The sequence below is a fragment of the Heterodontus francisci genome, chromosome 40 (genome assembly GCF_036365525.1).
Source record: "Heterodontus francisci isolate sHetFra1 chromosome 40, sHetFra1.hap1, whole genome shotgun sequence".
In the NCBI taxonomy this organism is placed as follows: domain Eukaryota; kingdom Metazoa; phylum Chordata; class Chondrichthyes; order Heterodontiformes; family Heterodontidae; genus Heterodontus; species Heterodontus francisci.
In genome coordinates this window covers 10,927,789-11,171,416 of record NC_090410.1, presented here as the reverse complement: position 1 = coordinate 11,171,416, position 243,628 = coordinate 10,927,789, and the positions used below count along the sequence as shown (strand labels likewise).

The 243,628-nt window shown below is 49.0% G+C and overlaps 2 protein-coding genes across 4 annotated transcripts; one reads left to right on the top strand and one right to left on the bottom strand.

Moving 5' to 3' along the window:
* Window positions 1–43,758: 43,758 nt before the first annotated feature.
* On the bottom strand, window positions 43,759–47,546 carry LOC137353073 (interferon regulatory factor 2-binding protein 1-like). The gene has a single exon (XM_068019039.1). The coding sequence runs from the start codon at window positions 47,496–47,498 to the stop codon at window positions 45,918–45,920; it is 1,581 nt and encodes a 526-aa protein (XP_067875140.1). The 5' UTR covers window positions 47,499–47,546; the 3' UTR covers window positions 43,759–45,917.
* A 24,405-nt stretch (window positions 47,547–71,951) lies between these two features.
* LOC137353071 (RNA-binding protein Nova-1-like) lies at window positions 71,952–226,868 on the top strand. Of its 3 annotated transcripts, none has more exons than XM_068019036.1 (4): window positions 71,952–72,292; window positions 97,382–97,525; window positions 188,500–188,666; window positions 217,098–226,868. In XM_068019036.1, the coding sequence occupies exons 1-4, from the start codon at window positions 72,175–72,177 to the stop codon at window positions 218,094–218,096; spliced, it is 1,428 nt and encodes a 475-aa protein (XP_067875137.1). In that variant the 5' UTR covers window positions 71,952–72,174; the 3' UTR covers window positions 218,097–226,868. The 3 variants fall into 3 exon arrangements, with proteins under 3 accessions (XP_067875137.1, XP_067875139.1, XP_067875138.1); XM_068019038.1 differs by having other exon boundaries at window positions 71,952–72,339; window positions 97,360–97,525; XM_068019037.1 differs by lacking the exon at window positions 71,952–72,292 and adding an exon at window positions 73,319–73,335.
* Window positions 226,869–243,628: the final 16,760 nt, after the last annotated feature.

The window sequence follows — 243,628 nt, the reverse complement described above, 5'->3', positions numbered from 1 at the left end:
TGTGATCTCCAAACCAAGCTGGAAAGTACTTTTGTGTGGGGATCTGGTTTGACTGTGATTCCTATCGTAGCCAAATAACTGATCGCCACTTGACTGGGCTCACAATTGGAAGCAGGGACGAAGCCAACTGGTAACCAATGATACTTTTACCCCAGTGGGAATTGACTCTCACAGGCGAGGTGAAGAGCATTTCAATAGTAAGTTAAGTCACTGAATAGAGAGCTTTCACTACTGCTGTGAATGCTGGGATAGCTATCCCTCCATTGTGCTCCCTCAGCCTCCAGTGAAAAAATATAAGAGAAATGCAGCAAAATACAGACACATGCAGGTATGAGATAGCAATCCTGAAACAGGATTGTAGGAGGCATCTATGGAGCACATTCACTCCCACAGAATTTGGGAACAATTCTTTCTATGAACAGTTGTGTGCTCAGCACTCCCTGATTTGACCCACACCCTCTCTAGTGTGTCACTACCTCCAGCATATTCCCATTGCTTGTTCACTATCTATCAGGGAATCAATCAGTGGGCTGTGGATCAGTTGTCACTCTCTCACCGACGCATCAGAGATTGTGTGTTCAAGTCTTATTCTGGGGATAGACGTTGTCCATCTGAGCTTCCAGAAAGGCTTTAATAAGAGATTTCTTGCAAGATAGAATCTTGTGAAATTACCGATAATCTGCTGTGATGGATTGAGAATTGGTTGTAGGCGGAAAGTGGTTGTCAATGGATCTGCTGGGATTGATGGTCGGGTTTTTCCTTTTTCCCTTAATGATCTAGATGTAGGTGCTGGGGGGAATGATCCACAGGTTTATGGACAACACCAAGATGATATGGGAGAGTCGTGACTCTACAGGATGCTCATTTGCTGCAGGCAGATCTCAACACGCTGGGGGATTCAGCCCAGGTTTGACAAATGATGTTTAACTTAGAAAAGTCTAGGGTCACACAGGTGGGAAGGTCAAACGCTTAAACACATGCTGCAGGAATAAAATTAAAGCCAGTGATGAACTCAAGAGATCTGAATGTTTTGTTACATCAGTCTCTAAAGGTCTGTGACCAACACCGTGAAACTAAAAAGTAAATAAAAAGACTTGCATTTATATAGCGCCTTTCACGGCCATCAGACATCTCAAAGTGCTTTACAGCCAATGAAATACTTTTTAAACAGAGAGTAGTGTGAACGGATGTTTCTCAGACTGGAGGATGGTTATTAATGGGGTTCCTCAGAGGTTAGTGCTTTTGTATATTAATGACCTAAACTTGGGTGGACAGGGCACAATTTCAAAATTTGCAGATGACAGAAAACTTGGAAGTATTGTGAAGTGTGAGGAGGATAGTGATAAATTTCAAGCAGACATTGACAGACTGTAGAATGGGAGGACACATGGCAGATGAAATTTAATGCAGAGAAGTGTGAAATGATTCATTTTGGTAGGAAGAACAAGGAGAGGCAAGATAAAATCAAGGGTACAATGTTTAAAGGGTGTGCAGGAACAGCAGGAATGGGGGGGTATATGTGCACAAATCATTGAAGGTGGCAGGGCAGGTTGAGAAAGCAGTTAATAAAGCATATTGGATCCTGGGATTTATAAATACGTGCATAGAGTACGAAAGCAAGGAAGTTATGTTGAACCTTTATAAAACACTGGTTCAGCCCAACTGGAGTATTGTCCAATTCTGGCCACCACACTTAAGGAGGATGTGAAGGTTTTAGAGAGGGTGCAGAAAAGATTTACAAGAATGGTTTCAGGGATGAGGAACTTCAGTTACATGGATAGATTGGAGAAGCTTGAGAGGAGATCTGATAGAGGTGCTCAAAATCATGAGGGGTTTGGATAGAGTAGATAGAGAGAAACTGTTCCCATTGGTGGAAGGATTGACACCCAGAGGACACCGATATTTTAGGTAATTGGCAGCACAGTGGCGCAGTGGTTAGCACCGCAGCCTCACAGCTCCAGCGACCCGGGTTCGATTCTGGGTACTGCCTGTGCGGAGTTTGCAAGTTCAACCTGTGACTGCGTGGGTTTTCGCCGGGTGCTCCCACAGCCAAAGACTTGCAGGTTGATAGGTAAATTGGACATTATAAATTGCCCCTGGTCTAGGTAGGTGGTAGGGGAATTGAGGGAAGGTGGGGATGTGGTAGAAATATGGGATTAATGTAGGATTAGTATAAATGGGTGGTTGATGGTCGGCACAGACTCGGTGGGCTGAAGGGCCTGTTTCAGTGCTGTATCAATAAATAAACCAATGGCAACATGAGGAAAAACCTTTTTACGCAGCGAGTGGTTAGGATCTGGGATGCACTGAGAGTGTGGTGGAGGCAGATACAATCGAGGCTTTCAAAAGGGAATTGGATAATTATCTGAAGAGAACATATTTGCAGGGCTATGGGGAAAAGGTGGGGGAGTGGGATTTGGTGAGTTGCTCTTGCAGAGAGCCGGTACAGACGCGACGGGCTGAATGGCCTCCTTCTGTGCTGCAACCATTCCGAGATTCTATGAAGTTGTAATGTAGGAAATGTGGCAGCCAATTTGTGCACAGCAAGCTCCCAGAAACTGCAATGTGGTAATGACTAGATAATCTGTTTTAGTGATGTTAATTGAGGGATAAATAACAGCCAGGACACCTGCCCTTCTTCAAAACAGTGCCGGGGGATCTTTTACACCCATCTGAGAGGGCAGTCTAATGTACCCCCATATACTGCACTGGAACATCAAACTTGAAGGGGGCCTTGAACCCAGAGGCAAGACTGAGCCACAGCTGACACATATATTATAGCTGTTGCTATAGGTAAAGTGAACCCTAGAGTGTGGTCACAGGACAATCACCAATTTTCCCCTTGTACAAATACCTCGCTTGGGCCTCAGTTTGGAAACTGTGTCCACTTTTGGGCTCCTCACGTGATGGAGGGTATTGAGGCTTCGGAAAGGGTGCAGAGGAGGGTTGCAAGATTGATTCCCTCAGTTACCCAAATAGGACCAATGAACGGGGTCTCTGTACTTTAGAGAAAGGTAGACTTAGTACTGATGTGATCCGAGCTTTACAGAGTAATGAAGTGATTTGTGTGTATGCTGAACAATGCCTTAAGACAACAACAACTTATATTTATGTAGCACCTTTAACATAATAAAACATTCCAAGATGCTTCATAGGAGCGTTATAAAACAAAGTATGACACCGAGCCACATTAGGAGATATTAGGTCAGATGACCAAAAGCTTGGTCAAAGAGGTAGGTTTTAAGGAGAGTCTTAAAGGAGGAAAGTGGGGTAGAGAGGCAGAGAGGTCTAGGGAGAAAATTCCACAGCTTGGGGCCCAGGCAGCTGAAGCCACGGCCGCCAACGGTGGAGCGATTAAAATCAGGGATGCACAAGAGGCCAGAATTAGAGGAGAGCAGATATCTCGGAGGGCTGTGGGGCTGGAGGAGATTACAGCGATAGGGAGGAGTGAGGCCCTGGAGGGTTTTGAAAACAGGGGTGAGAATTTTAAAATCAAGACATTGCTTGACTGGGAACCAATGTAGGTCAGCGAGCAGGGGGTGATAGCGGAAATAGGACTTGGTGCGAGTACGGACACAGGGGTAGCAGAGTTTTGGATGACCTCAAGTTTACAGAGAGTAGAATGTGGGAGACCAGCCAGGAGTGCGTTGGACTAGTCAAGTCTAGAGGTAATGAAGACATGAATGAGGGTTTCAGCAGCAGACGAACTGAGATAGGGGGTAAAGTCGGGCGATGTTATGGAGGTGGAAATAGGCGGTCTTGGTGATGGTGCGAATATGAGGTCGGAAGCTCATTTCAGGATCAAATGTGACACCAAGGTTGCAAACAGACAGTTTAATCTCAGGCTGTTGCCAGGGAGAGGGATGGAGTTGGTAGCTAGGGAACGGAGTTTGGAGCTGGGACTGTAAACAATATTTAATTGGAGGAAATTTCTGCTCATCCAATACTGGAGGTCAGATAAGCAGTCTGATAATTTGTTAACAGCGGAGGTGCTGGGGAGGTAGAGTTGAGTGTCTTCAGCACAGATATGAAAATAAGACCTATCTCTTAGACCAAGCTTTTGGCCATCTGCCCTAATATTATCTTATGTGGTGTCAAATTTTGTATTTATAATGCTCCTGTGAAGCGCCTTGGGACTTTTATTACATTAAAGGCGCTATATAAATTCAAGTTGTTGTAATGAATGCGTGAAGGTTTGAGGGATGAAGCTAAGTGGGTTCTGTAACACTCCTGCCCTTGTGTGGTTATACTGAGGAACTGCATGTTCAGTCAATGCTTGACTCAATAGTTCTTACAGAGGTGATCAATTCTGTCTCTTTCTGACCGTCAACAAGCTTATAAACTGTCCAACATGGACACCTTGGACCAAACTAGAGGTCGTAACCTCAGGGTAAGGGGTTGGCCATTTAGGGCTGAGATGAGGAGAATTTCTTTGCCCAGAGGGTTGTGAATCTTTGGAATTCCCTACCCCAGATATCTGTGGATGCTCAGTCGCTGAGTGTGTTCAAGGCTGGGATCGATACATTTTTTTGGACGCTAAGGGAATCGAGGGATCAGGCGGGAAAAGTGGAATTGCGGAAGAAGATCAGCCATAATCCTAACAAATGGCGGAACAGGCTCGAGGAGACGTAAGACCTACCCCCGCCCCTATTTCTTACGTTCTGCAATTGTCAATTTCCCAAATTCACAGCAAACACCAAAATCAAACCCAAGTTCGGAACTGCGAGCCTGGTTTCAGATTTGACGCCCACTGGACAAGACCGGAATTTTACATGGCTGTTTTTTTTTGTTAAGCTGCCACTCCAGTGCAGGCTCCCACCTGAGTGGCACAGGCTTAACGTACAGGAGGTAGCATTGCTGCTAAAGGGGATGGAAAGGGGAGGTGAAACTACAGAGGGTCCCGAATACAATTGGCCAGATCAACTGAGCTGGTCAGCCCTCAAAATGTAACCGATCCAAAGAAATAGTTTATTAGTTTTAAAAAGGGGAAGGTATTACTTCATCCAGGAACAGGAACCAAGCCTGTTCTGCCACTCAATTAGGTCATGGCTGATCTGTATCTACTCACCTTGGTTCCAATATCCCTTAATGCCCTTGCCTAACAAAATTCAGATTAATTTCAGGTTTTCAAATTTTCAATTGACATCCTCCAGTCTCAACAGCTTTGTGGGAGGAGAGAGTTCCCGATTTCCACTAGCCTTTGTGGGAAGAGAGTGTTCCCGATTTCCACTAGCCTTTGTGGGAGGAGAGTGTTCCCGATTTCCACCAGCCTTTGTGGGAAGAGAGTGTTCCCGATTTCCACTAGCCTTTGTGGGAGGAGAGTGTTCCCGATTTCCACCAGCCTTTGTGGGAGGAGAGTGTTCCCGATTTCCACTAGGCTTTGTGGGAGGAGAGTGTTCCCGATTTCCACTAGCCTTTGTGGGAGGAGAGAGTTCCCGATTTCCACTAGCCTTTGTGGGAGGAGAGTGTTCCCGATTTCCACCAGCCTTTGTGGGAGGAGAGTGTTCCCGATTTCCACCAGCCTTTGTGGGAGGAGAGTGTTCCCGATTTCCACTAGCCTTTGTGGGAGGAGAGTGTTCCCGATTTCCACTAGCCTTTGTGGGAGGAGAGTGTTCCCGATTTCCACTAGCCTTTGTGGGAGGAGAGTGTTCCCGATTTCCACCAGCCTTTGTGGGAGGAGAGTGTTCCCGATTTCCACCAGCCTTTGTGGGAGGAGAGAGTTCTCGATTTCCACCAGCCTTTGTGGGAGGAGAGTGTTCCCGATTTCCACTAGCCTTTGTGGGAGGAGAGTGTTCCCGATTTCCACCAGCCTTTGTGGGAGGAGAGTGTTCCCGATTTCCACCAGCCTTTGTGGGAGGAGAGAGTTCTCGATTTCCACCAGCCTTTGTGGGAGGAGAGAGTTCCCGATTTCCATCAGCCTTTGTGGGAGGAGAAGGTTCCCGATTTCCACCAGCCTTTGTGGGAGGAGAGTGTTCCCGATTTCCACTAGCCTTTGTGGGAGGAGAGTGTTCCCGATTTCCACCAGCCTTTGTGGGAGGAGAGTGTTCCCGATTTCCACCAGCCTTTGTGGGAGGAGAGTGTTCCCGATTTCCACTAGCCTTTGTGGGAGGAGAGAGTTCCCGATTTCCACTAGCCTTTGTGGGAGGAGAGTGTTCCCGATTTCCACTAGCCTTTGTGGGAGGAGAGTGTTCCCGATTTCCACCAGCCTTTCTGGGAGGAGATGGTTCCCGATTTCCACCAGCCTTTGTGGGAGGAGAGAGTTCCCGATTTCCATTAGCCTTTGTGGGAGGAGAAGGTTCCCGATTTCCACCAGCCTTTGTGGGAGGAGAGAGTTCCCGATTTCCACCAGCCTTTGTGGGAGGAGAAGGTTCCCGATTTCCACCAGCCTTTGTGGGAGGAGAAGGTTCCCGATTTCCACTAGCCTTTGTGGGAGGAGAGAGTTCCCGATTTCCACTAGCCTTTGTGGGAGGAGAGTGTTCCCGATTTCCACTAGCCTTTGTGGGAGGAGAGAGTTCCCGATTTCCACTCGCCTTTGTGGGAGGAGAGAGTTCCCGATTTCCACCAGCCTTTGTGGGAGGAGAGAGTTCCCGATTTCCACTCGCCTTTGTGGGAGGAGAGTGTTCCCGATTTCCACTCGCCTTTGTGGGAGGAGAGAGTTCCCGATTTCCACTCGCCTTTGTGGGAGGAGAGAGTTCCCGATTTCCACTAGCGTTTGTGGGAAGAAGTGCTTCTTGACATCACCCCTGAACAGTCTAGTTTTAAGATTATGTCCCCTTGATTCTAGATTCCCCCATCAGATGAAATTGTTTCTCCCCATCTACTCCATCAACTTTAATCATCTCTATTAGATCCCCCCTTATTCTTCTATACTCCAGGGAGTTACAAGCCCAATCTATGCAACCTGGCCTCATAATTTAACCCTTTTAACCCTGATATTATTCTGGTGACTCTGCGCTGCACCCCCTCTATGGCCAATATATCTTTCATGAGGTGCAGTGTCCAGAATGACAGTGTTCTAAATGCTGTAGCCAGAGCTTTATAGAACTGTCACATAACTTCCACTAATTTGTTTTCCAGCCCCTCTGAGATAAACACTAACAGTTCATTAGCTAACTGCCCACTAGCTTTTAGTGATTCTAGTGCGTGGCTCTCAACCTTGATGCGGAGCTCGATACATGCACAGGGAAAGCAGCTACCACCTTTAGCCGATTCGCGAAACAAACATGGGATAACACCAAGCTGATGGTTTATCAGGCCTGTGTTCTCCACACCTTGCTGAATGGCTGTGAAACATCGGTGACTTACAGCTACCAGGAAAAGAAGCTCAATAATTTCCATCTTCGCTATCTGCGGCACATGGAAGGAGCAGATAAGATTGAGGAGCTTTGGTGGAGAGCCAGTCTTTTCTAAAATCTTGTAGAGCCCTGCTCTGCTGACAGTGTCAAATAAGAACATAAGACATAGGAATAGGCCATTCAGCCCTTCGAACCCACTCTGCCATTCAATGAGGTCATGGCTGATATTCTACCTCAACATCATTTTATTTTGGTTTATGGGTGTCACTGGCTAGGCCAGCATTTATTGCCCATCTCTAATTGCCCTTGAGAAGGTGGTGGTGAGCTGCCTTCTTGAGCCACTATTGACTTCAGAGAGCATTTAAGAGTCAATCACATTGTTGTGGGTCTGGAGTCATGGTCATAGAGAGATACAGCACTGAAACAGGCCCTTCAGCCCACTGTGTCTGTGCCAACCATCAACCACCCATATATACTAACCCTACATTAATCCCATATTCCCTACTACATCCCCTCCTACATTAATCCCATATTCCCTACCACCTACCTACACTAGCGGCAATTTACAATGGCCAATTAACCTATCAACCTGCAAGTCTTTGGCAGTGGGAGGAAACCGGAGCACCCGGCGGAAACCCATGTGGTCACAGGTTGAACTTGCAAACTCCACACAGACAGTACCCAGAACTGAACCCGGGTCACTGGAGCTGTGAGGCTGCGGTGCTAACCACTGCACCGCCCCAGACCAGACCAGCAGATTTCCTTCCCTGAAGGACATTAGTGAACCAGACAGTTTTTACAACAATTGACAATGGTTTCACGGCCGTCATTAGACTAGCTTTTTTAAATTCCAGATTTATTAATTAATTCAAATTCCACCTTCTGCCGTGGTGGGATTTGAACCCATGTTCCTAAAGCAATACCCTGGGTCTCTGAGTTACTAGTCCACTGACAATACCACTATGCTACCACCTCCTGCACGAGCCCTATATCCCTTGATATTTTTAATATGTAGAAATCTATCGATCTCAGTCTTGAACATACTCAACGACTGAGTTTCCACAGCCCTCTGGGACAGAGAATTCCAAAGATTCACCACCCTCTGAGTGAAGAAATTCCTCCTCATCTCAGTCCTAAATGGCCTACCCCTTAATCTGAGACTGTGTTCCCTGGTTCTAGACCCTCAGCCAGGGGAAATATCCTTCCTGCATCTACCCTTTCGAGCCCTGTAAGAATTTTGTATGTTTGAGTGAGATCACCTCTCGTTCTTCTAAACTCCAGAGAATCTTTCCTCATGGGACAATCCCTGCATCCCAGGAATTAGTTTGGTGAGCCTTCGTTGCACTCCTTCTATGGCAAGTGAATGCCTTAGTGAGATTTTTTTTTTTTATTTCCAAAATATACTTTATTCATAAAAATCTGTAAAAATTACATTGCCAAACAGTTTCCAAACAGCACCAAAAAATACAAACATTGCAAGGGAGATCAGTTTCCTTCAATACTGTCATGTGTTTCTTCCCAACCCTTCCGTTTCACAATTGTCATGTCAATTACAGTTTTACATTTACAGCAATTGAGAATATTAACGATACAGTTCGAGGGGTTTCCCATTGATCCAGCCCCTCAGTCCAGCTTGGTGGGGGAACCTTACACTGTGGTCTTTCCCCATTGAGCCTTTGCTGCGGCTGCCCCAAGCTTTAGTGCGTCCCTCAGCACGTAGTCCTGGACCTTGGAATGTGCCAGTCTGCAACATTCGGTGGTGGACAACTCTTTGCGCTGGAAGACCAGCAGGTTTCGGGCAGACCAAAGGGCGTCTTTCACCGAATTGATAGTCCTCAAGCAGCAGTTGATGTTTGTCTCGGTGTGCGTCCCTGGGAACAGCCCGTAGAGCACAGACTCCTGTGTTACAGAGCTGCTTGGGATGAACCTTGACAAAAACCACTGCATCTCTTTCCACACCTGCTTTGCAAAGGCACATTCCAGGAGGAGGTGGGCGACCGTCTCTTCCCCACCACAGCCAATGCGGGGGCACTGTGCGGAGGGGGCGAGACTTCGGGTGTGCATGAAGGATCTGACGGGGAGGGCCCTTCTCACCACCAGCCAAGCTACGTCTTGGTGCTTGTTTGAAAGTTCTGGTGATGAGGCATTCCGCCAAATGACTTTGACGGTCTGCTCGGGGAACCATCCGACAGGATCCACCGTTTCCTTTTCCCGTAGGGCCTTGAGGACATTCCGTGCAGACCACTGCCTGATGGACCGGTGGTCAAAGGTGTTTTTCCGCAGAAACTGCTCCACGAAGGATAGGTGGTACGGCGCCGCCCAACTGCATGGTGCGTTCCGCGGCAATGTGACCAGGCCCATCCTTCGCAACACCGGGGACAGATAGAACCTCAGCACGTAGTGACACTTGGAGTTTGCGTACTGGGGATCTACACATAGCTTGATGCAGCCGCACACGAAGGTGGTCATCAGGATGAGGGCCACGTTGGGTACATTTTTCCCGCCCATGTCCAGAGATTTGAACATCGTGTCCCTCCGGACCCGGTCCATTTTAGATCCCCAGACGAAGCGGAAAATGGCTCGGGTGACTGCCACGTGAATGCCTTAGTGAGATCCACAGAAGTAAGGTAAAGGATATACTCTGTTCCCCACACTTCACTTGTAGCTGGCGTATGGAGAAGATCATATCCACAGCACCTCAGTCTCATCTGCTCCTACTATGACAATGTGCACTGCACTGTATAGTTTGACGGCTCTGCTTCCGACAGTTTTGGAGTGAAGAATGCTGTACGGCTGTGAAACATGGACGACTTACAGCTACCAGGAAAAGAAGCTCAATAATTTCCCTCTTTGCTGTCTGTGGTGCATTATGGGTATATCCTGGAAGGTCAAAGTCACAAATGTGGCAGCCCTCTCAAAGGCGGAGTTCCCAAGTGTGTTGGCACTAATCAAACAGAGGTGGTTTCGGTGGATCAGACTCGTCTACAGGACGGAAGACAGTCACGTACCCCAGGACCTTCTGTATGGTGGGGTAGCCGGGGCCAGACAACCAGTGGGGAGCCCAAAGCTGCGCTTCAAGAATGCTTGCAAGCGTGACATGAAGGCTCTAAATGTTGACTATCACACCTGGGAATCACTAGCTTGTGAAAGAGGGAAATGGCGACACATCCTGTGGACAGGTGTGCACTACCATGATGACCAGTTGCTACAGCAGCTTGGCAACAGGTGCCAACGTTAAAAACAACAACTCACAGCGTCACTTGGCAGCTTCACGTGCGGCACTTGTGGCAGAACCTGCCTCTCAAGGATTGTCCTTCAAGGCCATCAGCAAAGGTGCACCAAGAGAAGACACCCCACCAAAATGGATTGTTTGCTATGTGTCCATCATCTTCCATAGATGGAAGGATGCCAACCAAAAAAAGCCAAAATAAAAGTGCATGGACCCCCCCCCCCCCCCCCCAAATCACTCTGCTCCCCCACAGTTCGTGGCTTCTTGCCATTTAAAAAAATACTCTGTTCTATCTTGTTTGGATTCAAAGTGTATAACCTCGTACTTCCTCAGGCTGTACTCTTTATGGCCCAGTTTTTCCCACTCATTCCATTTATCAAGTTCCGTTAGCAATTTTCTGCTCCCATCTGCACTGTTCACTGTGCTCATCATACTTGGTACGTGGAGCAACGTTCATGCAGAACAACGTCAGTCTGAAAATATCACCCCCCACCCCCCCCACCCCGAGTGGAAAGTTTGGCTAATTCGTTTGGTGAGAACCTCCTCGCACATTATCCCAACCAGCAAGTTCTTTGCGAGGAATCACATTGTGCCAAGAGATAAATCACAGGGTAACGATTCTGTGCCAATCTCACCTACAGAGTTTGGTTTTCACTCTGTGCTCGACTGAAACCTGAAAACAGTGGGCAGGTGAGGAGGGGGCAGAGGAGGCCCGCCCTGCTGCAAAATTCTAAAGTCCGAACTAGCATTTACAATAAAGATTATGGGTGGTTTGATCAGCCTATCTCATTCGTCCACTGTGAGATCCAATCTTCATATCCATCAAGATATATATTATTTCTTTTCTTTTGGGCCTCCTTATCTCGAGAGACAATGGATACGCGCCTGGAGGTGGTCAGTGGTTTGTGAAGCAGATATATATTATTATATATATCCATATATAGTTTAAAATCTTGAGTGTCTGCACACAATTCTTGCCCAACTTTCTGTGGCCATGTCTTTTGATCGTGCCATTAGGTCAACACTTAACATTGGAACTACCTATGTAAACATTTCGAATGGAAATCCTGTATGTCAACAGTTGCCTGTAATGGTGTAGTTGCAAGCTGTGGCCAGTAGATGGTGCTTTGGAGCAAGTTTCTGAAATCTCCCTCCCAATTCCGTCAGCTCCTCATGTGCAAACTGAATGTGGGAATGTGATGGCTGATTTACCAGTAATCCATTAAGGGTTTTGTACACTTCCTGTGTCACACTCCCAATCCTCTACCTCCACTTCTGCCCAATCATCAATAACATTATTAATGTGACACCAATCATTATAAAATAGTCTATCATCCAATTAAGCATGAGCACCTCTATCAGTGATCTGTTGGCACTTATTAATAGCAGTACTAATTACTAGTTATCTCATACACTCATTGACCCAGCATCGCTGTGTAAAACTTTGTCTTTAATCCACATTTAACAAATGTTTTAACATTTGTCTATCAACGGCAGTGATATCACTTAGTATGTCAATAGGTGGCAGCAACATCACACGGCAACATTGGTCAAGGAATCTTTGCTTCAGATCTCCAGTCACGTCCTCTCGTGAAGGCACTGACCTTCACTGGGCTATGGTTTCCACTGGCAGTGACTCTCACTGGGGTACAGTTCCACACACTGACTCTCATTGGGGTACAGTTCCACACACACTGACTCTCACTGGGGTTCAGTTCCACACACACTGACTCTCACTGGGTTTCAGTTCCACACACACTGACTCTCACTGGGGTTCAGTTCCACACACACTGACTCTCACTGGGTTTCAGTTCCACACACACTGACTCTCACTGGGTTTCAGTTCCACACACACTGACTCTCACTGGGGTACAGTTCCACACACTGACTCTCACTGGGGGACAGTTCCACACACTGACTCTCACTGGGGGACAGTTCCACACACTGACTCTCACTGGGGTTCAGTTCCACACACACTGACTCTCACTGGGTTTCAGTTCCACACACACTGACTCTCACTGGGGTTCAGTTCCACACACACTGACTCTCACTGGGGTTCAGTTCCACACACACTGACTCTCACTGGGGTTCAGTTCCACACACACTGACTCTCACTGGGGTACAGTTCCACACACACTGACTCTCACTGGGTTTCAGTTCCACACACACTGACTCTCACTGGGGTTCAGTTCCACACACACTGACTCTCACTGGGTTTCAGTTCCACACACACTGACTCTCACTGGGGTTCAGTTCCACACACTGACTCTCACTGGGGGACAGTTCCACACACTGACTCTCACTGGGGTTCAGTTCCACACACACTGACTCTCACTGGGTTTCAGTTCCACACACACTGACTCTCACTGGGGTTCAGTTCCACACACACTGACTCTCACTGGGTTCAGTTCCACACACACTGACTCTCACTGGGGTTCAGTTCCACACACACTGACTCTCACTGGGGTACAGTTCCACACACACTGACTCTCACTGGGTTTCAGTTCCACACACACTGACTCTCACTGGGGTTCAGTTCCACACACACTGACTCTCACTGGGGTTCAGTTCCACACACACTGACTCTCACTGGGGTTCAGTTCCACACACACTGACTCTCACTGGGGTTCAGTTCCACACACACTGATTCTCACTGGGTTTCAGTTCCACACACACTGACTCTCACTGGGGTTCAGTTCCACACACACTGACTCTCACTGGGTTTCAGTTCCACACACACTGACTCTCACTGGGTTTCAGTTCCACACACACTGACTCTCACTGGGGTTCAGTTCCACACACACTGACTCTCACTGGGTTTCAGTTCCACACACACTGACTCTCACTGGGGTTCAGTTCCACACACACTGACTCTCACTGGGGTTCAGTTCCACACACACTGACTCTCACTGGGTTTCAGTTCCACACACACTGACTCTCACTGGGGTTCAGTTCCACACACACTGACTCTCACTGGGGTTCAGTTCCACACACACTGACTCTCACTGGGGTTCAGTTCCACACACACTGACTCTCACTGGGTTTCAGTTCCACACACACTGACTCTCACTGGGGTTCAGTTCCACACACACTGACTCTCACTGGGGTTCAGTTCCACACACACTGACTCTCACTGGGGTTCAGTTCCACACACACTGACTCTCACTGGGGTACAGTTCCACACACTGACTCTCACTGGGGTTCAGTTCCACACACACTGACTCTCACTGGGGTTCAGTTCCACACACTGACTCTCACTGGGTTTCAGTTCCACACACACTGACTCTCACTGGGGTTCAGTTCCACACACTGACTCTCACTGGGGTTCAGTTCCACACACACTGACTCTCACTGGGTTTCAGTTCCACACACACTGACTCTCACTGGGGTTCAGTTCCACACACTGACTCTCACTGGGGTTCAGTTCCACACACACTGACTCTCACTGGGTTTCAGTTCCACACACTGACTCTCACTGGGGTTCAGTTCCACACACACTGACTCTCACTGGGGTTCAGTTCCACACACACTGACTCTCACTGGGGTTCAGTTCCACACACACTGACTCTCACTGGGGTTCAGTTCCACACACACTGACTCTCACTGGGGTTCAGTTCCACACACACTGACTCTCACTGGGGTTCAGTTCCACACACACTGACTCTCACTGGGGTTCAGTTCCACACACACTGACTCTCACTGGGGTTCAGTTCCACACACACTGACTCTCACTGGGGTTCAGTTCCACACACACTGACTCTCACTGGGGTTCAGTTCCACACACACTGACTCTCACTGGGGTTCAGTTCCACACACACTGACTCTCACTGGGTTTCAGTTCCACACACACTGACTCTCACTGGGTTTCAGTTCCACACACACTGACTCTCACTGGGGTTCAGTTCCACACACACTGACTCTCACTGGGTTTCAGTTCCACACACACTGACTCTCACTGGGGTTCAGTTCCACACACACTGACTCTCACTGGGGTTCAGTTCCACACACACTGACTCTCACTGGGTTTCAGTTCCACACACACTGACTCTCACTGGGTTTCAGTTCCACACACACTGACTCTCACTGGGTTTCAGTTCCACACACACTGACTCTCACTGGGGTTCAGTTCCACACACACTGACTCTCACTGGGGTTCAGTTCCACACACACTGACTCTCACTGGGGTTCAGTTCCACACACACTGACTCTCACTGGGTTTCAGTTCCACACACACTGACTCTCACTGGGGTTCAGTTCCACACACACTGACTCTCACTGGGGTACAGTTCCACACACTGACTCTCACTGGGTTTCAGTTCCACACACACTGACTCTCACTGGGGTTCAGTTCCACACACACTGACTCTCACTGGGGTTCAGTTCCACACACACTGACTCTCACTGGGGTTCAGTTCCACACACACTGACTCTCACTGGGGTTCAGTTCCACACACACTGACTCTCACTGGGGTTCAGTTCCACACACACTGACTCTCACTGGGGTTCAGTTCCACACACACTGACTCTCACTGGGGTTCAGTTCCACACACACTGACTCTCACTGGGGTTCAGTTCCACACACACTGACTCTCACTGGGGTTCAGTTCCACACACACTGACTCTCACTGGGGTTCAGTTCCACACACACTGACTCTCACTGGGGTTCAGTTCCACACACACTGACTCTCACTGGGGTACAGTTCCACACACTGACTCTCACTGGGTTTCAGTTCCACACACACTGACTCTCACTGGGGTTCAGTTCCACACACACTGACTCTCACTGGGGTTCAGTTCCACACACACTGACTCTCACTGGGGTTCAGTTCCACACACACTGACTCTCACTGGGGTTCAGTTCCACACACACTGACTCTCACTGGGGTTCAGTTCCACACACACTGACTCTCACTGGGGTTCAGTTCCACACACACTGACTCTCACTGGGGTTCAGTTCCACACACACTGACTCTCACTGGGGTACAGTTCCACACACTGACTCTCACTGGGTTTCAGTTCCACACACACTGACTCTCACTGGGGTTCAGTTCCACACACACTGACTCTCACTGGGGTTCAGTTCCACACACACTGACTCTCACTGGGGTTCAGTTCCACACACACTGACTCTCACTGGGGTTCAGTTCCACACACACTGACTCTCACTGGGGTACAGTTCCACACACTGACTCTCACTGGGTTTCAGTTCCACACACACTGACTCTCACTGGGGTTCAGTTCCACACACACTGACTCTCACTGGGGTTCAGTTCCACACACACTGACTCTCACTGGGGTACAGTTCCACACACACTGACTCTCACTGGGGTTCAGTTCCACACACACTGACTCTCACTGGGGTTCAGTTCCACACACACTGACTCTCACTGGGGTTCAGTTCCACACACACTGACTCTCACTGGGGTTCAGTTCCACACACACTGACTCTCACTGGGGTACAGTTCCACACACTGACTCTCACTGGGTTTCAGTTCCACACACACTGACTCTCACTGGGGTTCAGTTCCACACACACTGACTCTCACTGGGGTTCAGTTCCACACACACTGACTCTCACTGGGGTTCAGTTCCACACACACTGACTCTCACTGGGGTTCAGTTCCACACACACTGACTCTCACTGGGGTTCAGTTCCACACACACTGACTCTCACTGGGGTTCAGTTCCACACACACTGACTCTCACTGGGGTTCAGTTCCACACACACTGACTCTCACTGGGGTTCAGTTCCACACACACTGACTCTCACTGGGGTTCAGTTCCACACACACTGACTCTCACTGGGGTTCAGTTCCACACACACTGACTCTCACTGGGGTTCAGTTCCACACACACTGACTCTCACTGGGGTACAGTTCCACACACTGACTCTCACTGGGTTTCAGTTCCACACACACTGACTCTCACTGGGGTTCAGTTCCACACACACTGACTCTCACTGGGGTTCAGTTCCACACACACTGACTCTCACTGGGGTTCAGTTCCACACACACTGACTCTCACTGGGGTTCAGTTCCACACACACTGACTCTCACTGGGGTTCAGTTCCACACACACTGACTCTCACTGGGGTTCAGTTCCACACACACTGACTCTCACTGGGGTTCAGTTCCACACACACTGACTCTCACTGGGGTTCAGTTCCACACACACTGACTCTAACTGGGGTTCAGTTCCACACACACTGACTCTTACTGGGGTACAGTTCCACACACACTGACTCTCACTGGGGTTCAGTTCCACACACACTGACTCTCACTGGGGTTCAGTTCCACACACACTGACTCTCACTGGGGTTCAGTTCCACACACACTGACTCTCACTGGGGTTCAGTTCCACACACACTGACTCTCACTGGGGTTCAGTTCCACACACACTGACTCTCACTGGGGTTCAGTTCCACACACACTGACTCTCACTGGGGTTCAGTTCCACACACACTGACTCTCACTGGGGTTCAGTTCCACACACACTGACTCTCACTGGGGTACAGTTCCACACACTGACTCTCATTGGGGTACAGTTCCACACACACTGACTCTCACTGGGTTTCAGTTCCACACACACTGACTCTCACTGGGTTTCAGTTCCACACACACTGACTCTTACTGGGGTACAGTTCCACACACACTGACTCTAACTGGGGTTCAGTTCCACACACACTGACTCTCACTGGGTTTCAGTTCCACACACACTGACTCTCACTGGGTTTCAGTTCCACACACACTGACTCTTACTGGGGTACAGTTCCACACACACTGACTCTCACTGGGGTTCAGTTCCACACACACTGACTCTCACTGGGGTTCAGTTCCACACACACTGACTCTCACTGGGGTTCAGTTCCACACACACTGACTCTCACTGGGGTACAGTTCCACACACTGACTCTCACTGGGGTACAGTTCCACACACTGACTCTCACTGGGGTTCAGTTCCACACACACTGACTCTCACTGGGGTTCAGTTCCACACACACTGACTCTCACTGGGGTACAGTTCCACACACTGACTCTCATTGGGGTACAGTTCCACACACACTGACTCTCACTGGGGTTCAGTTCCACACACACTGACTCTCACTGGGGTTCAGTTCCACACACACTGACTCTCACTGGGGTTCAGTTCCACACACACTGACTCTCACTGGGGTTCAGTTCCACACACACTGACTCTCACTGGGTTTCAGTTCCACACACACTGACTCTCACTGGGGTTCAGTTCCACACACACTGACTCTCACTGGGGTTCAGTTCCACACACACTGACTCTCACTGGGGTTCAGTTCCACACACACTGACTCTCACTGGGGTTCAGTTCCACACACACTGACTCTCACTGGGGTTCAGTTCCACACACACTGACTCTCACTGGGGTTCAGTTCCACACGCACTGACTCTCACTGGGGTTCAGTTCCACACACACTGACTCTCACTGGGGTACAGTTCCACACACTGACTCTCATTGGGGGACAGTTCCACACACACTGACTCTCACTGGGGTTCAGTTCCACACACACTGACTCTCACTGGGGTTCAGTTCCACACACACTGACTCTCACTGGGGTTCAGTTCCACACACACTGACTCTCACTGGGTTTCAGTTCCACACACACTGACTCTCACTGGGTTTCAGTTCCACACACACTGACTCTTACTGGGGTACAGTTCCACACACACTGACTCTAACTGGGGTTCAGTTCCACACACACTGACTCTCACTGGGGTTCAGTTCCACACACACTGACTCTCACTGGGGTTCAGTTCCACACACACTGACTCTAACTGGGGTTCAGTTCCACACACACTGACTCTCACTGGGGTTCAGTTCCACACACACTGACTCTCACTGGGGTTCAGTTCCACACACACTGACTCTCACTGGGGTACAGTTCCACACACTGACTCTCAATGGGGTACAGTTCCACACACACTGACTCTCACTGGGGTTCAGTTCCACACACACTGACTCTCACTGGGTTTCAGTTCCACACACACTGACTCTCACTGGGGTTCAGTTCCACACACACTGACTCTTACTGGGGTACAGTTCCACACACACTGACTCTCACTGGGGTACAGTTCCACACACACTGACTCTCACTGGGGTACAGTTCCACACACACTGACTCTAACTGGGGTTCAGTTCCACACACACTGACTCTCACTGGGGTTCAGTTCCACACACACTGACTCTCACTGGGGTTCAGTTCCACACACACTGACTCTCATTGGGGTTCAGTTCCACACACACTGACTCTCACTGGGGTTCAGTTCCACACACACTGACTCTCACTGGGGTTCAGTTCCACACACACTGACTCTTACTGGGGTACAGTTCCACACACACTGACTCTCACTGGGGTTCAGTTCCACACACACTGACTCTCACTGGGGTTCAGTTCCACACACACTGACTCTCACTGGGGTTCAGTTCCACACACACTGACTCTCACTGGGGTACAGTTCCACACACACTGACTCTCACTGGGGTACAGTTCCACACTCACTGACTCTCACTGGGGTTCAGTTCCACACACACTGACTCTCACTGGGGTTCAGTTCCACACACACTGACTCTCACTGGGGTACAGTTCCACACACTGACTCTCAATGGGGTACAGTTCCACACACACTGACTCTCACTGGGGTACAGTTCCACACACACTGACTCTCACTGGGGTACAGTTCCACACACTGACTCTCATTGGGGGACAGTTCCACACACACTGACTCTCACTGGGGTTCAGTTCCACACACACTGACTCTCACTGGGGTACAGTTCCACACACTGACTCTCACTGGGTTTCAGTTCCACACACACTGACTCTCACTGGGGTTCAGTTCCACACACACTGACTCTCACTGGGGTTCAGTTCCACACACACTGACTCTCACTGGGGTTCAGTTCCACACACACTGACTCTCACTGGGGTTCAGTTCCACACACACTGACTCTCACTGGGGTTCAGTTCCACACACACTGACTCTCACTGGGGTTCAGTTCCACACACACTGACTCTCACTGGGGTTCAGTTCCACACACACTGACTCTCACTGGGGTACAGTTCCACACACTGACTCTCACTGGGTTTCAGTTCCACACACACTGACTCTCACTGGGGTTCAGTTCCACACACACTGACTCTCACTGGGGTTCAGTTCCACACACACTGACTCTCACTGGGGTTCAGTTCCACACACACTGACTCTCACTGGGGTTCAGTTCCACACACACTGACTCTCACTGGGGTACAGTTCCACACACTGACTCTCACTGGGTTTCAGTTCCACACACACTGACTCTCACTGGGGTTCAGTTCCACACACACTGACTCTCACTGGGGTTCAGTTCCACACACACTGACTCTCACTGGGGTACAGTTCCACACACACTGACTCTCACTGGGGTTCAGTTCCACACACACTGACTCTCACTGGGGTTCAGTTCCACACACACTGACTCTCACTGGGGTTCAGTTCCACACACACTGACTCTCACTGGGGTTCAGTTCCACACACACTGACTCTCACTGGGGTACAGTTCCACACACTGACTCTCACTGGGTTTCAGTTCCACACACACTGACTCTCACTGGGGTTCAGTTCCACACACACTGACTCTCACTGGGGTTCAGTTCCACACACACTGACTCTCACTGGGGTTCAGTTCCACACACACTGACTCTCACTGGGGTTCAGTTCCACACACACTGACTCTCACTGGGGTTCAGTTCCACACACACTGACTCTCACTGGGGTTCAGTTCCACACACACTGACTCTCACTGGGGTTCAGTTCCACACACACTGACTCTCACTGGGGTTCAGTTCCACACACACTGACTCTCACTGGGGTTCAGTTCCACACACACTGACTCTCACTGGGGTTCAGTTCCACACACACTGACTCTCACTGGGGTTCAGTTCCACACACACTGACTCTCACTGGGGTACAGTTCCACACACTGACTCTCACTGGGTTTCAGTTCCACACACACTGACTCTCACTGGGGTTCAGTTCCACACACACTGACTCTCACTGGGGTTCAGTTCCACACACACTGACTCTCACTGGGGTTCAGTTCCACACACACTGACTCTCACTGGGGTTCAGTTCCACACACACTGACTCTCACTGGGGTTCAGTTCCACACACACTGACTCTCACTGGGGTTCAGTTCCACACACACTGACTCTCACTGGGGTTCAGTTCCACACACACTGACTCTAACTGGGGTTCAGTTCCACACACACTGACTCTTACTGGGGTACAGTTCCACACACACTGACTCTCACTGGGGTTCAGTTCCACACACACTGACTCTCACTGGGGTTCAGTTCCACACACACTGACTCTCACTGGGGTTCAGTTCCACACACACTGACTCTCACTGGGGTTCAGTTCCACACACACTGACTCTCACTGGGGTTCAGTTCCACACACACTGACTCTCACTGGGGTTCAGTTCCACACACACTGACTCTCACTGGGGTTCAGTTCCACACACACTGACTCTCACTGGGGTTCAGTTCCACACACACTGACTCTCACTGGGGTTCAGTTCCACACACACTGACTCTCACTGGGGTACAGTTCCACACACTGACTCTCATTGGGGTACAGTTCCACACACACTGACTCTCACTGGGTTTCAGTTCCACACACACTGACTCTCACTGGGTTTCAGTTCCACACACACTGACTCTTACTGGGGTACAGTTCCACACACACTGACTCTAACTGGGGTTCAGTTCCACACACACTGACTCTCACTGGGTTTCAGTTCCACACACACTGACTCTCACTGGGTTTCAGTTCCACACACACTGACTCTTACTGGGGTACAGTTCCACACACACTGACTCTCACTGGGGTTCAGTTCCACACACACTGACTCTCACTGGGGTTCAGTTCCACACACACTGACTCTCACTGGGGTTCAGTTCCACACACACTGACTCTCACTGGGGTACAGTTCCACACACTGACTCTCACTGGGGTACAGTTCCACACACTGACTCTCACTGGGGTTCAGTTCCACACACACTGACTCTCACTGGGGTTCAGTTCCACACACACTGACTCTCACTGGGGTACAGTTCCACACACACTGACTCTCACTGGGGTACAGTTCCACACACTGACTCTCATTGGGGTACAGTTCCACACACACTGACTCTCACTGGGGTTCAGTTCCACACACACTGACTCTCACTGGGGTTCAGTTCCACACACACTGACTCTCACTGGGGTTCAGTTCCACACACACTGACTCTCACTGGGGTTCAGTTCCACACACACTGACTCTCACTGGGTTTCAGTTCCACACACACTGACTCTCACTGGGGTTCAGTTCCACACACACTGACTCTCACTGGGGTTCAGTTCCACACACACTGACTCTCACTGGGGTTCAGTTCCACACACACTGACTCTCACTGGGGTTCAGTTCCACACACACTGACTCTCACTGGGGTTCAGTTCCACACACACTGACTCTCACTGGGGTTCAGTTCCACACGCACTGACTCTCACTGGGGTTCAGTTCCACACACACTGACTCTCACTGGGGTACAGTTCCACACACTGACTCTCATTGGGGGACAGTTCCACACACACTGACTCTCACTGGGGTTCAGTTCCACACACACTGACTCTCACTGGGGTTCAGTTCCACACACACTGACTCTCACTGGGGTTCAGTTCCACACACACTGACTCTCACTGGGTTTCAGTTCCACACACACTGACTCTCACTGGGTTTCAGTTCCACACACACTGACTCTTACTGGGGTACAGTTCCACACACACTGACTCTAACTGGGGTTCAGTTCCACACACACTGACTCTCACTGGGGTTCAGTTCCACACACACTGACTCTCACTGGGGTTCAGTTCCACACACACTGACTCTAACTGGGGTTCAGTTCCACACACACTGACTCTCACTGGGGTTCAGTTCCACACACACTGACTCTCACTGGGGTTCAGTTCCACACACACTGACTCTCACTGGGGTACAGTTCCACACACTGACTCTCAATGGGGTACAGTTCCACACACACTGACTCTCACTGGGGTTCAGTTCCACACACACTGACTCTCACTGGGTTTCAGTTCCACACACACTGACTCTCACTGGGGTTCAGTTCCACACACACTGACTCTTACTGGGGTACAGTTCCACACACACTGACTCTCACTGGGGTACAGTTCCACACACACTGACTCTCACTGGGGTACAGTTCCACACACACTGACTCTAACTGGGGTTCAGTTCCACACACACTGACTCTCACTGGGGTTCAGTTCCACACACACTGACTCTCACTGGGGTTCAGTTCCACACACACTGACTCTCATTGGGGTTCAGTTCCACACACACTGACTCTCACTGGGGTTCAGTTCCACACACACTGACTCTCACTGGGGTTCAGTTCCACACACACTGACTCTTACTGGGGTACAGTTCCACACACACTGACTCTCACTGGGGTTCAGTTCCACACACACTGACTCTCACTGGGGTACAGTTCCACACACACTGACTCTCACTGGGGTTCAGTTCCACACACACTGACTCTCACTGGGGTACAGTTCCACACACACTGACTCTCACTGGGGTACAGTTCCACACTCACTGACTCTCACTGGGGTTCAGTTCCACACACACTGACTCTCACTGGGGTTCAGTTCCACACACACTGACTCTCACTGGGGTACAGTTCCACACACTGACTCTCAATGGGGTACAGTTCCACACACACTGACTCTCACTGGGGTACAGTTCCACACACACTGACTCTCACTGGGGTACAGTTCCACACACTGACTCTCATTGGGGGACAGTTCCACACACACTGACTCTCACTGGGGTTCAGTTCCACACACACTGACTCTCACTGGGGTTCAGTTCCACACACACTGACTCTCACTGGGGTTCAGTTCCACACACACTGACTCTCACTGGGTTTCAGTTCCACACACACTGACTCTCACTGGGTTTCAGTTCCACACACACTGACTCTTACTGGGGTACAGTTCCACACACACTGACTCTAACTGGGGTTCAGTTCCACACACACTGACTCTCACTGGGGTTCAGTTCCACACACACTGACTCTCACTGGGGTTCAGTTCCACACACACTGACTCTAACTGGGGTTCAGTTCCACACACACTGACTCTCACTGGGGTTCAGTTCCACACACACTGACTCTCACTGGGGTTCAGTTCCACACACACTGATTCTCACTGGGGTTCAGTTCCACACACACTGACTCTCACTGGGGTTCAGTTCCACACACACTGACTCTCACTGGGGTACAGTTCCACACACTGACTCTCAATGGGGTACAGTTCCACACACACTGACTCTCACTGGGGTTCAGTTCCACACACACTGACTCTCACTGGGTTTCAGTTCCACACACACTGACTCTCACTGGGGTTCAGTTCCACACACACTGACTCTTACTGGGGTACAGTTCCACACACACTGACTCTCACTGGGGTACAGTTCCACACACACTGACTCTCACTGGGGTACAGTTCCACACACACTGACTCTAACTGGGGTTCAGTTCCACACACACTGACTCTCACTGGGGTTCAGTTCCACACACACTGACTCTCACTGGGGTTCAGTTCCACACACACTGACTCTCATTGGGGTTCAGTTCCACACACACTGACTCTCACTGGGGTTCAGTTCCACACACACTGACTCTCACTGGGGTTCAGTTCCACACACACTGACTCTTACTGGGGTACAGTTCCACACACACTGACTCTCACTGGGGTTCAGTTCCACACACACTGACTCTCACTGGGGTACAGTTCCACACACACTGACTCTCACTGGGGTTCAGTTCCACACACACTGACTCTCACTGGGGTACAGTTCCACACACACTGACTCTCACTGGGGTACAGTTCCACACTCACTGACTCTCACTGGGGTTCAGTTCCACACACACTGACTCTCACTGGGGTTCAGTTCCACACACACTGACTCTCACTGGGGTACAGTTCCACACACTGACTCTCAATGGGGTACAGTTCCACACACACTGACTCTCACTGGGGTACAGTTCCACACACACTGACTCTCATTGGGGTACAGTTCCACACACTGACTCTCATTGGGGTACAGTTCCACACACACTGACTCTCACTGAGGTACAGTTCCATACACACTGACTCTCATTGGGGTATAGTTCCACACACTGACTCTCATTGGGGTACAGTCCACACACTGACTCTCACTGGGTTACAGTTCCACACACACTGACTTTCACTGGGGTCCAGTTCCACACACACTGACTCTCACTGGGGGACAGTTCCACACTCACTGATTCTCACTGGGGTACAGTTCCACACTCACTGATTCTCACTGGGGTACAGTTCCACACACACTGACTCTCACTGGGGTACAGTTCCACACTCACTGACTCTCACTGGGGTACAGTTCCACACACACTGACTCTCACTGGGGTACAGTTCCACACTCACTGACTCTCACTGGGGTACAGTTCCACACTCACTGACTCTCACTGGGGTTCAGTTCCACATACACTGACTCTCACTGGGGTTCAGTTCCACACACACTGACTATTACTGGGGTACAGTTCCACACTCACTGATTCTCACTGGGGTACAGTTCCACAGACACTGACTCTCACTGGGGTACAGTTCCACACTCACTGACTCTCACTGGGGTACAGTTCCACAGATACTGACTCTCACTGGGGTTCAGTTCCACATACACTGACTCTCACTGGGGTTCAGTTCCACACACACTGACTATCACTGGGGTACAGTTCCACAGACTGACTCTCACTGGGGTTCAGTTCCATACACACTGACTCTCACTGGGGTACAGTGCCACAGCCACTGACTCTCACTGAGGCACAGTTCCACACACACTGATTCTCACTGGGGTTCAGTTCCACACACATTGACTATCACTGGGGTACAGTTCCACAGACTGACTCTCACTCGGGTTCAGTTCCATACACACTGACTCTCACTGGGGTACAGTTCCACAGCCACTGACTCTCACTGAGGCACAGTTCCACACACACTGATTCTCACTGGGGTACAGTTCCACACACATTGACTATCAGTGGGGTACAGTTCCACAGACTGACTCTCACTGGGGTTCAGTTCCATACACACTGACTCTCACTGGGGTTCAGTTCCACACACACTGACTCTCACTGGGGTACAGTTCCACAGACTGACTCTCACTGGGGTTCAGTTCCACATACACTGACTCTCACTGGGGTACAGTTCCACATGCACTGACTCTCACTGAGGCACAGTTCCACACACACTGATTCTCACTGGGGTACAGTTCCACATACACTGACTCTCACTGGGGTTCAGTTCCACACACACTGACTCTCACTGGGGTTCAGTTCCACATACATTGACTCTCACTGGGGTACAGTTCCACACACACTGACTCTCACTGGGGTTCAGTTCCACACACACTGACTCTTACTGGGGTACAGTTCCACAGATACTGACTCTCACTGGGGTTTAGTTCCACACACACTGACTCTCACTGGGGTTCAGTTCCACACACACTGACTCGCACTGGGGTACAGTTCCACACACACTGACTCTCACTGGGGTACAGTTCCACATACACTGACTCTCACTGGGGTACAGTTCCACACACACTGACTCTCACTGGGGTACAGTTCCACACACACTGACTCTCACTGGGGTAAAGTTCTTGTCCTTCAAGGTGGTAGAGGTTGCAGGTTTGGAAGGTGCTGTCGAAGGAGCCTTGGCAAGTTGCTGCAGTGCATCTTGTCGATGGTACACACTGCTGCCAATATGTGCTGGTGGTGGAGGGTGTGAATGGTTAGACTAATGATTGAAACAACCAATTGGAGTGGTTTACCTAATGTGACAGAAAGTAATTAATTGTTGAATGAAACACAGAAGGGCCTGGATTGAGCACCCAAGGGGGATCAGCCCCCTAAAGCCAAATCTGCATCAAAGCTTTCCTCAAACGATGCCAAATACTCACTTGCAGACGATTTAATATCTCCTTGTGTTGAGATGGGAGACAAGTCTGGATGTCTGCCAGGCCATTGCCTGGGAGGTTTGTAGAGCCAGGCTGCAAATGAAGGGACTTATTTTAAGGATTTTGGCTGATGGATTTAACTGTTTCACTGGCCAGAACAGGAGCTTCGCCCCCAGAAAGATACAGAGAATGAGCCATGTTTCTTGGTGAGAGGTGACCAGGGATGCAGGCAAGGGCCTGGCTCTGAGGCATGCCCATGAGGGCCGAGGGTTTGTTCTGTTCCATCATAGCTTTGGAGACGCTCCTGCCATCTTCAGCCCCACCTGGGCTAGGGAAACAATTAATCAGGATTTCTATTCCTGATCACTATCCAATGACCCATGCTGGAGAGTGTGTGTGTGTGTGTGTGTGTGTGTGTGTATATATATATATATACTATAGGTAATGCCTTTGATGCCATGCACTATTTGGAACCGGGAGTTCTCCCTGGTATCCTCACCAACATTGATCCTTCAACAAACATTATTCCCAAAAAAATGATTATCCGATCATTTCTTTCATTGCTGTTTGTGGGATCTTGCTGGGCACTTGCTACATTATGACAGCGACTACGTTGCAAAAGTATTTCATTGGCTGTGAAGCCCTGAGGTTGTGAAAGGCGCTATAGAAATGCAAGTCTTCCTTTTGTTACTTTCTGCTCCTCTTCCCTTCAGATCCCTTTCATTTTCTTTCCTGAGCTGCTTGTGGGCTCCTTATGCCACAAGCTTTCTCCTTCCGAGGCTGTGAACTTTGTGTAAATTTCATCGACCATTTCAAGCTCGTTACAAACGTGTGAAGCTTACGGGCAGAAAATGACCAGCTGATCCATCAAGTCTGCTCCACATCTCATGATGGTCAGATCGCTGTGACCAGAGACTCTCCATCAACTACCCCGACACCGCAGTCATATAAGCTCCCAGCACTGGCAAAAATATTAGAGTGGAGACTTCCTCTGTAACCCCCTCAGGTGATCGATACCAGACCAGGAGGTCACATGGAACTAGTGTTCTCTATAAAGTCACTTATCCGCTGCATGATGCAATTTCTGCCCCGGTCAGCTCGCTCTTGCAGGCGGAGAGTCAGCACCAGAAGGCTACACATTCTAGAGGCTCGCTGCTCCTTGTGGACCGCCCGACACACAACATAGTTGGATGGACAATAGGTACAAATGGGAAGGAATTTGGTCCATTGGAATTCGGGGGAATGGGAACTGAATGGGAATGGGTTTAACTGACCGGATTTTACGCAATGTGACTGGATGATACTTGTTCTCTTGGGCTTTGGGTGATGATGACCATAGCCGAATAGCCTGTGGATGTGACACATTGAGCGCTCCAGTTGAGCATGTTACTGCCTTGCCTATGGGACTGTATTCCAGCAATCCTCAGCCCCTTCAGGAGGCGGGGAGGTGGCAGGAAGCAGTTCAATGCAAATGAAGGAGTTAAAACCTGAAGGAATCTTCACTGGCGACCCCGAGAGAGAGCGGCTCGTGAAGTAATAAAATCACCAAAGGTGGGAGGGAATTGATTTAATGGCTCCCAGGTACTTGGAATTCTAGAGCTCAGCAAACATGCAGAGCTGAGAGATGAATACAGATCAGGGAGGGGAGAGGATGGGGAAAGGATGTGAGCAGAATGAAGATGAACTCCTTCAGAGAACTCACTCTGACCTTCGTCTTCAGTGAGATTTATTATTTATTCCCTGTCGCCCTATCTTGCTAGCCGAGGGTTCTGCTCAAATTGAGGCTAGATAAATCTTTGCCAATAGCCTCACTGACGTGAGCAGTGCTCAGCCCTGCTTTACAATGGCTGATAGGGAAAAGGAGGAGATGGCGAAGCTGAGAGATGGAGAGTATCAGTTTGGCATCCCACCTCCTTCCTTTACCCCAGCCCTACCTGGGGGGAACGTCCCCCAATGTCAAATACCTCCCCAGACGTAGTCATTCTCAAACTGCTGAGAACTCCTCCTCCTTTGAGATGTTCCTTTAAACCTCTCTCTTTGACCAAGCTTTGCCTGCCTTGATGGCTTGGTGCCCATGTTTATTTTGATTGCGTCTCTGCGACGCACCTTGGGACGTTTTGCTACATTAACTCTCAAAAAAACAGTTGTTGTTGAGTTCAGTTGACAAAAGTAAAGAAAGGCTTGCATTTATATAGCGCCTTTCATGACCTCTGGCCGTCCCAAAGCTCTTCACAGCCAATGAAGTACTTTTTTGAAGCATGGTGCCTGTTGTAATGTAGGAAACATGGAAGCCAATCTGTGCACAGCAAGATCCCACAAACAGCAATACGATGATGTCCCCGATATTCTGTTTTTACTCATATTGGTTGAGGGATACATATCGGTAAAGGACACTGGGGAGAATTTCCTTGCTCTTCCCGGTGGTGCCACAGGATCTTTTACATCCACCCAAGAGGGCAGACGGGTCATCGGTTTAACGTTTCATCCGAAATACGGCACCTCCAACAGGGCAGCACTCTCTCAGCACTGCACTGAGGTCATCAGCCTGGATTGTGTGCTCAATTCTTTGATGAAATACCAGAGAAGGTTGATCAAGATAGTGCAATAGATGGTGGGCTGAATTTTACGGACTCCCTGACATCGGGGGTTGTGGCTGGCGGGGAGGCCAGAAAATGTCTCCGGCAGAGGCCTGCCACGGGCCTTGACGCCGGGAAGGCCAGGCCTGATATTGCCGGTAGCAGCGAGGCCTTGTGGCGGCCCCACCCCCACTCTCCCACCCCCCCGGCCGCTCAGCAACGGGAGCCAAATCTAAATATGCAAATTAATTTAAATAAGGGAATTAATTACCTTCTCGCCTCCGCCTTCCGTCCCGCTACAATATTAGTGACGGTGGCCGGCACTCCGGTGCCTTCGGATCTGAGGTGGAACACTGGTGGGGAGGTGGGAGCAGTTAAGTTTTTCAGTGCGGGGATGGGGTGGAAGCAGTGTCAGAGCCATTTCATTGGTCTAGGGGATGGTGGGAAGGGTTAGAGTTTAAAGATTATGTGCTGGGGGGCAGAGGTCAGTCAGGTGGGCAGGGGAATTGTTTTGGGGTGGAGAGGGCAAGTAATGAATTTTATGGTTATGGGGGGTGCGGTTGGGAGAGGGGCAATTTAAATGGATTTCAATTTTTTTTCATCAAACTTACCTTTAAATATGTAAATTTAAATGTAGGGCTTGAACCCCTTTACAAATGGTGTCAGCATCCGCGCAAAGGCAGCTGACGCCATTGGCGGGGACGGTCTGCTCCACGTCATCCAGCGGGGTGGGGGGGGGGGCTCGATCCGCCCTGGCTATTTAAATGAGCCGCCGCACTTAACATCGCTGCGGCTCGGTGAATTGCGGCCTGTGCGTGCGGGCCGCCATTGTTTGCATCGTATAAATTTCAGCCAGTTGTATATATGAACTTTCAGAAGGCATTTGACAAAGTGCCCCACGGGAGGCTTAGTAAAAAGATGGAAGTCCATGAAATTAACGGGGAAGTGACATGATGGAGACAAATTTGACTCAGTGACAGGAAGCAAAGGTTGATGGTGGATGGGTGTCTGTCAGACTGGGAGGTGGGTTTGCAGCTGTATTCCTCAAGGGTCAGTTTTGGGTTCATTACTGTTTGCAATTTTTATAAACGACCTAGACACAGTGGGTAGGGAGCAGCACCATAAAGTCTGCAGATGATCCAAAACTTGGCAAAGTCGTTGATCATGAGGAGAATAGTTATAGACCTCAGGATGACTTGGACAGAATGGTGAAATGAGCAGAAGCATGACAGGTGGAGTTTAAGAAGTGTGAAGTGATGCACTTGGGACGAGTAATATAGAAAGACAGTATAATATAAATGGCGTGATTTTCAATCAAGTAGACAGGCAGAGGGACCTTGGTGTCCATATAGACAAATCTTTAAAGGCAGCAGGGAAAACTGATAAGGAGGTTATAAAAGGTACATGGGTTACTGGGTTTAAAAATAGAGGAATAAAATATAAAAGCAAAGCGGTCGAGCTAGAACTTTATAAATCACTGGTTAGGTCTCAGCTGCAGTATTGTGGACAATTCTGGGCATTGTGCTTCAGGAAAGATGCAAAGGCCTTATGGATACCAGGATGTCACCAGGAATGTGGGACTTCATTATGAGCAGAGGTCGGAAATGTTAGGACTCTTGTCCTTGGAACAGAGAAGGTTAAGATGTGACCTAATAGAGTTTTTCAAGATGATGAGGTTTTGATAGAGTAGAGATAGAAAGAAAACAATTTCTCCCTGCAAATGCATCATTAACCAGAGGTCACAGATTCAAAATCATTGGCAAAAGATCTTGAGGGGAGGTGAAATTTCTTTTCACTGAGTTGTCGGGATCTGGAATGTTCTACCAGAAGAGGTGGCGGAAGCTGATTCCATAAATAATATTTAAAGGACTGGTTCTTGAGGATGAGGAATTTACCTGGTTATGGATGAAAAGCGGAGATGTGGGACTACGCATGACTGCTCTTTCTAAGAGTCAGCCCAGACTCAACGGGTCATATGACCTCCTTAAAATCGAAAGCCCTGGAGTGGGGCTTGAACCTCCAAACTTAGAGGGAGGAGTGCTACCCACCGAACTTCCCCATAATCACACCACTACGCTTCTAAATTCAGTAATTACAGCTCATCACATGATCCAGTGGCAAATCTGCCACCTGGTACAAAACTGAGCCTTGCAGAATCTAACGCCCCCAACTCAATTACTGACGTCGCTAATCTCACACGGGGCAGCTGAAGGGCTACAATTTTCCTCAGCACTGCTGCACTAGAGACAGGATCAATACTGTTTTGAAAGTGCTTCCATTTTAAGAAAAAAAATTATTTTTTTGACGACTTGTGTTAAAACGGAAAGGATTCCATGGATGTGTTTTGTTGCCAGGTTCACCAGGGTGGGGGTGGGGAGGGGAGCACTTGAGATGTTGTTTGAAAGCCACCTGTGCTGGAAGGCATGTGCTTTGGGCTCAGTAAACAACAGAACCTTTGGTGACCGGGGGGAAATGGTTACAGAGAAGCTGCATGTCAAGGTTTATGGAGGTCAGGAGGTCGACTCTCTGTTTGGTGTTTGGATTGTTTTCAGTTTTAGTTGGGTGTGAACTGATTGAAGACAGTTAGTGTTTTCCTGCCAAGGACAAAGAAACCACCCAGCTCACCGCCTTCTCTACCCCTTCGAAGAAATCCTGCAAAGATCCAGTGTGGGAGAGGTAAAATCCCTAGTGCCGTATAGCCCCTGAGGAACTATAAAAAAAATCTGCGATTCAAGTGTGTGCTGGCAGAAAACCCTGATGCCACATTTCTCCTAGAAAACCTACTAGAATAATTCTCGACATCTCCAGAACGGACTGCTTCTGAAACAATCCCATTGACTCGTCTCTGTATACTCGGACGCCAGACCAAAAAAGGGACAACTGACTTCCTTCCATATCTTTTTCTTTCATCAAGAATTAGCAAGTATTTGGCCAAAGTCGTCTTTTTTGCCTTTTATTTTGTAACAGATCTCTGCAGAGAGAATTTCTGTATTTTTTCTAGTGTGTTTGTGAGTGTCATTGGGGAACTTAAAAAGGGAACTTTCACATTTCAATCTGTGTGTTAATGCTTTGCTTCGTTGCTGGTTAAGTCTTGTTTCATAATAAACTGATAATTTTGTTGTTTATTAAAGAAACCTGGTTGGTGTATTTTATTCTGGGATTAAAAAAAATAGAACATATGATTGGCTGTATCGGTAACCGGGTAAACATTTAAATACATGTTGTGACCTGTGGAGAAGTGGTCGTAACAATATGCATCCAGGCGGGGTTCCTATTCCTGACCCTGAGCCCCACTGGAAACCACAAGACGGTTGAGAGGGCTGCAACTACCCTTTCCCTCACACTATGATCCTGGGGGCACTTATGTCACTATATGCATAATCATGAAGCCTTTAATTAATACTCCATCAACACATAAGTTCAAATCCCCCTATGGCAGTTTGAGAATTTGAATTCAGTTTTGAAAAAAAAAACCTGAAAATAAAAATCTGGTATCAGTAAAAGTGACCACGCAGCTGTTGACTTGTCTTAAAAGCTCGACAGGACTACTAATGCCCTTTAGGGAGGGAAACCTGCCGTCCTTACCCAGTCTGGGCTACATGTGACTCTAGTCCCACATCGTCATTGGCTCTTGATTGACACATTGTCCTTGGCTCTTGATTGACTCCCTGAAATGGCCAAGCAAACCATACAGTTTCATCAAATTGTTTCCAGTGGTTGAAGTGGAATGCTCACTGCCACCTCCCTAGGGCAATTCAGGACGGGCAACAAATGCCAGCCTCGCCAGTGCCGCCCACAACCCGAGAATGATTCAGCCCCTAGGGCGTTCTCAGCGACAGCCAGTATCATCGTGGATGGGGAAAAAAATCTGGAAGGGAATTAAAGAATTTCCAGTGAAGTAAAAGGCATCTTGGTCTGACAGGGTTAAAGCTTTGCGCTGTGCATCACTTTTCTAAAAAAAAAACTGTTGAAATCCAATTCCTTTCCCGTCCTCCTACCAAATCAACAGCTGCATTCCATTGCATTCCTGATTCCAGGGGCGCTGCCAGGGAGAACTACATCCCAGTGTGTCCATGTTTCCAGAGCAACATCCACACAAACGTCAATCAGTATGGTGCCCTGGTCTTCAGCGAGAATGAATTCAGGAGAGGCCAGCCTGCCTCTTAGATCAACTGTTGCAAATGCTCGTTTTTTTTCCCCAAGAAGTCCAGCGCTGGATGTGTAGAGTAAAGTTGTGTGTGTGTGTGGGTGTGCGTGTGTGCGCGTGTGTGTGTGCGGGTGTGCGCGTGTGTGTGTGCATGTGTGTGTGCGCGTGCGTGCGCGTGGGTGTGTGTGCGTGCGTGTGTGGGTGTGCGTGTGTGGGTGTGCATGTGTGTGTGCGCGCGTGTGTGTGGGTGTGCGCGTGTGTGTGTGCGCACATGCGTGCATGCGTGTGTGCGCGCGCGCACACACACACGCATGCACGCATATGCACACACACGCGCACACACACACGTGTGTGTGTTTGTGGGTGTGTGCGGGTGTGCGCACGCGTGTGTGTGTGCGTGCGTGTGTGGGTGTGCGCGTCTGTGTGGGGGGGTGTGCGCGTGTGTGGGTGCGTGTGTGGGTGTGCGCATGTGTGTGTGCGTGTGGGTATGGGTGTGGGCGTGTGTGTGCGTGCGTGTGGGTGTGTGTGCGTGCGTGTGTGTGTGGGTGTGCGTGTGTGTGTGCGCGCGTGGGTGTGCGTGTGGGTGTGCGTGCGTGTGGGTGTGCGTGCGTGTGTGTGGGTGTGCGTGCGTGTGTGTGTGCGCTCCCTTCAACTAAACAACAGAAATTAAAGCAAAAAAGAAGGACCTATTCTTTTGCGTGTGAAGGTTTTAGTTTTTTTCTGTTCCAATGTTCTTCCTGCCCTTCTCCTCTCCTTGTGTTTCTATAGCGCCTTTCATGACCCCAAGATGTCCCAAAGCATTTCGGAAGGAAATTGCTTAAATATTTGAAGGAGAAAAAATTGCAGGGCTAGGGGGAAAGATCTGACTGGCTGGGTTGCTCTTAATGGCAGTAAATGAGGTACTGTTGAACTAAAGTCACTGTTGTAATGTCGGAAAAACAGCAGCTAACTTTTTTTTTGGTATTCAGTCATGGGATTCAGTTGCCAGGGAAAGACCCCCTTTGCACTTCCAGCGTTTTCTGCGCTTTTAATTTTTCTACAGGATATACAATGGATGGTAGGAGCCTAGGATGTACAGAGCGCCAGAGGGCCCTTGGTGTACTTGTCCATAGATCACTGAAGGCAGCAGCACAGGTAGATAAGGTGGTTCGGAAGGCATACGGGATACTTGCCTTTATTAGCCAAGGAATAGAATATAAGAGCAGGGAGGTTATGACGGAGCTGTATAAAACGCTAGTTAGGCCTCAGCTGGAGTACTGTGTACAGTTCTGGGCACCACACTATAGGAAGGATGTGATTGCACTGGAGAGGGTGCTGAGGAGATTCACCAGGATGTTGCCTGGGCTGGAGCATTTCAGCTATGACGAGAGACTGAAAAGGCTAGGGTTGTTTTTCTTAGAGTAGAGAAGGCTGAGGGGGAACCTGATTGAGGTATACAAAATTATGAGGGGCATTGATAGGGTAGATAGGAAGAAACTTTTTCCCTTAGCGAAGGGGTCAATAACCAGGGGGCATAGATTTAAGGTAAGGGGCAGGAGGTTTAGAGGGGATTTGAGGAAAAAATTTTCACTCAGAGGGTGGTTGGAATCTGGAACGCACTGCCTGAAGAGGTGGTAGAGGCAGGAACCCTTACAACATTTAAGAAGTATTTAGATGAGCACTTGAAACGCCATAGCTATGGGCCAAGTGCTGGAAAATGGGATTATAATAGGTGCTTGATGGCCGGCACAGACACGACGGGCCGGAGGGCCTGTTTCTGTGCTGTATAATTCTATGATATTGTGCGTGTTCGGAGTTGTCTGTATTTGCTCAGTTGCTGGGTTTGAGTTGGCTTTGTCTGCCCGACCCCGAAGGAAATTTGAAATGTGCTCGGGCCAATATCTTCCATGTGTTACGCATCACTTGTTGACCTTTTTTGTGGGGGGGGGGGGAAGGGTTAAAGGTCGTGTTGTATAATAACCATTGCTCATATAAAGAGGGCAGGAAGTTATCGAGTCTGTATCATTCAATGCTGAGCTAAGATGAAATAGTGAAATTGCATTAAATACGAACATGTCAACTGCCCATTTGCAGATTAGTGGGCTGTTTAATTAACTCATTGATACTTTTAATCTGGCCTCCTGATTACACGGACATATCCATCCCCACTGCTCATTACTTCTCTGAATTTGTATCTCCATATACTCTGCCCGAATGCCCTCTTCCTGCTGTTCCTTCATCACTGTCTTGAATTCGAGACTCCTCGTAATCTAGGCTGACACTCCAGTGCCAGTACTGAGGCAACACTGCACTGTCAGAGGGTCAGTACTGAGGGAGTGTTGCAGTGATTTTTTTATTCGTTCGGGGATGAGGGCATCGCTGGCCAGGCCAGCATTTATTGCCCATCCCTAATTGCCCTTGAGAAGGTGGTGGTGAGCTGCCTTCTTGAACCACTGCAGTCCTTGGGGTGTAGGTACACCCACAGCGCAGTTAGGGAGGGAGTTCCAGGATTTTGACCCAGCGACAGTGAAGGAACGGCGGTATAGTTCCAAGTCAGGATGGTGTGTGGCTTGAAGGGGAAGTTGCAGGTGGTGGTGTTCCCATGGGTTTGCTGCCCTTGTCCTTCTAGGTGGTAGAGTTCATGGGTTTAGAAGGTGCTGTCGAAGGAGCCTTGGTGAGTTGCTGCAGTGCATTTTGTAGATGGTACACACTGTTGCCACTATGCGTCGGTGGTGAAGGGAGTGAATGTTGAAGGTGGTGGATGGGGTGCCAATCAAGCAGGCTGCTTTGTCTTGGATGGGGTTGAGCTTCTTGAGTGTTGTTGGAGCTGCTCCCATCCAGACAAGTGGAGAGTATTCCATCACACTCCTGACTTGTGCCTTGTAGATGGTGGACAGGCTTTGGGGAGTCAGGAGGTGAGTTATTCGCCGCAGAGTTCCCAGCCTCTGACCTGCTCTTGTGGCTACTCCAGTTCAGTTTCTGGTCAATGGTAACCCCCCGGATGTTGATAGTGGGGGCTTCAGCGATGGTAATGCCATTGAACATTAAGGGGAGATGGTTAGATTATCTCTTGTTGGAGGTGGTCATTGCCTGGCACTTGTGTGGCGCAAATGTTACTTGCCACTAATCAGTCCAAGCCTGGATGTTGTCCAGGTCTTGCTGCATCTGTACATGGGCTGCTTCAGTATCTGAGGAGTCGCAAATGGTGCTGAACATTGTGCAATCATCAGCGAACATCCCCACTTCTGACCTTATGATTGAAGGAAGGTCATTGATGAAGCAGATGAAGATGGTTGGGCCGAGGACACTACCCTGAGGAACTCCTGCAGTGATGTCCTGATACTGAAATGATTGACCTCCAACCATCTTCCTTTGCGCTAGGTATGACTCCAACCAGCAGCGAGCTTTCCTCCTGATTCCCATTGACTTCAGTTTTGCCAAGGCTGCTTGATGCCATACTCAGTGAAATCCTGCCTTGATGTCAAGGGCAGTCACTCTCACCTCACCGCTGGAGTCCAGCTCTTCTGTCCATATTTGGACCAAGGCTGTAATGAGGTCAGGAGCTGAGTGGCTCTGGTGGAACCCAAACTCAGCGTCAGTGAGCAGGATATTGCTGAGAAAGTGCCACTTGATAGCACTGTCGACGACACCTTCCATCACTTTGCTGATGATCGGGAGTAGACTGATGGGGCGGTAATTGGTCGGGTTGGAATTGTCCTGCTTTTTGTGCACAACACATTTCTTGGCAATTTTCCACATTGCAGGGTCGATGTCAGTGTTGTAGCTGTACTGGAACAGCTTGTCTAGTGGCGTGGCTAGTCCTGGAGCACATGTCTTCAGTACTATTGCAGGAATATTGTCAGGGCCCACAGCCTTTGCAGTGTCCAATGCCTTCAGCTGTTTCTTGATATCACGTGGAGTGAATCAGATTGGCTGAAAACTGGCATCTGTGATGCTGGGGACCTCAAGAGGAGACCAAGATGGATCATCCACTCGGCACTTTTGGCGGAAGATGGATGCAAATGCTTCAGCCTTGTCTTTCGCACTGATGTGCTGGGCTCCCCCATCGTTGAGAATGTGGATATTTGTGGAGCCTCCCCCTCCTGCTAGTTGTTTAATTGTCCACCACCATTCACGGCTAGATGTGGCAGGACTGCAGAGCCTAAATCTGATACGCTGGTCATGGGATCGCTTAGCTCTGTCTATCGCATGCTGCTTATGCAGTTTGGCACGCAGATAGTCCTGTGTTGTAGCTTCACCAGGCTGACACTTCATTTTGAGGTATGCCTGTTGCTGCTCCTGGCATGCCCTCCTGCACTCTTCATTGAACCAGGGTTGATCCCCCAGCTTGATGGTAATGGTGGAGTGGGGGATATGCCGGGCCATGAGGTTACTACTGATGGCCCACAGAGCCTCATGAATGCCCAGTTTTGAGCTGCTAGATCTGTTCGAAATCTATCCAACACTATGTGGTAGTGCCACACAACATGATGGTGGGTACCCCCAATGTGAAGATGGGACTTTGTCTCCACAAGGACGGTGTAGTGGTGCTACTGAGCCACTCTTGGTGATGGACACTGACGTCCCCCACCCAGAGTACATTTTGTGCCCTTGCTACCCTCAGTGCTTATTCCAGTTGGTGTTCAATTACATCAACCTTGGGAGGGGGAGGGGGGGGGGTGGCTGTAGGTGGTAATCAGCAGGAGGTGTCCTTGCCCATGTTTGGCCTGATGCCATGAGACTTCTTGGGTCCGGGGTCAATATTGAGGACTCCCTCCCGACTGTATACCACTGTGCCACCACCTTTGGTAGGTCTGAATCTGCCAGTGGGACAGGACGTACCCAGGGATGGTGATGGTGGTGCCTGGGACATTGTCTGTAAGGAATGATTCTATGATTATGACTGTGTCAGGCTATTGCTTGACTAGTCTGTGGGACAGCTCTCCCAATTTTGGCACAAGTCCCCAGATGTTAGTAAGGAGGACTTTGCAGGGTCGACAGGTTGGCTGTTGTCGTTTCTGGTGCCTAGGTCGATCCGTCCCGTTTCATTCCTTTTCTTAGCTTTGTAGTAGCTTGATACAACTGACTGGCTTGCTGGGCCATTTCAGAGCCAGTCACATTGCTGTGGGTCTGCAGTCACAGGAAAGGTGGACAGATTTCCTTCCCTAAAGGACATTAGTGAACCAGATGGACCTTTACAACAATCGACAATGATTTCATGATCATCACTAGACTAGCTTTTTTAATTCCAGATTTATTAGTTGAATTCAAATTCCACCATCTGCTGTGTTGGGATTCGAACCCATGTCCTCAGAGCATTAGCCTGGGGCTCTGGGTTACTAGTCTAGTGACATTACCACTACGCCACTGCCTCCCCGAGGGTCAGTACTGAGGGAGTGCTGCACTGTCAGAGGGGCATTCTTCCGAATGAGACATTAAATCGAGGCCCTGTTTGCCCTTTCAGGTGGACATAAAAGATCCCGTGACGCTACAGGGAGCAGTTGAGGCGAATAGTGCAGATGCATTTAAGGGGAAACTAGAGAAACACAAGGGAGAAAGGAATAGAAAGATATGCTAATAAGGTGAGATTAGGTAGGGTGGGAAGAGGCTCGTGCGTAACATTATATCCAGCATAGATCTGTTGGGCCGAATGGCCTATTTCTGCACTCTTAAAACTATGAATTTATCTCTCAACCAATATCACAACAGATTATTTGTCATTTGTGGGAGCTTGCTGTGTGCAAATTGGCTGCCATGTTTTTTTTACAACAGCAGCTACATTTCAGAAGTACTGCATTGGCTGTGATGTATTTTGGGAGATCTAGCGGTTGGGAAAGATGATATATAAATGCGAGGTCTTTCCTTATGACTGCTAATTGGTATTTGGCTCTTGTAAGAGACAATCACCACCCGAGTGTGCAGCTCTCTTTGAAGCTATATGGTGATAGTGTTAACCACAGGACCCACAGTCTGTTCTGCAGCTCCATTATTCTCGAACTATCCCCGTTCACACCTTGCATAATTTATTCGCATGACTCCCCATCTCCTTCAAATGGAAATAACTTGTCAGTCTGCACACAATCTAGCCCCTTTATTATTTTATGGAGCTCACTCAAATTGTTTATGCTTCTTTAAGCAGAACCAGCTCCTTCAGCCTATCTGGGTAGCTAAGATGTTTTAGACTGGGAATTATTCGTATGGCCTCTTGAATGAACCTTTTCCAAAGCACCAATGTAACACAGCAGCTGAGGACACGAGAAATGGATGCTGTATTCAAAGTGAGGCCTCTTCATGGTCTGATACAAGTATAAAATATAAAGGATAGTCGTGAATGCTGCCCCATACATTGGGTATGGCAGTGACGAGAATGTGGGTCTCGCCATCACATGAAGAGATTAAAGCTTGAATGCATTTAAAGGGAAGCTAGATAGGCACGAGTGCGAAAGGGATAGAACACCTGCTAAGGTGAGATGAAATAGGGTGGGACCAGGCACACGTGGAATCTAAACATTTATCAAAGGCTTTCTGAAAGTCCAGGTAGACAATGTCTTCCTTCAGCCACTAACCTCCTTCTTCAAATTAGTAAGGCGCAACTTTCTTCTGCATAAGCCCTGCTGAGGCCCTCCCTGTCTGGGCAATCATGCACAGCACCTCTTGTGACCCATACAAGCATCCTGCCAATGACTGAACTCAATCTACAGGCCTACAGTTCCGCAGCACTGCCCTGTCTCCTTGTTTTGGCTACCAGTCCAGCAACACCTCAATCTTTTTGGTTGACAAATCCCTCCAGGCACTCTCCCTCTCTGTAACCTCCTCCTGCCCGACAACCCTTAGATATCTGTACCTCGCCATTTCTGTGAAGGTCCTGTGAAGTGCCTTGAGGCACTTTACTACCTTAAAAGATGTCATATAAACACAAGGTGGTCGTGTTTGAAACTTGGAACTTCCTTGCAGTGTGAGAAAACAGACTCCGACCTGAGAAAGTGGTTAAGAAAGTGGGTCAGGAGCTTGCATAGCACAGATCTCATCTCTAAATATGGTTGGGTGGATGTGGTCTGGAATGGGAGCCTGGTACATTTTAAGGTTTTTCATTCTATGACATTGTCAGTTGGTTTAACATTTACAATATTGTTAACAGTGCAGGTTCCTACTGATAGCTCCCAGAGACAAGTATTAATAACCCTGCGAAGGCAACTTCAAATCACACTGTGCCAATACTTTTAATTCATTTAAAACTAAATCTGGAATAGCCAGGACCAATAAAAGTGACCAAAGGGCAAGCGGTCAGATTGTTGTAAAAAAACAAGCTGGTTCCTTTAGGGAAGCAAACCTGCCATCCTGGTGATACATGACTCCAGTCCCACACCAATGTGGTTGACTCCAAACTGCCCTGTGACATGGCATAGCAAGCCATTCTGTTGTACAAAAATCACTAAAGGGCCTGCCACCACCTTCTCAGGACTATTAGGGATGGACAATAAATGCCAGCCTTGCCAACAATGCCCACACCCTGAGCATGAACAAAGGAAGTAGTTAAAGACTGAGTCAAAGTTTTCCTATATAGAGTCTACAGCACAGAAACAGGCCATTTGGCCCAACTGGTCTGTGCCAGCATTTAAGCTTCACAGGAGCCTCATCAGCTCATCTCAGCCACTTCAGCTACGTGGATAGATTGGAGAGATTGGAACTGTTTTCTTCGGAAAAGAGGTTGACAGGAGATTCGATAAATGTATTCAAAATCACGAGGGGTCTGGACAGATAGGGGGAAAAACTGTTCCCATTGGTGAAGGGATCAAGAACAGGAGGGCACAGATTTAGGGTAATTGGCAAAAGAAACAAAGGAGACATGAGGAAAAGCCTTTTCACGCAGTGAGTGGTTAGAATCTGGAATGCACTGCCTGAGAGTGTGGTGGAGGCAGATTCAATCGGGGCCTCCAAGAGAGAATTGGATTATCTGAAAAGGAAGAATGTGCAGGATTACGGGGAAAAGGCGGTGAGTGCCATTAGGTAAACTGGTCTTTGGGAGAGCCAGCACAGACACAATGGGCCCAATGGCCTCCTGTGCTGTACAATTCTGTGATTCACTTTATCTGATGAGCCGTTGAACAGAATGGTCTGCCATCTCAGTGGATGTAAAATATCCTATGGTGCTGGTTTGACGAGCAGGGGAGTTCTCCTTGGTGTCCTGGCCTATATTTACTCCTCAATCAACATACCTGGTCATTTAGTTTAGTTTAGAGATACAGCACTGAAACAGGCCCTTCGGCCCACCGAGTCTGTGCCGACCATGAACCACCCATTTATACTAATGCAACACTAATCCCATATTCCTACCACATCCCCACCTGTCCCTATATTTCCCTACCACCTACCTACACTAGGGGCAATTGCTAATGGCCAATTTACCTATCAACCTGCAAGTCTTTGGCATGTGGGAGGAAACCGGAGCACCCGGAGGAAACCCACGCAAACACAGGGAGAACTTGCAAACTCCACACAGGCAGTACCCAGAATTGAACCCGGGTCGCTGGAGCTGTGAGGCTGCAGTGCTAACCACTGCGCCACTTTAGGGGGAGATGATGGCACAGTGGTAATGCCACTGAACTAGCAACCCAGAGACCCAGGATAATGCCCTGGGGACATGGATTCAAATCCCACCAAGGCAGCTGGTGGAATTTAAATTTAATAGAAATCTGGAATTGAATGCAAATCTCAGTGATGATGCCATGAAACCATCATGCTCACGAGAAATGCGATGAAAAAATAGACTAGAACGGAAGAGTTATAAAAATGGACTTTGCATTTTGTAAAAAAAAAAATGGACATTGCTGCAAAAGATATGTACTCGACTGTTGCCCCACTGTTTAGAACAAAGGATGCCTACCTCGGTTGAGAGGTGTCAATTACACCCATCCCTAAACATTCCCAAATTGAATGGGTTCTTTCTGAAACAAATGGTGTGAAGCCACATCCTGGACCGTTGTGGGTCACCACAGGGAGGGAAATGGACGTCTCCTAACAGGCAAGATGTAAAACTATTTTGACCTTAAAAGTAGCTCTCTGGAAAGAGACACCCAGAAAGAAGCATCACCACAAAAAAGCTTGTCCCGCTAAGAGCTGGGAGAAAATCCAGCAAGCCAGAGGGAAGGCACCCTGCTGTAAATTTTACATTTTCAACTTGTGCGGCAGTGAATTGGAAGTGATCCTGTCTTCAAACTGAACTTTTAACCGAGAGAAATCTACAAACACCTCAGGCCTGCAACCATCGAGAACTTGACTTCTGAGAGAATTCAACAGGTTTACCATGACCCCTGAAACCCAACCTCACTTGAAAACCACTTAACCCTTTTCCTCTCGATCTGTCTTTTCTTGTGTGTGCGTGCGCATGAATGCGCTTGTGACAATTTAAAGATAAGGCATATCGCTCAATAAATAATTTATCTTCTGTTTTAAACCAAGAAAAGCTGTCGCTATCTGGTTATTGGACAAATAAAACGAAAGGCGTTAAAAACTAATAACAAAAACACTTTGTCAAGTGGGAACCATCCAAACCCCTCGCCACATTGCCACAACACCATCAATTGTTGTAAAAAAAAAACCTATTTGGTTCGCTAACGTCCTTTAGGGAAGGAAATCTGCCGTCCTTACCCGGTCTGGCCTACAAGTGACTCCAGAACCACAGCAATGTGGTTGACTCTTAACTGCCCTCTGAAACGGCCTAGCAAGACACTCAGTTGTCCAGGGTAATTAGGGACGGGCAACAAATGCTGGCCTGGCCAGTGACTCCCGTATCCCACGAAAGAATAAAAATCACATTGCTGTTTGTGGGAGCTTGCTGTGCACAAATGGACTGCCACGTTTACAGCACGATGACACTTCAAAAAAGTACCTCATTGGCTGTAAAGTGCTTTGGGATGTGAAAGGCGCTACACAAATGAGTTTTGAATAACCGTACAATAGCTCTGCCACCCTGAGTCTTTCTACGGTCAGGCATTCTTCAATGGGATGACCAATTGGGAACATTTTTCAACCATTACTACCGCAATTGTTTAATACCTGCTTCTCCCATGATCTCTAAGCTACTCTGCTAGCAAGAGCATCATCAGGGACACATCATGGCCTCCAAGTCACACATCATTTGGAGTTGGACAGATACCAAAATTCCTTCATTGTCACTGGGTCAGTAGCCTGGAACTCCCGACGCCACGTGGGGCACCATCACTGTACAGACGGCAGGGCAGTTCACCATCACCTTCTGAAGAGCAACAAGGGATGGGCAATAACTACTGGCCTTGCCAATGAGCAAAGTTAGATCTTGCCCAGTGTGGTGTGCCCAGAACCACTGCAGTGACAATCAGGTTTTCCCATCAGAGATAAATAAAACCCACTTGTACACCCCCTCATTTAGATTTAATTCTTGGCCGCTACAAGTTCTGAGCAATCTTCTGTGTTACAGAACAATCCAGGTCGCGGTAAAAAGGCTTTATTTTGTAGGGGTTTTGAATTTAAATATAAAAAACATTCTGTTAAACCATGATTATCACAAGATAAAGGTAATTACAGATTACAACAGAGGGGGAGGAAGGAACAGGCAGTACAATCATAGGAATCGATAGACACAACACTGAGAATTCACAATGAAAACCTCCCCAGACCCATGCCGTTACTTGCAAGGGTGCAGTAGTTTTATCATTTTTAAAGCAGTAGCAATTTTACACACGCAACCAGAGATGATCAAACAAAAAGGCAGACATAACTGCCTGTCATTATTATAACATAGTAATGCCCGCAAACTCCCCCCCCCACCCCCCCACAACTCACGAGTCTTGCCAGGGTTCGGCTTCATGGACTCTTGCTATGTTTCAGACGCGCACCCAACGGGTCACTCAAGCGGCAGCGAGGGGGTCGACAGGCTATTCCACCACAGAAGGCAAGCACGACATGCACATCCTCAGCACTGCAGTCCCAAGCTCAACGTCCCAGACCACGCCACAGCCGCTTAATTCAGCACAGACCATGGAGCGAACCAGGGGCCTTGCAGGTGTCATGTGGTTCGCTAATACCCAGCCCCAAGACACAGCTCACAAAGTACCTTCTTATAAGGGTTCCGGTGCCATGCCATATTTTGTCGGTCAGATGATGGTAAAACTTTTTTCCCCCCCAGACAAGACAGTGATTGTTTTTGAATGGACAAGAAAGCACCCGTTAAATACACCGTTTTGTGCTTGATGGCAACACTGAAGTTGGTCCTTTACTCAAAGACAAATTATTCTCTGCTCAACTGCCAACATGAAGAGCATAAATCGCACTCCAGAAGCCCAACAGTCAAGTAGCAGGAACAGCGAGCGCACCGACTGACTGAGAATCTGACTCGCTCCCAACCACCTTCTCTCACATGGCTGCTGAATCTTGTTGGGGGTGCAGTGCGGCGGGAGACAAGGGGCTCTTCTCCAGTACCTCGCCCATCTGGCTGCCCTTCAGACGGTAAGCATTCACTGCCATTCGGCCAAGGGAAGCCGTCAGGCCAATCGTGTCCTTGTTCAAGGCACCCCTCCCCACACGCACACTTCCCCAGCAGCAGTCACCATAGAGCAACCAGTACGGAATCCACTTTCCTAAACTAGGAGGGCGGAGGGGGTAGGGTGAAGGCCCAACTGATGACCCCCTTCCCCCACTCACTGTCCTGCATCATATAACACAGATCAGACATCAGACCTCCCTGCTATGATATGCCCGACTACTCTGTGCCTTAACTAATTCAGCCACAAGACTGCACTTGGCATTAATTGGCAGAGGTCTAGGTAACACAGAGCGATTCAAAGACATGGGTACTAGACCACAGACCCCAACTTACATCCAAACACCAACACAGCCCTGCAACTTGTTTGCAGCTATAGCAGTTTGATCTGAAATGGGTCCATTGACTTTCCAAAATAAAAAACGTGAAACACAGATGCAGCAGGTTAACCGTGTGCGTGCTCCAAAGTTACACTGCGCAGGGGACTCCAGCTACCCTAACCTACACTTGGCCTCGATTTCAGGAGCAGCAACCCTCAAACCTTCGCTGTTCTCTACACGAAGTGGGAAGTGCACAAACACAAAGGAAGGGGTAAATGGTGAGCAAACGTCACGTTAAAAAATCTTCAGGGGTGCCTCTTCCTCCATTCTTCCACCTGGTAAACAGCACAACATATAAAGACACACAAACACACACTATACAAAAAGTGTTTGTCCAGAGAGTTTGATGAATTTGAAGAGATACCCCAAACCAGCGTCAATAACTGGGTATCTGTCTCCCTGTATTGAACTGAACACTCAGCAGCACCTTGAAGTGCACGACGTGGGCACCACAACGATTAAAGTTTGGACATGTCGAAAATCCAAAAGATTAAAAACTCTGCCGCAAAGACGGCAGACAGTGCCCCGCCTCCACTGAAGCCCCAAAGTTGGTCCTGGGGAGGGGTCTGTGGCGAATCCCCATCGGAGTAAATATGTCCTGGGAATCTTCCAAGCGGGCGAATTAATCCCATCGTCCCTTTCTTTTTGGTGGCAGAAATATCTTGGCCCATCTGTGGGTGTGCAGGTGGCCTCTGCTCTTCGATACACCGACCCAATGGCGCTCCAGGTCACGGATCCCTCTCCTTCTTCACCTTGATGTCGCCAGCCAGGATAGTGGCGATCTCCCCTTGCATGAAAGCCCAGGGCACGTTGGAGCCGATGAGTGGGCACTTCTCCCCGCTGGGGCAGTACACCTCCCCGCTGGCTCCCTGCGACTTGATGCTCTCCCGCGAACAGGGGAAGCAGAACTTGTGACCAGGCACCGAGGGGCACTGGACGAAGTGGGTGTCCTCCAGCCGCTGGTGGCAGATGGTGCAGCAGAGTGGGCTGTTGGAGGAGTCGGGGGCGCTCTGGGACTCGGTCCCCGGGCCGGGCTCGGCCGAGGGACCCCCGGGCTCGCCGTTGCGGGAGGCCAGGCGCCGCTGGCCGCTGTGCCCGGGCGCCGTGGTGGTGGAGTGGACGGCCTGGCTGGACTCCTTGGGGCCCATGGAGTCGGCGGCGGCGCTGATGAGAGCAACGGGCGAGTGCCCTATCTGGGCCGGGCCGTCGGGGAGAAGGTGGGGCGCGCCGGGGGGCCAGGGCTGACCGTCCCCGGGCACTTTGCCCGCCTCGGGTTCCCGGTCCGGGGAGGCTTTGCGGCGGCGGGTGCCAGGCCGGGCAGGGGTGCCCCGGACGGCGGGCATGGCTGAGCTGCCCCCCGGCTCCGCGTGGGGTTCAGGCAGCAGCTCGACAGGCACAGCCTCCTTGAAGAGCCGGGTGGCCTCAGTCAGGAGCTGGGCCAGGGGCCTCCAGTCGCCGGCGCCGGGCCTTCTCTCGTACTCCAGGCACTCGAGGCCCGGGCTGCCCACCTCCTTGGCGCTGTCGGCCAGCATGTGGCGGCAGGCCTCGGCCACCCCCGAGTGCACGGCCCCCGAGCCGCTCGGGTACTCGATGAAGAGCCGCAGCTCCAACGCCCGGTCCGGCCGCTCAGCCGCGTCGAACGCCAGCACCCGGCCCAGCAGCGAGGGCTCGGCCCGGAGCCGCAGCGGGAAAGGGGCGCAGTCCGACAGGCCGAGCAGCGAGTCCCGCACAGCGGCCGGCCGGCCCGCCCACTCCTCGGCCCGGTGCCGCAGGGCCCGGCTCAGCTCGGCCAGAGCCTCCGAGCCGGAGCCCGGCACCTTCTCCCGCAGCGCCCGCTCCAGCTCCGGCCGCCGGCCTAACTCCAGCCCGAGGCCCAAGCTGAGGCCCAGGCCGGGCCCGAGGGGGCGGGAGCTGAGGCCCAGCAGCGGGCGCCGGGCTGCGGCGGCGGGAGGAGGCAGCGGCGGCTCGGGGCCCGGGTAATCGCCCAGCAGGAGGCGGTGGTGAGGGGGCAGGGGAGGCCGGGGAACGGGAGAGCGGGGCCGGGCTTGGGCCTGGGCCTGGGCCGGGAGCTGGGGCGGCGCGGGGCCGGGCGGAGGGAGGCCGTGGGCCCGCTTCAGGTGCCGGGTCTGCTCGATGACCAGCTCGATGCGGTCGGCCCCCTCGTAGTTGACGCAGCCGCGGCAAACGGCCTGCGAGAAATCCCAGATCATGGCCCAGGGCATTCGCGGCAGGTCGCACAGGTAACACGAGTGCCGGCGGGAGGAGGAGGAGGCGGTGGCCGAGGCCGCGGGTGGCGGGGCTGAACCCATAGCCCCCGGGGGCGGAGGGAGCGCGGGGCCGGAGTACAATGAGAGACGGGGGTGGGGGGGGGGGGGAGGAAACCAGTAGGCCCGATCGCACTGCGCTTGCGCTGGCGTATACCGGAAGTGAGGTTACCACGACGCCGGAAATGACGCGCGGCACTGGAAATGGCGTAATCACGGCGCCCCTGCGCCGGAAATGATGTATACCCGCCTCGCCGCTTTCTGGGATTTGTAGTCACCCCCACACAATCTCTCAACATTGACAACAACAACTTGCATTTATAAAGCACCTTTTAACCTGGTGTAAAGTCCCAGGTCGCTTGCCAGGAGTGTCCAAAAAGCAGAATATGACAGGTTTTGGCAGCATCAAGAGATTTTAGGCCAGGTGACCAAACTGCTTGGCTAAGTAAGACCGTGCATTTATATAGCGACTTTCGCCACCTCTGGATGCCAATGAAGTACTTTTATTTTGAGGTTTGTCACTTTTGTTATATTGGAAATGCCAATTTGTGCACAGCAAGCTCCCACCAATAGGAACACCCTGGCGATCAGATCATGTGTATTTGGTGATGATGGTTGAGGGGATCAATATTGGTGCCCGGATGTGGAATTACATCGAAAGTAGAGCAGAGAAACAGGCCGTCGAGCCACATCCGGTCCCATGTTTATGCTCAATAAACCCTCTCCCATCCTACTTCATCGCATCCTATCAGCATAACCTTCCACTCCTTTCTCCCTCTTGTGTTTATTTGGCTTCCCCTTAAATGCATCTGTGCTACTCACCTCAACCACTCCCTATGGTATCGAGTTCCACATTCTCACCTTTCCCTAGTTAAAGAAGTTTCTCCTGAATTTCCTAGTGGATTTATTAGTGACTATCTGATATTTATGGTCCCTAATTTTAGGTTCTACACAAGTGGAAGCATCCTCTCGACGCTTATCCTATCAAACACTTTCATAATTTTTAAGACCTAGCAGGTCACCCATCAGCCTCTTTTACCAGAGTAAGGAGCCACAGGCTCTTCAATCTTTCCCGATAAAGAGAACCTATCAGTTCTGGTATCATCCTTGTTACTGCTTTGTTTACCTTCTCCAGTGCCTCTGTATCATTTTTTGTAATTTGGCGACTGCAACTGTGCACAAATTGAAATATAACTGAAATATATTCCAGCTGAAATTTTACTTGTGATATGATGTTGAAAATTGAAAAATTTGAGGGCTGTTTAACGAAAAATATTTCCAGTTATTTATCTGAACATGTATTTAAGCCTTTAGGACACGCTGGATTAAAGGGCAAGAGAGATGATTGGATGCAGATGTAATTGATTGAAAATCATACCTTCTATCTTCGTTTTCTATTCCCATTATAAATTCCTCCATGTGGTGGAAACTGATTATGTAAACTTACCACACTGTAATCAGTCTACCAGCTGCAATGCCTGCACTGGTGGGAGGGTGTAATTGCAGCATGACAAGCTTACATTGGGAGTTTACGTTATAATGCTGGACAAAGGCATTTATAATGGAAAAAGTTCACAGAGAAGTGTATGCAGCTGTAAGTATTTGAATAAGTTAAATATACCAACCTAATTGTTTAGATTTATCTTTGCATTACCATTTACAGTGCGGTTATTCATTGAATTTGTTTCAGCCCTAGCAAAACTGAAGTCAATGGGAATGAGGGGGAAATCCCTCCGCTGGCTGCAGTCATACCTAGCGCAAAGGAAGATGGTTGTGGTTGTTGGAGGTCAATCATCTGAGCTCCAGGACATCACTGCAGGAGCTCCTCAGGGCAGTGTCCTAGGCCCAGCCATCTTCAGCTGCTTCATCAATGACCTTCCTTCAATCATAAGGTGAGAAGTGGGGATGTTCGCTGATGATTGCACAATGTTCAGCACCATTCGTGACTCCTCAGTTACTGAAGCAGTCCGTGTAGAAATGCAGCAAGACCTGGACAATATCCAGGCTTGAGCTGATAAGTGGCAAGTAGCATTCGCACCACACAAGTGCCAGGCAATGACCATCTCCAACAAGAGAGAATCTAACCATCTCCCCTTGACATTCAATGGCATTATCATTGTTGAATCCCCCACTATCAACATCCTAGGGGCTACCATTGACCAGAAACTGAACTGGAGTAGCCATATAAATACTGTGGCTACAAGAGCAGGTCAGAGGCTAGGAATCCTGAGGTGAGTAACTCACCTCCTGACTCCCCAAAACCTGTCCACCATCTACAAGGCACAGGTCAGGAGTGTGATGGAATACTCTTCACTTGCCTGGATGAGTGCAGCTCCAACAACACTCAAGAAGCTCGACACCATCCAGGACAAAGCAGCACGCTTGATTGGCACCCCATCTACAAACATTCACTCCCTCCATCACCGATGCACAGTGGCAGCAGCGTGTACCATCTACAAGATGCACTGCAGCAACGCACCAAGGCTCCTTAGACAGCACCTTCCAAACCCACAACCTCTACCAACTAGAAGGACAAGGGCAGCAAATACATGGGAACACCACCACCTGTAAGTTCCCCTCCAAGTCACACACCATCCTGACTTGGAACTATATCGCCGTTCCTTCACTGTCGCGGGGTCAAAATCCTGGAACTCCCTTCCTAACAGCACTGTGGGTGTACCTACCCCAAATGGACTGCAGTGATTCAAGAAGGCAGCTCACCACCACCTTCTCAAGGGCAATTAGGGATGGGCAATAAATGTTGGCATAGCCAGTGATGCCCACATCCCTGAATGAATTAAAAAAAAGTGTTTTTTGTAGTTCACAATAAAATGAATGGGGGTATGTTTAAAGCATCAGTTCTGAACATGTCACCCGTCTGTGTTGAATAGAGTGTAGAGTCCCTGAAAACGAGTGGAAAGTTCAAGAGGGTACAAGGTCTATGTGAGAGGGTGGGGAGTTGGATGGGGTACAGTGTGTGTGTGTGTGAGGGTGGGGTCTTGGATGGGGTACAGTGTGTGTGTGAGAGGGTGGAGAGTTGGATGGGGTACTGTGTCTGTGTGTGTGAAAGGCTGAGGTAGAGTGTGGGTGAACACCTGCTGTTTATGACCTGATAAAAATCCAAATGTCACTTTTTTTTAATGAAGATCATGTTAATTGTGAAGTTTAAAATTATTTGACGTTAACCAAAAGAATCAATTTTAATTTTAAAAATATAAAATATTGCAGGTGTACAAACCCAACCTGGTAAAAGTCCCCCAATTACATGTCTTCATTATTTGCAGTTTCCCTTCAACTTTCCATGTTTGAGTTGTTTGGAAAAAATTCTCAATCCCGTTTTCTGATTGATGTGAAGTCAGATACTGTTTGGTGAGGGAATGTCTCTAAACTTCATACTGAAACTGACATGAACATGCTAAAGTAAGGGACCATCTCTGAATCTTCATACAGTTTAATTGCAGTTTCCCCTGAATTGCCTCTCTGATTCACACCTTGATTGGGACTTCCCGAAATTTGATTCCTTTCCCTAATTGTTGGAACTCCGAAGCCTTGTGGGGCATTTAGTCCTTGCGTAATACCTTGTGGGAATTGCAGTTATAGAATGGTACAGCCATTCAGTCCATCATACCTGTGCTAGCTCTTTAACGGAGCAATCCAATTAATTCCAATCCCATTCCCCACACCCCCAGCCCTGTCTTTTATTCCCTTCAAATATTTATCCAATTCCCTTTCAAATGTTCCTATTAAATCTGCTTCTACTGCCTTTCCAGGGAGTGCATTCCTGATCATAAAAACTCACTGTTGAAAGCATGGTCACCAAAAGTGGAATAAAGGTGGGGGAGCCCGAGTTAGAGGAATGGAGACTTCCAGATTGTCTGGAACGACAGAGACAATTGTGAGATGATGATACACTGTCCCCAGGGCCACCCTATGAGATGGACGGCAACACACAGACGCACTCAATAATCCTAATACTGCTGGTGGTGTTGGTTTATCTGAGTTCCCCTGCTCCCTGATCCTTTCCCCTCCTGTTGCACCCTCCTTATTGGGCCTCATCATAACAACACAAGAAATAGGAGCAGGAGTAGACCATTCGGCCCATTGAGCCTGCTCCACTCAATACGATCGTGACTGATCTTCGGCTTCAACTGCACTTTCCCACCCACTCCCCATATCCTTGATTCCCTGAGAGAACAAAAATGTGTCCATCCTAGCCTTACCTATATTCAATGGTGGAGCATCCACAATCCTCTGGAGTAGAGAATTCCAAAAATTCATGACCCTCTGAATGAAGAAATCTCTCCTCATCTCAGTCCTAAATGGTCGACCCCTTATCCTGACTGTGCCCCCATGTTCCAGATTCCCCAGCCAGGAGAAACAATCTCTCAGTGTCTACCCTGTCAAGCCCCTTCAGAATCTCTAATATTTGCTAGTTCTGATGAAGGGTCACTGACCTGAAACGTTAACTCTGCTTCTCTCTCCACAGATGCTGCCAGACCTGCTGAGTATTTCCAGCATTTCTTGTTTTTATTTCAGATTGCCAGCAGCTGCAGAATCTTGCTTTTATCCCTTCAGAATCTTGTACATTTCAATGAGATCACCTCTCATTCTTCTAAACTCCAGAGAATATAGACCCAATTTACTCCACCTCTCATCCCAGGGACCAATCTAGTGAACCTTCCCTGAACTGCCTCCAATGCAAGGATATCCTTCCTTAAATATGGAGACCAAAACTGCACACAGTATTCCAGATGTGGTCTCACCAAAACCCCTGTACAATTGCAGCAAAACTTCTTTATTCCTGTACTCCAATCCCCTTGCAATAAAGGCCAACATGCCATTTGTCTTCCTAATTGCTTGCTGTACCTGCATACTAACTTTTTGTGTCCCTCTGAACATCTCGCACACCCACTGTATACTTCCCTCCAGTCTGAAAAAACAACAATTACGTTTTCATATTAAAAATGATAAATTTTGGTCAATTTCAAACACTTGCTGTAAACTGTGATGTAGTCGGTGGATTGAACGAGACTTTGACCCAGGTAAACTCGGCAGCGAGTGGGGTATTGGGAAACTGGCTTGAGCTGAGGGTGCCTCTCATTTGGGGCCGTTCAACCGGTGATTTCAGAAATTGATTTTTTTTTTACCACAGAGCAGTTCCGTAGCACACGACTCTTATGATCTACGGGATCTGCCTAGGGGCGCACATCGAGATAAACATCATTTGCTGCTGGAGGACCATCAACTCGACTTGCTGGTCTTCCACGACTGAGTGTTGTAGACTGGCACGTTCCAAGGCCCAGCACTACGTGCTGAGGGACACACTAAACCTTGGGGCAACAAAGATACAATGGGGAAAGCTATAGTCCACCGAAGGGCTGGAACCCATGTAAAACCCCTTGGGCTATTGTTTTCTGGCAAACACTCTTTCAAAACAAAATATGACATCTGCTCCTTTAATCTTACTGTCTCAGAGAGAGAAGGCAGATTTCCACAGGCATGCTGAGAGGAGGGAATTAATTGCCTTTTAAATTTCATTCAGCTGCTTTGGATATTGTTGCTGTCTGGTGGCATTGCAGTTCTGCAGTTAACCAGCAGATGGTGATGCTGTTCCACAAACAGTACGGGTATAGTTGCTATTGGTTATGCTCTTGGACTAAGTAATCCATGAGGGTACAAATTCCACTCGGGCGACTTGAAAGTATGCAATTAGTTTTAATAAAATATGGAAATAGAAAGCTGCCATCAGTAAAACTGAGCATTAAACCATGAAAGTGCAGAAGCAAAGTTTTTATTGTGTAGTTTTCTGCAAACATCCCTTTTACTTTAAAACAAAACTGCACCCCTCAATATCACATCTGCAGTAAGTGATTGCAGCCCGAAGAACTTCAGCTCAGGGTTGTTGAGCTGGAATCTGAGCTTCGGACACTGCGCTGCATCAGAGAGGGGGAAAGTTACCTGGACACTTTGTTCATTCACAGGAGACATTCACATCCCTTAGGCTAGGTACTTCAGATTTGATCAGTTCTCAGGGACAGGAGGCTGTGACTACGAGTGAGGCAGGTATGGGGATCCAGAAGGTAGCACTGGAGGAGCTTCAGCCTTGCAATTGTCCAACGGTTTCAATGTTCTTGCAGCTTGTATGGACAAGAGCAGGGACTGCAGGAAGGACGAGCAAACTGACCACAGTGCCATGGTGCAGGGGCACATTTAAATTGGGGGGGGGGGGGGGGTGGTAAAAAGGAATGTAGAAATAGTAGGGGAAAGTATAGTTAGGGGGATAGATACTGTTCACTGCAGCCGAGAGCGTGATTCCCAAAGGCTGTGTTGCCTGCCTGGTGCCAGGGTTAAGGATATCGCCTTGGTTGCAGGAGCTGCTGAATGATCCCGCAGATTTCATTATGACCATTTCATGTGACATTCTCAGACGTCTCTGGCATTGCCTCTCCGACATCTGAAGGTAGTTAATCCTAGTCCTGAGGATGCGTTGACGCACCAGTGCCCCTCTTCTATGATGCCTTCCCCTCTGAGCAGCCTCTCCGACTTGTGCTGCCACCTGCTGGCTTTGCGGCATCAGCCGCTGAGCGGCAAGAGCCCCTCCTCAGTCGCATCCTCTGCTCTTGTTCCCGAGGTAGCAAAAATATTGGGTATTTGAGACCCATGTCATCGCAGTTTTGCAATTGTTTGAATGGGAACAGCATTAAACTTAAACCTTGTTTGCCCACAATGCTCAACCAGTGAGTTCATGAGCAGATAGGTTGTATGCGCCTCCCATTGTGCACAGCTGCAAATCTACCCACCCAACACTGGCCTCCTCCCACTTCCATTTGCAATCCTTGCATGCCCACGTGATTTATCGTCGCAGTTTGAAAAATGGCGCGCATCAGATTCCAGGCAAATTCCTCCACCTTCCTCCTGCCACCTTCCAGCTTGCCCCCATCACTCTTGACCCACTCAATATTACCTTGAACCTTTCCTCTGTGACCCTTGAACCTCTCCCCTGTGGCCCTTGAACCTCCCCCCATTACCCTTGACTGTGTCAAAGTTGACTTAGACATGCCAGTTCTCCAACGTAATGTAGTTGTCCATTTTCTGTGCCCTGCTCTACAATTCCTTCCGATACCCGATCCTGACTCTGGACCTGCCCCCCAATGCCGAATCCCATTGCCCCCTGTGACTGTGACCGTTCCCTCCACCAGCCAGCACCCTGAGTTCACCCCACAGGACCCCGATGTCGACAGTGCTGACCCCTCCCTTTAGGTCCATTGTGCACCTCACCTACATTATCTGCCTCAAACACAACCCCACCCCGCCCTGCAACACCACCACCAACTCCACACCCGGAACACTAAGTCATTCACATCCTCCGCACCGCCAGGCACCTCTGCCCTCCCTGCCTTCCTTCCTCGAGTCCGCACCTTCAGGCACTCAAAACTCCACCCTCTCAAACCCCACCAACTCCCCATCAAAAGAATCGCCCTTGCTGATCCTGAGTCCATTCCGATGTTGCCCTTCCTTGTGCCAAAGAGTTCAAGAAAGAAAACCACTGACCTCAGACACAACTGCACAAAGCCGGCTGGTGCACGCCACCTTTAAACGAACGTGAACCGGGTGCCACGAGATCCCTGTGCGCCACAGACTGAACCTGGCAGGTCGGACTTAATTTCAAATAATTATAAGATAATGAGTATTCATGATATGCAAATGTATGAAAAGTTGGAGCCTGCCACATGATGGCATAAGGCCCAACCCGCTACAAACACACCACGGAATTAATCTCGACAATTGAGCCCATCGTCAGACAATGGAAATATCACCCCCTGCCTAATTAAGTCACCCTACCCGCCATGATTTCCACTCTTGCATGCCCCATAAAATTCTCCACAAAGAGTCTGCAAAGGGCTAAAGATAGGTTAAGAGAGTGGGCAAAGATTTGGCAGCTGGAGTTTAATGTGGGAGAATGTGAGGTTGTCCACATTGGCAGGAAGATTGGAAAAGCAGAATATTATTTACATAGAGAGAGACTGCAGAATGCTGTGATACAGAGGGTTCCGGGTGTCCTTGTACATGAATCACAAAAAGTCAACATGCAAGTACGGCAAGTGATTCGGAAGGCAAATGGAATATTGGCCTTCATTGCAAGGGGGATAGAGTGTAAAAGTAGGGAAGTCTTGCTACAACTATACAGGGTATTGGTGAGACTGCACCTAGAGTACTGTGTACAGTTTTGGTCTCCTTAAGGAGGGATATAGTTGCATTGGAAACAGTTCGGAGAAGATTTACTAAGCTGATTCCTGGGATGCGGGGTTTGTCTTATGAGGAAAGGTTGAGCAGGTTGGGCCTATAGGAGTTTAGAAGAATGAAAGGTGATCTTATTGAAGCATGTATGATTCTGAGGGGGCTTGACAGGGTAGATGCTGAGAGGGTGTTTCCCCTCGTGGGGGAATCTAGAACTAGGGGGCACAGTTTCAAATTAAGGGGTCTCCCATTTAAGACGGAGATGAGGAGGAATTTTTTCTCTTAGAGGTCGTTAGTGTTTGGAATTCTCTTCTGTAGCAAGCAGTAGATGCTGGGTCATTGAATATATTCAAGGCTGAGCTAGACAGATTTTTGATTGACAAGGGTTATGCGGGGGAGCGAGGTGGGCAGTGGAGTAAAGGCCACAATCAGACCAGCCATGATCTTATTGAATGGCGGTACAGTCTGGAGGGGCCAAATGGCCTGCTCCTGCACCTATTTCTTGTGTTCTTATGAGGTGGGGTCAGAAGTGCATTAGACAGATAATGGGGTCAGGGGGCAGGATGTGGGTACAGGGTCTGGGGGTAGAGGGTTTGGCGTACAGGGTCAGGAAAACATGGATCTGGGAGTTCAGAGTATGGGGTCTGGGGTACAGGGTCTGGAGTAGAGGGTCTGTGGCACAGGGTCAGTTTTGGGGTCTGGGGTACAGGGTCTGGACTAGTGGGTCTGTGGCACAGGGTATGGGGTAAAGGGTCTGGGGCACAGGGGCTAAAGGTACATGGGTCTGGGGGTATATGGTCTGGGGGTACAGCATCTCGGGGTACAGGGACTGGGGCACAGGATCTTCCCCTGCAGCCTGCACCTGGAGACAAGTGGAGGCAGGATAATTGGAAGTGGGAGAGACAGATGTTCGCAACAATCAATGTACTGCAGAAACACTGAGTGTGTCTCCCCATGGCTTCGCTCCTCCCTATCTCTTTAATCTCCAGCACTACAGTTATCTGGGATCTCTTGTCACACGCACACGATATGAACTGATGAGGTATAAACCCGAAACAGACACTTCCCTGTAAAACAAAATTGAGTTGAGAGGTCAGGTGGCCTTTTGCCACTATACATGGAGCAGCAATAACCCCATAACCCTGAGCTAATTTTCATGTCTGGATAAGGTTTAGTGAAGTCATTAAACTGCAAATGATTTTTGGACATATTTTTGAAAAGTCATTAAAATGTAAATGACCCTTCCTGTGGTAATGCCTACATTTCTCCAACTAGTTAAAAAAACTGGGTTCACAATACTGCTGCAGACTTTTCGAGGCCAAATTTGAAATTCACGAATAGGTGTGGAAAGCTCTATTTTATCAAGATGGTATGTGGATGAGTAATGCCCACACTCCATTGTCTGACAATAGCCTAACCATCAGGAACTATTTATGAGGACAATGGAAAGAGATGCTATGGTCACATGACAGAAACTAAGTTTCTGATAAGAGGTTTTAATAAGGCAAGGTCTGAGTAGATAGAGGCAGAAACATCTTTTCCAATGATGAGAAAAGACCCTGCCTAAGAGACTATCAGCTTTAAGCCACATTAGGCAGAGACTCAAGTTGGCCCTGAACTCTCCACCTGATGAATTGTACCAGGGCTTCACCATTGAACCTTGTCTGAAGTATAACAAGAGAAATCTGCTACTGCGAACATAAAACAACAGAAAATCCAAAACCTCCCAAGATTTTCTTCAGTGGACAAAAAGGATTACAGGCCTGCATCGTTTCAAGTCTTCACCCTAGGGAAAAGCAAGTGTAACAGAGAACTCTCAAAACCATAAGACTGAAACACATGCTACTTTTATAATTGCAATCTTTTCTTGAGTGTGTGTGTATCTGTATGAATGTGAGAGTAGGTGTAGTTGTTTATATATTCTGGCGTTGAACAATAAACATTTATCTTTCTTTTAAAACTTACACGGAGATCTGTCACTTGTCTATTCCTGACAATTAAAGTACTCAGGAGTTCAAACTTTTTTTTTTAAACGCTGTCTTCAGTCAGTCGAGAGGTGAAAAAGGGGAAGCCATCCTTATCATCTCTCTCCTGTCCTTAACACTCTGCAGTCCTGGAATTCTGGCCTCTTGAGCATCCCCAATTTTAATTGCTCCACTATGGGTGGCTGTGCCTTCAGCTGCCTTGGCCCTAAGCTCTTGAATTCCCTCCCTAAAGCTCTCTCCCTCTCTATCTCTCTTCTCTTTTAAAACCTGCCTCTTAAACAAGCTTTTGGTCACCTGTTCTTACGTGGCTCAGTGTGAAAAAGAACAGGGGAGTGGGACTAATTGAATAGCTAAGTGCCAGCACAGGTATGATGGGCTGAATGGCTTCCTTCTGTGCTGGATCATTCTATGATTCTATGATAATACTCCTGTGAAGCACCTTGCAAAGATTTACCATATTAAAGTTGCTATATAAATGACAGTTGTTGTTGTTTGAGCTAAGATCTCCAGAATAATGTGGCCCACTCTCTGCCAACCAGAACATGCCGATCGAGCGAAAAGCTACCCTTTAAAACTGTGAAGAACATAGTTATTCATTGCAGCATCAAGGTACCAGCGAGTCAGGATGAAAGGAGGGATTGTGTGCAGATGTGAGTTCAAACAGCCCGCCCAACTGTGTGGCTGCAGGTGCGGGAGGCAATACGTGACGCAATCAAAGTTTGACTTTCTGTTTGCTGTAATTTTTACTTTGCTTAAAGATCCAAAAGGGAGCGAGAGAAAAAACAGGATTGATGGGTGCACAGTAGGGATTAACTGCATATAATGTGTTGAATAATATCTCCTATGGACTGCACTTTTTCCCTCTATTCCGTTCTCCCTCATGTGTTTATCTATCTTTCCCTTAAACGCATCTATGCTATTTGCCTCAACTGCTCCTTGTGGTAGCGAGTTCCACATTCTCACCGTTCTGTAGGTAAAGATGTTTCTCCTGAATTCCCTATTGGAAAAATTAGTGACTATCTTATATTGATGACACCTAGTTTTTGTCCCCTCTACAAATGAAACCATCTATTTTTACATCTACCCTATCAAAGCCTTTCAGTCCTTTTTATTCATTCATGGGATGTGGGCATTGCTGCCCATCCCTAACTGCCCTTGAGAAGGTGATGGTGAGCTGTCTTCTTGAACCACTGCAGACTGTGTGGTATAGATACGCCCACAGTGCTGTTAGGTAGCATGTTCCAGGATTTTGACCCATCGACAGTGAAGGAACAGCGATATAGTTCCAAGTCAGGATGGTGCGTGGCTTGGAGGGGAACTTACAGATGGAGATTAATTTTTATTTTAAAAAACACTGGTTTGGCCTCAATTGGAGTATTGCGTCCAATTCTGGGCACCATAGTTTAGGAAGGATGTGAAGGCTTTAGAGAGAGTGCACAAAAGGTTTACTAGCATGGTTCCGGGTTTGAGGGATTTCAGTTACGTGGATAGTTTGGAGAAGTTAGGACCGTTTTCCTCAGAGAAGGTTGAGAGGAGATTTGATAGAGGTGTTCAAAATCGTGAGGGGTCCAGACAGAGCAGATAGAGAGAAACTGTTCCCATTGACAGAAGGATCAAGAGCCAGAGGAGACGATTTAAGGTGATTAGCAAATGAAGCAAAGGCAATATGAGGAGAAATGTTTTTACGCAGCCGGTGGTTAGGATCTGGAACGCACTGCCTGAGAATGCGGTGGAGGCAGATATAATCGCGGCTTTCACAAAGGAACTGGATAATTATCTGAAGAGAAAAAATGTGCAGGGCTACGAGGAAAGGGCGGGAGAGTGGGACTAACGGAATTGCTCTTGCAGGTTGTTGCTGAGTAAGTGCTGCTTGATAGCACTGTTGACGACACCTTCCATCACTTTGCTGATGATTGAGAGTAGACTGATAGGGTGGTAATTGGTCGGATTGGGTTTGTCGTGCTTTTTGTGGACAGGACATACCTGGACAATTTTCCACTTTGTCAGGTAGATGCCAGGGTTGTAGCTGTACTGGAAAGGCTTAGCTAGGGGTGCAGCTAGTTCTGGAGCTTAAGTCTTCAGCACTACAGCCGGGATGTTGTTGGGTCCCATAGCCTTTGCTGCATCCAGTACGTTCTGGGGACCTCAGGGGGATGCTGAGGCGGATCATCCACTAGCGAGCCTCGCCGCCAGCTTTCTCTTTTCTGGAGTCATAGAGTCATAGAGAGATACAGCACCAAAACAGGCCCTTCGGCCCAACGATTCCGTGCCGACTATATATACTAAACCTACATTAATTCCATTTCCCTCTCACATCCCACCTTCCCTCAATTCTCCTACCACCTACCTACACTAGGGGAGTCAGTTAAGATCACGACACAGAGCAGCAGGTATCCCTGCCAATATTGTTCTTCCATTGGGAACACCACACATCTACATCACAAGTGCATTGCAGAAAGCACTGTGCGTATTCCAATCCAACATTCCCACGTTATATGGGAGTTAACTATCACTGAGACCTTTTGATCTGCATAACGCAGGGAGCCACAGTACCTCTGAACTCCAGCTGGTGGTGCTGATGAGCTTTCAGAGGGTCATTTAGCAGGAAGGATTCAGCTCTCGGGGAGGCAGGGTACTCAGAATGAATTTTTTTTAAACATGCATTTTTATAGCACCTTTCACAACTTAGGGAGCCAACAGCTTCACTTTTACTGATACCTGTTTATTTATTTCCAGATTTTAATTAAATGAATTCAAATTCTCACTGATAGGGATTTAAACACACATGTTAACAGATTATTAGTTCAAAACTGTAGATTACAAATACAGTGATATAAGCATTACAACACCAGGTATGTGACTAAGATAGGCTCCTTGCTAGACTGATGTACAAGCTACGTTATTTATCCCTTAACCAACATCATTTAAAGAAGTTACCTGGTCATTTATCCCATTTCTGTTTGTGGGATCTTGCTGTGCACAAATCTGGCTGCTGCGTTTCCTACATTACAACAGTGACTACACTTCAAAATGTGCTTCATTGGCTGTAAAAGCGCTTCGGGATGTCCCGAGGCCCTGAAAGGCGCTATATAAATGCACATTCCTTCCTTTATTTCTTGTGATTGCATGAGTTGAATTAAAAGGGCCACCGTGGAGGGGTGTTCTTCAGGGTTCCCACTCCTCATTGCTGACCTCTAACCCTGGCTGGAAACCGGGTCTGTTTGGATACAGGAGCAGGTGCATGATAGATAGCTATGGAGATAGTGGATGCATTGGTGATAATTTTCCAAAATTCTATAGATTCTGGAACGTTTCCTGCAGGTTGCAAGGTAGCAAATGTCACCCCACTATTTAAGAAGGGAGGGAGAGAGAAAACAGGGAACTACAGACCTCTTAGCCTTACATCAGTAGTAGGGAAAATGCTGGAATCTATTCTAAAGGTGATAAATGGACATTTGGGTAATAATGATCTGATTGGGCATAGTCAACATGGATTTATGAATGGGAAATCATGTTTGACGAACCTGTTGGAGTTTTGAGGATGTTACTAACAGAATTGATAAAGGGGAGTCAGTGGATGTAGTATACTTGGATTTTCAGAACGCTTTTGATAAAGTCCCCCACAGGAGGTTGGTTAGCAAAATTAAAGCACATGGGAATGGAGGTAATATCCTGGCATGGATTAAGGATCGGTTAACAGGCAGAAAACAGAGAGTAGGAATAAATGGGTTATTCTTACATTGACAGGCTGTGACTAGTGGGGGTACCGCAAGGATCAGTACTTGGGCCCCAGCTGTTCACAATATGTATCAATGATTTGGATGTGGGGACCAAATGTAGTATTTCCAAGTTCGCGGATGACACAAAACTAGGTGGGAATGTGTGTTGTGAGGATGATGCAAAGCGGCTTCAAGGGGATTTGGACAGACTTAGTGAGTGGGCAAGAATGTGACAGATGGAATATAATGTGGAAAAATCTGAAGTTATCCACTTTGGTAGGAGGAATTGATGTGCAGAGTATTTCTTAAATGGTAGGAGATTAGAAAGTGTAGATGTACAAAGGGACCTGGGTGTCCTCCTCAATAAATCACTGAAAGCTAACATGCAGGTGCAGCAAGCAATTAAGAAGGTTGATGGTATGTTAGCCTTTATCGCGAGGATTTGAGTTCAGGAGTAGCAAAGTCTTGCTTCAATTGTATAGAACCTTGGTTAGACTGCACCTGGAGTACTGTGTGCAGTTTTGGTTCCCTTACCTGAGGAAGGATATTATTGCCATAGAGGGAGTGCAACGAAGGTTCACCAGACTTGTTCCCGGGATAGTGGGACTGTCCTATGAAGAGAGATTGGGGAAACCAAGCCTGTATTCTCTAGAGTTTTGAAGAATGAGAGGTGATTTCATTGAAACCTACAAAATACTTAAAGGGATAGACAGGGTAGATGCAGGTAAGATGCTTCCCCTGGTTGGGGAGTCTAGAACCAGGGGACGCAATTTCAAAATAAGGGGGAAGCCACTTAGGACTGAGATGAGGAGAAATTTCTTTACTCAGAGTGTTGTGAATCTTTGGAATTCTCTACCCCAGAGCAGAGAGCTGTGGAAGCTCAGTCATTGAGTATGTTTAAAGCAGCGATTGACCGATTTTTAAATACTACTGACATCAAGGGATGTGTGTGGGAAAAAGGAATTGAAGTGGATGATCAGCCATGATCGTATTGAATGGCGGAATGGGCTCAATGGGCTGAATGGCCTACTCCTGCGTTCCTATGATCTGGCTGAGTTGCGATGCCCTCCATGCCGGAATAGCCTGCCAACATTCACGCAAATAGCGTGCACTGGGGCAGAGTCTGTTTGCCTGGGGAACTTTTTCATCCCAGCAAGAGTCAGTACCTTCAGGAAAGGAAAGAGACGGCTTGTATGCTTTTGATCGGATTGGAGGCGTAAGGGGCTCAGGAGCATCCCCTTGTCCACCCCGTCCCTCAACCCTTCTTTGTCCATTGACTGGATGAGGCATCTTGGGGAGACTTTGCAGGCTCACTTCCCATAATACAGAGCCCTGCTTCAAAGAGACACAGTCTGCCAGTAATTAATATTCATCAATTCATTACTGACCAAAAACCAGGCACACTGTGAATTCACTAAGAGCAGCCACTCACTGAAATGGCAAGATCGGTCGTGGCTGTTTATCAGTCCAGTCTCACTTGTTCCAGAATCATTCATATTTTTCACCAGACAGTTAGATTGGCTCCTGACGTTAATTAATTGTTCAACTTTTTTTTGGAGTTGAGAAATTGGCAAATTTAAAAGCACAAAATGATGAATAGGAATTGATATCCAGAACTAGAGATCACAGAATTGCTTTATGCACCAGCGTTCTCTCTCCTCCACTTCTGACATTAGCTGCTATACGGCTCCACACTGACCAGATCTCTTCATGGTCAAATAGCCGGTTAATACTCAGTATCCCACTCAATATAATCCTTAATCTACCACTCATTATAAGATGCAGTAGGAGACTCGTTGCAGTATTCAATATGACACTCGACACCACACTTGATGCAGGACTCAAATGTGACAACTTGAAGTAACAATGCAGCATCTATTGCAACGCTGGTTGTAACACCCTACCCTCGCTTTGAAAAATGCGCACATTGCCGAGGCGCCAGAAGACTGGCGTGCCCGCCAGGAGCACTATTTTTGAAGCTCGCCCACACACAACCTAGCGCCTACGGGCGGTTACAAATCCAGCCCATAATCTCTCTCTTAAAACACGGTGGCCGCAAGCCTCCACTCTGCATGTGACGTCACTGAAAACGTCCCGTTGATGTCAAGTGTGTGGAGAAAGTGACTTATGAAACCGTGACCACTCACCAAACAGCACAAGGGACGTCACATAACAACAGACAGACACAACAACAAACGCTCATTTCAGCTGCAGATTCTGAATAAAATGTGGCAACTGCTTAAATATAGAACAAAAGACGGTGGTTCATTGGCAGCTTTTCTCGGTCGCCCCACAAAGGACTCCATTTCTCTGCCATATTTGGTAACGAGAGAATACAGGACGAGTCGGAAAAAAAATCACCACCCTCCCAACCCCCAACACTTAAACGCAGGCCAGAAAAAAAGCACAGAAAATGACATCAGCCTTCCCACAGAAAAAAACAAGTGTTTTTTTTTTCTGGAAAAAAATATATTCTTGCTGCTCCTTGCGAACAAACAAGCAGAACGAAAAGTCAAAGGCTTCACGCTGCTGATGCTGTGGGGTAACCATGGCAATGGCTGCACCCTGGCGGCCGGGTTCACAGATTGTGTTGTTCATTGGCCTGTCACAGAGCGTGAATTAGTCGCAGTGCAATGTCAAAACCATAAAAAAATAAATATTATAACCTGCGTGCTGTTTTGATTTTATTCCTGTGAGTGAGTTATGATCTCTCTCGTAAGCAGTAATTAAACTGAAATCATTAAGTCGGCACCTGTGACATTTTTCTGACACAGCTTTAATTCCCTGCCCTGTTCATTTCTTCGCAGGCTCCACCTCGGCCTATTTCTAGGCCGCAGCCTGGCCTCTGTGCCTGCTCATGAATGGGGAGTCATGGATCCTAAGATTTTCTTCCCTTCTGGCCTCCCAGATCCCTGCCCAGCAATTTCTCCTCATTTCACCATCCCATAAAGGCTGGGCTACAGTTCCACAGGCACCATTTGCTCTCCACTGTACTGCCTCTACCGCCAATCTTAGTGAGTGTCAGTGGGCCATTCAACTGGATGCCCATTCCAGCTGAGCACGGCCCTGCTCTGTTTCAACGTCCCACTTTCCCAGCAGGATTCATCGGATGGAAATCCTGACGGAGAGAGATCTATCCTCAATCTCTAACCCACAAGAGACTTGCATTTCTATAGCACCTTTCACAACCTCAGGACGTCCCAAAGCGCTTCATAGCCAATGAAGTGTAGTCGCTGATGTAACATAGGAAACACAGCAGCCAATTTGCACACGGCAAGCTCCCACACACAGTCATCGGGTAATAACCAGATCATTTGTTGTTTGAGGGATAAATCAGCCAGCACATCAGGGATAACTCCTCCCCCTGCTCTTCTTTTAAAAATTGCCATAGGACCCGTTAAATCCACCTGAAGGGGCAGCTGGGGCCTTGGTTTAAGGTCTCATCCAAAAGATGGCACCTCCAACATAGCAGTACTCCCTCAGTACTGCACTGGAGCATCAGCTAATTTTGTGCTTGAGGTGCTGTACTGGGACTTGAACCCACAACCGTTTCATTAAGAGGTGATTGTACGAACCACTAAGCCACAGCTGCTTTACTGAAGGTACAAGGGCCAAATGCACAGCTGCTACTGTCAGGTACCAGGAATCTGTTGTGGGCTGAAAAACCATTCTCAAGTCCCCGACTTCGGGAGGAGGTAAAAGCTAGCTCCTCATTGCCATCCATTGACCCTTGTTGGCTAGTGCTTGTTTGTAGACTTTGGATAAGGAGAGAGTTAAGGCCATCCAAGGGAGCTCACCGATTCTCACTCAGAGTCAGATTCTGCTTGCAGAAGAGAAACGTAATAACAGTGACTTGCATTTTTTTGGGGGGGAATGTAGTAAAACGTCTCATGGTCCTTCATAGGAGCGTTACTAAACATTATTAGACACATCAGGAAGCATTAAATGAAGGCAAATGACCAAAAGCTTGCTTTAAGAAGCAGCTTAAAGGAGGAGGAGAGAGGCGGAGAGGTTTAGGGAGGGAATTTCAGAGCTTCGGGCCCCGGGCAGCTGAAGGCACGGCCGCCAATGATGGAGCGATGAAATTTGGGGATGTACGAGAGGCCAGAATTGGAGGAGCAGAGATCTTGGACGATTGTAGGGCTGGAGGAGGCTACGGAGACAGGGAGAGGCCGAGAGCATGGAGGATTTTGGAAAAAAAGGATGAGAATTTTAAAATCGAGGCATTGCTGCACTGGGAACCAACATAGGTTAGCGAGCACCGGGCTGATGGGTGAACGGGACTTGGCGTGAGTTAGGACACGTGGCAGCAGGGTTTCCGATGATCTCAAATTAACAGAAGGTGGAAGGTGGACTGTTCGAGGAAAATCAGGGCCACAACGCAAGGCTGCCCAAGACTGGTGAAATCGGACTGGCAGCAGAGACAGACAGCCGTCGCATCTCATTAAAGCTTAAAACCCACACGGAATAAAAAAAAAGGAATCCCTGATACAAAAAGATCTCAAGTGCTATGTACAAGAAACAGATCGGAGACATTCCGGCAAGACACAGTGAGACGAGATTCACGGGAATCGCCATTTGTGCAGGATTCTCACTGACTAAACTACAAGCTTTGGAAGACCAGACATTGTTCACAAAGCTTTTCAAAATTCTCCCATCAATTTTCATGCCGATTATTGACGCCCGCCCCCCCCGCCCAATCCCCTCCTTCATGCACTCCCCCCACTCACCCACCCCCATTCCCGGCCTCTGCCTGTAATGAACAGATGGGATGTACTTAGAATAACAATGGTGCTTCCTCTGAGGGAGCTGAGTTAACCACCCCCCTGACTGTGTCTTGCAAATTTTTAACTAAGCTCCTGATGACAAGGTCACAGCGAATGCCATCTGCTTCACCCTGCCCTTGAGGTCACAGTTCACCGTTGGCCACAAATCCACTGACCCCTGACACTGACCTCAAAGTGGCCAGGGCGGGGACTAGGCCCAGTTTGGAACCTATTTCTTCAACACCTGAGAGGTCCTGCCAGCTCGGCCGCTCAAAGGGCGCATCATCGATTGAGCACACGTTGCCAGGCTACCCCAGACCCCCATCCCCCACATGGTACCACTGGGTTATTCTTCCGTCAGATGGTAGCAGCGCCGGGTTACGTTCAACAACTCTTCTTGTTGAAGGATCTAGTTGGGGGGAGTCAGCCAGGGACTTTGCTCCTGGTCGCTGTCCAGTGATTGCGACTGGCACCTCCCTCTGTGCGGAGATTTCAGGTGACGTTGGAATCAGGCATGACCATGCTGTACGTTTTCTGTGCTCCGAGTAAAGATTACCACTTTGTTAGTCAAACATGTGGCAGTGTCAAAGAAATTAATCTACAACCAGATTCCAGCTGTAACTCCCATTTCTGTTATTCTATATATAAACCCCCGAACCCCTCAATTAGATTCCAGCTTGTAACTCATACAGTTATACAGCACAGAAACAGGCCCTTCGGCCCGTCGTGTCTGTGCCGCCCATCAAGCCTATCTATTCTAATCCCATTTTCCAGCACTTGGCCCGTAGCCTTGTATGCTGTGGCGTTTCAAGTGCTCATCTAAATACATCTTAAATGTTGAGGGTTCCTGCCTCTACCACCCCTTCAGGCAGTGTGTTCCAGATTCCAACCACTCTCTGAGTGAAAAAACTTTTCCTCAAATCCCCTCTGAACCTCCTGCCCCTTACCTTAAATCTATGCCCCCTGGTTATTGACCCCTCCGCTAAGGGAAAAAGTTTCTTCCTATCTATGCCCCTCATAATTTTGTATACCTCAATCAGGATCCCCCTCAGCCTTCTCTGTTCGAAGGAAAACAACCCCAGCCTATCCAGTCTCTCTTCATAGCTGAAATGCTCCAGCCCAGGTAACATCCTGGTGAATCTCCTCTGCACCCTCTCCAGTGCAATTACATCCTTCCTATAGTGTGGCAACCAGAACTGTACACAGTACTCCAGCTGTGGCCTGACGAGCGTTTTGTACGGCTCCAACATAAGCTCCCTGCTCTTATATTCTATGCCTCGGCTAATAAAGGCAAGTATCCCATAAACCTTCCGAACCACCTTATCTACCTGTGCTGCTGCCTTCAGTGATCTATGGACAAGTACACCAAGGTCCCTCTGCCCCTCTGTACTTCCTAGGGTCCTACCATCCATTATATATTCCCTTGACTTGTTAGTCACTTCCTCCTGGGTATCTGTTATTCTCTATATTAACCCCCCAAATCCTCAATTAGATTCCAGCCTGCAACTCACTCCCAGGTATCTGTAATTCTGTATATTAACCACCCAAACCCCTCAATCAGATTCCAGCCTGTAATTCACTCCCGGGTATCTGTTATTCTATATATTAACCACCCGAACCCCTCGATTAGATTCCATCCTGAACCTCACTCCCAGGTATCTGTTATTCTACATATAACTCACCCAAACCCCTCAATTAGATTCCAGCCTGTAACACACTCCCGGGTATCTGTTATTCTATATATAAACCACCCGAACCCCTTGATCAGATTCCAGCTTGTAAGTCACTCCTGGGTGTTTGTTATTCTATATATTACCCACCCAAACCCCGGGATTAGATTCCAGCCTGTAACTGAATCCCGGGTATCTGTTATTTAGTTTAGTTTAGTTTAGTTTAGAGATACAGCACTGAAACAGGCCCTTCGGCCCACCGAGTCTGTGCCGACCATCAACCACCCATTTTATACTAATCCTACACTAATCCCCTGAAATTATCCCCAGCATTACCCCTGAAATAATCAAGAGTGCCAAGCCTGCTATACTCTCAGCACTACATGAACTGCTATGCCTGTGCTGGGACGAGGGAGCAGTACCCCAGGACATGCGCGATGCCAACATCATCACCCTCTATAAAAACAAAGGTGACCGCGGTGACTGCAACAACTACCATGGAATCTCCCTGCTCAGCATAGTGGGGAAAGTCTTTGCTCGAGTCGCACTGAACAGGCTCCAGAAGCTGGCCGAGCGCGTCTACCCTGAGGCACAGTGTGGCTTTCGTGCAGAGAGATCGACCATTGACATGCTGTTCTCCCTTCGTCAGATACAGGAGAAATGCCGTGAACAACAGATGCCCCTCTACATTGCTTTCATTGATCTCACCAAAGCCTTTGACCTCGTCAGCAGACGTGGTCTCTTCAGACTACTAGAAAAGATCGGATGTCCACCAAAGCTACTAAGTATCATCACCTCATTCCATGACAATATGAAAGGCACAATTCAACATGGTGGCTCCTCATCAGAGCCCTTTCCTATCCTGAGTGGTGTGAAACAGGGCTGTGTTCTCGCACCCACACTTTTTGGGATTTTCTTCTCCCTGCTGCTTTCACATGCGTTCAAATCCTCTGAAGAAGGAATTTTCCTCCACACAAGATCAGGGGGCAGGTTGTTCAACCTTGCCCGTCTAAGAGCGAAGTCCAAAGAACGGAAAGTCCTCATCAGAGAACTCCTCTTTGCTGACGATGCTGCTTTAACATCTCACACTGAAGAGTGCCTGCAGAGTCTCATCGACAGGTTTGCGTCTGCCTGCAATGAATTTGGCCTAACCATCAGCCTCAAGAAAACGAACATCATGGGGCAGGACGTCAGAAATGCTCCATCCATCAATATTGGCGACCACGCTCTGGAAGTGGTTCAAGAGTTCACCTACCTAGGCTCAACTATCACCAGTAACCTGTCTCTAGATGCAGAAATCAACAAGCGCATGGGTAAGGCTTCCACTGCTATGTCCAGACTGGCCAAGAGAGTGTGGGAAAATGGCGCACTGACACGGAACACAAAAGTCCGAGTGTATCAGGCCTGTGTCCTCAGTACCTTGCTCTACGGCAGCGAGGCCTGGACAACGTATGCCAGCCAAGAGCGACGTCTCAATTCATTCCATCTTCGCTGCCTTCGGAGAATACTTGGCATCAGGTGGCAGGACTATATCTCCAACACAGAAGTCCTTGAAGCGGCCAACACCCCCAGCTTATACACACTACTGAGTCAGCGGCGCTTGAGATGGCTTGGCCATATGAGCCGCATGGAAGATGGCAGGATCCCCAAAGACACATTGTACAGCGAGCTCGCCACTGGTATCAGACCCACCGGCCGTCCATGTCTCCGCTATAAAGACGTCTGCAAACGCGACATGAAATCGTGTGACATTGATCACAAGTCGTGGGAGTCAGTTGCCAGCATTCGCCAGAGCTGGCGGGCAGCCATAAAGACAGGGCTAAATTGTGGCGAGTCGAAGAGACTTAGTAGTTGGCAGGAAAAAAGACAGAGGCGCAAGGGGACAGCCAACTGTGCAACAGCCCCGACAAACAAATTTCTCTGCAGCACCTGTGGAAGAGCCTGTCACTCCAGAATTGGCCTTTATAGCCACTCCAGGCGCTGCTTCACAAACCACTGACCACCTCCAGGCGCATACCCATTGTCTCTCGAGATAAGGAGGCCCAAAAGAACACTAATCCCATATTCCTACCACACCCCCACCTGTCCCTATATTTCCCTACCACCTACCTATACTAGAGGCAATTTATAATGGCCAATTTACCTACCAACCTGCAAGTCTTTTGGCTTGTATATATATTCTATATATAATTCCCCGAAATCCCTCAAACAGATTCTAGCCTGTAACTCACTCCCGGGTATCTGTTATTCCATATATAAACCACCCAAAACCCTTAATTAATTTCCAGTCTATAATCCTCACTCCCGGCTATCAGTTATTCTATATAAACCACCCGAGCTCCTCCTCGATCAGATTCCAGCCTATAACTCTCCATATGTCTGAGATGGCAGTCAAACAAACTGCTCTCAGGCCTCTGCCTTTGATGTAAAGCTGATCAGGAAGAAATACACGAGTACCTGAAGTCAAGTCTGTCTTTGGTGGGAAGCTGCACTGCGGGTTCACTGGGTGGACGTATTGCCTAGTATTGGCAGTGAGTCACCAAGGCAGGTAGGACCCCCCTGGTTCGATCCACAATTGGCTCATTAATCTCTGCCAAAGTGAGGTAGCTGCCAGGCCTACACGTTACTCCTACCCCACAATACCTGGTTGTCCAGCTGACTGGGCCTGTCCTCACCTGGTTCCTGCTACAACCAGATACATGAGAATGGAACCTGTAATGGCTTCTCTTCCTGCTTCTGCACCATTACCTTCAGAATCTCCTAAGGATCTATCCACGGCCCCCTCTTATTTCTCATCTACATGCTGACCCTCGACGACATCATCTGCAAATATGTCTGTTTCCAGACGTATGCTGACAATACACAGTTCCAGCACCTCTCGGCCTCTGCGCTGTCTCTGATTGGTCACGCTGCTTATCTGATCCAGAGTTACATGAGCAGGAATTATGTCCAGTTAGATATTGGGAAGACTGAAGCCATTGTCTTCGGTCCCCGTTACAAACTCTGCTCCCTTGCCACCGACTCCGTCCCTCTCCCGCAACTGGATGAGGCTGAACAAGACAGTTTGCTACCATGACATAATATCTGACCCTGAAATGAGCTTCCGACCACATATCTGTGCCATCACTAGGACCACCCATTTCCACCTCCATAACATTGCCCAACTCTGTCCTTACCTCAGCTCATCTGCTGCTGAAACCCTCACCCATGTCTTTCAGTTACCTCTAGACTTGACTATTCCCACGTTCTCCTGACCAGCCTCCCACCTGCATCCTCCATAAACTTGAGCTTGTCCAAAACTCTGCCACTTGTGTCCTAACTTGCACCAAGTCCCGCTCACCCATTACCCCTGTGCTCGCTGACCCACATTGATCCCAGTTAAGCAATGCCTCGATTTTAAAATTCTCATCCTGGTTTTCCAATCCCTCCATGGTCTCACCCTTCCCTATCTCTGTAATCTCCTTCGGCCCCACAACCCTCTGAGATCTCTGTGCTGCTCCAATTCTGGCCTCTTGAGCATCCCCGATTTTAATCATTCCACCATTGGCGGCTGTGCCTTCAGCTGCCTGGGCCCGAAGCCCTGGAATTCCCTCCTCAGACCTCTCCGCCTCTCTCTCATCCTCTAAGACGCCTCTTACATCCTGCCACTTTCATCTTTCCTAACATCTCCTTGTGTGGCTCGGTGTCAAATGTTGCTTGTTAATGCTCCTGTGAAATGCCTTGGGATGTTTTACCGTGGCAAGGGCGCTGTACAAATGCACATTATTGTTGCTGAAGCCACTCAGTTGTCACCACCTGCTCAAGGGAACTGGGGATGGTCAGGGTTGCCCCGTATCCTGAGGACCAATAAACTTGGCCTGGCCACCCCTTGAGCTGGATAACCGTTGGCATTGAGGAAGCAATACCTTCAGGAGGGTGAAGACGAGGAAGTGGGGTTGGGGGGGTGGGTGGGTCATTGGGGGGATAAAAGCTAGAATGAATGGGTGGGTTGGGGTTACTGATCACAGGGCATTGGCTGGCTGCGGAGGGGCGGGGCCTGCTCTGCGTCACGTGGCGTGAGCCAGCGTCCCCATGACGTAATGGGGAGGGGGTTGATGTGTTTCAATGTGAGCGCAGAGCTCGCTACAATGTACCAGGGTTCGGAGTGACTGTGATTCATCCTCAGCTCAGAGCAGAGGGCTCGAATCCCGCAGCCAGCCTGTGTCTTATCCCGGTCTCACTGCCTTCCCCCAGACATATATTTATACAAAGCAAGTCTCCTTCAGCAAGCAGGCAGCGTTTGCAAGAAATCCCACAAAAAAAGGGGATCTCATCTCATTGCCTCTCTCTCACTTTGTTTTAAGATGATGGCCCCGATGCAGCAGAATGGGACTCATATAGAACTCGACCCCCCAGACTCCAGGAAAAGACCACTAGAAGCGCCCATTGATGCTGGCAGTACCAAGCGGACTAACACAGGAGGTGAGCGGAATGAAGCAGTTCTCTCTCTCTTTGAGCCTGCACCCAGCGTGTAATTAATCAGAGAGCTGGCAGTCTCAGCAAAATGACATGTCACCGAATCGCTCTATTGCAACCGAGTGTTTTAATTAAAAAAAAATCCCCCAAAAAAGGACTCCCAGATATTACAAACGGAAGAAACTGTATTTAAGACAAAGAGAGAGACAATTAATTAAACCTTCAGCCTGTGATTGAAAGCAATGACTTGAATTTGACACTTGCAGGTTCCTTGTCTCTGAAATTGCATTTCTTCGTGGTGTTGCGTTTAAAGTTGATTTTATTTGCTCCTCGCGGTCTGGACGTGCAAATAAACAGACGTGCATTCTCTCTTCCTCCCCCCCCCCGTTCCCCTTTTCCCCCCTTTTCCCCCCTTTTCCCTCCTTCCCCCCCTTTTCCCCCCTTTTCCCCCCTCTTAAAAGGCGCTAAGCATTTATTCGAGCCCATGGCTATTTAACCGTTTCCTGGTTACTGCACTGACAATTAGCTCCGCGCTATTTTTAAAGCATGCATTTTCTTCCAAACAGACACCGTTTTGGCAAAAAAAAAAATTTTTTAAAAAGGAAACTGAATTCTATACAAGAATGCAAATCCAACCACGCGAATTCAACATTGCTTCCCCCAGCTACCGACTGTCACGGTATATGTAGATAAATCTGTACTTTTTTTTTGAATTATTAATGTAGATATTCCCCCCCCCCCCCCAAATCTGGAGTTGCACGTTTTGTGATCTCAACCCCCTGCTTATTTTTTTTTAAATGTTTAAGGTCGAGTATTGTCTTAAGCGAGAAAATAAACTGTCGGTGCGTGGAACTTAGAATACAGAACACGTATGGGATGATATGTAGGTGGAATAGCGCTGATGGTAGTTAGATTGTGTGAATGGACTCTGGCTCAGTGCGTTTGAATTGTGGCTGGGATCTGGAAATCCGGATAATGAGAGTGAATGAAGAGGTGATTGGATACATTGCAACATCTGAGCTTGGAAGGGGGAACTATGCTTGCACCAGGTAGGAGTTTATGCAGAGAATCCACTGTGATTTTTTTTTTTCTCTCTCTCTATTTCAAGCTGATGCGGGTAGAGGGTTTAGAAAGAGAGAGGGTTAAAACACTGTTAGGGTTTTCCAATCCCTTTTTTTTTCATAAAATAAACTCCCTGATCTTTAATCATCATTCTCTGAAGGTTGATTTTTTTTTTAGAAAACATTACAGTCGAGTTTTGTGTTTTTTCAAGTGATCAATTTGAGCGTCTTCAGAATGTGTGATTATTGATGCATGTTTGAGTTATTAACACGGCATTTGAATCCTGATTCAGATTTTCACAATTGTGTTGGCTGCAAAGGTGCTGTGAAACCCAGAAAGATATAGCAATTAATTCCTCCATAATCGTTCCCTTTTAGATTACATTCAGGAGGTCTTGCGGTTAGAGGAGAGATTTTGACCAGAATGTGGAGAAGATGATTTAAATGGAGGATTTTTCAGTGCGAGATGTAGCTGTGTTTTTTTTAAACATAATACAATATTAGTGAAACCGAGGGCTGGGAACCAGGTTTTACAATGGTGCTCCATGTAGTTTGATGTGATTCTGCATTACCATTGAAGCTGGCATTTCTTTTATTAATGATCGTGAATATCTTGCTGAAGCTTTACAGACCTGACTTGGGTACCAGATGTGATGGGAGCAGAGGTGGTGTGCGGGGGTGAGGGATGCAGCTAGAAGCTTAAATCTCTGGCGGAGGTTGAAGGAATCGGGGCAATGCTTTATTGAGATCTCTTACTTTTGCCCCTTTTCTTTCTCTTTTTCCCCCCCAAAATTAAGCACACCCACTCACCTATTTGCGTTGCTTATTGCCTGCTGTTTGAGCCATTGGATATCTTTTTGTAGCTCGTGCCGGTGCTGCCCTCTGGCCAATCCAACATTGGGCGCCCTCGTCTTCCCAAACCTTCCCCCAAGGTAAACAGGTGAACAGTGCCATTGGAAGTCATGTAAGAATGGAATGGGGGGGTTGGCACTGGGGGTTTCACCACTGCACCCAGACTGAATTCCCCTGCCAACTGGTAGGATCACACATGAAAAGACTTTGAGGCCACCTTAATCAAATTCTTGGGGGATGGCAGCACAAAACTGTCCCCTGTAGGCTGTTCTGAAGATTGCAGTGGGGATGTATCCTCAAGAGGCAGCTGCCATGTTGGGGGACATCCATGTCCTGTAAGGGCAGTTAAATTGCCTGCGTCTTGATGCAGGTGCTTTGGGAGTAAATGGGAACTTACAACAGCACTTGTAACTTGACAAATAAAAAAGAGTGGCCTAACTCACTACTTTATCTTCCAATGTTCATCCTTTCACTGTTGAAGGCTCCTTGTTGGGGTGCCACGGGTACTGGCAGCCATCCTGTAGCTTGCCACAGTCTAGAGGGAGGCCATTTGGCCCCTTGTGCCTGTGCTGGTTCTTTGATCGAGCTATCTAAATAGATCCACTCCCCTGATCTTTGCCTGTAGTCCTGAAATGTTTCCGTTTCAAGTCTTTATCCAATTCCCTTTTGAGAGTTACTTTTTTTTAGTTTTAGTTTGAGATACAGCACTGAAACAGGCCCTTCGGCCCACCGAGTCTGTGCCGACCATCAACCACCCATTGATACTAATCCTACACTAATTCCATATTCCTACCACATCCCCATCTGTCCCTATATTTTCCCTACCACCTACCTATACTAGGGGCAATTGCTAATGGCCAATTTACCTATCAACCTGCAAGTCTTTGGCATGCGGGAGGAAACTGGAGCACCCGGAGGAAACCCACGCAGACACAGGGAGAACTTGCAAACTCCACACAGGCAGTACCCAGAATTGAACCTGGGCCGCTGGAGCTGTGAGGCTGCGGTGCTAACCACTGCGCCGCCCGTTACCATTGAATTATCTTCCACTGCCCAGTCAGGTTATGCATTCTAGATCCTAACTAACTATTTTTCATGTAATTGGATTTTTATTTGAAGAGGACAAAACAAGCAGGGGCTATGGGAAAAGATCAGGGGGAGCGGCACTAATTGGATAGCTCTTTGAAAGAGCTAGAACAGACGTGATGGGCCGAATGGCCTCCTTCTGTGCTTTACTTCTGAATGTTAGGTTTGACAGAAGCCTGTTCAACTGGGAATGGGGGTGGGGGGCGGGGGATAGCAGCAGTCATCGTATTCAATTTGATGTTCTTGCCTGAGGTCTGCTTTCCAGTGGGAATTACTGGATGATGATTAGGGCTGTGAACCCAATGGATTCCCCACTTCCCTGACCCAGGGGGACTGTGTTCCCCATCACTGTGCCAATTAGATTGCCTAACTCTGCACACTCTGATCATTGACTGTAATTCTACAGTCTCCACTCCTCCAAGACTGGCCTCTTGCACAGTTATCATCAGTCCACCTTTGATGGCCCATGCCTTCAGCTGCCTGGGCCCTAAGCCCTGGAATTCCCTCTCTAAGCCTCACCGTCTTTCTGTCTGTGTCTCTCTCTCTCTCATTAGAAACCCACCTCTTTGGCCAAGCCTTTGGTCACCTGTCCTGATACCTCTGTGACCCATTCTCAAATTTTGTTGTTTTTGACCCTGTTAAGTGCCTTGGGATGTTTTATTGCTTAAAAGGTGCTGTATAAATGCAAGTTATATGCCTTGGAGCTACACAAGTTGATACTGTTACCTATGAAGCCATTAAGTGCTTTATCACACCTCTCAAATAACTTCAAAGTATTTCATGTGCCAAAATTCGTTGTTGCTTTTGCAATACACATGGTGGCCATTTTATGCACAGGAAGATCCCACAAGCAGCAGAAAGGTGAATGACCAGTTTATTTACTTTCATACTGGCATGAGTTGAGAGAGAATATTGACCTGAGAACCAGGAGAACTCCCCAGCGCTTCCTCAAATAGAGACCTATTAACAGCTGTAGGTTTGGGGCTAAGATTTAGCTAGTGCGCCTTAGTCTGATGGCTCGGCAGTGATTTGAGTTTTTTGCTTCTGGAGCTCGTCAGAAGTCCTCAAATCCCATGGTGGCCTTGGTAAGTGTGTCTATTTAGCAGCTGGCCCTCTTGATGGGAATCATGCAATAGAACGGTAGTCCACAATGTGGGGAGGGGGGATTTGCAGAGAAGGCAGAGTAATGTTGACTGGGGGTGGGAGAGGGGTGAAATAAATGTGTGCTTGGCGCCCAACCAGCCTGCATCTGAATGGGCAGTGGCACAGTGGGCAAAGCCCAAAATACAGGAACATGATAAAACCCAGGAAGAGAGTGTAAAAGATTTAGGGGTCCTGATTGACAAATTGAAGCCATCGCAACAATGCTCGGTGAGGTAATCCTACTACATCTATAAACCATAAGTGCATCCACACTTGGAATACCAGATATAGCTCTGATCACTGAAGTACAGAAAGGATATTGCAGCTATTGAAGGGAGCAACAATTGAGGGGATGGAGGGATTGGATGTAATTTGGACACGTTCTTGCTGGAACAGGGAAGGTTGACGGGGCAATTGGATTGCTGCTTTTCGGATTCTGAAGGGGCTAGATGACAGGCTAATTTGCTTTGCCCAGAATAGTGGATCCAGAGAACACAGCCTGTACCTGAAGGGGGATAAATTCAAACCTAATCTGCAGAAACAATATTTCAGCCAGCGAGCACGAGGCCAGTCTACAGAACGGGCTCCCTCGGGAGATGGTGGAAGTGGTTCGTATTGATTAATTCAGATGCAGATTAAATAGATTTCTTTCAGAAAATAACATTTTGGGATGTGAGTAGGAGTAATTTGAGGCATAATGAATGGGAAGTGTAGTGTGCTTGGGAAGGACGGGTGACTTTGAATCAGTGGTTCCCCATTGGGGGTTTTCCTTGCCTTGTGTCGGGGTGTGCTGTAGACTAACAGTGGCCATTTTATGCTCAGTAAGATCCCACCAGCAGCAGTGAGGTAAATGACCAGTAATGCTATTTTCTGCTGATGTTGCTAGAGATAGAATATTTACCTGGAAACCAAGAGAACTGCCCTGTTCCACTTTGATTAGCACCATGGGGTCTTTTAACAGCTACTTGGTTGAGTCTGAAGTTTAACGGCACATCTGAAGGAGGGTACCTCTGACAGTGTGGCAGTCCCTGGAGTCTGGGCCGAGAGCTAAGTGGAGCTTAAGCCTGCGGCCTTCTGACTCGGAGGCGACAGTGCTGTCAATTGAGCCAAGCAGAGGTATTAATGGCATAACTGCTTGTACTTGTGTAAAGGATGAATATGGAGAAGGGGAAGATCAGGAAACGAAATCCATCTCATTAAAACTTCCAAAATATAAAAGCAGCGTCATTCCCCAATTCATATACCACCCAGGTCGGAATCGGGTCTGCGTGAGCTGCTCTATATTGACATACCCAATAGGATGGAATCAATGGGCTAATTCTCGTTCCTGTCATCTACTTCTCTTCCCCCATGCCTTCTGAAAGGCATGGACTCTTGCTGGGTTATGTCGCCACGGTGCCAGTAACTATCTGGTATCTCACCCGAGTAGTCATTCTTCACATGTGTGCTTGAACCGCTAGTGTGAGCAGGGTGTTTAATTATATGGATGTCACAAGCCAAGGTGCCATGTCCTAGCCCAGTATTCACCCTGTGTTTATCAGTAAGGGTCACTGGTTAGCAATCGGGACTGCCTAATTTATCGCCCTCTTAGCCAAGAGGTACTGAGGCCAACTGTAGCGCGCCTCTGCTTCCCCTGCACCGTGGCTCCTGTGGGGACCTGGTGACCACGCGCCAGGCGGAGATCGACCATGGCACCTCCGGGCGAATGGGGGTCATTTCTCACTGCTTTGACCAGCTGGGCAGGTGGCGGGTTTTAAGCACCCAACGCTCCCAAGGCCCGTGCCAGCTGTTGAAAGCAACCAGGCTTTCCGAAAGTGCCTTCCTTGGTGTGCAAAGGCAGATTGCTCAGCCCATTCTCCCCCACCTATACCCCCCCCCCCCCCCCCCCCCCTTGAAGTTCCCTGACAACTGGTGTGTGTCTCTGCACGCGCACCTCGGGATGTTAAAGGCACTATCTAAATGCAAGCTGTTGGAGTGGGGTTGGGTGGAGTGGAATTGTTTGCTCCTTTTTTCGGTTTGAGTGACTTCTGTTGTATTCTAGAATCTTCCGAGAACAAAATATGAGGTCGGGGTGGGATTAAACTCCTACTCATGGAGAAACTACACCAACCTCTGGTATTGTTTCTTGGTCAGACCCCATCTGGAACACTGAGGTGCAGTGCCCTTGGAGGGGGTGCACCATCGATTCACCAGAATGATACTGGGGCTAAACGAGTGGGCTACGCACCATTGAAAGCGTTTTGCATTTCATGCTATCTAACCGACTGAGTGCTTCCAGCATTTTCTGTGCTTATTTCAGTATCTGCAGTATTTTGCTTTTTGCATTTAAATAGTGCCTTTGACATAGAAAATGGTCCCCAGGTGGTTCACGGAGGTGGAATCGATAGGAATAATCATTGCAGGAGCTAAGAAACTGATTGCTTTTCTCTCACTTTTGCTCCAAGCGTCAGTAGCAAGCACTCCTGGGTCAACACAATTGGATACAGAGTAAAACTCCCTCTCACTGTCCCCATCAAACACTCCCAGGGCAGGTGCAGCACGGGGTTGGGGCTGCTCCTCAGGTTCTGGCTGCACTTCAGTCCCACGCTCCATATCTTTGGGCACCCGGTGCGGAGGGGTGTGGGCCGGGAGGAGGATCTCCTCGTCGGTCTGCTCCTGGGCCTGGCCAAGGTGGCAATTCACAGGTCCGGGCTGTGGGCCGTCATGGGGGTCCGTCCTCCCCGATTGCCTGCCCCTCTTCAGTGGTTACGTTCGTGCCCGGGTGTCCCTGGAGAGGGAGCATGCGGTGTCTGCCGGCACACTTGAGGCCTTCCGCGGCGGGTGGGCACCGCAGGGACTGGAGTGCATCATCGACGCCGAGAATGGCATTTTAATTTGAGTTTTTTGTTTATTTGATTTTAATAAAGTTATTTTAAAATATGTATATAAAGGGGGCCTGAGGAACAAAGGCCCCCTTGACATAAAAGATATAAAAAGGGCCTGGGGTATAAAGGCCATAAAAGAAAAAGAAAAAAATAGAAAAAAAAATGGGTTAGATACAGAGTAAAGCTCCCTCTACACTGTCCCCTCAAACACTCCCAGGACAGATGCAGCACGGGGTTAGATACAGAGTAAAGCTCCTTCTACACTGTTCCATCTGTCATCATATCCCCGTGGGAAAAGAGTACCCCTTACTGTAGCAATACTGCTAACTATGTTATGCCTGAGTGAGTTGGTCAGTTACTAATGATTTATGTGGAGTTCCATAGATTGAGTGTGTTGGGTTGAAGGTTACAAGTTAATACCCCCAACACATAGCTCCATGGGCAAGAACACGTCATTAAAATGTACCCTTATTGTTTTTTGAACATACACATTCCGTACAAAGAATAATATTTACCCAGAAAGTCGAACTCACTGCCACATTGGAGTTGTTGAGGCAAACGGCATAGATGTATTTAAGGGGAAGCTGGATAAGCACATGAGAGAGAGAAAGGAGTAGAAGCCTATGTTGATAGGGTGAGATGAAGTAGGGTGGTAGAGGCTTGTGTGGGACATGAACGCTGGCATGGACTAGTTGGGCTGAATAGCCTGTTTCGTTGTAATATGTTTCATGCAATTCGATGTAAAATGCATCAATTAAGCAGCATTATCTTTTTGTGAGATTCAGTATTGGGCCCGCACATAGACTGGGAACAAAGTGGTTAGAGCGGTCCTGCTGCTTTGAGCCCCCATTGTTTGACTGGAGGCACACACACGTGGGCATGTACTAAAAATAATTGCTCTTGACTTGGCTCCGTCCTGGCCCTGTGGCTTTGGGAGAGTTGTGGTATCCATTGTTTTACACGGAGCCCCCATGTTCTTCATAATAAACAGCCTGGCTTTCCCAATAAGTAATTGGACAATGAGTCCCCGAGGAGAGGTTTGATTCATTGGGATTCCGTACAATGGAACGGAATGGAAAGGGGTTTGGTCCATTGGGATTCTGCTTTGTTTACAGTTACCTATTGATGGGAGCACTATCACAAACACTGATATCCGCCTGTAGATTTGTGGTTCAACACAAAATCAGAATTATCCACCTATAACTTTATCGAAATGTATAAAAATGTTTTACAGCTAGTTTAAAAAGCACAAATACTGGCAGTCTCAATCCTGCACCAATCTCATCTGTTGCCTGTTCAAGAACCGCAGTTGCCGAGGCAACAATGATTCAAGCTAGGCAGCTGACCTGCTTAGAAAGGGTTGTAATGGAGTGAGCAGCCTTTTGGGGTTGTGGGGCAAAGGGGAATTGAAAATTGAGGGAGAGTAAAGAAAAGAATAAATAATCTTTGTCACCTGATCAGCAATTGGGCTCAGCGCAAACCTCTGAACATTTCTCTCTGCATCACAATCTTTTGTGTGTGTCTCTCTCTCTATTTTATCAATCCTATTTCTCCTGACCTCCCAATTTTATTATTTTACATTTGCTGCTTCTCCCCTGCTTCCTTGCTGCGTTGAAATGGCGATTCGTTGCACTGTCCCATACACTAACTCAGTGGAGCAGTCATTTAAAACCTAATCTGAAATAAACTTTCTCCGCATCACCTCCCCCTTCCCCCGCCGCGAAAAGGTGCGTCTGGAGGAGGGAAGGGGGGATCAATTGAAAATGTCAAAACTGAGATCACGAGGTTTTTGCAGTATCTGTGGAGAGAGAAGCAGAGTTAACGTTTCAGGTCTGTGACCTTTCATCACCAGCTCCGATGAAAGGTCGCCGATCTGAAACGTTAACTCTGCTTCTCTCTCCACAGATGACGACAGACCTGCTGAGTATTTCCAGCACTTTCTGTTTTTGTTTCAGATTTCCAACATCCGCAGTATTTTACTTTTATTCACTAGGTTTTTGTACGGTAGGGGCATTAAGGGTTATGCAAGCGAAGCAGGCAGGTAGAGTTAAGGTGCAGATCAGTTATGATCTGATTGAAAGATGGAATGGACATGAGGGGCTGAATGGCCTCCTCCTGTTCCAATATAATCTAACCGGTGAGATACTGGCTACATCAGTCTTTACATCCCTCCCGATTTTTATCTTGCATTTAAAGTTGATGGAAAGTTGGATGGGCCATAAAGTGGTTTCCTGGTGGGGTGGTGAGTTAAAATTATTACTATCCCTTTTCCCCCCAAGATGTCAAACTCCTCACCTCTTTCAATCTATATTAAAGACTTGGATGCAGGGATAGAAGGTACTATAACCAAATTTGCAGATGACACTAAAATAGGTAAGATAGTAAGTTGCAATAAAGAAGTAAGAAATTTGAAAATGGATATGGATTGGTTAGTTGAATGGGCCAAAATTTGGCAGATGGAGTTTAACGTGGATAAGTGTGAGGTTATCCATTTTGGTCGGAAGAATAGAAAGACAAATTATAATCTAAATGGAGAGAAACTTCAGAGTGCTTCGGTGCAGAGGGATCTGGGTGTCCTCATGCATGAATCACAGAAAACTAGTATGCAGGTGCAGCAGGTAATAAGGAAGACAAATGGAATTTTGGCATTTATTGCTAAAGGAATTGAATATAAAAATAGGGAAGTGTTGCTGCAACTGTACAAGGCATTAGTGAGACCGCACCTGGAGTATTGTGTACAGTTTTGGTCCCCTTACTTGAGGAGGGATGTAGTTGCATTGGAGGCAGTTCAGAGGAGGTTCACTAGATTGATTCCAGGAATGAGGGGTTTGTCTTATGAAGAGAGATTGAGCAGTTTAGGCCTTTACTCTCTAGAGTTTAGAAGAATGAAAGGAGATCTAATTGAGGTATATAAGATGATTAAGGGGATTGACAAAGTAGACGTAGAGAGGATGTTTCCTCTGGTGGGGCAATCTAGAATGAGAGGTCATGGTTTCAGGATAAGGGGTAGCAGATTTAAAACAGAGATGAGGAGAAATTACTTCCCTCAAAGTGTCGTGAGTCTGTGGAATTCACTACCCCAGAGTGCGGTGGATGCCGCGACATTGAGTAAATTTAAGGAGGAGATAGACAGATTTTTAATTAGTGATGGGTTGAAGGGTTATGGAGAACGGGCAGGAAAGTGGAGTTGAGGCCGAGATGAGATCAGCCATGATCGTATTGAATGGCGGAGCAGGCTCGAGGGGCTGAAATGACTACTCCTGCTCCTGGTTCTTATGTTCCATCACCACTTCCTCCAACAAGCCCCAAACTTGCAATTATCCAAAGTATCTCACCACCTCTTCTCCCCCACCCAGTTCAATCTCCTGCTTAGCAACCAATGCCACTGATCTCCAGTTTCGAGAGAGAGGTGGATGGATTCATGGAATATCACTACACAAGCATTGGCAAAAGACCTATATTATTATCATACTAACAAAATTTGATCCAATGGGGAGCCAGAAGCTGATAGTCCAAATGCAGGAGGAATTATGTAGCATGATCCCGGAAAAAAAATCCCGGGATGTCGTGCAATTAAGAACTGAAGTTAACTGTGAAACAGTGGCACTATCAACAACAACCTGCATTTTTATGGCATCTTTTAACTGGTAAAACATTCCAAGGTGCTTCACAGAACTGATTATCAGGCAATATTTGACACTGAGCCATATAAGGAGATATTAAGATAGGTGACCAAAAGCTTGGTCAAAGCATTAGGTTTTAAGAAGCATCTTAAAGGAGGAAAGAGAGAGAGGTTTTGGGAGGGAATTCCAGAACTTAGGGCCCAGGCAGCTGAAGGCATGGCCACCAATGGTGGAGCAATAGAAATCGGGGATTCACAAGAGGCCAGAAATGGAGGAGCACAGAGATCTCTGAAGGGTTGTAGAGAAAAGGAATGTAAACCAACTTTCTCACCTGTCTGTTTTTCCAATTTCCCCCAAAAAATGTAAACAGCACTCAGCTGTCCTGTGATGTACGCTTTTGCGAGGATGTGTGCTGTTGCACTCAAATGTATCCAGTAAAGTTTTGATCCAACTACATTGCCAATGTCGGACCATTTGCTTGGTCGAACGGTATAAATGTTTTATTAACTGTGACGTTTCATTGTCAACACTAACCACATTAGAAAATCAATTTAATAATTGATTATTCCCATCTTTCTTGTGTTGTGAATAAGACTCAAAGTGAGCATTGAACAGACCGAAGGGAAAGCACAAAGCATTTTATATTGTAGCATTATTAACTGCAGTTCCAGGCTGTGGCTATGCACGATTGGCCATCGAGGAGTATGTTACAATCCCCAAAGGCTTTAATCTGATGACTTTACTCTGTCCGCTACCAATAGCTGTTGAGGAAAGAGGTTTGGTTTGCTGCTCTGAGGACACTAATTGTTTCCAATGAACTTAAGTTTATCTTAACTTTAAGATGTTCTTAAATCCATCGGAAGCCATTTTCCACCCACGGTGCAGTTTATAAGTGCATTGCTTGTGGTACTGAGCCTTGAGAATGATACCTGGACTCCAAGGGTTTAACTACAAGGAGCAATTACACGGAGTAGGGTTGTACTCCCTAGGATCTAGAAGGTTAAGGGGTGATTAAATCAAAGTCTTCAAGATGTTAAAGGGAACGGATTGGGTAGATTGGGGAAAAACTATTTCCTCTTGTTGGGGAGTCTAGGAGTGGGGGACATAGTCTAAAAATCAGAGCCAGATCTTTCTGGAGTGAAATTGGGAAACAATTCTTCATACAATGGGTGGTAGAAGTTTGGAACTCTCTCCCGCAAGTGGCAGTTGATCAATTGTTAAATCAGAATTGATAGATTTTTGTGGGGCACAGGTGGGTATAGGGAGTTGAGTCACAGATCAGCCATGGTCTCATTGAATGGTGGGACTGGCTCAAGGGGCTGAATGGCCTCCTCTTGTTCCTATAGACAAGGTGTTGAACTTCCTGTTCAAAATGAAGATCTAGATGAGTCCTAAGTTAATGTTGACTAAAACTAAGGTTATCCGCTTTTGGCTCATGCCTGCACACCCTCGTGTCTCAGGCCGAGATTCTGTCACATCCCTGACTCCCAGCTTGAGCTTGGCCCAGAGCTACACAACCATGACATTCCCTCCCCAACTGAACTTCATTTTCCACATCCTGACCATTTCCATGACTGCCTGCACTCCCCCCTCCCTCCCCCACCCCATCCCACCACCCCCCCGCCCCTAATCCTCAGTGGTGGCGCCCGAGTCAGACGGTTGTGGGTTCAAGTCCCACGACAGATGATTGAACACATAATCTAGCATGACTCAATGCAGTGCTGAAGGGAATGCTGCACTGTCTGAGGTGCTGTCTTTTGGAACAGCTGCCCCATCTGGCCCTGTCAGTTGGATGTAAAAGATTCTTTGGCGCTATTTGAAGAAGAGCAGGGGAGTTCTCCCTGGAGTCCTAGGTCAATATTTATCCCTCAGTCAACATCACTAAAAGAGATTATCTTGTCGTAGTCACATTGCTGTTTGTGAGATCTTGCTGTGCGCAAATTGGCTGTATTGACAGTAACTACACTTCAAACTTGGTTGCAAAAACGCTTTGGGATGTTGTTAAAGAGGCTGTAAAAATGCAAGTTTCTTTTTTATAAATTGTCTATAATATCACTGTCTGCATCTTCTCGCATTCCCTTCAGGCTGTCCTCGTCAAGCTTCACTGTGTTCTCACATTACAACGTAGCCTAGTCCAACACCTCGATTTACCAGATCCTCTTCCTTGCAGTCAAACCCTTCCATGGTCTCTCCGCACTCGACATCCATGATCTTCCATGACCCTTGCTCCTCGTATTATCTGGCCTGCCATTGGTGGCTGGTTTTTGAGTCGCTGTGCCCCTTTCCAATTGGTCGCCTCCGTCCCTGCTTTCAGAAGTCTCCCTTCAAACCCTTTGCTTCCCCTCCCCGCTGTTTGACATCCTCTTCTCTCCTGCTCGATGTCCAGATTACAGTGCCCAGAGACCTTGTTCTTTCCATGAGCATTTAGGGCAACAAAAGTTCTTCTTGTATCTGATTACTGTCTCACTGGATATCTGGTCACTGGAGTTGGCATTTTATGACACTCTGGTAGGCAGTGCATTAATCTGCGAGGTCCTCAATCATGAACCCTGACCTGTGACCCCCCACCACCCCAACCCTTCTACAAAATATGGTTGGTTGTCCCTTCCCTAACCCAGGAGCTTTCAAAAAGTAACATTTTGGGAGCACAAGGTAATGACTTTCGGATAGGGTGGCAGAAAAAGGAAAAATAAAGGGGCATTTTTTTTATTCATTCATGGGATGTGGGCGTCACTGGTTAGGCCAGCATTTGTTGCCCGTCTTTAATTGCAGTTAAGGTGGTGGTGAGCTGCCACCTTGAACTGTTGCAGTCCATGTGGGGTAGGTACACTCATAGTGCTGTTAGGGAGGGAGTTCCAGGATTTTGACCCAGTGACAGTGAAGGAACGGCGATATAATTCCAAGTCAGGCTGGTGTGTGGTTTGGAGGGAAACTTGCAGGTGGTGGTGTTCCCATGCGTCTGCTTCCCTTGTCCTTCTAGGTGGTAGAGGTCACTGGTTTGGAAGGTGCTGTCAAAGGAGCCTTCGCGAGTTGCTGCAGTGCATCTTGTAGATGGTAGGCACTGCTGCCACTGTGCGTCGGTGGTGGAGGGAGTGAATGTTGAAGTTGGTGGATGGGGTGCCAATCAAGCGGGCTGCTTTGTCCTGGATGGTGTCGAGCTTCTTGTGTATTGGAACTGCACTCATCCAGGTAAGTGGAGAGTATTCCATCATCCTCCTGCCTTGTGCCTTGTAGATGGTGGACAGGCTATGGGGAGTCAGGAGGTGAGTTACTCACCGCAGAATTCACAGTACTGCTCACGACATAATTGTCTTCAGTTTTGTGCCCAATTTGCAGCCTCTTCTATTGGGGTCAATTCTTATTCATTTAATCGTCCGTGAAACATCTCTGGTCATTTTACTAAGTGAAACGCGCTGCGTAAATGCAAGTTGTTGTTATCAGGTGACTACCAGGATGGAAGCAGACAAACTAAATGGGCGTTGATCTTCTCTCATCTGGTAATTGTGATGTTCCAGATCACGAGCAGCAGCTCCTGCCACAGCTTTAACTGAGAGCTGCTAACTCAGCACGGGTCGAGCATGGAATCTAGGATGTTGTCGATGTGTATTACCTGGTATTAACCAGGTCAGGCAGTCTTTGTGCCCACTGAGCCACAAGGGCCACAGGCTTAAAAAGGAGCGCTGGAACATGACTGCTGGGCTAGGATACTGGAAGACGACCAAATGTGGCAGCCTTCCAAAAGAAAGGCCTGGATGAAAAAGTGAAGTGCTTTTAAATCATTTTCTTTTTCTATAAACAGACTAATATCCAGGGGCTGTAGAAATTAATAGATCTTGTGATCATGGATTCTTACTGGAGGTCTTGTGATATTGGTTAAATAGAACCTTGTAGAAATTATAAGCAGCTCTTGTTTATAAACACGAAAGATTGGGGGGCTGATGGAGTGAGTTTTTAGGCCATAGCCCCAGGAGCTGCCTACACAGACTGGCTGAACCTCCTACAGCAGCACCCACTCCCTCCTCCCCACCACAGGAGCACCGATCCTGTCCATTCCCTACACATTGGTCAATCTTCTCCCTCCAGCTCCCTATAGACTGACCAGTCTGCTCCCCGCATTCCGCTGTACCCTGCTCCCCCTCCTCCAGCCACCAGCTCCCTATGCCTTCCCCAAATCCTTTTTACTGTCTTGACTCATTAATTTGTCCTTGGCATTTTTATTTTTATTTCCTGCCCTTCACGCAAGCTGCTGACTCTTGCTGAGCTTTGGTCCCACGGGCTTACTTGTCAAACGGCAGGCTATTTGACTTCGGAAGGCATCTAGGCAGAGCCTGACCTCCCCAAACTCTGCTTTCCGGCAGGTGGCAGTGATCAGGAAGAGGAACCCTGGCACACTGCCACCCTAGCCTAGGAGATCTGAGGCAATTAGTCGACTCCACAACCAACCTGACCCAAGATCGCAAGATAGTCGCAAGTCAGCCCCTCTTAGCTCATCCATCCAGAAAGATTCTGAAATCTCTACTCCCCTTCTCTACTGCAGCATCTAATTCACACAACACAGCAGAGATGTGTTGTCAAGATTAATCCCCTCCATGCTGCACTTGCCTGGATGAGTGCAACTCCCACAACATTCAAGAAGCTCGACACTACCCAGGACAAGGTAACCCACTTGACTGGCACCCCATCCACCATCTTCAACATTCACTCCCTCCACCGCCGGCACACAGTGGCAGCAGTGTGTACCATCAACAAGATGCACTGCAACAACTCGCCAAGGCTCCTTCAACAGCACCTTCCAAACCTACCACCTCTACCACCTAGGGCAAGGGCAGCAGACACATGGGAACAACACCAAGCTCCCCTCCAAGCCACACACCATCCTGACTTGGAACTATATCACCGTTCCTTCACTGTCACTGGATCAAAATCCTGGAACCCCTCCCTAACAGCACTGTGGGTGTACCTACCCCACGTGGATTGCAACTGTTCGAGAAAGCGGCTCACCACCACCTTCTCGAGGGCAATTGGGGATGGGAAATAAATGCTGACCTCGCCAGTGATGTCCACATCCCACGAACAAATAAAAATAAACACTCAGCTGCTTTACGTACTCACCCTGCCACACTCGGGTTTGCTAAATGGTGATAGGGAGTGACATCACGAGCCTCTCACCCACCCCCAACCCTTCCACCACCCACTCTCGTCCCTGGCCTGTGATCAACTGGAGGTTAACCTGGAACCTTTCTGTCTCAGAGCAACTCTGGGCAGTGCATCTGCCCTCTGATCCAAGGCAGGGGCTTCAAAACTGTTTAATTTTGGAGCCCTGTGCCAGTGATGCCAGGAACTCATTGGCAGGCATCCCAGTTTAAATTCCAGGTAGCTTTTTAGTCAAATGAATGGAATCTCCCCTTGACATGCATCACATTTATAATTTTATGAAAACAAGGGTTCAGCAAGATTGAATTAAAGGAACCAAAAGAGATTATAAATCAAACCCTTTCCACCGTTCCTCTGTCGGAATCTGACACATTTGCAGATTGCATTGTTGAGTTATAGAAATCCCAGAGATTCCCAGTGGATTTGTTAGTTCAGAATCCTGCGCACTTGCGTTACTGAGTTAACACAGCTGGCTAACAACAGTCCACAGCTGGAGAAGCCCCACAGTGTCTCGCTGTCGGGGCCTTCAACTCATTCACCAGTTGGAGGGACCACATCTTTCTCCTCCTTTAAGACTACCTCAAACTTGTCTCTTTGACCTGTCCTAATACTACCTTATATGGCTCGGTGTCTGATAACACTCCTGTGAAGCGCCTTAGGGCATTTTACAACCTTAAAGGTGCTATTTAAATGCAAGTTGTTACGGGAAGAAAGAACTTGCATTAAATAGAACCCAGTCACAGTTCTCCAAAATGCCCCAATGCAAGTTATCGATAATGGATTATTTCATAGTACAGCAATCTGTCATTTCATGGGCAAGCAAGATAGCCATTTTGCACACTGCAAGATCCCACCAACACCAATGTGATGAATTTTGGTTCATTTTTTTTAAAATTTGGGACCTTATGACTCTAGATCCCTCAAACAGATGCCAGCTCTCACTCACTGATAGAGTTTCTCAAGCAGGTTGATAGGTAAATTGGCCATTATAAATTGCCCCTAGTATAGGTAGCTGGTAGGGGAATTGAGTAAAGGTGGGGATGGGGTAGGAAGGAATATGGGATTAATGTAGGATTAGTATAAATGGGTGGTTGATGGTCGGCAAAGACTCGGTGGGCCGAAGGTCCTGTTTCAGTGCTGTATCTATAAATAAAGTCTTTGGGGAATCTACAGCATTCTGTCCAGTGATGACATTTTCTGAAGGCTCATTAGGAATGTTCCAGTGTCGTGGTCCAGTATTACTGTGCGTCACGCCACCTCAGGCAGATGCTGAAACTGTTCCTATCCTGAGCTGTTTGTCATCACTTCTTCACACCCCTCCTCTCTGTGCCGCATCTCCCAGTAGACAGACCTCCTCCCTCTGCCACCCTGACACAATAAGAACTGACTTCTTTCCTTTAGGCTGAGAGGAATGGTTTCCATTGGATCCAGAAGGCTTCCAGATTGAATTGCAGGTTGTACGTGAAGAAAAGCCCCATTGGGAGGCACCCAAGGTGCTGTGTCCCATTGAGGGGTGACCTCTCCAGGAGAGGAGGGGGAGGGAATGGAGAGGAAGCAGAACAGAATTATTCATTGGTTGGTAGATTGCCACCTCAAGTTTCATTGAAGTGTGAAGACCCTCGGTGCATTGAGGATCTGCCCCCTTGCATTGAGTGCACAGCCCAGTGAAGTAAACCTTACTGGGGGTGGTGGGGGCATGGCCAGAACTGCTTCTTGACATCCAGTCCATTTATTAATAGACCTGCCTCCCTGTCAGCCTCGATTGTATTGGGATTGGTCCATTCTACATGTGAACAATGTGTGTTCTAGCATAGGCCGAGTGTCAATCAGAAACGAGCCTGGATTGAGGGAGGAAATGCACAGACAATCTCGGAAAATACTGGGACTTTTGGATCATCAGCCCATGGTTTGGAATTTACAGCACAGAAATGGGCATTCAGTCCAACAAGTCAATGCTTTCTCGCACACATCTTCATCCAACCCCATCAACATATCCTTCTATTCCTTTCTCCTTCATGTGTTTATCAAACTCCCCTGTTGATGAACAGGAAGTAATTATTATCAGACCTGTTCCAGCACTGGTTGGATCTTGCCTGTTCTCAAATAGACTAGACCAGCTACACACTGTTTGTGGTGGCTATCAGATCAAAGATGTCGCAATCATTTGGAATGGGCTGTAGAGACACACACACACAGGCAAAATCATTGGTTCATGATCATGACTAGGAGCCCTGCAGGGGACATCCAGAAGAAACAAAATAGTCTATATAATTTATTTAAAATGTTGCGACTGTGTGAAATGCCTTTCATTTTTTCCATTCTAAATTTCAACATTCACATTTTGTATGTAAATGGTCATGTTGTAATTCACCTTGTGGCGCTACAGCGCCACTAGTGGAGGCAGAACATAATAACAATGTGACAAGTTTACATGAGCAGATTCCATACTAAATGTGGACAGAGGAATTTATAATGAAAATATAAAAATGAGGACTTCAAAATTACATTTGTGTTCCAATTATCTCCCTTCCCACTAATCCCTCTTCACCTCAAGACTACACTGGGTCTCGTCTCCCTGTGGGAAATCCTGCAGAGATGGACTAGTGAAGATTAAAAGTCTTGGGTTTGCATTTAACAGGTTTAAGACAAGTTTTGCTTTCCGATTCAGATTAAAATTGAATTAATTCCGATTAGCAGGTAGAAAGCTGTCTAGCAGCTTTGCTTGAGCTCTTTGTCTCTGCCGATGCAAATCCTGGGCAACCTGCTTTGAAAACTTAATTGCTGCAAAGTCTCTGACTATTTCGGGAGTATGTGGGGAACTGAGGTCACACTTCAGTGAACAGCTCCCCTGCTGGCTCGGTATGTGATTCCACCATCTAGTGAAGGTAAATGGTCTTAGCTAGGGTGGTTGTAAAGGACACGTCAGTCTTCAATCTTGTGTTGCAGACAGAGAAATCAGTCAAGCTTCCTACTTGCTTTTCCTTGATCCAAGCAACTTGCATTTATATGACGCCTTAAATGTAGATAAACATCCCAAGGTGCCGTAATTGGACAAAACCCAAACCAAAGGAGGAGATATTCAAAGGCTGTAATCGGAAGCTTGGTCAACGAAGTAGATTTTAAGGAGGGGGTGGGGGGGGGGGGGGTCTTGATTGCAGGAGACACAGACAGAGGGGTTTAGAGGGAGGAATTCCAGTGCATGGGGCTAGAATGGAGAACCACCAAGGGTGGAGGAAAGGATGAGGGAGGAGCACAAGAGGCCAGAGTCACAGGAATTGGAGCATTCTGGTGCAGGTGAATGAATTGGAGAAGATGAGGCCATTGAAGAGATTTATAAACAGGATGAGAATTTTAAAATGAAGGCACTGGGGACCAGGAGCCGATGTAGGTCAGTGAGGACAGGAGTGATGGATGATCGAGACATGGTATGCGGCAGGATACGGGCAGCACGGCTGTGTGGAGGATGGGAGGCCGGCCAGGAGAGCATTGGAATAGTTGAATCTAGAGCTGGAAAAAGCATGGATGGGGGCTTCAGCGGGAGAGGGGCGATATTACAGCTGCTGTGTTTTCTACATTACAACAGTGAATGCACTTCAAAAGTACTTCATTGGGTGGAGCACTTTGGGACCTCGTGAAAGGCGCAAAATAAATGCAAGTTATTCCCCCCCCCCCCCCCCCCCCCCCCACCCCTCACCTTCTGTCACTACGTCTTATTAAAACTTCTATTAGCGAATGGCAGTGATTTTCAGGCTTGTGAAATGTAAAGGAAGCTGAGCACTGGGATGAAACTCTGAGTGCACGGTACTAAGAATGAAGAGGCGGTTAATCAGCATCTGAAAAGGAAGTAGATGTGGAAAGGATGTTTCCCCTTGTGGGAGGATCTAGAAATAGGGGGTCACTGCTTAAAAATAAGGGGCTGCTCATTTAAGACAGAGATGAGGGGAAATTTTTTTCTCTGGTCATGAGTCTTTGGAAAACTCTTCCTCAAAAGGTAGTGGAAGTAGAGTCTTTGAATATTTTTAAGGCAGAGGTAGATAGATTATTGATGAACAAGGGGGCGAAAGGTTATTGGGGAGGGTAGGCGAGAATGTGGAGTTGAGGTTGCAGTTAAATCAGCATGATCTTGTTGAATGGCGGAGCAGGCTCGAGGGGCCGAGTGGCCTACTCCTGCTCCTAATTTGTATGTTCATAGAGGAACACTTTCAACAGAATCTGGGATGTCAGCCCTGTCTTTTCTCCCTCAGACACTGACTGACCAACTGTGTTTCTGGAAGTCACTGGTTTTCTTTCAGTCTGGGAAATCTGCTGCGGCAATGGATGACAAATCATAGATCGAACACTGTGAGATTTGTATGTATCACTTTGGAGAAAGAACATGGAAGCTGTAGAGGACATTACAGCGTAGATTCACGAGTGCAATGTCAACAATAGGAACAATAGTTATGAGGAGGGCCTTGACATATTGGGACTGTTTCCACAGGAGCAGAGAAGGAGAAGAGGATTGTTTTTATTTTTTTAAATCATGGAGTGTTTTGATAGTAAATCACAATTTCCTTTGGTTGGGAAATCAAACTTGTTAATTAAACATTAAAATCCTGGAACTCCCTCCTAGCAGCACTGCGGGTGTACCTACCCCACATAGACTGCAGCAGTTCAAGAAGACAGCTCACCACCACCTTCTCAAGGGCAATTAGGGATGGGCAATAAATGCTGGCCTGGCCAACGACACCCATATCCAAAGAGTAAATAACTTTTTTTTAATCGTCATTGAGTGAGGTGTGAGCTTAGTAGAAATCTCTCTATGCAAAGTTTTGGAGCATGGAATGATTTGCCATAGGGAGTGATTAAGACAGAGACACCATTGCATCACCTAAGGGGAAGTTGGCTAAATATTTGAAGCAGAGGAGGAGTGGGATTACTAATGACAACACAAAAGCAAAATACTGCGGAAGCTGGAAATCTGAATCAGAAACAGAAAATGCTGGAAACACTCAGCAGGTCAACAGCCTCTGTGGAGAGAGAGAAACAAACTCTCTTTCTGTCCACAGATGCTGCCTCACCTGCTGTGTGTTACCTATGGATTGCTCTAGCCAAGAGCTGGCATAGATGGGCTGAATAGCCTTCCTCTGTGCTGTAAATTGCAGGACAGCTGGAGTTGCTTATGGCCTTTTAACAGCTGCCACTTGGCTGTTACCTCACTGTAACCCTGTCAGCTATTACTCTTCGAGAGGGACAGAGAGAGAAAGAAGGGGAGAGAAGTGGCAGTAAAGTGTGAAATACTCCAGGGCCTGTTAATGAGGTGTTAATAATTCTTTTACAGCCCTGACTGATCAATGGGTGGGGACCAATGACTTTTAGCATTCAGATGAGAGAGCATTTTTTTTGCACTGTGAGGTGCTTTCTCCATTTGCTGTGGCTATGTCTAACATCCATTAAAGAGACAGGACACAACTCCTGAAGCATCGCTGAATGTGCTCAGGCTGCAGCTGGATGGAGGTGGATGGGGAGGGGGCAGAGTCGATGAGCTGAAGATGAACTCTGGAGTATGAAGGTCACTGTGGAAGGACGGGAAGAAGGAACTTGCATCAATATAAAAATGAAATAATGTGGATGCTGGAAATCTGAAAGCAAATTTATTTATTTTATTTTGCATTTATGTAGCGCCTTGCACAACCTTCACTTTACAGCCAATGAAGTTTTTTTTAAACATAGTTACTGTTGTAATGTAAGAAATGTTGACTCCTGCCCTCACTCGTGGGAGGATCAGGTTGGCATTCAGCATGAACCAGTCCGCCAGCACTGGCGGTCTGCGCTCGCACCCGAAGGGCAGCCACTGGGCAGCGAGGGAGGGGGTGGGAGTGGGATGTACTACTTGGCACCTAAGGGACCTGTTTCTTTGTCCCTGCCCCCTCTCCCCAGCACTGGGTCAGCAACTTCAGGAGATGAGGAGTGGAGGGGGAAATGTTTTTGTGTGTGTTGTGCTGAGGGGGCTCCCCTGGGGCCAGTTAATTAAACTGCAGTTGAGACATGGAGAAAATCTTTTGCTATTGATCTGTAATCAAAGCAACATCTGCTCCCGAGCCTGGTGGCAAATGCAGGCTCCACATAAGCTCAGCTCCCATTCTAGTCAGAGTGCATTTAATTCCTTCACCATAATTGATGCGAAGGCTTTAATCACAGGCTTTAAGACAGCAGAAGGTTTAACCATGAACCCTTTAACACTCTCCCGCATCGAAAAAAAATACGCAAGGAAAATAGCACTTTTTCCAGCTGCCCCCATCCCCTCGTGCCCCTGAATGTGAATCAACTCACACACTCGCAGGCAATGAGAGTGAACAAGTTATTTTGACTGTGGGAGGCTTCGCAGCCTAAACTGACCCCGTCCTTTCTAGCGGAGGCTGGATAACAATCCTCTATGTCCTTCCTCGGGCTGACCTCCTTCCCCTCCTGGATTCAGTTCCTGAGGCAGTGGTCCCTCTCTCCCAAGTGCTCATCCTTCATGTGTGAATCTAGGCACCCGGTGGGGGGGGGTGCTGGATTTCAATTCTGGGAGGCAAAGCAACTTAGAGAATTCGTGAGCAAAGAGCTGCCACCAACTCGATGGGCCAAATGGCCTCCTGTGGTGTAAACCTCTTTTTTTTTTTCTTCCTAGATCCCTGACCTTGCATATTCCCTCACCCAACTGAACTTCACAGATGAAAGACCAAAGCCCTTTTAGAGTTGAAACCAATTGCAGGTGCAGCTAAGATAATATTTCCACTCACTCCCCCTCAAACACTACACAATGGAATGAGGAGACATGCATGTGAAATCTTGAAAATGCAGTTGATTAAAATGTGTAAAAGGAAGCCTTGACTGAATTTTTTTTTTAAGAGTTCGGTTGGAAGCTGATTTGTAGCTTGGTGTCCCTACAGTGTCGTCATTGTGTCATAAATAACTGGGGCTAAAAGGGCTGGACTTTACTTGCTTGAATAGAGAAGATTAAGGGGTGATCTAATTGGTTAAGGTGCTTAGAGGATTTCATAAAGTCAGGGGGGAGGGGGGGGGGAGACCAGAACAAGGAGGCTTATCCTTAAAATTAGAGCCAGGCCGTTCAGGGGTGATGTCAGGAAGCACTTCTTCACACAAAGGCTAGTGGAAATCTGGAACTCTGCCCCTCAAAAAAAAAAATGCTATTGAGGGTGGGGGGGTCAACTGAAATTTCAAGACTTGAGACTGATGGTTGCTTGGTTTTTGTTGGGTGTTATGGAACCAAGGTGGAGTTAAGATAGAATGATCTAATTGAATGGCCGAACAGGCTCAAGGGGCTGAACAGCCTGCTGCTTCTCTATGATCTTAACAACCTGTACATGGGTTGACATACAAACCTAGGACCTTGATGTTGTGTATTGCTCAGTTACTCAACAACAGTTTGCATTGATATAGCACCTTTGGCAAAGAAAAGCATCCTGAGGTGCTTCACAGAGGTGAAATGGACACTGAGCCAAAGGAAGAGGTATTGCACCAGGCAGCCAAAAGCCTGGTCGAAGAGGTAGGATTTAAGGAGCATCTTAAAGGCAGAGAGCATTAGGGAGAGAATTCCGGAGCTTAGATGGCTGAAGGGACAGCCATCATTGGTGAGGCAATGAAAATCGGGGTTGTGCACGAGACCAGAGGTGGAGGAATGCAGAGTTCTCGGAGAGTTGTAGGGCTGGAGGAAGTTATAGAGAGTTGTGGGCGGGGGTGGTGAGGGTTTGAGAACAGGAAGTGAGAACTGAAAATTAATTCGTTTTCCCCCCGCCCCACGCCCAACCTCCTATGTAGGTCAGTGAGGACGGAGGTGATGGGTGTACGGGACTTAGTGTGGGATAGGATACAGACAGCAGCAATCTGGATGATCTGAAGTTCAGGGTGGAGAAGATGGGGAGGCCAGTTAGCAGAGTATTGCTTTAGTTGAGTCTGGATGTGACCGTGACATGGATGAAGTTTCAGCAGCAGCAGGGCTGAGGTAGGGGGTGGGGATACAGTGTAGAACCTCAACTCGGAGCCTGGCTCATCTGAGACGGTGCCTGGGGAGGGGGATTGGAAGCGGTGACAAGGGCACGGAGTTTATGGTGGAGACAGAAGACAGCGGTTTTGGTCTTCCCAGTGTCCAGCTGAACGCAAGCCTGGTTGTCGGACAAGCACCGAGGTAGTGGCGAGGACGAAAGAGATGGTGGACCAGTAGAGCTGGCAGTTGTCAGTGCAAGTGCCTTTTGATAATGTCGCCATGGAGCAGCATGTAGATGAGGAAGGGCGTGGTGTGGGGCAAGGGTCCTTGGTGGACTCCAGGGTGAACAGTACGGGAGTGGAAAGAGGATCCATTGCTGGGGATTCTCTGGCTACCATTGGATAGTTTAGAGCAGAATGGATAGTCCCACTGAGCTTGGACAATGGAGGAGAGAGGCCTTGGAGAAGGATGGTGGGGTCAACTGTGTTGAAGGCTACAGAGATAGAGGAGGGAAAATCTATCATTACACAGTGCCAGAGGATGTCATTTGTGTCTTGATCAGAGTCTTTTTGGTGCTGTGAAGGGGTCAGAAACTATCTGGAGAGGTTCAATTGAAGGAAATATAGGCAGATATTTGGGAGACGACAACAAGTTCAAGGGTCTTGGAGATGAAGGGGAGATTGGGGATAGGAAGGTAATTTGCAAGGACAGATGGACTGAGGCTGGAGTTTTTGATGTGTTGCAATATCAGCTAGCACAGTGGGGCAGGGGTAGACTAAAAAGATAGAAATTGCAAGGCTCTGGGGAAAGAACGGGGAAGTGGGACTAGTTCTTTCAAAGAGCTGGTGGGCCGAATAGCCACCTTCTGTGCTGTAGGGCTCGGTGGTTCCTGCCACGGTGCCAGTCCTGGAAAGTAAGCATGTGTGCGCATCAATTGAGGCTAATGTGATCTGCTCTAATGTGATCGAAGACCTGCTGAGCTTATTGTCTTGGCTCATGCCTGAAGAATGGTGAGTGAGATGCCAGAGGCTTCTTGGTAACCATGATGCCACAGCCTACAATTAGGCCTGAGGTCAATCCGGGTGCTGCATTTAATCATTGGCTATCAAGGAGATTCTTTACCAGATCTAATTGAAGAAAGGAAGAAAAGAATCTGCATTTATGTAGCACCTTTCACATCCACTGGACATCCCAAAGCACTTTACAGTGAAGTACTTTTTGAAGTGTAGTCATTGTTGTAATGTAGGAAGTGTGGCCGCCGAATTGTGCACAGCAAGCTCCCACAGCAGTACTTTTTAACATGTTGGTTGCCACAATGAAGCATTTTCTTTGTTCCTTTACAGAAGAAGGCGAATTTTTCCTGAAGGTTTTGATCCCTAGTTATGCTGCCGGATCTATAATCGGGAAAGGGGGCCAAACGATTGTCCAGCTTCAAAAGGAGACCGGCGCCACCATCAAGCTCTCCAAATCCAAAGACTTCTACCCAGGTGAATCTCCGAGTGTTGCTTGTCCGCTCGCGAAGGCCTTGCATGAAGGTGTTGGCCTCGGTGTCATCAGGGCTGTAACCTGGTTGGGTCGAGCTTGTTGCCGTAGTTTGGTTGTCTTGATGGGATGGCCGGGGTGTTGGGGAAACTGATGAAGTTTATGTGGAACGGGTACTTAATGGTTTTAAATGGTCTCCTTTCATCTTTTCTTTCAACCTTGGTGAGTTTATGATGAGAATGTAGGAATATTTAAGGACGTGATGAAGCAGTAAAGGCTAACTGGTCCGTCCACTTCTTAACGATTCACGTCCCACACCCGAGCTTCTCGCCATATCCCGCAGCTCCGCTCTCTTGCCGTATCCCGCAGCTCTGCTCTCTTACTGTATCCCTCACTTCCCCCTTTTGCACCCCTCAGCATGGGATCATTTAAAATTAATGAATGGAAATCAGCCGGTTCTGTCGAGAGCTGCCAGTCTTTCCCACCAGATTCTTGCCTAGGCAGCAAGGATGAAACTTTCCCCCATATCTCTTAACCCCACCCGTTCATGCTGTCACCTTATCTTCCAGTCCCCGCACAAACCCATCCTGTTGTCTTGTGAACCCGCTTACTTTGCTCATTCTGCGACGTTCAATCGATCCTTTGGGTTAAAAAGAAAGCCCCCCAATTTCCCATCCTTTTCAACCTCCTATCTGCCCCCTCAACCCCTTCCTCCTTAACTTCTCTACCCTGCAATTGGAACCCTTTCCCACAGTGATCTTGACAATTTTAATAAACCATTAAAAACTTCAATTAAATTTTCTTGAAGTCTCTCTTTCGGTCCCCATCCAAAAATAAATCTAGTTTAACTTCCTTAAATTTAATGTTATCTTCCCCAAGATTAGTTGCCAGGAATGGCATTTCATTCCTCTCAATGCCTTGTAGGCAAAGGAAGGAATTCTTTTGATCTCGGGCTCCAATCCTCTGCTAATTAGAGGCAGAACCTTACCAGCCTGTCTCACTGTAGCCAACTACTGTGGGTGCATATTTCGTAGCAGTTACAAGCCTACTGAGTGAGCCATTAGTTTTTAAATTTGCCTAAAATTGAGAGCTTAACCTGCTCAAGGAAGGTCAGATTTGACGGACAAAGCAGTGCTGGAATTCTGGTGGCAAATGATGTTTGCGGTGCGATTGATGGGGATTGAGGCGTGTCGCGTTTGTCGAGGTGAATTTTTGCTGCCATGACTTTGGACGGCAATGTGCAAACTGGGATTTCTGCCCAACTCCCACCTGATGTTAAGGCATCACAGTGCAAGTGGTCCTGAGGAAAGCTAGACCCCCTCACCCTCCCCCTACCCCCACAACTCAGCCAAGGGTGTCCTGAAAATTTGCGGTCGTCTTAATGAAGTTTTGTGTGGCAGAGCTCAAAGCTGCCTCTGATTTCATGCCAGACTGGTAATCGGAGAGACCATCAGTAGATATGGGACAAGTGAGCATTGTGAAAACCGACTCCTCATCAAACACCAAATTGGTTATCTCCCTCATGCCTGAGGTGTCTATTAACAATGCCACATTGACATAGGATGGGACGTTCCTCTGAGGTGAAGGCAGTCTGACTTAAAGTGTATAATGACCTAATTGAAAGGTAGAACAGGCTCAAGGGATCTTTATTCTTCTGTATCTGTACCTGCCCTGGGAGTGTTTTGATGGGGACAGTATAGAGGGAGCTTTACTCTGTATCTAACCCTGTCTTTTTTTAACGTCTTTGCTTTATTATCCTATGCTTAAGGTATCAAAATGTTAATACGAGGGAGATAAAGGGGTGGATTTTATGTGAGCAACTGGGTCTCAGCCACCGGCTGAGGAGCCAGCGAGATCTCCGTGTCACCTCCTCTAGGGAAGGCCATTACATAACCCTGTGCTGTACCTGCCCTGGGAGTGTTTGATGGGGGACAGTGTAGAGGGAGCTTTACTCTCTCTCTAACCCTGTTTTTTTTTTTACGGAGAGGAAACCTGGAGCTTCAGATCACCCGGTGACTTACTCTGTATCTAACCCCTGTGATGTACCTGTCCTGGGAGTGTTTGATGGGGACAGTGTAGAGGGAGCTTTACTCTGTATCTAACCCCCATACTGTACCTGTCCTGGGAGTGTTTGCAGACAATTGAGGCTCTAAATGAGAAAGTGTTCCATTCCTAATTCTCTGGGAAGCCTTGTAATTTCAATGCGTCTACAGATATTCCTACCTCTTCTGCCTGTTATTGAGGCAACTGGGGACAAAAAAACCATAAGCCAACTGAAACATGAAAGAAAAACTAGCCTTGCATTTATATAGTGCCTTTCACAACTACCAGACATCCCAAAGTGCTTTGCAGCCAATGAACTATTTTTGAAGTGTACTCGGTGTTGTAATGTAGGGAACATGGCGATCACTTTGCGCACAGAAAGCTCCCACAAACAACAATGTGAAAATGACCAGATAATCTGTTTTTTAGTGATGTTGATTGAGGGATAAATATTGGCCAGGACACTGGGGATAGCTCCCCTGCTCTTCTTCGAAATAGTACTGTGGATCTTTTAAGTTCACCTGAGAGGTCAGATAGGGCCTCAGTTTAATGTCTCACCTGAAAGATACCATCTCCAACAGTGCAGCACTCCCTCAATACCACACTGGAGTGTCAGCCTTGATTTTTGTGCTCAAGCCCTGGAGTGGGACTTGAATCCAGAACCTTGTGATTCAGAGGTGAGAGTGCTACCCACTGAGCCACAGCTGACACAACTTGTACCTACATGTCCCAAGGTGCTTCATAGAAGCGTCATCGGTGAAAAGTGGTCTTTGAGCCATGGAAAGAAAAATGAGGAGTTTTGACCAACAGCTTGGTCAAAGAAGTGAGTTTTACGAACATACAAACATACGAATTAGGAGCAGAAGTAGGCCATGTGCCCCTCGAGCCTGCTCCGCCATTCAATAAGATTATGGCTGATCTGTTTGTGTCTTGAATTCTACACTCCCATTTATCCCCTTGCCTATCAAGAATCTATTTACCTCCGCCTTAAAAATATTCATTGAACCCGCCTCCACCACCTTCTGAGGCAGAGAGTTCCAAAGTCGCACAAACCTCTGAGAGAAAAGATTTCTCCTCACCTCTGTCCTAAAAGGGCGACCCCTAATTTTAAAACAGTGCCCCCTAGTTCTGGACTCCCCACAAGAGGAAACGTCCTTTCCACATCCACCGTTCAGCATCTTATATACTTCAATCAAGTCTCCCCTCACTTTTCTAAACTCCAGTGAAAACAAGCCCAGTCCATCCAACCTTTCCTCATAAGACAACCCACTCATTCCAGGTATCAATCTAGTAAACCTCCTCTGAACTGCCTCCAACGCATTTACATCCCTTCCTCAAATAAGGAGATCAAAACTGCACACAGTATTCGAGATGTGGTCTCACCAATGCCCTGTATAACTGAAGCACAACATCCTTACTTTTATTTTCAATTTCTCTTGTAATAAAGGATTAAGGAGGGTCTTGAAGGAGGGAGATCCCGACAGGTTTAGGGATGGTTTTCTAGCTCCATCTCATCTGTTCTGCATGAAATATGCAGAATAAAAGCTCATCTGTGACATTTAATGTGATTCCCTGCTTGTCAACCCATCTGAAGTTCATGAACATCACATGGACAGGCATGCAGTTTGGAACGGTGGTTGTGAATATCTGACAGATTATGCTAGTATACTTATTCACAATTAAACAGAGCTCTGTTCAGCAAATTATGTACAGTACAGTTCAGGAAATATGAACACATTATCGAAAGTCTGCAATGAGTTACATAGAAATAACAGTACAGAAACAGGCATAACTGCCCATGTTGGTTTTTATTGTTTTACATGAGCCCTTCCCACTGCACTCGATTTTACCCTATCAGCATAACCTTCTATTCCTTTCTCCCTCGTGTTTAGCTAGCTTCCCATTTAATGCATCTATGCAATTCACTTGAATACTCCATGTGGTAGCAAATCCCCACATTATAACCTTTTTCTGAGTAAAGACATTTCTCCTGAATTCCCTATTGGATTTATTAGTGCCCATCTTATATTTATGACCTCTACTTTTGAACTCCCCACACGTGGAAACATTTTCACTATGTCTAGCTTATCAAACCTTTCCATAATCTTAAGGACCTCTATCAGGTCACCTCTCGGCCTTGTCTTTTCTAGACAATCTTAAGCAGGTCGTTTGTTAGGACAGACATTAGGTTTGTCACTCTATAGAGTAACCTTTAAGGCCGATCATGTCCACCAACTCTGAATCTTTGTTCGTTAAGTGCCCTTTGTAAAAAAAAAAGTAACTTTTGTGTGGGAACAGCAGATCTCCAAATGGCAAATGGTGTCTGTTTTCATCCGATTTTTGCCGCCTGCAGTGTAACTGGACCAGCACTCCCTCAGAACTGAGGTCACTGCCAAGCTTTTGTGCTCAAATCTCTGGATTGGGATTTGAACCCACGACCTTGAGTATTGGCAGAGCATTGGGCAATGGCGAGGCTTCACTGCCGAGGAGAATTCTGCCCTCCCGCAGTGTGAATGCCGGTGCACCTTCAAGTGGGGGCCAGTTGGCAGAGTGAAGTGTCGCCCACCCCTGCCCACCTTGCCCTCCCTATCTCAGTGCACTGAAGCTATTTACAGCATTGTCTGAGCTGAGCCCAGCTCGCTCGGCATGGCCCAGAGGTCAGGCGAGAGACCTCCATGGGTTTAAGAGGACACTGGGGCCATGAACTAACCCAAAGAGGCTTTAGGCCTCTGGATGCCTTTTCACTGGACAGATTGTCAAATGGGGATTATGTACACTTGAGTGCAACGTGTAAATCTGGCGTTGACAAGCTTGGCAAGTGGTTCAAGCGTAACCAGAGCGATCCCGTACTTCTAATACAGACAGATGGCATGCAACAGCCCTCGTCCCCTTTTATTTCCTTCCTCTTTTCAAGACTCTTCACTAAATTTACTGCAAGGGACTGACAGCCCCATTGAGGATGCCCATTGCAAAAAGCGCCAGAAGGCCCGGACTTATTGCCTGCCCGAAGCCGAGTCGCTTTGCATTTTGATGAGGCCGTGTTCATGTGCAAATGAGCAGATGTACCCGCTCCTGTCAAGTGTCTCGAGGTTGACCTCTAACCTTTCCCCGGCTGGCATTGCTGTCAGTGTAGTGGGGGAGGAGGCAGGAGAGAAAAAGGGGCTTTTAAACCAGCGACGTACAAAATGGAAGGTTTTTTTAAATGGCAGGAGGCCGCCTGAAGACGCCACCTGACTGGAGCTGAGCTGCCCTGGAGTTGCAGCAACTGACCCACAAAATGCTTATGTATAGGGGGCAAAGGGCAGGCACGATGTTTCCCAGGAGACCTGTCCCAGTTCAGACCTGAACTGAACCCATTCTTTGCCGGACCCCATTCAGCAATGCGGAAAGTGGGCATGGTGCCCTCTTACCAGAGGGTGAAGTTAGTCACATGTAGCCAATGGGTTGTGGTCTGGAGAAATGAGCCGAACAGAGCTGTTTTTCTTTTTTTATTTAGCCTTCTTATTCTGGGTAGGATTCTCTCCAGGCCCTGGAGCTGTTCTGTTTTAACGTGCTTTCTGCAGGAAGAAAGGCCTAAGCAGAGGGACCAAGAGCTTGTGTCTGAATGCTATCTCAGTCAATGCAGACTAGGTGCCCCAAAGCGTGCAAGCTCCTCTTATTAAGGAAGCTCGCAGCTCACTCAATTGCCCCATCCCTCCCCCCCCACCACCCCCGCCAACCCCCCCCCCCACCCCCAACACCCTCGCACTCGACTTCCCATCCCCTCACCCCACTTCCCCATGCTAATCCTCTTTTCTTGCTCGCAAGCTTAGGAGAATCAGAACGCGGTCACTCCTCTAAAAACTTACGTCAAGGAGGCCAGTCCCAACTTCCCTCCCCTGACTTGTACGTTTTATGAAATGGAAATCAAGCGCAAGGATGATTTATTTCTTTGGCACTGGCCCCAATCCAGATTCATCAGATTTTAATTAATCCCCTCTAGGAGCGTCTTGGTCAGAGGCCATTGGCTATGTGTGCATATGTGTCTGTGTGTATGCATCTGTCTCTGTCTGTCTGTGTGTGTGTGTGTACGTCTCTGTCTGTCTGTGTGTGTGCATGTCTGTCTGTGTGTGTGTGCACGTCTGTCTGTCTGTGTGTGTGTGCATGTCTCTGTCTGTCTGTGTGTGTGTGTGTGTGTGTACGTCTCTATCTGTGTGTGTGTTTGTGTGTGTCTCTGTTTTTCAATAGGTAAGCTGCTTATTGCCTTTGTGCAGCTGTGATTGGAGGATGAAACACTGCAGTGTGCCGAAAGCTGGCGAGATAGAGATTGCGGAGAGCTGTGTGAGAGTGTAGGGGTGTTTGCATGTGTGGGTGTGATGGGATGGGGTAGGGGTTCGTGGGGATATCTGTGGGTCTCTGGCTTTATTGCGTTTCTGCCAGTGCAGTACAGACGTGCTTATTGAAAAACCTGGGCTGTCAAACCCCTCACCAACACTCCCCCACCCCTACTTCAATGTCTCCTGACCCTTGCCCACTCCTTCCCCCTTCCAGGTTCCCCGTTTCCTGTTCTTGGCTCCAAGCTGAGATCTTCCTTATTTCCCATGTTTCTGCTAGAGGGGGGAAGAAGAAATATATATTTGGGAATACATATTTGGATCGTGCGGCTTTCAGTAATGAGCAAATCAGAATGCACCAGGAGTTAAGTGGTGGAAGGAGTGAGATGAAGCCATGTTCTGTGCATCCTGATTTTTATTTTCCTTCCCTACTCACATGACATGTTTAAATCAGTACAGCCTCCCCAACATGTCTGTGTCTCTGTTTCAATATCTCTGTGTCTGTGTGTGTCTTATGTTTGTGCATGCATCTTTTTGTGTCTCTGCCTTCTTGTGCGTCCTTATATTTCTGTGTCTGTTTGTCACTGTGCCTCAATGCCGATGTGTTGCTATACTTCTGAGTGTATGTCTCTCTCTTTCTTTCTCTCTCTCTCTCTCTCTTTCTCTCTCTCTCTCTCTCTTTCTTTCTTTCTCTCTCTCTTTCTTTCTTTCTCTCTCTCTTTCTCTGTCTCTCTCTCTCCTTTCTTTCTTTCTTTCTTTCTTTCCCTCTCTCTCTCTCTCTCTCTTTGCCTCTGTGAGTGAGTACCTTTGTGTCTATGTGCATCCCTGTGTCTGTCTCTCTGCAGTCAGCTGCCCCTGAGTGAATCCCTCCAAAGAGACAAAAATCCCAAATCTATTTTAATCGACTTCAGCTTTATTCCTTCAATGGGCTGCTCCTTAGCAAAGAGCTCGTGCCAGATTACAGGTTGTCCTGTGCACAGTCCCAGTCACAGGCAGCTTCCTCCTGTGCACTGCACTGCATGACTTCTGTTACTGATACAATCGCCAGACTGCCAGCAGTTATGAGCTAAATCCCATAAAGCGCTGCATATCAGAGGTAATCCCTGACTGGAATTAAATGCATCTCACAAACCGAGTAACGGGAAACTCCTGTGGTAATATAACTCGGGCAGTTTACTGAGCTGGAATGGGCTGTTTGTAAAAACAAGAAGTATATAGACACACAAACATGAAGTCTTTGCTGAATGCGTATTTTATGTGACTCTAGGCTGACCCTTCAGTGCAGCACTGAGGGAGTGCTGCAGTGCCGGAGCTGCTGGCATTAGAGCAGTTGTTCAACCAAGGCCCTATCTGCCCTCTTAGGTGGATGTAAGAGATTCCAGGGCCACCATTTCGAAGGCGAGTAGAGGCATTTTCCCCAGTGCCCCAGCCAATGTGCCTCCCTCAGCCGACAGCGCTGAAAACCAGATTTATTTTTATTTTTTTTATTTAGAGATACAGCACTGAAACAGGCCCTTCGGCCCACCGAGTCCGTGCCGACCAACAACCATCCATTTATACTAACCCTACAGTAATCCCATATTCCCTACCACCTACCTACACTAGGGACAATTTATAATCACCAATTTACCTATCGCCTGCAAGTCTTTGGCTGTGGGAGGAAACCGGAGCACCCGGCGGAAACCCACGCAGTCACAGGGAGAACTTGCAAACTCCGCACAGGCAGTACCCAGAATCGAACCTGGGTCACTGGAGGTGTGAGGCTGCGGTGCTCACCACTGCGCCACTGTGCCGCCCATTTACTGCTCGTTGATCTCACTTGTGGCCGTTGGGATCCTGCTCTGTGCAGACTGTCCGCCTACCCTATAATGGTGACCCCCACTTCATAATTGGCCATGAAACGTTTGGGAGATCCCAAGAACGTGATGGGCGCTGTTTAAATGGATGTCCTCGCTTGCCTGTTTGGGAAAGAAGTTTTAAAAATTTATAACTTCAGTTTAAAATAAATTACTCCAGACTTGATTTTCAAAGTGTGACAAAAGTGGGGGATCCCGATGGCACGGAGGTCCTGGGGCTGAAATTTCCTGACACCTGCATGTGCTCGGGAAGCAGCCCCCTTTTCCTAATGTACTGCAGCAACCTTCCAGAGGGCAGAGGGGAGAGCTGGGGTCGCGAATACATGGTGGGTTTAGTACATTGTCCGACGTGGATTTCAGCCTCTCTATTACTACTTCCTTTTGAGGGGAAACCTTCCTGTGGCCAGCCTTCCTAGTCAAATGTTCTCCTCCTTTTTCATCTTTAAGTGCTTGGCCCTTATTGGGGGCATAGTTCCCATTGTGGGTGGTGGAGGGGGGGGGAGGGGAAGGGAAGGGTTGCAGTTCCCATGGTTAGGGCGGGAGGGCAGAGAGGAGTGGAGTTCCAATAATTGGGGGTAGAAGGGGTACAGTTCCAATGGGGGGAGGTGCAGGGAAGGGGTGCAGTTTCAATGTGGATGACGGTGGGCAGAAGGGTGCAGTTCCAGTGTTGGTTGGGGGGTGGGGGGGCGGTGGTGCAAAAAGGTGCAGTTCCAGTGTTGGTTGGGGGTGGTGCAGAAGGGTGCAGTTCCAATGTTGGGGAGGGTGGGTTGGGGGCGGGGTACAGTTCCAATTGTGGGGGAAGAGGGAAATTTCCAATGGATGGGGGAGGGGAGCCATAGCAGTGGGGGAAGAGATGGGGAATGGTCCTTATTTGTATCTGAGTCTAGACATTGAATTTGGGGCAAGTGAGGGGGCTTCAGTCCTGTCTGATCCTGCTCTCCCTTCTTGTCTACTTTCCAATAAGGCTGGACTCTGACTGCACTGTCTGAAAGGGTGCTGAAGGAGAAATTTTTACAAGGGAACTGACTAAGTACCTCCAAAGGAAAAAAAAATTTTGCAGGGCTATGAGGAAAGAGCAGAGGGTCTGGGGAAGGAGCGGGAGGGTGGTTGGTGAGTGGTCTCATTGAATAGCTTCTTCAAAGGAGCCAGCACAGGCACAGTGGGCCGAACGGCCAGCCTTCTGTGCTAGAAAATTCTATGGAACGGAGGTGGACACAGAGGAGCGGAGGGTGGGGCAGGGGGGGGGTTTCAGGCAGGAGGTGACGGCAGGGCTGAGGAGGGGGAAGAAGACTGCAGTCGGAGGGGATGGAGGCTGAGGCCGAGAGTCGATCATGGTGAGTCAGTGCGTGTGCCATTGAGTGGACCAACTGCTGAATTAAAAAAAAAATTAGGAAATCCGGAATATAAAACAGGAAATTAGGAATGTCGCTGAAGAAATAAAACAGTAGCAAGGAAAATCAGGGCAATTAAAAAATAAAAAGGCCACTTTATTCCTAGGTCGAGGCCTTGGGGTCAACTTGTGGCTGTAGTGTAGGATATTGGGGGAGGGGAAAGAAGGTTAAATCCTTCAAACTCAAAGGAATGGCTTCAGGTTTTTATTCCTCGGTGCAGCCCACATTAAGCCGACTGCAACTTGCTGCAGTAATTCTCTGGTGATCTACCCAGCTCCTGCATTGCTTTTTCCAGTGTTTCAGCTCTGAGAATAAAAGCTTTGAAAATGCCAAGAGTCCGACGGGTGAGGTTAAGGTTTTAAAACAAAGAGGGGAAAGGGCCTCAAGGGGTTTGTCTTGCGGTTTTCTTTCCTTCGTGTGAAGATTTCGAATGATTGAGGACGCTCCTGCATTCCTCTTTGCTTCCCCAGCTCTCCCCTGCCACTACCTCCAACCCCCGCCCCCACCCCCCCCCCCCCCCCCGCCCCTGCTCTGCAGTGTCTCGAACACATCAGTATTCCGAGCGTGTAGGCTGAGAAAGAGAAAGAGAGAGAGACAGAGAGAGCTGTCAAAATGAAGCATGTGGGCTTTAGCGACTGCTCTCCGCTTGTGCGACAAGGGCAGCTCTGGGGCAGGTCGATGCGCCCACCCCCCCCCCCCCCCCCGGAACCGGCAAGGTCCCAGGTTTAACATCTGACCTGTGCTGAGCTAGCCATTCCGTAGCCCTGCATTCGGCTTCAGCACCCCATGGCGGGCGGGGGGGGGGTGGGCAGTGGGGGTGGTGAAGAAGATATGGGATGGGGGGGAAAAGGGAAATTAAAACAGCCAATCGCAATCACTATCCAGTCAAGAACAAGACCAGGCTGGGCTGTGATGCCCTTCACAGTCGAATAGCCCCACATCACTCTGGTACATGAACACGGTGGGGGAGTGCAAAGGGTGACTGGGGCCCATGAATCACGCACCCAGTCAGAGTTAGCGCCTTCACAGAGATGGGCAGGGGGGATGATTGTGGCTGTGTCCCAGGGGAAAGGCTGAGCGTAACAAGTGACAGTGATGCACAGTATAACTCTCAGCCATCCGTGAGGGCTGGGAAGACAGTTCAAAATCCGCCATCCTTTGTAAATCACCTTGTAAACTAATGCTGGCAAATCCCCCTTGAGCGTTTTGGCAGTTGCCAGTTTTTATTAGGAGCCGACAGCCCGGCACGTGGGTTGTGAACAGGTCAAATTTTTGGAAGGCCAAGAGCCTGGCAGGCTGTGCTCCTATCATGGACTCCCCAGAGAAGACGCTGCAGCTGCCCTCCTCCCAGAGTAGGTTTAAAACCGCACTGGCCCTCAAGAAAATCTTTTTTTTTTGTTTGCTCCACTGTCGCTCTGTTGTGAGCTGCAGAATTCCGCAGCGCAGGAGGTGAAAGGTCACTTTTTTTTTTTGGTCTGATTTTCTCCCTTTCCTCCTTCCCACTGAGGCTGCTGACTCCCTCTGGGCTACAGGTTCCCTCCCGCACAGCACCGAAGAGGCTGTTCTCCAGCTGCAAATCCAAAAGGCTGTGCATCACCTGGCTATTTGACCGTGGGAGGGTGTCTCAGCTGACTGTGATCGCCTGTTACCCCGCCTGTTTAAATTTCCAGCAGTGCAATGATCATGAGAGGGACACGGGCTGGCTACAGTTACAGTCTCTCCCCTCCCACACTCAGGGGTTCTGCGGCTAATGCTTCTCCCTTCCCCCTCTATAGTTGACCCAGCCTAAATCAGTCACAGTCCAAGCATTGAAACCTCCGCCCCTCCTCAGACTTTCATTGTCTGGTTTTGTTCTTCACTGCCTATAACACTTGGGGTGATGTGAATAATTGAGAGCCTGCACATGGAGTCCGGCTGATTTGCCAGACCCTCAAGGATTGCCCTTGAATTTCCAGGATTTGAAGATTAATCTCCAGGGCAAACGGTGTCCAAGCAAAACCTGGCAAAGAATTGTGGGGGGACTACTAAATTAATGTTTTCTTTAAATACTCTTGTTTTTTCTGAGTTATAAAAGCGTTCAAGAGGGAGGTAAAGGCTGTTTGTGTCAAGAAACGTCCAATCAGGGAACGAGCGGCTAATTGCTTTCCGATTGGCCGTGAGGCCATGACGTTGGGCCTGTCAAGTGACCAATGGCGTGAGGGTCGGGGTGGGGCTGGTGGAAATGGGAGGGTGGTCACGTGATGAAACCCCCAGGAGTACGGCCTACCCAAGTTGGCAACCTTCTGACTCCGAGCCGAGAATGCTCTCCCACCTGTGGGTCGGCGATTCTTGTTCGAAGAGTCTGCTCGAAGAGTGTCTCCAGTTTCCTTCTTGGGAACCAGGAGCTTCCCCGTTGCCGTGGAGAGCAGCCTCACCCAGCAGGCTGGTTTTCTCGCATAAAATGCCAAGGCCATTCTGGCTCCGAATGTGTCTGGTTGGGGCTGGCCACTCGGGGAAGAGCTTGTGATGCTCCCCCTCAGGTCTATTTTAAGGCCTTCAGAGTTAGAAATGTGCAGATCCTGTCCCTCTGACCTCGCCAGCACCCAACCATTCAATATAAAGACAACCATGGTTGCCACGTAGGAAATGCCGCACAGCAACTTGTGCACAGCAAGCTCTCACTAACAGCAATGTGATAAATGACTAGATGTTAATGAGGTTGATTGAACCAGAACACAGAGGAGAATTCCCCGGTTGTCCCTCAAACTAGTGCCATAGAATCTTGAATGCCCGCCTGAGAGGGAAAACAGGGCCTCGGTTTAATGTCTCATCCGAAATACGGCACCTCTGACAGTGCAGCACTCCCTCTACTGCACTGATTCTTCACCATCCTCTTCCAAAGAATATTCTAGTGAAATCCAGTCAACTTAAGATGGATGCAAACCATCAACATTCTGCTCTCCAGATGACTGGATGAGCAAATTTATCATTGTAAAACATATCTATTCTATATGGTTTTGCTATTGTGATATATGCTACTGAGCCATATAGAACACCAAGGTCCCAAGAGCCATGCCTGGGCGGTGCTGAGCTAGTTCCATTGGTTGGGTGGTGACACAATCTGTTTTGGGTACCTCTATGGTAACGAGGAGTGAAATCAGTCAGGGTTCCTGCTCCTGACCGCTATTTAGTGTCCCCTGTAGTGATCAATAGTTTGTTTGATTGTATTCGTCTGTTCATTGATCAGTGTTTACTGTGATTGATTGCTTAAGCCTAATGGGTGGGGCTTGGAGCTTTATGAAACGGAAACTAAAAAGACAGGCTGGAATGTTCTAGTAATCACATGAGTCTTCTGAAAGACATTGTACTGAAATCTTGTAAGTGCTGAGATCTTTTAATGTACTGTAAATAAACTAGTTGTTGACTTAGAACTAGTGTCAACTCTACATTTCTCAGAGATAAATCAGATATATAAAATATCCAGCAAACCGGCAAATATGTAACATTCCCCTTGCTGGAATATTCAGTTTGTGAACCGGATTAGGATCAGATGTAACCCCTGTGTGCTTTAATACTCGCCCAAACTCCTGCAACATTGGGTTACTGATCAGCGTTCAGGTGCAGAAGCCCTGGCTGACTTTTCTCTCATTCCTGGGTGAGGTGCTGAGACCAATTGTAGTGTCCCAACTGCTGCCCTCGTTGAGTGTGGCCCAACTAAACACAGACCAGGGGTTGAAGTTGAGACCTTCCTGGGCTGTGAGGCTCAGTAATACTGGTGCACTGAGAGTCCTTAATATTAATCTGAGCCAAAATGCCTCCCTGAAACCACTGGGTCAATGCGGGTGGCTCAAGGTGCACACCCATGATAGATAGGCTCCCTGATGGCGACTGGCCGCTCATATTGCTGCATGTGGGATCTTGCTGTGCCCAAACTCTCCACCTCAATTGGTAGCCATCAGAGAGCCTAGCTATCATGGGCGTGCACCTTGGGACACCCGTGTTGACCCACCCATGACACCGGCAGAGTCCTGCTCCACGCCAGGAGTTCCCAGTTGAATGAGCCCAGCTGCGCATTGGTCAATGCACAAACAAGCCCTGCCCCCTCACAAAACAGGACAATGGTTGCTGCTGCTTTGGATCAATGTTTCCTGGATTGCGCCTCGCTGAGTTCCTGCCGAACTGCAGCACAATAACAGGAAACAGTTGGCGAGCAAAGTCAGAGGAGCAGGCTGCAATGTGTTGTGTATAATGAAGGTGCCGGACCTTTTGGAAGTGAGGCCAGGCCTGGCAAGACAATGGCCAACACAGGCCATTTGACACTCCCATTGAGGAGCCATGCTGTGCAGTCGCTTCAAGCCTGGTCAAAAGGCCATCTGCCATCATATGCGAGTCCCTGGCTGCTGGGCCCAGCCCATGTCCTCCAGGTGGTGAGGGGGGCCCTTTGTGTGTGGATCAGGTGGTGTTTCTGAAGTGAAGATAAAAGACCCGCTGTTTGCTGAGACTTCTCCGTGTCTCCATTCAGTAGGCCCGAAAATTGATGACCTATTAACCAGCTGGGCACCTGTAGCCGGCCTCTTGGCCTGGTTTACATTTGAATGCGAGGTGGGGTGTGGGGTGACCCCTTTCCAAATAAAGGCTCGATGTGCTTTTCCAATCAGCAGCTGTGCTTGCATAGACAGGGTTGAACTTTAACCCCGGCCTGTGTGCTGAGGTTGCCGATTTGAGGCCGAGGCAGCACTCGGCCTGGTACAGTTATTTATTTATTTAGAGATACAGCACTGAAACAGGCCCCTCGGCCCACATAGTCCGTGCCGACCAACAACCACCCATTTATACTAACCCAACAGTAATCCCATATTCCCTACCACCTACCTACACTAGGGGCAATTTACAGTGGCCAATTTACCTATCAACCTGCAAGTCTTTGGCATGTGGGAGGAAACCGGAGCACCCGGCAGAAACCCACACAGTCACAGGGAGAACTTGCAAACTGTGCACAGGCAGTACCCAGAATCGAACCCGGGTCCCTGGAGCTGTGAGGCTGCGGTCCCAGCCACTGTGCCACTCTTTTTTATAAAGTGGGATTACTGTACAATCGACCCCCCCCCCCCCCCCACCCCCGCGGCCCCTCCACCACTGCAAAGGACCCGTGCGCGTGGACACATGGTGTTTTGATGCTGCACCCTCCATTGCTGCCACCTCTTCCCATGTTTAAATTCGCACCCGGAGATTGGTCACTCAGTTGAGGTTTTGGGGTAGTGCTTGACCCCCAGGGACCTGGGAAGAGTTGGCAACTTCAGGAGAGGAGGACAAGCTTCCTAAGGAGCGAAAGAGGAGATGGAAGCTGGTTCTGCAACTAGAAAGAAAATGCTGTAAATACATGGCAGATCTGACTGTACCTGGTAACAGAGAAGACCGATTGATGTTGGGATAGAGTCTCTTCAGATTTACCTGTTGTGCACATATCCAGAACTTTGTGTGTTGATGTAACAACAACTCTCATTTATATAGCCTTTTAACACCATAGAACATCCCGAGGCACTTCATAGCAACATTAGCAGACAAAATTTTGACACTGAGCCACATAAGGAGATATTAGGACAGGTGACCAAAAGCTTGGTCAAAGACATGGATTTTAAAGAGGCAGGGAGATTCAGGGAGGGAAATCCTTAGCTTTCGGGCCCAGGCAACTAAAGATACGGACGCCAATGGTGACGCGATGAAAATCAGGCCAGAATTGGTGTGCAACAAGAAATCTTGTAGGGCTGGAGGAGGTTACAGAGATGGGAAGGGTAAGACTATGGAGAAACTTGTGTACAGAGATGAAAATTTTAAAATTGAGGTATTTGTCAGACCAGGACCTAGTGTAGGTGAGCAAGCACGGAGATGATGGGCGAAGGGAAGTCGGCGTTAGGACACGGACAGCAGTTTTGGTTGAGCTTTGAACAACAGAAGCCCAGTAGATGTGACCCTGGACTAGCATCGCAAGTTGCCTAACTTCCAGGTTTGTCCTGGAGTCTAATCTCCAGGATTGCAGTGCGCAGATCCCAGGAGGAAAAGATCATAAAGGGCATTGAAAAGAAAAGCTTTCCACGAACCCTTTTGTTTATTAGCTATTGGAAATGGGTGGGGGAGTGGGAAGGGTGATGTGCTGGGGAGGCCATGAAACCTCCAGGAATACGTCAGACCAGAGTTGGCAACTACTGGAGGTTGTGTAGTCACGTCCCACCTATGAGGCCTGTGTGAAGTGGTTAACTGAGGTCAGTGGCTGCCTTGGCTGAGACCAGAGTTACCCTGGGCCAGGAAGGGGAATTAAAGGCTCCTCCCCCTACCACATCCCAGAATCCCTCTTCCAGTCTGGACATCAAGTAAAGACAGGCGAGTGATCAGAAAGTATGGCCTTTGTGGTAGCATGAGATTCAATAGCACAGGATTGGATACAGGAAATGAATTTTAATAAAAAGCTCACAGTATAATAACCTGGTGTTGGAGTGAAGATATCAGTGTCTTTATCTTACACCCACTCCGCTCTACCTAGAAGGAAGACACGTTTATATGGAGCCCTGGCAAACGCCTCAAAGCTCTTTCCGCACAATGAGCTGTGTTCAGTGCAGCGACCGGCAGCCATGCTGTGATCCAACAACTCGGAAAGAGTCAGTTGCCCCGGGTTTTCTGCTTGGTGCTGGTTGAGGGAGGAGTGCAGGCTTTGCTCTTCGCTTACTGCCGTGGGGTCATTCGCCCCCTCCCCCACTTAGGCCTCGGTGTGACTGTTTAGTGTGCCACTCCCATTGTGCAGCACTCCCTGGCGAGTCGGCCTACAAATGCACACCTCTCGGCCTAGCTCGCAAGACAAATGGAAGGAGCGGGGGTGGGGGAAGCTTGGTGTCTAAATATCTTTAATGGTGGCAATACTGCTTGGACCTGCCAAAGAAACCAAAACTGCAGAGCTTTAAAGAAAAATAATCCATTTCTAGCTGTGTGGAGTCACTGGGTTCCATCATCCACGGCCCTTGTGGCTCTGTCGGATTTTGTACGTTTGGGATTGGTCATCGCTTGGCTGCTCGAGTCACGATCTCCTTCCCTCTTTCCTTCCCCATCCCCACGCTGTTCCACCTCCCCCCACAAAACAAACTCACTACAGCAGATGGGTTTCACTCTTTTCTTATTCCAACCACTTTTCACTCCACTGAGGGCAGCTGGTTGGTCACGTGACCACGGCAGATGTGGTTGAAAAGACTCTTTTGAGCATTCAGGACGAAACATAAATTACATCACGGCTTTCAGTCAGAGTTCTAAATGAGCTCGCGGAGCTGAGGGGTTACAATGGCAGCCAGACTGGAGCAGCCTTAGAGTATCCTCCACAGGCTGCGGCCTACACCACACAGTGGCCTCAACCGGCAGGAAGCTTGTTTCAAACAGGATTGTTGATTTTCCTTAGTACTGTTTCCACTGCCCCTCTTGCTTCCTTAGAGTGTTAACTCTATCTGAGGTACTCTGCCCAGCCGCCACACTGGATAATAGAAAGAACCTGCGATTATATAGCACCTTTCACAACCTCAGGATGTCCCCAAAGCATTCTGCAGCCAATGAAGTAAGTTGCTGTCCTAATATGGGAAATGCAGCCTTCAATATTAATGTGCAGCAAGATCCCACAACCAGCAATGTATTAATGACCAGCTCCTCTTTTTTTTTTTAGTGATGTTGGTTGAGGGATAAATATTGGCACCGGGACGAGTTCCCCTGCTCTTTGAGATAGCGTCCTGGAATCTTTCACACCTATCTGAGGGCAGGCAGGGCCTTAGTTTAGGGTGTCATCTAAAAGACAGCACCTCTGACAGTGCAGCACTCCCTCAGTACTGCACTGGAGTGTCAGCCTACATTTTTGTGGTCAAGTCTGTGGAGTAGGTTTTGAACCCATAACCTTCTGACTCAGAGGCAAGAGCACTACCCACTGAGGCACAGCTGACACACAAACGATTGTTCTAGATACATAAGCTTAGACAATGAATAGTGCGAGGTTTCTCGAGTGTTGGGGCATCACAGCCGAGCTTAATCCTGACCTGACCTGCACTGGTTCATGACCAGGTGCGAGAACCTGGACTGATTCCAGAGCAGGGATAGAACCTGAATCAACAACACATCTGAGCTCAGCTAATTTGGCACAAATCGGGGATCGAACCAGAGACTGTGTGGTCCATAAGACTCTATATCATAACTGGGCAGGAGGCTTGCTAGGTTATTCAGAGGCCACTTGCCTGGATGGGTGCACCTCCAACAACACTCAAAGCGCGGCACCATTCAGGACACAGCAGTCCGCTTGATTGACACCCCATCCACCACCATTCACTCCCTTCACCACCGATGCACAGGGGCAGCAGTGTGTACCATCTACAAGATGCACTGCAGCAACTCACCAAGGCTGCTTCGATAGCACCTTCCAAACCCACCACCTCTAACACCTAGAAGGACAAGGGCAGCAGATCACCTGCAAGTTCCCCTCCAAACCACACACCATCCTGACTTAGAGCTATATCGCCATTCCTTCACTGTCACTGGGTCAAAATCCTGGAACTCCCTTCCTAACAGCACTGTGGATGTACCTACACCCCAAGGACCGCAGTGATACAAGAAGGCAGCTTCTCACCACCTTCGCAAGGACAATTAGGGATAGGCAACAAATGCCAGCCTTGCCAGTGACACTCTCATCCTATGAATGAATAAAAAGAAAGTTGAGTCAACCACACTGGAGTCACATGTAGGTCAGACTGGGTATGGATGATGGGTTTCCTTTCCTAAAGGACATTCAAGAGCCAGTTGGTGTTTATCATGACAATCTGACTGCTTTTACTGGTACCAGTTCTTCTTAATTTCTAAATTTTTAAAAACTGAATGCAAATTTTCAAAATTCCAGAGTGGGATTTGACATCACCTTCCCTGGATAGTTGCTCCATTATTGTAAGTGCAAGTACAGGCTGCTGAATGGGATGGGGTGTGAATTCCAGGTCCCATTTATGCTTCAGGATTTTTAGGGCTGCTTTGAGCAGGTCCATCACTGCAGATAGTCCCAGCCCAGTGCAAACCAATGTAGCCCGGTACGGCACTTTGAATGCAAAAATCCTTGTTAAAATTTGCTTTTGCTTATAATTTATAAACAAGAAGGGCTTTCGGGGGCAAGTCTTTTTCAGACGCAGTGCTCCCTCGCTGGTGTCTCACAACCCCGAAGACACTGGCTGACCACCCCTTGAAACTTCACTCAAATGCACATTCTTTGGGTATCAGTAGGCTATTTCTTCAGGGGAGAACATCACAGTTGGCCCTGGGCCTCCCTTGCTTGACATCTAACTCAAGTCACTAGACAGTGATGAGGAGTGACCGGCCTGTCAGAATCTCCCCTTCAGTAACCAGTGGACACTGAGGTTATTACAGTTCCACAATTGCTATCCAGCAGTGAGCAGGGACTAAACCCAGGACCAACCTACTCTGTACCTAAGGAAATGTCTGTGAGCAAGTTACTGGCTGGAATCTAATCGAGGGGTTCGGGGGGTTTATATATAGAATAACAGATACCCGGGAGTGAGTTACAGGCTGGAATCTGATTGGTTTTGGGTAGTTTATATATCGGATAATAGATACCTGGGGATGAATCTTTTGATGTGGAATAATGGACATCCATGAGTGTATCCGAGTGTCAAGAGATGCAAAAAAAATCAAACACTACACAAATGAATAAATGTGAGTGTTTCTGTAGTGTGAAAGAGAGAAAGCATCTGAACAGCAAGCATGAGTGTGTGAATGTGTATGTGCGAGTATGGGAGCAATTGTTGACCATGTGTGAGTGAGCATGGACAGGGTAGGCATGTAAGGTGTGCATTCACCCAGGTACAGTTAGAAAGTGTATTTGGCCCCCTCCTGAAATGTTTAAAGAAAATATCTTCAGTTTTGCAAGCACAGAGGCTCCAAGTCTTGCTCACTCGCTCTTTCTCTCCGTCTTGTCACTTTGAAGATGCTAATGGAAGTGACAATTGAGTTGGAATTCTGGCTCTTTCTTTGCTCCAGGCGGGTGAGGCCTGTACCTTCGCATTCTGGTCTTCACGATCAAAAAAAAAAAATCCCCCAAATCAAATCAAATTCCAAACCAGTTTCAGTTAACTGGGAACAAAACAAACTGACAGGCAGGAAGCTCACGGTTGCGAGAATAAGATGGCGGAAGGCAAGTCCTATTTTTGGTACCCGAGCTTCTTGCAGCAGGGCCCACACACGTGCAGACGTGTGGGAAGAGAGCAAGCTGTGAGGAATATTGACCATCTGTGCTCCTCAACACTTGGCGTTCCTAAAACAGCTCAGCCTGCTTCAGTATTGACATGGCGAACTATAGACGGGAATGTTCTCTGCTTTGATAAAACAGTGAAGTTGTGAGTGAAGGAAGTTACCGCTGGTTTTGTTTTAATCTTTCTGGTTGAAAGCGCAGAATTGGTTGAAAGGTGTTTCAGTGCACTAGGCATTACGAGACGCCACTTGCGCTGGGCCCATATCCTATTGCATAGTTTTTACAGCACCGAAACAGGCCATTTGACCCAACAGGTCAATGCTATTGTTTCTACTCCACATGAGTCTCCTCCAATCTCATCCCATCAACATATCCTTCTATTCCTTTCTTCCTCTTGCTTATCTTGCTTTCCCTTAAATGCATTTATACCATGTGGTATCGAGTTCCACATTCTCACCACTCTCTGGGTAAAGAAGTCTCTTCTAAATTCCCTATTGGATTTATTAGTGACCGTCTTGTATTTATGGCCTCTCGTTCTGGTCTCGCCCGTAAGTGGAAACTTTTTCTCTGCATCAACCCTAACAAACCCCCTTGTAATCTTAATGACCATTCCTGAAGGTGATCCATTTGTGGCAGAAGGAATGCGTGGATTCGGAATTCTGTGAAAGGGATCTAATCCTGTGCGATTCCATGCGATGGCAGGTGAAGGGGAGGGAGCTGGTCTGTTGGGCGGTGACACTGAGCTGAAACGAAATCCCCTCAACCTGTACAAACAGAGTAGGAGAAAGCTGAAATGCCCGACCTGAGAGGGCAGTGGAAGCAGATTCAATAGTGACTATCAGAGAATTAGATAAATACTAGAAGTGGTAAAATTTGCAGGGAAAGAGTAGGAGAGTGGGACTAATTGGAGAGCTCTTTCAAAGAGCTTGCACATTCACAATGGGCTGAATAGCCTCCCTCTTTGCTGTGCCAGTCTGTGATTCTATGTGGAGACGCTGGAGAAGCTGCGATTGTTCTCCTTAGAGTAGAGAAGGTTAAGAGGAGATTTAGTAGAGGTGTTCAAAATCATGAAGGGTTTTGATAGAGTAAATAAGGAGAAACTATTTCCACTGGCAGGAAGGTTGGTAACCAGAGGACACCAACTTAAGAGAACTAACAATAGAACCAGGAAGGGAGATGAGAATTATTTTTTGCACAGCGAGTTACGATGATCTGGAACGCGCTGCCTGAAAGGGCTGTGGAAGCAGATTCAGTAGTAACTTTCAAAAGGGAATTGGATAAATACTTGAAGGGGAAAAGTTTACAGGACTAAAGGGGAAGGGTGGAAGGTGACACCATTTGGATAGTGTTCGCCGTGGCTCAGGGGGTAGCACTGTTGCTTCTGAGTCAGAAGTTTGCGGGTTCAAGTCCCACTCCAGGCCCCACTCCAGGCTTTAAGTGTAAAATTAAGGCTGATACTCCAGTGCAGTGCTGTTGGAGGTGGTATCTTCCAGATGAGAATTTGAAGCCCTGTCTGCCCACCTTAGGTTGGATGTAAAGGATCCCACGGCACCATTTTGAAGAAGAGCAATGCTATTTATCCCTCCATCATCATCATCACAAATAAAATTGCTGTTTGTGGGAGCTTGCTGTGCGCAAATTGGTTGACACATTTGACAACAGTGACTACAATTCAGAAGTTATTCATTGGCTGAAAAGGGCATTCAGACGTCTGGTGGTCGTGCAAGGCCCTATATAAATGAAAATCTGTTTTTCTTTTTCAAAGGGCTGGCATGGGTGTAATGGGCCAAACGACCATTTTCTGTGCTGTAAAGTTCTCTGAAATCACAGAAGCAGAATTGTCAGTATGCTCATCCCTAATTGCCCTTGAGAAGGTGGTAGTGTGCTGTCCACGTGACTACAACTGAGCGGCTTGCTAGGCTTTCCAGAGGGCTGTTAAGAGTCAACCACATTGCTGTGTGTCTGGAGCCACATGTAGGCCAGACCAGGTAAGGATGGCAGATTTCCTTCCCTGCAGGGTATTAGTGAACCAGATGGGTTTTTAATGACAATCTGATCGTTTCGTGGTCACTGTACCTGATCTGAGCTTTTTATTCCAATGTGCACACAGCAAGATCCCACTAACAGCAACATAATAATGGCCAGATTATCTCTTTTTTTAAAAAAAATATACAGTGATGTTGGTTGAGGGATAGATACTTGCCTGCTCTTTGAAATAGTATCATGGGGGCTTTCACACCCACCTGAGAGGGTGGATGGGGCCTCTGTTTAACACCATATCTGGCTGGCGGCACCTCTGACAGTGTAGCACTCTCTTGACGCGGCACACGGAGTGTCAGCCTGGATTCTTGTGCTCAGGTCTCTGAAGCATGATGTGAGCCCACAACTGTCTGACTCTGAGGCAAGAGTGCTACCCACTGAACCACTGCTGACTCCCATGCGAGTAGCACTAAGCCATCAGATTGGGGAGGGGAGCACAGAGGGAGTGGTGGGTGGGGGGGGGGGGGGTTTGCTCAGGGGAGTACTGCTATCTTGTTGGAAAGTGGAATTGGCTAACACGCAAGTAGAAACAAACACAAGCTATCTGAAGAAGCCATCTGGCTGACTCCAGAGTTACAGCAGTTACAAGGCGTCCTGATTAATAGGAGCAAGCTTTCTGTTGAAGTTTAAAAAAAATGTTTGTATAAACATTGGTGGTGATGACACCACCCTAAGCAGCTGGCTTGGAGTTAGAATTCAACAGCAATGGGTAACGAAGCTAACAGTGTCAGATCGGCCATCGTGGTCATGACTGCCGTCCGTGCCCTTGGTGTAGGGTTGAGGCAGGGGAGGGGCTTTGTGTCAGTCATAGCTCAATGGGTAGCACTCTTGCCTCTGATCCAGAAGATTGTGGGTTCATGTCCCACTCCAGGATCTTGAGCACAGATGCCAGGCTGACATTCTAGTGCAGTACTGAGGGGGTGCTGCACTGTCAGTAATGCAGTCCTCCAGATGCGATGTTAAACCGAAGCCCTGTCTGCCCCCTCAGGTGGGCGTAAGAATCAGTGGTATTCTTCCCGCTGCCCTGGCCAATATTTATCCCTCAATCCAACAGCTAAAAAAAGTTATTTTATTGCTGCTTGTGGGAGCTTGCTGTGCACAATTGAGTGCTATGTTTCCTACATTACAACAGCGATGGCATTTTAAAAGGACTTCATTGATTGTTTTGGGACATCTGGGGATTGTGAAGGACGCTATAGAGATGAAAGTTCTTTTGAGTCTTTTACTGCTGGAGCCTACACGTTGGGGGAGGGAAAGGATCAGGCTTGCCTGCGATGCCTTCCGCAGTCAAATAGACCGCCGACTTTTACCACCTGGGGTTGGCACAGGGCGAATGGAGCCTCGGCTGTGAGATAGTAGAAGCTGGCAGGCGCAGGCGAGGAGCGGCGAAATCTGGAGGAGGTGGAGAGAGTTGGCCTCGGTAACTGATGCGCACATTCTTGCTGACACTTTACCGGGAGCATCGGTTCTCTGCATATGGGTGGAGCTGGTCAGTGCAGAGAGCAGGAGATTCTTAAGGAAATAAAGCTGGAAGAACCAAAAAACAAAGCTGAACTTGGCAGCTGAGGAATAGACATCAATAGATTCAGGGGACAGAAGAACACAGAGAGAGAGAGAGAGTGTGTATGTGTGTGGAGTTAGGAGGGGTGGGGGTCAGATTTATAAATCGGCTGCGGAAGGTTAGGGGTCATCAGGTCAACCTAGCCCGAGTGCTGACTGTTAATCGACAAGCGGGCAGGCTTTAGGTGCAGCTGTTTTCATTGCTTCTATTAACACAGAGTCCGGTGGGAGATCCTCATAACTTTCACATTACACAGCACGGAGAATCAATCCCCTCTGCCAGGCTGCAAAAAGTCACACACAAGTCAGCCGTGTTAATTTTTGTGGGGTGTTTTTAAAAAAAAATTATTTTTTAATGTCAAACCAGTTAGAGGGGATAGGGAAGACCCTTTTGTGAGTGCGTGGCCGAGCTGTGGTGTAGGGCAATCCTTTATCTATTCAGCGTTCTGTATCGGGGATTAAAAACAATCCAAGTGTAGAGGCCGGGGGGGAAGATACTCAGTGTGGCATGTGGCCTGTCCTGGAGTGGTCAGGCTCAATTTAAAAGACTCAGTTTGCTGTTTCTTTCCAGTGAGTGTTACTGCGACTCATTATGGCCTCTCCCTTTGATGTCTGATAGGAATTATATGTGTCAACGCCTTCATTTTTTTTTTTGAAGTCCCTGTTGGGTACAATGTATTTTTAAAATCTTTACGTTTCCCCTGCCCGATATTGAGTCTGTCATAAGTGCCGCACTTGGCTTCTCTGCAGTCAGCTGCCATCTGGGCATAACGCAAAAGACACAGGGTCTTTTAAGCTGAACACCCGAGGCTATCTGGAATGAGAGCTGGTCAGCCTGCCACTGTTGGGTGTTGCCAAACCAACATTGCCCTTTTGCCCCTTCAGAACCCAAGCCCCTGTGACTGCCTTGGCTCAGCGGGTCGCACTCTCGCCTTGGAGTCAGAAGATTGTGACATTGGGTAGCACTAAGCACTGGCACTAAGCTTGTATTATTCCCAAGCCATTGAGTGCCAAGCCTTCCAAGGCTGCCCATAGGCCTCATCCTAGGCAACAGGGGGTTTGCTTTATAAGTTCGCCCGCGCAAAGGGCCATATTGTGCAGGACCTCAACCACATTGAGTGGAGCAGGAAGACTTGGTGAATCTGGAAAAGGGTAATTAGTTGGGTTTTGCAAGACAGTAGACAACAGAAAAAAGCCAATTTGGAGGGAGATGAGGATTACATGACATGGAATTTACAGTAGCAGAAAAATACCATTCAGCCTAGCTGATCTATACGGTGGAAGCAGATTCAATAATAACGTTCAAAAGGGAATTGGATAAATACTCGATGGGGTAAAATTTGCAGGGCTATGAGGAAGGAGCTGGGAGGTAGGACTAATTGGATAGCTCTTTCAAAGAGCTAGCACAGGCACGATGGGCCAAATGGCCACCTTCTGTGATGTATGATCCTATGATCATATTTGTTTGTCCCAGGGAGAGGTGTTAGACATAGAAGAGATGTGGACTGAGGTCAAAGGATAAAGTACGACCATCCCCAATGTTCTGTATCTCACTCGCCCTTTATTGACTATGACCTGGAAACTCTGCTGTGCAACGTTACCATGTAAATGCTTCACAAACACACATTTTGGTCTCCTTACCTTAGGAAGGATCTACTTGCCTTAGAAGGAGGTGCAATGAAGGTTCACTAGATTGATTCCTGGGATGAGAGGGCTGTCCTATGAGGAGAGATTGAGTAGACTGGGCCTACACTCTCTAGAGTTTAGAAGAATGAGAGCTGAACTCATTGAAACCTATAAGATTCTGAGAGGGCTCGATGGAGTAGATGCTGAGAGGCCGTTTCTCCTGGCTGGTCGTAGTCAGAGGATAAGGGGTCGGCTATTTAGGACTGAGATGAGGAGAAATTTCTTCACTGAGTGGATCTGTGGAATCTTTGGAATTCTGTACCCCAGGGGGCTGTGGATGCTCATTCATTGAGTATGTGAAAGACTCAGATTAATTAATTAATTAATTAATTAACTCATCTCCTGACTCCCCAAAGCCTGTCCACCATCTACAAGGCACAAGTCAGGAGTGTGATGGAATACTCTCCACTTGCCTGGATGGGTGCAGCTCCAACAACACTCAAGAAGCTCAACACCATCTAGGCCAAAGTAGCCCGCTTGATTGTCACCCCATCCACAACCTTCAACATTCACTCCCTTCATGATAGAGGTTTACAAAGGTATAAGCGGCATGGACAGAGTGGATAGTCAAAAGCTTTTTCCTAGGGTGGAAGAGTCAGTTACTAGGGGACATAGGTTTAAGGTGAGAGGGGCAAAGTTTAGAGGGGATGTGCGAGGCAAGTTCTTTACACAGAAGGTGGTGAGTGCCTGGAACTTGTTGCCAGGGGAGGTGGTGGAAGCAGGTACCATTGAGACGTTTAAGAGGCATCGTGACAAATACATGAATAGGATGGGAATAGAGGGATACGGTCCCCGGAAGTGCAGAAGGTTTTAGTTTAGGCAGGCATCAAGATCGGCGCAGGCTGGGAGGGCCGAATGGCCTGTTCCTGTGCTGTACTGTTCTTTGTTCTTTTGAGGGATAGTGCGGGAAAGTGCAGCTGAGATAGAAGATCAGTCATGATCTTATTGAATGACGGAGCAGACTTGAGGGGCTGAATGGCCTACTCCTGCTCCTATTTCTTATGTTCTTATGGGTGCTCCATTATCTGATTCGATAAGTGGTTTACTCTAAATGGAATTTGATGCAATGTTACTGCATACTCATCCAATAATATAAATGGTTGTTCCAGGCTATTTTATTCAGTGAGCGTGATTCACAGCTAAGGGAGACGATCAATTATTATCACTGTCTTTCCCTTCTCTCACTCTTTCTCGCTTTCTCTTGCTCACTTTCTTTCTTACACTCTCTCTCGTGCTCTCTCCCAATACACCTATTCTCATTAATACCCTCTCTCAATGCTGTCTCGTGCTAACTCACACTCTTTCTCACTAACTTGCACGCTCTCTCACTAACGCTCTCCTCTCTCTTCTTTTCTCCTGAGTCTCTCCTCTATTTGTCTCCCTTTCTCTCTCACTTCCTAGATCTTGCTCCACTCGCCCTCTCAGTCATCCCAGAGCAAAGACAGAATTATATAATTTCAAACCCCACTCCAGATTCTTGAGGTCATAATCTAGGCTACCTGTTCCAGTGCAGTACTGAGGGAGTGCTGCACTGTCTGAGGTGCCAACTTTTGGATGAGATATAAAACCGAGGATCCGCTTGCCCTCTCAGGTGGGTGTAAAATCTGGAGTTAAAAAGTCAGTCTAATGATGGCCATGAAACCATTGTCGATTGATGTAAAAACCTATCTGGTTCACTAATGTCCTTTTAGGGAAGGAAATCTGCTGTCCTTACCTGGTCTGGCCTACATGTGACTCCAGACCCACAGCAATTTGGTTCACTCTTAGCTGCCCTCTTAGCTGCCCTCTTAGCTGCCCTCTTAGCTGCCCTCTTAGCTGCCCTCTTAGCTGCCCTCTTAGCTGCCCTCTTAGCTGCCCTCTTAGCTGCCCTCTTAGCTGCCCTCTTAGCTGCCCTCTTAGCTGCCCTCTTAGCTGCCCTCTTAGCTGCCCTCTTAGCTGCCCTCTTAGCTGCCCTCTTAGCTGCCCTCTTAGCTGCCCTCTTAGCTGCCCTCTTAGCTGCCCTCTTAGCTGCCCTCTTAGCTGCCCTCTTAGCTGCCCTCTTAGCTGCCCTCTTAGCTGCCCTCTTAGCTGCCCTCTTAGCTGCCCTCTTAGCTGCCCTCTTAGCTGCCCTCTTAGCTGCCCTCTTAGCTGCCCTCTTAGCTGCCCTCTTAGCTGCCCTCTTAGCTGCCCTCTTAGCTGCCCTCTTAGCTGCCCTCTTAGCTGCCCTCTTAGCTGCCCTCTTAGCTGCCCTCTTAGCTGCCCTCTTAGCTGCCCTCTTAGCTGCCCTCTTAGCTGCCCTCTTAGCTGCCCTCTTAGCTGCCCTCTTAGCTGCCCTCTTAGCTGCCCTCTTAGCTGCCCTCTTAGCTGCCCTCTTAGCTGCCCTCTTAGCTGCCCTCTTAGCTGCCCTCTTAGCTGCCCTCTTAGCTGCCCTCTTAGCTGCCCTCTTAGCTGCCCTCTTAGCTGCCCTCTTAGCTGCCCTCTTAGCTGCCCTCTTAGCTGCCCTCTTAGCTGCCCTCTTAGCTGCCCTCTTAGCTGCCCTCTTAGCTGCCCTCTTAGCTGCCCTCTTAGCTGCCCTCTTAGCTGCCCTCTTAGCTGCCCTCTTAGCTGCCCTCTTAGCTGCCCTCTTAGCTGCCCTCTTAGCTGCCCTCTTAGCTGCCCTCTTAGCTGCCCTCTTAGCTGCCCTCTTAGCTGCCCTCTTAGCTGCCCTCTTAGCTGCCCTCTTAGCTGCCCTCTTAGCTGCCCTCTTAGCTGCCCTCTTAGCTGCCCTCTTAGCTGCCCTCTTAGCTGCCCTCTTAGCTGCCCTCTTAGCTGCCCTCTTAGCTGCCCTCTTAGCTGCCCTCTTAGCTGCCCTCTTAGCTGCCCTCTTAGCTGCCCTCTTAGCTGCCCTCTTAGCTGCCCTCTTAGCTGCCCTCTTAGCTGCCCTCTTAGCTGCCCTCTTAGCTGCCCTCTTAGCTGCCCTCTTAGCTGCCCTCTTAGCTGCCCTCTTAGCTGCCCTCTTAGCTGCCCTCTTAGCTGCCCTCTTAGCTGCCCTCTTAGCTGCCCTCTTAGCTGCCCTCTTAGCTGCCCTCTTAGCTGCCCTCTTAGCTGCCCTCTTAGCTGCCCTCTTAGCTGCCCTCTTAGCTGCCCTCTTAGCTGCCCTCTTAGCTGCCCTCTTAGCTGCCCTCTTAGCTGCCCTCTTAGCTGCCCTCTTAGCTGCCCTCTTAGCTGCCCTCTTAGCTGCCCTCTTAGCTGCCCTCTTAGCTGCCCTCTTAGCTGCCCTCTTAGCTGCCCTCTTAGCTGCCCTCTTAGCTGCCCTCTTAGCTGCCCTCTTAGCTGCCCTCTTAGCTGCCCTCTTAGCTGCCCTCTTAGCTGCCCTCTTAGCTGCCCTCTTAGCTGCCCTCTTAGCTGCCCTCTTAGCTGCCCTCTTAGCTGCCCTCTTAGCTGCCCTCTTAGCTGCCCTCTTAGCTGCCCTCTTAGCTGCCCTCTTAGCTGCCCTCTTAGCTGCCCTCTTAGCTGCCCTCTTAGCTGCCCTCTTAGCTGCCCTCTTAGCTGCCCTCTTAGCTGCCCTCTTAGCTGCCCTCTTAGCTGCCCTCTTAGCTGCCCTCTTAGCTGCCCTCTTAGCTGCCCTCTTAGCTGCCCTCTTAGCTGCCCTCTTAGCTGCCCTCTTAGCTGCCCTCTAAAATGGCCTCGCAAGCCACTCAGTTGTATCTAACCGCTATGAAGTCAATAAGGAATGAAACTGGATGGACCACCCAGCATCAACGTAGGCACCGGAAATGACAATGGCAAACCCAGCCCTGTCGACCCTCCTTACTAACATCTGGAGGCTTGTGTCAAAGTTGGGAGAGCTGTCCCATAGACTAGTCAAGCAACAACCTGACATAGTCATACTTACCGAATCATACCTTACAATGTCCCAAACTTTGCCATCAACATCCCCGGGTATGTCCTGTCCCAGCGGCAGGACAGACCCAGCAGAGGTGGTGGCACAATGGTGTACAGTCGGGAGGGAGTTGTCCTGGGAGTCCTCAACATCGATTCCAGACCCCATGAAGTCTCATGGCATCAGGTCAAACATGGGCAAGGAAACCTCCTGCTGATTACCACCTACCGCCCCCCCCACCCCCCACTAAGCTGATGAATCAGTACTCCACCATGTTGAACAGCACTTGGTGGAAGCACTGAGGGCGCAGAATGTACTCTGGATTGGGGACTTCAATGCCCATCACCAAGAGTGGCTCAGTAGCACCACGACTGACCAAGCTGGCCGATTTCTAAAGGACATAGCTGCTAAACTGGGTCTGCAGCAGGTGGTGAGAGAATCAACAAGAGGGAAAAACATACTTGACCTCGTCCTCATCAATCTGCCTGCCGCAGATGTATCTGTCCATGACAGTATTGGGAGGAGTGACCACCGCACAGTCCTTGTGGAGACAAAATCCCGCCTTCACATTGAAGAAACCCACCATCGTGTTGTGTGGCACTACTACCGTGCTAAATGGGATAGATTTTGAACAAGATCTAGCAATGCAAAACTGGGCATCCATGAGGTGCTGTGGGCCATCAGCAGCAGCATAATTGTACTCAACCACAATCTGTAACCTCATGGCTCAGCATATCCCCCCACTGTACCATTACCATCAAGCCGGGAGACCAACCCTGGTTCAATGAAGAGTGCAGGAAGACATGCCAGGAGCAGCACCAGGCATACCTCAAAATGAGGTGTCAACCTGGTGAAGCTACAATCTAAGACATAGCATACAAGGCTACGGGCCAAGTGCTGGAAAATAAGATTAGAATAGGTAGGTGCTTGATGGCCGGCACAGACACGATGGGCCAAAGGGCCTGTTTCTGTGCTGTATGACTCTGACTACTTGGGTGCCAAACTGCTTAAGCAGCGTGCGATAGACAGAGCTAAGCGATCCCATAACCAACAGATCAGATCTAAGCTCTGTAGTTCTGCCACATCCAGTTGTGAATGGTAGTGGACAATTAAACAACTAACTGGAGGAGGTGGCTCCACTAATATCCCCATCCTTAATGATGGGGGAGCCCAGCACATCAGTGAAAAAGATAAGGCTGAAGCATTTGCAACAATCTTCAGCTAGAAGTGCTGAGTGGATCATCCATTTCTGCCTCCTCCTGAAGTCCCCAGCATCACAGATGCCAGTCTTCAGCCAATTTGATTCGTTCCGCATGATATCAAGAAACGACTGAAGATACTGGATACTGCAAAGGCTATGGGCCCTGACAATATCCCGGCAATAGTACTGAAGACCTGTGCTCCAGAATTGCTGTGCCCCTAGCCAAGCTGTTCCTGTACAGCTACAACACTGCATCTTCTCGGCAATGTGGAAAGTTGCCCAGGTATGTCCTGTACACAAAAAGCAGGATAAATTCAACCCGGCCAATTACTGCCCTATCAGTCTACTCCCGATCATCAGTAAAGCAATGGAAGGTGTTGTCGACAGTGCGATGAAGAGGCTCTTGCTCAGCAATAACCTGCTCAGTGACGCTCAGTTTGTGTCCAGCCAGGGCCACTCAGCTGCTGCCCTCATTACAGTCTTGGTTCAAACATGGACAAAAGAGCTGAACTCGTGAGGTGAGGTGAGAGTGACTGCCCTTGACATCAAGGCAGCATTTGACTGAGTATGGCATCAAGGATCCCTGGCAAAACTGGAGTCAATGGGAATCGGGGGAAAACTCTCCACTAGTTGGAGTCAAACCTAGCACAAAGGAAGATGGTTGTGGTTGTTGGAGGTCAATCATCTCAGCCCCAGGACATCATTGCAAGAGTTCTTCAGGGTAATGTCCTAGGCCCAGCCATCTTAGCTGCTTCATCAATGACCTTCCTTCAATCATAAAGTCAGAAGTAGGGATGTTTGCTGATGATTGCACAATGTTCAGCACCATTCGCGACGCCTCAGATACTGAAGCAGTCCGTGTAGAAGTGCAGCAAGACCTGAACAATATCCAGGCTTGGGCTGATAAATGGCAAGTAACATTCATGCCACACAAGTGCCAGGCAATGACCATCTCCAACAAGAGAGAATCTAACCATCTCCCCTTGTCATTCAATGGCATTACAATCATGGAATCCCCCACTATCAACAACCTGGGGGTCACCATTGACCAGTAACTGAACTGGAGTAGCCATATAAATACCGTGGCTACAAGAACAGGTCAGGCTAGGAATCCTGCAGCGAGTATCTCACCTCCTTACTCCCCATCTACACCTGTCCACCATCTACAAAGCACAAGTCAGGAGTGTGATGGCATACTCTCCACTTGCCTGGATGGGTGCACCTCCAACACTCAAAAAGCTCAACACCTTCCAGAACAAAGCAGCCCACTTGATTGGTACCCATTCACTCCCTCCACCACCGACACACAGTGGCAGCAGTGTGTACCACCTACAAGATGCACTGCAGCAACGCGCCTAGGCTCCTGCGACAGCACCTTCCAAACCTATGACCTATACTACCTAGAAGGACAAGGACAGCAGGTGCATGGGAACACCACCACCTGCAAGTTCCCCTCCAAGACACACACCATCCTGATTTGGAACTATATCGCCGTTCCTTCACTGTCACTGGATCAAAATCCTGGAACTCCCTTCGTAACAGCACTGTTACCTACCCCACGTGGACTGCAGCGGTTCAAGAAGGTAGCTCACCACCATCTTCTCAAGGGCAGTTAGGGATGGGCAATAAATGCTGGCATAGCCAGCGGCGCCCACATCCCAAGTATGAATTTTTAAAAAGACCCACACCCACTATTTGAAGAAGAGCAGGGGAGTTCTCTCCACTGGCCTGGCCAACATTTGTCCTTCAACCAAAAGCGCTATAAAAAATTATCTGGCTGTTATCACATTGCTCTTTGTGGGATCTTGCTGTGTATAAATTAGCTGCCATGTTTCCTGCATTACAACAATGACTACACTTCAAAAACTACTTCATTGGCTGTAAAGAGCTTTGGGTCGTCCTGAGGTTGTGATAGGCACTATATAAATGCAATTTTTTTTTTTCAAAATAGCGTCTTGCATGACCTCAGGACATCCCAGGGTGCATTGTAGTTGGCGGTGGGGGTCAGGGTGTTGGCTGTGGAGGGGCGAGGAGAAGCAGCTTTTAGCGAGGAGGCAACAGGTGCTCAGAGGTCACGCAAACTAGCCATGCAGGGCAGGGCCGTGAGATTGGGTAGTGGGGTGGACCTCCTGGCGATGGCTTGGGTCCGCTGGCGACCTCCGTCCAGTTCGGGGTCTTGGGAGTCCCAGGTCTCCCCAGAGGGAGATTTGCTGTTGGTTGATCAACGAGTGTGTCACGGGCTGGTGTAAATCTGGAGAAGAGCCAGAGCAGTGAGTCTGAAACCTGATCCTAGTATTGATCTGTTAATAAAATGTTCCTTCATCTGAATTGATGTGGAATGAGTGGGAGTAAAGAGGACACACTTTAAATTAACTGCCTGCTAAATATTTTATGGTGAGGTGGATGCTCCCAGAGCGCAGCCTGCAGCTACAGTATGTTTCACATTAACCCCTTCGCTCCCACTGGCTCGATATTAGGCCAATAATGTGTTGGGACAGGATTGATCCATTCAGCCCCGTCATCACTGAAAACCCAGCAACCTTGCATTTATATAGCGCCTTTGACATAGTAAAACGCCCCAAGGCGCTTCACAGGAGCATAATCAAGCGCGATTTAATACTGAGCCACACAAGCAGATGTTAGGACAGACGACCAAAAGCTTGGCCAGAGAGGTAGGTTTTTAAACGAGCATCTTAAAAGAGGAGAGAGGGGTAGAGGGGTTTAGGGAGAAAATTCCAGAGCGTAGGGCCCAGGCAGCTGAAAGCATGGCCGCCAATGAAATTTGGGGCTGTGCAAAAGGCCAGAATTGGAGGGGGGCAGAGATCTGGAAGGGTTGTAGGGCTGGAGGAGATTAGAGATATTTCTGCAGCCTCATCACCAAGAGGCGAGGTTGTCGGGGCGCTCTCTTGAAATTGAAATTGTCGATTTGAGTCCTGTCTAGAATGATGGGATGAACATGGGAACTGATAGGCCAGCTAAGATCAAGATCTATCTCACTTGCTTTCCATCAGCCTGGTAGGCACATGCCATCAATTAGTCTACGCCAGGCTCAGGTATGAGGCAAGGAAACCACCCCCCGCCCCCCCCCCCTCCCCCCCACTAGCTGTAGAGAGCTTTAGGAACCTTAGATCCAAAGTCACCTGTTCCCTTAAGCACACTACATTTTTGACTGTACCCCAAAATATTTTCTGAAAGAAATCTAACTGGTAAATAGATCTATTCCTTTATCAACTAGTAAATTGTCTATGCCATTGTGTACAGTCAGTTGATCATTATATTAATCGAGAAGCCTCAGAACCTCACTCCATACTGCCACCTACTGGCCAGAGCCTGCAACGATACTGTTACACACCACTGTTTACATACAGGATTTCCATTCTAAATGGTTACATAGGTATTTTCAGTGTTAACTGTTGACATAATGCCCGAATGTCATGACCACATGAAGGCTGTATGCATGAAAGATTTTTATGAATATACAGTAGTATAATTTATTGTTGCGGCGTTATACAGGGCATGGTAGAATAGAGTGACAGGGTACACATTGCTTTGTAGCTTGCATGCACTGAGGATCCTACATACCCTTGCAGCTTTTGCAGCTTGTGTAGGTATACCAGTTGGCCAGGGCAGGGTTATTCTTGGTGGAGTTGGACAGGTGGGGTGCTCAGGCCACATGCTTTAAGGAAAGAGTAAGTGGTCTTCGTGAACTTTCCAGCCTTGTGGTGGATTCCTTTTAGCTGTCAACCCAGAGATCCCCTGTGTTTCCCAGGCTCAGAATGGGATTGGAATATGCCTACAGCACTACAGCCTCTGAAAAAAGCCTCTTCTGTCTGGATTATAACCTGAAATGTGCTTGAGGAAGTCTCCGCCCTGTATCTAGTGCATGGACCCACAGTAGGAAACTGCCTGAGCTCCAGTAGAAATTGCTAATAAATTTGCCCCCAGTGCTAACTCCTGATCTCCATGCATCATCCTTTTAAAAGCAGGACGCATGTGATCCAGATTCCCAAGCTCATCGTCCTGGTGGATTATACCTATCGGGAATGACTGAACAGGCTGGGGCTTTTTTCCTCTAATCGAGGTCTTTAAAATTATGAAGGGGTTTGATAGGATAGACATAGAGAAAATGTTTCCCCTTGTGGGCAAACAAAGGGGCCGCCAATAAATGTCACCAATAAATCCAGGTGGGAATTCAGAAGCAACCCAAAGTGTGGTTAGAATGTGGAACTCCCTACCATAGTGAATTGCATTGATGCATTTAACAGGAAACTAGATAAGAACGTGAGGGAGAAAAGAATAGGTTATGCTGATGGGGTGAGATAAAGCGAAGTGTGAGGAGGCTGTTTGTGGGATCTTGCTGTGTGCATATTGGCTGCCGCACTTCCTACATTACAACAGTGACGACACTTCAAAAAGTACTTCATTGGCTGCACAGCACTTTGGGATGTCCTGAGGTTGTGAAAGACACGATATAAATCAAATCCTTCCCTTTCCTTAGGCATTAGTTGTAAACAATTGAACCACCTTACCTCACTGTGAGAGGGGAGGTCATTGTATGGGGCCGATGTGTTTAGGACACGGATCACATATTCTAGGAAGGTTCCTCTTGCTTTGTGTGAACTGTAATGTCTTTCATAGGCTTTGCTGCGTGTGGGGCGACCAAGGTGACCCTCACTGCTCCAGACAACTCCCCTCACAGCCTCAGTGAGAGAACCCAGGACAAGGGGGAGGCACGATTTTAAATCTGAGCCACTCAGGAGTGAAATCACGGAAGGCTATCACCCGAAGGCCAGAGGAAATCTGAAACTCGTTTTCCCCAAAAAGCTGCGGATGCTAAAGGATCAACTGAAGCAGTGGAGATTAAACAGATTTTTGTTGAGTAAGGGTATCGAGGGATATGGATAAAAGGCAGAGTTGAGGTACAGATCAGCCAGGATCTAATTGAATGGCGGAAGAGACTTGAGTGGGGCTGAATGTCCTCCTCCTGTTCCTACGTTTTACAGTCTAACAAAGAGATTGTCACTCCTCTGGTCTCCTTGCTGCCGGGGGCATTGTGCTTTCTGGCACACCAGTGTCTCCCCTCTTCTCTCATCTTCGCTGCAGCACAAATGATTAAACTACAGCCTGGCCACTTTATTTCTCAATCTTCCCGACAGTCCCTGGCCTCCCCAATCCCATGAGCATTTTTGATACCTGGATCTTGCGGAAGAACGATGCTGAAATTTCCCCTGGAATCACCAGTAATGGTGACCGCTCATGACGTTGGGCAGACGTGAACCCTGCTCTAACTCTGCCTCAACATCCACCCAATCAGAAAGGCAAGGTTGCTGTATCTAGACCTGCACCTGAGCAATGGTCACTTGACCACCACCTTCAGGAGAGGAGGAGAGGGGAGAACATTCAAACAAGACATCCCCAGACAGTCTGGCCACTGTATCCCATGGTTTAGTCTTTCAACACGCTGTGGACTTGTTTACGGAGTGCAACAATGGGGCTTCACTGGAAAGACGTTGTGGGATTGAGCTTACATCATTCTGGCCTTGCTTTCCTCTTGTGTGCTCAAAACAATAACACACCATTAACATCTGTGTTATCCAGCAAATGATTCAGATGCTTCCTGTATGGTGGGCCAATCTCTGAGTTCACATTGACTTGGCTGTTTTTCTTACTGTTTGCATCTGACCCAGAGTTGACTCAAATCAGATGCTCAGTTGATGGATGGGTGTTCCAGCATCTCGAATGTCAGCATTCCCACCCCCCCACCCCCCCACCCCCCTCCCTCCGACCTTCCCCATTGACACTGCCATTCCTGCTCACCCAACAGTTTCAGTGGAGGGGAAGGAGGGGGCATCAGGACCGTGGAGCTAATGGCCCTCATTCAGGTGCTCGTTGGGATAGCAAGACAGGCACCAATGTTCCTGATTTCTCTGACTCTCCAACTCGCACCAAGTCCTGTTGACCCCTCACCCCTGTGCTCTCTGACCTACATTAACTACTGGACCAGCAAAGTAACAATTTTAAAATTTTCATGCTTGTTTTCAGATGCCTCCATGGCCTAAAATCTCCCTATCTCTGTAACCTCCTCCAGCCTTGCAACCCTCTCTTAGATCTCTGCGTTCCTCAATCTCTGGTCGCATGGAGCATCTCCAATTTTAATCATTCCACTGTTGGCAGCCGTGCCTTCAGCTACCTGGGGCCCTAATCTCTGGAGATCCCTCCCTAAACCTCCCTGCCCCTCTCCTCCTTAAGGCGCTCCTTAAAACCTACCTCTTTGGCCAAGCTTTTGGCCATCTAATGTCTCTTTATGTGGCATGGTGCCAAATTTTGTTTGATAATACTCCAGTGAAATGTATTGGGATGTTAAATGCTGTATAAACATTGGATGAACTAAGATGACACAGATAGCTTTCCTTATCCAATACTATTCTGTGATAACCAGCTGGCTGTAACACAAGACTCCTGGATTCAATGTCCATTCCTTCCAAACTGCCCAACGAATGCATTTGCCAGGGATTCAACTCAATGGTGTTAGCGAAGCCAAGTTTATGTTTAAGCTTCCCAAGGATCTCCTCCTACAGGGAAAGCAAACCTAATGTTCTCTGGGACCCAGGAGCCAATGGCTCAGGGAGTAAATGTGCTGCCTGGTATGGTGCTGAGCTACAGAGACTAGGGAAGGTCACGGGTTCTCATCCCAGTTGGAGACCTGGTCCAATGATTACACGAGGGCAGCGACAATTGCTCTGTATCCCCTGGGCTTGGGAAGGGAGGGGGAAAAACAAGGAATCAATCCAGGTTTCGGCACCGAGCAACTATCTGGGCCCACTGTGCGAGGTTACTGAGATGTATGTTAATGATTTGAGGCATTGGCTGTCCTAGCATTGGCAGGTGCTGGCATTGCCATGCTGCTGGCACTCACTGTAGGCTTGGCATCTTAACATATCAATTGCAGGACATCAGCGATCACAGAAGCACAATTGTTCTAGTTTCCAAAGGGAGGTGGCCAAGAAGTAACTATTAATATCGACTGAGGAGAGCTAGAGGGCGACAAGATTAAACCATGAGCAGCGTCAAGCTAACTAATTTGTGAATAAGATCCTACTTGGAATTATTAATAGACCAACTGCCCAAATTGCCCAATGGGTGTTCATTTCATTGCCCAGTGTGATACTGAACCAAAGTGCCTCAACGGGCAGCACGCTTAGCTGTGAGTCAGTAGTTCGTGGGTTCAAACCCTACTCTCGAGACTTGAGCACATAATCTAGGCTGACGCTTCAGTGCCCGACTGGGGGAGTGCTGCGCTGTCAGAGGTGCCATCGTTTGGCTGGGGTGTTAAAACCCTGTTTGTCCTCTCGGATGGATGTGCAAATCCCTCACCGCGCTTTAAAAGCAGGCAAGTTCACACAGTTTCCTGGCCAACAATGCTCCCTTAAACTGGCGTCATCAAAAATAGATTAACCCCCCCCCCCCCCCCCACCCCGGCGCCATTTGCTTTTTGTGGGATCTTGCTGTGTGCAATTTGGATGCTGTGTTTGCCGTCATAACAATGGTGGCTGCCTTTCCAGAAGACATTCAATGGACGCGAGCACTTTGTGTTGGGGACATAAACGATTTGGTATCATTGTAAATTGATTGATTAGGTTTCTCGAGCAGCTAGGCACCAGGAGCCACATCTGGTGTGTGGTGAGTTTGCCTGTACTTGGCAGATGTACATAAATATCCAACAGACACTCTCTCTGTCGACCTGAATGCTGGCCTGTTCCTGAGGTAGCAAAGAGAGGGCTCCTGTTCGATGAAGTACGAGAGCTGGTTTTCCCGAGAGACCAAACCCCTGACCAAAATTAGAACCTTCAAGTGAGTAGAGAAACGCTCGTTTAAAATCATGTCCTTCTGGCTGACCTGTCCTGAGTAAATCAGCTGGAAACCATTGCTCTAGCTCCCCACAGTAAAGTCCTGCACGGGTACAGCTATCAAACATCCAGATCACTGACTGTGGGGGAGTTCATTTTGTGTCCTCACGGTCAGGTCAGAAACACAGCCACTGCAGTGAACACTGTATCCTGTCACCCATCTGATCCCATCAGGTGAATGCTCTGCCTGCCTGTTGGTCAAGGCTGTGTTTCAATAAATGGCCTCCTGAAACTCACAATAGAGGCCCTGTTGACCAGTCTGTGCTGATGTAATTTAATTCAATTATACAAGAGGAGCGCTGTACAGTGCTGCAATGTGCATCTCTTTCTGTCTCTCTAGTTGTGTCTTCTTGTGCCTTTGCCCCTGTCCATGGGTGCTGCTATGTGTCTTCATCTGTTTCTCTGGTTTTTGTCTCCCCCTCCCTGAGTATCTGTCAGTCTGTCTGTGTCTCACACTCTCTCTCTCTTTCTCCCTGTCCCTCTCTCTCTCTCCCTGTCCCTCTCTCTCTCTCCCTGTCCCCCTCTCTCTCTCCCTGTCCCTCTCTCTCTCTCCCTGTCCCTCTCTCTCTCTCTCTCTCCCTGTCCCTCTCTCTCTCTCCCTGTCCCTCTCTCTCTCTCCCTGTCCCTCTCTCTCTCTCCCTGTCCCTCCCTCTCTCTCTCTCCCTGTCCCCCTCTCTCTCTCTCTCTGCCCCTCTCTCTCTCTCTCTGCCCCTCTCTCTCTCTCTCTCTCTCTCCCTCACTGTCCCCCCGTCTCCCCCTCCCCCCCGTCTCCCCCTCCCCCCCGTCTCCCCCTCCCCCCCCGTCTCCCCCTCCCCCCCCGTCTCCCCCTCCCCCCCCGTCTCCCCCTCCCCCCCGTCTCCCCCTCCCCCCCGTCTCCCCCTCCCCCCCGTCTCCCCCTCCCCCCCCGTCTCCCCCTCCCCCCCCGTCTCCCCCTCCCCCCCCGTCTCCCCCTCCCCCCCCGTCTCCCCCTCCCCCCCCCGTCTCCCCCTCCCCCCCCGTCTCCCCCTCCCCCCCCGTCTCCCCCTCCCCCCCGTCTCCCCCTCCCCCCCCGTCTCCCCCTCCCCCCCCGTCTCCCCCTCCCCCCCCGTCTCCCCCTCCCCCCCCGTCTCCCCCTCCCCCCCCGTCTCCCCCTCCCCCCCCGTCTCCCCCTCCCCCCCCGTCTCCCCCTCCCCCCCCGTCTCCCCCTCCCCCCCCGTCTCCCCCTCCCCCCCCGTCTCCCCCTCCCCCCCGTCTCCCCCTCCCCCCCGTCTCCCCCTCCCCCCCCGTCTCCCCCTCCCCCCCCCGTCTCCCCCTCCCCCCCCGTCTCCCCCTCCCCCCCCGTCTCCCCCTCCCCCCCCGTCTCCCCTCCCCCCCCCCGTCTCCCCTCCCCCCCCGTCTCCCCCTCCCCCCCCCGTCTCCCCCTCCCCCCCCGTCTCCCCCTCCCCCCCCGTCTCCCCCTCCCCCCCCGTCTCCCCTCCCCCCCCGTCTCCCCCTCCCCCCCCGTCTCCCCCTCCCCCCCCGTCTCTCTCTCTCCCCGTCTCCCCCGCCTACCCCCTATCTCTCTCTCTCCCCTGCCTCCCCCGCCTCCCCCCTCTCTCTCTCTCCCCCAACTCCCCCCTCTCTCTCTCTCTCTCTCTCCCCCGCTTCCCCCCTCTCTCTCTCTCTCTCTCCCCCGCCTCCACCCTCTCTCTCTCTCTCTCTCTCTCTCTCTCTCTCTCTCTCTCCCCCGCCTACCCCCTCTCTCTCTCTCTCTCCCCGCCTCCCCCCCTCTCTCTCTCTCCCCCGCCTCCCCCCCTCTCTCTCTCTCTCCCCCGCCGACCCCCCTCTCTCTCTCTCCCCCGCCTCCCCCCCCCCTCTCTCTCTCTCTCTCTCTCTCTCTCTCTCCCCCGCCTACCCCCTCTCTCTCTCTCTCTCTCTCTCTCTCTCCCCCCCGCCTCCCCCCCTCTCTCTCTCTCTCCCCCCCGCCTCCCCCCCTCTCTCTCTCTCTCCCCCCCGCCTCCCCCCCTCTCTCTCTCTCTCTCCCCCGCCTCCTCCCTCTCTCTCTCTCTCTCCCCCGCCTCCTCCCTCTCTCTCTCTCTCTCCCCCGCCTCCTCCCTCTCTCTCTCTCTCTCTCTCTCCCCCGCCTCCCCCCTCTCTCTCTCTCTCTCCCCCGCCTCCCCCCTCTCTCTCTCTCTCTCCCCCGCCTCCCCCCTCTCTCTCTCTCTCTCTCTCTCTCCCCCGCCTACCCCCTCTCTCTCTCTCTCTCTCCCGCCTCCCCCCCTCCCTCTCTCTCTCTCTCCCGCCTCCCCCCCTCCCTCTCTCTCTCCCGCCTCCCCCCTCTCTCTCTCTCTCTCTCTCTCTCTCTCCCCCGCCTACCCCCTCTCTCTCTCTCTCTCTCTCTCCCCCCCGCCTCCCCCCTCTCTCTCTCTCTCTCTCCCCCGCCTCCTCCCTCTCTCTCTCTCTCTCTCCCCGCCTCCCCCCTCTCTCTCTCTCTCTCTCCCCCGCCTCCCCCCTCTCTCTCTCTCCCCCGCCACCCCCCTCTCTCTCTCTCCCCCGCCTACCCCCTCTCTCTCTCTCTCTCCCCCGCCTACCCCCTCTCTCTCTCTCCCGCCTCCCCCCCTCCCTCTCTCTCTCCCGCCTCCCCCCCTCCCTCTCTCTCTCCCGCCTCCCCCCCTCCCTCTCTCTCTCCCGCCTCCCCCCCTCCCTCTCTCTCTCCCGCCTCCCCCCCTCCCTCTCTCTCTCCCGCCTCCCCCCCCTCCCTCTCTCTCTCCCGCCTCCCCCCCCTCCCTCTCTCTCTCCCGCCTCCCCCCCTCCCTCTCTCTCTCCCGCCTCCCCCCCTCCCTCTCTCTCTCCCGCCTCCCCCCCTCCCTCTCTCTCTCCCGCCTCCCCCCCTCCCTCTCTCTCTCCCGCCTCCCCCCCTCCCTCTCTCTCTCCCGCCTCCCCCTCTGCCTCTCTCTTCCCGCCTCCCCCCCTCTCTCTTTCCCGCCTCCCCCCTCCCTCTCTCTCTTCCCCGTCTCCCTCCCTCGCTCTCTTCCCCGTCTCCCTCCCTCTCTCCCTGCCTGCCCCTCTCCCTCTCTCTCCCCCGCCTCCCTGTCTCTCTATCTCTCTCTCTCTCTCTCTCTTCCCCGCCTCCCCCCCTCTCTCTCTCTTCCCCGCCTCCCCCCCCCTCTCTCTCTCTTCCCCGCCTCCCCCCCTCTCTCTCTCTTCCCCGCCTCCCCCCCCTCTCTCTTCCCCGCCTCCCCCCCCTCTCTCTCTCTTCCCCGCCTCCCCCCCCTCTCTCTCTCTTCCCCGCCTCCCCCCCCCTTCTCTCTTCCCCGCCTCCCCCGCTCTTTCCCGTCTCCCTCCCTCTCTCCCCCGCCTCCCTCCCTCTCTCCCCCGCCTCTCTCTCTCCCCCGCCTCCCCCCTCTCTCTCTCCCCCGCCTCCCCCCTCTCTCTCTCCCCCGCCTCCCCCCTCTCTCTCTCCCCCGCCTCCCCCCTCTCTCTCTCCCCCGCCTCCCCCCTCTCTCTCTCCCCCGCCTCCCCCCTCTCTCTCTCCCCCGCCTCCCCCCTCTCTCTCTCCCCCGCCTCCCCCCTCTCTCTCTCCCCCGCCTCCCCCCTCTCTCTCTCCCCCCGCCTCCCCCCGCTCTCTCTCTCCCCCCCTCCCCCCTCTCTCTCTCCCCCGCCTCCCCCCTCTCTCTCTCCCCCGCCTCCCCCCTCTCTCTCTCCCCCGCCTCCCCCCCTCTCTCTCTCCCCCGCCTCCCCCCTCTCTCTCTCCCCCCGCCTCCCCCCTCTCTCTCTCCCCGCCTCCCCCCTCTCTCTCTCCCCCCGCCTCCCCCCTCTCTCTCTCCCCCGCCTCCCCCCTCTCTCTCTCCCCCGCCTCCCCCCTCTCTCTCTCCCCCCGCCTCCCCCCTCTCTCTCTCCCCCGCCTCCCCCCTCTCTCTCCCCCGCCTCCCCCCCTCTCTCTCTCCCCCGCCTCCCCCCTCTCTCTCTCCCCCGCCTCCCCCTCTCTCTCTCCCCCGCCTCCCCCCTCTCTCTCTCCCCCGCCTCCCCCCTCTCTCTCTCCCCCGCCTCCCCCCTCTCTCTCTCCCCGCCTCCCCCTCTCTCTCTCCCCCGCCTCCCCCCTCTCTCTCTCCCCGCCTCCCCCCTCTCTCTCTCCCCGCCTCCCCCCTCTCTCTCATCCCCCGCCTCCCCCCTCTCTCTCTCCCCCGCCTCCCCCCTCTCTCTCTCCCCCCGCCTCACCCCTCTCTCTCTCCCCGCCTCCCCCCTCTCTCTCTCCCCCGCCTCCCCCCTCTCTCTCTCCCCCGCCTCCCCCCTCTCTCTCTCCCCCGCCTCCCCCCCTCTCTCTCTCCCCCGCCTCCCCCCTCTCTCTCTCCCCCCGCCTCCCCCCTCTCTCTCTCCCCCGCCTCCCCCCTCTCTCTCTCCCCCTCCTCCCCCCTCTCTCTCTCCCCCGCCTCCCCCCTCTCTCTCTCCCCCGCCTCCCCCCTCTCTCTCTCCCCCGCCTCCCTCCCTCCCCCCTCTCTCTCTCTCCCCCGCCTCCCCCCTCTCTCTCTCCCCCGCCTCCCCCCCTCTCTCTCTCCCCCGCCTCCCCCCTCTCTCTCTCCCCCGCCTCCCCCCTCTCTCTCTCCCCGCCTCCCCCCTCTCTCTCTCCCCCGCCTCCCCCCTCTCTCTCTCCCCCGCCTCCCCCCTCTCTCTCTCCCCCGCCTCCCCCCTCTCTCTCTCCCCCGCCTCCCCCCTCTCTCTCTCCCCCGCCTCCCCCCTCTCTCTCTCCCCCGCCTCCCCCCCTCTCTCTCTCCCCCGCCTCCCCCCTCTCTCTCTCCCCCGCCTCCCCCCTCTCTCTCTCTCCCCCGCCTCCCCCTCTCTCTCTCTCCCCCCGCCTCCCCCCTCTCTCTCTCTCCCCCCCGCCCCCCCCTCTCTCTCTCTCCCCCGCCTCCCCCCTCTCTCTCTCTCCCCCGCCTCCCCCCTCTCTCTCTCTCCCCCGCCTCCCCCCTCTCTCTCTCTCCCCCGCCTCCCCCCTCTCTCTCTCTCCCCCGCCTCCCCCCTCTCTCTCTCTCCCCCGCCTCCCCCCTCTCTCTCTCTCCCCCGCCTCCCCCCTCTCTCTCTCTCCCCGCCTCCCCCCTCTCTCTCTCTCCCCCGCCTCCCCCCTCTCTCTTCTCCTCCCCCGCCTCCCCCCTCTCTCTCTCTCCCCCGCCTCCCCCCTCTCTCTCTCTCCCCGCCTCCCCCCTCTCTCTCTCTCCCCCGCCTCCCCCTCTCTCTCTCTCCCCCGCCTCCCCCCTCTCTCTCTCTCCCCCGCCTCCCCCCTCTCTCTCTCTCCCCCGCCTCCCCCCTCTCTCTCTCTCCCCCCGCCTCCCCCCTCTCTCTCTCTCCCCCGCCTCCCCCCTCTCTCTCTCTCCCCCGCCTCCCCCCTCTCTCTCTCTCCCCCGCCTCCCCCCTCTCTCTCTCTCCCCCGCCTCCCCCTCTCTCTCTCTCCCCCGCCTCCCCCCTCTCTCTCTCTCCCCGCCTCCCCCTCTCTCTCTCTCCCCCGCCTCCCCCTCTCTCTCTCTCCCCCGCCTCCCCCCTCTCTCTCTCTCCCCCGCCTCCCCCCTCTCTCTCTCTCCCCCGCCTCCCCCTCTCTCTCTCTCCCCCGCCTCCCCCCTCTCTCTCTCTCCCCCGCCTCCCCCCCTCTCTCTCTCTCCCCCGCCTCCCCCCTCTCTCTCTCTCCCCCGCCTCCCCCCCTCTCTCTCTCTCCCCCGCCTCCCCCCTCTCTCTCTCTCCCCCGCCTCCCCCCCTCTCTCTCTCTCTCTCCCCCGCCTCCCCCCTCTCTCTCTCTCTCTCCCCCGCCTCCCCCCTCTCTCTCTCTCTCTCCCCCGCCTCCCCCCTCTCTCTCTCTCTCTCCCCCGCCTCCCCCCTCTCTCTCTCTCTCTCCCCCGCCTCCCCCCTCTCTCTCTCTCTCTCCCCCGCCTCCCCCCTCTCTCTCTCTCTCTCCCCCGCCTCCCCCCTCTCTCTCTCTCTCTCCCCCGCCTCCCCCCTCTCTCTCTCTCTCCCCCGCCTCCCCCCTCTCTCTCTCTCTCTCCCCCGCCTCCCCCCTCTCTCTCTCTCTCTCCCCCGCCTCCCCCCTCTCTCTCTCTCTCTCCCCCGCCTCCCCCCTCTCTCTCTCTCTCTCCCCCGCCTCCCCCCTCTCTCTCTCTCTCTCCCCCGCCTCCCCCCTCTCTCTCTCTCTCTCCCCCGCCTCCCCCCTCTCTCTCTCTCTCTCCCCCGCCTCCCCCCTCTCTCTCTCTCTCTCCCCCGCCTCCCCCCTCTCTCTCTCTCTCTCCCCCGCCTCCCCCCTCTCTCTCTCTCTCTCCCCCGCCTCCCCCCTCCCTCTCTCTCTCTCTCTCTCTCCCGCCTCCACTCTGCTCTGAATCTCTCTCTCTCTCCCGCCTCCACTCTGCTCTGAATCTCTCTCTCTCCCGCCTCCCCCCTCCCTCTCTCTCTCTCTCTCTCTCCCGCCTCCACTCTGCTCTGAATCTCTCTCTCTCCCGCCTCCACTCTGCTCTGAATCTCTCTCTCTCCCCACCTCCTCTCTGCTCTGAATCTCTCTCTCTCCCACCTCCTCTCTGCTCTGAATCTCTCCAACTCCATTTCTCTGTTGTCTGTATTCTCTCTCCCTCTGTATCGGTCCATCTCTGATATGCGATGAATAATAATGGCGGAAAGGATATGCTAGATAAACAGGAGGGGGACGGGGATAGATGTGTTGATGGGGTTAAATGAAGTAGGATGGAAGAAGGCTCGTGCACAGCTTAACAGCAGCCTAGACCTCTTGGGTGGATTGGCCTGCTGTTGTGTTGTATATATGATATAAAAAGCATTTGGGGGAAAACACTTCACAGATGCACGTGAGCTGGCAAGGTGAGGATGGGTGAGTTTTTTAACGCCGGACAGAAGTGGTTAATAAATTTTCACCACTTTTCCCAGAAGCTACAGTCGATTTTCTTTCTCTTGTTTGCTTTTAAAGCAACAAAGGAGCCTGTTTCCATGACTACTCTAATTAGCTGAAAGGAGGAATTTTTTTGTGTGTGTGACTGAATTTTCCACTGTGATCGTTCAGGACTCAGGATGTAGCTTTGGCCTTCAAGCTGCCCTTTTCATTAAAAAAAGTGACATCATCCAACAGGAATGCCTCCTTTTATTTTTCTTTTCTTCTTTATTCTTTAGGGTTCAGGCATTTATCTTGTGATTCTATCCTCTTTTCTTTTCCCTCCTCTCCCTGGCTTCATTGAACTCCCACATCATGAAAAAAAAAATCTTCACACTAAAGGAGTAAGTGGAGTTTTTGCAGAATATAGGCCGGATGTGTTAAAGGTCAATGGTGACTGCAAACCGACCTCTCCCTCCCATCTGGCGCAAAGTCTGCTTCAATATTTTGATTCCCGAGCCAAGCAGAAATCTACTCCCAGGCTTCTGGTGGTGCTGCTGTCAAGTAGGTCGCAGGAGAGCATGCTGGGAAATTCTCTGTCCATGTGTTCCCTCTCCGACCTGGCTCTCTGGCCAAGATCAGGGCCTTGTTGGCTGTGCAAAATGGGCCGTAAAACTGGTTGCCAACCCTTTGTCTTCAGGGCTTAATCCCCAGGACACCGCTGTGAGCAAACCCGGGATAAAACCCACAGCGGTGTTATTTTGTTTCCCCATTTTCTTCCAGCGCTTTTATTTTTCGGTTCATTAAAATATTGGAGATGGAAACTTTGGCTGTGTGACCGCATGGGAATCATCTCGTCACGTAACAGAGTCTGTTTGCTTTATATTTGGTGTCTGAAGTTGGGACGCAGCAAGGATGGATGTGTCAGGTGGCCAATGGCGAGGGTGGGGTGGTTTGAGGGAAGAGATCATGTGATGAAACCTCCAGGAATTCGTCCAACTAGAGTTAGCAACCACCACCCCCCCCCAACCCCCTCGCCCCCACAGTTTTCTTGATCTTCACCCTCCCTGCGCATCCCAAGAATATTCCTGCCTGCTCCGATCCAAAGAAAGGTAAAATAGTGAAAGTAGTGGCACGGATTCTGTTGTGCAGTAAACGAGGGACAAATGTGGTTTCTAGTTCTGGCCCTCAGCATTCCCGGTTTGGGGAATTGAGCCAACCACTGGCAGGCCTGCTCCCCGGCCAGTCTGCTGCCGGGTTAGAAAATGGCGGCTTGCTTCGCTGCTGGCTGCAGTCAAGTTGCTTGTGTGCTATTGCTTCACCCAGAGGTGCCCATAGAATTTATCGCTTCATGTGGGCCTCAGACCTTCCCCGAAAGGCAGCAACAATTATCCTCCGACTGCTACCTTAAAAGTGGTTTAGACACTCTAAGAAAGAACCGTTCACATCCGCAGCAAGGCCAGCGTTTGTCACTCATCCCTAATTACTCTTGACAACTGAGTGTCTTGCTAGGCCATTTCAGAGGGCAGTTAAGAGCCAACCACATTGCCATGGGTCTGGAGTCACAAGTAGGCCAGACCGGGTAAGGATGGCAGATTTCCTTCTCTAAAGGAACAGGTTGGGTTCTTACGACAATCGATGGTGGTTTCACGGCGCCATTACTGAGACTAGCTTTCAAATCCAGATCTGCGGTGGGAATTGAACCCATGCCCCCAGGGCATTAAACTGGGCCTCTGGATTACTAGTCAAGTGACTATACTGCTACACCACCGTATGCCTGTAAAACAGGGGCAGAGATGACGGTCTGGAATTGTTGAACTCTATGTTGAGTCCAGAAGGCCATAACGTGGCTAATTGAAAGATGAGGTGCTGTTCCCTGAGCTTGCGACGAGCTTCATTGGAACATTGCAGTGGGCCAAGGACAGAGATGTCAGCGTGAGAGCAAGGTGCAGGATTAAAGATTTTGGATTTTGCCCAGCTAGGGGCAAAAAGCTGACCGAGTGGCCTAATTTATTCCAACCTCAGCTGGAGAAATCGAAACGAGTGGTTCTAGCTGCCTGCTCACCGAGTAAACAGAAAGTCTTGGGCCAACAGAACTTGTCAATTTGGAACAATATCACAAGCCTTGGCACGAGGCACTCCAATTATATAGCATTTATATGCTTTGGTGCATGTGTTTCCTATTTGCCGAACAAGTCCTTTCATTGGCCCTGACCCTTTTCAGGGTCACTTCTCAGTATAATGATTGCTCGTAGAGACTAGTGAATTATCATGCTGCAATGTTATATATCCAACCCCATGTTTCTCATCTCACAGAACTATTGTACAGTAAATGGAAATGATAAATAATTCAGTTTGATTATATTGTATAATAGTCAGTATATAAATTACACATTACAGTCAATGTAACTACAACAGCTTGCATTTATATAGTGCCTTTAATATAGTAAGATGCTTCAGAGGAGTGTTAACAAACAAAATTTGATGCCAAGCCCCATATTAGGCAGGAGCTTAGTCAAAGAAGTGGGTTTTGAGGGGCGTCATTAAGGAGTTGGCGAGGCGGAGACATTTATTGGAGGAAATTTCCAGAACTTCGGGTCGAGGCAGCTGAAGGCATGGTTGCCAAAAGTGGAGTGAACTAAAGCAAGGAAAGGCACGAGACCTGAATTGGAGGATTATAAATACTGTCAGTGGCAACACTCCGACCTCTGAGTCAAAAGGTCTTGGGTTCAGGCCCCACTCCGCTTGACCATGTAATCCAGGCTGACACTCGCAGTGCAGTACTGAAGGAGTGCTGCACTGTCTAGAGGTGCTGTCTTTCAGAAGAGGCATCAAGCCGGGGCCCTGTCTGCCCTCTCAGGTGGGCATAAAAATCTCGTAGCAGTATTCAACGAGGAGCTCTCCCTGGTGTCCTGGGCAATACTTATCCCTCAACTAAAATCACTAAAACTGATTATCCGGTCATTATCTCATTGCTGTTTGTGGGATCTTGCTGTGTACAAATTGGTTGCCTGGTTTCCAACATTGTAACAGTGACTGCTTCAAAAAGTACTTCATTGGCTGGTAATGTACTTTGGGATGTCATAAGAGGTACTATATAAATGCAAGTCTTTCTTGTCGTTCCCTCCTTTCCTTTCCATCCTTCTCTTCCTTACGCACTGATCTAGCTCAATCCAACCAGGACAGTGGTTGGAATGCCTCCAATGGATGCAGCCCTCCTGAGGTGCAGAAGAGAATTAGCCTCAATTCTTCCTCTTAATCACCGATTTCTGCCACTGGATGGCCTCGCCTTATGGATGTTGGGTAAGGCTGCGTTCGGGCTAAGCCCTGACAGCCTGCGAGCACCCACTACCCAGGTTTCATTGAATGTACAGCACAGAAACAGGCCATTCGGCCCAGATGGTCCATGCTGGCCTTGATGCTCCACACAAAGCTCCTCCCACCCTATTTCATCTCACCCTATCAGCATATCAGTTATTCCTTTCTGCCTCCTGTGCTAATCTCGCTTCCCTTTAAATGCATCTACACTATTCGCCTCAACTACTCCCTGTAGCAGCAAGCTCCACATTCTCACCACTCTCTGGTTAAAGAAGTTTCTCCTGAATTCCCTATTGGATTAATTGGTGACTATTTTATATTTCTGACCTTTCATTTTCAGCTCTCCCACAAGTGGAATCACCTCTACATCTACCCTATCAAATGCCTTCATAATTTTGACCTCTATCAGGACGCCCATCAGCATTCCCTTTTCTCAAAGAGCTCCAACCTGTTCAATCTTTCATGATAAGTACATCTTCTCAGTTCTGGTATCATCCTTTGTAAGTTTTTTGACCCTTCTCCCATGTCTCTATACCCTTATACATGCAAACGTATGAATTAGTAGCAGAAGTAGGCCATTCAGCCCCTCTAGCCTGCTACGCCATTCAATAAGATCGTAGCTGGTCTGTTTGTGTCTCGAATTCCACACTCCCATCTACCCCCGATAACCTTTGATTCCCTCGCCTACCTACCTCCGCCTTAAAAAAAAATATTCAATGACCCCCGCCTCCACCACCTTCTGAGGCAGAGTTCCAAAGTTGCACAACCCTCTGAGAGAAAAAAAAATTTCTCCTCATCTCTGTCCTAAAAGGGCGACCCCTAATTTTAAAACAGTGCCCTCTAGTTCTGGACTCACCCTATATGGAGAGCAGAAATGCGCACAGTACTCCAAGTGTGGTCTAAACATAGTTTGAATCATGTTTAACACAACTTGCCTGATTTTTAACTCTTTCCTTCTAGAAATTAACCCCAAAGCTTAGTTTGCTTTTTTATGGCCTTATTGACATGAGTCACTACTTTTAGTGTTTTGTGCATCTGGCGCATGAAGGATGGCCATTCATCATAGAGTGATAGAATCTCAGAGCACAGAAGGAGACCATTTAGCCCATCATAAGAGCATAGGAACTAGGAGCTGGAGTACGCCATTGGCCCTTCAAGCCTGCTCCGCCCTTCAACAAGATCATGGCTGATCTACCTCAGCTCCACGATCCCGCACTATCGCCGTTTTCCTTAATTAGTTCCCAAAAATCTATTGACCCCTGTCCTGACTATACTCAGTGACTGAGCATCCACAGCTCTCTGAGGTAGAGAATTCCAAAGATTCAAAACCCTGGGAGTGAAGAAATGTCTGCTCATCTCACTTCTAAATGACCGACCCCTTATTCTGAGATTCTGACTCCGTGCTCTAGGTTCTGCAGCCAGAGGAAACATTTTCTTGGCATCTGCCCTGTCAAGCCTCTTAAGAATTTTATATGTTTCAACGCGATCACCTCTCATTCTTCTAAACTCCAGGGAATATAGGTCTCGCCTACTCAATCTCTTCTCATAGGACAATCCCCTCATCCCAGGAGCCAGTCTAGTGAATCTTCATTGCACTCCCTCTTCCTTCCTTAGGTGAGGAGAACAAAACTGCAAACAGTGTCTGTGCTTGCTCTTTGAACAAGCTATTGAGTTAATCCCATTGCCTTGCTCTATCCCCATAGCCCTGTGGCAGGGGGGTGGGAACCAGAGCTGTAGGACAGCTAGTGAAATAAATGAGGAGGACATAGTAAATAAGGTCAGTAGGACTAAGAGGAAGAGCAGGCAGGGAGATGTTGCTGAGCACAGCGGAACTGGTGGTCTGAAGTGCATTTGTTTCAATGCGAGCAGTATAACAGGTAAGGCAGATGAACTTAGAGCTTGGATTAATACTTGGAAATATGATGTTGCTATTACAGAGACTTAGTTGAGGGAAGGGCAGGATTGGCAGCTAAATGTTCCAGGCTTTAGAAGCTTCAGGCGGGATAGAGGGGGATGTAAAACGGGTGGGGGAGTTGCATTACTGGTTAAGGAGAATATCACAGCTGTACTGCGGGAGGACACCTCAGCGAGGCAATATGGGTGGAGCTCAGGAATAGGAAGGGTGCAGTCACGATGTTGGGGGTTTACTACAGGCCTCCCAACAGCCAGCAGCAGGTAGAGGAGCAGATATGTAGACAGATCTTGGAAAGATGTAAAGGTAACAGGAGTGTGGTGGTGGGTGATTTTAACTTCCCCTATATTGACTTGGACTCACTTAGTGCTCGGGGCTTGGATGGGGCAGAATTTGTGAGGAGCATCCAGGAGGGCTTCTTGAAACAGTATGTAGATAGTCCAACTAGGGATGGGGCCATTCTGGACCTGATATTGGGGAATGAGCCCGGCCAGGTGGTTGAAGTTTCAGTGGGGGAGCATTTCGGGAGCAGTGACCATAATTCCATAAGTTTTAAGGTACTTGTGGATAAGGATAAGAGTAGTCCTCGGGTGAAGGTGCTAAATTGGGGGAAGGCTAATTATAACAATATTCGGCAGGAACTGAAGAATTTAGATTGGGGGCGGCTGTTTGAGGGTAAATCAACATCTGACATGTGGGAGTCTTTCAAACGTCAGCTGATTAGAATCCAGGACCAGCATGTTCCTGTGAGGAAGAAAGACAAGTTTGGCAAGTTTCAGGAAGCTTGGATAACACGGGATATTGTGAGCCCAGTCAAAAAGAAAAAGGAAGCATTTGTAAGGGCTGGAAGGCTAGGAACAGACGAAGCACTTGAGGAATATAAAGACAGTAGGAAGGAACTTAAGCAAGGAGTTAGGAGGGCTAAAAGGGGTCATGAAAAGTCATTGGCAAACAGGATTAAGGAAAATCCCAAGGCTTTTTATACATATATAAAGAGCAAGAGGGTAACCAGGGAAAGGGTTGGCCCACTCAAGGACAGAGATGGGAATCTATGTGTGGAGCCAGAGGAAATGGGCGAGGTGCTAAATGAGTACTTTGCATCAGTATTCACCAAAGAGAAGGACTTGGTGGATGATGAGCCTAGGGAAGGGAGTGCAGATAGTCTCAGTCATCTCATTATCAAAAAGGAGGTGTTGGGTGTCTTGCAAAGCATTAAGGTAGATAAGTCCCCAGGGCCTGATGGGATCTACCCTAGAATACTGAGGGAGGCAAGGGAAGAAATTGTTGGGGCCTTGACAGAAATCTTTGCATCCTCATTGGCTACAGGTGAGGTCCCAGAGGACTGGAGAATAGCCAATGCTGTGCCTTTGTTTAAGAAGGGTGGCAAGGATAATCCAGGAAATTATAGGCCGGTGAGCCTTACGTCAGTGGTAGGGAAACTATTAGAGAGGATTATTCGGGACAGGATTTACTCCCATTTGGAAACAAACAAACTTATTAGCGAGAGACAGCATGGTTTTGTGAAGGGGAGGTCGTGTCTTACTAATTTGATTGAGTTTTTTGAGGAAGTGACGAAGATGATTGATGAAGGAAGGGCAGTGGATGTTATCTATATGGACTTTAGTAAAGCCTTTGACAAGGTCCCGCATGACAGACTGGTACAAAAGGTGAAGTCACACGGGATCAGAGGTGAGCTGGCAAGATGGATACAGAACTGGCTCTGTCATAGAAGACAGAGGGTAACAGTGGATGGGTGTTTTTCTGAATGGAGGGATGTGACTAGTGGTGTTCCGCAGGGATCAGTGCTGGGACCTTTGCTATTTGTAGTATATATAAATGATTTGGAGGAAAATGTAGCTGGTCTGATTAGTAAGTTTGCGGACGACACAAAGGTTGGAGTTGCGGATAATGATGAGGATTGTCAGAGGATACAGCAGGATATAGATCGGTTGGAGACTTGGGCGGAGAAATGGCAGATGGAGTTTAATCCAGACAAATGTGAGGTAATGCATTTTGGAAGGTCTAATGCAGGTGGGAGGTATACAGTAAATGGCAGAACCCTTAGGAGTATTGACAGGCAGAGAGATCTGGGCGTACAGGTCCACAGGTCACTGAAAGTGGCAACGCAGTTGGATAAGGTAGTCAAGAAGGCATACGGCATGCTTGCCTTCATCGGTCGGGGCATAGAGTATAAAAATTGGCAAGTCATGTTGCAGCTGTACAGAACCTTAGTTAGGCCACACTTAGAATATTGCCTGCAATTCTGGTCGCCACACTACCAGAAGGACGTGGAGGCTTTGGAGAGGGTACAGAGAAGGTTTACCAGGATGTTGCCTGGTCTGGAGGGCATTAGCTATGAGGAAAGGTTGCAAAAACTCGGATTGTTTTCACTGGAACGACGGAGGTGGAGGGGTGACATGATAGAGGTTTACAAAGTTATGAGTGGCATGGACGGAGTGGATAGTCAGAAGCTTTTTCCCAGGGTGGAAGAGTCAGTTACTAGGGGACATAGGTTTAAGGTGCGAGGGGCAAAGTTTAGATGGGATGTGCGAGGCAAGTCTTTTTTACACAGAGGGTGGTGAGTGCCTGGAACTTGCTGCCAGGGGAGGTGGTGGAAGCAGATACGATAGCGACGTTTAAGAGACATCTGGACAAATACATGAATAGGAACGGAATAGAGGGATATGGGCCCCGGAAGTGCAGATGGTGTTAGTTTCGGCAGGCATCAAGATCGGCGCAGGCTTGGAGGGCCGAATGGCCTGTTCCTGTGCTGTACTGTTCTTTGTTCTTTCCTTTACAAGTGTATCTACATTACCTTTTGAAAGTTACTATTGAAGTTGCTTCCACAGCCCTTTCAGGCAGTGCGTTCCAGATCATCACTGCGCAAGTAAACTCTCCTCACTTTCCCTGTCTTCCACTCCGTTCCCCTGATTCTTTTTCCAACTATCCTAAATTTGTGTCCTCTGCTTACTGACTCGCCTCCCACTGGAAACAGTTCCTCCTTATTTGTTTGAGCAATGGTTGGGTGAGATGTCAGAGGGCACTGGGAAGCTGAGGAAATATGCCCAAGGAAAAGTCAACCCCTTAAGGTGGGGAAAAGTTGGAGATGGAAAAGATCTAAAGGAAGAGGGAGAACGAAATGGGTTGCAGATTGATAATTGGAATTGGGGAAAGAAAGAAAGACTTGCATTTATATAGAGCTTTTCACGGCCTCGGGAGATCCCAAAGTGCACATTAGTCAATGAGGTGCTTTACATCGGAACAGGAAGAGGCCATTTAGCTGCTCGAGCCAGTTCCGCTGTTCAATGCGACCTAACTCCATAAACCTGCCTTTGCCCCATATCCTTTAATACCTTTGATGAACAAAAATCTACCAATCTCAGATTTTGTTCCCTGCCCAATGTCGGGTTTTATGGTTTGGGGGGGGGGTGGCAAAGAACTGGAGCAGCAGCGGCCGACGCTGGAATTGCTGGGCCCCATCTTCCCAGCGGCAGTGAGGCTCGTTGGCAGCACCTCCGCCGCCTTGCGATGGGACCCTAATTTAAATATGTAAAATACCGCTCTGCATAAATTTCAATGTAATTCGCCGCAATCTTCCCTTCAGCTCCCAATCTTGAGCTGGTCACGCGGCACTCACGCGCCTTCACTTTCCCATCCACGAGAAGCTGGTGCCAGCGAGGTGGGGAAGAGGTCAACTCTGCATGATTTCTATGGGGAAGGTAGCAGGGCGGGGTGGGGTGCGGAAAGGGGTCAACTCTGCGTTACGTTGAACTGTTTGCAGGGCTGGCAGCCTTTTAAAAATGGCGCCAGCACCTGCTTCGGCATCAGGTGACGCCGTGAATGGCATCGCCAATGCCACCTCCGCCACATGATTGGGGGTGGCGGCCACCGTCAATATGTTCAATGGCTGCCCGCTGCGATAACGCAGCAGCATGGGTCCCATGTGGGGCAGCCGCCATTTTCTGCACCTGCTGCCACTCCTGGCGGCAGGACAACAGAATCCTGCCCTTTGCTTGAAGGAATGTTTCCTAATTTCACTCCTGAAAGGTCTGGCTCTAATTTTTAGATGATGCCCCCAAGTCCTAGAGTCCCCAACCAGTGGAAATAGTTCCTCTCTATCTACCCTATTTGTTCCCCTTGATATCTTGAAAACCTCAAATCACTCCTGAACCTTCTAAATTCTAGGGAATACAACCCTAGTTTGTTTACTGTCTCCTTGTCGCTAAACCTTACAGTCCAGGTATCATTCTAGTAAATCTACGTTGCACTCCCTCCAAGGCCTATATATCCTTCCTCTGTTGAGATGCCCAGAACTGCTCATGGATCTCCTGGTGTGGTCTAATTAGGACTTGATAGAGCTGAAGCATGCCTTCTGTCCACTTGTATTCTAGCCCTCTAGATATAAAGGCCAACATTCTATTAGCCTCTATGATTATTATCTGGACCTGTTCATGACATTTTAATGACCTGTGTACCTGGGCCCCAAAGTGTCTTTGGACCTCCACTATTTCTGGCTTTTCAACATTTAGAACATCTTTGTTCTACCTTTTTAAGTCCAAAGTGAATGACCTCACATTTGCCTACTCAGCTTTCCTTGACCTTCCCTTAACCCTACACGCCATCCCTTAACCGTTGAAATCCACCGTTTGGCCCATCCGCTTAATCTATCAATATCTCTTTTTGTAATTTTACACTTCCATCTACACTGATTACAATGCCACCAATCTTTGTGTCATCAGCAAATTTGGATGTGACTGTCTATCCATCATCTAAGTCATTAATAAATAGTGACTAGTTGAGGCCCCTACACAGATTCTTGCGCCACACTCTGCCAAGTAGAGTAACGGCCCATTATCCCTACTCTCTGTCGCCTTGCACTCAGCCAATTTCCTAACCAGGTCAATAATTTCCTTTAATTTCATGAGATTCAGCTTTAACTAACAGTGTCTTACCAGGGACTTTATCAAATGCCTTTGTGAAGACCATAGATGCTGTCCACTACTTTAGTCACTTCTTCAAAAAATGCAGTCAAATTCATCAAGCATGACCTGCCCTTTCCAAAACCATGCTGACTCTTTCTGATTAGCTGAAAATTTTCAAGGTGTTCAGTCTCCCTATCCTTAATTATAGACTTGAGCAATTTCCTGATAACAGATATTTAGCTAACAGGTCTATAATCCCTGGTCTCCCTCTCTCACCTTTCTTAAATAGCAAAGCGGCATGCACAATTTTCCAATCTTAAAGGAATGGTTTCTGAATTGAGAGAACTTTGAAAGATTGTAGTTAGGGAATCTGCAATGTTCCAATTTACTTCCTTTAAGTCCCTGGGATGGAAACCATCTGGTCCTGGGGTTTTGTCCCTCTTTAGCGTTATTAATTTCTCCGTTACTGTTGTCTTGCTTGCGTTAATTTTGGTGAGTCCCTCTGCCAGATTCATTATTAGTTTCCTCGGGATGACTGGCATACTGACCTCTTCCTCTACTGTAAATACTGCCGCAGAGTAACTATTCAGCGTGTCTGCCATTTCCTTATTTTCATTGACGATATCACCATTATCAGTTTTCCAGGAGCCAACGTCGCTCCTGACAACATTTTTCATTTTTCTTTCTGAAATTAAAGGTTTTTTTTGTGTAGATTTTGATATTCCTTGCAAGTTTCTTTTCATACTCCCATTTTGTAGCTGTTACTATCTGCTTTATCACCTTTCGCTGTTCTTTGTATCTTTCCCATTTGACAGGATCTGTGGTATTTTTGGCATTTTATATGCTTTTTGCTTCTAGTTTTATGTTGACTCTTACCTCTTTAGTTGCTCCTAGCTGCTTTTTTTTTTTTGGCAAGGGGAGCTTTTGCCCCTTAGGAGTATAAACTGGCTCTGTATCACATTAAGTTCTTTTTTTGAACACTGATCTTCTGTCATTTTATTCATTAACAGATTTGGCCCAGTTTACTGTGGACAGTCTCTGTCTCAATCCATTGAAGTCAGGCATCTTAGTAACTGTTTCTCCCTTTCAAACATTACATTGAACTTGACCAGATTATGTTCACTACTCGATAAATGTTCACACACTGTTAGGCTGTTAACTAAAGCTGGCTCATTACTCACGACTAATGTTTAATATAGAAACACGGCAGCTAATCTGTCCACAGGAAGCTCCGACAAACAGCAATTTGATAATGATAATCTGCTTTAGTTATGTTGGTTGAGCAATAAATAAAGACCGGGACACCGGGGAGAACTCCCTCACTCTTCAAATTGAGTCATGAGACGTGTTACGTCCACCTGAGAGGGAAGATAGAGCCTCAGTTCAACGTCTCATTTGAAAGACAGTCCTTCCGACAGTCCATTGGGAGCGTTGGCCAGGCATTTGTGCTCGAATCTCTGGAGTGGACCATGAACCCATAACCTGCTGCCTCAGAGGAGAGAGTGCTACCCACTGAGCCACAGCTGACATCGATGGTAGAATACACCTGCTGTATTGCCGGTTAAATGGGATCATCATTTTCCAGGCCATTCAGGGAAAGAGTGGTTAGCATTCAAGACAAAGTCATGTACCTGAAGGGAGCAATGCGTAAATGGCAATTAAGACAGTTCTCTGCTCGGTGTAGCTCCAGCCTGTTATGTGAGGCCTCCAACATAAGCTTGTGGTTTTGTAATTAATTGTAAACACAACTGCGGTCCTGCTAGAACACATGAGGTAACTGCAGCTACATTCCCAACATCTGCTTTTAAAACGTCGGCTGCACATTATATGTAACTTGATCGGAGTTTGTGGAAAGATTTAGAATGTCATGTGTTTGAGGTTTGTTCTCTGTTTTGGGAGGATTTCTTGTCTGGTCCTGCCTACTGACTCACTTTTAACCCATTAGTGATAATCACTGCCTGAGAGTAAAGATAAACTTCAAACACTATCTTCATCCCTGCCCTTTGTCCTTCTCATCTTTTCTCTTCTCCCCCCCCCCCCCCCCTTCCCTCTCTTTTCCCCCCCCCCCTTCCCTCTCTTTCCCCCCTTCCCTCTCTTTTCCCCCCCTTCCCTCTCTTTTCCCCCCCTTCCCTCTCTTTTCCCCCCCTTCCCTCTCTTTTCCCCCCCCTTCCCTCTCTTTTTCCCCCCCCTTCCCTCTCTTTTTCCCCCCCTTCCCTCTCTTTTCCCCCCCTTCCCTCTCTTTTTCCCCCCCTTCCCTCTCTTTTCCCCCCCTTCCCTCTCTTTTCCCCCCCTTCCCTCTCTTCCCCCCCTTCCCTCTCTTTTTCCCCCTTCCCTCTCTTTTTCCCCCCTTCCCTCTCTTTTTCCCCCCCTTCCCTCTCTTTTTCCCCCCCTTCCCTCTCTTTTTCCCCCCCTTCCCTCTCTTTTTCCCCCCCTTCCCTCTCTTTTTCCCCCCCTTCCCTCTCTTTTTCCCCCCCTTCCCTCTCTTTTTCCCCCCCTTCCCTCTCTTTTCCCCCCTTCCCTCTCTTTTTCCCCCCCTTCCCTCTCTTTTTCCCCCCCTTCCCTCTCTTTTTCCCCCCCTTCCCTCTCTTTTTCCCCCCCTTCCTCTCTTTTTCCCCCCCTTCCCTCCTTTCCCCCCTTCCCTCTCTTTTTCCCCCCTTGCCTCTCTTTTTCCCCCCCTTCCCTCTCTTTTTCCCCCCTTCCCTCCTTTTCCCCCCTTCCTCTCTTTTCCCCCCTTCCCTCTCTTTTCCCCCCCTTCCCTCTCTTTTTCCCCCCTTCCCTCTCTTTTTCCCCCTTCCCTCCTTTTTCCCCCCCCTTCCCTCTCTTTTTCCCCCTTCCCTCTTTCCCCCCTCCTCTTTTTCCCCCCCTTCCCTCTCTTTTTCCCCCCCTTCCCTCTCTTTTTCCCCCCCTTCCTCTCTTTTCCCCCCCTTCCCTCTCTTTTCCCCCCTTCCTCTCTTTTTCCCCCCCTTCCCTCTCTTTTTCCCCCCCCTTCCCTCTCTTTTTCCCCCCCTTCCCTCTCTTTTTCCCCCCTTCCCTCTCTTTTTCCCCCCCTTCCCTCTCTTTTTCCCCCCCTTCCCTCTCTTTTCCCCCCCTTCCCTCTCTTTTTCCCCCTTCCCTCTCTTTTTCCCCCCTTCCCTCTCTTTTCCCCCCTTCCCTCTCTTTTCCCCCCTTCCCTCTCTTTTCCCCCCTTCCCTCTCTTTCCCCCCCCTTCCCTCTCTTTTTCCCCCCCTTCCCTCTCTTTTTCCCCCCCTTCCCTCTCTTTTTCCCCCCCTTCCCTCTCTTTTTCCCCCCCCTTCCCTCTCTTTTCCCCCCCCTTCCCTCTCTTTTTCCCCCCCCTTCCCTCTCTTTTTCCCCCCCCTTCCCTCTCTTTTTCCCCCCCCTTCCCTCTCTTTTTCCCCCCCCTTCCCTCTCTTTTCCCCCCCCTTCCCTCTCTTTTCCCCCCCTTCCCTCTCTTTTCCCCCTTCCCTCTCTTTCCCCCTTCCCTCTCTTTTCCCCCCTTCCCTCTCTTTTCCCCCCTTCCCTCTCTTTTCCCCCCTTCCCTCTCTTTTCCCCCCTTCCCTCTCTTTTCCCCCCTTCCCTCTCTTTCCCCCCCTTCCCTCTCTTTCCCCCCTTCCCTCTCTTTCCCCCCCTTCCCTCTCTTTCCCCCCCTTCCCTCTCTTTCCCCCCCTTCCCTCTCTTTCCCCCCCTTCCCTCTCTTTCCCCCCCTTCCCTCTCTTTCCCCCCCTTCCCTCTCTTTCCCCCCCTTCCCTCTCTTTCCCCCCCTTCCCTCTCTTTCCCCCCTTCCCTCTCTTTCCCCCCTTCCCTCTCTTTTCCCCCCCTTCCCTCTCTTTTCCCCCCTTCCCTCTCTTTCCCCCCTTCCCTCTCTTTTCCCCCCTTCCCTCTCTTTTCCCCCCTTCCCTCTCTTTCCCCCCTTCCCTCTCTTTTCCCCCCTTCCCTCTCTTTCCCCCCCTTCCCTCTCTTTTCCCCCCCTTCCCTCTCTTTTCCCCCCTTCCCTCTCTTTTCCCCCCTTCCCTCTCTTTTCCCCCCTTCCCTCTCTTTCCCCCCTTCCCTCTCTTTTCCCCCCTTCCCTCTCTTTTCCCCCCTTCCCTCTCTTTTCCCCCCTTCCCTCTCTTTTCCCCCCCTTCCCTCTCTTTTCCCCCCTTCCCTCTCTTTTCCCCCCTTCCCTCTCTTTTCCCCCCTTCCCTCTCTTTTCCCCCCTTCCCTCTCTTTTCCCCCCTTCCCTCTCTTTTCCCCCTTCCCTCTCTTTTCCCCCCTTCCCTCTCTTTTCCCCCCTTCCCTCTCTTTTCCCCCCTTCCCTCTCTTTTCCCCCCTTCCCTCTCTTTTCCCCCCTTCCCTCTCTTTTCCCCCCTTCCCTCTCTTTTCCCCCCTTCCCTCTCTTTTCCCCCCTTCCCTCTCTTTTCCCCCCTTCCCTCTCTTTTCCCCCCTTCCCTCTCTTTTCCCCCCTTCCCTCTCTTTTCCCCCCCTTCCCTCTCTTTTCCCCCCCTTCCCTCTCTTTTCCCCCCCTTCCCTCTCTTTTCCCCCCCTTCCCTCTCTTTTCCCCCCTTCCCTCTCTTTTCCCCCCTTCCCTCTCTTTTCCCCCCCTTCCCTCTCTTTTCCCCCCTTCCCTCTCTTTTTTCCCCCCTTCCCTCTCTTTTTTCCCCCCTTCCCTCTCTTTTTTCCCCCCCTTCCTCTCTTTTTTCCCCCCCTTCCCTCTCTTTTTTCCCCCCCTTCCCTCTCTTTTTTCCCCCCCTTCCCTCTCTTTTTTCCCCCCCTTCCCTCTCTTTTTTCCCCCCCTTCCCTCTCTTTTTTCCCCCCTTCCCTCTCTTTTTTCCCCCCTTCCCTCTCTTTTTTCCCCCCCTTCCCTCTCTTTTTTCCCCCCCTTCCCTCTCTTTTTCCCCCCCTTCCCTCTCTTTTTTCCCCCCCTTCCCTCTCTTTTTTCCCCCCCTTCCCTCTCTTTTTTCCCCCCCTTCCCTCTCTTTTTTCCCCCCCTTCCCTCTCTTTTTTCCCCCCCTTCCCTCTCTTTTTTCCCCCCCTTCCCTCTCTTTTTCCCCCACCTTTCCCCCCCTTCATTCTCTCCCCCCTTTAAGGGGAAGCTAGATAAGCAGATGAGGGAATAGAAGGATATGCTGATGTTTAGATTAAATAGTGTGGACATGGATTAGTTGGGTCAATGACCTGTTTGCTGTATATTTAATGTAATTCTAAGAACTTATACTGAGACACATATGGGGCCCTACAGTACCAGAAGGGAGTGAATTATTCCTTTTTACCTGCAGTATACTGTACATGTACAGGAGCTGGCACTGAGATACACATGGGCTGTGCAGTTTCAGATGGGAGTGAATCCTTGCTGCCTGCCTGCGTGTTTGGGTGATTCATTAAAAGCTGGTCCCGAAGCATTGCATGGTGTCCAGGGTGACTGGGGTGCCTGTACTTGTTGCTGCTCACATGTCCAGTTCTGTGGACGCGCTTTACTCCATCATTGATTTCTTTGCTGTTGTCGTATTTCGGGGGGATCTGGAGGTTTGATTTTTTTTTTAAATCACTGTGGTCTTCTCCGAGCACTCCAGTGAAACCGTGAGTGTCAGCCTGCAGTGGGCCCGACAGTTTACAGATAATTTCCCCTGGCAGAAGCATCTTTGCCTCGCACTGTTTGAGAGGCAGCTGGTATGATGCTGATTCAGAGGATTATTTTACTGAGGTGACTGCAGGATGTCCGGTCTAAATGTTCTCAGTGTAAAAGCAACAGAGAGAGAAAGATCCATGAGTGGGACCTCCTCTTCAGTCCCTCTACAACGTACCACAAGCATGTACCTTACTTTCTCTTGTGCATGAACACCCCACTCTCTTTTCTCTATCTCTCCAGCTCTTTATCCCTGCCTCCCGTCTTCTTTCTCTCCACCTCCTACCCTCTCCCCCCCCCACCTCTCTCTCCCGCCCCCCCTCTATGTCTCTCTCTCCCGCCCCCCTCTATGTCTCTCTCTCCCGCCCCCCTTATGTCTCTCTCTCCCGCCCCCCTCTATGTCTCTCTCTCCCGCCCCCCTCTATGTCTCTCTCTCCCGCCCCCCTCTATGTCTCTCTCTCCCGCCCCCCTCTATGTCTCTCTCTCCCGCCCCCCTCTATGTCTCTCTCTCCCGCCCCCCTCTATGTCTCTCTCTCCCGCCCCCCTCTATGTCTCTCTCTCCCGCCCCCCTCTATGTCTCTCTCTCCCGCCCCCCTCTATGTCTCTCTCTCCCGCCCCCCTCTATGTCTCTCTCTCCCGCCCCCCTCTATGTCTCTCTCTCCCGCCCCCCTCTATGTCTCTCTCTCCCGCCCCCCTCTATGTCTCTCTCTCCCGCCCCCCTCTATGTCTCTCTCTCCCGCCCCCCTCTATGTCTCTCTCTCCCGCCCCCCCTCTGTCTCTCTCTCTCCCGCCCCCCCTCTGTCTCTCTCTCTCCCGCCCCCCCTCTGTCTCTCTCTCTCCCGCCCCCCCCCTCTATCTCTCTCTCTCCCGCCCCCCCCTCTATCTCTCTCTCTCCCACCCCCCCCCTCTATCTCTCTCTCTCCCGCCCCCCTCTATCTCTCTCTCTCCCGCCCCCCCTCTATCTCTCTCTCTCCCGCCCCCCCTCTATCTCTCTCTCTCCCGCCCCCCCCCTCTATCTCTCTCTCTCCCGCCCCCCCTCTATCTCTCTCTCTCCCGCCCCCCCTCTATCTCTCTCTCTCCCGCCCCCCCTCTATCTCTCTCTCTCCCGCCCCCCCCTCTATCTCTCTCTCTCCCGCCCCCCCCTCTATCTCTCTCTCTCCCGCCCCCCCCTCTATCTCTCTCTCTCCCGCCCCCCCCCTATCTCTCTCTCTCCCGCCCCCCCCCTCTATCTCTCTCTCTCCCGCCCCCCCCTCTATCTCTCTCTCTCCCGCCCCCCCCTCTATCTCTCTCTCTCCCGCCCCCCCCCTATCTCTCTCTCTCCCGCCCCCCCCTCTATCTCTCTCTCTCCCGCCCCCCCCTCTATCTCTCTCTCTCCCGCCCCCCCTCTATCTCTCTCTCTCCCGCCCCCCCCTCTATCTCTCTCTCTCCCGCCCCCCCCTCTATCTCTCTCTCTCCCGCCCCCCCTCTATCTCTCTCTCTCCCGCCCCCCCCTCTATCTCTCTCTCTCCCGCCCCCCCCTCTATCTCTCTCTCTCCCGCCCCCCCCTCTATCTCTCTCTCTCCCGCCCCCCCCTCTATCTCTCTCTCTCCCGCCCCCCCCCTATCTCTCTCTCTCCCGCCCCCCCCCTCTATCTCTCTCTCTCCCGCCCCCCCTCTATCTCTCTCTCTCCCGCCCCCCCCTCTATCTCTCTCTCTCCCGCCCCCCCCTCTATCTCTCTCTCTCCCGCCCCCCCTCTATCTCTCTCTCTCCCGCCCCCCCCTCTATCTCTCTCTCTCCCGCCCCCCCCCCCATCTCTCTCTCTCCCGCCCCCCCCTCTATCTCTCTCTCTCCCGCCCCCCCCTCTATCTCTCTCTCTCCCGCCCCCCCCTCTATCTCTCTCTCTCCCGCACCCCCTCTATCTCTCTCTCTCCCGCTCCCCCCCCTCCCTCTCTCTCTCCCGCCCCCCATCTCGTCCACATCCCTTTGCTTTTGGCCTCTTCCCCCACTTTCTTTCACTGCTTCCTTCCTCTCCCCCTCTCTCTTTCCCCTCTGTCTGCTCGCTTGCTCCCCCTCTCTCTCACTATGTTGTTGAATTTACCCCCCTCTGTGATGGCACCTAATATGATTCGGTCAGTGACTGTGCCACTTGGCACAGAGCTGAGTATTACAGATCAGAAAGATCCCACAGGTTCTGCCTCTGCTCTGTGCTGAATGGGCCTCAAAGCCTCTGGTCTAAGACGGAGTCGAGGTGGTGGCTGTGTCTCCTTGCTATTGAGGGAAGGTGCTGGTTTCAGGCGAGCACCAGGTCAGGCTCTGTGAGCAGGTCTCCTCCATCGAGTCCGCCAACACTCGCTGTTCGGACTCACGTAGGAAGGGGATGAGACTGGTCTTCACCAATGGTGCAAAATGGGCTTATACTCATTTCACCAGCCACTTAATTTTATTTTGCCATGAGCAAGCAGTTATGGAGATGGGGAGGGGTAAGGGAATGGAGGAATTTGAAAACACGCATGAGAATACGAGTTCATTTCGTACAGAGTGGTGTAGGTGTGGGGGGATCTGTTTCTCTGCCCTACCTTTAGTAGGTCCCCTTGCCAGCAAGTAGATCTTTCTCGAGGAAGACTATCTGGGATTAAGGGATGAAGTGATTCCCTCGTGGCGGGGATGGAAATTTGGAAGAGGGTGAACCGTGAGAATTCCACTTCACATCTCCCCTGCTAAATCTCCTCCTTTCCTGCTCTCCCTCCCAATGCCCTTGCTTCTATCCAGGTTGATCATATGTCCAGTTTGATCTTGGTGATCATTCTGTTGTTTGAGTAACGGTCCAGTTTGCAAGACTGGATGTGTGCGGCCACAAGGCTGGCACTCTTACTTGCACAAAATGGGCGTTAATCTTAGTTTTTTTTTGTTTGCACGTGTTCCGTTCAGACTTTTATGTATTGTGTACATCCATTTTTAAATGCCTAATCAAATTGTGGACTGGAAAGAAAGATAGTTACCTTTTTCCAATCTGTGCCCAGTGTTGTCCTTCCCAATTCCCTCCTCCGTGCCCTTTCTCCTAATCCCTTCCATGCCCTCCTCTCCCCGTACCCCTCCTCCGTGCCCTTTCCCCTAATTCCTTCCATGCCCCTCTCTCCCCGTACCCCTCCTCCTTGCCCTTTCCCCTAATCCCTTCTGTGTCTCTCTCTTCCCCCAATCCCTCCCCTGTGCCAGCCACCTCACTCCACCCTCAATGCCCATGAATGACATCATCAGAACCCTATTTGCATATTTAAAGGAGGACCACCCCCCACTGGTTACAGGCTTCTTGCCTGCTCAGCAGCCCAGTTAACAGCAACAATAGGTTGCATTTATGTAGCGCCTTTAATGTAGTCAAAACGTCCCAAGGCACTTCACAGGAGCATTATCGGACAGAATTTGACACTGAGCCACAGAAGGAGATATTGGGACCGGTGACCAAAAGCTTGGACAGAGGGATTTTAGGAAGCATCTTAGAGGAGGGAGGGAATTCCAGAGCCTGGGCCCGAGGGAGCTGAAGGCATGACCACATATGGGATTTGAACATGAGGATAAAGGTGGCCTATTAAATAAGTTAGAAATTTTCAACATTTTGATGCATCGTGCTGCAAATTCTCTTCAAGGCAGCAGACATTGGTCACGATCCCTATTCTGCTGTCTGTACAGTGACACCGTGCAGTTACACAGTGAGTAATCCTTACCCTGTTGAATAAACCGTGACTCTGTACAGTTACACAGTGAGTAACCCTTTCTCTGTTGAATAAACAGTGACTCTGTACAGTTACACAGTGAGTAATCCTTACCCTGTTGAATAAACCGTGACTCTGTACAGTTACACAGTGAGTAACCCTTTCTCTGCTGAATAAACAGTGACTCTGTACAGTTATACAGTGAGTAATCCTCATCATGCTGCAGAATGAGTGCCCAATTTAATCTGTGAGGACCATCTTGTTACCCATCAGGCACTGGAGTCACCTTGCATTACAAGGCTTGCAAGCCATTTTTAGCAAGAGACAGTGCTCCTTTAAGTGATTTTGCTGTCTCCATGAACTGCCTTGAATCAATTCAAAATAAAGACAGTAATGATTAACTGTGAAGATCTGTCAGCGACTGCTGAACTCAGCTGTGGCCTTATCGCCCTAGGTCCCTCTGATGGTTTCACCCTCAAGCTCAAGGGCATGTTTGGCACCTTATATAAAAATGTGGATCTTTGGGTAAGTGGTATCCCTCGAAGAGAAGAAAAATCCGAGCCTCTGCTCCACAGCTTTGAATATGTGCGATGCAGAAACGCAGAGAGGACCCAGAGAGATGGAGAGACACAGACTCACACGCGGAGGCAGAAAGAGACATTAGCAGAACAAGAGAGCAGCGAGAGAGACAAAGTTAAACAGAAAAGGGGACTGCGAGACAGGGAAAGGGAGAGTTAGAAAGAGATGGGGAGAATGGGACAGAGAGTTAGAGAGAAGGAGAAAAGAGCGCGATAAAGGGAAGGAAAAGAGAGCAGAAAGGTGAAAGCGCAGATAGAAAAATAAATAGAGCAAGATTAACCCTCTTGTCCTTCCACCATTTTGAGTTGCGTTGAAATTCTCTCGCTCTGCCAGACAATTCTCGTTCTAGTTCCTGGTCTTGGCTGTCCTTTTAGCCTCCCACCTGTTCAATAAATAAGAGTGGCTGCCTGCTATGTTCCTGCCTGAAGTCCCTTTGTGTGGCTCTCTGGATGGTGGGGGTGGGGGGTGCTGTCACCATGGCAACCGGGCCTGCTGGATGCTTTTCTACCTTTGCGTGCTGGGCGGAGAGCGATGAAGTGGTCTTTGAGTCTGCTTCAGACGAATAATTTTTGGCACTCGTTGTCACAATCCACTTGGTACGGTCTCTGCCACAGCACAAGCTGCCCCTTCACCACTTGGAGCTGACAATCTGGAGAAGGCTAGGATTTACCTGGGTACTTCAGCCCTGATTTTAATAGTGGCACTGCCCCCCGATGATACCATTCTTTGCATGTTAAACCTTGTTTGCTGAGTCCGAAAGGATATTTAAGATCACACGGCACTATTTGAAGAGCAGTGGGGAATTCCTGCAGTGTAACATCTCTCCGCAACCAGTTCCACCAGAAACCGGCTAATCCAAAGGCCTCGGCCGGTTGCCTGGATGCAGATCCTGGAACCTTGAAAGCCAAATTTGGGAATACTGACCCAGAGAGTGGTGAGCATGTGGAACTCGCTCCCACAAGTAGTTAAGGCGAATAGTGTTGATGCATTTAAGGGGAAGCTGGAAAGGTACATGAGGGAAAAAGGAATAGAAGAATATGCTGAGATAGAAGAGTATCAATGCTGGCATAGATCTGTGGGACCAAATGGCCTGTTTCTGTGTTGTTCTGTGTAGTGTTATTCATGATCTGGTGCTCCTGTCAGAGACGGTGCATGTAGGGAGCTCCCCTCCGGGGAAATCAGAGGTGTTACACGCAAGCTCAGTATAAACCTTTCAGTTATAACATTCAGTAACACCCCTCACCCTCAGTATAAGACTCTCAGTTATAACATTCTCTCTGTAAGACACCTCACCCTCGGTATAAACCTTTCAGTTATAACACTCCCTTTGTTACACACTCCACGCTCCGTATAAAACTCTCAGTTCGTAGAATGAAACAGCATTGAAGAAGGCCATTCAGCCCATCATGCCTGTGCTGGCTGTTTGAAAGACCTATCCACTCATCCTGCTCTTTCCCCCAGGGACCTGCAGTTACCTCTCTTTCCAATATTTATCCAATTAACTTTTGAATGTTATTAAATCTGTATCCACCTGGCTTTGAGACTTCCATTTCAGATCATGGTAACTCACTGTGTAAATTCTTCCCTCCCCCCCCCCTCATGTGCTTCTGGTTCTTTTGCCAGTTACCTTAAATCTGTGTCTTCTGGTTACTGACCTTTATGGCACTGGAAACAGTTTCTCCTTAATTACTCTATCAAAGCCCTTCATGATTTTGAACCCCTCTATCAAATCTCCCCTTAACCTTCTCTGCTCTAAGGAGAACAACCACAGCTTCTGCAGTCTCTCCACATAACTGAAGTCCCTGATACCATTCCAGTAAATCTCCTCTGCACCCTCTCCAAGGCCTTGACATCCTGCCTAAACTGTAGTGTCCAGAACTGTGCCCCCTGGGGCCTAACGTTTTATAACGGTTCAGTATAATTTTGTTTTTAGACTCTTTCATGGGATGTGGGCATCGCTGGTTAGGCCAGCATTTATTGCCCATCCCTAATTGCCCTTAAGAAAGTGGTGGTGAGCTGCCTTCTTGAACCGCTGCAGTCCTTGGGCTGTAGGTACACCCACACTGCTGTTAGGGAAGGAATGGTGATATATTTCCAGGTCAGGATGATGTGTGACCTGGAAGGGAACTTGCAGCACGTGGTGTTCCCATGCATCTGCTGCCTTTGTCCTTTTAGGTGGGAGAGGTTGCGGGTTTGGAAGGTGCTGTCGAAGGAGCCTTGGCGAGTTGCTGATGTGCATCTTGTAGATGGTACACACTTCTACCACTGTGCACCAGTGGTGGAGGGAGTGAATGTTGAAGGAGTGGATGGGGTGCCAATCAAGAGGACTGCTTTGCCCTGGATGGTATTGAGTTGCTTGAGTGTTGGAGCTGCGCCCATCCAGGCAACCTCCTTGCATTTGTACTCTTTGCCTCTATGTATAAAGCCAAGGATCCTGTAATGCTTTTTTAACCTTCTCAACTTGTCCTGTCACCTTCAAAGTTTTGTGGATGTGCACCCCCGGGTCTGTCTGTTCCTGCACCCATTTTAAAATTGTACCATTTAATTTATATTGCCCCTCCTCATTCTTCACTCCAAAATACATCACTTCACTGCATTAAAGTTAATCTGCCATGTGTTTGCCCATTTCACCAGTCTCTCTGTGTCCTTCTGAAGTCTGTTTGACATTTTCAAGTTTTGTGTCATTTGCAAACCTTGAAATGATGTCCTGTTGAGGTGCAACCTGTCCATCTTGAATGGGTCCCTCCTGCCCTAGAATAATGCCCCAGGAATTTAAAGTTCTCTCTCCTGCACCATTTCCCCAGCCACGTATTAACCTGTCTTGTCCTACTGCTCCTATACGTGACACTGGATGTAATCTAGAGATTATGATCTTTGAGGTACCTGCACTTCAACGTTCTCCCAAGCTCCTGTGAATTTGTCCATAGGACCTCAATTCTTTCTCTACCTATGTTATTGGTTCCAACATGGGCCACGACTTCTGCTGTTCCCCTTCCCCCCTGCCCCCCACCACTGCAAAAAATGTTCTGTGCTCGTTCAATGATGTTTTGTACACTGGCACTAGGGAGGCAACACATTATCTGAGGCTCGCACCAACGCCTATCGCTTCCCTTGACTATTGAATCTCCTATGACCACTGCTCTACACTGTGCCCCCCTCTGCTGTCACCTGCCTCACGGAGCCATGGATGTGCTCCAGACTGAAATCTCCCCTGAGGTGTCATCACCCTGACCGAAATTCACTACTGAAAAAAAGGTTTGAGAGTGCCACGCTCCCAGAGGATTGCCTGCTCCTTCCTACCCTGCCGGATTGTGTACTCTTCTCCTGAACTCTCTGTAGCTGTGGGGTGACCGCCTGGAACATGAACTGTCTCCCCTGCAGTGACTCCATCCTGTCCTCAAGCTTGTGTTCAAGCAACTGGAGGCACTCCCTACGCACGGGTTATCCAGGGCACAGGAAGTGTCCTTGAGTTCCCATGTGGCACAGAAATTGTTGGTAACTGGTCTCAGCTAATTCATTAGTTTGTTTACAAGTCTATCTACTTATGACATAGATGCATGTGTGTATACATATATAATGTCTCATGCTATATAAGAGATACAGATAAAAGGTTGGTTGACAAAAATTGTGGCTTTGTGGCTCATGGAATAGGAGGGTCAGTGTCAGCTTGAATAAAGAATTGGCTTAAGGCCGGAAAACAGCGAGTCGGGGTAAATGGTTGTTTTTCAGACTGGAGGACAGTAGATAGTGATCCCCAAGGGTCAGTGCTGGACCACTGCTTTTTTTATATTTATATATTTGCTGATGACACCAAACTTGGAGGTGTGACAAACAGTGGGGATTATACCAATTGACTGCACCAGGACGTAGGCTAGCAGAATGAGCAGACTAGTGGCCGCTGGAATTTAATACAGAGAACTGTGAGGTGATGCATTTTGGCAAAAGGGATGGAGAGAGACAATATAGACTAAAGGACACAGTTCTGAAGAGTGTGCAAGAACAGAGGGTGGTACATGTGCATAGATCTTTGAAGGTGGCAGGACATATTGAGAGAGTGGTTAATAAAGCACGTGAGAGCGTAGGTTTCAGAAATGGAGCTATTGAGTACAAAAACAGGGAGGTTATGCTGAATCTTTATAAAGCTCTTGTTAGGCCACAACTAGAGTATTGCGTCCAGTTCTGGTTGTCATATTTTAGGAAGGATGTGAGGGTGTTTGAGTGGGTGCAGAGGAGATTTACCAGAATGTTTCCAGGGATGAGGGATTTTAGCTACAAGGTTAGGTTGGAGAAGCTGGGGTTGTTCTCCTTGGAGCAAAGGAGATGAGGGGAGATTTGATCAAGGTGTAGCAAGCTTATGACTGGTTTAGATAAGGTAGACGAAGAAAAGATGTTCCCATCAGTTGATGCTACAAGGACTAGGGGACACAGATTGAAGGTTTTGGGCAAGAGATGTGGGGGGGAATGTGAGAGAGAACTTTTTTACACAGCGTGTGGTAATGACCTGGAACACTCTGCCTACGAGGGTGGTGGAAACAGAGACGATGAATGATTTCAAAAAGAAATTGGATGGGCAGTTGAGGGAAATAAACTTGCAGGGCTACGGGGATAGAGCGGGGGAATGGCACTGACAGGATTGCTCTACAGAAAGCCGGCATGTACTCGATGGGCTGAATGGCCTCCTTCTGTGCCGTTATGACTCTATATCTCTCTCTCTCTCTCACACACACACACACACACACACACACACACACACACACACACACACAGTTTTGACTCCTATTTTTTATTTTATGTATGCCAGATTTTTATTTAATTCCATCCCTTTAATGTTGGCATTGTGTGCTTTAGTAAATTTTAATTTTGCAGCCTTAGATGTAACTAAGTATTCTGATTATTCATATATTTACTTATTTACTGTTGCCACTTGGGTTAAATTACTTAGCACTCCTTCTCGCTCTCACCATTTTTTCCCTTTTTTTTAAGTCTTCACTCTGCAGTGTTTCACTGAGCTCTTGCAATTCTCCTGTTGATTCTTGCTCGTTGCTGTGTTGTGAGACTTGTGCTGTAATCAGGGGTCTTGTTCCAGCAATGGTTCCCCGCAAACCACACTGTGGTTCTGAAGTCCAGCTGCACACAGTCACTTACCCAGTGTCATGCTGTTAGCTGAATGGATTAACAGGATTGGGAAGGGACAGATTGCTTCTAATTATAGATACTGTTGCTTTCGAGGCTTAGATGTCCCCCCTCCTCCTTGAAAATATGCACCTGTTAAAGAAAGACTAGCATTTATATAGTGCATTTCATAATCTCAGAATGTCCCCCAAGTGCTCTTTAACCAATGACAGACTGTTCGAAGTGCCGTCACTGTTGTAATGTAGGAAACGCAGGAGCCAATTTCGAATCATAGAATAGTTACAGCACAGAAGGAGGCCATTGGGCCCATCATTTCTGTGCTGGCTCTCTGCGAGAGCAACTCACCTAGTCCCACTCCCCTGCCCTTTCCCCGTAGCCCTGCAAATCTTTCCTCTTCAGATAATTATCGAATTTGAGCACAGCAAGGTTCTAAAAACAGCAATGAAATAAGGAACAGGATAAATATTAGCCTGGATACGGGAGGAAACTCCCCAGCTCTTCAAATAGCTCCATGGAATCTTTTACGTTCACCCAAGAGGGCAGACGGGGCCTCGGTTTAACGCCTCATCCAAAAGACGGCACCTCCGACAGTGCAGCACTCCCTCAGTACTGCACTGGAGTGTCAGCCTGGATTCTGTGCTGAAGCCTCTGGAGTGGGACTTGAACCTCAGAGATGAGAGCACTACCCACTGAGGTGAAGTAGGGCGGGGGATTTCTCCCCAGGATTCTGGAAAATATCCCTCAGAAACAGGTTATCTGGCCAATACCATGTTGCAGTTTGTGGGATCTTGCTACTAGCAAACTGGCTGCCAGGTTTCCAACATTTACAACAGTGACTGCACTTTCAAAGGTACTTCGTTGGCTGCAAAGAACAGTGGGACATTGAGATCGTGAAAGGCGCTATATAAATGCAAGTTGGTTCTTTTTTCACTTAAGGACGGATTGTGGATTGTTTTAGGCTGTGAACATACTCTCATTTTCCAGTACATAATCTATAGCTGTTGTGCGCCAGTTGGCACCCTGCTTTACTTCAGCAAATATTCAAAGTTCAAAGACGTATTTAAATGAAATCTTATTTTAAAAAGAATGGAAATTAGAAGTGACGAGCGAAAGGAATGTTGCTGAACTCTGTATGTTTTGTGCGTGAGACGTCATTTGTGACCGTGCTTCTTGAAAGCTGCTGGATGTAACGCCATCAATTCCCAACCCCCTCCCCCAAACCCTTGTCAGCAAAAAAAAATAAGAGCTATTCGACCGTGGGGGGTAGTACCCTCAACAGTATCCTTGTATTATACTGGGAGTAATTCCCCTCTGAAGTGGAGAGTATAAATGGGTACGAGAGACTGCTAGATGCGGTTTGAGAGAGAGTTGAAGGATAACACAGCACAGGCATGATGGGCCGAATGGGTGGATGGGATAATTGCACTTTGGTGTGTGCTTTTAAGATTTTTCAATAAGGGTAGAAATTCTGACGCCCCCCCCCGGGTCCAGTCTCCCACTAGCCCCACCGCCCACCCAGCCTTCTCCCACCCCACCAGCCCCTGGAGATCACCGAGAAAAACAGTGCCCCCCAAACCCACAATTTTCAGATTTTTTCCCCCCTATGTAACTGTACACAACAACAACTTGCATTTATATAGCGCCTTTAATGTAGTAAAACACTCAAGACGCTTCGCAGGAGCGATTGTCAAAGAAATAGCCACCAAAGACATTGGCCCTCTTTCCCTCCCCCTGATGTGGAGGCAAGTAGGTAGGATGGAGTTCCGTCAAGACAGGCCTGAAGGCCTGGTGCTGTAAACTGCCATGTTCTCCTGTCCATTTATGGCTTTGCTGTCAGTGGGCAGCTGTCACAGCTCTCCAGGTGGCCCAGGCAGATATAGAAAAGATCCTGGCTTCAATCCCTGGTCTCTGCTGAGTTACATAGAATTTACAGCACAGAAACGGGCCATTTGGCCCATCAAGTCAATGCCAGTATTTATGCTCCACATGACCCTCCCCCCACCCTACTTCATCTCACCCTATCAGCGTAACCTTCTATTCATTTCTCGAAGTTATTGAGTTTTCCCTTAAATGCATCTACACGCTACATCTCCCTATGGTAGCAAGTTCCACATTCTCATCACTCTCTGGGGAAAGAAGTTTCTCCTGAATTCCTTATTGGATTTATTCGTGATTATCTTATATTTATGGCACTAGTTTTGAACTCCACAACAAATAGAAGCATCTTCTCTATATTTAACCCTATCAAATGCCTTCATGACCCAGGAGTGGGGTCCAGCGTCTCGGGCTCATGGTTACAGGACCTCCCCTGAGCACTGCTTCTGGGAAGGACATTGTTTGACTAAAATGGTGGTGGGAAACTGATTAGATACAGAGTAAAGCTCCCTCTCCACTGTCCCCATCAAACACTCCCAGAACAGGTTCAGCACTGGGGATTGGCTCCTCTGTGAGTGGGAGTACTGAGTGCCTCAACGAGGTGCAGCTGACAGTGCTGCAGTCAGTTGCTGGAGAAGGAGTGCTGAGGAGACACTGCAAAAACTTTACAACAACTTTTGCTGCAGAGGAGGAAAGACTTTTGGATTAAGCCTGTATTTCGAGGTGGGTGTTGAGCACCAGACTCTTACTTTATTTGGACTGTTGTGGGAGGTGGAAGAGGCCAGAAGAACAAGGGGTGGGGGCTATACAATTCTGCAGGGAGCTGTGCAGTTGCACTAAAGTTGCAGGGAAGCTCCCTTCCCACCCCAATTGCCCAGCCTGAGTCAGCTGAAGCTGCCTGGCTAATATACAGAAGGGGATAAATAGTGCCTGGGCAGCTTCAGCTGACCCAGGTGAAGATGCCTCCCCCAACCAGAAGACCAGGAGTGTTTACAGTGCTCAGAGTACCACCCTTTAAGGAGAAAGAAAAAGCAAAGTCATCGCTTGCAGCCTGTCTTTCCCTTTTCCTGTATACCCTCAGCCTCTCCCCAAACCTCCTAGTTGGTTTGTTTGTTTGCTTGCCTGCAATTTGGGGGTGGGTTTGGCTCTTGAGCCATGGCAAGCCCATCATCACCGGTGGCGGGGCCTTCTCATACCTATGCTTCTGTGGCCACCCGTGTGACCCCGTCACCTTTTAAATTAATTACTTCAAACCATGGGGTAAAGTGCTATCCCCACCCCAATATGTCTACAGAGGCCTGTGTAAAGGCAATGGCCGAGGTTGTCGGCCCCTCGGCCATTGTGGCAGCCTCAAAAATGTACGGGAAGGCTGTGTTCTTCCTGAAGACCGAGCGGGCTGTGTCCCTGGCCCTGAATAAAGGGCTCACTGTGGGTGGGACTTTCCTGCCGGTGGACCCTCTAGGGGCCACTGCGCAGCGGTTAATGTTATCAAACGTCCCACCCTTTATTCCCAGTGAGCTCCTCCTTCCCCACCTGCACCACATGGGGGAGGTGAGGTCGGGGATCACCCCAGTCCGGCTTGGTCTTCGGGAGCACAGCCTCCAACATGTCTACTCCTTCCGCCGCCAGTTACTTATGCAGCTGGCGCGGGAGGAGGACGCGGAAGGCCAGTTTGATGTGTAGTTCCAGGGGACGGCCTACCGCGTCTTCTGGACCTCGGACGGGGCGCGGTGCCATGTCTGCAAGGGGGTGGGGCATGTTGGTAAGAACTGCCCCAACCTCCCGGCCGCTAGCTCCACCTCGGCGGCCCAGAGTGGTTCCACAGCACCTCCTCCCACTCCCCCCACACATCTAATAGACACCGCTCAGTCGGTGAGGGGAGCGTCTGTCCGAGTGGAAGGAAGACGCGGGGAAAAAAGAAACATCATGAGGCGCGTCCCCTGGACACTTTGACACAACCCAAGCCTGAGCTCAGCCCAAAGCCCATTCCCATGGAATCCACCTGTCCCAGGGCTGGGCTCAGGCCCAGGGTGACTAAAAAGGAAAAAAAAGGTGCGGAGGCCTCTGATGACATGGAGGTCTCTGAGCCTCCGCGCCCTAGTGCGAAAAAGAGAAGGCACCCCTCCACAGAAATAACACAGGGCCCTGAGGTGCAGGGCTCATCTGTTGGAGGGGAGCTGTCACCTGTTTCGGATCCTCAGGTTCCCCCTACCGCCACCACCAAGGCTACAAAGTCCGGGCAGGAGCTCCCTATTCCTCAGGATGGAGGGGAGGGGAAGGCCCCGGTACATGAGGCCCCTCCTGAAGGAGTAAGTGGAGTAAGTGGGGTTTCACAATAGAACCCAGAGAGGACTCCTCCGCCATCGATCCTGGGGGTGGGATCGTGACAGAGGCGGGACCAGCTGGCGCGGCCGGGGCGTCCGCCCCACAGTGTGTGGTGGATGTGTCGGCCGCTGGCGGTGACGACCCGGAGGAGGATGGGGATTCGGTGTGGGGCACGGAGGATGATCTTGATTCCATCGCTAGTGAGGTGGTGGAGTCCCTCGTGCCTCCCACCGAATCTCCTCTCATCCCCACTGCGGAACTCTGGGATTTCCTCGCGGCTTGCAGGGGTTGCCGCGATTAAGTTCAGCTGGCCCTCGGCCGTTGGTCGAATCTGGCGCTGATCATACAGTCTGTCCGTGCCGCCCTGAAGAAAGCGGGCAAGCGCACGGGCGTGAAACTGGTTGAGAGGTGCCGTTTTAATGTGTTCCTCAATGGGTTGCTGGGGGAGTGGAAGGCCAGGTGCACTTCCACTCCCTCCTCACAGTGAGCTGTTGGTGACGGGTTTTAAGTACCTTTGACATGAAGATAACCATAGCCAGCCTCAACATCAACGGCAGCAGGGGGTCTCACCGCAGATTTCACAATCTCTCAGTCCTCAGGGAAGGGAGATACGCGGTGAGCTTTCTGCAGGAAACCCACACCGTTCCGGGAGACGAAGCCACCTGGCTCTTGGAGTGGCAGGGTGGGGTCTACATGAGTCACCTCATCCCTATTTCTAGTGGGTTGGTGCCGCATTTCGTGGCCCGTGTCCAACTTTTATACGCTGCCGCAGAGTGTCTAGTCAAAGTTAACGGGTCCTTGACGGCGCCCTTTCGCTTTGGGAGAGGAGTGCATCAGGGATGCCCCATGTCCGGCCAATTGTATTCCATCTGCGTGGAGCCCTTCCTGTGCCTGCTTCGCAGGAGGTTGACGGGATTGGCTCTGCGCGAGCCGGCCATGCGGGTCATCCTCTTGGCTTACGCCGACAACGTGCTCCTCGTGGTCACAGATCCCGTTGACTTGCGGAGGATGCGCGACTGCCAGCAGACCTTTTCTGCCGCGTCCTCCGCGAGGATCAATTGGGAGAAATGTTCCGGACTCCTGGTGGGTCAGTGGCGGGTGGACTCCCTGCCGGAGGAGATGACGCCTTGTGCGTGGAGCACCACGCACCTCCTCTATCTGGGAGTCCATCTTAGCCCCGCTGAGGAAGCCTGGCCGGCAAACTGGCAGGAGTTGGAGGCGAAAGTCACCGCTCGGCTGGGGCGCTGGACAGGACTGCTCCGAGTGCATTCCTACAGGGGCCGAGCGTTGGTCATAAACCAACTGGTGGCCTCCATGTTGTGGTACCGGTTGGTCACTCTGGCCCCGCCCCCTGTATTTGCCACCAAGATCCAGAAGAAACTCGTCGATTTCTTCTGGGGCAAGAGGAAACACTGGGTCTCTGCCGCGGTCCTGAGTCTCCCGATTGAGGAGGGCAGTCAGTCGCTGGTGTGCGTCCGCACCCAGGCTGCGACTCTCCGCCTTCGGACCCTGCAGAGATACCTGTACGTCGAGCGTCCTCCCAGATGGTGTGCGCTGCCGACATTTTTTCCGCCAGTGTCACTGCCTTCAAGACGACACGCAGCTCCCGGTGGAGTCCGTTAGCCGCGCCTCTCTGAGGGAGTTGCCTGTCTTTTATCTATTCCGAGTCTGGAACATGGTCGCCTCCAGTCAGAGTGCTCCCCCGCTGGCGGAGGAGAGCGCCTCGGCTGTCCGGGCGGCCGACTCCGGGGACGGTCCGGTGGGCGGAGGAGTCGCCGAAACCCCCGGGACGCCCCTCACTGGGGGTGGCGAGGGGGCTCGGGAGTGCGGAGCGATCCTGGCCGAGCTGACCCCCACTCGGCCGGAACTGCTTTTCGGACCCAGGCCCCGAAACCCTCCTCGGGAGCCGGTCCTGCACAACCCGAGCCGCCTTTCGGAAATGCCCTCCGTGCCATTCCAATCGGCGCGGAGGGGTTTCCTGTACGGGCTGCTCCTGCACACTCTCCACTTCCTCGCCCTCGTCAGCCGGCCGGACACGCCCTGGCGGTCCGCGTTGCCATCTGGCGGCGAGGGGAAACCCCGATGGAGGTCTCTCTACGCGGGAGTCTTGCCCCTTTACATCGGGGACCTGGGGTGGAGGGTGCTGCACAGAGCAGTCCCGTGCAATAGGCTTTTAAGTAGGTTCACGGACTCCCAGGCCACCTGTACTTTCTGCGGCCTGGACGAGTCCGTGTTCCACGTTTATACGGAGTGTGCGAGGTTGCAGCCCCTCTTTGAGTATCTGAAGGGGCTGCTCCTCAAATTCTGGCTGCACTTCAGTCCCACGCTCCTGATCTTTGGGCACCTTGTGTGGAGGGGCGTGGGCCGGGAGGAGGATCTCCTTGTCGGTCTGCTCCTGGGCCTGGCCAAGGTGGCAATTCACAGGTCCAGCTTGCGGGCTGTCGGGGTGTCCGTCCTCCCCGATTGCCTGCCCCTCTTCTGCGGTTACGTTCGCGCCCGGGTGTCCCTGGAGAAGGAGCATGCGGTGTCCGCCGGTACGCTTGAGGCCTTCCACGACCGGAGTGCATCGTCGACGCCGAGAGTGGCATTTTAATTTGAGTTTTTTGTTTATCTGGGGTTGATAAAGTTATTTTAAAACTGTAAATATGTACATAAAGGGGGCCTGAGGCATAAAGGCCCCCTCGATGTGAAAAATATAAAAGGGGCCTGGGGTATAAAGGTCACCTTGTAAAAAAAAAAAAACAGGGTTCGATACAGAGTAAAGCTCCCTCGACAAATTCCCTGTTGGATTTATTAGTTACTGTCTTATATTTATGGCCCCTAGTTTTAATCTCCTCAACAAGTGGAACATATTCTCTATATCTACCCTATCAAATCCTTTGATAATCTTAAAGACTTTGGCCAGGCACTCCTCAGACTTGTCCTTTTCTCGAGAAAAGAGTCAGTTGGAGTGTCATAGTATAGGGTGGAAGCACAAAGCTTTTGTATGTTATGAGCCCATTTTGGGAATTAGTAGAGGGATAAGTCCCGTGGGGAGATTCACCTCCATGTCTGCGTTTCCAAAATACTGCCCAGGATGCGAATTTGCAAACTCCGTTGTTACCTTTTGAGAGTTCCGAGAGTTGGTTTGTGCTTGCGTTGGGGTCGCTAGCAGGGTCGGCTTTGGGCTTGCTTGTGACGTCCCTTCACAGTTGAATCGCGTCTGGGCTTGGCTGAGGAAGATCCCATAACCCCAGAAACAGTCGGCGCCTTCAGGAGAGGAAGGGGAGAGATTTCCTCATGCTTGTAATATATGAGCAGTTAACCACTGTGCAAAGGCTGCTTTCTAACGAGATTGTGCAGCAGTTAATGATTTCGAAAATAGAAATATTGAAGCTTGCAATGTGGTGGGTAGGTTTGCAATTCAAACCGGGGTTACAGCTCTTTACACTGTGACCCCCAAGGAATATTATGTAAATTCGGATTTGTGGCCCAGGGGAAAAGTCAAAGATCAAGCCAGGGGCAAGAGCCAAGGCGCAGGACAGCAGAGCTTGGGCTTTCCAATCGGATTTAATATAATCCCACCAGTAGGTCAATATTTAAAATAATGCTTATCCAGAAACGCTAGGCGCAAGGATTAAAAAGAGGAGGCGAACGATGAACTTGTGTTTAGCTAGTGTCAAGCGTTTCAGCCTGTAAATCTTTCCCCGTCAACCGGGTTTAAAAATGAGTTTTAGTCGTTTCCTTTTTGAGACTGTATGATGTTGATCATTCTTGCGTTGCTGTTCCTGGGTCTTCTACTGAGAGATCAGCACAGCAGCAGCTTAATGAACGGGCAGAGAATAGAACAGTGGGTGTGGGAAGAGGGGGATTTGGTTGAAGTAAACATCTCTAACGCCTCGTTCTCCCAGCTCCCGCACCCTTTCCTTTCATCAACAGTCTTGGTTCGCCCTTGTTGACCGCTCTCCGGAGTACATAGCTCCCCTCCATTGTTTGCAGCTCAAGAAGAACAGCGCAGATGTGCGAGAGACATTAGCAAGGTCTTTTGTTAAATGGAAAATGCGGGCAACTCGCAGCAAAACACATTCTGAATGTGCGATTATAATGGACCAGACATTCCCATTCTGTGGAATCCCCAGTCGACCAAAACCCCCTACCATTGTGCAGAATCCCAGTGGTCTAAATGAGTCGGCCTTGACTTTCTCAGGTTTGTGTAAAATAAGCTTCACATATTGAAAACAGAGCGAGAATAATCGACAGCACACAGCAAGCACGAAGAGGGGTGTTGACCGCACCCTCCCTCCACCTGCACTTGTGCTCAGTGCCAGGAGGAGACCAAGCTGCCAGGAGTGTCTTCGAACTGGTGTAACACTCCCCCTACCAGCTACCAACTAAAGAGTTTTGGAATTAAAACAAGAAATCTATGCCATTCGCCTCAACCACTCGCTGTGGTAACGGGTTCCACATTCTCACCATCCTTTGGATAAAGAAGTTTCCCCTGAATTCCCTACTGGATTTATTTAGCGACTGTCTTAGGTTTTGGTCTCCCCCACAAGTATATACCATCAAGCAAAGGCAACAAGGTTGGATTGGCCATATTCTAAGGCATGAGAACTTGCTGAAGGAGGTGATTGGGGGGACATGGACCAAGAGGGAGAAAGAGAATGATGATGTTAGACAACTTGAAATTAAAAATGGGAGGCTCCTAAGAGCAACTGAAGAGGAGAGTGCAAGACCTGTGAGGTGTGGAGAAATACCTAGAGAATCTGGTCCCAGGGGGCAGGTTAGCCACTTAACTATGATAATGAGGCTTCACATCTCCCATTAAATTAGAGGCGCTACAGCCTCTTCTAACCTGTCTTTCCAGGCCTCGGGGATACCTGCCAGATTAAAGGGAGGTGAAGGTTGCATTGGGGATAAGGGAAATGCCTTTATAGCACTGCTTGTGGGCCAGGAGGAGCACATGTGCCATCTGATCCCTATCTGCACCTGGCATGCAGTCTCTTCCAGAACCAAACCTACCAGTCAGGCTAGTTTCTGGGTGAAGGACCTGCTGCAGGGTAAAAGAGACACATACCTTAATTTTAAACTGCCACGGGGTCCGGGGATTCCTGAATTCTATGATTTCGATCCCTCACCCACCCCAGTCAAGATCGGGACTCGAGTCTCTGTTCCACTAACATCCCCCAGCATTCGAACCTTTGGACTTCAAAACCCATGGCCCCCCCACCCCTTGCCTCCCTCAGCCCTCTCTTCTTTCTACAATGTACAGGCTATTAAAACTCGAGCATGAAGCCAATTCACTCCTGCTTACCTCACCGTCTCTCCTGGACGTGTTGACCAACTCACCTCCGAGTCAGGAGATCATGGGCTCCGTTCCCATGACCGACTTCACGCCATCCAGGCCGGCACTGTCGGTGCAGCACTGAGGGAGTGCTGCACTGTCGGGAAATGCTGTCTTTCAGATGAGATGTTAGGTCTCTGCTCCCTTCGTCCTCTCGGGTGGACATTACAGATGTCTTGGTGCTTTTGAAGAAGAGGAGGGGTCTGGTACCATGGGCCACCTCTATCACCAGAACACTGTAGCTAAAACATATGTTAACCACTGCTGCAACCCATCAGGGTTACTTCAACAGCACCTCTCTGCTGTAAAGTCTACCTCAGAGAAGGACCAGCAGCAAAGTTCCACCTCCAAACTCCCCTCCAAGTCACATAGACTTGAATGTTTATCACCGTTCCTTTATTGTCATTGTCAGAATCCTGGAACTCCCTCCCTAACAGCACTGTGGGAGAGCCTACAGTAGACGGTCTTCAGTGGGTCAAGAAGAAGGCCCACCACCACCTTCTCAAGTGCAATTGGGAATGGCCAACAAATGCTAGCCTTACCAGTTTTGCCCACATCCCAAAAACACCTAGTAAAAAACATTTGTCGAGTGAGGGCAGGATTTGGGGTAGACTGTGTTGCTTTCCAGAGTTGAAAACCTACCCATCCCCTCACTCTCAGCTGACATATGAAGGGTGACCACCTGCTTGCGATAGTGGAGGTACTGCCTGTGGAATTGTATCCCAAAGCATGTCTGCACCTTCATAACGGGGGCGCGGAAACTGGGGGATAGGCGAGGGAGGAGTACTATGTTGTCAGGGAGGGAAAGGGTTAAAGAAATGAGAAAAATTTACATTTATAGAGCACCTTACATGACCTCAAAACACCCGAAAGCACGTTAAAGCCAATGAAGTTCTTTTGAAGTGTAGTCACTGTTGTAATGTAGGAAATACAGTAAGCTCCCACAAATAATGTTGTTTGTGTGATGCTGGAAAGCAGCAGGGATACCTCCCCTGCTCCTCTTCAATATAACTTGATGGGATATTTTATTTCCAGCTGAGAGGGCAGACTGGGTCTGGGTTTAACGTCTCATCTGAAAGACGGCACCTCCGACAGTGCAGCACTCCCTCAGTACCGCACTGGGGGTGTCAGCCTAGATTTATGTGCTCAAGTTGCTGGAGCAGGACTTGAACCCATGACATTCTGTCCCAGAGGCTGGATTGCTACCCACTGAGGCACAATGGGCACCAGCTTGCAGTAGGAATTCTGCTGGGATAGCCGAAACACTGGGTGATGGAGGGGACTGTGGATTGCTCCCTACCAGCGGCAGAACTTGTACCTCCTGGGCTTGTTAAAGGAGCCACTTTTACAAGTATCACTACAGAGGGGACGTACTGAAAGGCGGTTTTTTTGCTGATTCCCTTGAAACCTTGTTCAGCAATGTTGACCATATTAGGCCTGGAGGAAATATTCATGACACAAAAAGGAGGCCAGACAAATGCTGAACCTGTGACTGAGAATCCGGTATTATCTGAGAGCTCTCTGATGTTTTTAATAGCTTACAGCACAAGAAGCTTTTACGACTGAACTAAAGAGACGAACCTTTGATTTTGAATTGAAATAAACGAAAAATAGTGCAGATCCTTTTGTCAAGGTTCACGTGGGCCTGAGGTGGAATAATATTTTGTGCCATTCGCTCCTCGTTTGACGCTTTCAGTCACTGCCTCAGAATCAGATCACATTATCACCATAGCCAATTGCCCTTGAGAAGGTGGTGGTGAGCTGCCTTCTTGAACCGCTGCAGTCTTGGGGTGTAGGTACACTCACAGTGCTGTTAGGAAGGGAGTTCCAGGATTTTGACCCAGAGGCACTGAAGGAACGGCGATATAGTACCAAGTCAGGATGGTGTGTGACTTGGAGGGGAACTTGCAGGTGGTGGTGTTCCCACGCATCTGCTGCCCTTGTTCTTCTAGTTGGTAGAGGTTGCGGGTTTGGAAGGCGCTGTTGAAGGAGTCTTGGTGAGTCGCTGCAGTGCATTTTGTATATGGCACACACTGCTGCCACTGTGTCTCAGTGGTGAAGGGAGTGAATGTTGAAGGTGGTGAATCGGGTGCCAATCAAGGGAGCTACTTTGTCCTGGATGGTGTCGAGCTTCTTGAGTGTTGTTGGAGCTGCACCCATCCAAGCAAGTGGAGAGTATTCTTTTGCATTTCTGACTTGTGCCTTGTAGATGGTGGACAGGCTTTGGGGAGTCAGGAGGTGAGATACTCACCACAGAATTCCCAGCCTCTGACCTGCTCTTGTAGCCACAGATGTGGCTGGTCCAGTTCAGTTTCTGGACAATGCTGAACCCCAGGATGTTGATAGTGGGGGGTTCAGCGATGGTAATGCCATTGAATGTCAAGGGGGGATGGTTAGATTCTCTCTTGTTTGAGATGTTCATTGCCTGGCACTTATGTGGTGAGAATGTTATTGCCACTTATCAGCCCAAGCCTGAATGTTGTCCAGGTCTTGCTGCATCTGGACATGGGCTGCTTCAGTATTTGAGGAGTCGCGAATGGTGTTGAACATTGTGCAAGCATCAGCGAACATCCCCACTTCTGACCTTATGATTGAAGGAAGGTCATTGATGAAGCAGTTGCAGCTGGTTGGGCCTAGGACACTACCTTGAGGAATTCCTGCAGTGATGTCATAGAGTCGTACAGCATAGAAACAGGCCCTTCGGCCCACCGCGTCCATGCCGACCATAATGCTTATCGATACAAATCCACCTGCCTGCATTAATTCCATATCCCTCTATGCCTTGCTCATTCAAGTACCTGTCCAGATGCCTCTTAAATGTCGCTACTGTTCCTGCCTCCACCACCACCTCAGGCAGCTCATTCCAGATACCCACTATTCTTTGGGTGAAAAATTTACCCCTTTGATCCCCTTTAAACCTCTTCCCTCTCACCTTAAATCTATGCCCTCTAGTTTTAGTCACCCCTACCATGGGAAACAGACTCTGGCTATCTACCCTATCTGTGCCTCTCATAATTTTATATACCTCTATCATGTCCCCTCTCAGCCTCCTTCGCTCCAGGGAAAACAGACCCAGCCTATCCAATCTCTCTTTATAACTCAAGCCCTCCAAACCAGGCAACATCCTTGTGAATCTTTTCTGCACCCTCTCTAGCTTAATCACAACTTTCCTGTAGTGCGGCGACCAGAACTGCACACAGTACTCCAAATGCGGCCTAACCAACGTTATGTACAACTGTAACATGACCTCCCAACTCTTATACTCAATGCCTCGGCCGATGAAGGCAAGCATGCCATACGCCTTCTTCACCACCTTGTCTACCTGTGTTGCCACTTTCAGGGAACTATGTACTTGCACCCCAAGGTCTCTCTGCTCAACAACACTCCCCAGGGCCCTGCCATTCACTGTATATGTCCTGCCCTGGTTTAACTTCCCAAAATGCATCATTTCACACGTCTGCATTAAATTCCATTTGCCACTCCCTTGCCCACTTTCCCAGTTGATCTATATCCTGTTGTAACCTTAAACAACCTTCTTCACTGTTCACTATACCGCCAATTTTGGTGTCATCTGCAAACTTACTGATCATGCCCCTTACATTCACATCCAAGTCATTAATATATATGACAAACAACAGAGGGCCCAGCTCCGATCCCTGTGGCGTACCACTGGTCACCGGCCTCCAATCTGAAAAACAACCCTCCATTACCACCCTCTGCCTCCTATCACCAAACCAAATTTGTATCCAATTTGCTAGCTCACCCTGGATCCCACGTGTTTGAACCTTCTGGACCAGCCTACCATGCGGGACCTTGTCAAAAGCCTTGTTAAAGTCCATGTAGACAACGTCCATCGCCCTGCCCTCGTCAATCCTCTTGGTCACCACCTCAAAAAACTCAATCAAATTCGTGAGACATGATTTCCCACGCACAAAGCCATGCTGACTATCCCCCAGATGCATATAAATCCTGTCTCTCAGAATCCCTTCCAATAACTTTCCCACCACTGATGTAAGGCTCACCGGTCTGTACTTCCCTGGCTTATCCCTGCTGCCCTTCTTAAATAAAGGCACAACATTAGCTATCCTCCAGTCTTCCGGTACCTCTCCCGTGGCTAATGATGATACAAAAATCTCTGCCAGGGCCCCAACAATCTCCTCCCTTGCTTCCCATAACATCCTAGGATACACCTGATCAGGCCCTGGGGATTTATCCACCTTAATGTGCTTCAAAACCTCCAACACCACCTCCTTTATAATGTTGATATGCTCCAGGATATCGCTGTTCCCTCCCTTGAACTCACTCGCTTCCATGACCTTCTCCACGGTAAATATGGACGAGAAATATTCATTTAAGACCTCGCCCATTTCCCGTGGCTCCACACATAGATTGCCACACAGATCCTTAAGGGGACCTACTCTCTCCCTAGCTACCCTTTTACTCTTAATATACTTATAGAATCTTTTAGGATTCTCCTTTCTTATCTGCCAGGGAAATCTCATGGCCCCTTTTCGCCCTCCTAATTTCTTTCTTAAGTGTAGTCCTACATCCCCTATACTCCTCGAGGGACTTGCTTGATCCCAGCTGCCTATACCTGACATATGCCTCCTTCTTTGTCCTGACCAGACCCTCAATATCAACCAAGGTTCCCTAAACTTGCCAGTCTCGCCCTTCCATCTAACAGGAACATGCCGGCCCTGAACTCTTCCTATCTCACTTTTAAAAGCCTCCCACTTGCCAGACGTCCCTTTATCTGTAAACAGCCTCTCCCATTCAACTTTTGAGAGTTCCTGTCTGATGCCATCGAAATTAGCCTTTGCCCAATTTAGGACTTCAACCTGAGGACCAGTCCTATCCTTTTCCGTAACTATCTTGAAGTTAATAGAGTTATGGTCGCTGGTTCCAAAGTGCTTCCCCCACTGACACATCAACCACCTGCCCATCCTCATTTTCTGAGAGGAGATCGAGTGCAGCCCCTTCTTTAGTCGGGCCATCCACATACTGCTTCAGAAAACTATCCTGGACACACTTAACAAATTCTTCCCCATCTGATCCCTTAGCACGAAGGCAGCCCCAGTCAATATTAGAGAAGTTAAAATCACCTACTATTACAACCCTATAATTCCTACACCTATCTGTGATTTACCTACATATATGCTCCTCCACTTCCCTCTGACTATTGGGGGGGCCTGTAGTATAATCCCATCAAAGTGATCACCCCTTTCTTATTTCTAAGTTCTACCCATATGGCCTCGCTGGATGTTCCCCCCCGGGATATCCTCTCTAAGTACTGCCGTGATGTCCTCCCTAATCAATAGTGCAACTCCCCCTCCTCTCTTACCTCCATCTCTGTCACGCCGGAAGGATCAGTACCCTGGAACATTGAGCTGCCAGTCCTGCCCATCCCTCAACCACGTTTCCGTAATAGCTATAATATCACAATCCCATGTACCGATCCATGCTCTGAGTTCATCTGCCTTACCTGTCAGTCTTCTTGCATTAAAGTAAATGCAGTTTAGCCTACCAGAACCTTCCACGCTCCCTGTCCTGCCCCTGCCCGGCCTGCCTACTGGACTTTGGTCCCCGTCCAATTTAGATGCAACCCATCCCACTTGTACAGGTCACCTCTGCACCAGAAGAGATCCCAATGGTCCAAGTAGCTGAAGCCCTCCCGCCTACACCAGCTCTTCAGCCACGCATTCATTTGCCTAATCCTCCTATTCCTACCCTCACTAGCACGTGGCACAGGGAGTAATCCTGAGATTACAACCCTAGAGGTCCTGCTTTTTAACCTTCTGCCTAACTCCCTATATTCACTTTGCAGGACCTCATCTCTTGTCCTGCCTATGTCGTTAGTACCAATATAGACCACGACCTCTGGCTGCTCACCCTCCCCTTTCAGAATGTCCTGCAGTCGCTCCGAGACATCCTTGACCCTAGCACCAGGGAGGCAACATAGCATCCTGGAGTCTCGTTTGTGGCCACAGAAATGCCTATCTGCACCCTTTATGATAGAATCCCCTATCACTATAGCTCTTCCAACCCTTTTCCTCCCCTGCTGTGCAGCAGAGCCCTCTGTGGTGCCACGAACTTGGCTGTTACTGCTTTCCCCTGATAGGTCATCCCCCCAGTATCCAAAGCGGTATATCTGTTTGAGAGGGGGATGGCCACAGGGGACTCCTGCGCTACCTGCCTGCACCTACTACTCCGTCTGGTGGTCACCCATCTCTTTTCTGCCTGTGCAGCTATTACCTGCGGTGTGACCACCTCGCTAAACATGCTGTCCACGACTTCCACAGCATGTCCTGGCACTGGGATGATTGACCTCCAATAATCACAACCATCTTGCTTTGCGCTAGGTATGACTCCAACCAGTGGAAAGTTTTCCCCCCAATTCCCATTGACTCCAGTTTTGCTAGGGCTGCTTGATGCCACACTTGGTCAAATTCTGCCTTGATGTCATGGGCAGTCACTCTCACCACACCACTTCAGCTCTTTTGTCCATGTTTGGACCAAGACTGTAATGAGGTCAGGAGCTGAGTAGCGCTGGCAGAGCCCAAACTGAGCATCCGTGAGCAGATACTTGTGAAGCACTTCTGGCTGAAGATGGATGCAAATGCTTCAGCCTTGTATTTTGCACTGATGTGCTGGGCTCCCCCATCGTTGAGAATGGGGATATTTGTGGCACCTCTTCCTCCTGTCAGTTGTTTAATTGTCCACCACCATTCATACTGGATGTGGCAGGACTGCAGAGCTTGGATCTGATTCGTTGGTTGTGGGATCGCTTAGCTCCGTCTATTGCATGTTGCTTCCGCTGTTTGGCATGCAAGTAATCCCATGTTGTAGCTTCACCAGGCATTTTGAGGTATGCCTGCTGCTGCTCCTGGCATGTAATTTTGCACTTCATTGAAACAGGGTTGGTCCCCCAGCTTGATGGTAATGGTAGAGTGGGGGATATGTTGGGCCATGAGGTTACAGATTGTGGTTGAGTACAATTCTGCTGCTGCTGATGATTCACAGCGCCTCATGGATGCCCAGTTTTAAGTTGCTAGATCTATTTGAAATCTATCTCATTTAGCACGGTGGTAGTGCCGCACAACACGATGGTGGGTATCCTCAATGTGAAGATGGGACTTTTCTCCGCAAGGACTGTGCGGTGGTCACTCCCACCAGTACTGTCATGGACAGATGCATCTGCGACAGGTAGATTGGTGAGGACGAGGTCAAGTAAGTATTTCCCTCTTATTGGTTCCCTCACCATCTACTGCAGACCCAGTCTAACAGCTATGTCGTTAGGGCTCGGTCAGTAGTGGTGCTACTGAGCCACTCTTGGTAAGGGACATTGAAGTCCCCCACCCAGAGTACATTCTGTGCCCTTGCCAACCTCAGTGCTTCTTCCAATTGATGTTCAACATGGCGAAGCACTGATTCATAAGTTGAGGGGGTGCGGTAGGTGGTAATTAGCAGGAGGTTCCTTACCCATGTTTGACCTGATGCCATGGGACTTCATGGGGTCTGGAGTTAATGTTGAGGACTCCCAGGGGAACTCCCTCTCTACTGTATACCACTGTGTCACACCTCTGGTGGTGGTGGTGTCTGGGACATTGTAAGGTATGATTCGGTGAGTATGACTGTATCAGGCTGTTGCTTGACTAGTCTGTGGGACAGCTCTCCCAACTTGGGCACAAGCCCCCAGATGTTAGTAAGAAGGACTTTGCAGGGTCAACAGGGCTGGGTTTGCCGTTGTCGTTTCTGGTGCCTAGGTGGATGCTGGGTGGTCTGTCCAGTTTCATTCCTTATTGACTTTGTACCAGTTTGATAAAACTGAGTGGCTTGCTAGGCCCTTTAAGAGTCACATGTAGGCCAGACCAGGTAAGGACAGCAGATTTACTTCCCTAAAGGACATCAATGAACCAGACAACAATCGGCAATGGTTTCATGGTCACCATTAGACTAACTTTTAATTCCAGATTTACTAATTGAATTCAAATTTCACCATCTGCCGTGGTGGGATTCAAACCTGTATCCCCAGAGCATTAGCCTGGGGCTCTGGTTACTAGTCTAGTGACATTAACACTGCGCCACTGTCTCCCCTTTTAAATGTCTTTAGACCAAGTTAAAGATCCCATTTAAAATTGTAACGGGGAATTCTCTCTCTTCCCCTCCATCCCCTTCCCACATCCTCACAACATCTCCGGCGAGCACCACTGAAAACACATCAACTAGTTATTGGGTTCTTTGTGTTTATGGGATCTTGCTGTGTGCAAAACAGCTCCCTTACATGTCTCCACACAACGATCACTGAAGCTTGCATAACTGTACCCCAGTGAAAGTAGTGTCTGGGGAACTGTGCCCCAGTGAGAGGCAGTGTCTGTGGAACTGTGTCCCAGTGAGAGGCAGTGTCTGTGGAACTGTGTCCCAGTGAGAGGCAGTGTCTGTGGAACTGTGTCCCAGTGAGAGCCAGTGTCTGTGGCTCTATCAACATCCTGGGGGTCAACATTGACCAGAAACTGAACTGGACCAGACATATAAATACCATGGCTACAAGAGAAGGTCAGAGACTGGGAATTCTGCGGCGTGTAACTCATCCTCCTGATTCCCCAATGCCTGTCCATCTACAAGGCACAAGTCAGGAGTGTGATGGAATACTCTCCACTTGCCTGGATGGGTGCAGCTCCAACAACACACAAGAAGCTCAACACCATCCAGATCAAAGCAGCCCGCTTGATTGGCATCCCCTCCACCACCTTCAACATTCACTCCCTTCACCACCGACGCACAGTAGCAGCAGTGTGCGCCATCTACAAGATGCACTGCAGCAACTCACCAAGGCTCCTTTGACAGCACCTTCCAAACCCGCGACCTCTACCACCTAGAAGGACAAGGGCAGCAAAAGCATGGGAACACCACCACCTGCAAGTTCCCTTCCAAGCCTCACACCATCCTGACTTGAAACTATATCACTGTTCCTTCACTGTCACTGGGTCAAAATCCTGGAACTCCCTTCCTAACAGCACTGTGGGTGTACCTACACCCCAAGGACTGCAGCGGTACAAGAAGGCAGCTCACCACCACCTTCTCAAGGGCAATTAGGAATGGGCAGTAAATGCTGGCCTAGCCAATGATGCCCACATCCCATGAACGAATAAAAAAAAAATTCTAACACGTTCCTGACTAGCCTCCCACATTCTACTCTCTACAAACTTGACTTATTTTAAAACTCTGCTGTCTGTGTCCTAACTCGCACCAAGTCCCGTTCACCTATCACCCCTATGCTCACTGACCTATATTGGCTCCCCAGTTAAGCAACATCTCAATTTTAAAATTCTCATCCTTGTTTTCAAATTCCTCCACGGCTTCACCCCTCTCTGTCTCTGTAATCACTTTCAGTGGCACAACCCTCCGAGATTTCTGCGCTCCTCTAATTCTAGCTTCTTGAGCATCCCCGATTTTAGTCGCTCCACCATTGGTGGCCATTCCTTCAGCTGCCTGGGCCCTAAGCTCTGCAATTCCATCCCTAAACCTCTCCTCCTTTAAGACACTCCTTAAAACCTACCTCTTTGACCAAGCTTTTGGTCATCTGCCCTCATGTTGCTCTGTGTGGCTCAGTGTCAAATTTTGTTTTATAATACTCCTGTGAAGCACCTTGGGAAATTTTATTATGTTTAAGGTGCTATATAAATGCAAGTTGTTGTTGCTTCTGCCTCTCTCTCCCTGTCACTGCCCCCTCTGTCTTTCAGAATCTCTCACTCTCTGTAGATTTCTCTCTCTCTCCCTTTTTTTCAGTCTCTCCCTCATTCTGTAGCTTTCTCTCTCTGTCTTTCCCTGTCTCTCCTCTCTCTGTCTCCCTCGCTCTCGAGCTTTCTCTTCTCTCTCTGTCCTCTTCTTTTCCTCACTCTGTAGCTTTACTGTCTCTGTCTTTTTCTCTCTCTTTCTCTGGATTTCTCTGTCTCTCCCAGTTTCTCTCACATTCTCTCTCTCTCTCTGTGCAGCTGCATTGGGATTCCTCTGGACAAAGTGCCTCTTCGCGTCTGAGAGTTTAAAATGCTTTTTAACTCGATGGATTTTCTTTTCCCCTCCTCAGAGCTTTTAACAAACACTCTCAGATTGCACTGTAGAATAATGATTCAGCTAAATATTCCCCAGATGCTTGTTCTCAACAATCTGGCAAAGCTTCATGACAGATGGTGTCCTGTAGGAAGTGGTCAGGGATTGAGGCAAGGTGGGGGGGGAGGGGGGTGGAGTGGGGGGGGGGGGGGTGGTGGTGGGAGGAGGTGGAGAAGAGGATGCTGACTTTTGGTTGGTGGCCGTTATTTACCTGAGAGGGAGAATTCCCTGGATGCTGTGCAACACCTCCGGAAAATGGGAGAGTCTTCAATTCATCGAAATACCACAGTGAAAGGAACCCCGCTTAAATTTATAACGATCAGCGTCTTGGAGAATCATTTGGTTTGTAAGTCCCAGAATATATCTGGATCTTGGATTTAACATTCCTGTGAAGCGTTTGGGATGTTTTACTACATTAGAGGCGCTATAGAAATGTAATGAGGGTGGTGGCAGCGGAGATGATCAATGGTTTCAAAAGGAAATTGGATGGGCACTTGAGGGAGATAAACTTGCAGGGCTATGGCGATTGAACGGGGGGAATGGGGCTGACTGGATTGCTCCACAGAGAGCGGGCATGAACTCGATGGGCTGAATGACCTCCTTCTGGGCTGTAAAGACTCTAAGTGTTATTGCACATCAGATGTTATGTAGCATTGTAGCAGAGAAAGAGCGACAATTTATACCTGCCAAGAACTAATGGAATGATAGAACAGGCTTGAGGGACTGAATGGCCTCCTCCTGTTCCTATGTCTTTCCCAGACACAGACGAGCACAACTCTGGACATTTTTATTCTCTATGCACCTACCATTACCCTACTCAGTCGATTATTCAAGATAGGCTGGTGATTGAACCTGGAGCTTTCCTAGTTTATATGATTCCGCTTGACCTGGGCTGTACATTTAGCAACTAAGCAACTGGGATAGACTTATGGAATAGTTCTGTGTGTGTGTGTCCAGTTTACATGAAGCTTATCCCCTTAAACAGGAATAATTTAAACCCAAACGACAACCAACCTTGATCAGAGCAAAACCCGTACTGCCAGTTGTTATGCCGTTATCATGGTCAGATTTGGGGTTTCAGACCGAAGGATTTGAGATCAATGCTGTTGACTTTGGCTATTGTGCTGATGGTTGGGGGTTGTCTTCCTTTTAATGAGTTGAAGCCAATGATGTTGCCTTTGAACTAAGATTGAGTTTCTGCTTAATGAGCTGGGGTCTGTTTGGGTCTGACCTGATGCTAATTCACTGCCCTTTCGGAAACCGATTATATCTTGTGTGTGAATTTTGATTTTTCTTCTTTTCTAGGCACCACAGAGCGGGTATGCCTGATCCAAGGGCCGGTGGAGGCTCTGAACGCAGTCCATGATTTCATAGCAGAAAAGGTCCGAGAGATGCCACAGAACATCGGCAAGACGGAGCCAGTCAACATCCTGCAACCTCAGACCAACGTGAATCCAGACCGTGTCAAGCAAGTTAGTGTTACACATTTATTACCACTAAAATCAGATTACTGCCCGGGCCAAATAGCTCCTGTGGCAACAGAGGAGGGTGGGTATACAAGTGTGGCGAAGAGGCTGCAAAGTCTCGGGTGGTCGTATCCTGAGACTGAAGCTAAAGCAACATTATTGGGCGCAGTGTCGAGGGAGTTTTGCTCTGCATCTAACTCGCGGTGTCCCTGAGCTTTGGCGTGCTTTCTGAGGCAGTCTAAAAAGAGTCTGATTCCGGATCGTGCCTGAAAACGCAAGCACCAGGCCCCGTAACTGGGGGAAATATTCCATTCGCCAGCAACAGGCTTTGCTTATTATAGAAAGCAGATTGGTTGGGCACCTTCCCTGTCCCAGCAACAGTGGCAGCTGTACAACTGAGTTGTGGGTTTGGGCTGCATTCAGAAATGGCTCAGCCCCACAATTCCCGGCAACAGGATTGCAATCAGCTTTTGAGACAATTACATTGCCTCAGTTCAATCACTTGGGTGAAGAAATTAAGGTTTCGTCCAGTCACTGTTTTATCATCTGGTCTTGGTTGTGTCGACAATTGACGTAGGAAAGATGATTGGATGGTGAGGGATTCCGCACTTGGGAGTCCTGGGAAAGTGAGACAAGTCTTCATTTCAACATATTTAAGGAGCAGTGAACATAGGAACAGGAGGAGGCCATTCGGCCCCATGAGCCTGTTCCGTCATTCAGTTAGATCATGACTGATTTCAACCACAACTCCTTTGATCCATATTAAACGGTGTATCTGCCGCTAAGGAGGAGGCAGGCAGAGAGCTTCCAAGGAGCACTGACCATAGTGGTGTCAATAAAACAAAGATTACATAGAATTTGCAGCACAGAAACAGGTCATTCGGCCCAGCTAGCCCATGCTAGTCCACAGGAGCCTCCTTCCACATGTCTTCATCTCACCCTATCAGCGTACCCTTCTATTCCTTCCTTGTACTTCCCAGTCAATGCATCTATTGCTATTCGCCTCAACCACTCCACGTCATGGCTGGGGGGGCTTTGAGGAGGATGCAAAGAGGCTCCAATGTGATTTGGATAAGTTGAGTGAGAGGGCAAATGTATGGCAGATACAGTATAACGTGGATAAATGTGAGGTTATCTACTTTGGTTGCAAATACAGAAAGGCAGATTATTATCTGAATGGTGATAGATTGGGAAAGGGGGAGGTGCAACGAAACCTGGGTGACCTTGTACACCAGTTGCTGCAAGCAAGCATTCAGGTGCAGCAAGCAGTTAGGAAGGCGAATGGTATGTTGGCCTTCATTGCAAGAGAATTTGAGTACAAGAGCAAGGATGTCTTGCTGCAGTTATATAGGGCCTTGGTGAGACCACATCTGGAGTATTGTGTGCAGTTTTGGTCTCCTTATCTGAGGAAGGATGTTCTTGCCATGGAGAGAATGCAAAGAAGATTTACTAGGCTGATTCCTGGGATGGCAGGATTGACGTATGAGGAGAGATTGGGTCAACTAGGCCTGTATTCACTAGAGTTTAGAAGAATGAGAGGGGATCTCATAGAAACCTATAAAATTCTTACAGGAGTAGTCAGGCTAGATGTAGGGAGGTTGTTCCCGATGGCTGGGGTGTCCAGAACCAGGGGTCACAGTCTCAGGATACAGGGTATGCCATTTAGAACTGTAATGAGGAGAAATTTCTTCACTCAGAGGGTGGTGAACCTGTGGAATTCTCTACCACAGAAGGCAGTGGATGTATTTAAGAAGGAGATAGATATATTTCTTAATGCCAAAGGGATCAAGGGATATGAGGAGAAAGCGGGAACAGGGTACTGAATTAGACGATCATCCATGATCTTTTTTGAATGGCGGAGCAGGCCTGAAGGGCTGAATGGCCTACTCCTGCCCCTATTTTCTATGTTTCTATGCTTTCCACATTCTCACCACTCTCCGGGTAAAGAAGTAAGAATGAAGGAGGGTTACAATGGAGAGATGGGTTGGAGGTTAGAGGTCAGAGGTTCAGTGATAAGTCCACCTCGTTAAGTTTATTGAGTTGGTCCCTTGATCTGACGCTATGAAAAGACAGTTTCCCCCCCCCCACTTTGCCGAGTTTCCTTCAGTCGATTTTTGCTAGGTTTTCAAAATTGAACACCAACCCTGGAGTGACACGCAGCAAACAGACTGACATCCAAACTCCATAGTTCAGAGAACTGGTCAGCAAAACACCAGTGTAAAATTAGTTGCCAGGCAACAACAACTTGTAGACAAGGTCAGTGAGGCAGCGTCTCATTTTCATTCTGAATTAGCCAGATTCAGTTGAAGCTAAGTGAAGGATTGGATGGGGAGAGAAAACCCACGAGGTATTAGTGAACTGGTGCAACCTTATGGCAAGGCTATAGTAGCGTGGCAGGATGGGCTGGATATATTCTGCTTCTGTTGTTGTGATTTCCTGCTCTTGTTCCCTTGTTGCTCGTTTTCCTCTCAGTCGTATCACTTCCTCTAGCCTCCACTGTTTCCACTTGATCTCTGACCCCAGTCACACTACTCGCAGAGCAAACTTCCTCGCAACACCCCTTCCCACAGGAAGTGACCATTATCCTAACAGGAAGTGGTGGCTTCTCCTATCAGTGATTGCAAATTGAGCTTTTCCGGTGAAACAGCCCTGGCTCGTTTCCCTTATGAGGAAACACTGAGCACGGCGAAGTCCAGGGAGATTTGGCCCCTCTGCTGCTCAGAGCTTGCATAAGCAGCAAAACTGTTCAGTCACTTTGTTTTCATCAGTATTTTGATTAATCTCATTAAGGGAGATCAGGATGATCTGGACCCCCATGACTGGGTGGATTCTTGAGGGTCAACATTGGTCCTGATGGTTTTTCTCTCAGTTATGACTAGAAATGAGGCACAGGCTGTTCGGCTCATCTGGTCCATGCTGGCGTTTATGCTCCACACGAACCTCCTCACTCATTCAACTTTCAGCATAACCTTCTAATCCTTTCTCCCTCATGACTTTATCTAGCTTCTTCTTAAAGACATCCATGCTATTCCCCTCAACCAGTTCTTGTGTAACAAGTTCCACATTCTCACCACTCTCTGGGTGATGATGTTTCTGCTGACTTCTTCACTGGATTTATTACCCACTATCTTAAATTTACATCCTCTAGTTTTGGATTTTACTCAGAGAATGGCGAGAATGTGGAACTCACTACCACAGGGGATAGTTGAGGGCAATAGCACAGATGGATTTAAGAGGAAGCTGGATAAATGCATGAGGGAGAAAGGACTGGAGGATATGTTGATGGGGTGAGATGAAGAACGGTGGGAGGGGCTCGTGTGGAGCATAAACACCAGCATGGGCTAGTTGGGCTGAATGGCCTGTTTCTGTGCTGTAAATTCTATATAAAGTTTGTGGGTGAGGGCTGAAGCCTCTGAATCTGAGATTGAACACAAGCCCTTCTGGTGAGGAGTCCAGATCTCCTTTGAGGCTCAGTTCTGCTCTCCTGACCTCTGCAAACTGCAATTCCCTCAGAGGGCCATATCCTGCACAGCGTCGGGTCACTCCCATCCCTTCCAAGGTCTGCCTCCTCCCAGTGTGCCAGCGAATTGATTCCAAAGTGCTCACGCTTGCCTCCAGCTCCCATCTTGTCCCTCACCTTACCTCCATGATCACCTCCAGAAACAGGTTTCTTGGCGTTCCATCTACTCCTCTAGTGCCTTGTTCCACACTCTATCACCATTGGTGCTCAGGCAACTTCGTGACACGTCTTCCCTCTGGAGCATCTGCCCCCATCTCCTGACTTTGCACCTCATTCCCGGTTTGCAAAAGCCTCCTTTAAAAAAAAAAACCCCTTCTGTTTGACTGCAATCCCCCCCACCTCCCCCACTTTCTGATTGTGAGATGCTGTAGGACCATAGAAAGTTTACGGCACAGAAGGAGGCCATTTGGCCCATCGTGTCCATGCCAGATCTCTAAGAGCAACTCAGCTAGTCCCACTACCCCCCTGCTTTTTTCCCCATACATAGCCATGCAAATCTTTTCTCTTCAGATAATTATTCAATACCCTTTTGAAAGCCTCGTTTGAATCTGCCTCCATCACACTCGCAAGCAGTGCATTCCAGATCCTAACCACCTACTGCGTAATCAGGTTTTTCCTCCCAGGCAGGTGAATGACCACAAGGGGGTAATAGGCGAAGAGGACTTGGTGCAGGTCTGCAGCGGCAGAGGTTTACCGAGGGTGGGAAGACTGGAGGCTGGCTGGGAGAGCCTTGGAATAGTCATGCATGGCACCATCAAAAGTACTGCAGATGTGCTGGGCTCCCTCTGGAGTTGGGGGTGGGGTGGTGCGGGGTGGTGACCAGAAGCTCGGTGAAAGGAATGGGTTTTTTTTTTAGAGGCGGAGGGGTTTTAGTGAGGGAATACCAGAGACTAAGACCCAGGCGGCTGAAGACACGGCCGTCAATGATGGAGAGGTGGGAGGTGCTGCTTGAACGAGATAACGTTAATGCATTTCCTCCTGTAAAGTCTCTTCACTTTTGTCTCAATGTTCTGTGCACTGCAGTAAAAGCACAATACAGCTAGCACAAAGAGCAGTGAACCCGCGCACAGCCACCTGCATATTAAGGTTGAATTCTGGCAACTGAACAGCCGTCGTCATTTTCTTTTTTTATTAAAAAGATCTGCAGTGTCATTTTAGCAACCTGCCAGAGGAAATCAAACATGTTTGCAATGGGGTTTGCTGACGTTCAGCCCCTGCCCTCCCTCCCCCCTCCCCAAAACACTGCCCGCTCCCCACTGCAATGCTGCAGATACTGCATAGTGCCTCCGCCAATCAATCACAGCCAGGTCACCCGGGTCACTCGCCAGCTATCGATCCAATTAGAGAGATTCGCACCAGCAGCTGAAGGAGGGCTTGCAGTGTTCTTTAAGAAACCGTCTGCAGATTGTACCTCCCTGTCATCTGTAATACAGCAGGTCCTCCATCATCATCTCTGAGGCAGGGACACCTTTGCAGGACCAAGCACCAGTGTCCTCACGCCATCTTTTCATTTCGGCACAAACCCCGGCCATTTTTCTCCCATTAATCGTCTCAGCAATAACTTGCGTTTATATAACGCCTTTAACATTTACTTGTCTCAAGGGCAATTTGAGATGTCTGCTGTTCTACTTTCCCTACCTAAAGGACTGACTTCCCCTAGAGGGAGCACAACAAAGGTTCACTATCCTGCTTCCTGTGATGAGGCAGTTGTCCTGTGAAGAGAGATTGAAGAGACGAGGCCTGTTTTCCCTGGAGTTTAAAGAATGAGAGGTGATCTAATTGAAGCATATAAAATTCTTAAGGGGCTTGATAGGGTAGATGCTGAGTAAATGTTCCCCCTGGCTGGGGAGTGTAGAACACGGGGTCACAGTCTCAAGATAAGGGGTCGACCATTTAAGACAGAAATGAGGAGAAATTTCTTCACTCAGAGGGTTGTGAATCTTTGGAATTCTCTACCCCAGAGAGCTGTGGATGCTCCATCATTGAATATGTTTAAAGACTGAGATTGATAGCTTGTTCAGCACTAAGGAAATAGAGGGACAGTGCGGGAAGGTAGAGTTGAGGTAGATCAGCCATGATCATGTTGAATGGCGGAGCAGGTTCGAAGAGTGAAATGGCCAACTCCAGCTTCTACTTCTTATGTTTATCTTCTTTTGTAAATATTGGTCTTGCCAGCGATGCCCACATTGTATAAACAAATTCAATAAAGGAGATCCCAAGACGCTTCCTCGGAGCCTGATTAGACTAAACTTGTCACCAGGCCACATCAGGAGGTTTGGTCAAAAGCTTGGTCAAAGAGGTAGGTTTTAAGGAACTTTGTAAAGGTAGAGCGGTTCAGGGAGGAAATTTCAGAACTTGGGGCCCAAACAGCTGGAGGTATGGCCGTCAATGGTGGACCAATGAAAATCGGGGAGGTGCAAGAGGCCAGAACTCTGGGGGCGCAGAGATCTTGGAAAGCTGTAGGGCTGGAGGAGGTTGCAGAGATGGTCGGGGGCGGGTGGGGGGAATGAGCCCATGGAGGGATATGAATACAGTAATCAGAATGGGTGAATGGGACTTGGTGTGAGTTCAGATAGGGTGGTGGAGTTTCAGATGAGCTCAGGAGAGCATTGGATATAGTCGAGTCTGGAGGTAGCAAAGGCATGGGGAGAAAGGTTTCAGCCACAGTTGAGTTCCTTTCTTTGATTCTCGTTGCTGGCGCCTGCTTGTGGTACAGTGCCACAGATGCCCTCCAGTACCTCTTCTCGGTAGCTTCATTTGATGCATGAAGCTAGACAGTGAGTGGCAGTGGGCTTTTCGGCTGTGGGAGGCATCACTGTTCCTGTTCTCACTCAGTGGCAGCACCAAGTGTGGTTATTGAACAGAGACCGGGAGTAGGACCCCTTCCCTTTCTCCTTCCAGCCCAGGGTGCTCATACAGGAAAAATTCATGAGATCAAACTTGGGGGACCCTCTTGTTAAAATAAGAGATGGGAAAATATGAAAATTGTTCATCCCTGAGCCATTTAAATGGCATATATTCTTCCTCCCAATCCTCTTTTTCTGCTCTCCTTTTCGTTTCCTCTTTTTTCTGTGTTCTCACTTTTCTTTTCATTGTCCTACCCGACTTGTGATTCACATGTGCATTCTCTTGTTTTCTGTCAGCTGGAGAGTCAAGGGACAGCAATGGAAGTAGGGCTATCCCAGCAGTCACTGCGGCAGTGAAAGCCCTCTGTCTGTTCAATAGAGGCCTTTCATTGTTGCTGTGACTGCTGGGATAGCATCACCTCCATCCAGACACAACAAATAAACATGAGCTGAGCTTTTGCAATCTAACCGGAGAGCTTCCTGCTCTGTATGGCCTTGCTGTCTAGTAACTTTGGGGGTGGAAAGAGCAAACATTAGGACAGATCTTCCTGTCTCTGTACTTGGGGATCACCTGGGAATGGTGAATAGAGGAACATTGGATGGAGAGAAGAAAGCACCCAAAGGAGACTCACCCAAATTTCCTCTGTTCTTTGAAAGAAAGACTTGCATTTATATAGTGCCTTTCACGACCTCAGGCTGTTCCAAAGAGGTTTACAGCCAATGCGATCTTTTTTGAAATGTAGTCACTGAAATGTAGGAAACACAGCAGCCAACATGCACACAGCAAGATCCCACATACAACAATGGGATAATGACCAGATAATCTGTTTTTGGTGACATTGAGGGGATAAACATTGGGCCAGGACGCGGGGGAGAATTCCCTTGCTCCTCTTCGAGATAGTGTCACCTGAGAGCACAGACAAGATCTTAGTTTAACGCCTCGTCCGAAAGACGGCATCTCTGACAGTGCGGCACTCCCAGGTGACGCAGTAGCCCCAGATGTAGGAACAGGAAGAACTGTTCCAGAGGCATAGTGTTTGTGCGATAGAAGCTCGTGTGTTGCATCTGCAGCAGCCACTAGACTATCTCCTGGCCCTGGGACCTCTACCACCAAGCTGCTCAAGAGCAGTGATGCCAGGGGAACACCATCCCCTCCAAGTCATCCTAACGAATTGCTGCCATTCCTTCATTGTCGCGGGGCCAAACTCCTGAATGTTCCCTCCTTATCACCGTCATGGGAGAGAGACCTTTTACCAGGTGGACTGTAACAGTTCAAGGAGAAGCCCCATCACCACCTTCTCTGGGTAACTAGGAATGGGAAATAAACTCGGCCTTGCCTGTGGCGCCAACAGGAGTTCGACCTAAATTCTGCTGCCCTGTATCCGAATTCGCACCAAGTCCCATACGCCCATTCACCACCCACCACCACTGCCCCCCACACTGTGCTCGCTGACCCACATTGGCTCCCAGTCTAGCCATGCCTCATTTTTAAATTCTCAAACTTGTTTTCAAATCCCTCCAGGACCTCACCCCACCACCCCCCCTCCCCTATCTCAGTAACCTCTTCCAGCCCCACAACCCTCTGAGATATCTGAATCATAAGGGCATTAAAAATATTGTTTCTAAAAATTCTGACCTCTTGCACATCCCTGATTTGAATCCTCCACCATTGGCAGCCATGATTTGAACTACCTGGACCCTAAACTCTGGAGTTCCCTCCCTGAACCTCTCCGCCTCTCTCTCCTTCTTTATGACGATCCTTGAAATCTACCTCTTTATCGTAATATTCCCCGATGTGGCTTGTTGCTAAATTTTGTCTGATAATGCTCCTTATTGGCATATCAAGGCGCTGAATGGCTTTGGCTAGGTTAAAGGCCGCTAAATAAATGCAAGTTGTTGTTGACATATTCCTGGATGTCCATCCTCCCGGCACTCATTTCCCGCAGCCAATCAGAAAGCGAATAGACTGTTCATTAGCCAAATGGGTGATTATTTGACTCCAGTCAAACAGCCATTTCCACCCATGTCCAAATTTTTTTTTAACGAAGAAACAAAAATGTTCAAAGAATTTTTAGAAACAATATTTTTAATGCCCTTATGATTATCTCCGGGCTTTTGCTCGCAGCAGGGACCTGCGGATGAATCTTTCATTCCTGGAGGTTTCCAGACACCCTACACCGCCCACACCATGAGGGCAACATGAAAGGTTTATGCCAAGAGCACAGCTCAATATGTGAGACATTGTTTATGGTCAGGCAGGGGGGAGCTTGACATTGTGCTATCTTTTCGTGAGACTCCCACTAAATCCGGGAACGTTGGGCCAGCCTGGCTACAGATTCCGCACATTCCTGGAAGAAGGGGAAGACTCTTGGCCGAGTGGCTGATTGAAACACCACTGGTCCTGCAGCCAGAAAGAGGGCCATCTGTTATCACCCCTTTCCTCCTGGGCCTCAAAGCCTCCTCCTCAGTTTAAATGTGTACAATAGTACTGGCCCCACACACCCTTTTGTGAACAGGATCTATATTTAGGAGCTGGGTGCTACATTTAGGCCTCTGGGAATAATCAGGGACCAGGCTCTGAATTTTGGTTTGCAGCCAACTTTGAGGAACAAGAATAGGAGTTGTTTTGAAAAGTGATAAGGCCAACCCAACAGTGATTGATCTTATCTAACCCGGTCTGAGGCTTCGAAACCAAAGAACTGTTTACACAGGCCTTTGTGAACCGATAAGGTATAAATTAGTGACCACAGATGTTTTTACTGTGTGTGCGACACACGGTGCTGTATAGAAATGGCTTTCAGTCTCCTCAAGGACACACAGCTTCAAGGAGATGATGCTGCAGGAAGCTAAGTACGTCATCCTTAATAAAACTTCAATCACGACTTCAGAACCTCCTGCAGTAAGTGTTAACCCCTTCTCGCCCAAACACTTTCATGTCAGCCCACGAATCCCATTTCTTTTCTCCTGAAGGCGCTGACTCTCACCGGGGCCAGATTCTATAGCTGCCAGCTCCCTTCGGCTATCTTCACCAAAATGACAACAGGAAAAGATGTACTAGTCCATCCGGAGAGCAAATCTGGCTCAGGAGATCACACTGACCCTGATTAATGTCATAGTGTGGCTCAGTGCGCGGCCATCTTGTCTCTGAATCTGAAGCTGTGGGTTCAAGACCCGCTGCAGGGACTTGAGCACAAGGCTGGCATTCAGTGAATGCTGAGGGAGTGCTGCACTGTCAGAGGTGCCGTCTTTTGGATGAGACGTTAAACCGAGGCCTGGCCTGCTCTCACCGGTGCAGGTAAAAGTTCCCACGGCATTATTTCAAAGAAGAGCATTGGAGCTTTCCCCTGTGTCCTGGCCAATATGTATCCCTCAACCAACATCACAAAAACAGGATGAACTGATCATTATGGGTTTGCTGTTTGTGGGATCTTGCTGTGTACAAAATAGCTGCCATGTTTCCAACATTACAACAGCGACTACTTCAAAAAAGCACATAGTTGGCTGCAAAGCGCTTTGGGATGTCCTGAGGCAGTGACGGGCGCCATATAAATGCAAGTGTCGCTTTTTTTTAACCTCTTGTGCAAGGTGATCACTGTCCCAGCCAGAAAGAAGTCCAGCTCCCTATTGAAGGGATTCAGCGAAGCAGTGTTCACAGCACTGACTGGTAGCCTGTTGCTGAGATCCACTATTCTCAGGGTAGCGAAGAACCTCCCAACATCCAACCTAGTTCCACCCATACATTAAGTGTAAACGTGACCCCATTTCCCTCTAATTGATCCTGTTCACATAATTGATCGTTGTATAACATACGCACAAATCGCTTCATTATTTTGTAAATCTTGGATCACATCAGCCCTAAGTCTACCCTTCTCTAAAGTATAGAGATCCAGCTCATTGCCTATCTGGGTGACTAAACTGAAATCAATCTTGTGACCCTCCTCTGCACCCTTTCCAAAGCCTCAATGTCCCCGTCATATGAGGAGCCCGAAACTGGACACCGTTTTCTAACTGAGGCCCAATCGAGGGCTTGCACAAGGATAACATGGCAATTTTCCAGTGACTACACTGTAGGGTTCACTTTAACTATAGTCATAGTATGTGTGTCAGTGTAGCTCAGTGGGTAGCACTCTCACCTCTAAATCACAAGATTCCAGGTTCAAGTCCCACTCTGATACTCCCAGTGTGGTATTGAGGGAGTGCTGCACTGTCAGAGGTGATGTCTTTCAGATGATATATTGAACAGAGGCCCCTTCTGCCCTCTTAAGTGGAAGTAAAGGATTCCCATGGCACCAGTTCGAAGAACAGGGGAGGTATCCCCTGGGTCCTGGCCCATGCTTACCTCTCAACCAGCAACTCTAAAAACAGATGAACTGATTATTATCTGATTGTTGTTTGTGGCCGCTGTGTTTTCTACATTACAACAGTGACTACACTTCAAAAAGTATTTCATTGGCTGTAAAAGTGCTTGAGATGTCTGGTGGTCATGGAAGGCGCTATATAAATCATTTTTAGTTTCAGAGACTGATGTACCGACACATCCAGATCTCTCGAGTTCTTCACTGGCTTTAATTCTGTTTCCTGTAGCATTTGACCTGCCCACCTGCATGATCCTACACTTTTCTAAGTTAAACATCATTTGTCAAGCCTGGGCTTAATCCCCCAGCGTGTCGAGATCTGCCTGCAGCAATTGAGCATCCTGTACAGTACCGACTCTCCCACTTCACCTTGGTGTTGTCCACAAATCTGTGGATCATTCCCTCCAGCACCTACATCTAGATCATTAAGGGACCCGACCACCAATCCCTGTAAGACTCCAGTGGTACCTGGTCTCCAAGCAGATCCATTGACAACCACCGTCTACTCGTGGACATTCAATCAACTTTTGATCCATCGCAGTAGATTACCACCACAAGCTTGTAGAGAAATCTCGTGAGGTTTCTAATAAAAGGCTTTCTGAAAGTCTAGGTGGGCGATGTTCAACAGGGTACCTCATCCACTAACTGGTAAGAGAGGACCTTCTGCGGCGGACGCTATGTAGGGTGTCCCAGTATGACTATCTCTGTCCAAGCTGTTATAGAGCATCGCTAATCATTCCGTTGTACGCCTTTCTTTATTACTGACGTCAGGCTAATGGGCCTATAGTTGCCTAGTTCTGCCTTATTCCCCTTCTTTGAAAAAATTGGAACGGCTTTAATCTCCTTCCGCTCTAAGGGAACAGTCCTTGATGCCAATAAGTTATTAAAGATACAGGCAAGGGGCTTGAAAAGCCACCTGCTCAAGGAGTCTTGGCTGGATATCACCTGGGCCAGTGGTCTAATCTATTTTAAGACTCCTTGTTCATTCTAAAACAATGTCCACATCTGTTTGAATATTTTCAACAGCATTGCTGAATGCTGTTAGTTGCTGATTCTCTTCAAGAGTGAAGACCGTTGCAAAGCGCTCTTCTATGATCTGTATAGAATTACAGGGCGTTTACAGCACAGAAACAGACCATTTGGCCCAACAGGTCTATACTGGTGTTTATGCTCCACACGAGCCTCCTCCCACCCTCCTTCATCTCGCCCCATCAGCCCTTTCTGACCAATCCTTGAAAATCTTCCAGTGGCCCAGTTGATGCTCCTCTGAATCTTCACATGCAACAACATTGTCCATTTATAACGTGCACTTAAAATAGCACAATGTGACGAGGTGCTTCCCAGGACCGAGATCAAACAAAATGTGACATTGAGCAACAGGAGATATTGGGAGTGTCAAAGAGGTAGATTTTGAGGACTGTCGTAAAGGAAGAGAAGTAGACAACTGAAGAGCTTTTCCCATTGCTGCCAGAGTTCTCCACAATCTTTTCACAAGCCTTTTAGCCAAGTTAATAGCAGCCTTAGTTTTTTGTTTAAATCTGTATTTGTTATTTGTCTTTGGTTTGCTGTGTATTAACTGTTTTTAATTCATAATAGTATTTTATTTTTGAAAAGGGACCAGTGAGGCAAGAGGGTTAGATCCATAGTCTGGCACTGCCCATGTACTCCCAATCCCTGATGTCCACTTTCCAACACAGATCACTGGACAGCGATCAGGAGCAGGGTCTGGGCTGGTTATTTTTCCAAAACCCAAGCACGCTGATAGAATGAGATGAAGACGGCTGGGAGGATGCTTGAGTAAAGCATAAACACTGGCACAGATCTGGTGGGGCTGCGTTTTTTTTCTCTCTCTCCTCCTCTAAGACGCTCCTTAAAAACCTATCTCTTTGACCAAATTTTTGGTCAACTGTCCCTAATATCTCCTGATGTAGTTCAGTGTCAAATTTTGTCTGATGATGCCCCTATGAAGTACATTGAGACATTTTTACAACGTTAAAGGTGTTTTGTAAATGCAAGGTGGTGTTACCTGGCAGTGCTGTGTCCCACTGAGCCACCCCCAGCATGCTGTCCATGGTAGATGTAGAGAAGATGTTTCCACTTGTGGGGGAGACCAAAACTAGAGGCTATAAATATAAGATAGTCATTAATAAATCCAACAGGGAGTTCAGCAGAAACTTCTTTACCCAAAGAGTGGTGAGAATGTGGAACATTGCACAAGGAGAAGTTTAGGCAAATAGCAAAGGTCCATTTAATGGGAAGCCGTAAGAGATGTTTTTGCTACCTCGAGACTTGACTATTCCAGATGAGCTTCCACCTTCCATAAACTTGAGCTCATCAAGAACTCTGCTTCCCGAGTCCTAACTCGCACCAACTTCCATTCGCCCATCACCCCTGTGCTCACTGACCTACCATTGGCTTCCGGTTCAGCAGCACTTTAATTTTAAATTCTCATCATTGTTTTCAAATCCCTCCATGGCCTCGCCCCTCCCTATCTCTGTAATCTCCTCCAGCCCCACAACCCTCCGAGATCTCTGCGCTCCTCCAATTCTGGCCCCTCAAGCATTCCCGATTTTAATCGCTGCACCATTGGCAGCCAGGCCATCAGTTGCGCCTCTCTCCTCCTTTAAGATGCTCTTTAAAACCTACCTCTTTGACAAGTCCTTTGGTCACCTGACCTAATAACCCTTATATGGCTCAGTGTCGGAAATTGGTCTGCTAAAATGCTCCTGTGAAGCACCGTGGGGCATTGTACTAGGTTAAGGGCGCTATTTAAATGTTTCTTGTTGGTGAGGCTAGATACGCACATGAGGTTATGTTGCTGGGATTAGATGAATATGGGTAGATGGAGGCTCGTGTGGGGCATCAATACTGACATAGATCATTTGGGCTGAATGGCCTATTTGTGTGCTATAAATTCTATGTAGTTGCTAATCTATCTCCTGCCCCCCTCCCCCACCAATACCACAACCCCTCTAATTATTGAAATCGGAACTCATCATAGTTCCTCCTATTCTAACAAATATTTCTCCAGGCCTCCAAACCATGGAACAGCTCCCTCCCCTCAGTCTTCCCTTCCCCCTGCAAATTAGCCTGTAGGCTTTTAAAATTCAAACTCGTCCTCACCTCACCGCCCTGTTTGGGGTTTACCTCGCCCTCTCTCATCCTGGGTCAATGCTTAACCCTCAACCAATGTCACTTTAAAAAAAAAACTGTCTCATTATCACATTGCTGTGTGTGGGAGCTTGCTGTGCGCAGATTGGCTTCCATGTTCCCTACATTACAAATGACCGTGCTTCAAAAGCACTTCATTCGCTGTAAATCACTTTGGGACCTCCTAAAATTGTGAAAGATGCTATATAAATGCGAATCTTTCTTTTAACGATCTAGGTGCCCCGCATTCAGAGCTTTGGCCTCCATGTATTCCTCACCAATTAAAGGAACTGATTTCCTCCCTCCTCCAGCAATGGGTGCTAAATTCCAACTGCCCCAAAGCCCTGTTTTCCCTCTATTTCATCTAGCAGTTAGAGGGGCAATGAGATAAAGGCTTGAGGCATGGTATGAATGATATCAGGGAAGAGGCACTTCAGTTATTTGGAGAGACTGGAGAAGCTGTGAATGTTCTCCTTAGAACAGAGAAACTCAAGGGGAGATTTAATAAAGACATTCAAAATCATGAGGGGTTTTGATAGAGTAAATAAGGAAAAACGGTTTCCACTGACAGAAGGCTCAGTAACAAAAGGACCCAGATTTAAGATAATTGGCAAAAGAACAAGAAGGCAGATGAGAATTTCTTCATCACAAGTGAGTTGTTGTGATCTGGAATGTGCTTCAATAGTAACTTTCAGAAGAGAATACTTTAAAAAAAAAAGTGATGGCAAAAGAACAGGGGAGTGGAACTAAAACCTGTTCAAAGAGCTGCCACAGGCACAGTGGGCCAAATGGCCACTTGTGTTGTAACATTCCATGATTTTGGGCTGGATGGTCTGTTTGTAAAGCAGAAACCCATTTTTCAATCATGTCTATTTTTTAAGCTGTGGGGCCATTAATTATTAAGTTAACATAGTTAACAACAAAACGCAGGTCTGTAATCGTCTGCAGGTAACACACACGCCCTATTGGGACCTTTCCCCTTCCCTAGCTAAGAGCCTCTCCAGTTGCGATCCAAGCTAGGAGCTGAACACCCAGCTCATTCACTGTCTGCACTTGTGTGTGAAGAGTGGCCCTTGGCTAAGATTCTAGAGGGTAATAAACAGCCTAAAAATGTTCCCCAGCCAGACTGGGGGGACGGTGGGGGAAGCTAAAAGACAAGGGTAATAGCAGCTCTCACATGACATTGCTCAGTGACACTCTCAGCTCTGGAGCATGGAAGAGGTCTGTGCCTTTAAGAACACTGTTGATAACTAGGCTGCTTACAAGGCAACAGAGGGCTTTAACTGCTTGTAAATTTCAATGTGTGGGTCAATTAATGCCCTTCTCTACTCCAAATTGGAAGGTGTTTTGCGTCTGTGACATTATGACACTTCAACGTGTGATGTCTGGTCTAAACCGGATGTGCGCAAAACAGACAGTCACGTATGGGCTAGCAGATGTGCCGTGGCATTGCTCATGCCGAGTTGGATGAGCCACTGTTTCATCACAATGTACTGCCTGGGCCACTGATTCTTCTGGCCACTTAGCTTGCTATAGATTTCAACATTCACTACCACTTCCATTCTAATAGCCTGCAGTTCTACTTTGTGCCAAACAAGAAGGAAGAACTTGGATTTCTGTAGCTCCTTTCACCACCTCAATGTGGTTCAGCCAGTGAGGTACTTTTGAAGTGTAGTCCCTGTTGTAATGTCAGCCAATTTGCGCACAGCAAGCTCCCACAAACAATGCGATAACAAAGCTCCCACAAGGTGATAATGGCTACACAGCCTGTTCTTGTGATGTTGATTGAGGGGTAAAAATTGGCCAGGACACTGGGGATAACTCCACTGATTTTATTTTTCTTATTTTAGAGATACAGCACTGAAACAGGCCCTTCGGCCCACTGAGTCTGTGCCGACCATCAACCACCCATTTATACTAATTACCATTAATTTCATATTCCTACCACATCCCCACAATTCCCCTACCTATACTAGGGGCAATTTATAATGGCCAATTTACCTATTAACCTGCAAGTCTTTTGGCTTGTGGGAGGAAACTGGAGCACCCGGCGAAAACCCACGCAGTCACAGGGAGAACTTGCAAACTCCGCACAGACAGTACCCAGAATTGAACCCGGGTCGCTGGAGCTGTGAGGCTGCGGTGCTAACCACTGCGCCACTGTGCTGCCCTGGTTGGCGATGCTGTAATTTCTTCAAAATAGTGCTGGGGCATCTTTTACAGCCACCTAAATGGACAGATAGGACCTTGGTTTGGCATCTCTTCCAAAAGACAGCGTCTCCAACAGTGCAGCACTCCACTGGAGTGTCAGCCTGGATTTTGTGCTCAAATCTCTGGAGTGGGACTCAAGCCCACAACCTTGAGTTTTTGTTTATTTCTGTTTTTAATAAAGTTATTTTTAAAATATAAGTGTGTATATAAAGGGGGCCTGAGGAATAAAGGCCCCCTCGACATAAAATATATAAAAGGGGCCTGGGGTATAAAGGCCACCTTGGGGAAAAAAAAGAAAAAAAAACGGGGGTTAGATACAGAGTAAAGCTCCCTCTGCACAAAAAAAAAGGCAAGAGTGCTACCCCTTGAGCCATGTCTGCCACTGAATGTAATGTAGAAAAGCAGATTTAAAGGTCTGAAGTGTGACAGAAAATGAATGTGGCATTTCCAAGAAATGCATGTTATATTCAAGATGTCTAATTTATTGCTGCTGAACCTCCCATGGTGTTGCTCACAGTTAGAGGAGATTGTTTGTCTTCTATCTGTGTAAGCTACAGAGGACGAGCACCCCTGGATCAAGTAAATGTAACAGGAGTTACTATTGCAACTATTACTGGTTACACTCCAATTCTTTGAAATCTGTGTTGTCAATGCAAGGATATGGCACGATTTTTGGTCACGCCTTTATGCCAACATTCAGACAGCCAATGGAAATTCTGTACGTAAACAGTTGCCTATAATGATGTAATTTCTCTGCATCCTCTTCCTCCGAGATTGCTGCCTTTCTCCAATTCTGGCCTCTAGTGTGCCTCAATGTCCCCCATTGGCGGCCATGCCTCAGCTGCCAAGGCCCTAAGCTCTGGAATCCCTCCCTAAATCTCATCGCCTCTCTTCCTTTTAAGTTGCTGTTTAATACCTGCCTCTTTGACCAAGCTTTTAGTCACCCATCCTGATATTTCATTATATGTCTCAGTGTCAAATTTTATTTGGTTAACACTCCTGCAAGGCACCTTGGGGTCCGGGCAGAGTAGATGGGGAGAAACTGTTCCCACTCGTGAAAGGATGAAGAATGAGAGGGTGTATGGGTAAAAGACCAAATTCAGCCCTGCACAAAGAAAACATTGAGCATTTGAGCCTCACGCTCCTGGTTTGACAGAACCTTGAGTAGCTTCCTCTTTTTTTCTCTCCGATATTCACTATTCTCTTTCCTGCTCTCCATTCAGGCTCTTTAATTCATCAATCTATTTGGATTTCTCGCCTATTCCTTTATCTGCTCTATATTTCTTCAACACCGTTACTGTAGAAAAGATGATGCAAAGTTCTTCATAGAGGTGTAATCAAGAAGTAGACACTTTCTCTTTCGTTCTTGAGCTTTTCATTCACCAAGGTATTACAGAAAGGATGTAATTGCACTAGAGAGGGTACAGAGGAGATTTACGAGGCTGTTGCCAGGACTGGAAAAATGCAGCTATGAGGAAAGATTGGATAGGCTGTGGTTGTTCTCCTTGGAATAGAGAAGGCTGAAGGGAGATCTGATTGAAATGTACAAAATTTTAAGGGGCCTGGACAGAGTGGAGGTGACGGATCTATTCACCTTAGCAGAGAGGTCAGTGACGAAGGGGCATAGATTTAAAGTGATTGGTAGAAAAATTTGAGGGGAGATAAGGAAAGGTTTTTTCACCCAGAGGGTGGTGATGGTCTGGAACTCTCTGCCTGAAAGAGTAGTTGAGGCAGAAACCCTCAACTCATTCAAAAGGAGTCTGGATATGCACCTCAAGTGCCATAATCTGCAGGGCTATGGACCAAATGCAGGAAGGTGGGATTAGAATAGGTGGATCGTTTTTCGGCCGACACAGACACGATGGGTTAAGTGGCCTCTTTCTATGCCTTAAACTTTCTATGATTCTGCGGTATCCTTATCAGTATGAATCAGTTAATGGGTCAGTGTGATAAAAGGAATGAATCAGTTAGTGGGTCATTTAATGAATTGATTAATGGGTTGGGATGATATTGGTAATTGATCAGTTAATGGGTCAGTTAATGAATCAGGAATGAATTGGTTAATGGGTCCATGTGATATCAGTAATTGATCAGGTAACAGGTCAGTTTGATATCAGGAATGAATCAGTTAATGTGTCAGTGCGATATTAATGTATCTGCTATATCTAAAACTGTACTGACCCATTTTCTGTAAAGGCAGGAATACCTCTGGACTAAACCATCGGTTAACAGGTTAGAAAGAATAATTTGATAAATGTTGTTTATTCACATCACCCAACGTCACTTCAGCTCATCCAGTTCTCTAATCTCTGAGCTTCTCCTCACCATCATTTTGATATTGCTATTAATATTCCTTACTTGACTTCGTGCTCTATTAGTAACTTTGTCATTCCATTGCCTCCCTTTATGTATATTCTTCCTGCGACTTATATTCTCTATTATTTTCCCTTAACTCCATTCCATTATTCTCTGCTTCATTCTACCCCTTATTTTGTCATCCTCTCCTTCCTTTTCATTTCTCTCATTCCTATTTTCCTCCCTCCATTCTTTCCCTCTTCCTCATTTTCCTTCTCTAAGTTCTTTCCCCCTCTCGCGCACTTTGTCCCTCTTCCCCCGTGACCCCTCCCCACCCTGTGTCTCTCTCTCACTCCCTGTAACCTGACCCTAGTTGCACCAGGGTAGATAATGAATTATTTACAAACTCTGGTACATCAGGGCTGGAAGGAGAAATACATGTTGTAGATATTGATGCTGACACTGTGCTGCCTGTCTGAACACTTCGACAACCTTTTGTACAGCCCCAGCAGACAGAGGTGATGTAATGCAGGCTCCCAATCAGACATAAATTGACTGTCTGTGGAGATCAGGTTCCAGGCTGCACGGCAAGTGTCACAACAAATGAGATTAAAATCATTTCAGAGTCAATAATATAATTGACTACACTGATCGTCATTTTATTTTCCCAAGTAATACGATCCCTTGGACTTTTCTGCTACTGATCTGATCTTTGTCAGTAGGATGCAGAGTCCATTAGCAACGCTTCGAATTGTTTCCCTCCTTTGGCCGTTCCTCACTTGGTCTTCTTCGCACACTCTTCCTCCTCCTTGTATCCTCACTGTGTTGCAACCAATGCACTTGTACCATTTCCAACTGCAGCCCATTCCTTCCTACATATCTCAAAAGTTGGGAATTACACAGAGTTTTACAGCCCAGTGACATGGTCATTCAGCCCAACGGGTCCTTTCTTCAAAAAAATTGGGTTGTGCATCGCTGGCGAGGCCAGCATTTATTGGCCTGCCCCTAGTTACCCTTGAGAAGGTGGTGGTGAGTCACTTTCTTGAACCGCTGCAGTGTGTTTGCAGTATAGCTTTTGTAGCAGTTTTAATACAACTGAGTGGCTGGCTGGGCCATTTCAGAGGACAGTTCAGAGTCACCCACATTGCTATGAGTCTGGAGTCATATGTAGGCCAGACCAGATAAGGATGGCAGATTTCCTTCCCTTGAGGCTACTAGTGAACCAGATTGGTTACATGGTCACCATTACAGATGCTAGCTTTTTATTCCAGGTTTACTTAATTAACTGAACTTAAACTCAGCAACTGCCAATGCCGGTTTATGCTTCACAAGCATATCCTCCCACCCTACTTCGTCTCACACTATCAGCATAACCTCTATGCCTTTCTCCCTTGTGTTTATCCATCTTAACCTCTTTACCTAGAGAGAGGTTAGAATGTGGAATTCACTACTCCATGGAGAAGTTGAGGTGAATAGCATAGATATATTGAACATATGAATTAGGAGCAGAAGTAGGCCATTCAGCCCCTCGATCCTGCTCCGCCATTCAATAAGATCCTGGCTGATCTGATTGTGCCTCAAATTCCACACTCACATCTACCCCTGTTAACCTTTAATTCCCTTGCCCAACAAGAAGCTATCTACCTCCGCCCTAGGGGAAGCTGGATAAGCACATGAGGGGGTAAGGAATAGAGGGATATTCTGATCGGGTGAGATGAAGAGGGGTGGGAGGAGGCTCATGTGCAACGTAAACACCGTTGTGGACCAGTTAGGCTGGATGGTCTGTTTCTGTGCTGTAGATTCGATATAAGCTTCCCCTTAAATGCATCTCTGCTATTCTCCTCCTTCGTTCTCTGACTAAAATGCCCCAGCTCATATTTACCTACATTGAAATTGGTTTCTCATTCACATGCCTCTTCTGTAGGTTTATTAACGTCTTCTTACATTATGTCGGAGTTTTCTTCAATATTAACCAGATCCCTGGTTTGGTGTCACCTCCCTCAATCTTCTATTCCTCCTCTAAGTGACTTGCCTTTCAGACCTTAAGATTGATGTCACTCAAACACTACCACTTGAGCTTCTCTCTGGCTTTTAGTTCTTGTCCACAGACATGGGTGCTGACCTTGACTATGGGTCTCGGCCTTTCGACCTGAGTTTCAAATCAGAACTGTCGCCATTGCAAACAGATGAAGGTGGCCAATAACAACTCCGGCATAAAACCAGGGGAGGTTAGGAGTAAGAAAAGAACTCAGACCAAACTTAATTGCCCAAAGGGTAACTTAAGCTGCAGAATAAGGTTGGAACGTTGAAGAGGATAGTGTTCTGTGGTCAAATAGGAATTACGTGAGCTTGTGCAGAGAGGAAGAGTTGACGGAGCTCGTGAAAAGGTGGGCAGGTGAAAAAAAGAAAGACTTGCATTTCTGTAGCGCCTTTCATGATCTCAGAATGTCCCAAACCCTTTATACAAAGGGATATAGATTGGTTAAGTGAGTGGGCAAAGATCTGGCAAATGGAGTATAATGTGAGAAAGTGTGAAGTTGTCCATTTTGGCAGTAAGAATAAAAAAGAAGCATATTATCTAAAAAGTGAAAGATTGCAGAGCTCTGAAATGCAGAGGGATCTGGGTTTGCTAGTGCAAGAATCGCAAAAGGTTAATATGCAGGTACAGCAAGTAATTAGGAAAGCTAATAGAATGTTATCGTTTATTGCGAGGGGAATTGAATACAAAAGTAGGGAGGTTATGCTTCAGCTATACAGGGCATTGTGAGACCACATCTGGAGTACTGTGTACAGTATTGGTCTCCTTATGTAAGAAAGGATGAAAATGCGTTGGAAGCAGATGAGAGAAGGTTTACTAGACTAACAGCTGGAATGGGCATATCGTCTTATGGGGAACTTGCAAGTGGTGGTGTTCCCATGTATCTGCTGCCCTTGTCCTTCTAGGTGGTAGAGGTCACGGGTATGGAAGGTGCTGTCGAAGGAGGCTTGGCAAGTTTATGCAGTGCATCTTGTAGATGGTACACACTGCTACCACTGCACCAGTGGTGGAGGGAATGAATGTCTGAGGCAGTGGATGGGGTGCCAGTCAAGTAGGCTACTTTGCCCTGGATGGTGTCAAGCTTCTTGAGTGTTAGAACGACACTCATCCAACGCAAGTGGAGGGTATTCCATCACAGTCCCGACGTGTCTTGTAGATGGCTGTTTGTAGGAGGTTGCTGTGCGCACAATCACTGATGCATTTCCTACACTTCAAAAATATTGCATTGACTGTTAAGTAGTTTGGGAGGTCAGGAAAGGTGTTCTAATAAATGCTGATAATCAGCCAGTGACCTCTGACAGAATGCAGAATGCACGGGGGGCATATTGGAGTCCGGTTAGAGCTGTGACGCTCTTCACCCCACATTCCCACCCCGCAACCTCCCCCCACTGCGGTCAGTTAGTCACAACACTCACTGCATAGACTGACATGTGAAGAAGGGCTGCTCAAGAATCAAGACGGCAGCCTCTCTGGGACGGTGGGGGAGGGGGAACAGGAACAGGGTTTAAAAAAAATACAAGATGCAGGACTTCAAGGGCTGGACAATGCTGGTTCCCAGCCAAAGAAGGAGCAGACAAAGAAAATAAGGAGAAGAAGAAAGAGGGAATGGGAGGAATGCTATCGGACGATGGCTGCTTAGAGGCTGATTGCTTCTGTCCCTCTCTGCTCAGGGGAGGTGTTAAGTGCTGCACAATAAGCGTGATCTGCTAATTCTTAAGGGTTGAACCATTCGCCTTCCCCTCCCCCTGCCCCCCCACTACACACAAGAACCCCCCCCCCCCCCTTCCCATTGTAGCAACATAGTGTTTTTGCATGATACCAGCTCTGAGCCCCATTCTGTTCTGTGTGAAAACGGCAGCTTAGTCTCCACGGCAACGATGACTCATGGGAACCAATGCTTGTGCAAAATGTTCCAGTTCCTTCCAAGGAGATTAGACAAAAAGAGAGGATCTGATGCCCGTATCCTCTGTCCTGTTCCCCCCCCACCCCCCCCCCCCCCCGCGCTTGCTGACCTACATTGGCAGCTCGTCCATTTTAAAATTCGCATTCTCGTGTTCAAATCCTTCTGTAGCCTCACTCCTCCCCCCTCCCCATCTCTAACCTCCTCCAGCCCCACAACCCTCCGAGAACTCTGCTCTCCTCCAATTGTGGCCTCTTGCACATCCCCGATTTTAATCGCTTCACTGTTGGCCGGGCCTTCAGTTGCCTAGACCTTAATTTCTGGAATTCCCTTCCTTAGCCTCTCCGCCTCTCCATCTCTCTCTCTGCTCCTTTAAAACCCACCTCTTTGACCAAGCTTTTGGTCACCTGTCCTAATATCTCCTTAGGTGGGCTCAGTGTCAAATTTTCCTGATAACACTCCAGTGAATTTTTACTATGTTAAAGGCACTATATCGATGCAAGTTGTTGTCTAGATGGCAGTGCCACACAAACAGTGTGGAATGTTTACTCCGCGATGGGCCTACAGTGGAGAGGGGAATTGATGACTCTTCTGATCTTTTGATAGCTTAGGGAACGTGTCCAACAAATAGCCACACAACCCAAGAGAATTGCAGGTTCCATCCCCTGACCTGTTTGCATTAACTGATCTCAGCCAAGTGGTCTCCACGTCCTTAGGCTAGGGAGTGCAAAAATCAGGGAGCGATCCCAGTCCTGAACGTTATCCAGTGACCCCTGCTGGAAAGTGTTTTTTTTTTAAATCTCTCATGGGATGTGGATGGTGCTGGCAAGGCCTTGGCAAGTGGGTGGCCATTCCAGAAGCCAGTTAAGAGTCAACCACATTGCTGTGGTTCTGACCAGGTAAGGACAGCAGATTTCCTTCCCTAAAGGACATTAGTGAACCAGGTGGGTTTTTAAGACAATCGATGGTAGTTTCATGGTCACCATTATTGAGAATAGCTCTCAATTTCTGATTTTTAATAATTAATTGAATTTAAATTCCACGAGCTGTCGTGGTGGGATTTGAACCCATGTCCCCAGGGTATTATCCTGGGCCTCTGGATTACTAGTTCAGTGACAATACCACTATGCCACTGTGTGTGTGTGTGTGTGTCTGTCTGTGTCTCTGTGTCTGTGTGTGTGCATTGTTGAGAGAGGACCTGCCTCTATATAGTGGAAATGGTCTGACTGTGCTACCCTCAGTGGTTAAACAACCGCACACGAGCAGTCACATGGACGAGGTACTGGAGGACAATTGGCAAGCTGAGAGCTGTAGCCTGGCAACCTATCTCAAGACAGTACATTCAGAGACAGTAGAAAGAAAGGAAAGATTTGCATTTATATAGCACCTTTCAGGAAGTCCTAAAGTACTTTACAACCAATGAAATACTTTTGAAGTGTCACTGTTGTAATGTAGGAAATGTAGCAGCCAATTTGTGCACAGCAAGCTCCCACATATAACGAGATCACTGTTTTTAGTGATGTTGGTTGTGGGATAATTATTAGCCCAGGGCACCAGGGAGAACTCCCCTGCTTTTCTTCGACTAGTGCATTGGACCTTTTACCTCCACCTGAGAGGGCAGAGGAGCATCAGATCAACATCTCATCCGAAAGACGGCATCTCCGACAGTGCAGCACTTCCTCAGTACTGCACTGGGAGTGTCAGTCAGGATTATGTGCTTAAGCCTATAGAGTAGCACTTCCAAGGTCTTCCAATTAAGGGCAAGAGGGTTATCCATTGAATCCAGGTTGACACGTATGAAAAAACAAACACACAGTTGGCCCTTCAGCATTGGAAAGGAGAAAAGCATTTTGGGGACGGTCCCTACTATGTAGCGTACTAACATTTGGTCGAAAGCCATGATCCCCAAGCAAAGTGTTGCCAAAGGTCATTGGGAGGCTCAATCTAGCCACTGTGCATCATAACCAATCATAGGCCGTTCAGGGGTGTTACCAGGAAGCGCATCTTCACACAAAGAGTAGTGGAAATCTGGAAATCTCTTTCCCCCTCCCAAAAAAGCTGCAGAGGCTGGGGGTCAATTGAAACTTTCAAAATTGAGATTGACGGATTTTTGTTGGGTAAGGGAATTAAGGGCGATGGAACCAGGACAGGTCAACAGAGTGAAGATACAGATCAGCCATGAACTGGCAGAACAGGCTCAAGGGGCTGAATGGCCTCCTTTTGTTACTATGCACCAGGAAGTGATGGGTCTGTGCCCAGCGTACCTCACGCCCTGTCCTTCCGCTGCATGGATCCGCCACCTTGGCATTGCCCTCTTATTGGGCAAGAGAGAGGTGAACGTCCCACGCCTGGACAGGCTGTGAATGGTGCACGGAGCAGCGTGTCTTTATCTACAATGAGCCTTTGGTGAAGCAGGGTCAGGCAGTAAGTGGCCCTCAGCTCTCCTGTGACGACCAGTGCTGTGCTATTTCCAGAGCTGCTCGGTGCCTTTGAACAGCACGTTCCGACAATCCCTGGTGAGCTTCCAAACCTACATTAGGTTAACCATTTGTCAGTCTTTCTGGGACGATGGCCAACTGCGCAAAAAGTTTCACTCACCTTGGCATCAAGAAACGAGGAAAGGCTGAGGGACTTGAGGTTGTTTTCGTTGGAGAGAAGGAGGAGGAGAGGTGACTTAATAGAGACATATAAGATAATCAGAGGGTTAGATAGGGTGGATAGTGAGAGTCTTTTTCCTCGGATGATGATGGCAAACACGAGGGGACATAGCTTCAAGTTGAGGGGTGATAGATATAGGACAGATGTCAGAGGTAGTTTCTTGACTCAGAGAGTAGTAGGGGCGTGGAACGCCCTGCCTGTAGCAGTAGTAGACTCGCCAACTTTAAGGGCATTTAAGTGGTCATTGGATAGACATATGGATGAAAATGGAATAGTGTAGGTCAGATGGTTTCACAGGTCGGCGCAACATCGAGGGCCGAAGGGCCTGTACTGCGCTGTAATGTTCTAATTTATAAAGAGAAACTATTCCTATTTCATAAAACCGAGGAATTGTTGGACTTACGGAATCGGCAATGTAATAAAGGTCTGCTTCCTTTGTCATGAGCTTCACGTAATGGGCAATCACACAACACCTTACTGATATTTGTTTAGCTATGTTGGTTTAGTGTCAATCCCCAGGATCTCACCATGCCTTTTCCTGGTACCAGGTAAAGCTTCCCATCAATTCTCCTCCATTTAATAGTATTCAGGTGCACTCTTTCTCTTGGATGGCTCATTCCTAGCACTACCCTTGCTGGAGAGTGAGAGAGTGCCATGGAGGCACAGCTATCCCACCATTCATAGCAATAATAAAAGTCCTCTATGAAAATTCTTAAGGCCTTTGCTATCATAATGAGTGCTTCCAGCCACTCTGCATTAACAACAAGAGAAAGCTGCAAGGCGGGATGTGAGAAGAAAGAGAGAGAAATAGGGGTAAAGTAGAGGGGGAAAGGAAAGCTGAAGAACACATTGCACTGTAGCACCCTGGTGTCACCGTCCTGGCTCCAAGTCTGAAGATTGTGGGTTTGACTCCCACTCCAGAGATTTGAGTGAATATTCTAGCCTGACTCTCCCAGTGAAGTACTTAGGGAGTGCTGCACTGTCAGAGATGCCTTCTGTTGGGTGAGATGTTAAATTGAGGTGCATCTGCCCTCATGGATTGACGCAAAAGATTCCACGGCACTAATTCAAAGAAGAACAGGGGAGTTTTTCCCTGGTGTCCTGGCCAACATTTATCCCTCAACCAACAACACCAAAACAGAATATCTGGTTGCCTGACTCATTGCTGTTTGTGGGAGCTTGCCGTGTGCAAATTGGCTGCTGTGCTTCCCACATTACAACAGTGACTACACTACAAAAGTACTTCATTGGCTGTAAAGTGCTTTGGGAGGCTGTGAAGGGTGCTATAAAAATGCAGGTGGTCTTATATCTCTACTGCTAATCCAGTGGCTTTCCTTGGCTGAGTTCAGTATCCCCTCTCCCAGCACCCACGTTGCTGATCATCCAGTTCTCCCTCACTGTTGTTTTGTCAGTGACATTCCTGGGACAGTTAATAATTCAGGGATTTTGGAAATTCCGTCTGCCATTGGATCCCTCAGTGATTTAAAATGTCAGGTGCACCCTCCAGTGGCAACTGTTGGTACATGCAGAACTATTCCATATGCTCCAGGGACTGACCAAGGGGAACCATTTGTCATTTCACAAGCACAGCAATTGGCAATTCGTCCCCTTGTATGTTCTATGAATCTGAACCTCCAGGTATTTGAAAATTCCGAAGGTTTGGGGCCTGGAATGACTGAATTTCACGCACATTAAGGCGAGGGATCTTGGTGTTGGGGAATGGAACACTGTCTCATCTTAGACACTGTCAGCATCATACACTCAGCTACAGCACAGATTAGATACAGAGTAAAGTTCTCTCTACACTGTCCCATCAAACACTCCCAGGACAGGTGCAGCAGGGGGTTAGATATAGGGGGGTTGGTTAGCTCAGTTGGTTAGATGGCTAGAGTGTGATGTAGATAAGACGTCAACAGTGTGGGTTCAATCCCATACCAGCTGTGGTAGCTCATGGAGGCCTGGCTCCTCACCTTGTCCCATGCATGAGGAGTAGTGACCCTCAAGCTATACATTACCAACTGTCTTTCTCTCTCTCATGGGGAAAGATACCTATGATTCTCTGCGACTATGGCTACAACAAAACAAATAGCATTACGATAAAACAGGACCAAAAAAAACAGGTTAGATACAGAGTAAAGCTCCCTCTACACTGTCCCCATCAAACACTCCCAGGGCAGGTACAGCACGGGGTTAGATACAGAGTAAAGCTCCCTCTACACTGTCCCCATCAAACACTCCCAGGACAGGTACAGCATGGAGTTAGATACAGAGTAAAAGAAAAGAAAAAAAAACAGGGTTAGATACAGATAAGGGTCTGTTTACCCATGTGGTTCAGTCTGTGGAGTGCTCCCTTAACTCATGTTCTATACTAGCTGTTCTGGAGTAAGAATTCCCAGTTGCTGCATTATTAGGGTGGGTTAGTGCAGTGAGTCCATTGCTACATTGCATCCAACATCCATTCCACCATGGGAGTCTGACTCCGTTCAATGAGACTTTGAAAAAAAACAAAATGCCTCATTACTGCAAACCTTTTATTCCAGCACGTGAGATGGGGGAAGAGTCGGATTAGCCTGGGAATGCAGGCACTGAACTCTGTGGGAAATCCATGGCTTTCCTTGCTGAAATGAACTGTGTTGTGTCCCAACTCGTACCCTGGGCAGGAGCAGCTAATTCAACACCCACAGGGACCTTGTGTTGTACGTGGCTTAGCACTAGACCGATGGAAAAAGATTTACATTTATATAGCACCTTTCACAACTTCAGGATGTCCCAAAGCAGTTTACAGCCAATGAGGTTCTTTTGAAGTGTAGTCACTGCTGTAATGTAGGAAACGTGGCACACAGCAAGATCCCACAAACAGCAATGTGGAAATGACCAGATAATTATTTTTTTTTGTGTTGATGTTTGAAGAATAAAATATTGGCCAGGACACTGGGGAAAGCTCACCCCTGCTTTTTTTCAAAAATGTGCCATGGGATTTTCTTTTCTTGCATCTACCTGAGAGGGCAGACAAGGTCTCAGTTTAACATCTCCTCTGAGAGGCAGCACCTCTGACAGTACACCTCAGTACCACACTGGGTGTGTCAGCCTGGATGATGTGCTCAAGTCTCTGGAGGGGGACTGGAACCCACAACCTTCCTGCCTCAGAGGCAAGACTGCAACCCACTGAGCCAACACTGACATAGTATGAGGGAGGAAGGTGCAATTTTAACCTGACCCATCCATCGGAAAACTGGCAATGTCAGGTACAATGTTGGGTTTTACAGCCTGTCTGACTGTACCTTCCTCGCTGAGATCAATCCCTTGGTTTCCCACCTGCCAATTTAGGTTAAAATATGGCCCATGTTGTCAGGGTAGTGCTTTAAGGGGAGCTCATTGCTGCCTCAGTGTGTGACCACACTCAGGCCTCTTTGTTCTGGCTTCCTGGGAAATTCTAACTGGCACCTTCTTATTTTGTCTTCCAGGCAAAGCTGATTGTTCCGAACAGTACGGCTGGACTGATCATCGGGAAAGGAGGAGCCACAGTGAAGGCGGTGATGGAGCAGTCCGGGGCCTGGGTCCAGCTGTCCCAGAAGCCCGAAGGGATTAACCTGCAGGAGCGCGTGGTGACGGTAAGCGGCGAGGCCGAGCAGAACCGCAAGGCGGTGGAGCTGATCGTCCAGAAGATCCAGGAGGACCCCCAGAGCGGCAGCTGCCTCAACATCAGCTACGCCAACATCTCGGGCCCCGTCGCCAACTCCAACCCTACCGGTTCCCCTTATGCCAACTCGACGGAGGTGCTACCAGCTGCGGCTTCGGCGGCAGGGCTGCTGGGACACGCCAATCTGGCTGGGGTGGCGGGCTTCACCACCGGCCTGTCCAGCTTCACCGGCAACGACCTCCTGGCCATCAGCTCAGCGCTCAACACCTTGGCCAGCTACGGATACAACACCAACTCCCTTGGCCTAGGCCTGAACCCGGCAACGGCCACCGGGGTCTTGGCCGCAGTGGCGGCCAGTGCCAACCCGGCTGCGGCCGCCGCCGCCAACCTCTTGGCCTCCTACGCCAACGAAGCCTCAGCTGGCAGCAACACCCCCGGAAACACGGTGGGGACCTTCTCTCTGGGCTCCTTGGCTGCCGCTACCAATGGCTACTTCGGCGCGGCCTCGCCGCTGGCGGCCGGCTCCATCCTGGCCACGGAGAAGCTGGGCGAGGGCTCCAAGGACGTGGTGGAGATCGCAGTGCCGGAGAACCTGGTGGGCGCCATTTTGGGAAAAGGCGGGAAGACGCTGGTCGAATACCAGGAGTTGACTGGCGCCCGGATTCAGATCTCCAAAAAGGGGGAGTTTATTCCCGGCACAAGGAACCGCAAGGTGACGATCACGGGGACAGCAGCGGCAACCCAGGCAGCACAGTATTTAATCAGCCAGCGGATCACCTATGAGCAGGGCGTCCGTGCGGCAAACCTGCAGAAAGTTGGTTAAAAAGCTGCGAAACAGAAAGACAGGTTTCCGTTTTTTTTTTAAACTGAAAGGGGCTTATATAGTACTTGATTCTAATTAAAACGTCTTGTATTAATATATTATATGACAACGTCAGAGATCTGTGTATATGTAAATAATGTTTACCACATGTTTCCATGGAGACAACGTCTTCTGTTGTTTTTGTTTTCTCCCCCCCTCTTTTGTTTCCCCCTCCCTCAGTCCTTTTTTTGTGGTGAGTGTTTGTCGTGTTCTGGACTTGACGAAAACATGCTCCTCAGACAAACAGTGAGCCAGTGACTCCGACCTTTCCCCTCCGACCCTTCCGCTCCACCCCCCAAAATGGGGATGGTTGCTGGGTGAACCTGAAATCCACCCCCATGGTTGACAACTCCGATTGGACGTATTCCTGGTGATTTTGTCACATGACTTCCCGCCTCTGATGACCCACACCCCCAAAGCTCCCGCCATTGGTCGATTGACACGTCCATCCTGGTGGCTCCGTGCCCTCCCTCGCCCACTGGACGGGCGAACAGACCCTTCATTGGATAATTCTAGACTATCCGTCAAACACCCTTTCCCCCACCCCATCCCCAATATTTTTATTACTAATAAATGAAAGGGATCAACAAAACGAAAAAGGGCGGCACAGTGGCGCAGTGGTTAGCACTGCAGCCTCACAGCTCCAGCGACCCGGGTTCAGTTCTGGGTACTGCCTGTGCGGAGTTTGCAAGTTCTCCCTGTGTCTGCGTGGGTTTCCGCCGGGTGCTCCGTTTTCCTCCCACAGCCAAAGATTTGCATAGTAAATTGGCCGTTGTAAATTGCCCCTAGTGTAGATAGGTGGTAGGAGAATGGTGGGGATGTGGTAGAGAATATGGGGTTAATGTAGGATTAGTATAAATGGGTGGTTGTTGGTCGGCACAGACTCAGTGGGCCGAAGGGCCTGTTTCAGTGCTGTATCTCTAAATAAATAAAAAAGACGCACAGTACCCCTATGATATTTTTATTCCAGGGTTTTGCTTGCAGCAAGGTCCCGGAGATTACTCTTTAATTCCTGGGGATCCAGGGCAATCCTGGAGGTGTTGGCAACCCTACTCTTTCTCCCAAACTGACGGCAATGTGAAAAATCGAGGACAGCCTTTTGCCTTCGAAGCTTCGAGCGTGCGTCCCCTGTAATCCGCCATCTTAGTTCCCGTTCTTTGCTTCCCAGTTTTGCTCTTGCTTTGGAAATTTGGGGCGTCTCTCTGGAATGAACCTTCCCGGGAGAGTTTCGGGGTTCGGTTAGCCTGCCTGACGTCATGCGGCCAGAAAGATAGTAGATTTACATGGAATGAGAGGCTGTAACTATCAGGAAACACTCAACAGACTGGGGCTCTTTTCTCTAGAAAAGAGAATGACGAGGGGGTGACCTGATGGAGCTCTTTAGAATTAGGGAAGAATTTGATGGGGTAGATGTGGAGAAAATCCACTTGTGGAAGATTCCAAAACGAGAATCATAAAATTCAACAGCAGGGGAAAGGCCATTCGGCCCATCTTGCATGTTCTGGTTCTTTGAAAAGGATGTCCAGTTTGGTCCCACACTCCAGCCATTTCCCCATAACCCTGCAAACTAGAGGTTATCAATGTAAGATAATCACGAATAAATCCAATAGGGAATTCAGGAGGAACCGCTTTACCCAGAGAATGGTGAGAATGTGGAACTTGCTACCACAGGGAGCGGTTGTGGTGAGTAGCACAGATGCATTTAAGGGGAAGCCAGATAAACACAGGAGGGAGAAAGGAATAAGTTTGATAGGGTGAGATGAAGAGGGCTGGGAGGAGGCTCATGTGGAGCAAAAACACCAGCGTAGACGAGTTGGAGGGCGCGGCCTGTTTCTGTGCATGTAAATTCCATGTAGTTCATGGGATTTAATGTATTTTAAGCAGTGCCATGCAGTCCTGCATGCAACCACCAGATGTCCCTGTCCTGGGATGTGCTCTAGGGACATCTACTGGTAGGAGGTGTGCAGCAGGCAGGAACAGAAGAACAGTAGGAGGCCATTCAGCCCTTCCAGTCTGCTGTGCCATTCAGTTAGAATATGGATGAATTGTATCTTAACCCCCTTTACTCTCCCCTGGTTCAGTAACCCTTAATACCCTTACCTAACAATAACAGTGACTGGTAGTGGTGAGTTTGATTTGTGCAGTCTCGAGCTCTATTTGACTCATAGTTTATCTCTACCCCTGAATCATTCGACTGGGTGGTTTTGCAGTGCAGACTGCCCTACCTCTCGGGAAAGTGGTGGGGGCAGCGGGGTGCGTTTGGAGTATAGATCCAACGCAATCTTCTCCGCAAAAACAATGGGTGCAAAGCATGAGAAAAGGGGAGAAAGTTCCCTCCACAGAGGAAAAATAAACATGCTTAGGAACATGTGATTCCCACTAGGCCTGCCTGTTTTTAATTGATAGTCTGCTTTTAATTGACCGCCGACCGAGCTTTCTATCGGATCCTCAGTCACTTCTATCACCAGACGTTTATCCAGTTGTCACTCTGTTACACACACCACCCTCAGTATAAAACTCTCAGTTGTAACACTCTCTCTGTTACACACTCCAAACTCAGTATCAGACTCTGTTATAACACTCTCTCTGTTACACACTCCACCTTCAGTATAAACTCTGTTATAACACTCTCTCTATTACACACACTACCCTCAGTATAAAACTCTCAGTTGTAACACTCTCTCTGTTACACACTCCAAACTCAGTATCAGACTCTGTTATAACACTCTCTCTGTTACACACTCCACCTTCAGTATAAACTCTGTTATAACACTCTCTCTATTACACACACTACCCTCAGTATAAAACTCTCAGTTGTAACACTCTCTTACACACTCCAAACTCAGTATCAGACTCTATTATAACACTCTCTCTGTTACACACTCCACCCTCAGTATAAACTCTGTTATAACACTCTCTCAGTTACACGCTCCACCCTCAGTATCAGACTCTGTTACAACACTCTCTCTATTACACACACTACCCTCAGTTGAAAACTCTCAGTTGTAACACTCTCTCTCTTACACACTCCAAACTCAGTATCAGACTCTATTATAACACTCTCTCTGTTACACACTCCACCCTCAGTATCAGACTCTGTTATAACACTCTCTCTGTTACACACACCACCCTCAGTATAAAACTCTGTTATAACACTCTCTCTGTTACACACACCACCCTCAGTATAAACTCTGTTATAACACTCTCTCTGTTACACACACCACCCTCAGTATAAACTCTGTTATAACACTCTCTCTGTTACACACTCCACCTTCAGTATAAACTCTGTTATAACACTCTCTCAGTTACACGCTCCACCCTCAGTATCAGACTCTGTTATAACACTCTCTCTGTTACACACACCACCCTCAGTATAAATTCTGTTATAACACTCTCTCTCTTACACACTCCAAACTCAGTATCAGACTCTATTATAACACTCTCTCTGTTACACACTCCACCCTCAGTATCAGACTCTGTTATAACACTCTCTCTATTACACACACTACCCTCAGTATAAAACTCTCAGTTGTAACACTCTCTCTCTTACACACTCCAAACTCAGTATCAGACTCTATTATAACACTCTCTCTGTTACACACTCCACCCTCAGTATCAGACTCTGTTATAACACTCTCTCTGTTACACACACCACCCTCAGTATAAACTCTGTTATAACACTCTCTCTATTACACACACCACCCTCAGTATAAAACTCTCAGTTGTAACACTCTCTCTCTTACACACTCCAAACTCAGTATCAGACTCTATTATAACACTCTCTCTGTTACACACTCCAAACTCAGTATCAGACTCTGTTATAACACTCTCACTGTTACACACTCCAAACTCAGTATCAGACTCTGTTATAACACTCTCTCTGTTACACACTCCACCCTCAGTATAAACTCTGTTATAACACTCTCTCTGTTACACACTCCACCCTCAGTATCAGACTCTGTTATAACACTCTCTCTATTACACACTCCACCCTCAGTATAAACTCTGTTATAACACTCTCTCTGTTACACACTCCACCCTCAGTATAAACTCTGTTATAACACACTCTCTGTTACACACTCCACCCTCAGTATAAACTCTGTTATAACACTCTCTCTGTTACACACTCCACCCTCAGTATAAAACTCTGTTATAACACTCTCTCTGTTACACACACCACCCTCAGTATCAGACTCTGTTATAACACTCTCTCTGTTACACTCTCCACCCTCAGTATAAACTCTGTTATAACACTCTCTCTGTTACACGCTCCACCCTCAGTATAAAACTCTGTTATAACACTCTCTCTGTTACACACACCACCCTCAGTATAAACTCTGTTATAACACTCTCTCTGTTACACACTCCACCCTCAGTATAAACTCTGTTATAACACTCTCTCTGTTACACACTCCACCCTCAGTATAAACTCTGTTATAACACTCTCTCTGTTACACACTCCACCCTCAGTATAAACTCTGTTATAACACTCTCTCTGTTACACACTCCACCCTCAGTATAAACTCTGTTATAACACTCTCTCTGTTACACACTCCACCCTCAGTATAAACTCTGTTATAATACTCTCTCTGTTACACACACCACCCTCAGTATAAACTCTGTTATAACACTCTCTCTGTTACACACTCCACCTTCAGTATAAACTCTGTTATAACACTCTATGTCACCTCTCTCAGGGCACCTACTGTTTGAACAGTTTGACTTATTTTCTATTTCAATGGCCATGACAGCCACCTATCAAAAGGAAATGCATCACAGTTGATTGGCTGAACTTGGCGAGTGAGCCAGCGGCCTGCCATTCACCATGCGCTGTATGCGGAGTGGCGATGTACTTCATACATTGACCAGATGTGTAATGATCTACGGTTAGGATACAGTCTAGAACCTGCTACACTGACTGGGCCCACATATAGACAGGATGAATTGGAGACTGGGGGTCTGTGGGATATCAGAGGGAGGTAGTCACAGAGACTTGGGGTCCACTAGTTGACAGTCAGGGCTGGTCCTGGATATCTGAGGTTTGCAGGTTAACGCTTAGTATTTATGTACCCCTGGATTTGCAGGCTCATGTTCACTCAGCTCTGCCGGAAAGGTTCACTTCCCAACTCCAAAGGAAAAGAATTGTTCCCACCTTGCATCCCTAGCTTTCTCCCGAAACATTCACGCAATATCCATTCTCTCTTCCAGTTGCCTGTCTACCTGCACCTCATGTCACAGGACTGAACCATGGGAGGGGACAGAGTCTATTTGTTGGGGGGTGGGGGGGGCATTGGTCTTTGTGTTCACCCTGCCCCTCCCCTCTCCCAATCACCTGGTTCAGTCCGGCATAAGCTCCTTCAGTCTGATGTAATCTCCTCAGTCCCATCCACTAATACCTTTGAGATGCTCCACTCTGAGACAGGCTTTGGCCTGTCTTGTCCAAAGACTGAGATTATCCTGACCGGAATGGTTATTTATAGAATTTCAGATCAAAGCGTATTGAATCTATTTTTCTATTTGTTGTGTGTATATATAATGTAAAAGTCCAACCTGTTGGGAAGGTGGGAAAAGGGTTGGGATTGGGTGAGTTGCTTTTTGCAGAGAGCCAGCACAGACATGATGGGCTGAATGGCCTCCTTTTGTGCTGTATTCATTCTATGATTCTATTTGATAAGGTGCTGCAGCTTCTAAAGGGGTGAAGCAGCAAGAGAGTGAAGTAACTGTGAGCTGTTGCCGCATTACTGCCGGAAATGGAGCACCAGGGGGAGGCCAAAAAACAGCTTCGTTCCGAATGCACCCCTTCAAGCTCACACCCTCTCCTTGATCTGAATCCCCCTTTCCCTCATGGAATTTCCCAGCTTCCAAGCCACCTTTGAAGCTGCCGATTGGGTCTCCCATATTAGCGGTTTACCATGGGTGTTACCTGGTCCCACTACCCACTTGCTTTGTGTGGGCAGTTGTGATCCCGATCATGTGGGTAACTCTGTGCCCCTTTCTGTCCCGTCCTGTTCCGTTACAATTGAAACGCCACCAGTTCATTGCCTGAGGAGTTGTCTTACCGTTGTTGAGTAGAGGAATCCTGACATTGAAGGTCTTACCTTGGGAAGGAATGAGAAGGCATTTGGGAAGGTCAGTGCTATAGGAACAGGAGGAGGCAATTCAGCCCCTGCAGCCTGTTCTACCATTCCAGTAGACCATGTCTGCTCTATACCTCAACTCCATCTCCCTGCCTTGGTTTTGTCACCCTTAGGGCTCTTGCCTGCCAAAAATCTCTCAATCTCAGTTTTGAAATTGTGCCACATTGCCAAAGCAAGGAAATCTGTGCTGATCAGTGCCAAATTCCTACATCTCATGAGATCCCCCGCTCCCACACCCCCATGTCAGGGGTGTTCCTGCCTGGGTTTGTACCCCCAGTGAAGCCTGGACATGACCAGGGTGATTCAGGCTGAGAGCTCCAGAGCGTTGCTTTCCCTGCTGGTTCATTCAGTCATTGCATTTGATTCCTCAGTAGCCAGTGCCTTCACATCCCTTTTCGCTTGACTCCCCATAGTCTGAGGGAACCTTCGGAGGAAGACCCTTGGAGCTGACCCTTGTCTAGGCTGAACATGGGTAATTGAGACCCAGAAGGTTGTGAGGGAGGAGGGAAAGGGATGTGACATTGAGAATGGGGGTGGGGGGAGTAGAAGATGTGGTCAGGAAGATTGGGCCACACCCCTGCTTCAAAAGTGGGCAAGTCACCCTCTGTTGCCACGGTAAAAAAAAGAATGATCTCTGGCCTATGTTGCAGCCATGACTAAAATTGCCATGGAGCTTAGCTATTTCTAATTTATCGATGCTGACTCTCAGAATTGCTTCCAGGTCAGCTGCACCCGTGGCTTTTCCAAGAAGGTCGGGAAATTCTGTCCATTATTTTGCAAATTGCAAAGGCCTCTGGGCTCAGAGAAATGCCAGAGGCCGCAATGCCTGAGACATGTGAAATGCAAAAAAAAAAAGTGCCAAAGACACTCTTTGAACAATATTTCAGATGCCCAAGGGTTCTGGCCTCCAACAGACAAGGGTCTGCTGCTGAAAGGACAGAAGAATGGTGGGTCTGTGCGAATCCATTTTGTCACCTCATCCCTTTCCACAAGAGTCGCCAACTCTGGTTGGATGTCTTCCTGGAGATTTGACTTCTCACCTCCAACCGCCCCGCCCCCACACTCAGGTCATTGGTCGCCCAACATGCCCATCCTCTGGGTGTCCCGCCTTCCCACAGCCGATTGGAAAGAGAAGACTCTCTGTTACCCGATTGGAGGATTCTTGATTGTCAGTCAAGCAGCCCTTTCTCCCCATCTCAAATATCTTTCTAACTTGTAAACAAAAGGACATTTTTTAAAGAGACACGATTTGGTTAACGCCGTTACGATTTTTTCCCCCAGGTTTTTGCTGCAGCTTTTCCTTCCTGGAGCCTCCAGGGCTATCCTGGAGGGGTTGAAAGTCCTACTTTTCGCTGCCGGAATTTTGCTCTGGCATTTCCGATGCGTTGCAGCTGGTAACATACCTCTGACCCGAGAGTCATGTAGCTCCTCAGGTCACATGACGAGCGGATTCCCCGCCTGTTTGACTCTCCAGCGTGTTTGAACTTAATCTGACAGTGCCAGGCCTGAGGCCCACACAGGACCAACGAACGGTTGGTCAAAGACACCCCTAGACCAAAGTCTGCATTGTGAGGGGGTGGGGTTGCAACCGTAGGTCAAAGAAGATAATTTGTGTCTGGCAAATTCAGTCTAGTTTCTCTCTGAGGCAAAACTCAATAGACAGGAGGAGGTGTCTGAGTGTGGGCTTTAAAGCTACAGAGTCCTGATCTCGCCCTAGTGCTCCTGCCTGGTGATTGCGGCCTCTTTGAACTTTCCTCATCATCATGCAATGATTAAAAAATGACACTGTCTTGCGTAAAATGGACAAGTTTTTATGTTATTAAAAAGAAATCAGAGAACTGCTTTAGCAAACGCTGGAACTACAAATCGCGCACAAATTCAAATGGATTCCCGTTCACCCGTCACCTTCTAGAAAGTGGCATTTCATTTTATTAGTTTTTTTTTAAACTTTGTGTTTTCTGTTTTTATGGTATGTGCGTGTGTGTCTGTCTCATGTCTTTGGGCCTCTCGCCAGCAGTGAGCGACTAGGTCTAGCCAAAAAGAAAACGTGTTGATGGAGCTGCTAAGCGGTGGGAGACAAACTGAAGTGGAGTCTCTCACTTGCAGTGCTGCTGTTGGGTCAATGCCTTTGGGGGTGGGCTGTACAAGTGGCTTTGGCAGTGTTGCCCATAACCCCAAAAACATGGGGGCACCGCGGTTGGCATGAGGGGAGGGGCAGGGTTGGTTGTCCATGTCATGTGATAAGTGCCTCCCTTTATGAGCACGGTGCTACCTATCCCAATCAGAAATTGGGATAGCATTTGTCTTTGTAAGGCTGACTCAAACCTACCTTCTGTGATTCATTGAGTGACTGAGCTTTAATAGTTCTCTCCTCCTGTCAGCTGGGGCCTACAGGGGCAGGGGTTACAATTGAGTGCCCCTGAATTAGGGGAAGGGGTAAATTGGCCAGGCTTCCTTCTGCGTACCACTAGTGTCATAGAGAATCCACGTGTTGGTCAGCAGTTGGGGGCGGGGGGATGGTTGAATTGGACCTTGAGGCCAAATCCTCTGCCGCTATCACCCATGAAGGTGCCAGGGAAACGTTGCCAAGGCAAGAGCTAGGATTTTGGTTGGGGTGGGGGGGGTGAAGTGCGGGTGGGGGGTAGGAATGGAAATTGGTGATCAATGAAGAACATTGAATACCCCACCCCACAGGCAGAGCAGACCAGCTCGGGACAGAAGTCACTTTTCTGTCATGGCGGCCTGCCTGTCTTTCCTTGGAAGCCCTTTTAGTTTCAGTGCCAAGCAATAGAAATGCTAATTTGCGGTTAAGTGTTGCCTTGGCATGACGGAGGGAGCGACACGCGAAGGCGCCAAACAATTATTTACATAGGCAGCAGATCTCCCGCGGTGTTGCCCGCAGCGAGTGGACGGGCACATCCCCTGTCTGATAGCGGCAGGGGCGTTACCGACTAAGTGTTTATAGCAAACCGGTGTGACAAACTGAGGAGGTGCGCACGGTAACGCAAGACTTTTAATATATTATATAGATATATAGGCAATATGCAGTCATGTAGCACTGTCTGTTTTATAAAGAGAGGAGCTAACCTGTGGAAGATGGACGTCAGTTAGTTGGTCAAGTTTGTTGTGAAGAGTTACTGCTGATGCTGCTATCTGCTGACCTTTTCTCTGGTGGGTCAGAGTCCTCTTTCACTGAACTTTCACCTCCAGTCCAGCAAACAGATTCCACCTCCCCCCCCACCCCCACCCTCCCCCCTCCCTCAGATAATGTAGGCATGACCTTGTTCTGAGCATGCTCGGTACTAGATTAACGATGGCGGGTCCCTGGACTGACCAACCAGGTCATGCGCGCCTGCAGGGAGCACCCTGTATCCCCCTTGGCAACTGTTACTGACTGGTCAAAGCCTACCAGGCCAATGTCCTTTTAAGGCAGCCGTAGCTTGGCTCAGATTGGTTTCCACTTAGCGTTCACTGGCCTTGGGTTGTTCAGTTGTTGACTTGTGGCGTCTAAAGCATTGACACGACTGTTGTGTCTGATGGGGAAAGGTGGGGGCGGGGGCTGCTTCATCATCCATTGAGGGAGCGTCAGCTCTCTGCCAAACTTGTGCTAAAACTTGGCGGCCACGCGCTCTCGGAATCCCAGTCAACAGCTACATTGTCATGGTTCTGTTTTCTAATAATCCATGCTACCGGAATGTTCTTTGCTCCCTTTCCCGCTGTCCCCTGGCGTCCTTCAGTACAGAGGTTTGGGGGCTGGAGTCACCTCCAAGCCCGTCCCACCCTCGGCACCAGTGCCGCTCCACGATTGGCGTTGGGGTTCCGACATATCGTCTGGTGGCACATTCCCATCACCCACACAATGGTGGGCACAAGTGACTTGGGCTCTCATTGGAACAGGAGGAGGCCGTTCAGCCCCTCAAGCCTGTTCTGCCACTCATGGCTGATCTGCGTCTTAACTCCATCTAACCCCCTTGCTTCCATAACCCTTAATAGCCTAGCCTAACAAAATTTTCAATTGACCCCACCCAGCCTCAACAACTTTTTGGGGAGAGAGTTCCAGATTTCCCCCATCCTCTCATGTGAAGAAGGACTTTCTGGCATCACTCCTGAACAGCCCCGTTCTAATTTTAAGGCTTTGCCCCCTTACTGGGTATACAGTGAGTTGACAATGATCCACTGTAGCATGAAACTCATTAGGAGATCATTCTGTGAACCAGTTAATGGATCTTCACTGGCTATTTTAAATCTGCAAAGAAATAACCAAACAAATATCTGCCCGTCTGTCTCAAGTCTCTCGTATGACATCCTTCAGCCACTCTCTAGGGAAGAGTAGCTAACCTGGTTGCCCATTGCCTTCCTCATGGCTTCTCCTAAGTCAGCAGGAACCCAGGCTCAAATATCCCCACCTAATCTCTTGATGGGCTGGCCAGGGTCCCACTCACCATCAGATGTACATCAATCCAGTATTCAGAGCCAGTCTCCGCTCACTGGGGTTGTCTGGGCTCAGGTCTAAACCCAACCCATCTGACTCCAAGATGGGAAAATGACCACTGACCAGTTGTTACTCCACCTGGATGCGATTCCCTGGCTGGATGTCAACCCTGTGTTTAGAGACCATGTTCTAGTCGCTACTCACAGCGACTGTCAGCTTCTGACTGAGGAGAGCTCACTCCCAAAATAAATGTACAATGTAGAAACTAAAGTCGCACAGTAGTGCCTGGTCCTAAGCCCTGGCTCTGGTCCTAGCTCAGGGCCTGGTTTTGATTCTGGCCTGGTTTTGGTCCTGGGCCTGGTTTTGATTCTGGCCTGGTTTTGGGCCTGGGCCTGGTTTTGATTCTGGACCGGTTTTGGTCCTGGTCCTGGGCCTGGTTTTGATTCTGGACTGGTTTTGGTCCTGGTTCCTGGCCTAGTTCTGGCCCCGGGCTTAGGTCTGGCCCTGGCCCTTTGCCTGGTCTTAGTCCAGGGCCTGGTTTTGATTCTGGCCCTGATCCTGGATTTGGTTCTGGATCTAGTTCTGGTTCTAGTTCTGTGTCTGGCCATGTCTTATTGACTGGATGCACTGAGGATGAGAATAGCGAATGAGGAGAAGTGCCCACCTGTAAGGAAGCCTGTCCAATTTTCCCATTCTTTAATTGAAAAGGGGACAGTCTCCCTTACAGGCAACCCTCCTGCCAGCCCAGTTTTCCTGTGTGCCACTCCATCAATCTAACAGACCCATGACCAGGAAATTCGTACATCGTGAGGTATAAATTCCCGCAAGCATGAGGTTTCCGTTGAGTACAAATGACCCCATCAATCGGGTGACAACCTCAAAATTTCCACCCAACCCACTCCTCCAAAAAGAGAACCTGGACACTGTTTGAGACAAACGTCAATGTTAAACCCACTCAAAACTCCCCCCGTTCGGTCATTTCCCACCTTCCTTTCTCTATCAGTACATTCCTACCTTCCCTTGCTCCAACCTTCCAGATATTTAAACAACAACTCCCTCTCCTGCTGCTGACTTCAAAACCCTGTCTCCTCCATCCCCCTGGAGCTGTCTCTGGTCCTGAACCAGGAGTGAAGTCTGCAGTTGGGAAGGGTGACTGGCTGCTTTAATCTGGCAGTGTCGGAAGAGGAAGGAAAATGCATGGTGACTAATAGGAAACTCCCAAGTTTAGTTCTGCCGTTTTTGCAGGAAAATGTTTGGTCGGGAAGGATACCCGAGAGATGGCATATGATGGCCCCAAGTCTGAGATGATGTTTCTAACATGGTAGAGTGTAAAGGTAGGAAAGATATTTCTGTGTGTCGGGGGGGACCAAACTAGGAACCATCAATATAAGATACTCAGTAATAAACCCGTCACAGACAAAATGGGCCGTATCAGCTTTTCCTGCAGAGATGGAGGGAAGAGGATATGTTTGCTGGAGCATTGGAGACTTGCTCCAACTAAGCCCAGATCTCAAAGATCCACCGCAGGGCAGCGCAGTGGCTGCTAACAAGCACATGCAGTTTCCAATCCCATCACTTGCTGTCTGAGTTGTGCTTTCCCCCCCTGTCCTGAGCTTCAACTTATACATAGTTACCCTCTGGTTTTCACTTCCCTCCCCCAACACAATACAGAGGAAGGACGCAACAGATGGCCACGCTGGGGGTGGTGCAATCCCTTGACCGCCGTAACCTGAGGTTTCCTCAGAAATTGTTTTTAATCATTAAGACTTTCTTTCTCTCCATTTTTACTTCCTCCTCTTTGCTCCCGAAGGCCCCTGACTCTTCCCGGTTCCATGGGCATTTGCCTTACGCTTACCCATTCCTCAGGTGTGAACCCAGACAGAGAGGCTATTTGACTGGAAAAGGCATCACAGCCCAGCTCACTCCTGTCCTCACCTGGCATCCATACATCCCAGCAGGGAGCATTGAATCGAGATCAGGAAGAGGATGCCTGGTTGAGTTTTCCACCTGGGGACGATTGTAGCATCCTACAGCTGCCCCGAGCTTGGATCAGCTAAATCTGTAGATGCCAGGGATCGAGCCTGGGGCCTTCACAGTCTTTCGGGCCTCAGCGTCGCACCACAGAGAAGCATTGTGTTTCTCCTGCGTACCTATTTTAGTCCTTGAGACTCTGCAAGTTTCTGAAATTTAGCCCATTGCTAGATGGTCTTTAGTGGTTGCTGCATTCACCCTGGGACAGTAGACCCCATGGCCTACTGCGCCCTACAATGATGAGTTGGGTTTGCAAGAGGAAGGGGCTCTTTTACAGGAGGGCTTAGGGGTGGTTCCATGATGGAATTGGGACAGTTTCAAGTATGCCTGGACTGTTGCCTGTAAATGACATTGCCTCAACATGCTCAGCAGCCAAGTGAAGAAGTATATACTAAATGATAATGTGCCAAATTGGTTTTGAACCCAACCGTTGAGTGTGCAGACCCAAGGCCTTTGCCAAGTCGTTACCCCCCTATCACTTTAAGACCAGCATGTGACCCAAATTGCCCATTTCCTTTCCATTGACCCCTAACATTTGACCTATGACTGCAACCTCCTCTCCATGAGCATGCTCAATACAACGGGCCAGGTAAATGCCATCATGCTGATTTGAAAATGAATTGTTTTAGTGTCTAGAATTAACATAGAGTTTCTAAAAATGTCTAAGGAAAGCAATCCTTAAAAAAGATTTCTTTGAACAATAAGAGAATAAAGTGCCAATTGAACAAGACATCCAGAATACTGCCATTACTTTAAAGCACTGTTTGGCAATTCTGGGTGTATATAATATAGCATGTATACTTTTATTTAGATATAGGAGAGAGAAAATGTTCTAGAATATCCTGAAATGTACAGTTCTGCTTTGATTTTTTTTTTTGTGACGTTCATTCTGTGATGTTGGATTAAGTCTGTGCATCTGTAGCATGACATAAGTAGTTTCAGTCATTCAGTTGCGTTTTCTGGTCAAACTGTTTTGGGAGTTCTTCCTTTATAATTTCCCTTGCATGTCCAGTATGTTAATGGACCACTTCCTTGACCCAAACCTCCCGGACAGATAGGTCCATCAGAACATTACTGTATCCTGCCAAACCCCATCGTCGAGTTACCAATCCTCCATCCATGAGCTAGCAATCGCCCTATCATCCACTATTCCCAAACCCCGATCACTGAGTTAATCAAACTCACCCCATCACCAGACCCTTTCAATCACCAAGATTACCGATCATTGGTACAGTCTCCTCTCTTCAGCGCTGAGCTGATTAACCTTTATTGTTGCAGTTTGAGGCCCTGTTGGTTCCAGGTGTGAGAATGCTTTATGCCAAGTATTCTGCTGTAAATTCCCCCCACACCCTCATTTCCATCACGCAACCCCGGTTGCCGAGTGGGCCAGACTGGGAAATAGCCCATAGGTTAAAGGGGAAATAGGTGCAAGACTAATGGTTCATTTTAATAGGGCCCTTTCACTAGCTCTATGGAGTCTGGGATAGCCTGGCGTGGTAATCGTTTGTTAGCTTTCTCTGACTGGACAGAGAGAGAGAGAAAAGCACTGAATCCAACTCCAGTGGCAACCTTCGACCCCTACAGGCTGTGAACAGAAGGTTATCAGGACATGGAATGCCCTGTAAGAAACAGTGAGGGAAGCTCAATTTATAATAATGGACGAGCATCGGAAAAGGACGAGAGGAAAGAGGAATGGAGCTGTATGGAAAGCTCTTGCAGACAGTCAACACTGCTGCAGCTAACAAAATGGCCTGTGCTGTAAAATTCTCTGATGCGTTACACGTCCTGTAATGGGTTGAAACGTTTTGGTTTCCTGAAGCAAATTTACCGAATGGCTCCCCAGCCTTGTTCTCCTGATTGTTGCTGCTGGCGCCAGAAATTCAGCCAACGCCTGCCCTTTAGAGCTCACTTGTTCAGATGAATTGCTGGGCACTGGCTCCGCCTGGCGCCCGCCCCACCAAGATCTGGGGAAACTCTTATCAGCATTGCTGAAAATCCAGCTTAATGCCAGAAAAGTTCCCTCTGAGAGGTGAGATAGCAAACTGATGGACCGACGGTGTAAACACGTCGCAAACAACAGTCACCGTTGGAGATCATTGAAAGTGATCTTTGTGATAGATGTGAAAGTACAGCGAGGCCTAGCAAGCCTCGTTCCTGCTCAGAGTGTGAGCTTACTACCCCCAGTTCCCAGGTTATTTAGCTCAGTAAACATCTATTGGGGGTGAAATTGGGCCTGAACAGTAAAACCATAGGGACTCAGCCGCCCGTCATGCAACCTGTAAAAATTTTATTTTCTAATCTAAGCAATGGGAAAGGAAATTGGATAAGGAGGAAGGTAGGCTGCGATTCACTATCACCCGCTTTTTCTAATTTTCTGGCCCACCATAAAGTGTACATGGAGTAAGACACCAGTGATTCATTCTCTCTCTCTCTTTCTCTGATTTTACTTAAACAGAAAATAAATAACCACAGCTTTCCCTGTTTATCTTTCCCAGTGGTTCCCTTACTAGCAATTTCCTTAAACAGGGTGATTCACTTAATCAGGTTACCACCTTCTTCCATATACCTTTAACCATTCAATTATAAGGGGACACGAGTTCAAAGTGAGAGGGGAAAAGTTTAGGGGGGATATGCATGGAAAGTTCTTTACGCAGAGGGTGGTGGGTGCCTGGAACGCATTGCCAGTGGAGGTGGTAGACGCGGGCACGATAGCGTCTTTTAAGATGTATCCAGACAGATACATGAATGGGCAAGAAGTAAAGAGATACAGACCCTTAGAAAATAGGCGACAGGTTTAGATAGAGGATTTGATCGGCGTAGGCTTGGAGGGCCGAAGGGCCTGTTCCTGTGCTGTAATTTTCTTTGTTCATTGATCTCCCCTGCTCTGAATGATTCACTTAACCAGTATTTTCCTTAACCAACGATTAACACAGTCGGCAGAATTAACATGTTAACCACTTCTTTCCCTATTCAGTGATTCTCTTAACTAGTAAGTATTTAATAGAATGATTTGCATACAGATTAAGTGACTAAATTCAGAAGCCTTACGTAATGTTTTGCTTGAAGGAAATCTGAACATTTTCCAATACTTCCCTGAAATAGACTCACTGATCTGCCCAACTTGTTATGCTGCCTGTTAACGGTTTAGAAATGAGTTCAAGACAGTAACTCAAATCAGGGAGCTCATGAGCAGCCCAGAAGTATTAGTGTTAACACACCGTCAGAATATGGAACACGATTGAAGGAATCAGAGCATCGGGCGGGACGATGGAACTGTGAAAGAAGATCAGCCATGATCTTATTGAATGGCGGAGCAAGCTCGAGGGGCTGTTCTGCTGACTGCTGCTCCTATTATGTTCTTACGATCAGACCCCCCCCCCATTAATCCCCATCAGCTCCTTGAAACTGTCTGTTATCCTGTTCTTGATATGGCCAATTCCAGCCTTTCCAGTATACCAGTTACCAGGAGTAGAGACCTTTTTGATGAGTGGAATTGGTTCTAGCGCCAGAGTGAGAGAGAGAGAGGACCAAATACAGGGCCAAGTTCTGCTTAATTATTTCACCTGATGCAATATGTATTGTATAAAAGGGGGGCATTGGCATCAAACCACAGTACAAGAGACTCACATGCCCTCCCTGCCCCCCCCAACCCCCCGATTCCGAGCCCAAGCTGCCCATCCAAACTTTGCCCTGATATTTCCTACCTGTTGGCTTGTCCTGGCTGAATTTTGTCAGCCTGGAGGTTTGGAAAGGGCATTGTTCTTAGCGCTGTTGGGTCATTGGTAGATTAGTCCTCAAGTCAGAGCTCCCAGATATGTTAGTGTCAGCAACTTTGTGGTAGATGGGAATTAGTTGGGGTACTGGCACCCTGGGTACTGATTACGCTCCGGGCCCCTCGTCCAAGTTGCCATTATTCATGCTTAGGTAGACAGGTCAATCATAGAAAGCATTGTAGCCGTGCCTGATTGAGTCCTTAACTAATGCCTCTTGGGCAGCTACTAGTCCCTTGGTGGGTGAAAAGCTCTGATTGAGAGGGAGAGAAAGAGGGAGAGGGACCACCACATCCTCTGGTGTCCACGTAGATGCCAATTTGGCAGGTGCTTTGGGCCAACTCTTTCCACAGTTTTATCCCAGATTAGCATAGCAGGGAAAAAAATTGGGAAAAATGATCCAGCAAGAAGGAGGCCATTATCCTGGCATCAGTGTACCCGTGATTGGGTCAGATCTCAGCAGCAAGTCTGTTTCCTAAGGCTCATCGGAGCACACAGGGGGGAAGAAGGGGATTATATATGGTCAGCAGCACTCTGGAATGCCGGGATACAATATGGTTAACCCTTTGAGTGCTCGGTCCATCTCCATCTTTGTCATTGTTTAAAAGGGAAATACCCCCTGACTGGAGAGTCGGGGGACACTGTCTCAGGATAATGTGTCAGCCATTTAGGACTGAGATGAGGAGACATTTCTTCACTCAGAGGGTTGTGAATCTTTGGAATTCTCTACCTCCGGTGTGAGTATGTACAGAGATGTTGTTGGAGATTAAACGAATGACGCTGGGTAACCGGACACCTGGCTGGATCTCCTGCACCGTTTTGTGTTCTCTACCTTCTCCTTGGCATACGCTTCGACTGATCAGAGTCTTAGCCTCGCTGGAGGTGAACGCCAGGGTTTGGAGATGGGTAATGGGTTGGCATTGTAACCAGGTGAATGTTCAGGGACCAGGACCTGCTTGCGCGCCAATGGTGTGTGTCGGGGTGGGGGAAGGGGGTCACTGCTGTATTGATGTACAACTGTGTGTGTGTGTGTGTGAGTGCGTGTCATTTTATTCGGGCTGTTATTCATTGGCTCCTTCTCTGCCGTGAAGTGCTGCCCCCACACCCTCGGAGGGGTTGGTATGTGAGCAGACATTCAGATCCAACTTAAAGCTGGCAAATCTGTTTTTGAGTTTATCATGGAAGTGTACTGTTGGAAAGGTGGGGCATAGACGCTGGGGATATTCGGGGGGTGGGGGGTGATGATGAGGTTCCTTTCTCTAGCACCCATCTTGCTTTCTAACCCTTGTGCTTAAGAGTGCCAAATCAGGAGTCAACCATTGACTTCCTCTGCCTAGTGATTAAACCGTCCATTTCTTGCCTCCCCTTCTGTTTCGTCCCATACCAAGCATCATTGTCACAAAATGGTTTGTAAGGGATAGAAAATAACACTGACTAGGCCAGAGGCTTCTCAAACAACTCCATAACCATCTCGTCAGCCTCAAAAAAACCCATCTTTGTGTATAATCTTAACACAATGCATCATTACCATCCAGAGTTCACTTCTCTTGCACTTTCCTCTTGACCATCCCAATTTCTAGCAAAGCATATAAGCAAGAGGGCTTGACCTCCAAACTCTGACCTCAACCCCTCATGAACTTTACCCTTTTCAATGTCCATTCGAAAGAAATAAGCTTGTTGGGTTGTGTCCTCGATCCCATCATTTCCAACAAAAATGTGCAATTGACTCGTTTTCTTTTTTAGGTTTCAGAACGGAAATTATATTTTAGGACTTTTGAGTGCTGTATTTGTTACCCACTCCCCTTACTCTCCAAATTTTGCCAACTCTCCCACTAATTCATTGTAAATATTCATCCTGAGAAGTTGTGACGGAGGGGGGTCCAGGGAAATGTTTTCTCTAATTGTTTTCTGTTTTTGCATTGGATTGTTGCTGCATTTTAAAAAAAAAGAAAAGATATTTATTTCAACAACAAAAGAGCAGATTTTGGAGGAAAATTAAATAAAATTAAAGGGAATACTGGAATGTTGTTATCGATAAAGTTATTTCAATATCGGTAAAATTAAATTTGGTTTTACTTGATCTGGTGATAGCTATTTATCATTGATGTTCTGTAGAATGTGTATGTTTAATGCTGAGTTGTGTATAACTTTGTGAGGTCTGCATTGCCCGCTATTATATTTGCTCATTTTACATATAAATGTAGTCGCTCATTGCATCCTGTTGTGTCCTGTCGCATTTTTCTCGCATATCACTAATCTCAGTTCATCTAATGACGCATTTTACTTACAAACCACACAGTCTCCCCTCCACTTACCACCCACCTCCCCTCCCTCTCCTTTTGCTCCTTTCAACAAGTCATTCGCCTGTACTGAGCACTCACCAATCTCTAGGGAGTGGGGGAAGAGGGTCAAAGGGTTGAGTTGGGTTGGTGGGGAGGAGGGGGACGGCGGTGAACGCTTTTTCACTGAAGCACAGTTTTGCCCGCTGGCCCCAATGGGGTGGGAGATGGAGGGGGAAGAGATGACACAACATCCCGCCGCTGCAAAAGGACCTCAGAGAAGCGAGCCAGGGTGGAGTTGGCCTCGCCGGTGGCCATTTCGTTTTTGCTTCACGGTTGGCGGAGGTCAATGTACGGACTTTCTGCTGTCATGATATGGGCATCGCTGTATGAACCACAGTACAGTGCGTATATGGGCCAGTGAAACACACTTATTAACTGCCTCCCTTAATAAAAGGCTGCACCTAGTGTGTTAGCAGGATGCCAGAAATATCAGGAAGGCCCTAGGCTCAATCTTCAGTTTCTGTTAAGCTTGGGAGGAGCAAAGGCCTATTCTGGAGGTCCAGTCACTACAATTGGCTAAAACAGCACACAGATCAGCACTGGGACTTGAGGCCTTCCTGGATTGTGTGTCCAACTTCACACCTGGTCATGGCCTTTAACTGCTGAGGCAATCTGAGACATTTGGATAATGATAACTTGTTGTCTTTTCATGTTTGATGGCGGTAGCCCCTGTTTGATCACTGCTGCCTCTAGGATAAACCAAAAGGAGTTGGAGTTTGATCTTTATTAAGGGACTGTCAGTTGAGGAAGGGAATAACTAATTTCAGTCATGAACAACAACAGTACTGTCACACAAATGGAACCGTTATTTTTATTGGGACATTGACGCAGACCTTCTGTCTTGGATTTGTGATACATTGACCATGAACATACCTTGCTTAACTCCCAGTCAGTATTACTTATTCTTGGTTGGGGCACGAGTTGAGCCTTCACAGTAGGCCTCAACAGTTTCTTGGTTAGAAAGGGCATATTGGCCAAACTCCTGCTTCTGTTGCCCACCATGGTCGAATAGCCTACTAGTATGGCTTAGGCTCATACATGAGGTGCTGAGAGTGTGGCCATCGCCCATGGAACTGACACTCAGCGTGAGTCAATGGGTTAAGACGAGGAGCAAAGACAATTACTAAAAGGGATAGAACGGAGGAACTTATGAACATGAGGCCATTCAGCCCCTCCAACATTCCAATAGATCACGGCTGATTGGTATCTTAATTCCATTTATCCACTTTGTTTTTTGTTTGGTTCTATAATCCTCAGTACCCTATCAAAATCTGTTTTGACATTTTCAATTGACCCCCCACCATCTGCTCGAGTCAGCAGCTTTTTGGGGTAGAGAGAGTGTGAAGTGCTTCCTGACATCACCCAGGTGCTCGGTGAATGAAAGGAATGGTCATCAGATGTTCATTTTAAAAGGATGGATCTTCCCGTTCTGTGAAACTCGAGTAATGTGTAGAATATTCCTCAATCTCGTTTTGCAGAATTGTCCGCTGACATGAAGCCAAACAGCATGTCAGGACAGGCTTGGAGATACTGTCAATGCAGATTAAAAAAGGACAATAGCAGGAGTTATGTGCTGTTATAACTGAAAGTTTTATACTGAGTGTGGGGTGTGTAACAGAGAGTGTTATAACTGAAAGTTTTATACTGAGTGTGGAGTGTGTAACAGAGAGTGTTATAACTGAAAGTTTTATACTGAGTGTGGAGTGTGTAACAGAGAGTGTTATAACTGAAGGTCTGATAAGACCAGGAATTCTGACCGAACTTAAAAGAAATACCTAAAGAACGAAGACAATTCTCCTTATGTTCAAGCTTTAAAAGGCACTCAATCTGAAATTATTTTCCAGCTTGATTGTCCTCTGTATGGAAGTCTCTGTGTAGCCCCAGTCCTGCTCAGATTGGTAAATTGTCTGGTGGCTGTGAAAGTGGGAGATGTTTAAGAATAAGGGTCTGAGTGCCTCCTCATTCCATTCAAATCAGTCCAAATGCTGAGGTTGGGATTAGAATCGTAGAATCATAGGAAGTGTTGGGCCCAGAAAGAGGCCACTTGGCCCATCGTGTCTGTGTCGGCCGAAAAGCGATCCACCTATTCTAATCCCACCTTCCAGCATTTGGTGCGTAGCCCTGCAGATTACAGCACTTGCAGATGGTCTGGGTTATAAAGCAATTAGTTTGCCATCAACCTGTTTTGAGTGCCAATGAGGTGAAGGAGAAGGACAACAGTCACAACCAATAGGTTGTCTTCCAGGATTGACTGGGAGATTGACTCTGTGTTCCTCCAATTCTGGCCTCCTGCACATCCCCCGATTTCCATTGCTCCGCAATGGGCAGCCATACCTTCAGCTGTCTAGGCCCTAAGCTTTGAAATTCCCTCCTTAAACCTCTCTGCCTCTTTCTCCCTCTTTAAGATGCTCCTTAAAACCCTAATATCTCCTATGTGGTAAGTATTAAGTTTTATCTGATAATTGCTCTTGTAAATCACCTTGGGATGTTTTAATATGTTAAATGCCCCATAAATGCAAGATGTATTATTTTTTATTCATTCATGGGATGTGGGCTTCGCTGGCCAGGCCAGCATTTATTGCCCATCCCTAATTGCCCTAACTGAGTAGCTTGCTAGGCCATTTCAGCAGGCATGTAAGAGTCAACCACATTGCTGTGGGTCTGGAGTCACATGTAGGCCAGACCAGGTAAGGACAGCAGATTTCCTTCCCTAAAAAACATTAGTGAACCAGATGGGTTTTTACAATAATGGACAATGGTTTCATGGCCATCATTAGACTAGCTTTTAAATTCCAGATTTATTAATTGAATTCAAATTCCACCTTCTGCTGTGGTGGGATTCGAACCCATGTCCCCAGAGTAATACCCTGGGTCTCTGGGTTACTAGTCCAGTGACAATACCACTACGCCACCACCTCCCCCTGAATTTAATCGATTGGGAGACACCGGCAACCTAAATACTGCCTTGAGATAACTGCGGGGACCAGTTTGCCATTCCTTGCAGCATTGGATGCCTCACACAGTCCCTCTTCCTCCACCTCCTCCTCCTCATCTAGTCCTGTGTCAAGGCTCCAAGTTGCAGATACCACATGACTTGCCCTCCATGTTGCCCCTTTCTGGTACAATGCTTTACTCCAAGTTTTTACATCTCATGTTGGGCCTGGGATAACCTACTCTCCACCCACCCCTCACCCCACCCCGCAGAGGTCGAATTATTGGGACTGAATTCTTCTAGTGGCCCATCTCTGAAATGGAGATTCTGAAATACCAGTGGTTCCCCTTTAAGAAATTCTCTGCGTGTTTTTCTGATTAGATCGGAAAGAGATGTATGAGGTTGCCATTTTTAACCAATCAGGTTGAGAATGCAACCTACTCTCTCTGTTTCTCTAAGAGAATCGGGGCAGATCAGAAACTCAATCCTTTAAAGTCCAGCCAGATCCCCGAGGACCTTAGGGAGCTGCACTGTCCAAAAAGGTCATAGGACGACCCTGTCACCTGATCTCCCATGAGTGTGTTCCAGTAGGCCTCAGTCCCTGAGGGCTTGTGCCACACAGACCTTACCTCTAGCCAGGGACTCCCACTGGAGAATGGATGAGGGTGGACCTGTGGACAGTGGGTAAGGACGGGATTAGGCTGGGCTGTAATGCCTCCCATTGCCAAATAGCCTGCTATACCCGCCCAGGGCTCGCACCTGAGTGAAGAATCAGACAGCGGTCCCCAGAGCCAACACAAAGGCCTCCGTCCCAGAGAAAAGCAAACCTTGGCCCCATAGCTTCACTCAGTTACAGACAAGATAATGGCCCTTCCCACCTTCCAGCTACCCAGGCCACCTTTCTTCTCCCTCACTCGCTCAGGGCTGTTGAGATCAATTGTAGCAACCGCACCCCACACCCCCAGGTCAAAATGGCCTCCCATGCTGATATGAGCTAGTTACGCTCAGGCCATGGATTCATCCTCAATGGGGTGTGGAAGGCATTCCAGCGACTGCCCCCATCTGGCAGCTCAGGTGGATAATGGGGAGGGGGGAGGTGAACAGGATGGGGGGGAGAGGGAAGGGGAAGGGGGAGAGGGAAGGGGAAGGGGATGGGGAGAAGGGGATGGGGGGGGAAGGGGATGGGGGGAGGGGATGGGAGGGAGAGGGGATGGGAGGGAGAGGGGATGGGGGGAGAGGGAAGGGGATGGGGGGGGAAGGGGATGGGGGGGGGTGTAGAGGGAAGGGGATGGGGGGTGTGTGTAGAGGGAAGGGGATGGGGGGGGGTGGAGAGGGAAGGGGATGGGGGGGGGCTGTAGAGGGAAGGGGATGGGGGGGGGAAGGGGATGGGGGGGGAAGAGGATGGGGGGGGTGTAGAGGGAAGGGGATGGGGGGGGGTGTAGAGGGAAGGGGATGGGGGGGGGCTGTAGAGGGAAGGGGATGGGGGGGGAAGGGGATGGGGGGGAAGGGGATGGGAGGGAAGGGGATGGGGGGGAAGGGGCTGTAGAGGGAAGGGGATGGGGGGGGAAGGGGATGGGGGGTGTGTGTAGAGGGAAGGGGATGGGGGGGGGTGTAGAGGGAAGGGGATGGGGGGGGTGTAGAGGGAAGGGGATGGGGGGGGGTGTAGAGGGAAGGGGATGGGGGGGGCTGTAGAGGGAAGGGGATGGGGGGGGAGGGAAGGGGATGGGGGGGGTGTAGAGGGAAGGGGATGGGGGGGAAGAGGGAAGGGGATGGGGGGGGGAAGAGGGAAGGGGATGGGGGGGGGGAAGAGGGAAGGGGATGGGGGGGGGGAAGAGGGAAGGGGATGGGGGGGGGGAAGAGGGAAGGGGATGGGGGGGGGAAGAGGGAAGGGGATGGGGGGGGAAGAGGGAAGGGGATGGGGGGGGAAGAGGGAAGGGGATGGGGGGGAAGAGGAAGGGGAGGGGGGGAAGGGGATGGGGGGGGTGTAGAGGGAAGGGGATGGGGGGGGTGTAGAGGGAAGGGGATGGGGGGGGCTGTAGAGGGAAGGGGATGGGGGGGAGGGAAGGGGATGGGGGGGGTGTAGAGGGAAGGGATGGGGGGAAGAGGGAAGGGGATGGGGGGGGGGGAAGAGGGAAGGGGATGGGGGGGGAAGAGGAAGGGGATGGGGGGGGGAAGAGGAGGGGGGGGAAGGGGATGGGGGGGAAGAGGGATGGGGAGGGGGGGAAGAGGATGGGGAGGGGGGGAAGGGGATGGGGGGGTAGAGGGGAGGGGGGGGGAAGAGGGAAGGGGAGGGGGGGGAAGAGGGAAGGGGAGGGGGGGAAGGGATGGGGGGGAGAGGGAGGGGGGGGAAGGGGATGGGGGGGGAGAGGGAAGGGGATGGGGGGGGAGAGGAAGGGGATGGGGGGGAGAGGGAAGGGGATGGGGGGGGGGGTGTGTAGAGGGAAGGGGATGGGGGGGGGGGTGTGTAGAGGGAAGGGGATGGGGGGGGGGAAGAGGGAAGGGGAGGGGGGGGAAGAGGGAAGGGGAGGGGGGGGAAGAGGGAAGGGGAGGGGGGGAAGAGGGAAGGGGAGGGGGGGGGAGAGGGAGGGGGGGGGAGAGGGAAGGGGAGGGGGGGGAGAGGGAAGGGGATGGGGGGGGAGAAGGGGAGGGGGGAGAGGGAAGGGGAGGGGGGGAGAGGGAAGGGGATGGGGGGGGGGGAGGGAAGGGGATGGGGGGGGGATGGGGTAGGGGATGGGGGGGGGAGAGGGAAGGGGAGGGGGGGAGTGGAAGGGGATGGGGGGGGAGGGATGGGGAGGGGGGGAGAGGGAAGGGGTTGGGGGGGGGGTGTGGGAAGGGGAGGGGGGGGGAGAGGGAAGGGGTGGGGGGGGGAGAGGGAAGGGGATGGGGGGGGGAGAGGGAAGGGGATGGGGGGGGGAGAGGGAGGGGAGGGGGGGAGGGGATGGGGTGGGGGGGGGTGAGGGAAGGGGTGGGGGGGGGGAGGGTGAGGGGATGTGGGGGGGGGAGTGGGATGGGGTGTGGGGGGGGGGGTGAGGGAAGGGGATGTGGGGGGGGGGAGGGAAGGGGATGGGGGGGGGGTGTGGGAGGGTGGGGGGGGGGAGAGGGAAGGGGGGGGGGGGAGAGGGATGGGGATGGGGGGGGGGGGAGAGGGAAGGGGATGGGGGGGGGGGGAGAGGGTAGGGGATGGGGGGGGGGAGAGGGAAGGGGATGGGGGGGGGGAGAGAGGGAAGGGGATGGGGGGGGGGGGAGAGGGAAGGGGATGGGGGGGGGAGAGAGGGAAGGGGATGGGGGGGGGGGAGAGAGGGAAGGGGATGGGGGGGGGGGTGAGGGGAGGGGAGGGTTGGGGGGGGGAGAGGGAAGGGGATGGGGGGGGGAGAGAGGGAAGGGGATGGGGGGGGGAGAGAGGGAAGGGGATGGGGGGGGGGAGAGAGGGAAGGGGATGGGGGGGGGGAGAGAGGGAAGGGGATGGGGGGGGGGAGAGAGGGAAGGGGATGGGGGGGGGGAGGGGGAGGGGTGGGGGGGGGGAGAGGGAAGGGGATGGGGGGGGGGAGAGAGGGAAGGGGATGGGGGGGGGGAGAGGGAGGGATGGGGGGGGAGAGAGGGAGGGGTTGGGGGGGGGTGAGAGGGAAGGGGATGGGGGGGGGAGAGAGGGAAGGGGATGGGGGGGGGGAGAGAGGAAGGGGATGTGGGGGGGGGTGAGAGGGAAGGGGATGGGGGGGGGAGAGAGGGAAGGGATGGGGGGGGGAGAGGGAAGGGGATGGGGGGGGGAGTGAGGGAAGGGGATGGGGGGGGGAGAGAGGGAAGGGGATGGGGGGAGAGGGAAGGGGATGGGGGGGGGGAGAGGGAAGGGGA

Bases quoted from the DNA above. Each gene is read 5' to 3' on its own strand.
- LOC137353073 (XM_068019039.1), bottom strand. From the start codon at position 47,498: ATGGGTTCAGCCCCGCCACCCGCGGCCTCGGCCACCGCCTCCTCCTCC.
- LOC137353071 (XM_068019038.1), top strand. From the start codon at position 72,175: ATGATGGCCCCGATGCAGCAGAATGGGACTCATATAGAACTCGACCCC. The intron at 72,340-97,359 runs GTGTAATTAATC...GCCACAATGAAG, and splicing joins TCTTTGAGCCTGCACCCAGC to CATTTTCTTTGTTCCTTTAC. The intron at 188,667-217,097 runs GTTAGTGTTACA...TTTGTCTTCCAG, and splicing joins ATCCAGACCGTGTCAAGCAA to GCAAAGCTGATTGTTCCGAA.